The sequence below is a fragment of the Hyperoodon ampullatus genome (genome assembly GCF_949752795.1).
Source record: "Hyperoodon ampullatus genome assembly, chromosome: 11".
NCBI lineage: Eukaryota > Metazoa > Chordata > Mammalia > Artiodactyla > Ziphiidae > Hyperoodon > Hyperoodon ampullatus.
The window spans coordinates 3,194,352-3,482,709 of record NC_136924.1 but is presented as its reverse complement, the minus strand read 5'-3'; the positions used below and the strand labels follow the sequence as shown (position 1 = coordinate 3,482,709).

General features: G+C 37.7%; 2 protein-coding genes across 5 annotated transcripts; both read left to right on the top strand.

Moving 5' to 3' along the window:
- Positions 1-116,259: 116,259 nt before the first annotated feature.
- OSBPL8 (oxysterol binding protein like 8) lies at positions 116,260-248,251 on the top strand (the record flags this gene model as incomplete). Of its 4 annotated transcripts, XM_079714284.1 has the most annotated exons (24): positions 116,260-116,340; positions 139,876-139,928; positions 146,607-146,629; positions 156,520-156,657; positions 189,010-189,080; positions 194,967-195,044; positions 196,860-196,961; positions 198,336-198,539; positions 200,643-200,727; positions 202,334-202,505; positions 205,829-206,066; positions 206,680-206,864; positions 209,766-209,847; positions 210,142-210,240; positions 211,703-211,799; positions 221,282-221,380; positions 224,199-224,296; positions 226,176-226,265; positions 227,546-227,682; positions 229,606-229,791; positions 230,125-230,212; positions 244,044-244,149; positions 245,929-246,031; positions 247,853-248,251. In XM_079714284.1, the coding sequence occupies 24 exons, from the start codon at positions 116,299-116,301 to the stop codon at positions 247,983-247,985; spliced, it is 2,709 nt and encodes a 902-aa protein (XP_079570410.1). In that variant the 3' UTR covers positions 247,986-248,251. The 4 variants fall into 4 exon arrangements, with proteins under 4 accessions (XP_079570410.1, XP_079570407.1, XP_079570408.1 ...); XM_079714281.1 differs by lacking the exon at positions 139,876-139,928 and having other exon boundaries at positions 116,282-116,340; positions 146,593-146,629; XM_079714282.1 differs by lacking the exon at positions 139,876-139,928 and having other exon boundaries at positions 116,299-116,340; positions 146,593-146,629; positions 156,529-156,657.
- Positions 248,252-254,589: 6,338 nt separating this feature from the next.
- Positions 254,590-257,166, top strand: BBS10 (Bardet-Biedl syndrome 10; the record flags this gene model as incomplete). Its single annotated transcript, XM_079715031.1, has 2 exons — positions 254,590-254,774; positions 255,189-257,166. The coding sequence occupies 2 exons, from the start codon at positions 254,590-254,592 to the stop codon at positions 257,164-257,166; spliced, it is 2,163 nt and encodes a 720-aa protein (XP_079571157.1).
- Positions 257,167-288,358: the final 31,192 nt, after the last annotated feature.

Sequence of the window (288,358 nt, the reverse complement as noted above, 5' to 3'; positions counted from 1 at the left end):
CGTCACCACCATAGCATCACCAACAACTTGTTTCTTTTTTTTTTTTTAATATTCATTTATTTATTTGGTTGTGCCGAGTCTTTTTTTTTTTTTTAAGTCTTTATTGAATTTGTTACAATATTGCTTCTGTTTTATGTTTTGGTGTTTTGGTTTTTTGGCCGTGAGGCATGTGGGATCTTAGCTCCCTGACCAGGGATCGAACCTGCAACCTCTGCATTGGAAGGCGAAGTCTCAACCACTGGACCGTCAGGGAAGTCCCTGCACTGGGTCTTAGTTGCGGCAGGCGGGCTCCTTAGTTGCAGCAGGCGGGCTCCTTAGTTGAGGCATGCAAACTAGTAGTCGTGTCACACATGTGGGATGTAGTTTCCTGAGCAGGGATCGAACCCGGGCCCCGTGCATTGGGAGCACGGAGTCTTAACCGCTGTGCCACCAGGGAAGTCCCAACACTCTTGTTTCTGATAACCCTGTTCTACTTTCTTTGTAGCATGTTCCACTTTTTGAAATTATGTGTTAATTTGTTCACTTATATATTTTGTTTTAGTCAACTAGAAAATAAGCTCTGTGGTGAGGACCTTATGCGTCTTCTTCACAAATGCAGTCTGTCCTCTGCATCTGTTGGTTTTGCATGGCAGATACAAAGGACCGACTGCATTCGTTATTCCATGCCATTCTGTACAAGGAACTTGAGCATCCGCAGATTTTGATACCCGCAGAGGCTCCTGGAGCCAATCTCCCACGGACACCGAGGGACGGCTGTATTTCCTGGGTGTATAGAATGGTGCCTGACTCGTCATATGCACTCAAAAAATATTTTTTGAATAGATGAAACATGGACTGCAGTAATCTCTTCTTTCCCTGCCTTCAATATTCCTCAACCTGATCTATCCACCATACTCCACTAAAGTTTTTCTAAAGCATTAAAGTTGATCAAATTTCTTCCCCTATGAATGGCCTATAATAACTTAAACAATGAAGTAAAAACTACTGAAAATGGCTTGGGAGATAGTTTTTATATGGTATTATTATTTTATTTTATTTTATTTTTTTGCGGTACTTGGGCCTCTCACTGTTGTGGCCTCTCCCGTTGTGGAGCACAGGCTCCGGACACACAGGCTCAGCGGCCATGGCTCACGGGCCTAGCCGCTCTGCGGCATGTGGGATCTTCCCGGACCGGGGCATGAACCCGCGTCCCCTGCATCGGCAGGCGGACTCTCAACCACTGCGCCACCAGGGAAGCCCTATGGTATTATTTATACATATATGAGTGTGAGTGTGTGTGTGTGTATACTATAGTACTTTATTAAACTTATTTACTTTCATGTCCTTCTTAAATCTACTAATCTAGTAAGTACCTCATGGAAAGGAACTTTGTCAGATTTATCTTTGTATCTAGAGAACTCAATGGAATACCCAATACTAATGAACTTATCGATGAAATTCACTCATTCATTCATCAATTCATTTCAACATTCAAGAAATAGTTGTTAAACTACAGGCTCTACTATGAATTAGCTCTATGCTCTTGTCACTGGAGATATAGCAGTGAATCAAAGTCCCTGTTCTCATGAAGTTTATATTCTGGTAGGGAGACTGGCTGTAAAACAATATATAAGTAAATATATATTACATAATGTAATGTTGGGTAGTGCTAAGTGCCTTGAATGAAATGAAATTCATGTATTCTGAGGGAATTTTCCTTTACAAAACAATCAGATCTCACATGAAAAATAGAACTTGCTGGCTTTACAGGCCATGAGAGGAGGGAAAAGACCATGGACTAAAATAAGATTGACAAGTCCCCGGTATAGGAAGGACAGATAGATATCCTGAAAGCAAATGCTAACCATGACCACAGTAGAGGAGCCCTGGACTAACAACAATGTAGGGATTCTTAAGGTAAACTGAGACCCCCCCCCGCAAAAGGGAACTTGTGTGGTGCCAGGTCAGTAACATCCCTGGATCCCAGCAAAACACCACATGCTCTGAAGAAAAGCATTCCCAGTGTATATCCTCATATTAACTCACAATAATATGACATGAATATTATGACTCAGACAAACACATTAGACCCAAGGACTATATATATTGAATATAAGACATAGAAGATAAAAGCCATATATAAAATATTGAAGAAATAAGAAAGGAATCACAAAATTAAGCAAGAAACAAGACTATAAAAGTTATTTGAAAAAAGAACCAAGTAGACATGAAACATATAGTTGTTGCAATAAAAACTCAATGAATGAATTAACTAGCAGATTACACATAGCAGGAAAATATTTAGTAAACTGGAAGATAAATTTGAAAAATGCAGCATAGGAGATGTAAAAAATGAGAGGGTAGGAAATATACAATATAGAATAGGAAAGTCTGATTGAAATTTCAGAAGATGAGAATAAAGAGAATAAAGGAAGTTGATATTTTAAGAGATAATGGCTGAGAAGTTTCCAGAAAATGAAAGATATAATTGTACAGATACAGAATGCACAGTGTAAAGTAAACAGGATAAAGTAAAACTCCATATGTAACCAAACAACAATATCAAGAACAAAAAGAATATCTTAAAAGCACTAAGAGGCAAAAGATAGATAACCTACAAATAAATGACAGCAGACATCTCAACAATTAAACAAAAGCCAAAACACAACAGAATAAGATCTTTGAAATATTGTGAGAAAATGATTACTACCTTAGAAATATGCACCCAGAAAAACTATCCTTCAAGAATGAGGCTGAAATAAAGACAAAGATAATAAAAACTGGGAGAGGATTTATTTCCAACAGACTTACACCAAAGGAATTTTTAAAGGATATTCTTTAGAAAGAAGATCCCAGAAGGAAAATCTGGGATGCAAGTTGGAATGGCAAACAAAGAAACTATTAACATCTAGATAAATCTAATATTGTCTGTAAAAAACAAATATTATCAAATATGCAGAGTTTTTATTTTTTTATTTTTTTTTTTTTTTTTTTTTTTTTTTTTTTTTTTATAGTGTTTATTTTTACTTGTTGACAGTTTGCTTTATCTATTTATTTATTTTTGGCTGTGTTGGGTCTTCGTTTCTGTGTGAGGGCTTTCTCTAGTTGTGGAGAGCGGGGGCCACTCTTCATCGCGGTGCGCGGGCCTCTCACTATCGCGGCCTCTCCCGTTGCGGAGCACAGGCTCCAGACGCGCAGGCTCAGTAATTTTGGCTCACGGGCCCAGTCGCTCCGCGGCATGCGGGATCCTCCCAGACCGGGGCACGAACCCGTGTCCCCTGCATCGGCAGGCAGACTCTCAACCACTGCGCCACCAGGGAAGCCCCAGAGTTTTTATTTTTAAGGGCAAAAGTGAACAAAAAAATCATGAAAGTCAGAAGGGAGGTGATCAGAGTTATGTGGTTCTAAGATTCTTGCATTTCCCCAAATGTTAACCTTCTACATACTCATAGCATGATGATCAAAACAAAGAAATTAACATTGACACACTACTAACCTGATATACAGACGTTATTCAATTTTCACCAATTATCCTGGTAATGTCCTTTTTCTAGTCCAGGATCACACATTGCATGGGTGGGCGTGCAACTGCTTCAACCAATAAAATATCACGGAAATGATGTTATGCAACAAGTGGAAGGAACATAGATTCCACCTCTCAATGGAAAGTGTTAAAGAATTTACAGCCATATATATATGTATGTATATATATATATATATATATATATGGTGTTTTTTTGGCCATGCCATGCAGCTCATGGGATCTTAGCTCCCTGACCAGGGATCGAACCCCCACCCTCGGCAGTGGAAGCGTGGAGTCCTAACCACTGGACCACCATGGAATTCCCACAACCATATTTTTAAACTGTCCCAAAGAAGAAGGACCCAAGAATAGCTAAGACACTCCTGAAAAAAGAAAAACCAACTGGGGAAATTTTTATTATCAGATATCAAGATTATTATAAAACCATCAATTAAGACAAAGTGCTATTGGTGTAGGAATAGACAACCAATGGAATAAAATGAAGGACCTGGAATTAGACCCATGCATGTATATGTTCTTGATGTATTACAAGGGTGGTATTGTAGTTCAGTGAGAAATGGACAAAATCTTCAATGAGCTGTACTGAGAGGACTGGTAATCCAAATGGCAGAAAGGTTATGGGATCACAACACATACACAAGTCGATTATAGATTAAAAACTTTGAGGGGGAAGGGCACCACCTTAGGGTGTTTAAGGCACTGGATAAAAATACTCTCATGGCATCTCAGTCCCTGTCTCTTCAGCAGAGGGCCATCTGCATTGCAGTCCTTATGTTTTCATGAGTCATCCGTATATTCTTATAATAAACCCCACTACCTTTTTGTTTTTGCTATACCTGGCTGTACATGGTTTCTGCCACTGACACAAGGTGCTTAAGGTGAACTGGCAAAAAGGAGAGGCCAAACATTTATCCAGCACTTATTTCATGCCCTGCATCATCTAAGTGCCTCACGTACATTAACTCATTTGATTCTCACAAGCAAGCCAATGAGATAGTCACTGATTATCCTCTTACAGATGGACATATGGAGAGGCAAGAGAAGTTAAGGAACTTACTCAAGGTCACACGGTTAATAAGTAGCAGAGATAGGATTTTAATCTGGGCGTTCTGGCTCCAGATCCTAACAAAGGAACTGGAATTTGAACTCAGGCTTTCTGGTTCCATATTCGTAACCTCCATGTAGTGCTGTGAAGACCAGAGTATGTATAACAATCATTTTCTTTGCTCCATTGTTTGATCTGTGGCCAGGCCAGCCCCAGCTCCTGAGGTACTGCAGAGCCTCACAGAGGGACCCTCTTCTGGCACAGACTTGGCAAAGGCAGTTCTGGGACCAGATCCCGCCTCTGTTGTGTGCACATTTGGGCTCATAAATTCCAGCACCAAACTTGGAAGAGAGACCATTTTTCCCTGCCTCCTTCTCTGCCTCAAACACCCACAGTAGAGTTCACTGCAGAGGGCAGGAGACACAATTTGCTTCCTGTCTGTGTCCCATGTCTCCCACTGCCAGAGAGACAGATGGCTTTAGGTCTGGAAGTCACAATTAAGTGGCTTTAGGCAATTTGGTTCAAGGAAATCACTATTGGTTGAGTTCCTGCCAGAAGTTAGGCACTCTGCAAGGTGTGGCACACTTGGACTTTTGTACCCTCTAGATTTTGCATATCCTATAAAAAACAAGATTCTTTTCATCTGCCACCTTCGGAGGCTCTGTTTTTTTCAGGGGCCACCTCCCAGGCTTTACTTGTGATCTTGTACCCTGCAGTTGGTGCAGGCTCTCCTAAGAAGCTGTCCCTGAGAGAGCTACCTGAAGACCAGCTGAGACATTGTTTGTTTTGGTTTGTTTCTAAGTGAGATATATGGAGTTTTTTGGGGGTTTTTTGCGGTACGCAGGCCTCTCACTGCTGTGGCCTCTCCCGTTGCGGAGCACAGGCTCCGGACGCGCAGGCTCAGCGGCCATGGCTCATGGGCCCAGCCACTCCGTGGCATGTGGAATCCTCCCAGGGGAACGAACCCGTGTCCCCTGCATTGGCAGGCGGACTCTCAACCGCTGCGCCACCAGGGAAGCCCTGGAGTTTTTGAATATAGTAAAAATTCTGAATGTGAACTAACAGTTCCTAGAAATCGTTTAAAGTTTCACTTTGGGCGGGGAGGGGGCAGGCAGTGAGTGAGCAGGACTAGAAAAGACCTCCTGCGCCTCTGGTTCCTACAGCGCATAAGCATCTGAAACGCGTTCACGTTCTTTTATTGAAGAAACAGCCATCCACTCCTCTCACCTCCCTACCAGACCACATGTTGCGGTAACATTTGTTCTGTCTGAGGATAATCTCCCAAAGTGGCTCCTTTCCAATAAAATTTTAAAGGTAACATGTTAATCTGACAAAGGGGCCACTTCTGTGTCACTCTGGCCTCCTCCACCACACTTAGAACAATACCTTGGCCACAACGGGCCATCTCACGCAGTAGGTCATCACAGCTTTAGAGCAGATGTGTTGAGAAATTAGTTATCATTTGCAGCTGAGTTGCATAGCCTAAGATGTTTAATCCCTGCACCTGGGCTACTTTAAAATTTAAAAGAGAGGCATTAAGAAAAAAATATCCAAAACTTAGAAATAAGACAAAGGAAAGGTGGCATGTCTTTTCAATGTTAAACATTTTAACGGGGCCATCCAACAGTTATTTAAGTATCTAAGGGAATACAGCTTTGCTCCGCTCACCATCTGGTATTGATTAAAATCCCAGATTTTGTGAAGTTGTACCTTAACTTGTAGATTATTTTTCCTCTAGGAGAGATGTAAATGATTTCTGTCTAGTGGAAGGATAATCTCATATTTATGATTTTATTTTATTTATTAACCAGTTTTATATTTAACCTACCAAATCTTATTCCAAAATTTTTTTCCCCTAATGTTTTTAAATACCCATTTACTCAAACGGCCTTTGAATCAGCTTTACCATCTTACTGATTCCTTTATTAATGATTTGAATAAATCTTTGACACATGTCTATTCTATGTATGAAAGATGAATTTTTAAATTTTTGAAAATTATACTTTGCCCAAGAAACTAAAGAGATGGAAGGCTTTTTTTCTGACAAGAGTATTGGGTCTGGTTTGGGGAGCACAGCTTGGACTCCCATCATTTCCTATACAAATCACAGGGCTCCAGGTCCAAGCACTATGTGTCATCACTGCCTGAGCTGGCTAAAAAGTCCCACCCAGCTGGGAGAATGCTACCCAGGTCAGTAGTGCACCTGGAGGAGAGTGACGGTGCAGGGGCGAGAGGCAGTGGAAGCAGCAGCAGCCTACAACCCCCAGAGATTAGAGCAGACAGGAGAGGGAGGGACCAAAAGGGAAAAGGAAGCAGCAAAAGAATGGAGAAGAAGGAGAAAGAAGACAAGGTAGGGAAACAAAAGAAGTTTCCCAGGGCCAACAAAGGCCTAGGGGTGGTACAAATGACTGGAATCCAAGCTCTTTGGAGGGAATTGAGAAACCCTGAAAATGAGCATCATAAGGACTCAATAAGAGAAAATATCCTGTTCTTTTAGGTGAGCCAACCAAGGTAAGGAGAAGCATAAAAGAAATGGATTTCGGGCTTCCCTGGTGGCGCAGTGGTTGAGAGTCCGCCTGCCGATGTAGGGGACGCGGGTTCGAGCCCCGGTCTGGGAAGATCCCACATGCCGTGGAGCGGCTGGGCCTGTGAGCCATGGCCGCTGAGCCTGTGCGTCCGGAGCCTGTGCTCCGCAACGGGAGAGGCCCGCGTACCGCCAAAAAAAAAAAAAAAAAAGAAAAAAGAAATGGATTTCAAGTATGACTGGTCAAGACTCAGAAGACAGAAGTCATGGTGAAAGGAATATCAGAAATCCGTGAGTAGCTGAACATGAACTCACATGTTTTGTGAATCCAGATATAATTTTATCCACAGCATGCACATTAATTAGTAATCTCTTTTTGAGCACCGTTTCCCCTCCCCACTACAGCAGTTTGAAATAGCTCAAAAGCTTTAGGGAAAAATTACGTTTTCAAAACAAAACAAAACCTGAGTCAGAGTGAGCTATACCAGCTATCTAGTCACTAAATCGACACTAAGACAAGAAGAGGTGATGGACATCTGGGTTTACTTGCCTGGGGGCAGGGGAGGGAAGAGTGCAGAAGGCATCAGAAGGTGAAGCGAACACTCCACTTGGGTCTCCTGAGCACATTCTCCCAAAGTGACTTATTTTCACCAGTGATTAGGATGCCGAAAATCCCTTTTTAGACTGTGATGGAAAATTGTTGGAAGAAGCATTGTCAACATAAGGAGAAAAAGAGGCCGTGGGAGGAGCCCTCTTTACTATGCTCACCACCCACCACCCCAAGTGTCAGCAATTCCTTCTCCCTCTGATGATGGACCTTTAGTAAGTCTCTGCTTACTAAAGGGTAAAAAAGGAAAGTGTATATGAAAGAATTGACACCACAAAAGAGATGTTGATTAGCTTAAACAGACCAAGAAAAAGACTAAGGTATCAAGCCCACCAAAAAAATCGAACAGTGCTTCAAAGGCATTGTTTAATTACAATTAAGTTAGTAAAAGCATGGAAATCAAACCTAGGCAGAAGGACCTTTGTCTACAGAGGAATGCCCTTGGTGTCACTGAACTCAATACCCAGGTAATACAATTTCGGTCCAGTAAACATTTTTCTACATAGGAAGCAGTTCTAATTCTATTTGAGGAATATAGATTGGTCATGAAATTCAGAGACCATTATCTCTTCTGCTGATTTAAAAGATTCCGATTCCCCCGTCTGGTAAAGCATCCAGCACAGTCCTTCATAATCCTCAGGGGTGGGGGAGGGAGGTAGGGAAGCAAAGCTTCAAAACAGGTGAAGCTGCTTTCAGTCATTGTTGCCATGAAGGGAATTATGTATTCAGCTCTAAATGCTGAAATCATTAATACAGTGCTTTTCTTCCTCACCAGGAATAAGACAGACAAACAATTTAAATCATTATTTACTTCTTTTCCAGCTAAGCGTCCTCGTTGTCCTGATCAGCTAAGTGAAGCGTGGAATATCGCCTTGGAAGGAATATGTGGCAGAAGTGCTAGTGGTTAACTGCCCACAGATGCTGGGCTCTAAGAGCTCACAGCTGATTGCGTAGTCACTGTTTGCAATTTACTGCTGGCATCTGTTGCCATTTGGCACAATGCTAATGGGCTACCCTTGGGAGTTAGAGCTGATGCTCTCTGGATAACTTACTTTTCAAATCACCTAAGTAAAGTCATTTTTATTTGCCAGCAAGAATTATGCCACCAGTGAAAATCATGAATTCATGTTGTTAAAACAATGCAGATGACTCTAACTTCTATATCATTCAGATCAGTGTCAGTGTCAGGCTGCTGTCAAGAGCCAGATACCTACAGCTTTGGCTACAAAGACAGCAGGTAATCATCTCGGTGGGGAGCTAAGTCAGCACCACCCACCCAAAGAGTCCATTAGCATAAAAAAAAAGGATTTTGAAATATGCTTGTGTCATGCCTCCCTGGCCTTTATGGGCTCACCTAAGCCAACTATTTGTTTTCTTATTATGCCTGGACACTCCCATTTAATGGTGTAAACTTTGCTTCCTTTTTTTCTTCTCACCCAATACAGGAGAGGCTTTCTCTTTCCTTTTCTTATCCGACACGAACTGTCCACATATCACATCCTTCTCTTTTGCCACATGCGCGCACACGCGCTTGTGCTTTCCTATGGTTAGAATGGCAAAGGGGCTGACCACAGGGAAGGCAACCAGATCACGAAAAAGGGAGAACACATCAGAAGGAATTTCTTAAATCTTTATTGCACTAAGTGTTCCTCTTCTGGACAACCGTTCTGTGCTCAAATAGCAAAGAGATGGGCTTCTAATGAAACTTGTAATTTACAGCTAGGTTAGGAGGGAGGAGTTGTGTCTCAGAGGTAATGTCAAAAAATGAGGAGTGCGGGCTTCCCTGGTGGCTCAGTGGTTGAGAGTCCGCCTGCCGATGCAGGGGACATGGGTTCGTGCCCCGGTCCAGGAAGATCCCACATGCCGGGGAGCGGCTGGGCCCGTGAGCCATGGCCGCTGAGCCTGTGCGTCCGGAGCCTGTGCTCCGCAACGGGAGAGGCCACAACAGTGAGAGGCCCGCGTACCGGGAAAAAAAAAAAAAAAAAAAAAAAATGAGTGTAATATAATATGTACCTTGTCCTTCCTTAACTTGGTGTTGGAAGATGTCCCACTTTGAAGCCAAGTGGCACTCAGACATCTCAGGGCTCTTCTGGTGAACCCCAGGGGTGCGGCTTCAAGAATTTGCAAGAGTGAAGGGGGAGCCCTCTAGAGAGAAGCACTCCCTGAGAAAGGGAAGAGACATCAAAGCTGTAGGAGGGGAGGGGCAATTGTGAGTATCACGTGGTGTCTTCGCCATCAGATCAGGCCCCACAGACTCACATTCCACCCAGGGTGTGGGAATGGCTAGCAGAGAGTAACTCTAAGTGAAAACGTTTCGTTCACAAAGATAACGTGAGATAACTGCCCTGTATTGGTAGGCTCCTAAAAGAAGAAAGGGAGAATTCCACATGTTGTTGGCACGGCCAGGGCTTCCCTGTACTGGAAGCATCAACTGTGAGGAGGCAGGAATGCCCAGCAAGCACAGCCACGGAAGTGACGGCAGCATCTTGCAGACCAGTTCTATCTAGAGAAGGAGGTTGACGTGCTCAGGGGAGAAGGGTTGGGGTAACAGGACGGAAAAAAATGACCTTTACTGTAGGTTAACTGACCAGCCTTGTTTGAGGAACATGTGGGAGAGACACCCTGGGGACCTTCATAAATACTTGGGCTGGGGAGGGCCCTTTGCAGATCTCAGAACACTGAGATCTTGTATTAGCAGGCGAGAGCGAGAGCCAGTGAAACCAGGGTGACATTCAATTCTTGTCCTAAGTGCGGTTTTACTTACTGAGGGTCTAACCAAGTGAACAGACACTTAATTATTCCTGCTTCAAAGGACAGAGGAGACCAGTGTTACCCGGGGCCAGCTCCTGAAGCGCTGTGGCACCAGGAGTAGCAAAACAGGAATGTGCTGAAGCTTTGGGGGGCTGCTGACCCGCCAAAGATGTCACTGAGAATATTGCCAGGACTACTGGTAATATTATCACTCCACTGAAGGAAGTAAACTACAGTTATTAGTTTACAAACAACTTTTGTTGAAAAATTCTTTTAACATTTAATTTCTATAGCTCTTTATGGGCTTATTCCTTTGAGACTTGGTTCATCCTTGGTGTTCAGCATGGGCATCTTCAAAGAGCTCATATCTGGATCAGTTCTCCATTCTTGTTTACGCATGGGATTTTGTGTATGCTTAATTTAAAATCTTATTCTGGGGACTTCCCTGGTGGCACAGTGGTTAAGAATCCGCCTGCCAGTGCAGGGGACATGGGTTCGAGCCCTGGTCTGGGAAGATCCCACATACCACGGAGCAACTAAGCCCGTGTGCCACAACTACTGAAGCCCACGAGCCACAACTACTGAAGCCCATGCGCCTAGAGCCCGTGCTCCTCAACAAAGAGAAGCCACTGCAATGAGAAGCCCGCGCACCGTAAGGAGGAGTAGCCCCCACTTGCTACACCTAGAGAAAGCCCGATTGCAGCAACAAAGACCCAATGCAGCCAAAAATAAATACATTAATTAATTAATTAATTTTTAAAAAAATCTTATTTTTTTACATCTTTATTGGAGTATAATTGCTTTACAATGGCGTGTTAGTTTCTGCTTTATAACAAAGTGAATCAGTTATACATATACATATGTTCCCATATCTCTTCCCTCTTGCATCTCCCTCCCTCCCTATCCCACCCCTCTAGGTGGTCACAAAGCTGATCTCCCTGTGCTATGTGGCTGCTTCCCACTAGCTATCTATTTTACATTTGGTAGTGTATATATGTCCATGCCGCTCTCTCGCTTTGTCACAGCTTACCCTTCCCCTCCCCATATCCTCAAGTCCATTCTCTAGTAAGTCTGTGTCTTTATTCCTGTCTTACCCTTAGGTTCTTCATGACATTTTTTTTTTAAGATTCCATATATATGTGTTAGCATATGGTATTTGTCTTTCTCTTTCTGACTTACTTCACTCTGTATGACAGACTCTAGGTCCATCCACCTCATTACAAATAGCTCAAAAAAATCTTATTTTGTACTGAAATAATTGGCATATATTCTTGTGTCCCTCCGTGAGGCTATAAGTTCCTCAAGGACAGGGATCACGTCAGATATTTACATTATTTGAACTGAACTCTTCATAGCCTTCATCATTGAAAGGGTAAGCTCTTATCATTGCCCTCCCCTTGACAAAAAGATCTCAGATCAAATTTTTTATGAATATTCTACCATGGCTAAGACTGGCATTTGTCATCCAAAATGTATTTTTCTCTTCGTCGAGAGTAAGAAAAATCTTAGGTTGGCACAGACAACCCCATAAAAACTGTATTTCCCAGATTCCTTTGCATCTAGGTGTGTAGTCATGTGATAAAATTTTGGCCATTAGGATGTGAGCTAACTGTTGAGCATGATTCCCAGTTTGTGCCAGGAAAGGGGAGGCGAGAACATCCTTTCCTCCATCTACTGTATCAGGGATATGGTGATGATGATGAACCATCTCTGCTCTTAAAGACAAAGCTCACCCTCTAGATATGGTAGAAAAACCAGCTAAAAGAAGCCTAGGACCTGACAATGCAGTCATCATAACAGCCCTGTACTGCTCATGCCTGAACTATTATGTGAGAGAGAAATAAACGTCTATATCGTTCAAATCATTGAATATATGAGGATACCACTTTATTTGGTGTGTGGTATACATAAAAATATTTATTCCTCCTTTTATTGATCAGATCTTGCAAATGCTCTTGGCACAGAAAAATAGGAACAAGTTTAATATCAAACAACAGATAACCACACTGTCAGTAGCTGGTATGTGAAATTGGCAGGATCTCTTGTATAAACTATCAAATTTCTAATGTTTTAAATCTTTTCATTTGTTTGTAGTTGTGAAATGAGGGAAGAACCTTCCCTTTCAGCATTCCACAGCCCATGCGTCTACCACTCAGGTATCTAACTCCAAGAGAGCTAAAGTCAGATTCTCATATTTCCTGTCTGATGCCCTGGGGTCACTCAAGTGTGGCTGCCTTCCTACCCCAACACACACTTACTCTGAAATTAACATATTCCATGCTGAATCTGATCAACTGTGATGGGAAGCAAACTGTGCGTTCTCTCCTAGTCACCTCTTGCTCTCCTCTCTCATTGTTTTATCCTTCTCTCCTGACTCCTTCATCCTCTACCTCCCCCATTACAACTGCTTCCCACCACCAGCCACAACCACTGCCTTAGGCAGAAAGAGTTGCTCATAATATTCATGAGAGACTTTGGTACCCGCAGTGAGTTCTGAGGCCCCTGCTTACCCAAGACACTTTCCGTACACTGAGTGGTACTGCCTGGAGGTCCTGATAAGCCTGGCCACTATGCTAGCCAAGTGGGCTGAGGCAGAGTTGTTGGGCCCTTAAAGACCAGAATGACCTGATTCTAAGGTAATAAGAAATTTGTAAAGATGAGGGACACGTTTGATAGAAAGTCCTTTAGAGAGAGCAGAAAGTCAAATGACTAGTTCTAATGGAAGAGGTGACATAGGAAAGAGACAACAGAGCTCAAGGATCAAAAAGAGAATGAAAATAATTCAAGTTGGAGTTGGCATCAGAGTTCACCAGTCTCAGACCAGTAAAAGTTGTTTGCTGTAATGTGATAAAATCTATATTTTGTTGTTTTTGGTTTTGAACCTAAGGTAGAGAGAATTGATTTACTCGCGGCATGCTGCCAACCTCAGTCTGGGCAAGTGTTCCCTCTTATTTAGTTTTGTTTTCTTTTCTCTTCTCCATTCTTGATTCCCACCTCCATTTCCCTCTCCATTGTAGGGACCCATTAGAATATATAAGCAATATATATCCTTGGATATAGAACAGAGAATTCAAATTGGGAGTTTTTGGCTCAGGCAAGGCCTGTCACCACAACCTGGTTGGAATTAGTGTTCACACGTCTCAGACCATTTCAGGTTGTTTGCTGGAATGTGGTAAAATGTGATCTATACTGTGTTGTTTTGGGTTTTGGATTTCAGGTGGGGAAAGCTGGGATACTCATGACGTGCTACCATCATCGGTCTTTGCAAGGGCCCGCTCTTATCTGCTTTTGTTTAACTTTCTTCCTTCACCCTTGATTCCCACCCTTATTCCTCTCTCCATCATAAGGACCCATCCTACTATATAAGCAAAATACATCCTTCTGCCATTCAGTAGGTGGCCTTTTTGTTTTGTTGATAGTTTCCTTTGCTGTACAAAAGCTTTTTAGTTTGGTATAGTCCCATTTGTTTATTTTGCTTTTGTTTCCCTTGCCTGAGGAGACATACCAAGAAAAAAAAAAAAAGAAAATTACTAAGATAGATGTCAAAGAGTGTACTGCTTATGTTTTCTTCTACAAGTTTTATGGTTTCAGGTCTTACATTTAAGTCTTTAAACCATTTTGAACTTATTTTTGTGCATGGTATAAGAAAGTAGTCCAGTTTGGTTCTTTTGCATGTAGCTGTCCAGTTTTCCCAACATGATTCATTGAAGAAGCTGTCTTTTCCCCACTGTATATTCTTGCCTCTTTTGTTGTAGATTAATTGCCCATATAAGAGTGGGTTCATTTCTGGGCTCTCCAGTTTGTTCCATTGATCTATGTGTCTGTTTTTGTGCCAGCACCATACTGGTTTGATTACTGTAGCTTTGCAGTAAGTTTGAAATTGGGGAGTGTGATACCTCCATTTTGTTCTTCTTTCTCAAAATTGTTTTCGTTATTCAAGGTCTTTTGTGTCTTAAAAATGCCATTGATGGGCTTCCCTGGTGGCACAGTGGTTGAGAGTCCGCCTGCCGATGCAGGGGACATGGGTTTGTGCCCTGGTCAGGAAGATCCCACATGCCTCAGAGTGGCTGGGTCCATGAGCCATGGCCACTGAGCCTGCACGTCCAGAGCCTGTGCTCCACAACGGGAGAGGCCACAACAGTGAGAGGACCGCATATCACAAAAAATAAAATAAAATAAAATAAAAATGCCATTGAAAGCCCGTACACCGCAATGAAGAGTAGCCCCTGCTCACCGCAACTAGAGAAAGCCCGCTCATAGCAAAAATGACCCAATGCAGCCAAAAATAAATAAATAAATTCATTTGAAAAAATGCCATTGATATTTAATAGGGATTGCATTGAATCTGTAGATTGCCTTGGGTAGTATGGTCATTTTAACAATATTAATTCTTCCAATCCATGAGCACATTATATCTTTCCATCTGTTTGTGCCTTTTCAACTTCTTTCATCAGTACCTTGTAGTTTCCTGAGTATCAGTCTTTACCTCCTCAGATTTAGTTCTAGGTATTTTTTTCTTTTTGATGTAATTATAAATGGGATTGTTTCCTTAATTTCTTTTTCTGATAGTTAACTGTTGATGTATAGAAATGCATTGGATTTCTGTATATTAATTTTGTATTCTGCAACTTTACCAAGTTCATTGATGAGTTCTAGTAGGTTTTTGGTGGTTTCTTTAGGATTTTCTATATGTAGTATTATGTCGTCTGCAAACAGTGACAGTTTTACTTCTTCCTTTCCAATATGAATTCCTTTTATTTCTTTTCTTTATCTGATTGTGGTGGAAGTCCTAGCCACAGTGGAAGTGGAAGTCCTAGCTGATAGCCCTCAGGTTCTCCTGAAAGTAAGCCCCACTGGCCTTCAAATCCAAATGTTCTGGGGGCCCACCTTCCTGGTGCAGGACCCTCCAGAATGGGGAGCCCAATGTGGGACTCAGACCCCTCACTCCTTGGGGAGAAGCTCTGCAATTGTAATCAATAGTTGCTCTGTAAAGAGCTGTAATTTTGGTTTGCCCATGGGAGGAGGTGAGCTTGGGTCTTCCTACTCTGCCATCTTGGCCATTCCTCTGGTTGTTTCAAACATCATTTTCCAATTTTTGATCTGTATATGAACTTTGCCTGTTATATCTTTTAAAAAAGAGTTCTTAATTTTAATGTATTTTCCATCCATTTCTTTTTTAATCTTAGAGTTTGTGTTTCTGAGTGTTGGTTTAAGAAGTTCTTCCACACCCCAAAGCTAGAAGAATAATCTACATGTTTCTTTCTCCTTTTCCATTAGTCTTTTTAGATTTGCTTTTTCCATTTAACACTTTAATCCAACTGGATTTCACCCTTGTATATGGTATAAACATGCATTCTCAGTGGGGGTAATGGCACTCCTAAGAAAGTGAAATTGGTTCTTGGGTGGTAAAAAAACCTTGGATAGTACAATTGTTTATAGCCCTTCAAGGGCCACAAAGAGATATATTCTATATCCAGGGTATTAAAATTTTATTGAGAAAGGAGGAAAATTAGGAAAAAATTACACCTAAAAATTTTCTTTAAAGATAGTAATGAAAAAACTGGTTGAGAAACACTGGTATAGGCTAAGAATCCAGCATTACTTTTCTCCATAACATATTTCCCTAATCTATTGAATAATTTATGAATTCTTTCTCTACATGCATGTATCAGTTGTCTGATACCTGGCAGTGAGGTCCCTCCTTTCACTACCCTTTTTCAAAATTGCTTTAATTATTCATAATACATTTAGTCATCTTACACATGTTAGAATAAATATGTTTAATTCATTTTTTTAAAGTTCTACTGCAATTTTAATTGGGATTGAATTTATTGATTAATTTTAGAGAACTGACATCTTTACACTGTTGCCTTCCATTTCATGAGTGTGGTATAACACTCCATTTATTTAGGCTTTTGTACCCTTAAAACTTTTCTGCATAGAGATCTTGTACATTGTTTATTTGGTTAAATTCAGTTTATAGTTTTGAATGCTATTAGAATGACATCACAGAATCTGTTCTATTTTTAGTTGACTATTGCTGATGCAGAGGAATACTACTGATTTTTGTGAGCAGATCTTGTTTTATCTGGCATTCTTAATGAATTCTCTTATTAGCTCTAAGCCTTTCTGTTGATTCAGTTGGGATTATCTTATCTGAATAGAAAGAAAGAGAGGAGGAAGGAGAGAAGGAAAGGCAGAAGGGAGGAAGGAAGAAAGGAAGGAAAAGGATAAAAAAGAAAAACAAATTGTGTGCTTCCTCTGAAGTAGATAGGGAGAAACCAATAATCCCGTGACTTATCAATAGCAAGAGAAACAGTGAAGAGAACACTTGTGGATCACACTACAGTAATTAGCTAGTCTAGTTTAATGGCACAGGTAAATCTGCTTTGCATTTCAACAATCAGCTTATTCAATTCTGCCTAATAAATACCTATAATTACTGTTAACTTCCTAATTCATATGCTTGGTCCTTTTTTGTCATATAGTTATGAATTTCAAGAATGTATTATGTTACAAAAGGGTACAACCACTTGTATGGCTTTATCTCAGCAAGCAGTGCAGTAATCTATGGCTTTCTTTGAGTAGTCATACTTAATAACCTCTGAACATTCTCACCAGTACTCACAATAAGAAGAAAATTTATTCACATGAATTAGAAGAGGAAAAAATCTCTTGAATAGTTTCCTAAGTGATGACCTATCAAAAGTGGCTAAGTCAAAGTGATCATTTTTGCCTGATGATCCAAGTTTATTGCTTAATAAGAGCTTCAAGAGATTAGTTGCATCAAAACATACACACCTTTCCCTGAATTGAACAACATGTACAAAATAAAATTATGCTTCGTCATAATAAACTTGGACAAGGTTTCCACGCAAACATACAACTGTAGAAGCTGAAAATTTCCCAAAATAATCACAAGAAGTCTAAATGTCTTTAAAACAAGTTCCTGAAAATGAACAAATCAATTGGACTGAAAATTTCTTTACCACCTAAAAAGCCCAAGGAATCACTTGGCCAATGAGTAATTTCTACCAGAATAAAATAAAATACTTTTATTACATATAAGCACATGTACTTTAAATACCATCAAATAGATTTCTACATAAAGCTTTTTGTAAGCTAAATGGATCTCAGAGGTAAGGTATACAGAAGAAACACTACATTAACTGTATTAAAGAGAACAGATTTCTCTGTATCTATTACGTGGGACAGATGGAAGGACAAATTTGTAACAGTGGGATAATCTTAGCTGCCCTTAGTAAAGTAGGCAGGACTCAAAGTAAAATATGATGGCTTAGCAAGGAGGGAGAAAATCATAACAAAAACATCTTTATGAAGGCTCTCCTGTGTAATTCTATTAAAAAATATAAGAAGAACATGAGATTTAAGGGAAACATTTTCAAACAAAGCAATAGAGTAGTGATTTAATGTAGGTCATCATTAAAGACAGCAGAGCTGTCAATAACATTGTTAATTCATTATACTTTGTACATATCTCTATGAAAACACGAATTCACCCTATGTCATAATTATGAGCAATTAGCTGTCAGGAATTCTTTCTTCCTCTCCTGTTTTGTTTTGTTTTGTTTTAAATCTCCTGCACCCAGTACAGTGCAGAGGTACGTAGCAGGTGTTCAATCTTGGAAATGCTTTGTGTTTTAAAGTCATGTGATTATATGACTTTGCACTATTTCTAGATGTATTCATTATCATTGGATTTGTCTAATAGGCATATGACTTATTCTGCTTGGGCCACAATGCCACAAATTAGTTCAGTCTAAACCAATTCTTCTAACCCCCAAGTTGGACTTTTAACTCTGCCAGATGCTATTTGACAGTAGATTCCCGAATACTGAAAATCTTGCCAAGCATACATTATGTTGTTGTATAATTACAGCTTACTAGTACTCAGTATGGTATTATTAGCTCAAGCTGTAGCTCATTTAGTGTACATAATTACAGCACACTCAGCAGTGAACACTGACCTACAAAGGGGAGATTTCTGGTGCTATTTTTTATCTGTTTCAATTGACAATAAATGTAGTTATCACTAGGACTCCAAATTTTGAGAAAGTTTGATATTCATGCTGCATTTGCAAGTACTTTGGAATATCTAACATCACGCTGATATTTTAGAGCTACTATTTCTCCTAATGATGATTATTAGTATTATTTGAACAAAAGTTCAATTTTTTTGTTGTTCTTTCCTCTGGTGGGTGCCTGGGTAAACAACAAGGGGCAAAATGGTACAAAAGTGTGCAAGACTTAAAGAATTGTTCTGCTGGAGATTATAGCTTGTTAAGTTTTTATAATGCCTAGGGCATGTTCCGACCTCAGTAGATTACACTCTCTTGTCATCATTCCACTTATGTATTTTGCAGCTTCAAACACCCCTTTTTAAGAGGCATAGGAGTTAGCCCTTAAGCACCTGGTGGTTGGAGGTGTGTTGTCATAGGGATCAGGATTGTCTTGGATAAGAGGTCGAAAGGTCTTAGGTGAACTTCAGGTGGGAGCGAGGAAGGCTGCAGTTGCCTGAGTATTTCCTCCCCAACTGGCTTCATGTCTTATTGCTCCCTCGTCACTATTACACATCTCAACTAGGCTACGTTCATTGCCTTTGCTTATGTGTGCCTCTAAGATTTACTCGCATTACAAGAAAGGTTAAGGTGTGACCAAAATATATGGCACTTAATTGAAACTCTCAATATCAATGATCAAAGAACTTTATTTTTTTAAAAAGAAAGTATCTTGAAGACTTTTTCTTACCTTTCCTTATAGGATTGTCATAAATAAGAGTTAATGCTCTTGCACATTATTTCACACTTGTAAAGCTCTGCAAACCTCAAGAAGAATATCTTTAATGTGCAGTATATATTCCATTTTATTCCAAAATACACATTTTAATTCAAAGAAATTACTTTTTAAGAAAGAACCATCAGTTTTCAAACTATTTGTAATTTACATTTGAAGAATGTATTTTAAAATATTATGAAGATGAAAGCTATGGCTGAGTCAGTATTAAAGATCTCTTTTCATCTCTCATGTGGAAAAATATACATGAAAAATTTTCGTTTATGTGGTTGAAAGTTCATATGCTAATATAGGCCAGAGAATTACTTTTAATTCAAGAAAAGTCTTTTTGGTACTATGTAAAAAGACACTTACCTGCATAATCAGCTAACAAACTTATAGAGGGCGTTTATTTTATGTGAGCATTTTTCAGACTTTGGTTCAACCAATGACACATACATACACACATACGTTCCCTAACACTAAGCCATGTTATAATAAGGTTCTACCTAAAACATCTTGACATTTTCCTCACATGGATGTTGCTTCCATTATAGAACTGAATGACCATTTTGAACCTGAGTGACTGGCTATATAAATAAAGTGGGTCTCTCTTGATAAGTGCCAGTGAAGTACAGAAATGTTAGAGTTGGTCTCAGTGTTGAGATCCTAGACATCATTTAGCCCAGCAATATCATTTACAAACAAACTAAGGCTCAGAGAACCAACCTGACTTGGAACACTCACACTGTCTCTAAAGGTAAAATCTAAGAGATTGTGCAAAGGAAAATCTTTTAGTTTGAATAAACAAATCAATTAGTAATTTGCAAAAAGAATTACTCTCACAGCATTCATGTAGACACACACCATAGGGTGTCTAATAATCAAGGCCTACCATCTTGAAACGTTTAATGAAAATACTTGAGTTCGACATATCCACCTGAAATTTATTAGAAATCTCTTATAGGAAGTGTGTATATTAGATGCCATGAGTGGTTTTAAAAGTTAATAAAAGGAAGGATGGGAATTCCCTGGCGGCCCAGTGGGTAGGACTCGGCACTTTCACTGCCGTGGCCTGCGTTCAATCCCTACCCCGAGGAACTAAGATCCCACAAGCCGTACCAGTGCGGCCAAAAAAAAAAAAAGTTAAGAAAAGGAAGGAGGAAGGAAATGAAGGGTTGGGGGGTGGGGGTGAAGGAAAGAAAAAACAATGCCTATCCTCCAAAACTTATTTGGAGCTAGAAAGAAGGCATTGTTATTTAACTCTAAGCCTCCGTAAGCATTTCTTTATTATGTTTGTCTCTGCCATTAAATGAAAAGCATTTCAAAGGCAGAGCACATATCTGATTGATCTCCCAGAGTGAGTACCTTCTGTTAATAGCATTTGCTCAGTAAATGCTTCTTGAATTGAAATGAATTCTGTCATTATTATGGTGCATCCAAACACCAATAATAGGATGAAACCTATCTTTTATATACCCTTTCAGACTCACTGATGTTCATCCAATAAATCTTTTGCATAAAGGATAATTAATATTATGTTTTTTAAACAGTAGCTTGCACAGGTAGGTTTCAAAATACTTGAGGGAAAAGTACCTGAGGAAAACATTCATCCTTTTAAAAAACTTCATTGACTATTTAAAATATCAGTATGGCATTTTTCTTGAAATGAATAATGACTGATTTAGAAACACACTCATTGGCACTCTCACTAGTCATTTAATTGTGATCTTGAAGGTAAACTGGCAATCTCAGTTGAAGAACGCTTTGATTCTTTATTAAGTTACTCCAAGTTGAGAGGGGAAAATAAGTGAACGGCAAGAAAGGGCAAAAATACGGCAAAATAACGTTGAATGAGGTCCCTGAAGACAGATGATCAGTTGACAGGGATTTGGTCTATCTAAAGGCAGAAAAGCCTGGAGTTCGGGTGTCATAGAGGAATCAGCCAGAAGGAAGAGCATGAGCAAAGGCAGTGTACATTTCTCTTTGTTCTAGAAACCCAGGTGCCTTTTTTTTTTTTTTTTTTTTTTTTGCGGTACGCGGGCCTCTCACTGTTGTGGCCTCTCCCATTGAGGAGCACAGGCTCAACGGCCATGGCTCACAGGCCCAGCCGTTCTGCGGCATGTGGGATCTTCCCGGGCCGGGGCATGAACCCGTGTCCCCTGCATCGGCAGGCGGACTCTCAACCACTGCGCCACCAGGGAAGCCCCCAGGTGCCATTTTGAGTACCAGTTCTGATCAGTGGTTTCTGTTTTGTTTGCTGTGCCTGAGTGCTTCTTGGCACCTTGCCTAATTCCGCCAAGTCACTTTAGAACTAAGGTCTTGCTTGCCTCTTGCCAACCCCACTCCCACCCCCAAACAGCTGAAATCCTCCCACCATACCCCAGAACATGCTCACCAGCTGACTCTCCCAAGTCATGTTAATATCCACCATACTGGTTTGCTATGAAAATAACTCCAGTAATGTCTGTCAATTGTCCAGCGTGATGCCTGATGAATGGTTTTTCCATTCCCCTCTGAGCAGTGTCCTCTGCTATTCTGTGTTACTACGACCTTCACCCTCCACAACGCACCCAGACGTATGCAGTGCTTTCTTGAAATACCAGCCACTTTCCGTTGGCCTTCTCTCTACTGCCTGTGCTCTGCACAGAATAGTACTGGTACCTGCACAGGCAGCTGGCTCTGATCCTGTGTCGCAGGCTCCATCTCTCCAGTGGGAGGATCTCATTTCCTGTGCTGGCCCCTCCCAGGCTGCAGCTTCCTGAGGACTTGTCCTGAAATAGGATACTAGGAATGTTGAGTCTGGAAAAGAGGAAGCTTGGGGAAACAGAGCTGTGTTTTTAATATTTGAAGACCCAACTCATCAACAAGCAATTAGACCAGAGTTTCTAAACATTTTATGCTCTTTGGTGGTCCAGTGAAGCTTATGAATGCTTTCTTAGAATAATACTTTTAAATGCACAAACTATAACACATAGGATTACAAGGAAACCAATTATATCGAAATACAATCAGCAAAATATTTTTTAAAACAAGTTTGTGGGTCTTCCCTGGCAGTCCAGTGGTTAAGACTCCATACTTCCACTGCAGGGGGCACGGGTTCGGGGAACGAAGATCCGCATGCTGTGTGGCATGGCCAAAAAACAAACAAACAGGGCTTCCCTCGTGGCGCAGTGGTTGAGGGTCTGCCTGCCGATGCAGGGGACATGGGTTCATGCCCCGGTCCGGGAGGATCCCACATGCCGCGGAGAGGCTGGGCCCGTGAGCCATAGCTGCTGGGCCTGCGTCCGGAGCCTGTGCTCCACAACGGGAGAGGCCACAATAGTGAGAGGCCCGCATACTGCAAAAACAAACAAACAAACAAACAAAAAAACCCAAATAAATAAAACAAGTTTGCGATACAGCAATGTGTATGATTTTTTTTATTAGCACAATAAAGAACAAGAAGTAGCAACAGGCTTAATAACCTCTGAAATTGCAAAGTTATGCTGTCAATGACATTTCAAGATTTCTGGAACAACTAGAATGTCATATGAAGATATGTGTGATTTCTGTTGTCGACAAAGTCATGGAGACTGTTAAGAACTACTGAGGTTTGTTGCCATAATTGAAGGAAATCTAAATTTGGTTACAGATAAGTGAAAATAAAGATGTCATTTTTTTTCCCACCTAAATTCACAGAGCCCTGAAATCCATGCAGAGATATCCTTGGCCCATGCCTTCCCCTCCCCACCCATGTAAGGACTGTGAAGATCCAATACTAGACTCATTCTGTGCCACCCAAAAGAGCAGAACTAGGCTAAGTGGGTTCATGAAATCTATAGAGACAGATTTCAGTTCAGCACAATAAAGAACCTCCTAACAATTAAAAGTCCTCAAAAAATAATAGGCCGCTTAGTGAAGTAATGAGTTTTTTTTTCACTAAAAACTATACAAAAGAGGTTGAATATGATTAAGTAAGGATTTCTGTATTGGAAATGAAATTGGGATCCCATTTACATAAAATATAATAGAAACAATATTTTCTAGAGATGGGCAATGCAGCAGGCTTGCTAACATTTGCCAGGCATGGTGCAAAGTGCTTTATGTTAGTCAACTCATGCAATTACAGCAGAATACTGGGAGGTAGGCATTATCCCCTGACTATCAGCTCAGTTATTTTTAAATATCTCGACGAGGCCAAACATCTCAGAGGTAGAATTCAAATCAAGGTCTTTCAGACCCCAAAGGTTAGTAGTTTCCATCTGTAAAATGGAGTTCATAATACCTGCTTAGAGGGTTGTTATGAAGACTTCAGAAATAATATATGCCAAGCACATATGTCAGATTATCAAAGATCTAATCTATTCTAAGTACTTTACATGTATTAATTCATTCCATCTTCACAACAATTCTAAGAGGTAAATAATCTTATCATCCCCATTTTACAGATGAGAAAACAGAGGCACTAAGATGTTGAATAGTTTGCCAAAAGCTATACAACCAGTAACTGGATTTGAACCCTGGAAGTCTGACTCTAGAGTCCATGCTGGTAACCACTAGGCTACACTGCGCCCCAACATGGTACTTGCGATTTGTTTTATGCATATTTAAGATTTCTCTCCCCAACACAGTTACCGTGAAACGGAGTCTCCCTAAAAACTAGTTCCTCTGCCAATTTTATGATTAACCTCTCTATCCAAAACTTTTATTCCCTTTCCTGTCCTGTACCTGTTCCCCCTCAAGATAGAGGAATATCAAAAGAAAAAGGGAGGGATTGAAACCGAGCAGGAGCCTGTGGGAACTTCTTGGGTACAGAAGTCCCTCTAGGCCCTCTATCTCTTATTTGTAGAAAAGAAAAAGGGCCCTAGTATCCTAGGTCTTCCCTGAGTTCCAAAGAGCAGGCTCAAGCAGTTCATGATCAAGACAAGAGTCACAGGATGCCTCGTTCCTCCTAAAGGGATATAGATGACAATCTGATACATATCTTTGAGTTGTTCTACAGAAACTAAGAACCTCCTCTCCCCTCACCTGGTAGAGGATGGTGACTACAAGCTGACCACAAGCACGTAGACTCCAGAATGGCTGGAGGTGGAGATTCTCAAAACATCACCGTATGGCCCCACCACCAACCCATCAGAAGAAGGTCCACGCACAAGCTCATCATGCATCCTATGACCCTTTCTCCTAACACTGTCTTTAAATTCCTTGCCTGAAAGCCATTGGGGAGTTGGGGTCTTTTGAGAATGAACCACCCATACACGTTGCTTGGTGCCTGCAATAAACGCCATACTTTTCTTCACCACAACTAGGTGTCAGTAAATTGGTTTTGCCGCACAGCGGGCGAGCAGACCCAAATTTCATTCGGTAACAACTGTTCAAGGTAAAAAATGGAACTGCCTTAGTAAACCTAGGGTTGTTTGGGCATGTAAATTCAAACTAGGCCTGCAGTTCTCTGCATCACTGCACAGCCCATAAATGTTGAAGATCTCTGACTGTCATCCTAACCTACATTTACTCCACATGTTCATATCTAAGCAGGGAAGAGAGAGTTTCTCACGTCTTCACTCTTATTCCTTCATTCTGTCAGGGCTGTTGGATGAGTCAAAAACAAATGACCTGGAGCCAAAGCAAAAAAATCACAGATAGGCAGGACTCTTCCTATCTGACTCGGTCTTTTGAGGGAGATCAGGAACATATATGTCATCTTTACCTAAGTCCCTCTGTAAAATAAACAAGAATCATTCCAAAGGACCTTTCCATTTCATTGGTAGATTTCTCCCCTTTTGCCCTCCTGCCATATATTCCTTGCTCTTTCACCTCCATCTGAGGGGCACAGCAAGGAAGACTAAAAAAGAATGCGAAAATGTAAAAATTTCCAAATAATGAAATGAAAGAACAAGACTGTTGGGGAATCCATCCCTGTCAGTTTGACCCAAACCAACTTGTTCTGCCACCGTTGCCTGCTTTTTTAAATCATTAATACTATTATATTACATTTTTAAACTCTGAGGACTTTTCCTTCATGGTTGGTCAGTGACAATGTAATCTGGGGAAGAAACAAGAACCACCCACTCTGAGGGAAGCTTTGTAAACTGCCTCTTTGATTCTTGCTAAGCTGTGTTTCTCTGTCCTACAGCTTGGGGTGTCCACCACTTTGGACTCTAGGGTGGTGATTCACAAGCTGAGATTTATGACTTGTTATTTTCAAAGAGACAAGCAAAAAATATTTATTTCTGTCATTTCTCTCAGGAAGTCATCTGAGTCACTCCCATGTCTCTCTTGGTATTTAAAAGACCATAGTTTTCTATGTCTGTGAGTCTGTTTCTGTTTCTTAAATAGATTCATTTGTATTATTTTTCTGATTCTACATATAAGTGATATCATATAATATTTGTCTTTCTCTGTCTGACTTACTTCACTTAGTATGATATTCTCTAGGTCCATCCATGTCGCTGCAAATGGCATTATTTCATTCTTTTTTATGGTTGAGTAACAGGGAAAGTGGGGTAGGGGAGGGATAAATTAGGAGTATGGGGTTAACAGATACACACTACTATATATGAAATAGATAAGCAATAAGGATTCACTGTATAGCATGGGGAACTATATTCAATATCTTGTAATAACCTATAATGGACAATAAAATAAAATCTGAAAATATATAATATATATAAAACTGAATCACTTTGCTGTCCAACTGAAACCAACACAATATTGTAAATCAACTATACTTCAATTTTTAAGAAGACTATAGTTTTGAGTAATCATATAGCAATCTTCATAAATGGATGTAGACTGACAGACATAATGATTTAGATTTGGCTGAGATAATTGCACCAAACACTTACTGAGCCCACTACTTGCCAGGCAGTATGTTAAACATTTACATACTTTCTCTCATTTGATCTTAACAAAGACTCTGTGAGGTATTCATACCTATAGGCCCCATTTTATATGAATGAACAAAATAAACAAAGTGACTGAGCAATTTACTGAAGAGCCTGCTGCTGGTACATGGTGGAACTGGAATTCAATCCATGTCTGTCAGATTCCAGAGCTCAAGTTCTTAACCCTCTGTTTTCAATTATCAGGGAACTTTCTCAATAACCCAGGCAGGCCACTGGCAAATACTGCTGAAATACTTGGTTAATAGCAATGCATTGAAGCCCTCTATCCACCTATTTAAAAAATGTAGTCCAAGCTACTTTTCTTGATACTCTCTGTGTCTTGAAATCCTTTCAGAATATGCTGTTTACAATAGCCACGACATGGAACCAACCTAAGTGTCCATCGACAGATGAGTGGATAAAGAAGATGTGGCACATATATACAATGGAATATTACTCGGCCATAAAAAGGAATGAAATTGAGTTATTTGTAGTGAGGTGGATGGACCTAGAGTCTGTCATACAGAGTGAGGTCAGTCAGAAAGAGAAAAACAAATACCGTATGCTAATGCATATATAAGGAATCTAAAAAAAAAAAATGGTACTGATGAACCTAGTTGCAGGGCAGGAATAAAGAGGTAGACATAGAGAATGGACTTGATGACATGGGGTGGGAGGGCAAAGCGAGAGTAGCATCAACATATATACACTACTGAATGTAAGATAGTTGGCTGGTGGGAAGCAGCAGCATAGCACAGGGAGATCGGCTGGGTGCTTTGCGATGACCTAGAGGGGTGGGATAAGGAGGGTGGGAGGGAGACACAAGAAGGAGGGGATATGGGGACATGTGTATGCATATGGCTGATTCGCTTTGTTGTGCAACAGAAACTAACACAGTATTGTAAAGCAATTATACTCCAATAAAGACCTATTTTTTTAAAAAAAGAATATGCTGTTTATATTTACTAAGCACCCTCCATGCGCTGATTAGTGCAAGAAAAGTTATTTTTAGCAAGAAGAAAAGTCTTTTCTGGGGGTCAGTTTCATAAATGCAGCCACACCTGCTGCATTTATGAGTCTGGCTGAAGTCACCAGGGTGACGAGCTGAAGGGGGCTTTGTCTCGGTGACGCCTAAGACACACCCTACAATACACATCTCCAGGATCTCCTAAGAGGTGGGAGACCACTAAGTCAAGTCACTGGGGGGAAATCTGGATCCTACTAACCAGACTCAAATTGCTCACTGTTTGGAAAAGTGGCATTCACCCATGGACAATATTCTCCTTAAGGACCCTCCTTCTGGAAAAATCCTTTTAGTGCCTCCAGCTGTTTCTTGACCTTCTGGTCAGGTCTTAACAATTCAAAAATAACCATCTATGGAACTGCCAGAAGTTACTCAGGTAACTTTTATTCATTCAAGTCAAATACTTGCTCCCTTTTGCTTAAGCCACCCGTGGCTGCTTTGCCAAAGAATTTTTTTTATCAATAAACACTGAGTTTTACCTAATAAACTATTAGCAGTCAGAAGTCCAGAAATTTTACAGGATACTTGGTAGTAATTATTGTAGTAAGCAACATTTCATGGGAATTTATTCTTTAAAAGAAATATAGACTATAAACACTGGAATCTGCTAGAAGAAAAAGGGGAAATCTTAAGTTGGCTGAATTGGAGGATTTTCATGTCTTTATATTTCACTGCATTATTTTGACTTCAGTTTGCAAAGCCTTAGAAGTCTTTAGATAAACACAATTCAGAAGAAAGCCTTTTCTGTGAGCCAGAGAAACATTTTAGTATTTGTTCTGGTTTATTTTTAATTTCTTACTTATAAAAACTATTAAAGATATTTTTAAAACAAGAAGTACTAATGAATGATAAGTGGCAAATAAGTGTTCTATATAATTTTTGCAAAATTTGTAAAAGGTAAACTTCGATTTTCCACCTGTGAATTAAAAACAAGAGAGAGAGAGAGAGAGAGAGAGAGAACGAGCACATCAGTGGTTTCAGTGATGTGGTTCCTATTCCATGGGTGAGTTTAAATTGAAACAATCTTTCTGACAAATTGTTCAGGAAATTGTATAAAATCCTTAAAAATGTTATTTCTTCATATCTTTTTAATCCAATGATATAGCTTCTAAAAATCTATTCTAAGAAAACAGTTGCAGACGGAATTGAAGATTTACATACAAATGCATTGATCACAGCCATGTCAGGAGAGCAGGATCCCTAGCAGATGCTCCTGAGGTGTCTAACTGGTCTACTATGAACTTCAGGGCTGACAGCCATCTTGTGTAGTAATCTGAAGAACATTTTAGACATGGAGTTAAAAAAAAAAAACAACTTGGGATCAAAGTTTTACTCTGACCCCCTTATCTACTAGCTGACTCTAGAAAATTACTTTCTTCATCTGTTATTTAACATTTTCATCTGCAGCATAACATACTCTTTAAGATCTCCAGACTCTGTTAATACCCAACTCTACTATATACTAGCTAATTGAACTTGAGTAAATCTTTGTGCCTCAATTTTTCCATCTCTGAAATGGGGATATAATTGGTTCTTACCATTTAGAGTTGTTTTAAGGACTAAATGAAATATTAAAGAGATACTAAAGGAGGTTCTCAAGGCTGAAGAGGGATGATAACATGTGTAACTTAGATCACCAGGAAAGAGAAGAAAGAAAGAAAGAAGAAAGAAAGAAAAAAGAAAGGAAGAAAAAAGAAAGGAAGAAAGAAAGAAAGGGAAAGGAAGGAAGAGAGGAAGGGAGGGAAAGAGAGAGAAAGAGGCAGGGAGGAAGGAAAGAAAGAAAAAGGAAGGAAGGAAGAGAGAGAAAGAGAGAAAGAAAGAAAGAGAAAGAAAGAAAGGGAGAGGGAAAGAAAAAGAGAGAGAGAAAGAGGGAGAAGGGAGGGAAGAAGGAAGGAAGGAAAGAAAGAGGGAAAAAATATTATTCACGTGTTATTTCAGATTATCAAGGGATATACTAGATAAAAGTAGTTATCTGTTGGGAAATGGTAATCAGGACTGGGGGGAATAGACGAGGGACTGCCCTTTTTCATATAGGCTTAATCATACTATTGGACTATTTCAATCTGCATGCATGTATTATTTTGATAAAAATTTAAACATTTAATTTGAAAAAACTATATGGCAGACCCATCACATTAAGGAGGAAAAAGTTTTAAAAACTGGTATGACAGAATAATACTCATTTTTAAAAGTTCTACACAAATAGTTTTTACTATTATAATCAAGAAAATACTTTAAAAAATAAAGAAAGAAAAGATGAGGTAGAATCACTGATATGTTGGTTCTACATTGTGCACTTAAGTATTTGAAATTATTTCAATAATTAGTTCTTAAAAGCAACAATGAAAATAAATCCTACTAGGATTTCCCTGGTAGTCCAGTGGTTAATAATCTGCCTTCTAATGCAGGGGACACAGATTCGATCCCTGGTCAGGGAACTAAGATCTCACATGCTGTGGGACAACTAAGCCCATGCGCCCCAACTACTGAGCATGTGGGCCACAACTAGACAGCCTGCGTTCCGCAACTACAGAGCCCACCAGCTCTGGAGCCCGTGTGCCACAACTAGAGAGAAGCCCGCGCCGCAGCAGAGGATCCCGCATGCTGCAACGAAGATCCTGCGTGCCGCAACTAAGACCCAATGCAGCCAAAAATAAAATTAATTAATTAATTTAAAAAAAGAGCACGAGTAGTTATATTATGGTAGTTCAAATAGAAATGTCTGGGGACCACTGGAATGTAAATAATATGAGTAAGATACCTATGTAAAATGCAGGGAACTCTGGATTTGGAGTTTAAAAAAAAACTAGATTGGAGTTCTGGCTCTGCCGCCTGCTAACTCGGTAATGTTGGTTAAGTTCTTCAACATTGATGAGCCTTGGTTTCCCCCTGTAAAAAGGGGGAAATAACTGAACTCACAGGATTATTCTTGAGATGAAGTGAAATAATATATGAAAGCCCTATAAACCGCTATATGAATATGTATACATGAATAGGTATATATTTTTAAACTCTTTTTAAATATTAGGTTTTAAAACAAAAAAGCTAACTATAGACAACCTATTAAAAGAAAAATTATAAGGGAGCATTTTAAACGTTTTTTAGAAAGTATACTTTAACTTAAGATGTAGTTGTAGGTAAATTATTACCATCCCTAGCTGCTGGCTAGTACCCTAGCATGCTTGTAACAATCTTGTGTTTTTTAGCTTACAGTTTTAAAAATCTGATTATAAAAGTAACACATGCCTGTTAATATATATCCTCAAATGTATCTTCCAAAAAATAACTTTTAATGGCCACAAAACATTCCATTAAGCAGCTGCACAGTAATTTAACATCTTCTTATGGTTAAGACAGGTTGTTTCCAACTTTGCAGTATCATAATTAGCCTGGGCTCAATATGCTTCTACATAAATTGCTCAATATGCTCCTGAGTCATAACTGCCTATTTACTCACCTGTTTTCCCCAGTGGACAATAAGCCTTGTGAGAGACTATTCCTTTTTTGCCACTCTTACTTAGTGCCTAGTATTTCACCTGGCACATAGTATCTTACATATATAGATATGAGTTGTGGAATAAACAAAAGAATTAATTAATGAATACTGGTATTTCCCCACAGAACTCAAGGGGTATTTCAGGGGAGCCCAACAAAATGAGGTAACTGGTATGAAAGTCCTCTGCGTGTTTTGAACTTTAGCATCGTTTAATCTCATTCCTTTTACTGTTTCTATTGTTACCATAAACAAGCGCAATAAGAAAGAGATGTTTGAGAGGCAGGTGTGGGCACTGGTGGGGCCTGGTATGGGAGGGAGGGGTGTGACACACCTCTTCCTCTCCTAGACACTGGCAAGCAGGCTCTAGTTAATTCTGCCGTGGCAAGGACAGCTTTCATCATAACGGAACCTTCTGATGGCAGGGCAGTTATGTAGCTGTTTCAAAGCAGGAAGAAAAAGAAAAAGGAATGACTGTGGGGGAGGGGAAATTATGGGAGGAAAACATTTTTTCTCGTTTTCTACTTAGAGTATGAGTTAGAAACACATAAAGGAGAGTTTATGGAAAGAAATGCAGAATGCAGCATTCACTGCCGCTGTATACTTAAGTTCTATGCTTGAGGCCAACAAAAATGTGTAATTGCTAAAACCTGGATATAGTGTGCTGTTCCAGAGTAGCACATTGAAACCACTCTAGAGGTTAGACGGCCTTAGAGGCAGTGTGTATATTACAGGAGGAGTGCTATATGAGGGTAATTTCTGGTTTGAAAGGGCACAAAGGAACATTTTGGGTGATGGAAATAGTTCCTACCTATCTTGTTTGGAGTGGTGATTACATGGGTGTATACAATTTTACTGAACAATTCAAACTGAACACTTAAGATCTCTGTGCATTTTACTGAATGTAAATTATACCTCAGTTTAAAATGTTAAATAACAAGAGTTTTTCTGGGACTTCCCTGGTGGCACAGTGGTTTAGAATCCACCCACCAATGCAAGGGACATGGGTTCGATCCTTGGTCCGGGAGATCCCACATGCCACAGAGCAACTAAGCCCGTGTGCCACAACTACTGAGCCTGTGCTCTAGAGCCCACGAGCCACAACTACTGAGCCCTTGTGCCACAACTATTGAAGCCCATGCACCTAGAGCCCTTGCTCTGCAACAAGAGAAGCCACCACAATGAGAAGCCCATGCACCGCTGCATTGAAGAGTAGCCCCCGCTCGCCACAACTACAGAAAGCCCACATGCAGCAACGAAGACTCAACACGGCCATAAATAAATAAATAAATAAATTTATGTTAAAATATTGCAAAGTAGCAAGTATACATAATTTTTTTAAAAAAGAGTTTTTCTGGTTGCAAAAATAACATGCATTCATTGCATAAATTTTAGAAAATACAGATAAGCACAAAGAAGGAAATAAAAATTACCTGGACTTTTACTGCCCAGAGATAATCACCCTTAACATCCAGATCGTTGTTATCTGGTTTTCCATTATCCCACCATCCCAGTTATGAGGTTATCGGAGAAAGCAATAGTTATCATGATATGGACATAATCAGCTAATGACCTGGCTGCTTATAAAGTTCACCCTCACCCAAACTTCCTCAGCTTTACAGTAGCTTCCATCCCCACCCATCCTGTCAAAGAGCTTGTCAGGCAGCTCTTCTCTGAATATTGGATGTAAACATCCACAAATGTAATGGAAATCAAATCGAAAGTGGACTGTGAATTGTTTTAAAACAAGGTATGTTTCATAAAGCCAGTGAACATAATGTTGGAAAACTGCTGGGTCACATAAAAGCCATGGAAAAGGGAGACATTAGACCTGATATGCATGTACTGAGAGAAAATAAGCAGGGATGATGATAAGCACTTCAAAAGAGAATGATTTGATTATCAAAGACTAAAAGAAGCCTTTGGAAAATAATGAAGCCCTCAAATTATTTTTGTTACAAAAGTTATGATAGTACCACAAAAGTCAGACATAAAGTGGGAAAGAAGGCTGTATCATACTGTCATACAACTTTTGTCCAAAAGACAAGCCAAAATATCAACATTTTAAAAGTTAATTCCCAATCAAACATATAAAAAACTATTTCCTGTAACACAGCTGCTGAAATATTAATGTGCATAGGAATGACCTGAAAGTCTTGCTAAACTGCAGGTTATGACTCAGTTAGATCCGAGGAGGGGGCCCAGCTTCTGCATTTCTAACGAGCTCCCACAAGTGCTGGTACGGTTAGTCTCTGGACCTTACTTTGAACACCAAGACTGTAAAACTGTGATTTAAATAGATTCACTTTAAGTGGCCTTTGTCCAATACTCATTAGCTTTGAGCGTTAAGAAAGGCTTCCCTATTCTTCCAACTATTTCTAATTTAACTGTTCTAGATACATACAATACACAGTTCTCAAATTATAAACAAAATCACCTGGACAGCTTGTTTAACCATAGATTGTTGCCACACCCAGAGCTTGTCTCTTGGTGAATCTGGGGTGGGGTCTGAAAATTTGCCTTTCTAACTAGTACCCGGGTGATGCCAATGCTGGTGGTCCTGGGGCCATACTCTGTGAACCACTGGCTTAGAATGATTGCAAATAACTTCTAGGGAGTTGCTTACAATACCTGAATTACACATTGTGTTACGCTTGCAAAACAAACAGGACAATAGAAATTGTATGGATCATATGAACAAGCCTCAGACATGTGACTGTCTGAATGTTCCTGGTATTTACTGAACTCAGTCATCCAGCTCATTGCCCAAGGGTTCAGCTTGACTTTGTATGTGTAGGTCAGTGGTCACCAACTGTTTTGACTCCAAAATTATTTTTATTATTAATGATTTTCTATCATTTTGTATAATATTAATTATATTTCTAGAGAGAGCAACGAGACTACCTATGATAGATCTGCTTAGATTATCAATTGCTTTATCTCACTTCAGCTCACAAAGGATTACAAGTAGTGGCCCTGCCATCATCTTATTAATTGATTGTGCTTGCATTATTAGAATATGCAAAATATGCACATGTATCTATTAGTATAAACGGCTCAACACACACAGTTTCTTTGTATGGATCCTTTCAGGCAACCCTCTTATTTTGAGAGGATTACTTAGCTAAAATCAGATAATACGGGCTTCCCTGGTTGCGCAGTGGTTGAGAGTCTGCCTGCTGATGTGGGGGACATGGGTTCGTGCCCCGGTCCGGGAAGATCCCACATGCCACGGAGAGGCTGGGCCCGTGAGCCATGGCCACTGAGCCTGTGCGTTCGGAGCCTGTGCTCCGCAACGGGAGAGGCCACAGCAGTGAGAGGCCCACGTACCGCAGGAAAAACAAAAAAATCAGATAATACAACCTGTAAACCGACTTCCTGCATTTGTAACCTGCAATACAACACGATAGGCAAAAAAGGAACAGACAATTTAAGGCTTCACTACAAATCCCTTTCCTCTGAGGAACTCCCATTCAGGATACTACAAACCTTTAATCACTACTCTTAGTATTGTTATTCTGCAGACAATGTAGTCACGTAACTGCATTTTCATCCAGCACGCAGGTTTGCTATTGGTCCAGAGTGATATCATAGGACAGTGTCAGATGCCCCAGGAGGAAATAGAGTAGTAGTTAAGCCCTGTGGCTCTAAAGCCAAATCCCGGCTCTACCACCTACCATACACTGTGGTCTTGAGCAAGTGACTAGATCACTCTGTGCCTCAGTTTTCTCATCGATAAAATGGGAGTAGTAATAATAGAATATGTTTCACAGTGTCATTGCGAAACTCAAATAAGTTAATATGGGTAAAGTATTTAGAGCAGTTCCTGGCACAAATTAAGAATGCAGTAGGCATTAGCTATGTTATTATGTCCTGAACACCGAACTGGAAGTCAGAAGACCTGGTTTCAAGCCCTAGCTCTGTCACTGATCACTTTTATGACTTTAGACAAGCCCTTTAACCTTTCTGAGCTTCATCTGCAAAATGGGGCTCGCAATCACTGCCTTGCTAAACTGACAGAGTTGTGGTCTCAGATAAAATAGTACATGTAAAGGTGCTTCAACAAACTGTAAAGCAGTATGCAAAAATAAGAGCCCTTCTTTATAATTTGATTTCTCTTATACCTTAATACATAAATATTATCTGAAACGTTTTATACTAAAGAAATATGATCAAAGCAGGAATGTATTCTCAGTGAATATTTTCTTTTCCTTTTATAGCCACTCTTTTAGCAATTTATTTTAAATGTTTTCTGAAATTTAAAATGAAACTCACTAGAACACAATTTCTAGAGTACTCTTTTCTCCACTAAAAAAAAAAAAAAAAAGTGAAACATCTGGCCATCTTCCTAGTCTTCTAGCACTATGGTGTGGTATAAAAAGTGTGGGCTTTGCACAACCCAATTGAAAAATGGGCAGAAGACCTTAATAGACATTTCACCAAAGAAGACATACAGATGGCCAGTAGACACATGAAAAGATGCTCAACATCACTAATGATTAGAGAAATGCAAATCAAAACTACAATGAGGTACCACCTCACACTGGTCAGAATGGCCATCATTAAAAAGTCTACAAGGGGCTTCCCTGGTGATGCAGTGGTTGAGAGTCTGCCTCCCGATGCAGGGGACACGGGTTCGTGCCCCGGTCCGGGAAGATCCCACATGCCGCGGAGAGGCTGGGCCCGTGAGCCATGGCCGCTGAGCCTGCGCGTCCGGAGCCTGTGCTCCGCAACGGGAGAGGCCACAACACTGAGAGGCCCGCGTACTGCAAAAAAAAAAAAAGTAATACTCATTTTAAAATTTTCAGAAAATAGAAAAGTAGGAATAATGAGGAGGATCTCTCATAGTCATACCATCCAATCAGCTCCTGCTTAGTTATGTTTTCCACCTCCCCCTTTGAGGGCCATTTTCTTTATTAAAAAAAGAAGAAGAAGAAGAAGTAAAGCAACAGTTAAGTAGTTATACTTTCTCTGGCATCTGTCAGCATTACATCATTTTCTTACTCCAAACATAATGTTGTTGTTTTTTTAACTGCATTGTTTTTGTTATCCTCCACTTCAGCTGGTTCTGGTCTTTCTCCTTCCTGAGTCTTTTCCTTCATATGCGTGGTGGTTGTGCATACCTCTTTCTATCATCAGCATATAACTCAACAGAGCCCATTCTCTTCAGACACACGTGTTTTGTTTTTTTTCTTCCTCATCAGCTTTATATGTGATTGTAATTTCTTCTAACCTATGTTTCCCTAGGCACACCTATCTTTGGATCAAACGAAACCATATTAACAATAATAAACAGTATTTTTTCTGATTTCACCCTACCTCTCTATTGTGGGACTTCTAGCTACTCTCAAAGTATCATCCAGTTCTCTTTAGGAAGCTCATAGGTGGTATGACACATGCGCTCATAAACAAGTCATGTCCGTTACCACCTGTGTCTGCCATGATTCTCTCCTACCCTGGCCCCCTTTGGTGATACCTGCTGCCAAAGCATCTGCTTCCCATGAAGTTACTTGATAGTGCCCAACCACTGCCACAGTGGCAGGTGATATCCACGCTAGGGGTATTGTTTTCCAAAGCTACAAACAATTAAAATCTCTCCCGCTCTTAAGACTGGTCCCCGCTGTTGCAGAGTGATGAGGCCTCTGTTGTTACCACAACCGTCAGGGCTGGTCTCCACTGCAGGCTTACTGAATGTTAAAGCTGGGGGGCGGGACAGTTTTTAGAGTCCTTAAATCACTGAGGCCAGGCTGCACCAGAGCAGGATCAAGGCTTTTCTCCTTTGTGTGTTAGCATCAACAGATGAGCCACAGAATAGGTTTGTCTTGTGATCCTAGTATCTTACATAATTTATTGAAACAGAGCTTTCATGTCCTGTATTCCCCTCTCTCTAGGACTCTAACATGGCTTCATAGAGGCTGGGCTAGAAGTTAATCAGAGAGACAGACACCACGCTGTACTGATTTTCCCGCCCATCTGGCCAGTTTTGGGTCCAAACTTAAGACCTCTACTTTCTCTTCCTTTAGAATGAATTCTTTCCCAGGAGACTCCTTTTCCCCTCATGCACAGTAATGGACGACTTGGGCCCTGATACTACACATGTAAGCATGTCTGAATGCCAGTGCTTATCAAAATTTAGATTCAAGTCAGAATTCTCCATTCCATCAGAATTCCACCCCTCAGGCATTCTCAATCTTCTTAATCTGTTGTCCATTTTAAATGATGTTGGTCATAAAATCATAGTTATCTTTACTCTGGGCTTTTAGAAATCTGTTTTTCTGAAATCTCCCATATGTTTTTGTAGTAGACATCTGTTGTTTTTGCAAGTCTCCTCAAGAACACTGCTCCATCAATTCTGCCTTCACTCTCCTACATCATCGGTTTCCTCTCCCCACTGGATCATTCTATCAACATATAAATTTCTCTCCTAAAAAAAAAAAAACCTCGATATCTTCTTCTAGCTACTACCCCATCCTCCGCTCCTTCTTATTGCAAAACACATAGAAATAAACTGTGTTGTTGTTTTTAATATTTGTAGTCTCCAAATTCCTTTCTTCTCATTCTCTCTTGAACAGACTCCAATAGGATTTTTTCACCTTTACACCATTTAAACTGCTTACGTCAAGGCTTCCATGTAGTTAAATCCAAAGGTCAATCCTTATTTTCCCTTGACCTCACTTCATTTGACAGAGTGATCTCTTTCTTCTTGAAGCATTTTATTCCCTTTGCTTCCAGGATATCTCATTCTCTTAGATTGCCTCTTATCTAGACTGGCTGCTTCTTCTCAGCCTCAGTCTCTTTTGCTGATTCCTTATCATTACCCTGACATCTAAACATTGAAGTAGCACCTGATTCTTGGAACTCTTATCTTCATACTCTCTCTCCTTAAGTGGTCTCATCCAATCTCATGGTGTTAAATACCATCTATATACTAATAAGTCTGCAGCCAGGGACTCTCACTTGAATCCCACACTCATACGTTAACTGCCTATCAACGTCTCCACTTTGAATCATGAAAGTATCTCAAATTTAATATGTCTACAGTGGAACTCCTGTTCTCCTACAAACCTATTGCTCCCACAGTTTTCTGCATTTCAGTTAATGGTAATTCCAGCCTTCCAATCACTCTAGTCAAAAATCTCAGTTATCCTTGATACTTTCTCTCACGTCTCCCTCCCCCCAGTTCACTGCCATCAAACTATTTCCGGCATCTGACCTCTTTAAACCAGGTCCACTGTTATCCTTTGGTTCTAAACCATTAATACCTCTAATCTGGATTATTGCACTAATCTCCTACCTAATCTCCAGCTCTCTCCCTTTGATCAACCTTTTTAAATGTCAACTAGACCATGTCACTACCCTGCTCAAGCTCTCCAGTGGAGTAAAATCAGAGTCAATAGCCTACAAGATGGTTTACAATCTTTGACCTCATCTACTCTGCCCTGGCTCACTGCGCCAGGTACAAACCCACACATACCCCTCTCTACGCAGATATCCACAGAGCTCATTCCCTCATCTGCTTTGGCTCAAATGACGCCTTCTCTGATAATCCTACATAAAATTGCAGCACCCTTTCTTCCCAGCAATCTCTATTCTGCTTCCCTGATATTTTCCTTCACAGCACATATAACCACCTGAAATAGGACATAGTTTATTTTTTTTTTTTTTTTTTTTTTTTTTGCGGTACGCGGGCCTCTCACTGTTGTGGCCTCTCCCGTTGCGGAGCACAGGCTCTGGATGCGCAGGCTCAGCGGCCATGGCTCACGGGCCCAGCCGCTCCGCGGCATATGGGATCCTCCCAGACCGGGGCACGAACCCGTATCCCCTGCATCAGCAGGCGGACTCTCAACCACTGCGCCACCAGGGAGGCCCAGGACATAGTTTATTAATGTAGCTGTTTATTGCTTCTCTCCCTCACCCCAACTGGAATGCAAGGTCCAATAGAGCAAGAATTTTTGTCTATATTATTCACTGGAATATATACCTGGAATCTAAAATAGGCATACACATATTAGGCACTCAGTAAAATAGTTGTTGAATGAATGAATGAATCCCCAGAACCTCCAATTCTTAGAGTGGACCCTTAATTTTCCTTCATAGAACTGTTCCTTTTCAGTCTATTTGTGCTGACTTTACCTCCTCAGTTTCAGACGTAGTATATTCCTGGTATATACCTATTCCCAGCCCCTATACAGGTCACATAATTGGTTTAGGGATGGGCCCATGACACAAGCCTGTCTAATGATTCTCAAATTGACTTTTTGGAAACTATTGGGAAAGAGATGCTCTCTTTCTAATGAGGTTGCTAGCCTTGTAGGACATAAGCTCAGAGCTATTAGAGGTCATCTTGCCACTATGAGAGGTGACCCTGTCTTGAGAATGAAGTCAGCACACAGGAAAGCAATTAATACCAAAAAAAGAAATATTGGTTCCTGATGACTTCATTTGAAAACCTGCATCCAACTGTGCCTGAGTCAATTTCAGTTGGATTCCTGTCACTTACAACTAAAAGAATACTAATAAATTCAAACTCTACTCTCAGTGTCCAACTCTAATACGACTCTACGTTTTCTTGATGTTCTTGTAGCTTTTACATACTTCACTAACCAGTTTTTCCTTATTAGTAATAAGTAATTAACTTATTAGAGCATAAGTTCCCCCTAATTGTTTCCTCAGTCTACTGAGGAATAAAATTATCATGGAGGTAAGTAAAGAATTTTTCAAATTCTCTGATTTTGGTAAAATGGAACCTTGGAATAGTTTCAGTTCATCCTCTGTAACTAGCTTCTGTACCAGTTTTATAGCTAGAATTTAAAAAGCACCATCTAGAACATCTGTCTGGTTAGGTGGCATGCAGCATACACCTGTAAAAATATCACTTGCCGTTTCCTGTTTTTATACCAAACAAAATTATTTTCATTATTTCTATTCTTGGGTTTCTTGATCTCCTTATAGGTGAACTTTATTTATGAAGTCAGGAGACATTTATTAAATCCAAACTACATGCCTGGTACTTTTCTAGGTGCTAGAATGTAATGGTAAATTTTATTTTGATATCTAGCATTATCTTGTCACATGGTAGGTGTTCAGTAGACCTTTGTTAAGTTAGTAAATAAGTGGATACATTGATAACTAGAACTACTTGAATATTCACTGGATCTATTACCTTCCTGTTGATATATATTAGTCCACTCTAACAAGTCTTGGCACTAATGATAATAATGACATCAGTTTACAAAGTAGTAACTGAAAACATCTGTAATATCTTCTTTATATTATCACTATTCCAGTCAGTAATCTGTAGGTGGATAGGAACAAAGACTGATTCAAGTTAAATTAAAGGGGCTTATTGTAAATAACAATGAAAAGGTTGTCCTATCAATTCAAAAATACCCATAAGTAATTGCTGTAATAGGAACTACCAGAGAGGAGTTCTGGATTTGAGACATTTGTGGGGACCTCAACAGCAGGAATTCATGAATTTGACTCTTTTGCATTATTGTTCATTATCATGACTCAGTGGTATTCCACATACCTCTCTTTTTTCTTGTACTCTGGTCAATTGGCCACTCTTGGTTTAAGCAGCCCATAGCCAGAGTCACAAAAGCATGGCATTAAATGGCAATTGGCACTCAGTTGTAGGAAAGACTATTGACAGTGGTGAAGACTGGGGTTAATTTAAGCCTTATTTAAAGGGGAGTAACAATTATTGCCATGTGGGCATATGGATCTATTCTTACCACAATATCTGACTTTTCACAAGAAGCTGGAAATCCTAAGTAAAATTTCTTAATTTTTGAAGGATGGCAAGGAAGGAAGAAAGGAAGGAAGGGAGGAAGGAGGGAGGGAGGGAGGGAGGGAGAGAGAGAAAGAGAGAGAGAAAGAAAGAGAGAGAGAAAGAAAGAAAGAATACCACATGGGCAAACCCTGTGCAGGCTTGTGCAAAAAAAGAGTTAACATAGCAGGACTAACTGCTTTTCCTTAGAAAGGCCTCCTACCTACACGGTTGGCCCTTGGCTGGCATCTGGGAACTTGAATTTGGTTCCCAGCATTCTCAGAACTGATAAGAAGGACTCACTGGGCTAAACTGTTTGTACAAACAATATGGCTTATGCCAAGCACCTGCTTTCATTCTGGGAGTCTGGAATTTTGGTATGTGCCTGGCAGAGACTGCCTACATGACCTGTCCCCAATAAAAACTTGAGCACCGAGTCTCCAGTGAGCTTTTTGGTTGGCAGCATTTCACGTGTGTTGTCATCATTTATTGCTGGGGCAGTTGAGCATGTCCTGTATGACTCCATGGGAGAGGACCCTTCAAGGCTGTGTCTGGTTTAGCTGGACTTTGCCCCATGTGATTTTTTTTTTCTTTTTTGGCTGCATTGTGTCTTCACTTGCACGTGGGTTTTCTCTAGTTACGGGGGCTACTCTTTGTTGCGGTGCGGGGGCTTCTCATGGTGGTGGCTTCTCTTGTTGCAGAGCACAGGCTCTAGGCACACGGGCTTCAGTAGTTGTGACACACGGGCTTCAGTAGTTGGGGCTTGCGGGCTCTAGAGCGCAGGCTCAGTAGTTGTGGTGCACGGACCTAGTTGCTCCGTGGCATGTGGGATCTTCCCAGACCAGGGCTCGAACCCGTGTCCCCTGCATTGGCAGGGGGATTCTTAACCACTGTGCCACCAGGGAAGCCCACCCCATGTAATTTTCCCTTTGCTGATTTGGCTGTGTATCCTTTGCCCTAAAAAGTCATAGCCATGAGTATGACTATATGCTTAGTCCTATAATTCCTCCTAGTGAATCCTCCTGGGGGTTGTCTTGAGTACCCCCAATACAAGGCCAAACAAAACATCTTTAAGCCAAGTCCAGCCTACAGGGTGTTACTTTTCAACCTCTAATCTAAGAATGGTCATGGGCAGTACAGCTATCACCCCAAAACAGAGCATTTTTGCATGGCTTATGTCATTTAATCCTTACAACACTATGAAATAAACATTTTTTCCCGTTGCGGAGCACAGGCTCTGGACGCGCAGGCTCAGCGGCCATGGCTCACAGGCCCAGCCGATCCGCGGCATGTGGGATCTTCCCGGACCAGGGCACAAACCCGTGTCCCCTGCATCGGCAGGCAGACTCTCAACCACTGCGCCACCAGGGAAGCCCGAAATAAACATTTCTATAACCCCAATTCATACATGAGGAAACTGAGACCCAGAGAACTTAAGCTTGCACAAAGTCATTTAACCTGTAAGTGGAAGAGGCAGGACTCAAGTATAGCTAAATCCCATTTAATTTCCATAGTGCCTCTATGAAATTATATTTCCCCCCATGCTAAACTTTCAGAATCACTTATTTTCCTTTTCCTATTCATAGCATTTGCAACTCCAGGGCTAAAATATTCTTATCACTCATCTTCTTTATAATATCTGCTTTTCTCTTATTCCATGCCAATCTTCTCTTCCTGTCAGGCTTTCTGAACCAGGAGGAAAAGAAGGAAAGGAAGGTGGAAATAAGCAAGTGAAGGGAAGGATAACCCAGCAGTTTGGCCAGATTTTGCCGGCCTGGTCAGTAGTCCCAATAACAGGGTCTGAAGTGATGTGGGGAATGTAGGGTTAATCTAGGCTGGGGTCCACATTAAAGAACGAATGTAGCAATTATTACTGCCTTCCTGACTGTAGCGATATTTGTCAGAGGGCCAGTGATAGTTGTTCCAGAGGGATCTATTGTTGGTCCAGGGGTTTAAAGCAGAATCTCATCAACATCTGAGAGACAGTGGCATAGTTTGGGTATCAGGATAAGAGGGGAGAAATGTATGGGCAGGTCGTAAGGCAATGGCTGGGCTCCAGGACTGAGCTACAGTCTCAAAAAAAACTGACATGAAAACCAGGAGGCCAGGTAGAAGCTGCCTTCTAGGATCTGAACTCAGAGTCAAAGTTAAGAAGGGAAAATGCAGCTTGAGGTCTGAGCAAGTATTCCAGAGTTCCCCTTTGGTCTCCTGAATATCAAGCTTAGAACAGCAAGACTAATCCCAGTCTCTTTCTCTATGTGGCCTTGTAGGTAATGATGGAACTGAGCTCATAAAGCAACATACTTGTGTCTGGGCAGAGCTGAACATGGTAGGGATTGACAATTCTTACCTAAGGAATAAATCAAAAGAAGTTTGTCTGGCTTTGTAATATTTATACACCTCTCTGGAAAGACTCATCAACATATATATATATATAAACTCTAAATGATACTCAGAGTAATACCATTTCAATGAACTCCTGAGGCTATACACTTTTTAAAGTAAAGCGTCTCATTACCAGTGTAAATGATTATTCCCTTACCAATCTGTACTATGCATATTTTAGTGCTAGACAGTCTCTGAGTTATAAATATCAGGCTTGTGAGCATCCTGTGCAATTGTGTGTCCACTAATACCTGTTGATACTATGTGCCTCATGATCACTGTGCAGAGTCCTAATCACTGACGTTTACAGAGAATTCACCCTGTAATCTACATGGTTATGTGTACATGATCAACCTATCATTGCTCACAATAACACTATGAAGTAGGCGTCACTTTTTTTTTTTTTTATAGAGCAGGTCCTTATTAGTCATCAATTTTAAACACATCAGTGTATACATGTCAATCCCAATCGCCCAATTCAGCACACCACCATCCCCACCCCCACTTTCCCCCCTTGGTGTCCATACGTTTGTTCTCTACATCTGTGTCTCAACTTCTGCCCTGCAAACAGGTTCATCTGTATCATTTTTCTAGGTTCCACATACATGTGTTAATGTACGATATTTGTTTTTCTCTTTCTGTCTTACTTCACTCTGTATGACAGTTTCTAGATCCATCCACACCTCAACAAATGACTCAATTTCATTCCTTTTTATGGCTCAGTAATATTCCATTGTATATATGTACCACATCTCTTTATCCATTCATCTGTCGATGGGCATTTAGGCTGCTTCCATGACCTGGCTATTGTAAATAGTGCTGAAATGAACATTGGAGTGCATGTGTCTTTTTGAATTATGGTTTTCTCTGGGTATATGCCCAGTAGTGGGATTGCTGGATCATATGGTAATTTTATTTTTAATTTTGTAAAGAACTTCCATACTGTTCTCCTTAGTGGCTGTATCAATTTACATTCCCACCAACAGTGCAAGAGGGTTCCCTTTTCTCCACACCCTCTCCAGCATTTGTTGTTTGTAGATTTTCTGATGATGCCCATTCTAACTGGTATGAGGTGATACCTCATTGTAGTTTTGATTTGTATTTCTCTAATAATTAGTGTTGTTGAGCAGCTTTTCATGTGCTTCTTGGTCATCTGTATGTCTTCTTTGGAGAAATGTCTATTTAGGTCTTCTGCCCATTTTTGGATTGGGTTGTTTGTTTCTTTAATATTGAGCTGCATGAGCTGTTTATATATTTTGGAAATTAATCCTTTGTCTGTTGATTCATTTGCAAATATTTTCTCCCATTCTGAGGGTTGTCTTTTCATCTTGTTTATGGTTTCCTTTGCTATGCAAAAGCTTTTAAGTTTCATTAGGTCCCATTTGTTTATTTTTGTTTTTATTTCCACTACTCTAGAAGGTGGATCAAAAAAGATCTTGCTGTGATTTATGTCAAAGAATGTTCTTCCTATGTTTTCCTCTAAGAGTTTTATAGTGTCCGCTCTTACATTTAGGTCTCTAATCCATTTTGAATTTATTTGCATCTATGGTGTTAGGGAGTGTTCTAATCTTATTCTTTTACATGTAGCTGTCCAGTTTTCCCAGCACCACTTATTGAGGAGACTGTCTTTTCTCCATTGTATATCCTTGCCTCTTTTGTCATAGATTAGTTGACCATAGGTGCGTGTGTTTATCTCTGGGCTTTCTATCTTGTTACATTGATGTATATTTCTGTTTTTGTGCCAGTACCATACTGTCTTGATGAGAAGAGCAGAGAAGAGAAGAGAAGCCACCGCAATGAGAAGCCCGTGCACCACAACGAAGACCCAACGCGGCCAAAAAGAAAATAAATTAAATTAATTAATTTTAAAAACAATGCTGTTTCTGTTGTGTGGAGGATAGAAGAAAAGATGAGTTAGGAGGCTATAGATAGATAAGATCGATAGATAAGATCGATAAGAATCAGTAGAATTTGATGCCAGATGAGATATGGAAGATAACAAAAGTGAAATTATCAAGGATGATTTCCAGGTTTCTGGAATGAACAGCTGGACGAAAAGGCTGAAAGAGAAGTGGAATTGGAGGCGAGGGAAAGATCAAAAGTTCAGTTTTAGCCAAGTTCAGAGGTTTCCGTGAATGAAAATATCAGGAAAGATCAGTTGGATAATACCCTCTGGAACCCCAAAGAGAGGTGTGGGCTGGAAGGGGAAAAATAAGAGTATAAATAAATCCAAGTTGCAAATGTGCTCCTGCATGTATTGTTGTTTATCCAAATGTGCTCGTTATTTCCTTTAGCATCTTCAAAAATTATTGTTCAGCCTTGCAGAAATGCAGATGAGCCTTATTTGTAAAGTTGCTGTGAAATGTCTGCCATCTGGTGGACAGTCATGGAGAGCGCTATAAATTTACTTCAACCAAAGGAATAGAAATGCTTTTACTGCCAAGTAGCACAAATCTTTTTTTTTTTTTTTTTGCGGTACGCGGGCCTCTCAGTGTTATGGCCTCTCCCGTTGCGGAGCACAGGCTCCGGACGCGCAGGCTCAGCGGCCATGGCTCACGGGCCCAGCCGCCCCGCGGCATGCGGGATCTTCCCAGACCGGGTCATGAACCCGTGTCCCCTGCATCTGCAGGCGGACTCCCAACCACTGCACCACCAGGGAAGCCCAGCACAAATCTTTTTAATGTCTTTGTCTTACTAATAAACATTCACATCTTTATCTATATTTCTCATTAGGGAAAATTGGTTGCTATGTTTAAACCTAAATCACATCAAAGTGTGCAGCATTGAAAAGGTTTATAAAAGGAATCTTTAGTTTTATAAAGTATTAGAACCAACATTAAGTATAATTCCCCAAATTGGATTTTCTAGGAACTACATCAGAAACGATGGAGTCTTTGGCCTCTTTGACAGAAAATAAATTAATATTTATTTTTTCCCTCAGGTAACAGCCAGTGGGTGCTGGAGCTGGCTTACCCAGGCTCTTGAGAGCTGATTGTGCACATCTCTCCCCAACTGTAGGTTCTGTGATTTCAGGTTGGTAGCTTGAAGTTGGCCATGGTGGGAGTACTCATACTAAAAAAGTCAACAAAGACTTCAAATCAGGATTTCGTCTTTGTTTTTGTTTTCAGAAAGCCAGTTTATTGGCACACTATGCATATATCACTTTTCTCTCTTGATTCCACCAATTTTTAACAAAAGCATTCCTTGGAACATTTGTTTAAAATTTTTTATTTTATTTAAATACACATTTCCAAATTTGGGAGACCATGGAATCTTTTAAGAAATATTATTTGAGTTTTATACTTTTCTTTTAATTGGAGGAGCCCAGAGTGAATTTTTAGGTTATTTATGATTAAAATTATTACATAAAAATATTATATCTCACATCATTGCAGTCCTAGTAGGACCATTACCAGTTCTGGCATTTGGATTTCTTGAAATGATGATTGTCAGCTAATAGTTGCAATGAATGACCATATAGTTCCAAAATTGGGATCAGAAATCTAAAAGTTCTAAGTACATATCAGTGGAGGAATATGTGCTTTGAGACTGTCCTGGTCTATTTTTAGAGAGATGGACTTGAGAGGGATATGTTCTTATTGTATTTATCTGATGACTCAGAAATAGTTCCTCTGATGTTGTCTGAGGGCAGTATGATCAGTTTACCTTTGCCTCTAGTTACATTGCCTTAAAGAGGCTTAAACCATAATGCAAGGGAATTCTTTTTTTAAAATCCAGATCTCATGTTAACACATAAGGACAAGTCCGAGACATAGAACTATTGGATCAGGGTCTTTATGTTCAGTCCTTCACCATGCCATATTCTAAAATAGGATTTTCAGATCTTATGGGTTCTATAAACTTCCTTGTAGACAGCTATCTTTGTATCTCCTACACCCAGCAAAAAACTTCAAAAAATATTTGTTCATTTTTTACAAAGTTATAAAGGTAAAAATAAATGCAATTATTGATTTAATGCCTGTTTTCCCCAGGGGACTGCAAGTTCCATGGGGTCAGGGATCGTATCTGTCTTGTAAATACTGTATCCTCAGTGTCTGGCATATGATAGGGAACTCATAAATATTTATTGAATGAACAAATAGAATATAGATATTAGCGACAATATTAGGTACTGGATCTAATACAGGTGTATTTAAATTTGTGTTGCAGGTATTCTGGCTTACCCAAAATGCCATTCTGTTTTTTATAGGTGATTATATAAAGGAGATTAGGGGGCTTTACTCAACCATCTCATGATACTCAGGTTAATTATTCTGATTGTTAAGGGTCTGAATTTAATACCGTAAGGAAATTTTCCTGGTTTCTAGGATTCTTGTCAAACACTAGTCAAGGGAAGAACAATTCACTTGTACTGTTTTGGGGGTCACTCGTCCTACTTTGCTTTAGAGAATATGAGGTCTGCGATTCTCCCGAGTTACTTAGTCATTATGCTTTCTGCCCCTTGAGACAGGAAGGGGGGCAAGGGCACAACCTTTGAAAGAATGACATAGCCCAAGGACAAGACAGAAACTGGTTAGAACCAAATAGGCCCCAGATGGGTCGACTTCCAGTAGACCTTGAGCCTCAGTATATGCTCATTGTAACACATCAACAAGCTAAACGACACAGTTACAGGCACCATGACAGTTCCAAGGCCAACCACAAAAGGTCAAAAGTGGGTGGTGGCCCAATTCCTGGAAATCCTCACCCCTTCCCCCAAATAGCTGGAATACTCCTCCCACTCATTAGCCTATGAAATTACCCACCCCTATAAAAACTGACAACCCCATATCCTGGTGCCTTTCTCACCTTCCGAGATGGCCCACATTCTGTCTGTGGAGTGTGTTTCTACCTGAATGAATCTTCTTTCTCTTTACTGTGGCTCATTCTTGAATTCTTTCTTGCGCGAAGCCAAGAACCCACACCTGGTGGCCATCTCGGGACTCATCTGAGACCTGGGACATGGCCATCCTCTCGTGCCCCACTCTCTTTCCTTTTCGCAAAATGAAGGAACCTGAAGTAAGGGCACAAAACCATGTCTTAGGCAAGATTATGTTGGTTTTACTTGTAGATAGTTTCTCCCTTCTTAAGAACCAAATGCTTCTTAAATAGGTTATAGTCAAAATTTATAATCTTCCTGGTCAACATCCCCTACCATCTGAACTTTGAAAATCTAGTTAAATTTGTCTCCTTCCAGTTTCTCTTCACTCTGTTGGCAGACCCATCTCTTTTGTGCGACATGGTCGTGTCATACTTTTGCTTTCTTCATGTCTTCAAAGCTCTTTTTCACTTATATTAATACAACGATGTCAGGTCTAGAAACTCCACCTCATGTCTGAGACTTTCCATAGACTTTCTTTGAAACTCTCTCAAATTAAGCACCGGTATGTATACCTTTGTAATACAAAATGTCACCCACTCAACCCTGGGATAAAGGGATTAACAGTCAGTAGGGTCCTCAGCTCAGTTCAATGGCAAAAAGTGTCATGAGGGGATTCCCTGGTGGTCCAGTGGTTAGGACTCTGTGCTTTCTTTGCAGCGGGCACGAATTTGATCCCTGGTCAGGGAACTAAGATCCCACAAGCCGTGTGGTGTGGCCAAAAACAAACAAACAAACATACAAAACCAACCAAAAAAAAAAGTGTCATGGGTCTTTATTTATGTGGGATCCATGCTCAGTTTGGACTCCAAGCAGTAAAATCTTTCTTATCACAGCTCAGTGGCCAGAGGAACACATGATCACTTCCTACAGGGAGAGTGCAAACCCAGAACATTCAGGCTAGAGAGACCAAACTGCAGAATCATCTAGTCATTTTCAGCTTCAACATGTAAAGATTCTTACATACCAGTACAATGAGAATGATAACAGTTTATTCCTTGGGATTTTCTTTTCAATATATAGAGTAAACAAAATGAGATGTGTGGAAATATTTTGTAAGATGCAAAAGGGAAAGGGACTTACGTTCATTGAACACTCATCAAGTGCCAGGCCGTGCGTGTAACAGATGTAGCATAGGCCTGTATTTCTTGGTTCTCTGCTCATTACACTCTGGGGGAGCATTCAACCATAACGTTAATTTCCAAGACTAGTCATCCTCTATCTTCCCTTATGTAGAGAAACACCTCCATACTTGAATGCTCAGACTTGCTGTTAAAGTTATTCTCTGCTAGTTGTCTAAATTTAAACCGGTTTCACATAATTCGAAAAAATACATGCACCCCCGTGTTCAGTGCAGCACTATTTACAATAGCCAGGACATGGAAGCAACCTAAATGTCCATCAACAGAGGAATGGATAAAGATGTGGTACATATATACAATGGAATATTACTCAGCCATAAAAAAGGACAAAATAATGCCATTTGCAGCAACATGGATGGAACTAGAGATTGTCATACTGAGTGAAATAAGTCGGACAGAGAAAGACAAATATCATATGATATCGCTTATATGTGGAATCTAAAAAAATGGTACAAATGAAACAATCCCCCCCAATAACAAATGTTTTGTTATTTACAAAACAGAAATAGAATCACAGATGTAAAAAGCAAACTTATGGTTATCAGGGGGAAAAAGAGGGGCGATAAACTGAGAGATTGGGATTGACATATACACACTACTATATACAAAACAGATAACTAATAAGGACCTACTGTGTAGCACAGGGAACTCTACTCAATACCCTGTAATACCTATATGGGAAAAGAATCTAAAAAAGAGTGGATATATGTTTATGTATAACTGATTCACTTTGCTGTACAGCAGAAACTAACACAACATAGTAAATCAACTATACTCCAATAAAAATTTTTAAAAAAAAGTGGTTTCAGAGGAACTTACCTAGCTCTTTATTATTTTTTAATGACAGTATTTACTATAGCTACATTTAAAACTATTATATCTGCTCTTCTTAAGTTGTGGTATTTCAGTTAAATTAATTTTGTTACTTAATAGTGCTCTCAGTCTTAAGTAAGGGACAGGAATTATCATTCCAATGGGGAAAGTAGTTGCCATTATAGTAGTTGAAAGAGAGTGCCTCAGTGGAGAAAAGACTGTTTGATAAATGGTGTTGGTAAAATTGGATATTCACATGTAAAATAATGAAAATAGACTCCTATCTTACACCACTTACAAAAATTAACTGAAAATGAATTGAAGACTTAAACATGGGACCTGAACCATGAAACTCCTAGAAGAAAACATAGGAAAAATGTTCCTTGACATCGGTCTTGGCAATGATTTTTTGGATATGTCACCAAAAGCAAAAATAAACAAGTTGGACGACATAAAACTAAAAAGCTTCTTCATAGTAAAAGAAACAATCAACAAAATGAAAAGGCAACCATGGAATGGGAAAAAATATTTGCAAACCAGATATCTGATAAAGGGTTATTATCCAAAATATATGAAGAACTAATACAACCCAATAGCCAAAAATCCCCCCAAAACAAAAAACCATAATGAAAAAACCAAATAATTCAATTAAAAGATGGGCAAAAAGATCTGAAGAGACATTTTTCCAAAAAAAGATATACAAAAGGCCAATAGGTACATGAAAAGATGTTCAACATCACTAGTCATTAGGGAAATGCAAATTAAAACCACAATGTGATATCACCTTATGCCTGTTAAAGTAGCCATCATCCAAAAGATAAGAGGTAAAAATGCTGGTGAGGATGTGGAGAAAAGGGAACCCTTATGCACTGTTGGTGAGACAGTAAACAGGTACAGACACAAGGAAAACAGTATGGAGGATCCTCAAAAAATTAAAAATAGAACTACAATACAATCCAGCTATTCCATTTCTGGGAATATATCCAAAGGAAACAAAAGCACTAACTCAGGAAGATATCTGCATCCCCATGTTCATAGCAGCATTATTTACAATAGCTGAGACATGGAAAAAACCTAAGTGTCTGTCCATAAGTGCATGGATAAAGAAGTTGCAGTATATACATACAAAAGAATATTATTCAGCCATTAAAAAATGAGGGAACCCTGCCATCTACAACAGCATGGATGGACCTTGAGGGCATTATGCTAAGTCAGACAGAAAAAGACAAATATTATATGATCTCACTTAAATGAAGAATCTTGAAAAACAAAACAAAACACTAAACTCATAGAAAAAGAGATCAGATTTGCGGTTACGGGTGGGGGGGGCAGTTCAGGGGAGGAGGAATTGGAGGAAGGTTGTCAAAAGGTACAAACTTCTACAACCTAAATGTCCATCGATAGATGAAAGGTTAAAGAAGATGTGGTATATATACATACAATGGAATATTAGCCACAAAAGGATGAAATAATGCCATTTTCAGCAACATGGATACATCTAGAGATTATCATACTAAGTGAAGTAAGTCAGACAAAGACAAATATCATACGATATCACTTATATGTGGAATCTAAAAAAATGATACAAATGAACTTATTTACAAAACAGAAACAGACATAGAATAACAAACTTACAGTTACCAAAGGGGAAAGGGAGAAGAGAGGGATAAATCAGGAATTTAGGAGTAACATATACACACTACTATATACAAAGTAGATAAAAAACAAGGACCTACTGTATAGCACAGGGAACTATACTCAATATTTTGTAATAACCTATATGGGAGAATAACCTGAAAAATAAAAGTTTTGTATATATATAAAAACTGAATATATATATATATAACTGAATAACTTTGCTGTACACCTGAAACTAACACAACATTGTAAATCAACTATACTTCAATTAAAAACAAAATAGAGAGCCGGAGGAAGATGGCGGAAGAGTAAGACGCGGAGATCACCTTCCTCCCCACAGATACATCAGAAATTCATCTACACGTGGAACAACTCCAACAGAACACCTACTGAACGCTGACAGAAGACCTCAGACCCCCCAAAAGGCAAGAAACTCCCCACATACCTGGGTAGGTCAAAAAAAAAAAAAAGAATAAACAGAGACAATAGGATATGGACGGGACCTGCACCAGTGGGAGGGAGCCGTGAAGGAGGGAAGGTTTCTACACACTACAAGCCCCTTCGAGGGCGGAGACTGCAGGTGGCGGAGGGGGAAAGCTTCGGAGTAGCGGAGGAGAGCACAGCAACAGGGGTGTGGAGGGCAAAGCAGAGAGATTTTGGCACAGAGGATCGGTGCCCTCAGGCACACACCAGCCCGAGAGACTTGTCTGCTCGGCCGCCAGGGCGGGCGGGGCTGGGAGCTGAGGCTCGGGTATCGGCTTTCAGTCGGAGCGCAGGGAGAGGTCTGGGGCTGGCGGCAGGAAGAGACCCTGAAGGGGTTAGTGCTAGCCCGGAGGGAGTCCGGGGAAAGGGTCTGGAGCTACCGGAGAGGCAAGAGACTTTTTTCCCTTTTGTTGCCTGGTGCGCGAGGAGAGGGCATTCCCCTCCCTCCCCTCTGCCTGAGTGAGCCAGAGCCCCCGAATCAGCGGCTCCTTTAAACCCGTCCTGTCTGAGCGAAGAACGGACGCCCTCCGGCGACCTACGCGCAGAGGCGGGGCCAGGTCCAAGGCTGAGACCCGGGAGCTGTGAGAGCAGAGACAGGGAAATCTCTCTGTGCAGCCTCCGAGGCAGCGGATTAAAGCTCCACGGTCCATTTGATGTGCCCTGCGTCTGTGGAGTGCATGAATGGACAGCGAATCATCCCAAATTGAGGAAGTGGACCTTGAGGACAAGATTTAAGACTTTCCCCCCCCTTTTTTTCCTCTTTTTACAACGAATTATCTCAAATTAAGGAGGTGGACTTAGCAAGATTTCAGACTTTTCGCCCTTTTCCTCTTTTTACAACGAATTATCCCAAATCGAGGAGGTGGACTTGGAGAGCAAGATTTTTGATTTTTCCCCCTGCTCTCTTTTTGTGAATGTGTATGTGTAATCTTCTGTGTAAGATTCTCTCTGTATAGCTTTGCTTCCACCATATGTCCCAGGGTTCTTTCGGTCCGTGTTTTTTTTCAATAATTACTTTTTAATTTTAATAACGCTACTATATTTCATACTTTATTCTATTTTACTTTACCTGCTCTTTCTTTTTTTCCTCCCTTCCCTTCCTCCCTCCCTCCCTCCGCTCCTTCTTTCCTTCTTTCTTTTTCTTTCCTCCATCCCTCCCTCCCTCCCACCCTTCTTCTTTCCACTTTCTTTTTCTTTCCTTCCTCCCTCCCTCCCTCTCTTCTTCCATTCACTCTTCCTTTTGCTTTCATTCCTCCCTCCCTCCCTCCTTTCTTTCCTTTCTTTCCATCCTTCCTCCCTCCCTCCTTTCTTTCTTTCTTCCTTCCTTCCTTCCTTACTTCCCTTCTTCCTTTCTTTCAATCTCTCTTTCTTTCTTCTACTAATTATTTCTTTCTACTCTTTCTCACTGTTATTCTGAGCCGGGTGGATGAAAGGCTCTTGGTGCTGCAGCCAGGAGTTACTGCTGTGCCTCTGAAGTGGGAGAGCCAACTTCAGGACACGGGTCCACAAGAGACCTCCCAGCTCCACATAATATCAAGCAGCGAAAATCTCCCAGGAATCTCCATCTCAACACCACCATCCAGCTTCAGTCAACGACCAGCAAGCTACAGTGCTGGTCACCCTATGCCAAGCAACTAGCAAGGCAGGAACACAACCCCACCCATTAGTAGAGAGGATACCTAAAAACATAATAAGGCCACAGGCACCCCAAAACACACCACCAGACGTGGACCTGTCCACCAGAAAGACAAGATCGAGCTTCAACCACCAGAACACAGGCATTAGTCCCCCCCACCAGGAAGCCTACACAACCTACTGAAAAAACCTTAGCCACGGGGGACAGACACCAAAAACAACGGGAACTACGAATCTGCAGCCTGCAAAAAGGAGACCCCAAACACAGTAACATAAGCAAAATGAGAAAGCAGAAAAACACACAGCAGGTGAAGGAGCAAGATAAAAACCTACCAGACCTAACAAATGAAGAGGTAATAGGCAGTCTACCTGAAAAAGAATTCAGAATAATGATAGTAAAGCTGATTCAAGATTCTATTTCCCAGATCCAAAATCTTGGAAATAGAATAGACAATATGCAAGAAACAGTTAACAAGGACCTAGAAGAACTAAAGATGAATCAAGCATCGATTAAAAACACAATAAATGAAATGAAAAATACTCTAGATGGGATCAATAGCAGAATAACTGAGGCAGAAGAACGGATAAGTGAGGTGGAAGATAAAATAGTGGAAATAACTGATGCAGAGAAAAATAAAGAAAAAAGAATGAAAAGAACAGAGGACAGTCTCAGAGACCTCTGGGACAACATTAAACGCACCAACATTCGAATTATAGGGGTTCCAGAAGAAGAAGAGAAAAAGAAAGGGACTGAGAAAATATTTGAAGAGATTATAGTTGAAAACTTCCCTAATATGGGAAAGGAAATAGTTAATCAAGTCCAGGAGGCACAGAGAGTCCCATACAGAATAAATCCAAGAAGAAATACGCCAAGACACATATTAATCAAACTGTCAAAAATTAAACACAAAGAAATCATATTAAAAGCAGCAAGGGAAAAACAACAAATAACACACAAGGGAATCCCCATCAGGTTAACAGCTGATCTCTCAGCAGAAACTCTACAAGCCAGAAGGGAGTGGCAGGACATAACGAAAGTGATGAAGGAGAGAAACCTGCAACCAAGATTACTCTACCCAGCAAGGATCTCATTCAGATTTGATGGAGAAATTAAAACCTTTACAGACAAGCAAAAGCTGAGAGAGTTCAGCACCACCAAACCAGCTTTACAACAAATGCTAAAGGAACTTCTCTAGGCAAGAAACACAACAGAAGGACTATACCTACAATAACGAACCCAAAGCCATTAAGGAAATGGGAATAGGAACATACATATCAATAATTACCTTAAATGTAAATGGACTAAATGCTCCCACCAAAAGACACAGAGTGGCTGAATGGATACAAAAACAAGACCCATATATATGCTGTCTACAAGAGACCCACTTCAGACCTAGAGACACATACAGATTGAAAGTAAGGGGATGGAAAAAGATATTCCATGCAAATGGAAATCAAAAGAAAGCTGGAGTAGCAATTCTTATATCAGACAAAATAGACTTTAAAATAAAGACTATTAGAAGAGACAAAGAAGGACACTACATAACGATAAAGGGATCGATCCAAGAAGAAGATATAACAATTGTAAATATTTATGCACCCAACACAGGAGCACCTCAATACATAAGGCAAATACTAACAGCCATAAAAGGGGAAATCGACAGTAACACAATCATAGTAGGGGACTTTAACACCCCACTTTCACCAATGGACAGATCATCCAAAATGAAAATAAATAAGGAAACACAAGCTTTAAATGATACATTAAACAAGATGGACTTAATTGATATTTATAGGACATTCCACCCAAAAACAACAGAATACACATTTTTCTCAAGTGCTCATGGAACATTCTCCAGGATAGATCATATCTTGGGTCACAAATCAAGCCTTGGTAAATTTAAGAAAATTGAAATTGTATCAAGTATCTTTTCCGACCACAATGCTATGAGACTAGACATCAATTACAGGAAAAGATCTGTAAAAAATACAAACACATGGAGGCTAAACAATACACTACTCAATAATGAAGTGATCACTGAAGAAATCAAAGAGGAAATTAAGAAATACTTAGAAACAAATGACAATGGAGACACGACGACCCAAAACCTATGGGACGCAGCAAAAGCAGTTCTAAGGGGGAAGTTTATAGCAATACAATCCCACCTTAAGAAACAGGAAACATTTCGAGTAAACAACCTGACCCTGCACCTAAAGCAATTAGAGAAAGAAGAACAAAAAACCCCCAAAGTTAGCAGAAGGAAAGAAATCATAAAGATCAGATCAGAAATAAATGAAAAAGAAATGAAGGAAACGATAGCAAAGATCAACCAAACTAAAAGCTGGTTCTTTGAGAAGATAAACAAAATTGACAAACCATTAGCCAGACTCATCAAGAAAAGAAGGGAGAAGACTCAAATCAGTAGAATTAGAAATGAAAAAGGAGAAGTAACAACTGACACTGCAGAAATACAAAAGATCATGAGAGATTACTATAAGCAACTCTATGCCAATAAAATGGACAACCTGGAAGAAATGGACAAATTCTTAGAAATGCACAACCTACCAAGACTGACTCAGGAAGAAATAGAAAATATGAATAGACCAATCACAAGCACTGAAATTGAAACTGTGATTAAAAATCTTCCATCAAACAAAAGCCCAGGACCAGATGGCTTCACAGGCGAATTCTATCAAACATTTAGAGAAGAGCTAACACCCATCCTTCTCAAACTCTTCCAAACAATATCAGAGGAAGGAACACTCCCAAACTCATTCTACGAGGCCACCATCACCTTGATACCAAAACCAGGCAAGGATGTCACAAAGAAAGAAAACTACAGGCCAATATCACTGATGAACATAGATGCAAAAATCCTCAACAAAATACTGGCAAACAGAATTCAACAGCACATTAAAAGGATCATACACCATGATCAAGTGGGGTTTATTCCAGGAATGCAAGGATTCTTCAATATACGCAAATCAATCAATGTGATACACCATATTAACAAGTTGAAGGAGAAAAACCATATGATCATCTCAATAGATGCAGAGAAAGCTTTCGACAAAATTCAACACCCATTTATGATAAAAACCCTGCAGAAAGTAGGCATAGAGGGAACTTTCCTCAACATAATAAAGGCCATATATGACAAACCCACAGCCAACATTGTCCTCAATGGTGAAAAACTGAAACCATTTCCACTAAGATCAGGAACAAGACAAGGCTGCCCACTCTCACCACTCTTATTCAACCTAGTTTTGGAAGTTTTAGCCACAGCAATCAGAGAAGAAAAGGAAATAAAAGGAATCCAAATTGGAAAAGAAGAAGTAAAGCTGTCACTGTTTGCAGATGACATGATACTATACATAGAGAATCCTAAAGATGCTACCGAAAAACTACTAGAGCTAATCAATGAATTTGGTAAAGTAGCAGGATACAAAATTAATGCACAGAAATCTCTGGCATTCCTGTACACTAATGATGAAAAATCTGAAAATGAAATCAAGAAAACACTCCCATTTACCATTGCAACAAAAAGAATAAAATATCTAGGAATAAACCTACCTAAGGAGACAAAAGACCTGTATGCAGAAAATTATAAGACACTGATGAAAGAAATTAAAGAGGATACAAATAGATGGAGAGATATACCATGCTCCTGGATTGGAAGAATCAATATTGTGAAAATGACTCTACTACCCAAAGCAAACTACAGATTCAATGCAATCCCTATCAAACTACCACTGGCATTTTTCACAGAACTAGAACAAAAAATTTCAAAATTTGTTTGGAAAAACAAAAGACCCCGAATAGCCAAAGCAATCTTGAGAACGAAAAACGGAGCTGGAGGAATCAGGCTGCCTGACTTCAGACTATACTACAAAGCTACAGTAATTAAGACAGTGTGGTACTGGCATAAAAACAGAAAGATAGATCAGTGGATCAGGATAGAAAGCCCAGAGATAAACCCACGCACATATGGCCAACTTATCTTTGATAAAGGAGGCAGGAATGTACAGTGGAGAAAGGACAGCCTCTTCAATAAGTGGTGCTGGGAAAACTGGACAGGGACATGTAAAAGTATGAGATTAGATCATTCCCTAACACCATACACAAAAATAAGCTCAAAATGGATTAAAGACCTAAATGTAAGGCCAGAAACTATCAAACTCTTAGAGGAAAACATAGGTAGAACACTCTATGACATAAATCACAGCAAGATCCTTTTGGACCCACCTCCTAGAGAAATGGAACTAAAAACAAAGATAAACAAATGGGACCTAATGAAACTTCAAAGCTTTTGCACAGCAAAGGAAACCATAAACAAGACCAAAAGACAACCCTCAGAATGGGAGAAAATATTTGCAAATGAAGCAACTGACAAAGGATTAATCTCCAAAATTTATAAACAGCTCATGCAGCTCAATAGCAAAAAAACAAACAACCCAATCCAAAAATGGGCAGAAGACTTAAATAGGCATTTCTCCAAAGAAGATATACAGACTGCCAACAAACACATGAAAGAATGCTCAACATCATTAATCATTAGAGAAATGCAAATCAAAACTACAATGAGATATCATCTCACACCAGTCAGAATGGCCATCATCAAGAAATCTAGAAACAATAAATGCTGGAGAGGGTGTGGAGAAAAGGGAACACTCTTGCACTGCTGGTGGGAATGTGAATTGGTACAGCCACTATGGAGAACAGTATGGAGGTTCCTTAAAAAACTAAAAATAGAACTACCATATGACCCAGCAATCCCACTACTAGGCATATACCCTGAGAAAACCATAATTCAAAAAGAGACATGTACCAAAATGTTCATTGCAGCTCTATTCACAATAGCCCGGAGCTGGAAACAACCTAAGTGTCCATCATCGGATGAATGGATAAAGAAGATGTGGCACATATATACAATGGAATATTACTCAGCCATAAAAAGAAACGAAACTGAGCTATTTTTAATGAGGTGGATAGACCTAGAGTCTGTCATACAGAGTGAAGTAAGTCAGAAAGAGAAAGACAAATACCGTATGCTAACACATATATATGGAATTAAAAAAAAAAAAAAATGTCATGAAGAACCTAGGGGTAAAACGGGAATAAAGACACAGACCTACTTGAGAATGGACTTGAGGATATGGGGAAGGGGAAGGGTAAGCTGTGACAAAGGGAAAGAGAGGCATGGACATATATACACTACCAAACGTAAGGTAGATAGATAGTGGGAAGCAGCCGCAGAGCACAGGGAGATCAGCTCGGTGCTTTGTGACCGCCTGGAGGGGTGGGATGGGGAGGGTGGGAGGGAGGGAGATGCATGAGGGAGGGGATGTGGGAACAGATGTATATGTATGACTGATTCACTTTGTTATAAAGCAGAAACTAATAAAAAATAAATAAATAAATAAATAAATAAATAAATAAATAAATAAATTAAAAAAAAAAAAGAAAGGTTATCAGGAAAATAGCCTTGATGATGAAGGACTGCTGACTATATATAATCCCAGGAAACTACATGTGACTAGCAAATCTATCAAGATGACTTCTTAATGCTCCAAAATTCTCTCGATAAAGGACTGAATACAAAATTTTATGAATGCTACAATTGTGTAAAAGATACATCTGTATCATGGCCAAGCACAAAAATCTATAAAATTAAAATAACAAGTTTAGTATGTTTTCTCTATTGATGATGTTTTTATTCATTAAATTGTTCTTAATATTGTTATATTGGTTTGGCAACAAAAAAAAACAAAATAAAAAAATTTTTAAAAGGTACAAACTTCCAGTTACAAGATAAGTAAGTACTAGGGCTGTAAGGTACAGCATGATAACTATAGTTAACACTGTTGTACGATATATAGAAAAGTTGTTGAGAGTAAATCTTAAAAGTTCTCATCACAAGGAAAAATTTTTTTCTTTTTCTTTCTATATGAGATGATGGACACTAACTAAACATTACCACATTACCACAATATATGTAAGTCAAACCATTTTGCTGTATACCTTAAACTTATTCAGTGATGTATGTCAGTTATATCTCAATAAAACTGGAAGGAAAATAAAAAGGGAGAGGCCCCTGAGCAGTAGCCTTTCCTAAGACAGATCTCCTAAGATGGTATTAATGAACCTCTGGATACCATCATAGAGTAAAGACCAATAGTCTGTGCTAAAAGGCACTATTCCCTTTTCATTCTGTGAAAAGGAAAAGGGAGGAAAGGCACATAAATACTTTAGTTATATAGAGTAGATGAAACAAGGACTTTGAAACCACACAGAACCTGGTTTCAAATGTCATTCCATCACTTCCTATTTGAACTTGGAAAAGTTACTTAACCTCTTTGTACCTTGATTTCTCTTATGAAAATCCGTATAATAATATCTAAGTGCTGTTGCCAGGATTAACTGACATACAATTTAGCATAATAAATAACACATACAAATCGTTTAATAAATATATATCATTTTGTTTTGTTTTGTTTTGTTTTTGCGGTACGCGGGTCTCTCACTGTTGTGGCCTCTCCCGTTGCGGAGCACAGGCTCCGGACGCGCAGGCTCCGCAGCCATGGCTCACGGGCCCAGTCGCTCCACGGCATGTGGGATCCTCCCGGACCGGGGCACGAACCCCTGTCCCCTGCATCGGCAGGCAGACTCTCAACCACTGCGCCACCAGGGAAGCCCATATATCATTTTAAAAGAGCTATCTTTGTGATATATGGACTACAGAAAAGCTACAGATTCCTGCTAGATTTGTCTAGAGAGAAACTACAGCGAATTAAAATACTGACTGCATTTTTCATTTTCCCCTTTATGTTTATATTGCAAAGAGACAGTGTAAAGCCAGTCCAGCTATAACCACAATCTTCTATTCGTTAGGCTCCAGTTCTTGTAAGTGCTATAAAATTAGTTAGTTCCCCCTTGAGTATAGCCACTTATATGCCTAACAGGTAAAGAACTGAGCTCAAAATCTTGCTTCACACAAACCGTTCCTTTTTTTGACTTCCTGATTTCTTTGAATAGCATCACCATCCTCCCAGTAGCTCATGCTTGAAACTCTAGTCATTTTTGACAACCACTTCTCCCTCACCACCACCTATTGAACTTACTTCCTCATTGTTCTCAAAATCTATCTCCACTCATCTCCATTTCTAGGGCCACCACCCTAGTTCAGGTCTCCAACCTGTTTTTCTGGCCTCAAGTGTCTTTTTGCCACCAAATTCTTTTCATCTATAGTTGCCAAACAAATCCTAAGCAAATAATGCTTTACTGAGACTGTTTCACCCCATTACCTCTGCCTCTGCTAAAACATCTCTGGTAGTTCCCCATTGCTTACCAAATGAACTTCATGCAGTCAGTACCTCCATGAGATGACCCTATACTAAATTTTTGGCCTTGTCTTTAATTACTCTACTATCTGCATCCTCCTTGCCTTTCCCCAAGCAAGGAGGAAGACTTTTTTACCTCCATAAAGCTATTATTATTTATCATACTTTGAAAAACCTACACTTTCATTCATCTGTTCAAATTATGTCACCCTTTAAGGCCAAAAGAAAATGTCATCTCTCTAACAAATGAAATAGTAGATTTGCAGAAAATTCATTTTAAAATTAATGAACTTATTTAATTCACTGATTAAATGAATTAATCAATGAATGTATAAATGAAATAAAAAATGAATGAATAAAATTCTACCCTGAAGGGTTAGGTTGATTCCTGGAATGAGATCAAGAATTAAAATGGAATCATTAGAAGATTGGTGTAGGGTTTGATTAGGCAGATAAAAATAGAGGCAAGAAATCTTTACTTTGGCAAGAAGAATGGAGGGTTAGAAATGGGGAATTGAGCTGGAACCAAGAACTGAATACGATGGGTCATGCTTATCAGCAAGCAGAAAAAGTTGATGAGAGAGAAGTTAGGCCAGGATTGGTTATAACAGCACAGACTCTACTCAGAAGGGCAAATTGTGTGAAAAATGGATTGCCACCACTTAAAGTTTAGATTTGTTCTTGATCGGTGGTTCTCAAAATGTGATCTTCAGACTCCATGGAGTCCCTGGGAAGCTATCTGCAAGGTCAAAAATATTTTCACAGTAATACTAAGACATAATTTGCCTCCCTCACTGTGTTGATTATTTGTACTATGATACAAAGGCAATGGTGGGTAAAATTGCTAGTTCCTTAACAGAAATCAAAGCAGTGATACCAAACTATACTAGCAGTCATTGTATTCTTCATTGCTATATACAGCCGGCCCTCTGTATTCCCGCAGATTCAACCAACCAAGAACTGAAATTAGTTTTTTGATTTTTTCTTTTGAAAAGTTCCAAAAAAGCAAAACTTGAATTTGCTGCTCCAGCAAATATTTACATAGCATTTATGAACTATTTCATTGCATTTACATTGTATTAGGTGTTATAAGTAACCTAGAGATGATTTAAATTATACAGGAGAATATTCCATAGATTGTATGCAAATACGGTGCCATTTAGTATGAGACATGAGCACCGTAGTATTCTGGCAACTGCAGGGGATCCTGAAACCAATCCCCCGTGGATACCAAGGGATGAGTGTACTCACAGGAAAAAAAGAGAGAATTTAAGATTATGCTTGATAACATAGTAATAATTATTAATTTTATCAAATCTGAACCCTTGATCACGTCTTTTAAAAGTTATGTGAGGCAGAATGCATAGAGCATTTCTGCTGCATACCAAAGAACAATGGGTGTCTCGAGGAAAAGGATTTATGTGATTGAGTTGTGAGCTGAACAAGCCACTCTTTATATGAAACACCATTTTTGTTTGAAAGACTGACAGACAACCTATAGTCACTCAGACTTGGGTATTTGGCAGACATTGTCTCAAAATTTAATGAAGTCTGTAATTTCAATGAAAACAACTTACAGCATTTTTTGTTAAGAATAAAATTTGAGATTTCAAAAATTAGAATTTTGGAAAATTTATATCCACCCTGTGAGTTTGACAATTTCCTAATTCTTAAGGACTTTTCTGATGAGTAGTTATATTAATGAATGTTGAGCTTTTGATATTTCAAAACGATACGTGTCAGGATTTGGAAGATATGCATAACTCAGTGAACCACTGTTTTCCAAATGACCAATGAATGACATTACAAAACAATGTGGGACTAAAAGATCCATTCAAAGTTCAAGACACACCATAATACACCAATGGATTTTAATGTTACAGTATACAAATGTTCATTCATATAGTTTCAGGTTCCACATTGCTACTAACCTTTAAGAAACTATCACTTTTAAGGTTTTGGTGGTGTGAAAGCAAAGAATTATACTCACAATTAACTTTTTAAAAAATTATTAAATACTTTTCCAATTACATATGTGTGCGAGGCTGGATTTTCTTCATTTATTTCAACCAAAAAGACATATCAGAACATATGGAATACAGAAGTAGACATAAGAATTGAACTGTCTTCTATTAAGCTGGACATTAAAGAGATCTGCAAAAAATGTAAAACCAATACCACTTTTATCACTAAATTATTTTGGAAAATACAGTTAATTTTCATGAAATATGTTATTTATCTTAAAATATAATGGGCTTATTGTCTTTTTTAAAGGAATCACTAAACCTTAAAAATTACTAGTTTTAATATCTAATATGGTAAATATCAACAGATATAAACAAAAGCTCTTTGGAATTCTCCATAATTTTTAAAGGTGTAAATGGGTTTTGAGACTAAATGCTTAAGAACTGCTGTCCTCAGCAGCCCCACCCCAGGACCTTTTAGGTCTATTGGAAAACAGAAGTTAGGGAACGGTAGCTCCTCTACGTAAATGGCTATATTTCCTTGGTCCAGAAATTGTTCAAATCTATCTTGAGTTGAAGTAGCAGAAAATCTGAGTCTGATGAAGTTAAGATTACCCACGTCCCCTGGTTTACTGATGTCTGATCTAAACTTCAGCTTTATTTGGTTAGAATTCTGATGCCCCCATCCCAAGGTAGCCTCTAGAAGACAGTCTAAAGCATGGGCTTAATGGCACTAGAATCCCCAGTCTAGTTGCAATCAGAAAAAGTTAACAGAGGAAGGTACCCTGACCTTTTGATCTCTTTGTGGTTTTAACAAAAGGTTGTAGTGTTACTCCCTGGGCATTTTTCTCTAGAGCAGGCTTTCCAGACAGTGTTCAGAAGCCATCTCCTAACAGTATTTTTTACCATCTGGGGAAGATGAAGATTTTCAAAATCATCAAGTCCTGATCCCTTTTTTAAAACTTAATTAATTAATTCATTTTTATTTTTGGCTGAGTTGGGTCTTTGTTGCTATGTGCGGGCTGCGGGTGGGCTCTCTCTAGGTGCGGAGAGTGGGGGCTACTCTTCTTTGCAATGCGCGGGCTTCTCATTGCGGTGGCTTCTCTTGTTACAGAGCACGGGCTCTAGGCACGCGGGCTCAGTAGTTGTGGCTCATGGGCTCTAGAGCACAGGCTCAGTAGTTGTGGCACATGGGCTTAGTTGCTCCGTGGCATGTGGGATCTTCCCAGACCAGGGCTTGAACCCGTGTCCCCTGCATTGGCAGGCAGATTCTTAACCACTGCGCCACCAGGGAAGCCCATCCTGATCCCTTTTTATTTAACAGTATTGCCCCTAAATTCTCTCTCTCTCTCTTTGACATTTTGCATTTTGCTATATGTATCAAGAATAAAGGTGTCACCTTCAACATTTTGCTTAGAAATCACTGTAACTATATAACAAAGTTCCATCACTTACAAGTTTTGCTTTCAACATAACTGCAGCAGACAATTTCACTAAGCTTTTTTGTCACTACATAACAAGGATTCTCCTTCCTCTAGTTTCCAATAACATGCTCCTCACTTCCTTCTGAGAACTTCATAGCAGTGTCCTCAGTGTCCATATTTCTACTGATAGTCATGGTGATTCTAGTCATGGTGCTTAAATTTCTCTATTATGCTCTTCAACATTCTTCCAGCCTCCACCCATCACTCAGTTCCAAAACCACAGACATATTTTCAGGTACCTGTTAAAACAGCACTCCACTTCTAGGTACCAAAATATGTATTAGTTTTCTATTTCTGTGTAATGAATCCCATAAACTTATCAGCTTAAAGCAACACATATTTATTATCTCTGTTTCTGTGGGTCAGGAGTTCAGGCACAGCTTAGTTGGGGTTTCCACTGTTGGGTCTCCCACTGAACGTGTTGACTGTGTTGTGTTCCCATCTGGAAGCTCAAATGAAGAAGAATCTTCTTCCAAACTCTCAGGTTGTTGGCAGAATTCATTTCCTTGCAGCTGTAGGACTGAGAGCTTCAGACATTTTTGCTGGCTGTCCTCCACTTCTAGAGGCCATCTGAGTTCCTTGCCACATGGTTCTCCCTATAGGCAGTTCATAACATAGCAGCTTGCTTCTTCAAAGACAGCAGCAAAGTGACAAAGGGCAATTCTGCTCATAAGATGAATTCTTGCGTAATGTAACATAATGATGGGAGTGATGTATCCCATCACATCTGTCATACAATGTAATTATGGGAGTAACGCCCTATAACTTTTGCCATATTCTATTGGTTGGAAGCAATTCACAGGCTCCACCTACATTCAGGGATAGGAGCTTAAAGAAGGGCATTAAAAGGCAGGGATTATTGGTAGTTACCTTAGGGTCTATCTGCCACAATGAACAATGAGGGGTGGAAACTAGTAGATAAATGCTTCCCTCTTCTTCACTCAGGCAGACAGTTCTAGATGAATTCTAGACAATTATTCAAAGATCTAGAAAAATGAACCCTAGTTGCCTACAGAAATGTCTAGACTGATCATCTAGTCTTGAATTGGCTTTCCTTCCTTCCATGTTTTAGTTTCCCAGTTTTTCACTCATTTGCTGGGATCTCTTTCCAAAATCAACTACCTGCACGTAAGTCATTGTTATAGACTAATTTCTGGGAGGAAGCTAGGTTAAGGTAGGAGTAAATAAACCTGTATAGATGGTACATTACAAAATAGAAGGGATGTTAAGCAGGAGATCCTCCTTCCCACAGAAGAATTATGAACCTCCTCCCACAACCCCATATAATTTCTCTGGACGATCTTTAGTAAAGCAATGCTAAAACTTCAAGAAAGAAAGCACAAGAGAGTTTTCCAAGATACAGTATCTAACCTCTCTTCTCCACAAAGCGAGAACTTACCCTGGATGCTAGACTGGGCTAGGCTAGCAAGTGGAGCTTAATTAGTTTCTGTTGTAGAGAGAGAGTTCTATCAAGTATGAACCTGGCAAAGCTTAACGGCACACAAGAATGACAGGCGTATTTAAATATAGAGAAGAAAACTATTAAAGAACATTTATCACCAAAAAAGGACTAGTTTTCTTTAGTTATCTCTATTTTCATGGTGCCTGTCCTCTGAAGTGGTGACTACCATTCACTCCACTTTGGCCAAGTCATTCGTCAAATCAATGACTGTCAGGTCATATGTTTGGGGAGGGTATAGATAGAATTACAAAAAGGGGACCCATGACACTCAGGGTAAGAGTTATGAGGAAGAAAAACCAATGAGGTACTTACAAAAAGGACTTGAGTCAGAATCACATGGACACCGTGTCTAGCACAGTGAATTACTGTAATCTTCACATAAAACTTTGAAAATAGTTGCCTTAAGATTATACTGTCTGCATGATCAGAGTTCTCATTTCCTTTTCTTAAAATATGGGTTAGGACTCTTTAAAATGTCTAAAGATAGGTGACTACAGTTGGTTGAGTATATTGTATGAACAGGCCCAGCACTGAGCTAATTGCTATGCATGTAATTTCACAACATCTTTTTGAGCATAGAAACTATTATTATTCTTTCCCCTAAGTATGGGGAAACTGTTAACCTCAGGATATTGAGTAATTTGCCCAAGGTCATAACAGCTAGTGAATGACAAAGCCAAGACCCAAAACTCATGTCCGCTTACTCTAAAGTTAAGGGTTTTAACCACTGCATCACACTGCTGCTTCAGGTTTCAAGATAGGAAATCTCAAGTTTTGAAAAATATTTTAAGGGCTTCCCTGGTGGCACAGTGGTTGAGAGTCTGCCTGCCGATGTAGGGGACGCGGGTTCGTGCCCCGGTCCGGGAAGATCCCACATGCCGCGGAGCAGCTGGGCCCGTGAGCCATGGCCGCTGGGCCTGCACGTCCAGAGCCTGTGCTCTGCAACGGGAGAGGTCATAATAGTGGGAGGCCCGCGTACCACACACACACACACACAAAATATATATATATATATTTTAAAGAATTTAAGTTTTTCCATATCTCATTTTAGTCACTTAAACTAATGAGCTTAAAATTTCTGTTTTTCTCTGAAAAATGCAAACGAATCTATGGTGACAGAAAACACACATCAGCACTTGAGGATAGGAGAAGGCTGGGAGGGGCAGGAGGAAGGAGGAAGGAAGTACAAAGTGGCACGAAAAACCTTTTGGGAGTGATAAATATATTTGTTATCTTGATTATAATGATAGTTCCATGACTGTATACATATGTCCAAACTTATCAAATTATACTTTAAATATGTACAGTTTACTGCATGTCAATTATACTTCAAATTGTAGATGAGGAAGTCAGTATCAAGAAGTTAAAGTATCTTGTCCAAGATTAGCCAGCGAGATGGTAGTAGAGGCAATAAAAATACAGCTTCTAAGATTCTTGAACAAGTGCTTTTTGCATTTCGATTTGATGTTATTCCCGTCTGGTTTCAAAAAGGATTTGAAGAGACATAAAATATGACATAAAAGAAAGAAGAGGATCATGCTTAAGAAGACCTATGGGCTAACTTACTTATCTCAATTGAGACTGGAAATCCACTGTGAATTCATTTGATGAAAGAGTTCAATGCATCTCTTTAGAAGTTTGTCATCGTATGCAATTTACTGAGAAATACATATTTTTAGGAAGCCTAAAGTTTGTGTGACCAGCAGGAGGCAACTAAATACTTCAGAAACAGCATCTTGTACAGGAGAACAAATTAAAATCGGAGACTGTTAACATTCTCAGCTGTGTAGGAGAACTAAATTCCTTTTAAAATGATAATTAACACCTAGCCACATATTCTCGTAACACTGAATTTGTGAAGATAGTTAGAACACTCCCCTAAGTAGACAGACTATAAAACCACATACTAAGGCCTATATGTAGCAGATTGTTCTGGCTGTTTTTTTCCATCTACAAGGTTCTTTGCAAAAATCTATGTATTTTATAATATAGTTTTTAAAAACTTCTTGTATTATAGAAAATATAGGGAATTCCCTGGTGGTCCAGTGGTTAGGACTTGGCGCTTTCACTGCTGGGGCCCAGGTTCAATCCCTCGTTGGGGAACTAAGATCCCGAAAGCTGTGTGGTGTGGCCAAAAAAAGAAAAGAAAAGAAAATATAATAAACACTGACTGATTTCTGTAAGTTATTCTAGAATTCTGCTATTTTACTTGACATTTTTTTTGCAGTATTATCTCACTGTAGTTTTTTTTTTAATTTTTATTGGAGTATAGTTGTTTTACAATGTTGTGTTAGTTTCTACTGTACAGCAAAGTGAATCAAATATATGTGTACATAGATCCCCTCTGTTTTGGATTTCCTTCCCATTTAGGTCACCACAGAGCACTGAGTAGAGTTCCCTGTGCTACATAGTAGGTTCTCATTAGTTAACTATTTTATACATAGTATCAATAGTGTATATGTGTCAATCCCAGTCTCCCAGTTCATCCTACCCCCCCTTCCCCCTTGGTATCCATACGTTTGTTCTCTATGTTTGTGTCTCTATTTCTGCTTTGTAAATAAGATCGTCTATACCAATTTTTTCATAGTCCACATATATGTGTCAATATATGATATTTGTTTTCTCTTTCTGACTTAACTTCACTCTATATGAATCTCTACGTCGAATCACATCTCTGCAAGTGACCCGATTTCATTCCTTTTTATGGCAAGTAATATTCCATTGTATATATGTACCACATCTTCTTTATCCATTCCTCTGTTGATGGACATTTAGGTTGCTTCCATGTCCTGGCTATTGTAAACAGTGCTGCAATGAACACTGTGGTATATGTCTCTTTTTGAATTATGGTTTTCTCAGGGCATATGCCCAGTAGTGGGATTGCTGGGTCACATGGTAGTTCTATTTTTAGTTTTTTAAGGAACCTCCATACTGCTCTCTATAGTGGCTGTATCAATTTACATTCCCACCAACAATGCAAGAGGGTTCCCTTTTCTCCACACCCTCTCCAGCATTTATTGTTTGTAGATTTTGTGATGGTGACCATTCTGACTGGTGTGAGGTGATACCTCATTGTAGTTTTGATTTGCATTTCTCTCTAATAATTAGTGATGTTGAGCAGCTTTTCATGTGTTTGCGTTGGCCATCTGTATATCTTCTTTGGAGAAATGTCTATTTAGGTCTTCTGCCCATTTTTTGGATTGGGTTGTTTCTTTTTTTGTTCTGTTCTTTTTTCTTTCTTTTTTTTTTTATATGGGTTGTTTGTTTTTTTGATGTTGAGCTGCATGAGCTGCTTGTATATTTTAGAGATTAATTCTTTGTCATTTGCTTCATTTGCAAATATTGTCTCCCATTCTGAGGGTTGTCTTTTCATCTTGTTTGTGGTTTCCTTTGCTGTGCAAAAGCTTTTAAGTTTAATTAGGTCCCATTTGTTTTTTTGTTTTGTTTTGTTTTTATTCTCATTAATCTAGGAGGTGGGTCAAAAAAGATCTTGCTGTGATTTATGTCAAAGAGTGTTCTGCCCATGTTTTCCTCTAAGAGTTTTATAGTGCCTGGCCTTACATTTAGGTCTTTAATCCATTTTGAGTTTATTTTTCTATATGGTGTTAGAGAGTGTTCTAATTTCATTCTTTTACATGCAGCTGTCCATTTTTCCCAGCACCACTTATTGAAGAGGCTGTCTTTGCTCCATTGTATATTCTGGTCTCCTTTGTCACAGATTAGGTGACCATAGGTACATGGGTTTGTCTCTGGGCTTTCTATCCTGTTCCATTGATCTATATTTCTATTTTTGTGCCAGTACCATACTGTCTTGACTACTGTAACCCTGAAGTATAGCACAGATGCAAAAATCCTTAACAAAATACTAGCAAACCGAGTCTAACACCACATTAAAAGGACTATACACCATGGTCAAGTGGGATTTATCCCAGTGATGCAAGGATTCTTCAATATATGTAAATTAATCAGTGTGATACACCATACTAACAAATTGAAGAATGAAAACCATACGATCATCTCAATAGATGCAGAAAAAGTTTCCAACAAAATTCAACACCCATTTATGATAAAAAAAACTCTCCAGAAAGTGGGCATAGAGGGAACCTACCTCAACATAATAAATGCCATATATGACAAACCCACAGCGAACATTATTCTCGATGGTAAAAAACTGAAAGCATTTCCTCTAAAATCAGGAAGAAGACAAGGGTGCCCACTCTCACCACTATTATTCAACATAGTTTTGGAAGTTCTAGCTACAGCAATCAGAGAAGAAAAAGAAATAAAAGGAATCCAAATTGGAAAAGAAGAAGTAAAGCTGTCACTGTTTGCAGATGACATGATACTATACATAGAAAATGCTAAAGATGCCACCAGAAAGCTACTAGAGAAGAATTTAGTAAAGTCGCAGGATACAAAATTAGTACACAGAAGTCTCTTGCATTCCTATACACTAACAACGAAAGATCAGAAAAAAAATTAAGGAAACAATCCCATTTACCATTGCAACAAAAAGAATAAAATACCTAGGAATAAACCTACCTAAGGAGGCAAAAGACCTGTATGCAGAAAACTTTAAGATACTGATGAAAGACACCAAAGACGACACAAAGAGATGGTGAGATATACCATGTTCTTGGATTGGAAGAATCAATATTGTGAAAATGACTACATTACCCATAGCAATCTACAGATTCAATGTAATCCCTATCAAATTACCAATGGCATTTTTCACAGAACTAGAACAAAAAATTTTACAATTTGTATGGAAACACAAAAGACCTAAAATAGCCAAAGAAATCTTGAGGAAAAAAAAAACAAAAAACGAAATGGAGCTGGAGGAATCAGGCTCCGTGCCTTCAAACTATACTATAGGGCTACAGTACAGTGCCTGACATTCTAAATTCAAAATATATAAAGTTTGCACAGGATCTTGTTTCATATATATATATATATATATATATATATATATATATATATATATATATATATAGAGAGAGAGAGAGAGAGAGAGACAGACAGAGAGACAGACAGAGAGACAGAGAGAGAGAGATATTTTAAGAAATTGGTTCATGCAATAGTGAAGACTCAGAGAAGAGTTGCAGTTCAAGTCCAAAAAGAGTCTGCTGTCAGAATTCCTTCTCACTTGGAGAAGGTCAGTCTTTGTTCTATTAAGGCCCTCAACTGATTGGATGAGGCCCACCCACATTATGGAGGGCAATCTGCTTTCCTCAAAGTCCACCAACTTAAATGTTAATCTCATCCAAAAACACCTTCACAGAAACATCTAGAATTAAGTTTGACAAAATATCTGGGCACGGCGGCCCAGCCAAGTTGACATATAATATTAAGCATCACAGTTGTCCTATTTGTTTATATCTATAGGAATAGATCTATACAGTCAAATAATCCAAACCTTCTCCAGATGGAACAGCAATGCCTGACACAAAGAGAGCATTCAGTAAATGTATGCTGATTTGAATTTAACTGAATTTCAGTGAATCGAATTAACTATCCCTAGCGATGGCTAGGTTCTGCCAGGCTTCCAGTGTGATGTTGGGAGATCATATAGGATAGAGGTTAGGCACAAGCTCTGGAGTCAGATTATCCAGGTTCACATAATGGTGCCTCTGATTACTTTCTGTGTAATCTTGGATGAGTTAGTTAACTTTGCTGAGTCTCCATTTCCTCATCTATACAAAGGGAATAGGAATAATAGCTATTAATGGTATACATTGCTAGTGTTAATCAACATTCAGTTCTCTTTCCCTTCTGGGTACTCAGTGGATTGACTGTTTATCAGCAACCCTGCAACTGGATGGGGCCATGTAACTCGGTCTGGCCAATGAAATATTGTGGAATTGAAATGTTTCAATTCCAGAATGAGGGCATGAAAGGCCCATATGAAATTCCCCAGTCTTTCTTCCCTGACTGGGGCAACCACAGAAGAAGACTCATGTTAAGATGGTGACACCACAAGTTTGAAAGAGCCTGGGCTATTGTGTCACCATGTGGAGGACAGTTGTCTGCAGTCAGAGCCAACTTTTTGGAACAAGGAATAAATCTGCATTCAGTTAAACCACTGACTTTTTTGTTTCAACTGCATTGTAACCTAGACTATTCTATTCTGTCTCACAGACGTGTTTTGATGATTCAACCAGATATTGTATGGGAATTGCTTGATTGATAAGTAATTAGCACTCAAATGTTATTATTACATTAAATGAATTATATTGGCTTTGAATATAAAACACTGCTCTCCTGTTGATCATTGTAACAATTCAAAAGTCGAACAAATCCAAGTACCTGGGAAATTTTATTTAAAGTATTCCAACTCTTCAAACTTTTACTTAGAACACTGCCTAACACACAATAGGCATTCATGAATAAAGAACAAGTTCCTATTTCAGTGAACCTCTAATAAATGCTATCATTCTTTTCTGGGATCTTTTATTCCCTTATTGTCAGGCTGCTAAAATTTCATTTTACATTTCTTTTATGAGACCATAGTTCTTATTAAACAACCATTTTTGGATAGAGTTGTCCTATCAATAATGGGAATTAGGCAGTGATAGCTGCTTACATGTCTTAACTCTCTTCTGAATTCAGAACCAATTCACAGGGCTCCAGACAGAGAAAACAAAACAAAGCAAAACAAAACACCTTCTTACTGATAAAGCTGCTTGGACAATATGACTTCAACATACAGCCACAACAAGGATTTTCAATACTCCTTCCCAAGTCCAAATGGGAGACGACATACCAAAGGAAAATTTAGGTTTGCAGGACAGATAAACTAAGGCACAGTCACTGTTTTACACTCAGTGAGGTCAACAGTAGGAAGAAGGAGAATTAGGCCTCACGCCTGCTCTAGAAGGTAAGCCTGAACCCTGATCCATGTGAGTTTAGTTTATTACACAGAATGAGGAACAGATCAGAACATAATCTGTTGTGGGTAGGTAGATTTGAAAAATATGGCAAGAAAGGGAGTGGATCTTATTTTCATCTCCCCAAATCACCAATTAAATAAAACACTCTTTCTACTTATAGAAGGTGGCAGAAATAAAAATGGAAGTTACTCTTCACTAAAGTTCTAAAAGAAGCATGTTACTATTTTAAGAGCCAGGTAAGGGAGCACCTAAACATATAAAACAAATATTAACAAATCTAAAGGGAGAAATAGAAAGCAATACAATAATAGTAGTGGACTTTAATAGCCTACTTTCATCAATGAATAGATGATCCAGACAGAAAATCAATAAGGAGACACTGGCCTTACATGACATGTTATATTAGATTGAGCTAATAGACATATATAGAACATTCCATCCAAAAGCAACAGAATGCCATTCGCCTCAAGCACACCTGGAACATTCTCCAGGACAGATCACATGCCAGACCACAAATAATAAATTTAAGAAGACTGAAATCATATCAAACATCTTTTCTAATCACAATGGTATGAAACTAGAAATCAATTACAGGTAGAAAACTGGAAAATTCACAAACATATGGGGATTAAACAACATGCTACTGAACAACCAATGGGTCAAAGAAGAAATCAAGAGAAATTAAAATATATCTTGAGAAAAATGGAAGTAGAAATAGAACATACTGAAACTTATGGAATGTAGGAAAAGCAGTTCTAAGAGGGAAGTTCATAGCAACAAATGCCTACATTAAGAAACAAGAAAGATCTCAAATATATATATATATATATATATATATATATATATATATATATATTTTTTTTTTTTTTTTTTTTTTTCTGGTTGCACTGCATGTGGAATCTTAGTTCCCTGACCAGGGCTCGAACCTGCACCCCTTGCATTGGAAGCACGGAGTCTTAACCACTAGATTGCCAGGGAAGTCCTGAAAGATCTCAAATAAATAACCTAACTTTACACCTCAAGGAACTGGAAAAAGAAAAACAAACTAAGCCCAAAATTAGTAGAAGGAAGGAAATAACAAAGATCAGAGTCGAAATAAATGATATATAGACTAAAAAGACAATAGAAAAGATCAATGAAACTAAGAGGTTTTTTTTTTAATGGAGATATAATTTACATATAACATTATATTAGTTTCAGGTGTACAACATAATGATTCAACATTTGGATATATTGCAAAAATAACCACAATAACATCCATCACCACACACAGTTTCAATTTTTTTCCTTGTGATGAGAACTTTTAAGATCTACTCTCTTAGCCACTTCTAAATATACAATACAGTATGGTTAACTACAGTCACCATGCTGTACATTACATCCCCTGGACTTATTTATTTTATAACTAGAAGTTTGTACGTTTTGACCACCACCACACATTTTGCCCATCCCCACCCCCTGCATCTGGCAACTACCAATCTGCTCTATTTACGAGTTTGGGGTTTTTTTGTTTGTTGTTTTTGTTTTTAATTTAATTTTATTTTATTTTTAAATTTTTATTTATTTTTGGCTTCATTGGGTCTTCATTGCTGTGTGTGGGCTTTCTCTAGTTGCGGCAAGAGGGGGCTTCTCTTGTTGCAGGGAATGAACTATAGGCATGTGGGCTTCAGTAGTTGTGGCATGCAGGCTTCAGTAGTTGTGGTGCGTGGGCTTAGTTGCTCCACGGCATGAGGGATCTTCCCAGACCAGGGCTCAAACCTGTGTCCCCTGTATTGGCAGGTGGATTCTTAACCACTACGCCACCAGGGAAGTCCCTGTTTTTGTTTTTTAGATTCTACATGTGAGATCATATGGTATGATCTCCACCTTTCTCCACCTGACTTATTTCACTTAGCATAATGTCCTCAAGATCCATCCATGTTGTTGCAAATGTCAGAATTTCCTTCTTTTTCATGGCTGAAAAGTACATATATATTACATTTTCTTGATCTATTCATTTATCAGTGGGCACTTAGGTTGCTTCCATGTCTTGGCTATTGTAAATAATGCTGCAATAAACAAGTAAGTGCAGATATCATTTGAGTTTGTTTTTCATTTCTTTCAGATAAATACCCAGAAGTGAAACTGCTGGATCACATGGTAGTTCTATTTTTAATTTTTTGAGGACCCTCCATACTGTTTTCCATAGTAGCTGCATCAATTTACATTCCCACTAAAGGTGCACAAGGGTTCCCTTTTCTCCACATCCATGCCAACACTTGTTATTTCTTGGTTTTTGATCATAGCCATTCTAACAGGTGTGAGGTGATATCTTATTATGGTTTTGATTTGTAGTTCCCTGACGATTACTGATGTTGAACATCTTTTCATGTACATGTTGGCTATCAGTATGTCTTCTTTTTAAAAATGTCTATTCAGCTCCTCTCCCCAATCTTCTCCATTTCTGAAGCCAGAACCTGAAAGTTATTATTGATCTTCCCTTCTTCTTCAACCCCCAAATCAAGCTAACATCAAAATTAAGCCTTTCTCCAATGAAAAAAGAAGAGGGTTCAGTAAGGAATTTGGGAGCAATTAAAGAAAGATAAACAGAGCAGAGAAAGACAAAGTTGCAAAGGAGGCTCAGGAAGAGTCAGAAAGATAGGATGAAAACTAAGAGAATATGATAACATAAAAACTAAAGAGAATTTCTGCCCAAAGACAAACAAGAGACAAAGAAGTTGCGAATTAGCCATGACTGCTAAAGTGAAAAGGCTGTGTGGATCTGCTGCTAATGTAGCCCTCCCGAGCCATAGGTAAGATGCATGGGCCAAGGAAATCAGCAGGCAAAGAGAGGCTTTGAAGAAGTTACCAGCTAGGCTGGTGCCCTGGCAACCTCCCAAGCTGGAATGTACAGACTCGTGTTGATATGTGGGCTAAGTAGGAAATAGCGATTTTTTTAAAAAAATAAGCTTTTGTTATTATAAAAGCATTATATGCAACGTAGAAAGTTGGAACTATAAGCAAAATAGGAAAATAAAAACAACCATATTCCCTATATAGAGTTTACCACTGTTAACAGTTTATTGTATACCTTTATTTACCCCTACATATGCATATATATATATATAAATATGCATTTTTTAAACAAAGTGGTATCATACTTGATGTGCAGTTTCGTAACTTAGTTACCTTTTTAAAATTAACAACTTCTAACTTTACCTTCCCAAGTCAATACACTTTCATCTTATCTAAAACTCAAATTCAGATTTCCTCATTAGTCTCCAAAATATCTTTACTTTGAGAATAGTAATTAAAAGTAAAGAATTATTATTTATTTTTCATTTCCTGTAGGAACCGTATTTCAGGGTAACCAAAGTGTTCCAAGTAATAAAGGCAAGCTCTAGTTTACTAAAGAATGTTAGAATATAGTAGGAATGATGAAATTAGAATTAATTTTGCAATTCTTATTGAAATTATTGGCTCATGTAAGGGTTTTTAATGGGTGTTAAAGGATGAGCTTTATGTTTGAAGGGGAAGTGGACATCTCTATACTATCAAAGTAATGTCATACAAATTACTTCCTAGTCACAAGTTTATAAAGTAGGGATAAGACTGCCATATCATTAATTCAGTTATCAGTCTAAGCATCAATAATTGTTGTCAAATAGCGTGAAAGATGCTGTATAAAAATATACTACATCACCTACAAGTATTCTAGCCCAAAATGTTTATCTTGAATTGATCAAGTCTTCACATCTAATATCTTTTAAAGAAAGAGTTCAAAAAGCCATTTTTACAACTATCAAAAATTATGTGCTCATTTGCTAAGTCACTGGGAAGGAGAAAAATAAGGAAATGAATGCATTGTGCTTAGAGATAAATTTTGTTTTACTATGATTCACTGTACTTAAGAAATAAGCTTGGCAAGAGGTGACTGGCTTAGAGTGTTGACTCCATGTATGGTAAGTAGAGGTCTGGTTGGAAGTCTTACTTGAGTGGAAAACACAACTCTGAAATTGAGTCAACCTCCTGGTTGCTAACGAAGTGGCTTTCATTCTTACATTATATGTGAGATCCTGATATTTGAATTGGGGATTGTCCAGATTCTTAAATAAAACTGCTCACATGGCCTGAGGTTATGCTCATCTATGTATTTTTTGTAATTTTCAGAATTAGGCCAGTTGAAGGAAAAGGTTTGGTATCCACAGAAAGTTGGTAGCATGTGTAGTCTGTGTATTATTTTCTTCCAACTGAGTAGAGTGAAAATACAGTTAGAAATATTGTGCAGAATTTAGTATTTCCAAAAGGTAGTAATCATAACAGTTTATATTTCTTGAGTTCTATAATTCCTATAACAATATGGTAAAATAGATTTTTTTTTAAACTCCACATTAGAGATGAGGAAAAGAGCCTTGGTGAGGTCACACAGCTAATAAATGATATGGTTGGGATTAAAACCGAGATCTGTCTGACTTTATATAGAGTTGGAGCTCAATCCCTCTATACTACGCTACTTCAGTGAGTCAAATTTATATTAATAAACTTTGTAATATTGATTGAAGTGATTTTTGTGGACCTAATAGTAATACTAACTCATAACAGTTTCTAAATTAAAACTACTAACCTAATGGGAACATTTATGCATGAAATGAAAGTATCAATACTTAGTTCTTATCAAATATTAGCACTAAAGAAATAAAACATTAACAGAATACTTTTGATTTTTTTTTTAGATGTCAGTGCTATTCAAGGCAAAGCCTAAACTTTTACTTGACATTTTTTGCTACTTTTTATGAATTTGACAGTTGTGCATTTGGAATCCGTTCAAATTCTATTTGTAGTTAAATCATGTGAATGCCAAGATCAGTACATCTGCTTCTTAGCATCTCTAGAGTAATCTGTATTTGCAAAATGCCTTATATAAATTTAAACATGTTAACATGCTCAATCAGATTTATTTACCACAGGTTATATGATGTTAGGCTTTTCACAGTAGTTTAAAAAAGGTTTGGAGCAAATAATAGGTAGCATGAGCTGCTTTTGATTTGAATACTTTTACTCAAAATAATCATAGACATGATAAGGAGGAAATGATTACTATATTTGGTTAAGAGTAGAAAATAAATAATAATTGTAGAGTACATTTCCATTAGCATGACCTATAGGTAGAGAAAAGAAAGTAACATGTTTTGAAGGTCTTTTTTTTTTTTTATTATTAAGCAGGGGCACAGTTATAGTTGAGAGTATGTGTCCCTAAGAAATGAGACATTTAAAAAAACATAATCACATATCATTATTATAATCAATAATTCCTTAATATCATGTAACATGCAGTATTAAAATTTCCCTGATATCCCACTAATTTTTTTTATAAAAGTTGTTTGTTTGAATCAGAATCTAAAAAAGGTCCATACATTGCATTCAGTTGATATGTCTGATGAGTCTATTTTAATCCATAACAGTGCCCGCCTTTTATTTCTTGCCTTTATTTGTGAATAAAGGTAATTACCTTCTAGAATTTTCCCTGTTCTTAGTTTAGATTCTTGTATTTATATTGTATACTACTTTTGTAATAAGTTAAGGAAGGTGGGGAGAGTTAGAATGCAAATGATGTCAGGTCCAAGACTATTGGCTGACAGCAATAGGAAGTTAGGGGGAAGTAATCAACAATGAGGGACCACCAGGGGTGAAGTCTTTGGCCATCTCTAGAAAGGAGTTGACATTCAAAGACAAAGTCTTAAATGGAGTTGTGCCAACTCCAGTCCATTTCCAGAGGGGGTTACAGAGATTAGTGGTTAAAGGAAAGGACTGGGGGAACGTGAGTGGGAGCCTGGTCTTAGCAGTACATGTAAGAATACTAGGAAAAAGTAAAGCTCACACAGGAATTGACTGAAAACAACTAGGGAAGAATATCAACAAGGCCCAGAACAGAGGGATAAACCTGACTGGAACACACTAGGTGGATGTTATTGGAACATAGAGTAGGTGCCTTTTTTCTCCCCCTTGTCACCTCTGGGTACCAATGTTCGAGGAGGGTAGAAGAGACACCCAATACCTAGGATATCTGGTAGCAGGCATCTAGATAAGTAGGACCTGTCCTTGTTGGGAGGGGTAGGTAGATGACTGCTACCTGATAATGCTGGAGTATGGTACCTTCACTGCCAGCAGAGACCAGCAGGAAGGACGGTTTTGAAACACTGTTAGTTTATAGGGCGGGGCCTCTTGCCAGCTTCATATTCATTTCAGGAAAGAGGTGGAGTAACCTATAGATTCTTAATAATTTTTTTCTTTGTAAATAGGATGGGCCTCAGTCCCAGTAAAACTGATAACTTATTAAATTGAAGAATTAAGGTACAATTTGGTTTAAACAAATTGAATTACTTGTGACCTCTCAGAAAGTTTACAGATATATAAATACAGGTTGAACACAGTTAACTGGAATAATCTATACTAGTAATATATAATCTTTTATACGTTAAAAGATACAAAGAAATAAAAGTCATTTGAACATTCTGCAGTGAAATAATAGCTTTATCAAGAAAGTATTATAGAAGGAAGTATATTTTGAATATTATCATGAGGTTGAGGGAAAGAAAGATAGTAAAGCTTTGGTTAAAAAAAGTTATTTCTTTGCATTACAGTTACCACAATTTTAGAAATTTAAGGGATTATGTGTTCTATGTTTCCCATGTTTACATAATTGTGATAACAGCCTTTTATACACTCTCCTAAAATTGAAATGAAAAACATATTTACAACCTGGAAAGCATAGTCTAGGTAGCCATCAGAAAGAAATGGCTTCTTTTAAAAATTTATTTGGAGTTTAGGGTGCCCTCTGAGCTGAATTAAAACTCAGGAGTCAATCCTTACACCTGAGCATAAATTTATAACTATTTCCAGAGATGATGTTAAAAGTCAGCATGAATAGGCAATGTGGGTGGAAAGAGTAGGCAGAGCTTTTCACTAAGACTTAATTGTCCTTAACCTGTGAATACATAATTACATAATTCATTATGATGAACTTTCATGTGGGAAAGTTCTGTGGTGGGAATCATTAATTCTTCATAGTTATGCAAATAAAGTATATAATTCTGTTTTTTTATTATTCTAAATCATGATCTCCTAAATATACGTTAATGTCTTAGTCTGATTATTAATGAAATATCTTCATTGGTACATTATGCAAATTTGAACTAAGAATGTCATTATGAAGAAAAACACTTAAAATGCTGCACCAGTACAGTTATTTAAAAAGAGAATACCAGCAAAATATTAATACAGTTTTGCCTATATGGATGAGAACAGAGGAAAAAAATGGAAATGTTTAGTGTTTTTGCTTTTAAGGGCATATATTAGATGGAGATAATAATACAAATGGGTGACATACTTGGTCTGATGAGGTCTGTTTAATAGTAGGTGTAAAGTGAGAATTTGGTTAGACTTTTCTGCTGTTAGGCATCTGAATGATTATTATTTTTCTTTTAAAAATATTGAAATAGGACTTCCCCGGTGGTGCAGTGGTTAAGAATCCGCCTGCTAATGCAGGGGACATGGGTTCGAGCCCTGGTCCGGGAAGATCCCACATGCCGCAGAGCAACTAAGCCCGTGCACCACAACTACTGAGCCTGTGCTTTAGAGTCCACGAGCCACAACTACTGATCCCACGTGCCACAACTACTGAAGCCCATGCACATAGAGCCCGTGCTCTGCAACAAGAGAAGCCACTGCAATGAGAAGCCTGCGCACCACAATGAAGACCCAATGCAGCCAAAAATAAATAAGTAAATAAATTTATTTAAAAAAATATATATATATATATTGGGCTTCCCTGGTGGTGCAGTGGTTGAGAGTCCGCCTGCCGATGCAGGGGACACGGGTTGGTGCCCTGGTCCGGGAAGATCCCACATGCCGCAGAGTGGCTGGGCCCGTGAGCCATGGCCGCTGAGCCTGTGCGTCCGGAGCCTGTGCTACGCAACGGGAGAGGCCACAACAGTGAGAGGCCAGCGTACCGCCAAAAAAAAAAAAAATATATATATATATATATATATATATATAGAAATAATTTTAACAATTCTTATTGTTTTGCATAGTCAATAGTTTTTATTTTTTTAATTAATTTATTATTTTTTATTATTTTTTATTTTTTGCAGTACGCGGGCCTCTCACTGTTGTGACCTCTCCCGTTGCGGAGCACAGGCTCCGGACGCGCAGGCTCAGCGGCCATGGCTCACGGGCCTAGCTGCTCCACGGCATGTGGGATCTTCCCGGACCGGGGCACGAACCCATGTTCCCTGCATCGGCAGGCGGACTCTTAACCACTGCGCCACCAGGGAAACCCAACAGTTTTTAGATTTATGTAAATATTTGCCACTTTCAATGTTTTTCCTTTAATCTCAGCCCTCAGACCTCCGATTTAGAATCATTTTATTTTTGTCTGAAGAAAGAAATTTCTTTGGACTTTGTTAGTGAGAATCTATTAGCAGGGAACTCTGCCCTTGCCTGAAGATGCCTTTATTTTTGCCTCATTCTTGAAAGATCTTTTCACTGGGTATTGAATTCTAGGCTGACAGTCATTTTCTTTTAGCCCATTGAATATATTATTCCATTGTCTTTTGGTTTCTATTGTTACTGATGAAAATCACTTATCACTTTTGAGGATAATCTGTGGTTTTTTTCCTCTGCTACTTTTAAGGTTTTCTCTTTTGTTTTTGTTTTTCTAGACTTTCACTATAATGTATCTAACTGTGGATTTATTATTCTTTAACTTGCTTGGGATTTGAGAGACTTCCTAAGTCTGTGGATTGGAGTCTTTCATAAGTTCTGTAAAGTTCTCATCCACTATCTTGTCAAATATTGCCTCTGGCCCATTTTCTCTTTCCTATTCTTCTGGAGCTATAATTAGAATTATTTTAGATCTTCTCACAATGTCTTCCATGTCACTTAAAGTCTCTTTTATATTTTTCATTTATTTTTCTTTTTCTATTGCATTTGGGATAATTTTTTCATCTCTATCTCCCAGTTCACTAGATTGTATTTCTGCTGTGTCAAATAGACTATTAAACTTGCCCACTGAATTTTAAATTTTAATAATTTATTTTTTTTAATTCATTAAGTTCAATTTTTTCAAATATCTTCAGTCATTCTTGTTTTCTTTACATATTTTCAAGCTTGTTTTTTATTCCTTTATTCATATTTTATATATTTTATAGTCTGTGGCTGGTAATTTCAGTATCTGAAGCCCTTTTTAATCTGTTTCTGCTGTCCTATATTTCTACTGTTTCTCACTAATGGTGTTTTTCTTCTGTGCTTGTTATTCTTTAAAATGTGAGCTGCTAATTTTCCTCAGAATTTTATTTATAATCATTCTTTAAGGCTTAAGATGAAGATGGGTTCCTTCAGAGAGGATTGGCATTTGCTTCTGCCAGGTGTCTGAGAGCACAATAATTCAAAATTATTCTTAATTAACTTACCAGCTTAAGGCGGTTTGGGATCACCCAGATAGTATGAATTCAAGTTACGTTTTTGTGTGAGAGCTGGATTGAGTCCAAATTCTGAGATATTATTTTGCTTTTCCCTTGATCATAGGTGCTAACATGTAAGACAGTAAATTTTCTTTGTAGACTTGGGGATGGGTGTGTATGCTAGCAAGGGGCAAGTTTATTTCTAACATCTTTATTCTGAATGAATAATCCTTGGAACCAAAGCTTTCTCCCCCCACGCCACACTCTGTGTAGGGCAGGTCATGGGTTTTGTCTCTTATAAGACCACGAAAACTTCATGTTAACTGGGTTTGGCAAATGCCCATGGGGTAAAGGCTGGCTTTAGGATCTGCTCAACTCTCTATGTTTCTGTCTTCACTTAATTTTCTTGACTTAATAATTTCTTACTTTATTGCTAGTTAATCAATATATTTAATAAGGTTAAAAAATATTTTTCCAGGTATTTATTTGTTTTCAGTGTGATCACTGACTGAGGTACCTAGTCCATGAGATTGCCAGAAACAAAGCTTATATTCTTCTTTAAAGTTTATTATCCAAATTTTCCTGGAGGGATATTTGGTTAAGATAAATAATAGTAAACAAAAATGCTTAAAATCAATATGCAAATATTTTGCAAGCAAATCTGTAGATTTTATAAAGAGTTTCTTTTAATATAAATTTTAGTTGAATGTTTATCAAATATCTGGTTGACTGTTTTATAGATGTGTATTATTTTGTTTTAATAAATAGAAGTTTGAATACTGTTCTATAGTGCATTTAGTCTTTGAACCACTTATCTGCTGGCTCATATTCACTTTAGGTGATCTGCCGGGTTATACTATATAACAATTTCAAAAATCTCTGTGATTTAAAACAACAAATATTTATGTTTTGCTCTTGTTTCGTGTTCGTAGCTGCAGGTCAGTTGCTGCAGTACTGCTCCAGGGTAAAGTCAGTTTCAGGTCTGCTCCACATATTTTCTTATTGTGAGACCCTATTTGGAACATGCTTTTCTCATGGCAGGCAGCACAAGACTAACAGATTGCCCTGAATGTTGCACTAAAACTTAAAGATGTTAGCATGGGTCACATCTGCTCACAAACTATTGGCTAGAGCAAGTCGTATGACCAAGAATAATAAAACAATCTACCATCGTCTTCAAAATTATGTTAAATACCTTATTTATGTTTGAGGTTGCTCTCAATCTCAGTCTTCTTAGAACAAATGAGGATTTTAACCTAAAATCCTCATCAGTAATCTTTGGCAACGTAAATGTCTAAACGGAAGGCTAAAGGAAAAAAAACAAAAAACAAAACCCAAAAAACCCTTAAGCCAAATTTCTTACATTCTAGGTCAGAGTTGTCTGTGGGAAAGATTATCACGCCTGTCAGTGCTTAAACTGATTTGGAAAAAAGAACTTTTCATTCTTAGAAATGTATAATTAATTAAACACCAGGCAACGAGATGAATTTTCACTGGAGTTTAAATTGGATAGTTATAATAAAAAGTTTTAGTTTAAAATGCTATTCTTAAAATCATTTAAGAGTAGCAAACTTGCAGGGCCTCTCTTCACATAACAAATGGAAGCTATTGAATATTTTTCAGTTACAGTGCAAGATCACATATTACAATTTCTGCTTATGTTGTGATTACATTGAAAATGCTAGACTGAATGATTATTTCCTGGAATCATAGAATACCAGATTTGAAAGGATCTGAAAAGCATATATTTTTCAACTGTAGTGTATTGATATGCCATTTTGCTGCAATCAGTGGTGAGGTATGTTAAAATCATTAGTTATTCATGAAAGGTAACTATTACTAGCAACAGTTAAAATACAGAATATTATTAAAGATATAGTTGAAACCCAGCAGAGCCCTGTGGGGCCTTCCCAGGGACAGACCCCCGAGTCCCTTCCCCCACTCTTGTTTATAGAAAAGCTTTTGCCTCCTAGGCCTTCCCCAAGTTCCAAAGAGCAAATCTAATCAGAGAAGTGAGAAAATGCAGAAACAAAGGAAAAGAGTCAAGCAGAACAAAATAATAATTGTTTAGCCATAAAACAAAGTCAAGGGCCTTTAGTTCCTCCTCAAGGGCTATAGATAATATCCTGAGCCATATCCTTAAGTTGTTTTGCAGAAACTAAAGCGTGTACCAGGTGGAAGAAGTTAACTGCTGACCACCAGCACACAGACCCCAGACTGGTTGGAACCAAAAGGATGATGTGTTGACTCCCAACATACCGCCCTGTTACCTCACCACCAACCAATCAGAAGGATGTCCACAAGCTGATCAGGCACCCTGAGACCCTCTCCCTCACCTTGCCTTTAAAACCCTTCCCTGAAAGCCATTGTGAAAGATATACTTGGGTCTTTTCAGCATGAGCTCCTCCTTCTCTTTGCTTGGTCTCGTATTGGGCGTCTTGCAGTAAACTCTGTACGTTCCTTCACCACAACTTGGTGTTAATGAGTGGCTTTACTGTGTGCCAGCGAGGACACCCAAGTTTGATTCTGCAATATACTTACATTTGTCTTCCTATAATATCTTCACTTTCACTTACTTGCATTCTGATTGTGTGTGTGTGTGTGTGTGTGTCTGAAAGGAGTTATAGCTAGTTTGAAAAGAATTTGCATAATCCTGGGTACACCGTGGCTACTTGTTTCAAATGTGAACATCATCCCCTGGGAAAAAAGACTGAGCATCATTCCTTAAAGAGCATGCAGTCAACTTCCTACTTTTATTAGAACTTGAAATGCAGAGAGTAATTTATCTAGCCACATATCTAGTTAGCTAAGTCTATAACCTAGGCCTCCTTGATTCCAGTACAGTGCTTTCCACTTCAATAAATGACCATTTGTTTTCGTCAGACAGTATAAGAAAGTGGGGTTGAGGCATTAGAGGATTAGGCAAGGCAATTCATCTACGTCTAATCTTTAGTCTTAGTTCCCAAAGTAAAGGAAAAGCACCAGAGAAACGGAGCCCAGATGGTATATTTTGCATGTTATCTATGCTCTAGGAACATTCTTTTTGAAGTCTATTTGATTGCAACTCACAATAAGAAGTACAGTTTAAATCACAACACAGGACATAGGCACCCTCCCCCGTAACTGAAACAGAAGTTTCACAAAGAATTCTTCCCCTTATTATATATGCACTCTGATCTTTCATTTTTGATTCCAGTCTAGCCTATCTCATTAAAAAAAAATTGACTTTTAAGCCAGTTTGAAAACCCCTGCTCTAGAAAATAGAAGGCAGGCTTCAATCTGCTGACAAACTCCAAAATTACTAGCTTTGCTGAAATTGTGTCATTCACAGAATACTAAACTTCCTTCATATGTATTTGAACTACAAGTACAATCTCTCAAACTTCAGAACAGAGCCTATAGAATCTTTTCCTCACTGGAACACCAGTTCATTACAATATCTCATAGATTCTAAGACTCAGTGTTTTTCATATTTTAACATCTCTGAGTTCAAGATGTGTCTTTAAAAAATCAGTGGCATGGCATAGTTTAATTGGCAGTATTTCTTTTCTTTCTTGGGTAACATGAAATAACGGTAAGACTTAAAAGTCCATGATTTCTTAGAGTTTCTATGAAACAGCTTAGTTCATAAGGATTATATAGGCCAAACTCTATTGCTTATTCAGTTCAAAGTATCCAGCTGATCAGAATGCTTTTCGCTGCCTTTAAGAAAATGTAATGAGGAGATGACAATCACTTCAGAAAAAAACTTAGTTCTGGGTTAGAAGGAAAAATGAGTTACAAACTGAGTTTGGTTATTATATAAAGCTTTTTCATGTGCCTTCATTGCTAGCAGAATTTGATTAGGACCTTTCTGCTTTTCTACCTCCCTTGTTTTTGTATTGTTAGTATCTTTCTTTTGGTCACTCCCATTTTACACTTCCTCTCAATAACAGGGTTGGGGGGAGCGTTCCTTGGACTACCGTTAAAAAGGAAGGCACAAGGTTATGTCCAAGGTTAAGATACCTGAAAAAAAAATCAAGAATTAGGCTTTATTTTTTAAAATGGAACGAACTGTCCAATTCTTGTGTAGCTGTTTAAACTGCCACCAACCTAACACATTGTAAAACTTAATGACTGTAAAACTGGCACGAAGGATCCTGAACAGGACTAGGAACCAAAATAAAATTTCTAGGCTATTGACATCCCAGCGTGAAGAAAATGCACCATCCTCTCCTCAAAAATAAAAAGCTCTCATGAAGAAACCAGTACATTAAATGCCACAATTAACGTGCTACTAGAAATAGGAACCAGAAGTTACTGCTTTCCAAGCCAGACACCACGATGCCTTCTGCTTTTCTTTCTTTGACTAAAACTTTAGTCAAGCCCCAGGCTGGGGAGGCGGGGGCCCCTGAGCCCTACCCGGGAGCTCTCCGGTGCAGCCTCCTCAGATGAGGCAGGGCCCTGCACGACCGGTCCCGAAGACCTCGCCTCAACAGGCGCGGGGCGGGCGGCGGTAGTTTCGCCTCCCGAGACCGCCCCAGGGGCTGCAGAGGCGGTTCGGCGGCGGTCAGACTCTGCCGGAACAAGGTGTTGACAGTTGCTCCAGCCCGGCTGTCTCCGGCCAGGCAGAGGAGGGTTCTTCAAGGCCGCCTCCGCGCGTCGTCACGTGACGGGAAGGGGGTGCGACCGGAGCCCGCTAGTAGGGGGCGGGTCCGGGGGCGGGTCCTCGAATGTGAAGGATCTCGGAGGCTCTGGATGCCCAAAGAGGTGGCGGCTCGGCCGATGACAGCATTAGGCCGCGACGCGTTCCCGGCCGGGCGGTGGTGGTAGCGGCAGCCCGAACGGCTGCAGCGTTAGCTTTCGCCGGGGCGGTAGCCGCCGCCGGTAGCCCGCAGACGGAGGGAAAGTGGGGGCCCGCCCTGGCTGGCAGACCGCAGGACCGGAGTTCCCGCCCTCCTAGCGGGCCGAACGGGCAGTGCCTCCGTGGCGGCCAGGCAGCGCTCTTGGTCTGGGCTCGCGCCCCAGCTGCCGCCGGCGACAGCGGCCGAGAGAAGTTGGGGTTCGATTGGACGCGTGCAGGGCCCCAGAGGAACCGGCCGCCTGCGCCCCGCCTCTCCGGGGGCTCCACACCGGTGAGTGTCGAGCTGGTCCCCGAGTTGGGGGGCGGCGGGTTCGCACCCCCACGGGCGACTGCACCCGCTGACTCCCACGTTCTGAGCTGGGGCGGGCGGGCACTCCGGGCCCCCGCGCCGGGGAGTTTTTCTTTGGCTCCTTTGTCCCCTTTTGAAGTGGGAAATTCCAAAGGCTGGCGGGGATGGAGTGTTTTGGGGCCCACGGTAGATGCGTCTGCAACCTTCCAAAGCCGCGGCAGGGGCAGGGGCCGGTACGAGCTTTTTGTTGGCCCTGAGTGTGTGCCTCCTCCCGAAGTTTGACTGGGCGGACGGCGGGGTCTCGCCGGAAGCCCCGGCGCCCTGGAGAGCTGGCGCTTTGTCACTTGGTGCCGTTAAGGCGAGGCTCCCGTTTTCCTGTGACAGCCCCAGAGGAGGCTGTGCCGCGCATCGCAGACCTCACCCGCCCTTGCAGAGCCGAGGGCCATGGTGGTGTTCTTCTAAACCTCAGTTCCTGTGGCCTTCTTGTAGCGTAGGAGGAAGGCGAAGCCTTTGCTCTACTTTTAAATGTAATGTTTGTTTCTCAGCCCCTTCTCAAGAATGGAATCAGGTTCCAAGGAGCTTCACAAAGAGCGTGCGTTTGAGGCATCCGCTCAGGACCGGCCGATGCGAAGCAACAGTATATGCAGATTTTCCATTCACAAAAGTCATTTAACACCCTTCTTTATGAGAGACGTGCAGTTGGGGAACATACTTAACTTCATTTTATCTAAATGCTGCCTGAAATAATAGGTAACTTGGGCTCCTACTTAAACAGATGGGGAAATTTACCCAACTGATGATATACGCATGTTTACTTTAAATAATTTAATGAAGTTTTTGCCTTTCTGATGCTGGAAGACGTAAATGACTTCTAAGTAGTATTAGAATGCACTGTGTATGGTAGGGTTATTCGTTTTTAATTAACTTCCCCTGAAAGTTAACCTCAAATTAGTGCTACTTTAGGTCTTTTCAAATAATCATTTAAAAGGTGTTTTTTTTTTTTTTTTAGTCCCTCCCTTAGGATTCCAAGGATTGTGGAGGAACATGGGTGGAATGCTTGTTAGGTTTCCTCCTTCCATCCCATCAAGTGTCATCTAAACTTGATCATGCTGAGAGACTAGGATCAATTTCTGTGCTTGCTAGATAGAACCTGTTTTGCAGTGAAACTATTAAGATCATGCTAGTTTTATGAAACAGGTTGGGGAAGGAAGAGTAAAGGCATGCAATTTGTCCTCTATTAAAAGTACAGAGAATTTCAAATATTTGTTACCCCTTTTTTGATAGTAACTATGTATAGAATGACTACAATATGCCTGTTTAAAGTAATGGGAAAGGGAATAGATGAAACATAAGAACTACCTTTTAGGTCTTTAATTATGGAGCTTAAGTTGTTGTGGTCAAATTCCATCTGAACCCTTTGAGCTACAATACATTGTACACAGGTGCTTAGAAGTGCCTGTTTAATTAAAAATGGTCATGGTTTATTTCTCTTTCATTGAATCATAATATTTGTTGTAGCTGTGATCTATGAAAAGGTGCTGCTACATTTTTTTCAGTTAGAATATTATTACATTTTAGAGGCAATCAAATATGTTTCTTACAAAACATTTATGGCATCTATAAATTGGGCAATATCTAGTTTTTAGGTTTCTTTTGAATTGAAAAGCCTTAAAATATACTTTGGAGTAAGTACACATACTGTTTGTAATGAAATTATGTTTTAGTTTTGATTTAAGAAGAAGTGGTAAAATTAACAAAATTTGCATTATAAAAAGATCTTTCTTTTTAAAGGACTAATTGCATAATTTAACTACTGAGAGCCCTTAGTACATTTAAACTTGGTTTATAAATAATCCTCCAAGAGCATGTTACTTGAATTGAAGCATGAATGACAAAATAAAGAATTGATACTTAGATGTAGTTTTCTAATATTATTTTGGAAAATCCGTATCCTAATAATACTTGAAGTTTTATATTTTAATATCTATGTTATCCAAAGCTGAACACATTTATAGCGATTTTGGAGCATTGGGTGATTTAAAAGTAGAAGACATAGGTGCTATCTTATTCTTATGAATATGAGCTACAAATAATACATAAATGCAACTTGAATTAAAAAGTCTGTACATACTTCATTAATGAAGGTGCCTGCGTGCAAGGAGATTGAAGTATAGTTTCCTTGTGGTTGGGACACAGGAAGAGGTGTCTGGACTAACGTGTGAAGACTTCATGTCAATATTTTCTTTCAGGAAATCCCTGAAAGGTTTTAGATCTTCCTTCCACCTTGGTCCCCACCCTCTCATATATCCTCTCAAAGGCATGAAGTTGAAGGTCTCATCTGGAACACATGATAGAAGGGATTTTTTCCTCCCTGAAAAATGTTATCAAGTTTGCAAGGAGAGAGCTTTCTTCAGAGACCTTGTAGGAAAGGAGTTCTTGTTCTGAAACATCAAATTTTTCTACCCTATGTTATTCTTACTTTTATTAAAATTGGAAACAATGTAAGCTCTCCCTGATAGCAAGGACCACTGACTTTCCAAATGCTTAATAGTCATCGAATGAAAAAATGTAGTTCCCGACGATGTACGACTGGAGAACAAAGAGGAGTATGTGATAATGTAGTTCAAATTAGATACAAGCAGTGAGGTGACAAAGAAATGATGTTGGCTTGGCAGGAGGGAAGCAGGTCATTTAATCTGGGGAACTTTCTTGGAGGAGGTGATTTTTTTTTTTTTTTTTTTTTTTGCGGTACGCGGGCCTCTCACTGTTGTGGCCTCTCCCGTTGCGGAGCACAGGCTCTAGACGCGCAGGCTCAGCGGCCATGGCTCACGGGCCCCGCGGCATGTGGGATCCTCCCGGACCGGGGCACGAACCCGCGTCCCCTGCATCGGCAGGCGGACTCTCAACCACTGCACCACCAGGGAAGCCTGTGATTCTTCATTTAAGTCTTCTGAAAGCTGTATATCTGATGATAAGCAGGTGTTCTACGAGGGATAGACAGCATGAACCAAAGCATTTAAATTGGACTGGGTAGTCATGTCAGATTAAGCACAGTGAGTCTTTTTTGGTAACGTTATGAAGAATTTTTCTTCTTCCCTCATAACTGTTACCTCTCCCAGATAAAAAGATTGGCACACTTTATAAGAGCTAAAATTGAGAGTACTTGAGTTTTGGAAGAGACAATGGTACAGTGAAAGCAAGAGCATTGATCTGGGGGTTAGAAAATTTGAATTGGATTTCTGATTGCATTTTATACAAGGAGGTATCCTTAGGCAAATCACTGGGCCTTAGTTTTCTCATTTATAAAAGGAGGATAATAATCCTTATCCCACAAGGTTGTTGGGGGAATGAGATTACATAATGTATATGAAAGTGCATATTTCAATATTAACACATAGGAGAAATCAACAAACATCAAATTATTTAAAAACATTTCTTTGTCTTTAGATCTTTAAAAAATATTTTGGCGTATTTATCACGAACTCTAATATCTACTTGACCTTTGCATTGATCTATGGTGTTAACCTTTAAATTTATCAGTATCAAAATTCTAGATGCTTAGTTTTCTTTCAATCAGGCATAATGCTTTCTGATATAAATGAGGCTTAATTGTGTTACTTCTTAATGTTATAAACCGCAAGGAATGCTAGATACCTCGAACTTGTAAAGCTTTAAGGGATATGTGTTACTGAAAAATCTGAGCCTTTAGGCTTTGTTCTCTACAGAATTTGCTTTTGAAGAAATTGCCCTCGCCTGTCATGCAATCTGTGCATTCATTCTTGTGAAAAAACAGAGCATTTTCCTGCTATTAAGGAAAAAAGTTACCAAAAATATCCTTTATATGTTTTTAGTGGTCTGAGTGACTGTAAACCATGAGGAATCTCTATCCGCTGTGCTTTAAGTTAGAATTCAATATTTTGTGAGCAGGCTAATAGACTTCTGCATCAACCTATCTAAGCTTTTTGCTCCAGTAGCTGTTTGTTCTTTTATGAATCTCAAAATTTCGTTATACTTTGTGAACTCTTTGCAGTGTTTAAGTCCATGGAGCAGGCTGTCCTTTGTGTAATATTTGGAAGGGAATTGTACTATAAAAAGACTAAAAAAGAGTCTTGAATCTTCAAACGATAAGCTAGTTACCCGCCACCTTCCATATTCACAAAAGCCTGAAAAAAAAAAGAGGAAATGTTTTTTGAGCTTCAAGACTCTTTTCAGATAAAAAGGAGAAACTGTTTGATTCAGGGTTGTTAAAAACATGATAGATTCAGAGGGAGATTGATAGCTCCTGAAAGGTATCTTAGTAGGAGTGGTTGGTCATAATAATAATAATAATAATAATAATAGCTTATACGTGTTGACTGCTAACTGTGTATCAGGTACTTGACATATGTACTTGACAATGACCCCCCCAAATCAGACTATTTTCTTGTCCTTTTTTAAACCTCAAGCACTGGGAGATTAAGTAGTAGGCCGCAGAGCCAGGATTTGAACTAAACCTGAGTCACAGGGAGGCTAAGCAGCAGGTGGTGTAGCTTACCAAAAGGATTTGAATTTGAGGTTTAACCTGACCTTTGACATCAGAACCTGTCCTTTTAACTGTCACATTATAATGCCTTGTATAGTTTATTTGCAGTTGCCCCTTGTGACAGGTCTTGACCTTTATGATCTTTCTCAGTCTATTTTGACTTTATGATTTGATGAAAATACAGTTTGTAATAAGATGGCCTCAGTTTTTTTCATTTCATGTGTTTTGACTGACATCCTATGTTTTACTTGGAGTAAAGCAAATAATTATTTATTGTTCATTCAGTTGCCATTTTCTCACTAGGAAATTCCAGACTAAACTGGAACTATAAGGACATATAGTACAGTAGATACAGTATTTTAAGGTGACTTGTTACAATTTTTAAAATTCATGCTTTTTTTTAAAGGAGTAAAACTGATGCACAGAATTGGTATGGATGATTTTTATGAGTGATATTTGAGGGACACAAATCTGTATAATTAAAATCCATCCTTTTCAAATGTCCACCATTAAAGTAACTAGTTTTTCGGCTGCCGGATGCCACTATTAGCAGGAGTAGTTTATCAGAATACATAGCTTCTTACAAAGAAGGCTCAGGCCCCTGTGAAAATTACGAAGTCTGTTTAAGTACTTTTTTTTTTTCCAAAATTAAAAAAAATTTTAATTAATTTAATTTGGCTGCGTCGGGTCTTAGTTGCAACACACGGGCTTCTCTCTAGTTGTGGCATGCAGTCTCCAGAGTGCACCTGCTCAGTAGTTGCAGCGCAGGGGCTTAGCTGCCCCGAGACGTGTGGGATTTTAGTTCCCCGACCAGGGATCGAACCTGCGTCCCCTGCATTGGAAGACAGATTCTTAACCACTGGACCACCAGGGAAGTCCTGTGTAAGTACTTTTTAACGCGGTTAGAGTATGGTAGATTTGGGGAGACAGCAGTTCAGTCTAAGTAACACTATTATTGGGTAAGAATAATGAGGTGGGATTCCTTGGACATGAAGGCACAGGTACATTGTTCAAGTAGAGAGTAGGGTGAGGGACTTCTGAAGACAAGTTTTGCTTACTGTATAATTTTGCCTGTTGTTTTGACTATAATAACATTTAAGATCAGCGATCCAGAGGTAAAGAAAAACAGTGCTGTGTATCATAGTGGGGAGTTTGTAATAGTTCCCTAGGCTCTTTCGCAACATGTGGATGCTTTATAAATATTCCCTGATGATCAGGGAAGGACTCCCTTACTACCTATTATTTTAGAAATCTAGGCAGGCAGACTAGCACAGGCTCTGGGGCCAGGCTGCTTACGTTCAGAACCTGCACAGCCACTTAATTAGCTTATTGCCCTGTACGGGCCCTATGCTGACATGAGATGGCTTCAGGGGAAGAATATGGTGTATTTAGGCAAAGCAAGGCCCAGAGATGCACCCTGTGATTTTCCTGTTCTTATGTGGTATGAAAGAGATCTGGAAGTTCTCACATCATTCTAGAGAAGGAAATAGAAGTTAACAGAGTGAGAGCTAGCAAGCCTGTCATGAGGGTACTGTTGTGAGGGGAAGAACCAGGTTATAGACGTTGTGGAGAGGGTGGCTGTGGCAGATTCAGCTCAATGCCCACCAGAATTTGTTCACTCTCTTGCCTTAGTTCAGTAAACACTGGGAGGTGGCTGCCCAGACAGGAACACGTTTCTCAGTCATTCTCTCCTCTATCCCCATCCTCCTTCCCTGCATCTAGGTGGGACCAGAAGATGGCTTTTCACCAGGGGAATGTGAATGCAAGTGATGCACTGTCCCTTCTGAACTGAGGTGGGAGAAAAACAGCTGTGTTTCTCCACCTTCTCTTTTCCAATCCAAGGGCCAAATGCAGGGGCCGGGCCTCTTCAGGTGTGATAATAAGATTGGGAAGATCTCAAGTCCCTCAGATTACCATGTGGAAAAAAGCTGTGCACCAAACAGGAGCACTCACGACAGACTGTATAATTTTAAGGAAACATTTTAGTTGTGTGAAGTTAGTGATGGCCCTAAGAATATCCATACCAACAGGAGCTGAGGGGCCAGGTTAGGAGGTCACTGGATGCTGCTGCAGCATCCTCATCAGTATATGCCATTACGACTCGATCAAACCTCAGAGGCCCGTGAGGACCCAGAGGCCAGTCCATGGGTCCACATTCAGACCATCTGTAACATTCCCTGTGCCCATGGAAGCTTTTCTCTACATCCAGATACCATGATAAGAATAAGGAACAGAGAAACTATAAACATTTTTCTGTAAAAGTCTGAAGAGCTCCCGTAAAGCAGGGTTTCTCCAACTTGACTTTATTGACATTTTGGCCTGGATAACTCTTTGTTGTGGTGAGGGCTGTCCCATGTATTGTAGACTGTAGAGCAGCATCCCTGTCCTCTACCCGTTAGATGCCAGTAGCACCTCCACTAAAGTACAACCAAATATGTCTCTAGACATTGCCAAATGTCCCTTGGGGGGCAAATCACCCCCAGCAGAGAACCGCTGCCTTAAAAACGGAGTTAACCTGAAAGAAATTATTTTAAACTGAAAGAAACTTACATTTAATTAATGGACTTTTTCTCCCTTTAGGAGATGGGTGGAGTTCATGGGGGAGGTTGGCTTACGAATGTGCAACAAAGGAAGCTATGCTGCTTTTATAAAACATACTAGTTTCTATTGAATGTCGATCTACACTTTTGCTAATTTATCAGTTTAGACATTGTCTGGATTTTCTGCTTTTTTTTTCTTCTTTCCTTTTCTTTCTAGACTGGTAGCTATACTTCTTCTTGCCCAGATAAACACATTTCCCCCATCCCCCCCCAACTCCAGCTGTCACATCCATACGTCCATCACTAAATGACAAAACCCAAGATATAGTTTCGATACTATGGCTATGTAAATATCATTTAATCCTAGGCCAGGTAGTATGCTCTGATTATGATTTCTTTTCTACAGATCCTATTAAGCAGTCCTTGGGCCACTTGAAGAAAAATACCTTGATACCATCAAGGTCCAGTGTATTTTATTTTATTTTATCAGTTGCTCAAAATCTAGCCATTGAATTAAAAACGATGGACATGACTTCCTATTTTCTTGGTGTTTCTAATTGCCCCCTTTTCTGGTATTGTATGCCTTTATCATAGTCTCCACCAACTCTTCATTAGACTACCTGTTGTATTGTGTCCCCTATTTATCTGGTGTAATTGTAATTCTGCTTCAATTTGGACTAGTTGCCTTTTAGGTCTCTTTCTGGAACTTCCTTTCACTGTCCTCTTGAATTGGGTCCATTCTATTATAGATCTTCCTTTTTTAGTAAATTTACTTGATCTTTTTTTTGGAGTACAACTTCCAAAAAAAGTGTGTTTGAGAGGCAAGTTTTCTGAATTATTCTATGTATAAAAATATCTTCATTCTGTTCTCATATTTGACTGATAGTTTGGGCACAATATTGTAGGTTGCAAATAATTTTCCTTTGGAACTCTGAAAGCATTGCTTGGTTGTCTTCCAGTGCTAGGGATGCTGATTCGAAATCAGATGTCATCTAATTCACTACCCTTTTAAGGTGATTTGTTCTTTATTCTGTCTGAAAACTTTTAGGATCATCTCTGTTTTATCTTTCTGCTGCAAACTCATAATGAGCTGTACATGTTGTTTTATTTTGTTTTGGTTATATTTGTTTTAGGCACTCAGTTGCCCTTATTATTTGAATCAGATTCTTCAGCTCTAAGAAATTCTCTCCTGTCTATGATATTTTCTTCCCTTCATTTTCTTGTTTGCTTGTTTGTTCTTCAGTAGGCAGATGTTTTCAGTCTTGGACTGGTCCTCATCTCATTTTTACTTTCATATTTTGTGATTCTCTTTGCTCTGTGTTCATGGGATTTTTTTCCCCTAGTTTTCTGGCTGATTTGTTGAGGGGAGGGTAATCCATGAATTTTCTTGTTCTATTTTTCTGCCATTCTTTTCTTGTTTTATGTTGTAGTACTCTCTTTAGTCTCAGAAAATGCAAAGTAGATTTTTAAAAGACATTTTGTGTTTCCTCAATTATTTCCTTTTCCCGTCTGGCCAGCTTTTATGTTTGTTTCTGTAATCTTTTTTTTTTTTTTCTTTTTTCCATACTTAGTTTTCCTTATGTGCCTGGATTGGTTGTCTCTTCATGTTTCAGAAAGAAGGACTGGCTTCCTGGTCTGGATGTTCCCCTCCCACCCTGTTCCTTGGACTGTTTTCCCTATTAGGTGTTTTTTTTTGAGTAGGAATTCTGGGCACAGCACTTTAGGGCAGAACAGTATAGGGTGGGGCCTATATATTGACAAGCATTTTAGGGTAAGAGGGAGGGGAGCCAGCTTCCAGGCTGTGGGCCCTCTAAATGCCAGATAAGAAGGGTTTATTACTCTGTGCCAGCATCCCCTAGACAGTTATTCACTTTCTTTAGCGAAAAGCTGACTGTGCTTTTGCCAGGGAGTAAATGTCAGTTGTTTAGGTGCTGCTTGGAGATGGGGGATGGAAAATGTAGTCCCTTATACAGTCAGTCAGGTAATATATAATTCTCCTATTTTTAGCCCCACTATTTATTCCCACCCTTTGCTGAACTGTTTACTTTGCAATCATGCTTCTCTGGGGGTTCCGTCAGATGTATTGGTTCCCAACCTTTTGCATCACTCTTAAAGGGTATGATGAGGCTGTGGCTCTCTCTGCTTGTGATATCAATCAATTTCACATCTACTTTCATCTTTCAGAAATTTATGGACTTCTCTCTCTACTCTCTCTGTCCCCACTTTTTGTGTGTGTGTCTTATTTTTATTTATTTTATTTTATTTATTTATTTATTTTTTGCGGTACGCGGGCCTCTCACTGCTGTGGCCTCTCCCGTTGAGGAGCACAGGCTCTGGATGTGCAGGCCCAGCGGCCATGGCTCACGGGCCCAGCCGCTCCGCGGCATGTGGGATCTTCCCGGACCGGGGCACGAACCCGTGTCCCCTGCATCGGCAGGCAGACTCTCAACCACTTCGCCACCAGGGAAGCCCTATTTTATTATAATTTTAATTTTTATTATAATTAAAATTTTTAATTTTTAATTTATTATATAAAGGTTACTTTCTATTTACAGTTATTACAAAATATTGGCTGTATTCCCTGTGTTGTACAGTACATCCTTGAGCCTATCTTACACCCAATAGTTTGTACCTCCCATTCCCCCACCCCATGTTACCCCATCCCCACTTTTAATTTCTTTGCTCTTACGGTTTTATTTTTTTTCTGTATGAATTGTTTTTGTTTCAATGGGAGATCTGAAGTAACTGGAGGGAAAATTTGTATTCAGTCCATCATCTTTTATTGGAGATCTTTCCTATTTTTTTTTGTTAATGCAATGATTATAAAAGTTGTGATCATGATACTGTGTTGAAATACAGTGATATTTCTTCACTATTGATTTGTATAGGTATTTTGTATCTTTATGCCAGTTGGTCCTAAATTTTGTATGCTTTTGAATTCTTGTTTGCTTCTTAGTTTTTCTCTTTCCTCTTCTTTTGTCATCTGCCCCAACTTGTACATGTCATTATGATTCTCTTGCCATTTCTAGTTTGTTCCTTGGAAACTGAATGAGACCATTTAGAATTGTGCATAAAATAGTGACTTTTCTCCAGAGAATGGCATGTCAGCTGTAAGCCCATGACTCTTGTGACATTTTGATTATTCATTACTTATTTTCTGTTTCTCAACTGTGTCCAGGCAGGTGAGGTGTTATTCTTTTTCATTTACTTCTCTGCCTTAATTGTGATATCTGCTTTGGTTCCTTAGTTATTGATCTTTTTCTCTATAACTTTTCTGTCTCTTCTACCTAATTATCTTTGGTACTTTAAATGTTGAGCTTAGATTGCCTAGCTGGTTCATGAAGGCCGTAATTTTCATCTCCTCCTCTCATTTTATACTCAAAAAAATTTCTCAGCATGTTCTAAATTTTTTTTTTTTTTTTTTTTTTCTGGTACGCGAGCCTCTCACTGCTGTGGCCTCTCCCGTTGCGGAGCACAGGCTCCGGACGCGCCGGCTCAGCGGCCATGGCTCACGGGCCCAGCCGCTCCGTGGCATGTGGGATCCTCCCGGACCGGGGCACGAACCCGTGTCCCCTGCATTGACAGGCGGATTCTCAACCACTGCGCCACCAGGGAAGCCCTGTTCTAAATTTTTTATACCTTATTCTCTTTTTTATTTCCCAGTCTCCTTTCCTGAATCTTTAGGAAAATTGATTGATTATAATTTATCCTGGGCAAATAAATTTAAATTTGTCTGTTTACGTCCCTCTCTTCCATGATATTGCTGCATTTCTCTGTTAATCTTGTTCAGGCCTTCTCTCATGAGACTTCGTAGTTCTTTCTTCTACAGCTATGGTTTTGACTCCTGGAACATGTGTCTTTTATGATTGGAGTTATAATTCTCTTGCAATCAGAAATTTATGTAATCCAGATTTTTAAAATGCTGACTACTTTGGAGTTGAGATCCTGTCAGAAGGGCTGTGATTTGGAAGGCTTAAACCCCTAGATTTGGCCTGATTATGTAAGATACTGTGGAACCTACATAGTACATGCTTATTTGAAATTTAAAGTAGCTTAGAAAAGAAACTGGCTGTTTTGTAGTTTCTTTATTTGCCCACTGTAGGGGAAGTCAAAGTTGTAAATATTCCCTAACGTTGATGTCTATTTACTGATTATTTTGTGAACTTTCTCTTATTCTGTGGGACTCCTGGTTTTACAATCCAGAGGTTTGATTAGATCATGGTTGTATGTCTTTTGCTTTACCTTTTTCACGTATTCTAAGCATTTTTCCTTTTAGATACCTGTCATAATTACTATCCTTTTTGTCTGCCTCATTACGGTATCCTTTATTGCTTCTCTTAGGTTTATAGTTTTGGTACTTTTTCTCACTTTTCCTGAATTTTAAAATAGAACCTTCAGCATTATATGGATAGTACTGTGACTGTTTTTCAAAGGTTTGATTACTTGGGAAATTATGGTTTTTATGTCTTTATTTTCCCAGGAATTTATGATTAGAGTGTAGGAATTTAAAAATATAATACTCTGTCATTACTGAGGAAAAATTCCTCTGTGAAAACAGAGACTCATTTTAAGAGGTTGATTGTTTAACATATTTAGTGTTTTAACTAGCAAGGTCTTATTTGGTTATTTTGGGGCTTCTTAATTTACAGTAGTAGTAATTAGCCTCTTCAAACTTATAAGTTGAAATTAACCAGTGATACATTTTGTGGCTATGAGACAAATAATGATTTTAATTAAATTCAGCAAATATATGCTTTTTTTTGGATTCTCCAAGAATTTTTTCATTGTCACCATATATGATCAGTTTTCTTTTAGGAACAGTCTTTGAATATGAGTTATTTCCATAGTTTCTCATTTTTGGTAGTCATTTTTAATTGAAGTATTAAAAATTGTGTTGGTTCTCATAGATCCTTTTTGAATTGGCATGTGGAAGTGTAATTATGTGTCTTGGTTACTTACATGATAAATTAAAGATGATCAGTACTTTGGTTGTGGTAATTTATACCTTGGATTCAAAACCCAGAAGCATCTAGGCCAGAGTTAGGCACTCAGACACTCATTTTTCTTTCATGCCCAAGACAAAAAGCCAACCTCAGCTGTATCAAAATATGAAGAAATTGCTTTTGAGATTGAATAAGAAAATCGGTAATAAAATTCCTTGAGATTATCTTGAATTAACTTTAGATCTTGCATTTCAAGCTTTGATCCTTAATGAAGAACCATCACCTTAAGTATGGGCATGAATTTACTTGTAGGAAACTGGGGTAAGTCTCTTGGTTGATTATAACCAGTTACCATAATTAATGAGAAACACATTCACTTTTTTCTAGTATCTTGATTTAAAACTAGGTTCATATTTTCCTTAGAAAAGAACCTTTTAAGAAAATAGTGAAAATTTACGCAGAATGAGGTAGTTTTAGCTGTAATTTAAAATATCTAAGTTTAAAAACAAAGACTTAAAATCCAAGGGAGACATTTAATATATAGGACTAAGTTATTAATACTTGATTGACAGGGAAATATTTCCAAATACTGCCCTTAAGAGGCCTTGATATATTGCTGTCTCAGAAACCCTCTTTGAGACCCTATGTCACAGGCTTGTGCAACCTAGCATTACAAACACCAACTGATTTAGTAAACAGATGCACTGGGAAAATAAGAAGCCTGCCAGAAGTATTGTCTTTCCTGCTAAATAACTTTGTGACCTTGGCAAACCACTTAGTCTCTGTGGGTCTTAGTAAAATGGAGAGTTGGAACAGATAGCCTGTTAGGTTCTTTTGAGGATTCCTTGATGATGCTAGGGGGTAGAATTACAATCAGATGATATATTATGTAATATAGTCCTTATAATAGCTCTGAAATAGATGGTATTATTCCCATTTTACAGATAGAATTATTGATGTTGTACAGACTCCATGTTCAGGTAACATGCTCAGTCATGTAGGTACTAAGGGGCCAAGCAAGAAGTTGAACTTTGGCCTATGTCATTCTGTAGCCATGTTCTTTTTGGTATACAGTACTGCCTTTCCAAGCCATGTTGTTAGAGTAGACCACCAGATTTTACTGTTAGAATTTGTTCCGTTCCTTAGTCTGTACTTCATAGTAAATGTGCTTTTGCATTATATCATTTGTTATTCAGGGAAACCAGAAGTCAGGGATCAGGCCTGTCTGTGAGTTGTGCCCAAAGTAGAAATGTGTGACCAGCTTTTAAATAAGCATATTAAAACTTACATGTCTAAGAGATGATTGGTGTGTTCAAAGTTATCTTGAATTTATTTCAGTAATGTCAGTTTTTCAGAAACACTTTTGAAACTATTTCGGCATTTCTTTGGTACCTTTAGCCTCATTCTTTTACCTATATTCTGTGGTGGCAAATAACATCTCTTGAAAATGGATTTGATATTTGGAAAAAGTGGGAAGTAATTCTGAACAGGGTCTCATACATAAAATTAGGGATCAAAATGAGAAATGTCATTTTTGGTTAAAAATAATCAGTGACTAGGGGTTCCCTGGTAGCGCAGGGGTTGAGAGTCCGCCTGCCGATGCAGGGGACACGGGTTCGTACCCCGGTCCGGGAGGATCCCACATGCCGCGGAGCGGCTGGGCCCGTGAGCCATGGCCACTGAGCCTGCGCGTCCAGAGCCTGTGCTCCGCAACGGGAGAGGCCACAACAGTGAGAGGCCTGCGTACCGCAAAAAAAAAAAAGAAAAAAAATCAGTCACCAAAAGGATGAAACCTATTATTCTTGTGTCATTTATATGGTAGCTAAGAAAGTGATTAGAGGAGAGGAGTTGGAGAACTGTTTTGTATGATGGCAAGTTGAAATGGTCTCTGAAGATGACTACTCTGAATGGAGATAACCCTTATTTGGATGTAAATTCTTCTATATTAGTTGAAGTTACATCTTAAGATAGTTACGCTTGTTCTCTGTTTGCGACTTAAGCCAGTGCTATGCTGACTTAGCATGTGCTTCAGAGAAAGAGTTGGTGAATGAATTATACATGGCAGATATTCTTTCCATTTAAAGGAGATCAGAGTCTATATAACAAAAAAAAAACAGAGAATCTATATAACATTTGTTTGCAGAATAATTTAATTCTCAGTTATATTCATATTTATTATATAACTTGTGGTTATCCGTATTTAGGTTTAATTCCAGGCAGCTACCCCATCCCATTTCCTAGCATGAACTAAAACCACTTCTGTTGCTAAGCGTGAGTGTACTCTCTGATGCAGGTTTACACGTAAAATAACTTTTTTGCAAAAATTATACTAGGCTTCATTATAAACATATTTATATTACTGAATGGTTTTGTATATCAGTGTTGTACTCTACTGGTACAGATACTAAGCAATAATATACCTATATATCTTGTTGCAGAAGAACTTGTGATAGGAAGATTTCATTTTATCTTTTGAAGGCATTATTTTTCTTAATTTAAACTCCTAGATGGTAGAGTTTAATGAAGCTTCCTCATTTGTGAGTATTAAAGGATACTAAAAAATGCCTCTAGTCCCTTTTTTTTTTTTTTTGGCGGTACGCGTGCCTCTCACTGTTGTGGCCTCTCCCGTTGCGGAGCACAGGCTCCGGACGCGCAGGCTCAGCGGCCATGGCTCACGGGCCCAGCCGCTCCGCGGCATGTGGGATCTTCCCAGACCGGGGCCCGAACCCGTGTCCCCTGCATCGGCAGGCGGACTCTCAACCACTGCGCCACCAGGGAAGCCCAGCCTCTAGTCCCTTTTTAATAATACTTTTCCTTTTGAGGTTTCAAAATAATTTAATGTTACAAGACCTTTAATTCAACAGATATTTGAGGGTAAGTCACTATGCAGGGGCAGAAAATTTAGTGGGAACTAGATAGACCTGCGACTTCTTTGAGTGTGTGTGTGTGGGAAGGGTGGGGAACAGACAGTAAACTACTGATGGTACAGTTGTACACTGTAGTCACCATCGTGGACAGTGCTAAGAGGAGGAAATGGAGGGTGATCGAGGATTTTGCTGACCTAGTGGGTGGAGAGGGGAGCCAGGGAAGGTGACTTAAGCCGAGGGAAAAAAGGAGAATATTCTGGCAGAACATCGTGTTTAAATATTCTGGAACAGCAAGGAGCTTGGCTTTTGCGGGGAATTGATCGAAAGAGTCCCCTGTGACTGGAGTGTTAAAAAAAAAAAAAAGAGTGATAACAACGTGGCGCAGTAGGCAAGGGCCAGGTCATGCGAGGCTCGATAGACCTTGTGAAGGATTTTGATTTTTGCCTTAAGGCGTCTTGGAAACCATTAGAATATTTTAAACAAAGGATCATGAAATGATCAAGTTTAGAATGATCACTCTGGGTGCTGTGTAAGAATGGTTTGGAGGGAACCAGGGTAGGTGCTGGGAGACTCATTAGGTCGTGTTGAAATTAAGGTACCTATGGCTTATCCAAGGGAGATTCCTGCAGGCCTGTGGGTCTCAAAGTGTGTCACCTGGGAACTTATTAGAAATGCAGATTCTTGGGTTCTACTGAGACCTATAAAATCAGAAGCTTTGGGGGTGGAGCTTAGAAATATCTTTTTGAACAAGCCTTCCAGGTGATTCTGATGCTTCCTAAAGTTTTTGAACCTCTGCTGCAGGTCATTAGATATGTGGTTTTGATGTAGGAGAAAGTTCTAGGTTGGTGATATGAATAGGGAATAACTGCATGAAGATGGTAGTTGAAAATGAGAGGAGGAGAAGAAGCTCTAATAGAATGAAACCTTGAGAGACTTTACTGCCCAAGTCCTGTACAGAGTGAGGCGAGCTAGTGAAAGAATCAGAAAAGGATTGGTTAGAGGAACTAGAAAATCAGGAGCGTCTGTGCGTAATGGCACGGGCGAAGGAAGCATTAAACTTGGCAATGAAGGGTCTTTGTATGAATGACTGTAGTGGGAATACAGAGGTAGGCACCAGATTTCAACGGGTTGAGAAGGAACTGGAGAGAGGAGTGAAGAAAATACAATTTACTCATTTAAGACATCCCTTACTCTTTGGACAGATATTTAAAATTCCAAAATATGGGAGAAGTAAACTAAATAACCTTGATGGGCAGCTAACCAGCATAAGATTCTATTGAGAACTGTATGATAAACTCATTGTTTGGACCTATTGATTTTGAAACTCATAATCTACATAGAGGACTGAGCTCAAGTTTATCATTGTCTTTACCACTTTGCAAGGAATGCTGTAGTATAATAATAAACTTATGGGAGGGATGGTTAGCCTACCAAGAATGCTGGGTTTTTGTTTTAGTTTTTTAACATGATTGAAACCACTTTAACAGTATGCATTTATATGAAAGTAATTTTTAAATTATACATACTCTTTTTCATTACAAAAGTATTAATTCATTTTCTATTACTATTATGTATTTAAAGGAAGACTTTTTTAAATTAAAAATTAAAAAAAAATTAGGGCTTCCCTGGTAGCGCAGTGGTTGAGAGTCCGCCTGCCGATGCAGGGAACACGGGTTCGTGCCCCGGTCCGGGAAGATCCCACATGCCGCGGAGTGGCTGGGCCCGTGAGCCATGGCCGCTGAGCCTGCGCGTCCGGAGCCTGTGCTCCACAACGGGAGAGGCCACAGCAGTGAGAGGCCCGCGTACCGCAAAAAAAAAAAATTGAAGTGTAGTTGATTTACAATGTTGTGTTAGTTTCAGGTGTATAAAGGAAAATTCTTTAAATGCATTTTATAATTCAAATTCCAACTTTTAATTTCTTTAATTACCCCAACTTGTTAGAATTATTTTAACGTGTTAATGTTATGCTATTCTTAAGGAAGACCACATTTAATGTGAAGCCAAATTAAGATAATTTCAAGGTCAACCCCAATTACAAAGTAATGTCTTTCAAATTGTGTGTGTGTGTGTGTGTGTGTGTGTGCGCGCGCGCGCGCGCGCGCGCGCGCGCACAAGGGAGGGGAGGGGGAGGGGGAGACAAGCCATTTTGAGATGCATTTTCTCAGTGAAAAATTTTTGTTTAAATTTTTTAAAAAGCAAAAACATGATTATTCCATCAACATATGCTGTCTGTAAAATTCAACAGTACAGAAACTGATAAAGTTAGTTTCTGCTGCCACTAGACCCCGCTTTATGTCCCAGATAGTCCACATATTACCAATTTGGTATTCTTCCAGACGTTCTTCCCTTTCTTCCTCCCTCCGCCCACCCTCTCCCTTTCTCTCTCTCTCTCTCTCTCTCTCTCTCTCTCTCTGTGTGTGTGTGTGTGTGTGTATATATATATATATATATATATATATGTAAGTGTATGTATAACTTTTTGAAAAATAGAACTGGGATTATAATGTAATGCTGTGTTGCATTTTCTTCGCCAATCAATACATATTACTTCTAAAAGGCTGAATCCTAGTAATTCCTCCCATTGAATTTATATTTTGTTCTTTGAACATTGAACTGAGACTTAAAGAGACTTGGGTTCTGGTCTCTTTTTGTTCCATGATCTTGGGCAAGTCACTTAATCCCTCTGTGTTTAGTTTCTTCATCTGTAAAATTTAGAGATAGTGAGTTATTGATTTGAAGGTTTCTAATAGCTCTAAAGTTTATTTAGGAATGCTAGGATTTCAAAGGGCAGACATTTCCTGGAATTTTATATAGAAAGTGATTATCTTAACCCACCTGTGAATACTTAAAGGGTTAAGTTCTTGCCAAATTAAAAACACAATAGGTGGGGGGAAAACGCATGTTAGAAACAAGATTCAAAAAGATGATTTCCTGTCATTTACTTGTGTCCTTAGTAGGCATACCTGCTGCTTTTAGGATAAGCACCGACCCCTAAAAAAAAAAAGAAAAAGAGCTTTCTTAGAGAGCTGATTAAATTTTTGACTGCAAATTCACACCACTTTTTTTGCAGGGTGTGGGATATGGGTGGGTCTGTTGGGTCTTTGTTTGGTTTTGCCCATCGATTGTTCATGGGAGATAAGACAACTGGGACTGCTCAGCATTCTTTAAGGAATTGTGTCATCTTCTCACATAAGTGGCTTAGAAAAGCCAGGGCACTAGGGATAGGAGCCATTGGTATGAGGCCAGGAGCTGTGCTTTCTGTTCCTTAGCTTTCTACTTTGCAATTATTTGCTAAGTAAAATTTTCACAAAAAACTTGAGAAGGCAAAGCAGTCTTAGTTTGAAGAATCTCTGAGTGAAGGTGTTTGGCTTTTGAATTAGCATTGCTCTGTTCTTATTATTAATATTATGTTGATTAAAAGATGGTTTTTATTTCCCTGCTTTCAATGTCTCAGGTTGCTGATTTTATTTCCTTTTCATTATTTTTTTAAATTGTTTTCATCTTTTTTTATCCATGGTGTTCTTTGTCCATTAAACTTTTAGGGCCTCTTTTCTTATTCCTAATCTTTAGCTTGTATTTTTCTAATATTTTCTTGTCACCTTTATAGATTTTGAACTTCTCTGCCCTTTTCATTTGATTTTTGTGCTTAAACTCTTTTAAAAAATTTAGCTATATTTTTCCAAATAGGATTTTATTAAGGTAGAGACACAAGTAAGTATAAAGAAGAATAATTGAGAAAAACGAATGACTCCAACAGTGGCTTGCCCAGGGAGAGCTTTAATTTATTTTTATTGATACATGTATTCTTTTTTCTATATACCTGGCTGCTGGGTGGTATGGTTCTAATGTGGATAGCCCCAAATATACTTCACACTCTAAGCAAGAGATTCAGGATAACTTTTTTCCCCTCCACTTATCCAATAGTAGCTCTTAGGGCTTCTCATAAGAGACTTTCTTATTCCTTTAAATTTTGAACCACTTCCTCGTAGCTTTAATCTGAGTAATGCAGATGCACCATGGGCAAATTTCCCACCTCTAAGTAAAGTAAGTTTATTTACAGTGATAAAGCCTTTGAACTATGCTTAAAAGGACTGCTCTCATGTTTCCTGTCATACCTTTAATTATGTTGAAGGTGTTTGATTTTAAAAGTTTCACATGAAATTGAACTATTTGTGGTGAGGTGGATGGACCTACGGTCTATCAGACAAAGTGAAGTAAGTCAGAAAGAGAAAAACAAATACCGTATGCTAACACATATATATGGAACCTAAAAAAGAAATGGTTCTGAAGAACCTATGGGCAGGACAGGAATAAAGATGCAGATGTAGAGAATGGACTTGAGGACATGGGGCTGGGAAGGGTAAGCTGGGACGAAGTGAGAGAGTAGCATTGACATATATACACTATCAAATGTAAGCTAGATGGCTAGTGGGAAGCAGCCGCATAGCACAGGGAGATCAGCTCCGTGCTTTGTGATGACCTAGAAGGGTGGGATAGGGAGGGTGGGAGGGAGATGCAAGAGGGAGGGGATATGGGGATATATGTATACATATAGCTGATTCACTTTGTTATACAGCAGAAACTAACACAACATTGTAAAGCAATTATACTCTAAGATGTTAAAAAAAAATAAAAATAAAAAGTTTCACAATCCTCATTTTAAAAACAATAAACAATCTTTAACAGTGTCAGCCTCCCAGAATCTGCTTTTCAATAATAAACACAAACAAAGAAAACTAAAAATAGAATGACCATATGGTCCAGCAATCCCACTACTGGGCATATACCCCCCCAAAAAATAAATAAATAAATAAATAAATAAACACAAACAAAAAACAGTGGTGGATTTTAATTAATATTTTATTGTTAATCTTATTATTAAAAACTTTGTTTTCTAATTTATATTTCTTAAAATAGGAACCTCCTTTTTTAGTGTACATATAGGAAATGCTTTGAAAAGTATTTTATAGTATAAAATACTATTATCATAAAAAGTAACTTTTAAGGAAAAAAAGCATTTGTGATTCTGAATGATATAACATACCAATAATTTTTTTATGTCTTCATAGATACTTCAGCTATTACTTTGATGTATAACATATGGGCTCAAGAAAGCAAAGGTAGATAAGGTCATTCTTTATTCTCTATATGTTCTACTCTGGGCCAAGGCCTCTAACTGGATATTGCTCTGATGTAAGTGGAGCAGATAAAACCTTGTTTGTTAGCTGACTGTCACTATATAACATCCTTTCTCAGTAAGAGACTTCAGTTGATTCAATCCTGTAGCTTTGTTGTCCTCACCATAGCTACATTGCTGCTACTTTGTTTAAAGGTCAGCATTGTTGCCCTTTAATATTACATTTCTCATTGTGCATCTCATTCTCATTCAGCATATCTGAACGTTTCTCTCATTCTGGCAACTAAATTAGCTCAAATTATTACTATTTTGGCTGTGTCTTTCCAGATACAAAGCACTGAAAAAACACTTTAATGTGTATATAAAATATAGAAAGGAATTATTCTGCCACATATGTAAAATCTTAATAAATATTTTAGTTTAAATGCCATAAGAACGCAAACCCTGCATTCTTTTGTTAAAAACTTTAAAATGTATACATGTAAAAATACTTCAAAATTATAAATACCCAAGAATCTTAATCTTGGTCACATTAGGCCTCTTAAAGTATAATTATAGCATTCTGATACCTTTTAAGTAGTATGTCGTGAGATAATTCTTGTAGTTGATAGTTCTTTGGGGAGATTTGTTTGTATTGTTTTCCAAAATAACAGTCACTTACAGAGTTCAGAGTCTGAAAAATGTGAAGGCTTTCATAATTTCAGGAGCACAATGACAGCTACACAGCAAGTCCATATGTTGCTTAGCTATAATTACATTTTTTTTTTTTTTTTTTTTTTTTTTTCCGGTACGCGGGCCTCTCACTGTTGTGGCCTCTCCCGTTGCGGAGCACAGGCTCCGGACGTGCAGGCTCCGCGGCCATGGCTCGCGGGCCCAGCTGCTCCGCAGCATGTGGGATCTTCCCGGACCGGGGCATGAACCCGTGTCCCCTGCTTCGGCAGGCGGACTCTCAACCACTGCGCCACCAGGGAAGCCCTATAATTACATTTTAATAATTGCTTTTTCTTTGGAGGAAGAACTATGGCTAACCTCCAAGAGAATGAATCTGATGATTGTAAGTATTCATATTTTCTCAACTGAAAGAACTTGTCTTTTTAATCCTATTTTAAATAGTTGAATATATTTATTTGTATCATAGCATCAAATGCATGAAGTTTCTATTCTGGGTCCTACTGTAAAATTTAAATGAATATTTGCGTCAGATGGGAAGATTACCCTGTTTTTTTTGTTACTCCCGTATATGGACTTGCTGCCACAGGCATGCTAATTTTGCCATCTCCTACATGGGACTTGCTGCTTTCCGCCTCCATTCTTTTGCACATTACCATTCCCTCCACCTGCATCCTTTCATCCACTTCCTTTTCTGCTTTGAAAACTGGCATCTAAAATTATTTCGTCTAGAGACTCTTTACTCCATGTAACTATCACTTATTTTCTTGGTTTCACCTTAACACTTAACATGGGTAGATACAGTTTCAACTATTCTGAGCCGTGTTTCTGTGATGTACCAGGTATAGTTATTCCCATTTTACAGGTGAAATTAAATAAATTCCCTGTTATATTCCTAGTTTTAGCTATGCCATAATTTGAACGTTTTTTGTGATTTTTAAAAATATAGCTTTTTACAATGTCATTCTGCCTTTCTTTTTTTCTGTAGTCTTTCCTTTCCTGCTCTCTACAATTTAACTCACCAACAGCGCTTAAATTTTTTTTAAATTCAGGTATAATTTACGTAGACTAAAATACACCCATTTGAAGAATATAGTCTGCGTTTTGACAACTGTATACACCCGTGTAACAACCACGTTTTCATCAGTCCCCCGAATCCCTTCTGTCCTCTCCGACTAATGTCCCTTCTTCCCCACTCTGCCCCAGGCAATAACTCATCTGGGTTCTGGCCACTATAGATTTTTTGTTTGTTCTAGAATTTCACATAAATGGAATCACAGAATATATGCTCGTCTGACTTCTTCTGCTCAGCATGTCTTTAAAATTGTTTCTTCTTATTGCTAGATTGTGTTCAGTTGTATAGAATGGAATATAACACACCTTTGTTTAACCATTCACCTGTTGATAGACAATTTGACCTGTTTCTAGATTTTGGCTATTAAAAATAAGGCTGCTATGAAAAGTCCATGTATAGGTCGTTGAGTGGACATATTTCCATTTTTCCTCTGTAACTGTCTAGGAGTGGCTGTACCATTTTGCATTCCCACCAACAATATATGAGTGTTCCAGTTGCCCTCCATCCTCATCAACACTTATATTGTCAGTTTAAAATTTTTTAGCCATTCTAGTTATTGTGTCGTAGTGTCTTATAGTATTTCATTTGTATTTCACTGGTGACCAGTGGTATTGAACACCTTTTCATAGGTTTATTGGTCATTGTATCTTTTTTTGGTAAATTAAAATTTTTTGTGTATTTAAAAATTGGTGTTTTCTTCTTCTTACTGACTTTTAAGACTTTTTTTATATAGTCAGGATCTTAGTTCTTTGTCAGTTATATGTATTGTGCATATTTTTTCCCAATCTGTGCCTTGCCTTTTCATTTTCTTAACTGTTTTTGGAGAGGGGAAGCTTTTAATTTTTATGAAGTTCAGCATATCAATTTTTTCTTTCATGGTTTGTGCTTTAGGTCTCCTAAGAAATTTTAGCCCACCCCAAAGTTGTGAAGATTTTCTCTTGTGTTTTATTCTAGAAGTTTTATAGTGTTGTTTTCTATATTTAAGTCTATGTTTCATTTTGAGTTAATTTTTGTGTTTAATGTAACATTGGATTTTCTTAGCACCTTTGTTGAAAAGTAATTGAACATGTACATGTGATCCATTTCTGGACTTCTTATTCTGTTCCATTGATATATATGTGGTATTCCAATATCATACTCTTACTTTATTTTTATAATTTTTAGAGGTAGTATAAATCCCCCAACCCAACATCATTTTGAAAATTAAAAAAAAAATCTTTGCCTCATTTTTTTGTTTGTTTTTTTTTGGCTGCATTGAGTCTTTGTTGCTGCATGTGGTCTTTCTCTAGTTGTAGCGAGCTGGGGCTACTCTTCATTGTGGGGCACGAGCTTCTTATTGCAGTGGCTTCTCTTGTTGTGTAGCACAGGCTCCAGGTGCACGGGCTTCAGTAGTTGTGGCTCACGGGCTCTAGAGCGTAGGCTCAGTAGTTGTGGTGTGTGGGCTTAGTTGCTCCTTGGCATGTGGGATCTTCCCAGACCAGGGCTCAAACCCATGTCCCCCACACTGGTAGGCGTATTCTTTTTTTTTTCTTTTTAATCTTCACTTTTATTATTTATTTATTATTTATTTTTAACACCTTTATTGGAGTATAATTGCTTTACAATGCTGTGTTAGTCTCTGCTTTATAACAAAGTGAATCAGCTATACATATACATATATTCCCATGTCTCCTCCCTCTTGTGTCTCCCTCCCATTCTCCCTATCTAGGTGATCACCCCTCTAGGTGATCACAAAGCACCGAGCTGATCTCCCTGTGCTATGCGGCTGCTTCCCACTAGCTATCTATTTTACATTTGGTAGTGTATATATGTCCATGCCACACTCTCACTTCATCCCAGCTTACCCTTCCCCCTCCTCGTGTCCTCAAGTCCATTCTCTACGTCTGTGTCTTTATTCCTGTCCTGCCCCGAGGTTCTTCAGAACCTTTTTTTCAGATTCCATATATATGTGTTAGCATACGGTATTTGTTTTTCTCTTTCTGACTTCACTCTGTATGACAGACTCTAGGTCCATCCACCTCACTACAAATAACTCAATTTTGTTTCTTTTTATGGCTGAGTAATATTCCATTGTATATATGTGCCACATCTTCTTTATCCACTCATCTGTCGATAGACACTTAGGTTGCTTCCATGTCCTGGCTATTGTAAATAGAGCGGCAGGTGGATTCTTAACCACTGTGCCACCAGGGAAGTCCATCCTTACATAATTTACTCCCTTGCCCTCACTGCTTGTGTTGTGTATGTGTTGTTGATTTTTGTTTTTCATTTGTTTTTGTTAGTTTCTGCTTTCAAAGATATTGCCATAGCAGGGGCTATGTGCTTAGTATTTTCCAGGGCAGATATTGTTTGTATTACGGAAGATGTTAACTACTTTCAGCTGGCTGGAAGTAATGAGCAGTTGGGGTTCTTCCTTTGTCTCACTATCATTGACAGTAAGCAATTCTACATTCCACTGGTACATCTATATGATTTTTTTTTTTTGCGGTACGCGGGCCTCTCACTGTTGTGGCCTCTCCCGTTGCGGAGCACAGGCTCCGGACGCGCAGGCTCAGCGGCCATGGCTCACGGGCCCAGCCACTCCACGGCATGTGGGATCTTCCCGGACTGGGGCACGAACCCATGTCCCCTGCACCGGCAGGCGGACTCTCAACCACTGCGCCACCAGGGAAGCCCGTACAATATATTTTAAATATTTAGTTTTTAAAACATTGGTCAGGCCGGGTTCATTGAGGACAACACATCACTGTAGGTACTTAGAGCAAAAGGGGAATTAGATTCTTAAAACGTTTTGGAGAAGCTGGAGGTCTGGAGCCTGGAAGGCTGTTCTAAGCTTTCAGGTTAGTCACTGCCGCTGCTGAGTATGGCTGCCTGGTGGTACCCACATGGGGAACTGGCAGGGGAGCATTTGGTGATGACTGTAAACCTCACGTCTGTTAAAGCCCAGGTGTCTGCTGCATTCAGAAGAAACATGGCCTTGTTTCTGTCTCTCTTCTGCCTTCCAAATACTGTGCAAATGCATTGCATTTGCTGAATGTAAATCACATAAATTCCAGGGGCAAAAATATTTGCAAAATGGAGTTCTCATACTTTTAGCTTTTGTGATACAGAGGATACAAAGGAGAGCACAGAAGGCGGTGAGAATGAACGATGAGATAAATACATCTATATTTATATGGACAAGATATGAATGCACACTTACATGTTGTATTCGTCAGGGTTCTCCAGAGAAACAGAACCAATAGGATATACATGTATACAGAAAGAGGGGAAGAAAGAGTGGCTTTATTTTAAGGAATTGGCTCCCGGGATTGTGGGGGCTGGCAAGCCTGAAACCGCAGGGCAGGCTGCAAAGTCGTCGGGTGATGTTCACTCTCCTTGATATCCTATAACTTAAATATTTAACAGTACTTCAGTACTATAATGTAAAGTCAGTGTATCTTATGTTATATGACAAGGAGATAAGAGAGGGAAGAAAACAGTTATTTGATGCATATACACAGAAACATATTCATAACAAAATTAGGAAAAAGTACTCATAACTAATTATAATTCTCATTTCTGTAACTGGTCATGTAGTGGTAGCTGGTATTTATAAATGCCTTCTTCCACTACCCATTTTGTATTCCCTTTGCCCTCAGCAAGCACCTCAGATAGCCATAGTTCTTTCTTTACCTGGTGGAGTGACCCAAACTTTTGTTTCTGAAGGGTTTGAGTCAGTAGTAGTCCTGCCTTGGTTGGGCTATTGTAGTTTTCCATTGAAAATAATCATAAGGCATGGTAGTCCTAAGAGATGCTCTTAGGGATCTCTGATAACCAGACATTTTCTTTCTTACCACCATTGTGGAATAGTAGTCCAATTTCCCCTTGGTAATTAGAATCAGTTACCTAAGCCAGTACAGTAAGTTCCTTCTTTGCCTACTGATTCTGAGGCATGGGGAGCTTAAAGTGGGCAGGTGGTAGGCTTAACTTCCAGTTCAGTGGAATCACTGTTGTGTCTCCTGATGGAAGCATTCCTCCCTTTGGAACTAAGACCTCTAGACCAGCAAAGCATAAGGTCGTGGGGACAGGAAACAAAAATTTTTGCTAGTAGTGGTGTTGGGAAAGTTGGATAGCTGCATGTAAATCAATGAGGTTAGAACACATTCTCACACCATACACAAAAATAAACTCAAAATAGCTTAAAGACTTTAATGTAAGACGTGACACCATAAAACTCCCAGAAGAGAACATAGGCAAAACATTCTCTGACATAAATTGTACCAATGTTTTCTTAGGTCACTCTCCCAAGACAATAGACATAAAAGCAAAAATAAACAACCGAGACCTAATCAAACTTGTAAGCTTTTGCATAGCAAAGGAAACCATAACCAAAATGAAAAGACAACATATGGACTGGGAGAAAATATTTTTGAACAATGTGACCAACAAGGGCTTACTTTCCAAAATATACAAACAGCTCATGACAACTCAATAACAAAAAACCAACCAAATCAAAAAATGGACCGAAGACATAAATAGACATTTCTCCAAAGAAGGCATACAGATGGCAAATAGGCACATGAGAAGATGCTCAACATCGCTAAGTATGAGAAATGCAAATCAAAAATACAATGAGGTACCACTTCACACTGGTCAGACTGGCCATCATTTAAAAGTCTACAAATAACAAATGCTGGAGAGTGTGTGGAGAAAAGGGAACCCTCCTGCACAGTTGATGAGAATGTAAATTGGGGCAGCCACTATAGAAAACAGCATGGAGGTTCCTTTAAAAACTAAAAATAGAGTTGCTATATGATCCAGCAATCCCATTCCTGGGCACATATCCAGAGAAAACTCCAATTACAATTTACAACAGCCAAGACATGGAAACCATCTAAATGTCCATTGACAGATGAATAGGTAAAGAAGATGTGGTATATATATACAATGGAACACTACTTAGCCATAAAAAATATGAAGTAATTCCATTGCAGAAACATGGATGGACCTAGAAATTATCATATTAAGTGAAGTAAGTCAGAAAAAGAAGGACAAATACTTTATGATACCACCTATATGTGGAATCTAAACTATGACACAAATGAACTTATTTATGAAACAGAAACAGACTCACAGATATAGAAAACAAACTTACAGTTACCAAAGGGAAAAGGGGGTGGGAGAGGGATAAATTAGGAGTTTGGAGTTAGCAGATACAAACTACTATATATAACATAGATAAACAACAAGGTCCTACTGTATAGCACAGGGAACTATATTCAGTATCCTGTAGTAAACCATAAGGGAAAAGAATATGTATATACATATGTATAACTGAATCACTTTGCTGTACACCAGAAACTAACACAACATTGTAAATCAACTATACTTCAATAAAAATAAACAAAAATTTTTGCTTGTGGGTCAATAAATAGTCAGTTGGTGCCACTTCCATTTCCTTCCTCTGAGTCCTAACCTGTGAATCTTGGCTATGCAAGAAACAGCACCATATATTGGACATTCAGAGCATATACAGCCTTTTGGAGATCCTCGCCCAAGGTATTGCCATCTGGCTGGTGCTCCCACTGAGTCCTCAAAAGCCCATTCCACTGTTCTATCAAGCCAGCTGTTTCAGGATGGTATGGTAAGACTAGCGAATTCACTAGCCCATTGCCACAGTTTGTTTTTTTTTTTTTTTTCCTGTGAAATGAGTTCCTTGATCAGCAGCAGTGTTTTATAGAACAATAGGAGGGATAGAGAAGGCATTCTGTAAGTCCACGGACAGCAGTTTTGGCAGAAGCATTTTGTGCAGGGAAGGCAAATCTGTATACAGACTAAGTATCTATTTCAGTAAGAGTAAAGTACTACCTCTTCCATGATAGAAGCAGTCCAGTGTAATCAACCTGTCACCAGGTAGCTGGCTGATCACCTCAGGGAATAGTGTCATACTGGGGACTCAGTGTTGGTCTCTGCTGCTGGCAGATTTGGCACTCAGCAGTGGCAGTAGCCAGGTTGGTCTTGGTGAGTGGAGGTCCATGTTGCTGAACCCATGCATAACCTGCATCCCTACCATGGTGACTACTTTGTTCATGAGCCCATTGGACAATGACAGGATTGGCTGGGGAAAGAGGCTGACTCATATCGGCAGGATGGGTCATCCTGTATTTATATTTCAGTGCAGCCTTTCACACTTGCAAAGACAAGAAAATGATTTGGAACTCCAGGAAATGACTAGAAGTCTACCTATTTCTTGGTTTTAATTTTGTTAGCTGTTTTAAGGAAGAATTATTAGAGAGATTATTAGAGACTTCTGAATATATATAATTACTATAGGAGTTCATCTTGGAGGCTTTGTTAGTTAAAAAGCTCAAAAGAGGGCTTCCCTGGCGGCGCAGTGGTTGAGAGTCCGCCTGCCGATGCAGGGGATGCAGGTTCGTGCCCCGGTCCAGGAAGATCCCACGTGCCGCGGAGCGGCTGGGCCCGTGAGCCATGGCCGCTGAGCCTGCGCGTCCGGAGCCTGTGCTCCACAACAGGAGAGGCCACAGCAGTGAGAGGCCCGCGTACCGAAAAAAAAAAAAAAAGCTCAAAGGGAAAGTGATGAAGACCTACTTCTAAGACTTTTCAAAATAAAAAGAAGTATAAAAGTAATACATGGTTCATTTTAAAAATGAAAAATTCAGAAACAAAAAGAGTATTTTATATATTATGTTCTATCATTTTGTTTTTTCCACCTAATGTGTTGTGGTCTTCTTTCTAGTTTAGTATATACAGATATTAAGTCATTTTTAAAAATTGCAGCGTGCTCTTCAGTTGTATGTATGTAGTATAATTTAAGCAAGCTCCTAATGATTGACATTAAGGCTGGTTCCAGTTTTTCTCACCTATTACTTCGTTGGATGTTTATTTATGTCTTTGTGCGTTTGTATAATATATTTGTGGAATAATTCCTAGCCTTGCAATTGCTGGATTAAAGCATGTATATTTTAAATTGTCCTCTCCCCAATTGTTCTGATTTATATTCTTATCACAAAAGTGCATGAGAACCTCTATTTTCCTATGTTCTCACCAACATTGGATGGTAGCACACTTTTTAGTTTTTGCCAATGTAATAATGAAAAAAAACCTAATTTTATTTCCTTAGTTATAAGTAGATTCAATCATGTTTTCACATTTTGAACAGTCTCATATCTTTAACCTTGCTCTTGCTATTCCTCTTCACTTGGAATATTTTCTTTCATTTTTGCTGAACTTTTACCATTCTTCAAGGTGCATGGCAAAATCTGTTTTTTTTTTCCATTATTGGATTTCCCAATAACCTCAGCCTAAAATGATTTCTCTCTCCTTATATACTTAATGCTTTATTTCCCACTTATCACAGTTTTATACCAGAGCTAATACATATGATTTTCTTCTTCTAGGATTTACAGGATGACTAAATATTAATGGAAAGAAAAGTGTAAACCTATCTTCTTTCACTATGGAGGCTGGTTTGGCAGATGGAGAACCTGATCGAACTTCGGTGAGTGGTTCAAATACAGCATAATAAGGTACTATCATCTACAGCTGGAAAGTGTTTGATGTAAGCCATCATTTTACTTTAAAAATGTATTTAAAACAAACTTTAAAAAAAGTATTTTAAAATAATACTTTAATTCCTCTGTTGATATGAAAATTACAGATAGTTTAAAGCTTGTTAAGGCATAACCCAGTTTTCTGCTATTTCTACCTTATCTCCTACCTCTTTTCCCTTGCTTTCCCAGCCATATAGTGTAAGACATACTGATGTAATAGTTTGTGTTTGTTTTCCTCAAGAAACTTTTTGCCTTACTGAAATCAAGAGGTTGTTAACAGTTAAGGAAATTAAATGCCTGTAAATCTCACATCATGTGCAGCTGTAGATAGAATGAAACAGTAAAAATAATTCAGAATTAAGAGCAGTTGCTACATATATTCTTTATATAAAAGTATAAGGATTTAATAAATATTGCTGCCTTGTGTTGTGATTGAATTGTATTCTGAAATTAAAACGGATAGGTAGGGGTACTGGTTAAGTGTACCTTATCCAATAAGTTTAAAAAAAAAATAAAAATTCACCAGTAGGGTGTGGATTAAATGATGATTTGTCACTGTACGAAAACATTTTGCTCTAGGATCATTTGATTTTCAATTCTCCTTTTTTAAAGATTCCATTAAATATTGATTTATAGATTATTAGGGATGTTTGTATTACCTAAAGTAAAGGTGCCAGTGGGTAAAATGTAGCCAGGTGATAGCTCTATGATTTGTTAGATGGTAGATTATGTGACTAATTTACATTATTGGAATAATGCAGAGGCCAACTTTTCTGTCTTTCATACTGCTATGAAGTTGAGAGTCACTACTAAATTGAGGTGTTTGTGAATTTTAATTTAGTGAATGTCCTTTGTTCAGGCTGAAATGTAGGATCAGTCTAATGATTGATAGTAAAATGCAGTTTTGTTTACTTGTGTTAACTTGGTCCCAACCTTTTTTTTTTTTTTTTTTTTTTGCGGTACCCGGGCCTCTCACTGTTGTGGCCTCTCCCGTTGTGGAGCACAGGCTCCGGACGCGCAGGCTCAGCAGCCATGGCTCACGGGCCTAGCCGCTCCGCGGCATGTGGGATCTTCCCGGACCAGGGCACGAACCCGCGTCCCCTGCATCAGCAGGCGGACTCTCAACCACTGCGCCACCAGGGAAGCCCGTCCCAACCTTTTTTGAATTTCTGGTTCAAACTTGTTTCTTTAATGGTCAAAGAAAAGTTAAACTTTAAAATGATAACTTGTTAATAGAGAATAAAATGGACATGAATGTAGATTGGTTTATGAAGAAGGTTATTGTAACGGCAATTTTAAATGGAAAACCGATGGTAGGTTATTTTGTTTTCACTATATCTTCAGGAAAAAAAGTTCAGATTAAGTCTTGTCTTGGAACATGATATTTACTTTACCATAAATATTTTCTTATTTAATGCTAATGGAGTTTCTTAAGTTTTTTTTAGCTAAAATATTTAAAATCTTTTGGTGGTAGTAAAAATACCAGTAATAACAACTGCTGTTTTCTAAGTGTATACTTTTTCAGACTGTCCTCACAACAGCCATTAAAGGTAGATGTTTGTTTATTCTCACTTTTAAAGATAGGGAAATAGGCTTAGGGAGGTTAATTATCTCCTCTAAAAGCTCACAGTGTAAGTGATGGAACTGAGGTCTGTCCTTTGCTACTAACATGTTGACTATGTATCTGTCTTTCTGAATAGAATTGCTTAAAATTTATTGTTACCTTTTAGAGTAAATATCTAAGTAGATAGTATTAAATTCTGTATCAGAATATCTATATTGATAAAGTTTTAATCACTTTTTATTCTAAATTCTGTTGATATTGAGAGGTTAGAGCAAGTTATTTAAAAAGCAGCGAGACGATAGCACAGGGAGATCAGCTCGGTGCTTTGTGACCACCTAGAGGGGTGGGATAGGGAGGGTGGGAGGGAGACGCAAGAGGGAGGAGATATGGGGATATATGTATATGTATAGCTGATTCACTTTGTTATAAAGCAGAAATTAACACAGCATTGTAAAGCAATTATACTCCAATAAAGATGTTAAAAAAAAAAGCAGTGAGAGCAGTTTTCTTCTTGTTGTTCATTAAGGTTCTTCTGTGAAATATTGTAGCTCATTTTAGAGACAATAATACCAAAAATTGAACTACTGAAATATTCTGTATTTGAAACTAATCTTGAGGTCCACCTTTGAGTTATCTATTTATAAAATATCACCTTTGAACTGCATGGCCTAAAAGCTAGTTACTGTTTAGATCTAGGAGAGGTGGATAAGAACATGGGCTCCGTAGACATTTGGCAGTATGTTAAAATCTGAGCTCCGTCACTTAGTCGTATGACCTGCATAATTAATTAAGTTCTCAGGGTTTCCAGTTTTCCTCATCTATTAAATAAAGATAATAGTAATATCTAACTCCCAGAGTTGTTGAGTTTTATTTGAGATAATATGTCTATAAAATGCCTATTACACATCTGTGCACATTGTAAATATCCAATAAATAAAAGCCACTATTGTTATTGTTAATATAATTATTAATATTCAGCCTTCTCTCCAAAAAGATAAAGTTAAGAGGCAGGAGAAGCAATAAAACACATTAAAAAAAGCCCGACACTATTGGGTAATTTTGGCTTTACACTTTCTCTGAATATCATTTTTGCTACCTAAAATATTGAGGCAGATATTCTACTTCAATACAAAATATATAAGCAAGAATACTCATCCTTCTTACTTGAGAGGGACAATATGATCTAGTGAAACCAGAAAGTTCTTTGAAAATATAAAGCAGTATGTCAGTATGAGGTAGCAGTGTTGTAAAAAATCTGATTGCATGCACTAGTTTTTAGAATATTATTAGTAAGCTTTTTTTGAATGCAGTCTTTGTGCAAAGTACTGTGCCCAGTGAAGGGGATGCTAAGAGATATACAGTATGGTCTGTATGAATTATGTTTATTTTTGAGAAGACTACATAGAGGGATGGATAGATAAGGCAATCATAGCATTTACTAAGTGTTAAATGAGGAACATAAACAAGGCATAGTTATACAAGTTGTGACAATTGGGCGGTTGTTATACACTGGGGTAGTTAGAGAAGCTTTCTTAAGAGAACACAAAGTCTGAATAGCATAGGTAATAGGGATCATAAGATTGAGAATGAGCAAGGAGAGCATTCTAAGAAGGGAGGGTGGCAAGAGCCAAGGCTAAATAGGGAATTAATTGTTCAGGGTTTATTTAGGGGAAAATGAGTAGAAAAATTGATGAAGGTAGATCGGAAGGGAATGTTGTTTACAAGAATAATGATCAACTTGGCAGATAGAGACCAAACTTAGGGAAGGCTTTGAGTGCCAGACCAGAGATTTTGAACTTGATTCTGTAGACAGTGGTATGTCATTGAATATTTTTATAAAAGTGGACAAGATGAATCTGGAAGCAGGATATAAGGTGATTTAGAGGAGTGAGAGAGAAAGATATTAATTAAGAGACTACTATGGTAGTCTTGGTGTGAGGTAGTGGAAGCTTGGACTCAATTGACTTTAGGTCCATTTATTCAGTTTTCTTCTTTTATATGAGATGCTTTCTATTTTTAAAAAAATTCATTTGCTCATTTATTATTCCAGTTGTGTTTAGTTCTATTTTTGTGGTAGTGTTTTTTGTCTTAGGTAGTAAATACTGAAAAATATGAATTGAATTTTTATACTGTACTTATATACTTCAGAACACAAGTGTACATTTAATATATGTCTTATAATATATGTCTTAAAAAACTATGTAAAAGTCCAGAACTCATATCACTTTGGAAATTAACCACTAAGAAATCCTGTAAGTGTAGGGGTCAAATTTTTATTGATAGGTTGAGGTAAACTAATAAGTGAAATATACCTTTAGATTAAAAAAAAATTGAATATGTTCCTTACCTTAAGAAAAGTCATATCTTTTGAATATCTTATAAATTATTTCTGTTACCAGAGGAATCTACTTTATGAGGTCTATTAGAGGTCAAAATCTTTTGTTGTATTAAAAATTGATTATATAACTGACTTTTTAGGAGAATAAAAATTTTTTAAATACATATAAATCTTTATAGTATTATAAGGGACTCTTAATTGAGGAACTCTTGCTTAAGATTATAATTTAAATTGGGTACTTCGAATCAGATGCTTTCTGAAATGGAAGGAACTGCAAAGGTGATTTAGTTCAGTAATTCTCAGAATGTAGTAAATGAGTATCTTCTTGATGGGCCTAGAGATGACCCGACTTCCTGAAACTTTGATTTTTAGTTACTTACTAGGTGAATTTTTCATGATTACTGATTTAGTGCTCGTCAAGTAAAATTGGTATGTTATTAGAGTTTACTGAGAGCTTTAAATCATATTCTAAGAAGTATGGCTACTATATATAGCATTTGACAACATCATACAGCTTGTGTATTTAGGCATGTAAATTAATACAATTGCCTAATTTTTGGTAACATCAAGTATTATTTTTTCAGCGGGTCACAGATTTTAAATGTTGCTATTTTTATTCTCTTGTTTAAGTATAGTTGACCCTTGAATGATTAGTGGGAGTGGGGTGGGGTAGAGTCTCTGACCCTCGATGCAATTCAACCAGCCGCTGATCTGTATATAGTACTGTAGTATTTACTGTTGAAAAAAATCCGCCTATAAGTGGACCTGTGCAGTTCAGACCCTCATTGTTAAAGGGTTAACTGTACTGTTAGTTTAGCTTCATCTTTATCATTATTGACTTAGTATATTGTATGTTTTTAGTGATAGCATATTTATAAGGACAGTATTTTTGGTGTACAGTTTCTCAATAACTGACCTTTAAGATATTTATGCATTCAAGTTCAATGATAAATTATCTATATGCCAATTACTAATCCCCTTAAAGTATTCTTGCACAATGGCACTTGGTTGTTCTTATTAGATACCCCTTCCCCACCCTAAAGTGGGAATGGATGGAGAAGGGCTGTGAAGTTTCTTATCTCATCTATTATAAATGGGTCAACAAATTTGGTACATATGCTCATCTGACATTTGAATATCCTTTGAGACCTGCCTGCTAAGTGTTTGGCTAATGCTGTATACTTCAGGATTGCCTAGTAGAGGCCTTTTCATCTTTAACAAAGATTATTCTACCAGCAGAGCCTTTTTCAAACCTCTGAGTCCTGTGACTACTTTTTCCCTTAGTCTTTGTGGGAAACTTAGAGATCATTTAGTCTAACAATCTGCCTAATGTAAGGATTCTACCTACAGTATCCCCTGGCAGCAGGTCATCCAGCCTCAGTATGAACACATGTAGTTTATAGGTAACTCATTTTCTCAAAAGGCAGCTCAAGTCATTATACTTGAACGAAGATAGACTTTTCTATTAAATTTTACCATTGGTCATTATGCTAGTTTCCTTGTTGCTACAAGTTACCACAAAATTAGTGGCTTAAAACAACAGAAATTTATTATCTTACAGTTCTGGATATCAGAAGTCTAAAAGCAAGGTGTTGTGTTCATTCTGGAGGCTCTTATGGGAGAATTCATTCCTTTTTATCAGTGTCTGGAGGTTGCAATCTTTCATTGGCTCATGGCTACTTGGTCCTATTACTTCAACCTCTGGCTTTTGTTGTCACATCTACTGCTCACTCATCTTCTTGTTTCCTTCTTCTTTTTTTTTTTTTTGCGGTACGTGGGCCTGTCACTGTTGTGGCCTCTCCCGTTGCGGAGCACAGGTTCTGGACGCACAGGCTCAGTGGCCATGGCTCACGGGCCCAGCCGCTCCGCAGCATGTGGGGGATCTTCCCGGACCGGGGCACAAACCCATGTCCCCTGCATCGGCAGGCGGACTCTCAACCACTGCGCCACCAGGGAAGCCCCTTGTTTCCTTCTTATAAGGGCCCTTGTGATTACTTTGGGCCCACTCAGATAATCCGGAATAACTGCCCTGTCTCAAGATTTTTAACTTAATCACATCTGCAGGGTCCCTTGTATCAAGTAAGGTAACATTCACAGGTTCCAGGATCTTTGGGAGGCCATTATTCTGCCTACCACAGTCATTGTACTAACCTCTGGTGCATCCCAGTCTAGAGAAGTGGGTCCTATTGCCAAATAATCCAAAATTGGGTAGTCTTCTAGGGCAACTCACCTGGGGAGTTGCCAGTCAGATTAAGGTCCTAAATTATGTAAATTCTTAGGTTGCAGAGACCTTCTTATGTAAAATAATAAAATAACTAGAAATTGTAGTTACCAATTTATTACCTACGTACTTATTGTCTTTTATATTAAAAAACTTCATCTCCCTAATAGCTGCTTGCTAACTGTAACAGTTTACATTAATTACACATTCAAGAATGTTAATAGATATCTTTATTAAAGTCTTTAGTGTATAAAATTTCAAATATATTTTTTATAAATAAGATGAACCAGTATAATGAATTCTCATGTACCCATCACCCATCTTCAGCATTATCAACTCAGGTCAGTCTTGTTTCATGTATACTCCTGCCTTCCCAACCCATATTCTTTTGAGAAAATCCCATATACATCATTTTCTTCATAAGTATTTCAGTATATCTCTCTAAAATATAAAGACTTGTCTTTAAACCTTTAACCATAAATATCATTATTACTCTAAAAATGAGGAATTCGTTAATGTAGTCAAATAACTAGTCATTGCTTAAACGTCCCTAATTGTCTTGTAAATTTCTTTTTATTGTCTTTGTGTTGGACTTGGCTCCTAAGTCACTTAAGTCTTTTTTAATCTTTTAAGTCTCTCCTGTATCTATTTTTTTTTTTCTTTTTTTTTTTGCGGTACGCGGGCCTCTTACTGCTGTGGCCTCTCCCGCTGCAGAGCACAGGCTCCGGACGCGCAGGCTCAGCGGCCATGGCTCACGGGCCCAGCCGCTCCGCGCCGTGTGGGATCCTCCCAGACCGGGGCACGAGCCCGCGTCCCCTGCATCGGCAGGCGGACTCTCAACCACTGCGCCACCAGGGAAGCCCTCTCCTGTATCTATTTTTGATTTTTCCTTTTCAATTTTTAATTTTCCTTCTTCAGTTTATTGAGGAAATAAGGTAGTTTGTCCTATAGCGTTTCCCACAATCTGGATTTGCCCCCATGGTGATTGTTTAATGTGTTCTTCAGTTACTTATATTTCTTGCAAATTGGTCAGTAGGTAGTTCTAATCTGAGACTTGCTCAGATTCAGGTTCAATTTTTTATGACAAGAATACTTCATTGATGGTGTTCTGTATTACCATCAGGAGGCACATAATGTCTGATTGTCTCTCTTCTTGTGATAATAGCGGCCATTGATGATCGTTGCTTAGATCTGTTAATTCAGTAGGAGTATAAATTAACAGCAGTACTTAAATATTTGTAATGTTTGAACTTCCCAAGTGGGAAAATATCACTCAGTATTTCCTATTGTTTGAGCACTTAGATTCTTATTGTATCTTCTTTTTTTTTTTTTGTACTTGTTAAAAGTTGTTCTTGATTCTATTAGAGGCTTGAATAATATAATGTAAACATTTTGCAGGTATATAATGGGACTCTTTAATAAGTTTGGGGAGCTAAATTAGAAAAAGGGTTAGCTTTGAAAAGTAAAAGAAACAGCCAGTGGTCTGCACATTATATCAGTAGAATTCCAAGCTAGAAATCTTTTGTATTTCCATTATGCTTGGGGAGTTTCGGAGTGTGTTCCCAGGAGTATGGAACTCAAGGTCTTTTCAGAGAATCTGTGAGGTTGAAATTATTTTCGTAGTAATACCGTGGTACTTGATGTTATTTGCTTTGTTTCTCATTCTCTCGTGAACATACAGTGCACTTTGCCCAAGACTGTATGTGCTGTGATTATGCCATTGCTCTGCTGGCTAATGGAGTGTATGCTTGTATATTCTTGTGTTTTCAAATTTTCTTAGTTTAATTTTTTCCTAAGCAGTGTTTTTTTTTTTTAATTTAAATAAACTTCATTTTTTGGAAGAGTTTTACAGAAATATTGTGAACAATTTTTAGGTTTACAGAAAAATTCTGAACATAGTACAGAGTTCTGTGTAGCTTGTACCCACTTTCCCCTATTATTAACATATTAGTATGGTACATTTGATACAATTAATGAATCCATATTGATACATTATTAACTGAAGTCCATACTTTGTCTCAGATTTCCTTAGTTTTTACCTAATGTCCTTTTTCTATTCCAGAATCCCATCAGGGTAGCACTTTACATTTAGTCATCACATCTCCTTAAGGCCCTCTTGGCAGTTGTAATTTCTTTCTTTTTTTTTTTTTTTTAAATGATAAAATTCAACATTTATTCACAACAGAAATTCTCGGAAAAATAGGAATAGAGGTGAACTTCCTCACATGATAAAATAATCTATAAAAAACCTACTATTAACTTTATTTTATGTTTTTAATTAATTAAATTAATTAATTAATTTTAAATTAAATTTTAAATTTTTATTGGAGTATAGTTGCTTTACAATGTTGTGTTAGTTTCTACTGTACAGCAAAGTGAATCAGCTATACATATACATACATCCCCTCTTTTTTGGATTTTCTTCCAATTTAGGTCACCACAGTGCATTAAGTAGAGTTCCCTGTGCTATACAGTATGTTCTCATTAGTTGTCTATTTTATACATAGTATCAATAGTGTGTATGTGTCAATCCCAATCTCCCAATTCCTCCCACCACCCCCTCCCCCTTGGTATCCATATATTTGTTCTCTACGTCTGTGTCTCTATTTTTGCTTTGCAAATAAGATCATCTAAAGCATTTTTCTAGATTCCACATATATGCACTAATATACGATATATTTTTTTCTCTTTCTGACTTACTTCACTCTATGACACTCTCTAGGTCCATCTGCATCTCTACAAATGACCCAATTTCGTTCCTTTTTATGGCTGAGTAATATTCCATTGTATATATGTACCACATCTTCTTTATCCATTCCACTGTTGATGGACATTTAGGTTGCTTCCATGTCCTGGCTATTGTAAATAGTGCTGCTATGAACATTGGGGTGCATGTGTCTTTTTGAATTATGGTTTTCTCTGGGTATATGCCCAGTAGTGGGATTGCTGGTTCATGTGGTAGTTCTATTTTTAGTTTTTTAAGGAACCTCCATACTGTTCTCCATAGTGGCTGTATCAATTTACATTCCCACCAACAGTGCAAGAGGGTTCCCTTTTCTCCACACCCTCTCCAGCATTTGTTGTTTGTAGATTTTCTGATGATGCCTATTCTAACTGGTGTGAGGTGACACCTCATTGTAGTTTTGATTTGCATTTCTCTAATAATTAGTGAGCATCTTTTTATGTGTTTGTTGGCCATCTGTATGTCTTCTTTGGAGAAATGTCTATTTAGGTCTTCTGCCCATTTTTTGATTGGGTTGTTTGTTTTTTGATATTGAGCTGCATGAGCTGCTTGTATATTTTGGAGATTAATCCTTTGTCAGTTGCTTTGTTGCAAATATTATCTCCCACTCTGAGGGTTGTCTTTGCATCATGGTTTCCTTTGCTGTGCAAAAGCTTCTGTGGTTCATTAGGTCCCATTTGTTTATGTTTGTTTTCATTACTCTAGTAGGTGGGTCAGAAAAGAGCTTGCTGCGATTTATGTCAAAGAGTGTTCTGCCTATGTTTTTCCTCTAAGAGTTTTAGGGCAGTTATAATTTCTTAAGACTTTACTTGTTTTTGATGACCTTGACAGTTTTGAGGAGTTCTGGTCAGATATTTTGCAGTGTCCCTCAATTGGAATTTGTCTGATGTGTTTCTCATGATTAGACTGGGTTTTTGGGAGGAGACCACAAAGGTAAAATGCCATTTCATCACATCATTATGGAAAAGTATACACTATCAACATGACTTACCACTTTTGATGTTGATTGTGATCACCTGACAAAGATAGTGAATTTCTCACTTTTAATTTCTAATTCAGCAAATATCAATAAATATAATCCACATAAACAACAACTCTTTGGAGTCTTTGGTACTTTCTAGGAGTGGAAAGGGGTCTGGAGACCCAAAGTTTGAGAATTGCTCATTTAAACATTCAGTAACTAACACTTTAAAGACAAATAATTGGCAGCTACGTGATGTGAAAACAGGGACCCAGTAGTTGATTGGGTGTGTTGGAGATGCAGGGGGAGTTGAGGTTGGAAAGAAGAATTATGATAGAGCCTTTAGGAATGAGGGAGTGATGATCGAGATAAAATTTGCCTATTTCATAATTGTACCTAGCATTCAGACATGATCTATATCAAGGAGTTTTTTTGTTTGTTTTTTTTTCTTTTTTCATTTTTATATTTAAGAAATATTGGTTGAATGCTTATGTATTTTGTTTTATTAGATTTATTATTTTATCTGATTCATATCATCTGCAAATAATAGTTATTTTTTTTCTTTTCAATCCTTATACAACTGAGCCTGTGGTTTTGTGTAGGTATGTCTAGAGGTGAGAGGTGGAGGGTGAGAGGTGGAGGAGTTTTTAAAGCCTTTATATTTTTCCAGAAATGTATCCATTTTGTGGAGGTTTCAAAATTATTTAAGATTTAATATTTTTTATTTAAAAAATTCTCTGTTTGGGTTTCCTAATTTGTGAATATAGCACTTTTGCTTCTTTCATCTCTCTTAACTTCTATATTTTGCAACTTTTCCTTTCTTTGTGCCTTTTTGTTGAATTCCTTTACCACTCCTCTGACTCACTAATTTATTATTGTATCATATTTGTTTTGCTGTTCAAATCTGCTGTATACTTTATTTCACCGTAATATTTTTATACCCAGTATTACTAGCTGTTTTTTTTTTGTGATTGCTTGGTCATGCTTCATTTTTTTACAATATCCTCCAGTATCATTTTGAACATATTTATTGTGGTTGTTTTAAGTTTTTGATGGCTTTTATTTACTAATTTTCTTTCCTTCTACTGAGATTGTTCAGTTTTCCTTCTCAGTACTTGGGCTTCTTAGTATATTAATTTTTTTTGTTTGTGAGCTTGTACTTTATTGGAAATAATATTCTCCTAGGAATATTAATTGCCTTATCTGATACTGTCCTAGATAGAAAGGTAAGAACCCAGGGACTTTTTTGGTCTGTCTAGGGAATACATGTCTTAGGGTGAAGAATCTCTTGTTAAAATCATTGTTTCATTATTCCTCATTTGCTCCTTCCACTCATATATTCTGTTTCTTAGGGAATTTTTCTGTATTTCTGCTTTGGGCATAATTCTTTTCGACAAGCTGCCTCCCTAGTTGTAATCAGTTAGCTCGTTTGGGGGAAAGAACAGTGGAAGGTAGTGGTCAGCATCTTTGCCTGCACTTGTGTGCATACTGCAACTGATTTAAAAACTATTTAGAAACAAAAGTGTTTAAAACTTTGTTTAATGCCTCTGGTTGGTATTAAATCGTGTTCTGCCATGGTAGTAAGGACAGAGTGGGCAGTGATCTGTCCAGTATTATAGAGAGAAAGGCCCAGAAAGATGGCTCCCAGGTCTTCCTCCTACTCTGGCCCCCTGGCCTTTCCTCCATCTGTGGTACTGTACTCTCTGTCTGCTTGAAGCTTGCTCCCCATCCATCCATCTCAGTGATGGGTTCAGGGAGGGTGTTAGTTACTTCACTGGTAAGTAACTCAGTTCCCATTTGTAAAAAAAGTTGGTTACTTTCTTTTTGGCTTTGTGTTCCCTGTGTGAAGGCTGGCTGAGGTGGTGGCTGAAAGGGGACCAAAAACACCAAAAGAACAGCAGCCCTGTTGGACAGTTCATCTATATTAAGATCTTTGTCAGCTGTGACATGCCCACAGTTTAAAAATCAGAAGTCTGTTAAGGTGGCTAACTCCCAAGTAAATAGATTATGTCATTTACCCAATAGAAAGTTATTTGTTTTGCTGAATTAGACTTAAGGTGGAAACATGGCTTTAAAGATTTATTATTTCTTTCAATATCCATAACATTGTAGTCATTCAAATTTTGAAAGTATGGTTTGAAGGTTTTTCATAAGCATTATCATTTGCTGTTTCTCCTAAGTTTTAAGACATGCAGATGCTTCTTATAAACAGGATACAGTAAAAGCCAAGACATCCATAGCTCTACCTTTAACTCTTAATTAAAATTATGTGCATTAAGAATCTTAAATTTCTTCCTACTTTTTAAAAAAATAAAATGAGAGTCCCACAAAACCTCAGAAAGACATGTGAAGGATTAGAATTTCAGCATGTCAGAGATACATAAAGATAAAATTTGATTAAAAGTTCAAGAAAATCTCTACCTGTCCAACTGTCTAGTGAGAATAGAGCAATGAAGGGATATTTATCCAGACCTCACCTCAGTAGGTTTTCATTAACTTGTGACTACTTCAGAAGTCACCTTAAGTTTAACATGGTGAAAACAACAGCAGTGGAGCAAGAAAGAGCTTGAGAGAGGGAATGAATTTACATATATGTATATGAATTTATATTTGTATGTGTGTATGTACATGTATACACACACACACACGTGAAATTTAATTTTAGCCGAACATATATTGAGTCTAGAAAACTAGCCTACCATCATTGAACATATCTATACACATAGTACCTCGCCAGGTTTATGACTATACCATGTTTGGAGCATATTTTAGGTCTCAGAGGCAATATCGCTTGCTGCTTTAGGGGAATTAGTAGAAAATAAAGCTAGAGGAAATGAATAACAACTAACATTTTTAAAATTTCTATAATGTACCAGAGCTGTTCTAAATACTTTGTAGATAAACTCATGTAATCTTCACATAACCCTATGAGATAATATAATTTACTATCTCAGTAGTAAATAGATGAGGACACAGAGAGTTAAGAAAGTTGCTCAGGGTCACACAACTAGTAAGTGGCAGAACTGGGATACATTTTGTCTCCAGAGGCTAAGCTTTAATCTTTTTCCTGTATTGCATCTCACCTGTGATGTTAGAATCAGATTATACAGAGCCTTGAATACTATTTTTACAGTTTGGGATTTTTGTTTTTAACGTAATGTCAAACCATTGAATTTTTTTTTCTTTCTTTTTGAGTAGGGAAACAACCTGTTCAGAGTGTGGCTTAGGAAAATTATCTTGACAGAATTATGGATATTGGAGGGAGGGGCAACCAACTGAACATTAGAGTTATCTGGGTTGTTCTGAAAAATCCCAGTGCTCAGGCTGTTCAATTGAATTAGAATCTTAGAGGGTGAGACACAGACATCAGTACTTTTTAAAGTCTCCTAGGTGATTTCAATGCCCAACTAAGGCTGAGAACCATAGAAATAGAGATGGTTAGCCCATGGAACAAGTTAGCATACAGTTTTGTAAACTAGGTAAAAGACAGTTAAAACCTGTCGGGTCATAGTAGCAAAACAGACAGTATGTCCCATCTGGATTTTCCTTTTCCCCCTAGATTTCTAAAATCTGCACTTTCCCTATTTGGGTTACTGTATTTGTATAGAGAAAAAACATTATTTTTTGCAGTCTTACTGTGTGCCCTCACCAGGGCTTGATATCTCACACACTTTCTCATTTAATTCCCTCCATAGTACTGTGAAGTAGATATTACTCTGTTTTTAGAGATGAAGAAACTGAGGCTCTAAAGGGGTTAGTAATTTTTCTAAGTCACATAAGCTAGTCAGTGGGCCATGTTAGGATTCAAATACAGATACTCTGTTATTCATGTCATTGAACGTAAGGCTAATATTTTTATGTTGTAAACTGATCTGTATTACACCTAGCCTTTTAAGCATCCCTTTAAAGTTTTTACATACATTACCTAAAATAATGTATACTTTGATAAATATGCAATCCATGATGTATTTTATTTTACCCAAAGTTTTGTTCTCCTGTAACTAATTTTGACTTTTCTATCCAGAGTGAATTTTTTGGCATTTCGGCACCACATAGTTGCTGACACATGGAGAGGAGTTGCTGACTGCATTTTTATATGTGGTAGATATTATGAGTCATGGAGGGTGACATTTCCATATTATCATTAGCAGTCTTGCCTGTGGCTTGATCAACATAATTTACTAATGAATGATTTGTTAGAATAGAACTTCAGAAGGAAAGAAGGTATTTGTTATACAGTTCTTATGTCTTAATTCAATTTCTGGTCATGATTCATTATAGAATATAGGCTCATGTATCTGTGTAAAGAATTGGTCAAAACGAAATTGCAGGTAATGTAAGCTCTTATTTCAAACTGAAACTTGAAATTATGTAAGCAGATCATAAGATTAAGCATCATACACTGAAATATTTATGTACGTGAGCTGCCTCATATAACCAGCTATCATACCTAGCCTGGCATGGTAGTGATGTGATAACATGGTTTCTGTTGAGCTGTTATTTCATAACCTTTTCAGGTAACTATGGATGGTTAGGTCAGATATAGAGGAACATGTTAATGAGGTCAAATGCCAAGGTCATCGGTTTAATTCTTTTAGTGGACAGTTAACTTTTTTCTTATTTTATAAATACAGACTTCACCAGCAGTCTCACATTAGTTACAACTGACATCACATTGATTGATTTTGAACTTCCTTTGTATGTGAAGGTCTTGATGAAGGAGGTTGGTTTAAACCTGGCAAGAGACCACTAGTACCAGAAGAAATATAATTTATGCTCCATTACCAAAAACCGGTGGTGAATCTGTAACAGTGTCACTTATGAAGGACAGGATTATTGAAGAAAAAGCACGGGAGAATTTCTAGCAATGGACTTCGGGCATATGATGGCCAAAGGCTAATAGTGGAAGAAAAGACAAATATACTTCAAATTATAGCTAAGGATGTTCTTAGGATTGAGGTAATTTTCTATGCTGAATTGTTAGTATAACAGAATTTTAGTACTGTAACAGATGTCATGAGCAAATAAGAAAACTAAATTCAAAATATTTATTCAAGTTTACTTAGGAAATACTGATCGTCTTAGGTTTAGAATAGGTTTAGAACTCAGATTTCATGGTTCTAGCCCATATTAGTTCTTTGCATATCTATTTTAAGCATGCAGAATGTTAAATTTTGGAAAATACAAAGATGAGCAAGACTTGTTTTTTGTCATAGGAGAATTGAAACTACTTCCTTTAATAGAGGAACTCAACGAACTACATATGTATAATAAATTCTTTGCTAGGTATTAGGGTTATAATACTGACTGAGCCTTTTTTTCATTCATGCATTTATTCATTCATTCATTCAGTGTTTGTTGAGTGTCTTCCATGTGCCAGGCTCTGTTCTAATCTTAAAGGATTCGACAGTGAACAGAATAGACAAAGTTCCTACTCTATTGGAGTTAACATTCCATTGGAGAAGGACCAAAAATATACATAAATATATACTGTGCTGTGTGATGATTGTTGTGATGAAAAATAAAGCAGGGTAAGGAGGATAAAGAGTACCAGAATTGGAGATAGGTGTTGCTATTTTCTAGGAATATCATGGAAGTCTTCTGATGAAGTGACTTTTAAACAGAGTCCTAAAGGTAGCTTTCTAGGCAGAGGGAAGAGCCAAGTGTGAAGCTCACAAATCTTTCATGCAGACTGGTGGTTGGGCTGTAAGTATTGAGGTTTAGGGGAAAGGTGAGTGAAGGGTCTTTCTACCTCCTCACTCAGGAAGATGGAAGTACAGGTCCCTAGGAAGACATGGAGCTCTATGGCTGCCCGCTGCACCTCTGCCTGATAGAAGGATGCAGTGACAAAACAGATGGAGTGAGTATCCCTTTGTTATGCCTGGCGTAGGAAGTCAGGAATACCCTTACCAAGGATGTGCTATTTTTTCTGGGATAATAAGAATGAGTGTACCAGGAGAGTGATTGGGATGGCCCTAAGGGGCTGGAGTTCAGGAGAGGTTAAGGTGGGAAACTAATTTGGGGAGTTGTCAGTGAATAGAATCCATAAAAATCAAGTCAGTGGAATCATTCATGGAAAGCATGTTGCATGGGGACAAAAGAGATTCTAGGCCGCAACCTTGGGAAATAACTATCCTAAGGGAGAAGAAGGGGAAGGGGGCCAGGCAGAAAGAGGAAAGGAGAGAAAGGAGAGAAAATAGCTTGGAAATTAAGGAAGGGGGGAGAGTTTTGAGAAAAGCAGTGGTCAACAATGACGAATGCTAGAGAGTGGTCAGTGGGTTGAGCTGGGGAGAGCTAAGGTTGTGCTAGACTTGAATTGTCCAATAGTTCAGTTTGACAACACTGTAACTAGACCATTGTAATATTAGGAAAAAATTAAATAACAAATTAATTTTTACCTATTTATGGTAGCAGTAGAGGAAATACTATGAGATAACTATGCATTGTTAAAGAACTGGTGTTAGAAAGTCAGTGTTGGGGAAAGATAAACTTCATCTTGAACTTTGGTAGCAGAATTGGCAATTTGAGTTGAGCCTTCAAGGCAGGGAACTTTTGAGCTATTGAACAGGGAAGCAAAAACAATGTAGGGAGAATATTGCAGATTGCTCTGAGCAATCAGTTTTACTAGTCAGATAATTTAGATAAGTGAAATTTTGGAGTTGCAAGGCTATCTCATAGGAGATCAGAATATTTCTGTGGAATGAATAATTGGGTCAAATTGTAGACGATTTAAATATCAGGGTTGGGGCTTTTTTTCCTAAAGAATGGGTGCTATCAAATATTTTTAAGTGGAGGAGCAACATGGCCCAAGTGATAGGTTAGGGAATTAACTTGGTAAATTAATCATTCCCTTCTTGGTCCTTTCTTAGTCTTTGTCATTTATTGTACCACTCAGTAATTCTGCCTTATGTCTGTATAATGCTTTAACAAAAATTTATAAAGTACACTCATGTAAACTATTATTAAGCCTCACAACAACTTTGGAAAGTTGTAAGGTTTAATAATTGTGTACTCACAGAGGAGAAAATAAACTTCAGAACAGCTAAATGACTTGCTAATGATAGGTCTGGCTTGAATAATGAGTAATATTGGGTAGATTGGGTGGAGATAACTTACCTTAAAGTCAGATGAATTACTGTACTACAGTATATACAGTCTTCAATATATGGTGATATTCTTAGCAACAGGGACCAGGTCTTTATTGTGTGTTTGAACTTCAGTATTTAGTGTAGTAGGTAAATGAGTAAGGTAAGACAGAGTGCAGGGACATCTATTAGAAGGAAAATGCAAAAGCTCAGAAATGTGGTGATGTGGGTCTGGCCTGGTTAGTATTAATGGGAATTGAAAGAAAGGACTAGATGTGAGATAGATATTGTCTAGGTAAAATTAATTAGAATTTAATGACTTAATCAGATGTTAGGGGGAAAATAGAGTCTCAGTGACTCAAGGGTTTAGGTCTGAGTGATTGAAAGAAAGATGGTACCGTTGAAAGAATTGAGAAAGTTGGCATGGAAGTTGGTTTCCGAGGGAAGCTACTGAGTATGATTTTTGACCTGAAGAGGCTTCTAAAACAAGTTTAAGCCTTTTCTTTGTTAACAGAATTTTTTTTCTTTTTTAATTTTTTAATTTAATTTAATTAATTTTTTTATACAGCAGGTTCTTATTAGTCATCAATTTTATACATATCAGTGTATACATGTCAGTCCCAATCGCCCAATTCATCACGCCCCCACCCCCACCCCACTGCGGCTTTCCCCCCTTGGTGTCCATACGTTTGTCCTATACATCTGTGTCTCAACTTCTGCCCTGCAGACCAGTTCATCTGTACCATTTTTCTAGGATCCACATATATGCGTTAATATAAGATATTAGTTTTTCTCTTTCTGACTTACTTCACTCTGTATGACAGTCTCTAGATCCATCCACGTCTCAACAAATGACCCAATTTCGTTCGTTTTTATGGCTGAGTAATACTCCATTGTATATATGTACCACATCTTCTTTATCCATTCGTCTGTCGATGGGCATTTAGGTTGCTTCCATGACCTGGCTATTGTAAATAGTGCTGCAGTGAACATTGGGGTGCATGTGTCTTTTTGAATTATGGTTTTCTCTGAGTATATGCCCAGTAGTGGGATTACAGGATCATATGGTAATTCTATTTTTAGTTTTTTAAGGAACCTCCATACTGTTCTCCATAGTGGCTGTATCAATTTACATTCCCACCAACAGTGCAAGAGGGTTCCCTTTTCTCCACACCCTCTCCAGCATTTGTTGTTTGTAGATTCTCTGATGATGCCCATTCTAACTGTGTGAGGTGATACCTCATTGTAGTTTTGATTTGCATTTCTCTAATAATTAGTGATGTTGAGCAGCTTTTCATGTGCTTCTTGGCCATCTGTATGTCTTCTTTGGAGAAATGTCTATTTAGGTCTTCTGCCCATTTTTGGATTGGGTTGTTTATTTTTTTAATATTGAGCAGCATGAGCTGTTTGTATATTTTGGAGATTAATCCTTTGTCCGTTGATTCATTTGCAAATAGTTTTTCCCATTCTGAGGGTTGTCTTTTCGTCTTGTTTATGGTTTCCTTTGCTGTGCAAAAGCTTTTAAGTTTCATTAGGTCCCATTTGTTTATTTTTGTTTTTATTTCCATTTCTCTAGGAGGTGGATCAAAAAAGATCTTGCTGTGATTTATGTCAGAGAATGTTCTTCCTATGTTTTCCTCTAAGAGTTTTTTTTTTTTTTTTTTTTTTTTTTGTGGTACGCGGGCCTCTCACTGCCGCGGCCTCTCCCACCGCGGAGCACAGGCTCCAGACGCGCAGGCTCAGCGGCCACGGCTCACGGGCCCAGCCGCTCCGCGGCATGTGGGATCTTCCCGGACCGGGGCACGAACCCGTGTCCCCTGCATCGGCAGGCGGACTCCCAACCACCGCGCCACCAGGGAAGCCCTCCTCTAAGAGTTTTATAGTGTCCAGTCATACATTTAGGTCTCTAATCCATTTTGAGTTTATTTTTGTGTATGGTGTTAGGGAGTGTTCTAATTTCATTCTTTTACATGTAGCTGTCCAGTTTTCCCAGCACCACTTATTGAAGAGACTGTCTTTTCTCCATTGTATATCCTTACCTCCTTTGTCATAGATTAGTTGACCATAGGTGCGTGGGTTTATCTCTGGGCTTTCTATCTTGTTCCATTGATCTATGTTTCTGTTTTTGTGCCCGTACCATATTGTCTTGATTACTGTAGCTTTGTAGTATAGTCTGAAGTCAGAGAGTCTCATTCCTCCAGCTCTGTTTTTTTCCCTCAAGATTGCTTTGGCTGTTCGGGGTCTTTTGTGTCTCCATACAAATTTTAAGACTTTTTGTTCTAGTTCCATAAAAATGCCATTGGTAATTTGATAGGGATTGCATTGAATCTGTAGATTGCTTTGGGTGGTATACTCATTTTCACAATATTGATCCTTCCAATCCAAGAACATGGTATATCTCTCCATCTGTTGGTATCATCTTTAATTTCTTTCATCAGTGTCTTATAGTTTTCTGCATACAGGTCTTTTGTCTCCCTAGGTAGGTTTACTCCTAGGTATTTTATTCTTTTTGTGGCAAAGGTAAATGGGAGTGTTTCCTTAATTTCTCTTTCAGATTTTTCATCATTAGTGTATAGGAATGCAAGAGATTTCTGTGCATTAATTTTGTATCCTGCAACTTTACCAAATTCACTGATTAGCTCTAGTAGTTTTCTGGTGGCATCTTTAGGATTCTCTATGTATAGTATCATGTCATCTTCAAACAATGACAGTTATACTTCTTCTTTTCCAATTTGTATTCCTTTTATTTCTCCTTCTTCTCTGATTGCCGTAGCTAGGACTTCCAAAGCTATGTTGAATAATAGTGGTGGGAGTGGACATCCTTGTCTTGTTCCTGATCTTTCTCCGTTTTCAGTTCTAATCTTATTGATTTGAGTCCTCTTCCTCTTCTTGATGAGTCTGGCTAATGGTTTATCAATTTTGTATATCTTCTCAAAGAACCAGCTTTTAGTTTTATTGATCTTTGCTATTTTTTTTTGTTTCTGTTTCATTTATTTCTGCTCTGATCTTTATGATTTCTTTCCTTCTGCTAACTTTGGGTTTTGTTTGTTCTTATTTCTCTAGTTCCTTTAGGTATAAGGTTAGATTGTTTATTTGAGATTTTTTCTTGTTTCTTGAGGTAGGCTTGTATAGCCATAAACTTCCCTCTTAGAACTGCTTTTGCTGCATCCCATAGGTTTTGGATCATCATGTTTTCATTGTCATTTGTCTCTAGGTATTTTTTGATTTCCTCTTTGATTTCTTCAGTGATCTCTTGGTTATTTAGTAACGTATTGTTTAGCCTCCATGTGTTTGTGTTTTTTACGTTTCTTTCCCTGTAATTCATTTCTAATCTCATAGCGTTGTGGTCAGAAAAGATGCTTGATATGATTTCAATTTTCTTAAATTTACTGAGGCTTGATTTGTGACCCAAGATGTGATCTATCCTGGAGAATGTTCTGTGTGCACTTGGGAATAAAGTGTAATCTGCTGTTTTTGGATGGAATGTCCTATAAATATCAATTAAATCTATCTGGTCTATTGTGTCATTTAAAGCATGTGTTTCCTTATTTGTTTTCATTTTGGATGGTCTGTCCATTGGTGTAAGTGAGGTGTTAAAGTCCCCCACTCTTATTGTGTTACTGTCGATTTCCTCTTTTATAGCTGTTAGCAGTTGCATTATGTATTGAGGTGCTCCTATGTTGGGTGCATATATATTTATAATTGTTATATCTTCTTCTTGGATTGATCCCTTGTTCATTGTGTAGTGTCCTTCCATGTCTCTTGTAACATTCTTTATTTTAAAGTCTATTTTATCTGTTATGAGTATTGCTACTCCAGCTTTCTTTTGAGTTCCATTTGCATGGAATATCTTTTTCCATCCCCTCATTTTCAGTCTGTATGTGTCCCTAGGTCTGAAGTGGGTCTCTTGTAGACAGAATATATATGGGTTTGTTTTTGTATCCATTCAGCAAACCTGTGTCTTTTGGTTGGAGCATTTAATCCTTTCACGTTTAAGGTAATTATCGATATATATGTTCCTCTGACCATTTTCTTAATTGTTTTGGGTTTGTTTCTGTAGGTCCTTTTCTTCTCTTGGGTTTCCCACTTAGAGAGGTTCGTTTAGCACTTGCTGTGGAGCTGGTTTGGTGGTGCTGAATTCTCTTAGCTTTTGCTTGTCTGTAAAGCTTTTGATTTCTCCATCAAATCTGAATGAGATCCTTGCTGGGTAGAGTAATCTTGGTTATAGGTTCTTCCCTTTCATCACTTTAAGTATATCATGTATATCATGATATACTTAGGTATATCACTCCCTTCTGGCTTATAGAGTTTCTGCTGAGAAATCAGCTGTTAACCTTATGGGAGTTCCCTTGTATGTTATTTGTTGTTTTTCCCTTGCTGCTCTCAATAATTTTTCTTTGTCTTTAATTTTTGCCAATTTGATTACTGTGTGTCTCGGCGTGTTTCTCCGTGGGTGTATCCTGTATGGGACTCTCTGCGCTTCCTGGACTTGGGTGGCTGTTTCCTTTCCCATGTTAGGGAAGTTTTCGACCATAATCTCTTCAGATATTTTCTCTGGTCCTTCCTCTCTCTCTTCTCCTTCTGGGACCCATATAATGCGAATGTTGTTGCGTTTAATGTTGTCCCAGAGGTCTCTTAGGCTCTCTTCATTTCTTTTCATTCTTTTTTCTTTATTCTGTTCCACAGCAGTGAATTCCACCATTCTGTCTTCCAGATCACTTATCCGTTCTTCTGCCTCAGTTATTCTGCTACTGATTCCTTCTAGTGTATTTTTCATTTCAGTTATTGTATTGTTCATCTGTTTGTTCTTTAATTCTTCTAGGGCTTTGTTAAACATTTCTTGCATCTTTTTGATCTTTGCCTGCATTCTTTTTCTGAGGTCCTGGATCCTCTTCACTATCATTATTCTGAATTCTTTTTCTGGAAGGTTGCCTATCTCCACTTCATTTAGTTGTTTTTCTGGGTTTTTATCTTGTTCCTTCATCTGGTACATAGCCCTCTGCCTTTTCATCTTGTCTTATCTTTCAGTGAATGTGGTTTTTGTTCCACAGGCTGCAGGATTGTAGTTCTTCTTGCTTCTGCTGTCTGCCCTCTGGTGGATGAGGCTATCTGAGAGGCTTGTGCAAGTTTCCTGATGGGAGAGACTAGTGGTGGGTAGAGCTGACTGTTGCTCTGGTGGGCAGAGCTCAGTAAAACTTTAATCCGCTTGACTGCTGATGGGTGTGGCTGGGTTCCCTCCCTGTTGGTTGTTTGGCCTGAGGCAACCCAACACTGGAGCCTACCTGGGCTCTTTGGTGGGGCTAATGGCAGACTCTGGGAGGGCTCACGCCAAGGAGTACTTCCCAGAACCTCTGCTGCCAGTGTCCTTGTCCCCACAGTGAGCCACAGCCACCCCCTGCCTCTGCAGGAGACCCTCCAACACTAGCAGGTAGGTCTGCTTGAGTCTCCCCTGGGGTCTCTGCTCCCCTGGGGTCTCTGCTTCTTCCCCTGGGTCCCGATGCGCACACTACTTTGTGTGTGCCCTCTAGAGTGGAGTCTCTGTTTCCCCCAATCCTGTCGAAGTCCTGCAATCAAATCCCACTAGACTTCAAAGTCTGATTCTCTAGGAATTCCTCTTCCCGTTGCCGCACCCCTAGATTGGGAAGCCTGACATGTGGCTCAGAATCTTCACTCCAGTGGGTGGAGTTCTGTGGTATAAGTGTTCTCCAGTCTGTGAGTCACCCACCCAGCAGTTATGGGATTTGATTTTACTGTCATTGCGCCCCTCCTACCGTCTCATTGTGGCTTTTCCTTTGTCTTTGGATGTGGGGTATCTTTTTTGGTGAGTTCCAGTGTCTTCCTGTCTATGATTGTCCAGCAGCTAGCTGTGATTCTGGTGTTCTCACAAGAGGGAGTGAGAGCACGTCCTTCTACTCCGCCATCTTGGTTCAGGGCCTGTTCACAGAATTTTAGAACCAGAAGTTAATTTGCAATAATGTCCAAACATACAGGTAGGAATGTGTTGGGATGAAGTTTTGGAGATAGGCTAGGTCTGAAGCAGAAACTTGAAAGTTGTCTGAATAAAGGTAGCAAATGAGTCTTGATTAAGAATGGAATCTGCAAGAAGAGAGCAGGTAGAAAGAAAACAACAAATAGTTGAGGATTGAACATTGGTTAAGGTCACTCACTTATTGAATTGGAGGACCAAGCGGAGGTAGGAAATTAGGAGAAAGGAAGCCAGAGCAGTGGCGTATTTTAGAAACTAAAGGAGGAGAGGGCTTGCATGGTGGACGGGCTGGTATAACTAAATACATGCAAGGAGGATAAGAACTGTGAAGAAGCCCCAGAACATGCCTGAGAAGACTTCACGGGTTGGCAGATGGATTGTCATTTCCTGAAGGGATTTTTTTTTAAGGATTTAGTTTCCAGTGTACAGATGCTGGTAAACATACTATTGCACTTTTTTTTTTGCTACTTTTTAAAAGATTAATGCACCACTTAATTCATTTGATAAACTGTACGTGCTCTCTAGATTCAGATTCAGGTATACGAAATGAAATCACTCCTGAGAAAATTTGTCTTTTTTTTTTAGATCTTGCCATTTACAGAAGTTGCTGAAGTTCAAGAGACAGAGAGTAATATATGGTATTATGTTCAAAATGTTAACATTTTTGTTTTTTTTTTAGGATTTCATGTTAGATTCTTAAAATATATTTTCCACTATGTTTAATCATAGATGATTATGCCATTATAAAACGTATCTAATATAGATCGAAAAGATCACTTTGAAAATTGCGTTTTCATTTTTCCAATATGTAAATAGATTTAATCCTTTTTTACTATAAAAATAATGCATACCAGTGTGGCATATTTAAACAATAAAGAAAAATATAATAAATAAAGTTCTACCTTCTAGAGGTAACCATTGTTTTTATTTTGGTGGCATATATGTGTTCATATGTGTATATCTTACACATGAAATTTCATAAAAATGGAGTCATATCATACAAACTTCTTTATAACCTACTTTAAAAAATTTTATTTTACTGAAGTATAGTTGATTTACAATGTTGTGTTAATTTCTGCTGTATAGCAAAGTGATTCAGTATAACACTCTTAAAAGCCAATATATATTGAATGTTTTTCAGTCCCTGAAAAAAAAACCAAACTATAATGACTATATAGTATTTTATTATGTGAATGTATTATTATTTATTTAATTCCCTGTTTTAAGTAGATTACTATAAATGATGTGATAAATATCCTTGAACACATCTTTTAGTATACATTCCTAGTGGTGGAATTGCTGTATCGAAAATGTAACTGCCTGGCAGATCAGATCATATTCTCTAACAGCAATAAACTCTAGTCCCAGAAAAATACTCCCTTAAAATCTCTCCTGTAAAACTCAGGGATAAAATGTGCACATGTGTGTTTTGCAAATGATGGCAGGAATATGAAAAAATTCATTTAAGTATAGAGTGATGACTCCTGTTTAAAGAACAAACAGATCTCAGCTACGCTGTATATATCCCTCATTGAAGTTCCTTACTCTAAGAGCCAAAGATAACACTAAGTAGAACATTCTTTTTTGTTTTAATTTTCTGATTTTTAAAAAATTTATTCTACTTTTTTTTTTTTTTTTTTAATTTTTGGCTGCACTGGATCTGTGCTGCTGTGTGCTGGCTTTCTCTAGTTGCAGTGAGCCGGGACTACTCTTCGTGTTGGTGTGCGGGCTTCTCACTGCGGTGGCTTCTCTTGTTGCGGAGCACAGGCTCTAGGTGCATGGGCTTCAGTAGTTGTGGCACACGGGCTTAGTTGCTCCGCAGCATGTGGGATCTTCCTGGACCAGGGCTCGAACCTGTATCCCCTGCATTGGCAGGTGGATTCTTAACCACTGCACCACCAGGGAAGTCCAGTCGCTCTTCAGATGTTTTATATAATTCTTCTTCAGAATTGTGGCTTCCGAGAGCCCACTGAAGTAGGATTGCTTCTCTGAGTACAACTTGATCAACTGTATTGGGGGAAGAGGTGCCATCTGCTTGAAATTTTATTTTTAAGCTGTACTCATATCAGTGCTTGATAAGCTATTTGTACTTTTCTTAAGCCCAACAGGTAAGTCAAATCAATAAAACAAGGAGGTGCCATGCTGAAGGCAATGAAATCAAGCTATAGACCTCATGGTATTGTTTCTGTATTATGTATATAGGGTGGCCATCTGTCCTGGACTGCTCAGGACTGAGGGGCTTCTCAGGTTGAAGGGTGTGATTATGAACTTCTAACTCTTCCTTTACATTTCTTAAAGGTCACAAGTTTTATGCTAATTATAGATGGCATGGCAAATATTTAAAAGTACATGATCGTAAAATCACATTTTTTGTATTATGCTCTTTTCCTGATATTTGTAGACTAAAATCAGTAAAGATTTAGATAACGGCTATATTTCATGCTTTTATTTAAAGTACTAGTAGTATGCTATTGAATACTAAGTAGAAAAATTCTAGGCATGTTACTATTTTATTATTTTTCAGCTCATGCTTTCTGCCAAAGTAGAGAATTTATTTATATGATAAAAAATTTGAGATGACTGTATGGACATTGTTCAAGGGATAATTGTAAACATGATAAGTTGCTCAGAGAGAGAAAATGTTTCTGTTGTATCTTAAATGCTCTTTTTCTGAACAAGCTGAGGAGAAGACTTTGGATTCTTTGAAATTCTAGTAGTATTTTGGTTCTCTAACAAAAGCCAAGAAGAGTGGCTAGCTTTTTATTTTTTTAAATATCTTAAAAGGTACTTGTATAGAGCATTTCCACATCAATACTTCCACATCATCTTTATTCATGGGTTATACAACATGGAACTGCACAAATTAGGCCCAATCCTAAAAGCAGTAAGAATAGGAAGTGTAGTGTGCAGTTCAGCAGTGTGTAGAAGACTTCAGTGATGTCAGTTACTTGGTAAAATTAATATGTAATCTTCAATTACTTATATCTTGTTTCCCAGTTAGCATCACTTGCAAATAATTCTGGGAGCATGATTTCACTTGCATCTCAACTTAATGCCTTTTTATCCACATCCTTCTGGGAAAGGTTTCTGAAGTGAAGCTTATTTTTCATTGTGTTTCTGCTTCTATTTGTAGTGTTTCAGCTTTAATTCTTAGTTCTGTTGTTCCATTATAATATACGTTTTCTGGGGGCTGTTCTTTTATCCTGTGGCATTTTTCAATCTCCTGTGATGAAGCCATTCAGATCATGTACCCTAACTATCACACATACCATAATTTATACTATTTTCTTACCAACCTAAACCTTTCCCTGTACAGGTCTGTGTGTCTAGCTGCCTACTTGACATTTTGACTTAGATGTCTGACAGGCATTTCAAACTTAACCTATTCCAAACTGAGCTACAGTTGGCCCTCCATATCTGAGGGTTCTGCATCCACAGATTTAGCCAACTGCAGATGGAAAATATTTGGGGGAAAAAAATTCCAGAAAGTTCCCAAAAGCAAAACTTGGATTTACCACATGCTATAAGCTATTTACATAGCATTTTCATTGTATTTACAACTATTTGCATAGCATTTACTTTGAATTAGATATTATACGTAATCTAGAGATGATATAAAGTATATAGGAGGATATACATGGGTTATATACAGATACTACACCATTTTATATAAGGGACCTCAGCATCCACAGATTTTGGCATTGAGGTGGGGTGGGGTGGGGGTGGGGGTGGGAGGTGTCTTGGAACCAGTTCTCTCTGGATACCAAGGGATGATTGTACCTATATTTCTCCCTGTAAACTAGCTTGTCTCCCTGTCTTTTCCATCTCAGATTATGGCAGTTCATCCTTCCAGGTGCTCAGACTCCAACCCTTGACATCATTTTGATTCCTTTTTTTCTTTTACCTCATGCTTGGCCTGTTTGGAAATCCTGTTGACCTTACCTTCAAAATATATTTAGAACTTAACTACTTCTCATCATTGTCACTGCTCCCATCTTGGTCCAAGTCTCCTTCATGTCTCCCCTAGATTATTGCAGTAACCTCTGAACTGATAATACCCTTGTCCCTCTGGTCTGTTCTCAACATAGCAGCCAGAGCAGTCCTATTAAAACATATTTCATGTATGTTACTCCTTTTCTCAGAGCTACCCAGTGGCTCCCTGTTTCATCCAGAATAAGACAGAAGCCTTGACTAGGTCCTGTACTGTTCTACAGCTGTTTCCTTCTTTGACTTCACTGCTGCTCTCCTCCTTGCCTTGTTGCCAGCCCTCTGGCCTTTTCGCTGTCCTCCAAACACTCCAGTCCTGCTATGCAAGCACTCTGCTCTGTACTTGATCCTCCCTCTCCCTGGAGTGCTCATCCGCTCTGAGTCCTTATGGTTCAGTTCCCTCGTTTTGTTCAGTCAGCTTGGTGGTGAAGCCTTCTTAGGCCACCCTATCTAAAACTTTAACTCCATCTTCCCTAACATTTTATGTCTTCATTTTCTGCTTATTTTTCCTTAGTATTTATACTGTATAATATACATCAAAATTTTACTTGTTTATTATGTTATTGTTTATCTTCCCTACTAGAACATAACTACCACAAGGACAGGATTTTTGTCTGTTGTGTTCACTGCTATATTTCTCAGTGCCTAAAATGATACCTGTCTATATAGTAGGTACTCAATGAATATTTGGATGGATGGATGGATGGATGATGGATCAATTATAAGAATAGACAGTGTTGGGCTTCCCTGGTGGCGCAGTGGTTGAGAGTCCTCCTGCTGATTCAGGGGACACGGGTTCGTGCCCCAGTCCGGGAAGATCCCACATGCCGCGGAGCGGCTGGGCCCGTGAGCCACGGCCGCTGAGCCTGCACGTCCAGAGCCTGTGCTCCACTACGGGAGAGGCCACAACAGTGAGAGGCCTGTGTACAGCCAAAAAAAAAAGAACAAACAGTGTTTACTTTGATTATTCTCCAGTGTCTCAGTCTGAGAAAAATATTGGATTAATACAGTACATTCAGATTTATATGACACCAATATGCCTGAGGATATAATGTTGAAAGCATAATTTGAAATAAATGTTCAGAAGCTGTTGTATATGCTAGGGATTATTTTCTGGGAGTAAATATATAAGGAGTACAGCTGCACAGAAGATGGCATAGTGCTTTTAATCAACAAAATCTGAGAATTATACCATACAGAACTGTACAGTGAAAGTGAACTTGATCTTTTATCCTAAGTAGAAGACCAGCTCAGAAGCTTCAAATGTGACTGGCCCTTGTGAAATTAAATACTCTTAACTGTGTAAATATGGTTAGAATCATTGCTTTCCTTTAGGAAGTTACAGGTATATCTAGGGAAACTGGTAATTATTCATATCAGTACAGGAAGATTTTTCTAAAAGATGTCTATGAAGGATTTGTAAAGTTTGCCATAGTTGTCTCTGTCAGGTTCCGAACTTTCTTCAGTTTTCCGATATTGTATTAGTTATTTATTGATATATAACAAATCATCCCAAAATTAAATGGTAGAAAACAAGCATTTATTATCTTACAATTTCAGTGAGTCGGGAATTTAAGAGCAGCTTTGCTAGGTGTCTCTAGCTCAAAATCTTTCATATGGTTGCAGTCAAGCTACTGGAGAGTGGGAGCTGCCGCTGAGGGGGTCAGGGGAGGCGGGAGAGCCATTTCCAAGGTCACTTGGGGTTCGTGGGCAGACCTCAGTTCCTTTGCCTCATGGGCCTTTCTACAGGGTTGCCTCATGATGCAGCAGCTGGCTTTCCCCAGGATGATCTGTCTAGGAGAGAGCAAGAGACCACAAACAAGGTTGAAGTCATAGTCTTGTTACAGTCTAATTTTGGAAATGACATCCTTTCACCTCTGCCATTTTCTGTTCATTAGAAGTGATTCAGCAAGTCCAGTATATGCTCAAAGAGAGGGGATTATACACCAAAAAGTGGGGATCACTGGGACCATTTTAGAGGTTGCCTGCCACAAATACTTTAGTCTCTTCCCACATGCTTGCTAGCTGTAATGGATTTGAGCACAATTATTTCATTGTCACTAAAGCTGTATTTTTTTTAGTTTATCTGTGAAACTGAAATCAGTTTATAGAAGAATGAGTTTAAATGGACACCTATAGAAAAAATGAATAGAGCAAATGCCTTTAAAGGCATTAGAACATAATTTTAAGCATTGTGAAATAACCATCACTTTAGGGAAGTAATAGGGCCAAGATTTTTTTTTTCCCTAGGAGACAACAGAAGCCCCAAAGCAAACAACTGCTACTTTTTTTTTTTTTTTTTTTTTTTGGTCAAAACCAATTAAGATTCCCCATTCCCTTTAAATAAGGCCAAACAATAATGTCATTAGTGGTGGGAACTTTTTGTTTGTTTCTTCACTTCTGATACGTTTCCATGTTTGGTATTTGAAATGAAAGAGAGAGCTAAGGACTCTGTTCCTGCCAAGGGAGACCAAAACACTTGTCTATAGGTGACATTTAGTGTAATGCTGTTTATTAAAATAGTTACTAGACAAAGATCAGCAGTCTTTTTCCTGTTTCTTTTAGTTGATTGCAAGTTAATCATTTAAGAATTGGATCTTCTGACTTCCTAGAGACTAGTAGCTCTAGATTATAGGCTTGATATTAGTGGGTCCTAAGAAAGTTTTGTCTAACTTAATAAAATTTATCGTTCTTCTAATCAATACTCTTTGTTTTTTTGCCATTTGAGAAAAAAATTTGTTCCACCTTGTTGATGTCTCTGTGAAAGCTCTTTGCACATGCTTGGCATAATATAAGCATTCAGTAAACTCCTTTCTTTATGTAGAAGAAGCATCCTGAATTTCTATGTAGTGTTAAGTGCTTTCATGGCATGCAGAACTAATATTTAATAGTGCATGGGTGTTATATATTTTTAAGCCACTTGAATTTAAAGAATGAATAACTTTTTGGCTGTCCTTTACATTTCTAAATAATTTTTTATCACTCCTAACCCATATCTTGAATTATAGTTGAAAGTAATTTTTCACTTGAGTAATTTTCAAAACAAAATACTTGGGTGATTTCATTTTTCTCTTTCCACCTTCATTTTCCAAAATTAAAACAAACATAATGCCTAAGCCAAGGTCTTTTTATGTGTGGAAAAGAAAATTCCTTGCAAATTATGATTATTAGAATTGATATGCATGTGCTTTCTACTTATGAACTAATGCTATTTTCCTTGTCCTTTTGTTTCACTGCTGCTTCAATCCTGATACATTTTGCTTCTTCCTGGTTTGGATTGTATTTGTTTGCTGCTCAATTACCCTGCATTAAAAGCTTCTTGGTGATAGCAAAGATGTCCTTGGGCCATCAAGTAAGTAGCTAAAGTTTGAATGGCATGTTTGGAGACATGATAATATTTTGATGTGTACTTAGAAAAGGCATGTGGTATTTCCATTTTGGTTATTAAGTCTTCTACTTTTCTTTCCAGGCATTGAAATATAAAGCAAAGAATATAAATGATCATTCAGTACCCATCTGTTGTCAGTGTCCATCTGAGATTGATAGTGTTTGTATATTTACATCTTGATTATCTGAATATGGATTATTTATTTAGCCAGTTATCTAATTCATAATTTATAAATTCATAATTCCTAAATTATGAATTAATACTTCTTTATAGTATCCTTTCTACAATCATCACAAAGCATAGATCAGAGTACTCTGAGGCTGGATATAGTACAACAAATTCACTGCCATATGAAAGTGAGAAATACTGTCTTATTTTGTCAGAATTTTTACATAATAGATAATTTGGTTATGAAAAGTTTTTATGTATACTTTGGTGATTTCATAAGTGACCTGTTTTATCTAGGGATTTAGAAGATGCACCCTTTAAATTTATGTCCAAAAATTTTTTTCTTGACCAGACGCTGTGCTAGCTTCAGGGGATACACAGTGAATAAAACATGTGCCATGCCCTTAAGATCATTATATACTAGTAGGGGAGTTAGACCCATGAATACATAATTTCAAGGCTTTGTGACATATTAAAAGTCATAGAATGACTGAGGTGAATGAAACTTCAGAGATCATTTAATAAAGCATTAATTTTGTAGATGAAGAGCCTGAAGCTAAGAACTTAAATATCTAAGGAGTTAGAATTGGTTGCTAGTTCAATATGTCATCTTCTGGTTTTCAGAAATCAGAATGAAACTATCATTTTACTGAATTCAAGTCTAACCAAATAATTAAGATATTACTGCATCATAAATTAGACAAAGATTTTAACTTTATTCAAGACCAATGTGGAAATTATATCAATTTAGGATGTTTTAGTATTTATTCCTAAATAATTGACTGTTGTAAGTCAGTTCACCACTTTGGGGCTCATTTTTTTTATTGGCTAAAGAAGGGGACTGAGCAAGATAATGGCAAAGCTTCTTCTAGTTGTAAAATACTTTGGTCTAGATCAGTTGCTGTTTGTCTCTAATAATGGTTATAGTATGTTTGTGATTTTGTTTTCTAAAAAGAGAGGTAATTTAAAGTGATATGCTAAAATTCCTTTTTTATTCTAATTGCAAGAATTAATAGTATTTTAAATATATTGTTTATTATACATCTAGCATTATTAGAATAGTAAAATTTAAAAGTAGAAAAAGTATACAAATCCCAGAACATTTTTATGCTTTCTTGTTCAGCCTTACTTGTGATACCTGGTAGATACTTTCAATGCATTTTTCAGTTACTTTAATTACCTCATATATTTAGATGTTGGCTCAGGTGAACTGACTGGCACTGCTGAACTTTACAAATAGAATTGCATTTTTAGAAATTTATTGTGGTTATATATTTTAAGCATATGTAAATTAAAATATACAACATATAGTAGAGATGAGTTTATATTGTACTCTGCCAACTGTTTAAAGACCGAGGCTGTATAATTATTTACTGCAGACCATATATCTTTTTGAGTGAAAAGTAATTTCACATAGTACTTCATTAGGATCTGTACAATTGAATGAAAAAACTATGAAGATCATATTCAAATTACTTATGTATTTGAGAAAAGGTATACCGTCTGTAAGGGGATATTTAGGATTTTCATAGAGATTTGTATGACTTTAAACAATTACTTTACTTCTTAGTTTTCACTTAGATTAAAAGCAAACACCAGACTTTTTGAGGCTTGTAATATTCTTCAGATTTTGTATTGATGAGTTGAATTCAGAAAGAATGGTAGTTATAGAATCATATTCTCTTAGAAGTTACAGTATGTTAATTATATTACTATTAATTATTCCAGTGTGATTAGTTTTTACCATATTTAAAAGTAATATGAATAGCAAAGTAGGTTGCTTTGCTTTACTTTGACTACAAAGTAGAACCAGGAGAGGGCACTATAATGCTAATATCTTTAGAAGGTGAGGCAGTTGATTGAATTACCAGAAACTGTTTTGGAATCCTGCAGTGATTCATTGGTCAAATATCGATCCAAGCATTTAGTAAGCATTTATTGTCAGTTTTATGCCAAAGGATACAAGTGAAAATAATGTCACTGCCCTTCTTGAGTTTATATGTGACTAGTCTACTGTTGTGCAAGTGATAAAGGACATCAAAATGATTTTTATATTATGCAGATTTTCTGTATAGTTAATGTTTGTGAATGGGGTGAGAGAAAAATTTAAAAATGCTTTCTGTTTTTAAGGAAATATGCTCTGTGTATTGCTATTTCTACAAGTCCTCTCATTTCAAGGTTAACAAAATCATAAACAGTAATACCTCAATCAATAAGGAGTTAGAAAGGGGTGAATAGAACTAAGTTTACACTTTTCCTTTTTTATATAGTGAAGTTATTCAAGACTCAGATATGTATGTCTTTCTTATGGAATACTAAAGCATACTTTAATTCTTTTAGCTGTTCTTATAATATATTTAAATTAGCCTTAAATGTACTAATACTATAAAAGAATATATGAAGCATATGTAAATTATAAAGCATAATCATACAGTGAGTACATATTGAACCTACCATTCAATTAAAGAACTTGAATCCTACAAATGCCTCATGTCTATCTATGTGCTTCTTCTCTTTCCTCTCCCTGTGCCTACCCACCCAGGGGGGATGACTAATTTGTATTTTTTTGTTTATTATTCTTTGCTTTTTCAAAAATAGATTTTTTGGGTTATTTTTAGGTTACATATGTATCACTAAGGTTTGCTAGGTTTTTAATTTTATAAGAATGGTATCATGCTATATGTCATCTTCTCGGACTTGTTTTTTGTAGTTAACATTGGATTTCCAAGATTCAGCCATGTTACTGGGTATAGGTAAAGACCATCTGTTTTTAGTGCTACATACTATTCCATTATATGCCTATACCACAATATATTAATCCATATTGTTTTCAATTGATGAATATTTAAGTTGTTTTGATTTTTGCTATTTTGAACAGCGTTGCTATAAACGAATCTTATTTTTGTCTCTTGGTACACACATGTAAGAGTATTTCTATGTATAAAGCTAGGAGTGGAATTTTTGGACCCATAGGATATGTGAAATTCAATTTTATAAGCTCTAAATGGTTTTCCAAAGTGCTTATATCAGTTTATATTCTGCCAGCAATGCTTAAGATGGCTCACTGATCCCATCCTTAACCAGTATTTGGCATTATCAGACTTATTAATTTTTTTCAGTTTTACTGAGTGTAAAATATTTATTTCATTGTGATCTTGATTTGTTTTTTCCTGACTGCTAAAGAGGATGAAAATCTTTTTGTACATTTATTGACCATTTGCATTTCTTCTTGCATGAACTAACTGTTCACGTTTTCCCACCATTTTTCTTTTTTTAATTAAAAAATTTTTAAATTGAGGTATAATTGACATACAACATTGTATTAGTTTCAAGTGTGCAACATAATGATTCCATATTTGTATATATTTTGAAGTGATAACCACAATAAATCCACTTAACATCCATCACCATACATTGTTACAGAATTTTTTTTCTTGTGATGACAGCTTTAAGATTTACTCTTGTGATAAACTATAATGGAGAAGAATCTGAAAAAGAATATAGATAGATAGGTAGATATCTATATACATATAGATATGTAATTGAATCACTTTGCTGTATACCTGAAACATTGTAAATCAACTGTACTTCAATTTTAAAAAAAATTTACTCCCTTAGCAAATTTCAAATATGCAATACAGTATTATTAACTAGTCACCATGCTGTACATTACATCCGCATGACTTATTTATTTTATAACTGGAAGTTTGTACCTTTTGACCCATTTTGCACAAACACAACCCCGACGCCTCTCTGGCAAACCGCCAATTGTTATCTATATCTGTGAGTTCAGTTTTTGTTGTTGTTCTTGATTATTTGTTTAGCTGCCACATATAAAGGAGATCATATGGTATTTGTCTTCCTCTGACTTATCTCACTTCGCATAATGCTCTGAAGTTCCATCCATGTTGTCACAAATGAAAAGATTTCATTCTTCCATTGATGGACACTTAGGTTGTTTCCATATCTTGGCTATTGTAAATAATGCTGCAGTGAACATGGAATGTATATATCTTTTCAAATTAGGGTTTTCATTTTCTTTGGATAAATACCCAGAAGTGGAATTGCTGGATCATATGGTAGTTCTATATAGGTTTACTTTTTGAGGAACCTACATACTGTTTTCCATAATGGCTGCACCAATTTACATTCCCACCAACAGTGCACAAGGGTTCCCTTTTCTCCACATCCTCATCAATACTTGTTATTTCTTGTCTTTTTGATAATAGCAATTCTAACAGGTGTGAGGTGATACCTCATTGTGGTTCTGATTTGCATTTCCCTGATGATTAGTGATGTTGAGCATCTTTTCATGTACCTTTTGGCTATTGAGCTATATGAGTTCTTTATATATTTTGGATATTAACCCCTTATCAGATATATGATTTGCAAGCATTTTATTCCATTCATTGTATTGATGGTTTCCTTTGCTGTGCAGAAGCTTTTTAGTTTGATGTAGTTTCACTTGTTTATTTTTGCTTTTATTGCCTTTACTTTTGCTGTCAAATCTAAAAAATCATTGCCAAGACTGATGTCAGGAAGCTTACTTCCAGGGACTTCCCTGGTGGCGCAGTGGCTAAGAATCCACCTGCCAATGAAGGGGACATGGGTTCAAGCCCTGGTCTGGGAGGATCCCACATGCTGTGGACAACTAAGCCCGTGCGCCACAACTAATGAGCCTACGCTCTCGAGCCCACGAGCCACAACTACTGAGCCTGCATGCTGCAAGTACTGAAGCCCGTGCACCTAGAGCCTGTGCTCTGCAACAAGAGAAGCCACTGCAATGAGAAACCCACTCACCGCAATGAGAATCCCATGCACCGCAGTGAAGAGCAGCCCCCACTCGCCGCAACTAGAGAAAGCCTGCGCGCAACCATGAAGGCCCAACACAGCCAAAAATAAATAAATTAATTTTAAAAAAAAGGTCACTTCCAGTTTTCTTCTAGGAGTTTTATAGTTTCAGGTCTTAAATTTGAGTCTTTAATCCATTTTGAGTTAATTTTTTTGTCAGAAAGTAAGTGGTCCAGTTTCATCCTTTTGCATGTAGCTGTCTAGTTTTCCCAACACCATTTATGAAAGAGACTGGCCTTTTCCCCATTATATATTCTTGGCTTCTTTGTCATAAATTAATTGACCATATATGTGTAGGTTTATTTCTGGGCTCTCTATTCTGTGCCGTTGATCTATGTGTCCTTTTTTATGCCAATACCACAGTGTTTTGATTACTGTAGCTTTGTAATATAATTTGAGATCAGGGAGTGTGTTGCCTCCAGCTTTGTTCTTTCTTAAGATGGCTTTGGCTGCTCGGGGTCTTGTGTGGTTCCACACAAATTCCATTGGAATTTTGAGAGGGATTGCATTGTCTGTAGATGGCTTTGGATAGTATGGACATTTTAATACTATCCCTCCAATCCATAGCATGGTATATCTCTCCATTTGTGTGTGTCTTCTTCAATTTCTTTCCTCAGTGTTTTACAGTCTTCAGTGTACTGGTCTTTCACCTCCTTGGTTTAGTTTATTCTCAGGCATTCTTTTGATTCATCCTCCCATTTTTCTTTTGCATTTTTCATCTTTTTCTAATTGATTTATAGGAGTTTTTTTTTTAACGTATTCTGGATACCAGCTCTTTGTTAATTATATGTGTTGCAAATATCTTCTCTTGTTTTTTTTTATTTCTTTTTATCTTTTGATTAGATTAATTCTTAATTTTTTTTTTCTTTCTTTTTTGGTAAGTGCTTTGTTGTGTCTTTTTCTTAATTTTTGAATTTTATTTAATTTATTTTTTTATACAGCAAGTTCTTATTAGTCATCAGTTTTATACACATAAGTGTATACATGTCAGTCCCAATCGCCCAATTCATCACACCCCCACCCCCACCCCTCTGCCGCTTTCCCCCCTTGGTGTCCATACGTTTGTTCTCTACATCTGTGTCTCAATTTCTGCCCTGCCAACCAGTTCATCTGTACCATTTTTCTAGGTTCCACATATATGCGTTAATATAAGATATTAGTTTTTCTCTTTCTGACTTACTTCACTCTGTATGACAGTCTCTAGATCCATCCACGTCTCAACAAATGACCCAAATTCATTTGTTTTTATGGCTGAGTAATATTCCATTGTATAGATGTACCACATCTTCTTTATCCATTTGTCTGTCGATGGGCATTTAGCTTGCTTCCATGACCTGGCTATTGTAAATAGTGCTGCAGTGAACATTGGGGTGCATGTGTCTTTTTGAATTATGGTTTTCTCTGGGTATGTGCCCAGTAGTGGGATTGCAGGATCATATGGTAATTCTATTTTTAGTTTTTTAAGGAACCTCCATACTCTTCTCCATAGTGGCTGTATCAATTTACATTCCCACCAACAGTGCAAGAGGGTTCCCTTTTCTCCACACCCTCTCCAGCATTTGTTGTTTGTAGATTTTCTGATGAAGCCCATTCTAACTGTGTGAGGTGATAACTCATTGTAGTTTTGATTTGCATTTCTCTAATAATTAGTGATGTTGAACAGCTTTTCATGTGCTTCTTGGCCATCTGTATGTCTTCTTTGGAGAAATGTCTATTTAGGCCTTCTGCCCATTTTTGGATTGGGTTGTTTATTTAATATTGAGCAGCATGAGCTGTTTATATATTTTGGAGATTAATCCTTTGTCTGTTGATTCGTTTGCAAATATTTTCTCCCATTCTGAGGGTTGTCTTTTCGTCTTGTTTATGGTTTCCTTTGTTGTGCAAAAGCTTTTAAGTTTCATTAGGTCCCATTTGTTTATTTTTGTTTTTATTTCCATATCTCTAGGAGGTGGATCAAAAAAGATCTTGCTGTGATTTATGTCAAAGAGTGTTCTTCCTATGTTTTCTTCTAAGAGTTTTACAGCGTCTGGCCTTACATTTATTTCTCTAATCCATTTTGAGTTTATTTTTGTGTATGGTGTTAGGGAGTGTTCTAATTTAATTCTTTTACATGTAGCTGTCCAGTTTTCCCAGCACCACTTGTTGAAGAGACTGTCCTTTCTCCATTGTATATCCTTGCCTCCTTTGTCATAGATTAGTTGACCATAGGTACGTGGGTTTTAAAGGAATCATTTCCTACCCCAAATTTATAAAGATTTTCTCTTAAATTTTCTTTTAAAAGCTTTCAAGTTTTGCTTTTTGCATTTATGTTTTTAATTGCATAAAAAATATTCTTTGTGTGTGGTATGAGAGTGGAACCTATTTTTCCAACATGGATGACCAATTTTCCTAGTATCAATATTATTAACTGCATAGTCTTTCCTACCTCTAGCATATATACATGCTCCACATATGCATGGGTTTGTCTCTCAGAGCTCTCTGTTAAGGTCTTTAGATCAATTTGTCTCTCTCTATATCAGTACCATACATTTTAAATTTCAGTAATAATTTTTAGGTATTAAATGGATATTGGATTTAGTAACTGAATAAGCCACTGTATACTTATGATAATGAAGTTTCATAAAAATATAGAATTTGTTGATTTGATTCCTTCAACAAAATTCTCTTGAACACCTTCAGTATGCCAGAATCGCACTGGGACTTGAGGATTTATGGAAAAATAAGGCAGACAAAACTCCCTTCTCATGGAATTTATGGTCTCATGTAGAAGGCAGATAATAGACAAATAAATGATATAATTTCAGATACTGATAAGAGCTACAGTGAAAATCAGGTAGGGTAAAGTGATAGAATATAATTGTGGTAGAATGGGCACTAACCAAAACAAAAAAAAACAAAACCAGAATTGATAAATTGTATTATATTAAAATTAGGAACTGACTTATCAAAAAACACAATAAGGGGCTTTTCTAAAGAGATGACATTTGAACACAGACAACAAATGATGAGAGTGGTCAATAATATGAAGGTCTGGGGTAGAAATATTCCAGGTAGAAGGGAAAAAAGATATAAGGGCTGCGACTGGGGCAAGATGGCATGTTTGAGGAATACCAAGAAGGGCATTATGGCTGGAGCCAAGTGAATAAAGAGGAGAATAGTAGAGAATGAGGTTGGAAAGATAAGCAGGGGCCAGACTGTTGAATCTTTAGGCCATGGAATTTATTGCAAATATAATGGAAAGCCATTGTGGATATTTCTCCTTAATACAAATCTGATCTATGGTTTACAAAGATTACTCAGGCTTCTGTATAGAGAATGAACTCTACACAAGGCAGGGAGCAAGATGCTAAGTCTGGAGACCAAGTAGAAATCTGCTGCTGTGATAATGGTGGTAATGCTGGCTTGGAACAGGGTGGTAGTTGTGGAAGTGAGGAGAAGTAGGAGGATTCCAGATACATTTTGAAGATAGAGTATAAAGATCTCACAGATGAATTGGATATGACATGTGAAAGAAAGAAAAAAAATCAAAGAATACATGTAAGGGTTTTGGCCTGAGAAAGTGGGGGAGGGGAATAGTGATTCCATCAACAGATGGGAGAGAGGCGGGTTTGGAGGGTGAGGAGAGGCAAGAGCTGTTCTGGACAAATGTGAGATGTCTGTAAAATAACAGAGGTGATCATAAGGCAGGTAGTTGGGTATGTGAGTGTTTGAGTGTAGGAGGAGATAAAAATTTAGTTGTCATCAGTATAAGGATTCTTTTTTATGGACTTGATGGGAAAATAAATTTTTTGTATCTTTACTTGGATGATAAGTGAACGTATTTTTGAGTTTTTACTTTAAAATTTAAGGAGCTAAAATATAATTTTGATAACTTTAGCACAATTTGAAAACATGTTAAAACAATTAGATTTAAAAGATATGGTGATGAAAAAGGTGACTATTAAGTTCTCATTAAGTTTAAAATTACATGTAGACTGAAGACAGAATCATTCTCTCTCAAGATAAAACTCAAGTTTCCATAGACTGAAAAGCAGTTGTATAAAATGAAAGGATGGAGATCCTGGGGCACCGTGGATCTGCTCACGATCTGCCCTACGCCTCCAAGGAGTACTTTTCTCTTTTCTGCCCTCTCTGGAACGGGGCATTGCTCTCCTCTATTAGTAGCTTGGTCAAATGGGCGAATAGCAGCCTTAAACACTAGATTGATTGTTGGGACAGCAAGCTTTTGAGACCAGACTTTGAACCAAATGGTTCTGAGTTAGAATCTTACCTCTATTACTTAGTCTTAGGCAAGACAATCTCTGAACCTAAAGTTTCCCCATCTCTAAAACAAGAATCACACCTACTTTCCATGAAAATTAGAAATTAGAGTAGAAATTCTAGTGAATATAAAATACCATTTTATACTGCTATTAGTTTGTATTTTTTTCTCATTACTAATGAGGTTGACTATCTTTTCATATGTTTACTGACCATTTGTATTTCTTCTGTGAAATGACGTTGTCTTTTGCTTACTGCTCTATTGGCAAATATATAGAGTTAATAACACAATGAAAGGTTGACAGTAAACCTTGGAGTACTTTCATTATCAGAATATGTACTTTCATTTTTATGAGGTCTATAATTTGTATAATTTGATACCTATAAATTCCTCTTGAATGGATAACAAACTAAAAATAAAACAATTATGTTAATTTTTTATTAAAGTATTGAGTTGGTAAAATGAATATAACCACTGAGGCCATTTCAGTCGTAGTTCTATTCCATGTTATTAACTATGCGGTTATGTAAATCTATGAATTAAGTACTAATTCTTTTTCCCTTCTTTCCTTGAGCTGTGTTAGCAAACAGTGACGATACTCAACACCTGACACCAGGAAAGATGAGTCAGCGCCAAGGGAAAGAAGCTTTTCCAACGCCAACCAAAGATTTGTATCAGCCATCTTTTAGTCCAGCAAGTCCTCATAGCCAGGGTAAGGAGTTGTACTTTTAATGTTTTTTGTTGTTTTTGATGGTGTGGGGTGTGTGTGTGTGTGTGTGTGTGTGTGTGTGTGTGTGTGTTTAGGGAGAAAATGACATTTGGGGGTCTATCATGACTTTTCTTTTGGACTGTTTGGTTTTATAAAGGTTTATGTTTGTTTTGATCATTCATAATACTCTTGAAATTAGTGCATTTTCCTTTGGAGTCCTTTAATTCCCCTTATATTCTCCAACATATTTGGTTCGTTGTATCATTCTTCTAATTCAGTGATTCTCAAACTTTTTGGTCTCAGGACTCCTTTGTACTGTCAAAGATTACTGAAGCCCCCAAAGAACTTTCGTTTATGTGGGTTAGGTAACCTCTTGATACTTACTGTATTGTAAATTAAAACTAAAACCTTAAAAAATGTTTACTGTTTTTTAATTGAAGTATAGTCGATGTACGTACAATATTATGCACATTACAGGTGTACAATATAGTGATCCACAACTTTTAAAGGTTATACTCCATTTATATTTATTATAAAATATTGGCTACATTCCCTGTGTCATATAATAAATCCTGTAGCTTATTTTGTATGTAATAGTTTGTTTTAAATGTTTGCTCTTAATTCATTTAAAATTAAAGAATAAACCTATTACAGGTTAATATGATTAAAGTATTTTTATGAACAATAACTGACCCCTCTCCCCCACCAACACACAGGTGAGTGGGAATGAGAAGAGGAGTATTCTTTTCCCTCAGGGTCCCGCAGCCTTGGCCCTGGTGTCACTGGGGGCTGGATAATTCTTTGTTGAGGGGAGATATCCCATGCACTGTAGGATATTTAGCAGCATCCTTGGCCACTATGCACTAGATGCCAATAGTATTTTTCCTGATTGTGACAACTAGAAACAGCTCTAGATCTTGACAGATGTCCCTTGCAGGACAAAATTGTCTCTGGCTGAGAACTACTGTTTCACAGTTTTTGCAAATCTCTTTAATTTATGTCTAGCTTTATCAAGGACATTTGTAAGTGAAACTGGCCTTCTTTTACTGCAAGTGCATGGCAGTGAAGAAATCAGTGACTACTACTGCAGTCTGATGCCTCTGCTTTGATATGTGCCGAAGTGCCAGTGGTATCACCCAGCATTGCTTTTGCACTATCAGTGAAAATGTCAACACAGTGAAAAAGTATTATGAAACTAGTTTTGACCTTGCAGACCCTTTAAAAGAGTCTTGGGGACTTCCAGGGATTATGGAATTCCTAATTCATAATTGATACCTTTTGTATATTTGATTCTGCTTCTTAGCTAAAGTTTATTTGATCAAATGCTTTGAACTCTCCTGTGGTACTACTGGTAACTGTTGGAAAGACTTCTGCTTTTAAAACTAAGAACTTAAATTTGGTGTTTGAAAGCTAATATGTACTTAGGTTATCAAGTATTTTTAGAAATTTAGAGTCTTAACAATCATGTTATACTGTCTGTATAGTTAGTCAGGTTTTAGTGCTGTTACTTTATGAATTATTCCTTGAAGTAGGCTTTAGTTACTTCTTTTTAAATGAATATTAACTGGTTAATAGTAAGTTACATGATCATTTTCTAATTTATTCCAGTGGAAAATGTTTTTCTAGTCAAGTGTTAGATTGAGACATTTTTATATAGCATTGCAGGAATTGGAAAAACTTTAACAAGATAAAAACAATTACTACTATGCTAAAATTTATTGCTTGGTTGTTGAATATATTTTGTAAAGTTAGCATTTTTGTTTCTAAATGCTTTTTTGAGAATGGATGTATGGTACACAATGGTATACATAAGCTTCATTAAGATAAAATTCTGAAAGGATGCAGCTTACGTGATTTTTTTGTTCTGTGCACCAGAATTTTGACTGTAATAAATATGGTTCATCTGATTCATATATCTGTGTACTAGAATATTTAGAGGAATTCTTTAACTTGGAATTTAATGAAGTAACAAAAAGGTTAGTTACTAATCATTAAAAGTACTTTCATGTGTCACAAACATTTTCCGGCAAACAAGGAATTTGAGAGCATAGTACAATGAACACTAATAAATCCATCAAGTAGATGTAAGAAATTATTAACCTTTTGTTAGATTTATTTTATTTATTTGGGAGTGGGGCTGGAATATTTGGAGTAAATCATAGACCTCATGATGTTGTACCCCCAAACACTTAATCCATCTCTAAAAATTAAGAGCATTTTCTTATATAGCCATAAAACCTTTATTAGATCTAACAGAGTTAATGATAATTATTTAATATAAGCTAACACCTAGCTCAAATTTAAATTTCCCCAGTTGTCCTCAAGTTTTTTGCAATAAGCTTCTTGAAACCAGGATCCAAGAAAAGTTCATGCATTGCATCTGGTTGTTATAGAATTATATCTCCTTTAATCCCAAAGAGCCTCCTTGTTTACTCTTATTTTATTTTCTCTTGTGCCTTTGACTTTTTTAAGAAACTAGGTCAGTGTCCCTACAGAGTGTTGGACCTTTTGGATTTGATTGCCTCCTTGCAGTATTGTTTTATTTGTTTCCCCTGTCTTTTGTATTTTCTGTGAACTGGAAGTTAAATGCAAAGGCTTGACTACATTCAGGTTGAACATTTTTGGCAAGATTGTTTTCTAGGGGATGTGTACCACTTCATGCTGCCTCACATGAGAATTCACTCATCATACGATTGTCCCACTATTAGTGATGTGAGATTGATCAGTAGGTTCAGGTGGTGGCAGCCTGATCCTCTTCAACTGAAAGTTGCATCTTTTCTCCCCTTATAACCTGAAAGTAAAAGGCAGTTGGCACCTAGTAAATATTCTGTTCCCCATCAACGTTTCACCTAAAGGTGTAAGCACTCTTTGATGATGAAGATCAATTAGGGTGGAAAACAACATTAGGGTGGAAAAATGGTGATTTTCTAATTCTGTCATTCTTTTTACACTTGAAGTTCTTCTGTAAGAAAGAGATGTTAATTATCTTAAGGCTACCTAATAACCACTGAAATATAGTTCCTATAGGAAAGTCAGGATAAATGGTTATTGCTTCCTAAGTACCAGTTTTTTAGATTAAAAAGAAGACATAAAGTCTACTTCCGGTGGTGACATATTTTTTTGGCTTAAAAATATTTTAATGTAAAGAACTCATGCATTGAAGATAATAATAGTATCTATCCAGCACATAAGATTTTTATAAGGCTTAAAATGCATTAATACATATAAAAAGCTTAGAACATAGCCTGGTAAATGATAACCACTCATGATAGCTGATTAATAATAATAATAACCACCACAACAATATTATTACTATTATTATTGTTTTAAATAAATGATTCTATTTGAGTTGAAGGCTGATATTTCGACTTTTGCTGTACTTCAGCATCTTATAGAGGCTCATTTGGAAATTCTTTTAGTATGGATGGCCATGTACAACCTCTAACTTTTGCATTTACAGCGGCTGTAGTGTTAGTTATATCTTGATTTACACCTAAATGTTCCTGGGTAATTTATGGGTAAATTAATAGTTGTAGAGTGAGTTACATACTGAACATACTTCTTTGTTAAAGTCAACCTATTGGGTTTTTGTAATGTATAATATCTCCCTCTGGTTTACCTACTGAAATTCCACATCATAGTTTTCAGGTGTCAGAGGTGTGTTTGAAATAAGATAAACCCATTAACTCTTGGTTATGGTGAAGATAAATTATCGGAGATTAACAAATATCTAGAAAACCTCTTTGATAGGTCTGCCATAACTCAAGTACTCTAGATCAGTATTTCAACTTCTGAATGGAAAGAATTAGAATTCCAAAACCTTATTGATAGTAATAATGACTAACATTTAAAGTTCCCTGTGTCTCTTAAGTGCTTTTTACATGTATTATTAGCTCCTGGAATTCTTATAAGAGCCTTATGGTATATAAATCATTCTCCCTGTTTCACAAATGAAGAAACTGAGCAGTTGGTAAGGGTAATTTCCTTAATGTAGTTTACACAGTTAATATGTGATAGAGCTAAAATTTGAGTGTAGTTATGACTCCAGAGGTTTATATTTTTAAAGTTTTGATCAATTTAGTCATTAGATTTTTTTTTTTTTTTTCCCGTACGCGGGCCTCTCACTGTTGTGAGAGGGATCTCACAACATGTGGGATCTTCCCGGACTGGGGCACGAACCCGCGTCCCCTGCATCGGCAGGTGGGCTCTCAACCACTGCGCCACCAGGGAAGCCCTAGTCATTAGATTTTTGAGGCTCAAATTTTCCAAACCTTAACTCTGGCTCCTGTGTCTTTTGATATAACCCCATAATGTGTACAATGCTTTATGTGGAGTTGTTTTTTTTTTCTTTCTTTCTTTGAGTAATATCTAGGAGTACAGTTGTGAAATCATATGATGAGTGTATGTTTTACTTTATAAGAAATGGCCAAAACTCTATTCCAAAGCAGTTATACCATTTTACATTTGTCAGCAGTGAATGAACATTTCAGTTGCTCTGTAACCTTGATTTCTTTTAGTTTAGCCATTCTAGTGGGTGTATAGTAATATCACATTGTGGTTTTAATTTCCATTTCCCCGATGACTAATAATGTTGAGCATCTTTTCATATGCTCATTGGCCACTTGTATATCTGAAGTGTCAGTTCAGATGTTTTTGCCCATTTAAAAATTTGGCTTGTCTTATTGAGTTTTAAGAATTTTAAAATATATTTCAATATCATCCTTTGCTAGCTGTATATGTTGTATTTTCTTGCAGTCTTGGCATGCCTTTTCATTGTCTAAATGATTTCTTTCAAAGAACAGATGTTTTTAATTTTGATGGAATCCAATTTATCAGTTTTTCCCTATGACTCGAGCTCTTTTTTCCCCCGTTAAAGAAATCTTTGTCAACCCTAAAGTTGCAAAGAACACTTTTTGTGATTTCCTCTAGAAGTTTAAAGTGTCACAGCTCTGGTGTTTATCTTCATTTTCCTTCTTAACTATCATCGTCTTAGGTCAGGTCCTTATTATTCCATACATACATTACTTAGTACCATAGTATCCTAACTCCTCTTAGGACCTTGCCTTCCAATATACCAGGCTCATCTTTCTTAACAAGACAACCAAACAGAAAATCATTGTTACATGTTAAGGTGAGACTGTGATGGGACTGGGGTTCTTATAGATGTATATGGTCAGAGAAAACATGGATCCTATGAAGTAGGTCTCTTAGGGAAATGATACGAATAAAGAGAAATAGAAAATTATAAATGAAAATACAGATTTTTATTATTCAAGCTTATAACTGAAAACTTCATTAGGTATCTACATTTATGACACTCCCATTCTCAAAAAGCCAGTGGTTGACTGTTGCCTAGAGCAGTGCCTCCTAAGTCTGGCTGTATCTGAGAATCACCTGGGAGCTTTCTTTGCTTAGATGTAGCTTCTTCTCCAGCCTTTCAAAATCTCTAGGGTGAGTCTGTGTATTTACGAAGCTCTCCAAGTGTATCTGATATAGCAACATTTGGATCAGCAAGCAGAAACCAGCAATAAAGAGCGTAAATTACAGATTTCATAATCTTGTAGTTAGAGCTGTTAGTATTTCTGACTTTATTCTTCCCTTCCAATTTCATTTTATATTTTCCCCCATCATGAACCTAGCTAGATGACTTTCTTCCCTGTTCCCCATAAGACTGTGCTTTTATTTATTCTCATTCTCCATTGTGGAACATTCTCTCCCTTCCCTCTGCTTATCTAATTCTTCTCAAATCCCGGGGTGCAAAAAAATGACCTCAAAATAAGGATCAGATCAAGAGTTCTTCTGTAAGATTTTTTTGGTTGAGACCTCAGAAAGATTTAAGACAATGCCTCTTAGAGCCTTTCAGCTAGACAAAAGCATTGAAAAGAGTCTTAAAGGCATACCTTCTAAGAATGTCTCAGCTAGTCCAAAGAGCTTCAAGGCTCTTAAATCTGCTTCCCTACAGTACCATGACAGACATACAAAAGAAGAGAGTGGCAAAAAAAAGAAAAAGCTAAAGCAAAGAAGAGAGTGGCCTATCTCAGAGATTAGTGGGTGTGATGTCTGTTTAATGGAGTTATTTCCAATAAAATTCATAGGAAATCCACAAAGTTTTTACAAGGGTGGTACTAATCAAAGCTCCACCAGCTTAGACAGAAAAGGACAGACAAAGTTCAACTAAAAAGAACCTTTGTATGTGTGGGGAGTCCCAGTCTTATATGGGCAGGAAGCAAGCTGAGAAAGCTATACTGTTGCAAACGTGGACCATTTCTTATGAAATAGGAAGAGTGACCCGAGGATGGAGCTCTGAGCTCGGAGCCCAGAGGGTAGAGTCACCAGTGACAGAGGACTCTTTTCAGGGAGCCGAACTGTTGTTCTAGTCAAGTAGGTGATGACATGTCCCTAGCAGATTTCACAATTGCTATGGCACTGATATGTGCCTTCAGTGTAACTCCCTATTCCCTACAGCTTTTGAACTCAAGTGTCTTATTGCAATTCTGTCCCTGGCTTACTGCAGTGGGGCAGATAAGTTATCTTTTGAGGCAATGGGATTTTGATTTAAGAGGAGCTGTATCAAAGGAACCATATGGGGACTTCCCTGGTGGTCCAGTGGTTAAGACTCCACCCTTCCACTGCAGTGGGCATGGGTTCAATCCCTGGTCAGGGAACTAAGATCCTGCATGCTACGTGGCCAGAAATTTAAAAAAAATTTTTTAATTAAAAAAAAAAGGAACCATATATGCGGAACTAAACCCAAGGAGTACATGTGCATTTGAACCTAATTTAGATAACAAGATCCTGGCCTTACAGCCAGTGCTGTAATAGGATGACATTTTGATTAGGGGAAGGGCACTGAGTATATTTGGCATGTGGAAGGAATGTAAATTAGGTGGACAGTGGTATATTTCATTTTCAAAGATGACTGCAATGATGTCTTTCATCTCACATGCTCTTTTTCTATGTGTCCTTACAACTTGCCCATCAAGAAATGGCGTCTATTCCTCTTCCACCCCTACCTCTGTTTAGTTCTAGGCTGGCCATGTCTGTTAGCCAATCTATTGGCTATGACCAATAGAATGTAGTAGAAGTGACATTCTAGGACTTTTGAGACCAGGCATTAAAAAGATCTGGTAACTTCTATTTTTGTATATTGGAGGAAGTCAGCTTCCATGTAAAAGTCTCACCATCCACATGCTACCAGCTGTATGAAAGCCCAAATTGGCCACCCCCTAGCTGTTCTAGTCACCTAGGTAAAGGACCAGACATGTGAGTGAGGAAAGCGTATTGGGATTTCCAGCAGATGCTATGTGGAGTAGAGACAAGCGGTCCCCATCTGCCCCCCTCCTCCAGTTTACCAAAATTGTAGAATTATGAGCAAATAATTTTAGTGTTTTAAACCACTAAGTTTTGAGTGGTTTATTGTACAACAATAGATAACTGTAAGAGTAGGCAACACAAAATGATTAGAATTGCATTTATAAATTTGGAAGAATACAGTATATGAGAGAAGACTCATTACTAGACTGTACCATCCAGGCGAGGTGAATACAGCCTGGATGAGAGTGACAGTTGTGTGAGTTTTAAAAAAAAAGGGGAGAAATATATAGAGGAAAATTTCTCAGGGATTAGTGATTGATTGGGTTGGGGGGTGACAGAGGAAAAAGAGAGGGAGGACTCAGCAATGACTCCTTGATATTTTGCTTGGGAAAGTAGTTCAGCAGTTTACCAAGATAGGGGACTATGGAGGAAGACTGTGTTTGGGGGAAAGATGCTGAGAACTCCAGTTTTGGACATGGTGAGTTTGAAGGACTTTATCCATGTGGAGCTGTTGAGGAGGAAATTGGCTTTATGGGTTTAGAATTTAACAGACACGTATGCACTAGAAATGTAGATTTAGAAGTCATCAGCTTAAATATAGTAATTGAAGACAGAGTTAAAACAATTGTGTAGATCAGTTTGGTGATTCTCAGACAGTACAGTTTTTTTTTTAATGAAATAGAATAGGATCAAAAGATGAGCGCTTACTTAATCTGATCTGTGAAATTGTTATCTGATACTCATATGTGTACACACACATACACACTTGATGTAAAATATATTTCTCATTGTGAGCTGCGAAAAGTTTGGAAAGAATTGTAGTTTGAGAAAAGAAAGGAGTTGGAATACAGCCCTAAGAAGTGTCAGCATTTAAGGATCTGTTGGAGAAGGGATTGGCAAAGAAGATTTGTAGAGGAATGTTATATCCCAGGAGAATGAAGCAGGGTTTTATGAAGGAAGAGGAGTGACCTGCAGTTCTATATATAACTCAAAAGTAAAGCCAATTAAGACAACTGAAAACTTACCCATTGACAAGATATCTTTGATAACTTTTGTGAAATCAGTTTTGGAAACAGTGATGAAGCTAGATGGCAATAGGATGAGGAATAAGAAGGATAAGAAATTGGGGACAGTTAAGATAGCAAACTCTTAGGAATTGTGCCTTTAAAGGGGAGGAATATGTAGGGTAGATAGAAAAAGAACATGGGACAAAAAGGAGATTTGTTTTAAGATGAGATATTTGAGCATGTTCAGACATTGACAGGAGAAAGTCAGTAGAGAGAAATACTATAGTAGAAAGGAGAATTAATAGGGCAGGTTCTCAGAGAAGGCATCAGAGATGGGATCCATTGTGAAGATTAAGGGATCGACTGGACTAGGAATACAGCTAGAAAGTGGAGGAACCATGATAGTGGGATTGCCAAGTAGTGTTTAGGTTGGTATCAGTCTGACCTAGTATGGGATTTTCTTCTGTAACATTAGGCCTTGCTTGGTGTATGCAACAAAAGAATGGTGGCAGAGTGAGTGTGGGATGCTGGCAAGGGAGTGGAGTTTGGTGGATGAGCTTGGTGGACTGCTGTGGTGGAGGGGTAGGATCTGTGGGAGGAAATGCCAGGATCAGTAGAGGGCTTGGAAGCATTGTGTTACGTGGCTGTAGGGGCAAGGGCTCTCTTATAGACAAATACTGAACTGATAAAATAATTGCGGGTTAGCGCAAAAGGAAGAGAGTTGTTGACCGTACATAAATGTCTGTCTGTCATATATATCTATATCTGTATATATCATAAGTATATATTCCCCCATGCCTCGCATAGTACATGCAACATAGCAGGTACTTTTATGTTTAATAAGTGAATATGTGAATAAATATCTTTATTGAGTACCTGTTATGTGCTGGCTCCTGCCACTGTGAAGCTTATAGGCTCATTTTTTAATGAATAAATGCAATTTTGGAGGTGATCTTCATGTGCTGGAAGCCTCTTCTCTAACATGAACCTCACGTGTCATATTGTTCCTGTGTTTGCTAACGAGAGAGAGTGGATGACCAGGCAGACAGACAGATTGATTCATTCATTCATTTAAAATGACACTCGTTTTGCTGATATTTGCTGGACTCATACTAATAGCTCCCATTTATTGAGCACCTACTGAGTTTGGCTATTATACTAAAAGGTTTATATGCCAAATTATATTTAACTTTTGAAACAACCCCACAAGATATGGGCACAGTTACTATGTCTGCTTTACATGTGAGGCAGTTGAGGATTAGGGATGTTAAGAAATTTGTTCAAATTCACAAAACTAGTAAGTGTCAGAGTCAGGTTTCAAATTCAGGACTGTCAAAGCCCATAGTCTTTAACTATTCAACTATACTGGAGTGAATTACAGATCAGCTATTTTCTTTTTCTGTTTTTTTTGTTTGTTTTTTGGGGATTTTTTTTTTGCGGTACGCGGGCCTCTCACTGTTGTGGCCTCTCCCGTTGCGGAGCACAGGCTCCGGATGCGCAGGCTCAGCGGCCATGGCTCACGGGCCCAGCCACTTCGCGGCATGTGGGATCCTCCCGGACCGGGGCACGAACCTGTATCCCCTGCATCGGCAGGCGGACTCTCAACCACTGCGCCACCAGGGAAGCCCTCTTTTTCTGTTTTATACATGGTATGGTGATAGAAATTTATGTTTTGCGAGTGCTTTAGAATGGCAAAGATTCTCATTGTTCCTGTTTTCTGGCTGAGTCTCCTTTATACGTATTGATTCATACCAATTTAATGTGGGTCACTTTCCCTTAAAAACAACTTGTTTATTTTTTTGCATTGTGGTTTCCTTCCATCATTTTAGGATTTTTTTTCTTTTTTTTTTGGTGGAAGTAGGGAGACTCTGGCTCTCCTCACTAAAGCCCACCCACACACATCAAGATAATCTTTCATTTGTTATCTGTTTAGATTATGATGATGAATTATTTGGATTATTCCAAAAATTGTGTATTTGCCAGATTTTTTTCCCTGTTTGAAGACTAAGTACCAGTTTACTTCAAAGTAGTTTTAACTTAAGTATGATTACAGTCTCTTAAGTAGGATGGTATTTGTTTTAGGCTGACTTGTTTGAATGTAATGTATTTCAGTTTTTTATCAAGAAAGAAAGACTTGTAAATTAGGCTTGTTGTCTCCCTTTTCCCTGTACTTTTGAATAAGGACAATGCTAAGGCGGCCTAGAGACTAAATTATAGCTCATCTCACAGACAGATGCTCTATTCCCTCTGGATCACATTTGAGATTATTATCAAAGCTTGATGAGTTACTAAATTTTATCTTGTAGCTACCCTTTCTTTCTCTGGTCATAAAAAGCTATTTTCACGGTTTCATTTTTTAAAAACCATCTTTCAATTGTAGTGCTTTGTGAGAGAATGTAAAATGTTGCCGTGCCAAAACTTATATGAATCCATTTCAAACTAACTTTCGTGTTTAAAATTTAAAAACTTTGAAAACTAAAAGTTTTACCTGCTCAATCAGTTTTATCAAAGTTAATTTAGGCCATGTTTGGTTTATCTAGGCTTGAATTAAAATGTCTACACTTAGTATTGTGTTTCTCTTATCCTTTAGTAAATTCTCTTAAACCTGTGAAGTCCCTTCACCTTGACTGCTCTGGCAGCATTAAACGTGGAGTGATGGGTCTATATCTAATACTTCTAACTTAACAGAAAACTTTAAAGGGGGATTTTCTTTAACAGAGAGTGTACTATTGTGAAGATATCGTACCAGATTCCCCAGGGTGACAATTTTAGACATTGTTAATAAAATCTCAGGTGACTACTGCTGAGTACCTTCAGTAGAGTGGCTCACAGACCAAAGGAGACCTAGAAGTCAGTTTCCTCCCTGAACCGAAGCAATTCTTCCTTCCTTGGCAAGACATTTCTAGGGTCAATTCTGAACATATATGAGACCATACACACATTAACAAGTGTGTTCTTGAATACATGTGTTATATTTCATGAAAATTGTTTTACCTAAAAGAAAACTTGAATTTATTCCCCACCCCCACTCTCTTTTTTTCCCTAGATGTTGTGCTATGGTAGATTGTTTTCTTTAGAAATAGTATAAATTAGAGATTATGTTGATTTTCTTCTAAGTTTCTGAGCCCTCAATAAGTTAGATTTCTGAAGTTATTTCTTAAGACATGGTTGTTTTCTGTTTTGAAATTCCTTGTGTTTGGGGAGTTGCTTCATAGAGTTATGAAAGTATCTATTAAGTAATGAAAGAGAATATAGTATTTGGCAAGTTAAGAAAATAAGAATAAAATATGTTTCTAAATCTCTCTTGTGAAATGTTACAATATCTGTATTCTTCGGCTGTTCTACAGGAGAAACTGAAATACTTTGAAATCATTTATTGAAAAGTGAGAATGAATAATTCAGCTTTGTTTTAAGCATCTTCACAAAGATGAGAGAGTCTGTCTTATCCTTGCCAGTCCTTACTAACTGCTTCTTTAACAAAGCAGTAAGATGAACATTAAGAACGCTAAAGGATGCTTTTCTCCCCATAAACATATACATTCATACATTCCTCCCCCCCAATTTATTTATTTATTAAGATAACAGTGAAGGATTGTCACAAAATACCTGCACTAGTTTCTCAGCTCTTTTCTGGTGGGATTTCGCCCCCAATTGTCTTCACAGTCTGAGAGGTTGAGATATCCCTCTTAGCAAGAATGGTAAAAGAGTTTCATTTGTAGAGTTAGCTGCTACAATTTTCCTTTCCTTATTTGAGGCATGTGGAGGCAAGCTTTCGGTATTTTTAATGAATATATAGCAAGATAATATCAATTTAATTTACCAAGTAATATTTGCATAATTTCTGAGAGAAGATAAACAGTAGTTTAATAGAAACTTTTCTGTTTCCATTTCTTTTTTTTTTTTTTTTTTTTTTTTTTGCGGTACGCGGGCCTCTCACTGTTGTGGCCTCTCCCGTTGCGGAGCACAGGCTCCGGACGCACAGGCTCAGCGGCCATGGCTCACGGGCCCAGCCGCTCCGCGGCATGTGGGATCTTCCCGGACCGGGGCACGAACCCGTGTCCCCTGCATCGGCAGGCGGACTCTCAACCACTGCGCCACCAGGGAAGCCCTGTTTCCATTTCTTTGTGGTAACTTTGAACATATATTAAATTTTATTTAAGGATGAAACACTGAAAGTTTAGCAAACTCATCTTTTCCCAGGTGGAGGAAGGATGTTTGTAACAGAAGGACAAATACCACCTGGGGAGTACAGGGTTTTCCAAGGGTCTCCTCTATCAAGCTGGCCTTTATTTAGCCTGCTTGGTACCTACTTCTGTACTAGAGAGCAAGAACAAACAAAAAATGATATTCGTAGCTTCTGCCTTCAAGAGTTTAATTTGTGATTGCGAAGTTTAGGGACAAGAAATAGGGAAACATAAGAAAACATGAAGACATGTAGCTGAACTTTCACTTCCAGTAACATGGCAAACTAAATGTTCAGAGAAAACCTTCCTAGTAAGAACATCAGAATGCTGGACATGGTGTTGTAAAAATTTATTTTTAGAGTGTGACCTGTCGGTAAAGTAAGGGAGTTAGTGAGAGTTACTGAGAGAAGGGAGCCAATTTAAATAGTAACCACTTAAAATAACAGAAAATAAGGTACATAGCAATAAATCTAACAAGAGGTGTGAAATACCTTTAAGTAGAAAAGTATAATACTAAGAGTATGTATTCTCCAGAAATGGAGAGACATACCATGTTTCTGATAGGAAAATTCAATGTTATTAGCATGTCACTTCTCAGATTGATTGTGTGTGTTCGATGTGTTTTGAATTCATATCTCAACAGGATTTTTTTCATGGTACTTGATAAGGTTGTCCATAACTCTCTAGGGAGAGCAAAGGGCAAAGAAGAGACGAGACATTCCTGAAGAAGCAGAGCCAGACAAGGGTCAGGGCTTCCTTAGTCCTTAACCTAACGCTCTAGTAAATAAGATGGGTGGTATTCCTGCTGATAGAGACAATGAGATGAATGGAACACAGCAGACTTCAAACAGGCTCAAGCGTATATGGAAACTCAGTCAATGACATTTTACTCAATAAACTGTTTTGGGGAAATTAGTTATCTGTATGAGAAAAATGAAAATAGATCTCTTCCACTAAATACAAAATCAAACCCAGATTAAATGTGAAAGATAAAGCTATTAAACTTTACAAAACATAGAAAAATATTTGTATATCCTTGAGGTAAAGAAGGATTTAACAAGACACACACACACACCTCTCAAACTGAAGATTGACCCATTCTACCTTGTTGAGGTTAAGAATATCTGTTTATCTAAAGATACCACAAAAATAGTGAAGAAACAAATTGCTATGCATATAACTGACAATGAATTAATATCTAGGAAAAATAAAATACTCCTATGTATCAACCCAAAAGACCAAAACCCACTAGAAAAATATACAAAAGACATGAATAGCTATTTACAGAAGAGATAACACAAAAGGCCAGTAAGTGTGAAAGGATGTTTAACATTAGGAAACTGGCAAAAGTGAATTAATACTACAGTGGATTTCCATTTTATACCCTAGATTCAAAGTCCAACAAGTACAAGTGTCAGTGGGGACGTGAAACAACAGAAACTCTCATTTACTAGTAGTGAATGCATATGTTGGTGATTTTGGAAAACAGTTTGGCATATTACATAGTAAAGTTGAAGATGAGCATACTCCTTAGTGTATCCTAGACCTAGTGAAACTCTCACAAATGTGTACCAGCAAATTGTCTGTAATAGAAAAAAAAAGAAATGGGGAAAACCCAAATGTCTGTCATCAGTGGAATGAATAAATATCATAGTTATATTCATACAGTAGAATACTATACAACAATGAAATGAATGATTTAAAGCTACAGGCATCAGTGTGGAAGCATATACAAAACAAATTAAAGTTCATGCAGTATGATGACATTTATGTAAAGTTTAAAAATAAGTAAAATGAATGAATGCATGGGACCTCCCTGGCAGTTAAGTGGTCCCACTGTAGGGGGCACAGGTTCTGGTTGGGGAACTAAGATTCTGCATGCCGCATGGTGTAGCCAAAAAAAAAAAAAAAAAAAGAGAGAGAGAGAAAGAAAGAAAAAGAAAAAAATGAATCAAGGGACTTCCCTAGCAGTCCAGTGGTTAAGACTGCACACTTCCACTGCAGGGAGCATGCGTTCGATCCCTGGTTGGGGAAGTAATATCCTGCAAGCCGCGCTGTGTGGCCAAAAAAGAGAATCAATGCATTGTGTAGGGATAGGTACATGATAGAACAATAGAAGGAGTAAAATAGAATTTGGAATAAGGGTTAACTCTGATTAGAAGGGAGGTGTGTACAATCAAGCATACATGGGAGCCATCAAAGACACTTGAAATGCTCTCTTTCTTAAGTTAGTGGTCATTACCTATGTTTTCATTTTTATTAATAATGTTTAAAATGTACACGTTATATTCACTCTTGTGTATATGTCCTTAGAATAAATGCATCTCTCTTTTTTTAATGGTATAGTCTGTGGGCTAGTGCTGGTGCATGTGGTTCTTTCCTAGTTCTCTAAGTAGATGAGAAAAATAAATACACTATTATGATTTTTCACTAAGTAAAATTCCTTCACTGTAAAGGAGCATCCTTTATTATGAGATTATAGTCTTCCTGCTGTATGATATTTAATATCCCTTTGTGAATTGATGAAGATTGTGAATTATAGGTTTAAGAAAATATTATGTCTTATCAAGATGAGAACCCTGATAGCAGTGCTACCGTTTTGGGGGGAAATTTTACTGGTCCCCAAATTCAAACTCTGTGAACCATAGGTTTATGTCATTTGCCTATGTGAGGAGATTGTGGGTATAGGGTAAAAAGATAAGGAAATCCTTGTATTTTGGATGGAGTAGTGGACCATGAAGTTAGTTAGATATGTGGTTACAACTGTGGAATCAAAATAGCTTCTTCAGGACCTTGTTAGGCTCATCATTAGGAAATTTCTGGAGTGTGCCAGCCTATTTAATTCATATCCAACTCCAAAGCTTGCATAGAGTTGGATTGAGTCTCTGGTGGGTAAGTAAAAAGATGTGAGCATTGGCACCAATATTTGAACATCAGCTAAGAGAGGGAATGGAGAGATCAGTATCCATTCTTGCTGTCCTAAAACAAGCAATATTGTCTTATAACTTGGTTCCCATGCTTGGAGAGAAGAGCTGGAAGACTAGTTACTTGTGGAACACTAACATTTAAATGGGTACAGTGAGGAGTGGGATTTTCTTTATCTGTTATGTTTTGAGAACTCAGTTGTATGGAAGGAAAGAGTGTAGTAGCTTTTTTCTAACATGATACTTGCACAGCTTTCTAGTGGAAGAATTTTTGAAACATAGATTTTTTACAAGTTTTTAATTAAGTCCCTGATTTACAAACTGTCCCTATATGTGAAAGATGATCCAGTTGAGTGGTCTCTGTCCTATAGGCTCCCCTTTCTTCTTCACTATCATTAAGATTTTTCTCATTTTACGCCTTCCCACCGCAGACCCTATTGTAGCCTGGGATCATGTTTTTTATCCCCCATCTTTGAGTCTCGCCTTACCACAAAATGGCTTGATGCTGGCATCTGTGTTGGCAGGCTTAGGGAAAGCAGAAAGAGGGGACGGGGGGAAAGTAAACACTACTCTCATGGCTGGATTCTAATCTTGGCTCTATTGCTTGTTTACTGTGTGACTTGGAGCCTGTGTGCCTCAGAGCTTGATTACCTGTAAAACCAGGATACTACTCCTTTTGTATGTCATAGTGTTGTTCTTTGAATCTGTTGAGAACACATGTGAAAACACTTTTGAAAGCTTATTACTATATAATTATGAGGTAGTATTATGATGGTTACATTCATAGGTACTCTTAGTACATCTTCAGTTAGATTCTTGTGAACAGTCTTAGAAAGAAACCTAAGCACTTCATTTAACATTTACTTTGTGGAAATAGACTCTCCGAGTTTCAATCAACTTTTAATGAACATGTACTCACATATGTTGAAAGCTCAGTAAGAGCAGAAATTAGGGACTGTTATGTTCATAACTCTCTTGTGCTTAACATAATTACTAACACAAAGTAGGTGCTTATTAAATTTTTATTGAATGAATGAATATCTAATATACAAATATAATTACAAAGAACTTTTCATCCAAAGGAAAGTACTGTCTTACACTTATTGCTGTGCATATGGATATTTAGACAGGAATGCTATCCAGTCTAAAATTATACTAAGCCATCCTTTTAATTTTGTATGTGCATTTGCATGTGCTGTTAAGTTGAGAACGTATTTAATGCTGAGAAGCTACAGTTATTTTCTGAGGTAATGTGGGATAATAAGATTGCTTTGTATAATTTTCAAACCGTATAATCATCAATGAAATTTTACTAATTACAGCTAAGAAATTAATTATCATATTGGAGGATGGAAATTGACTGAGAACTTTATTGTTGTGTTTTATATTTTAAAGCAAAGGTTATTATCAACCATCTTAATTTATATGTTCTTTGAAAGGTTATTAATAGACTTTTTTGCTAAGCCTGTGCTGCTTAAATAATAGTAAATAACTATATTATTTTTTAATTTCATGCTCTGTAAGGAAACTTACTGCTGAATTTGTATAGTACCACCTTCAGATATTTAGTTCATTTTTTAGGGCAGTGGTTCTCTTCATGTTTGGACATAATACTTTCTTAAATTCTTATTGGTTGATTTTTGTTTTCAGTATTTAGATCTTTTTCCAACTCTTCTTGCTGCTTTAAGGATTTTAAAATCTCTTAAAGCCTAAGTTTATTATCTTGGGATTCAAGATAAAGTACATAGCTCTTATAATACTTTCATCATAATTTAAATCAATATATTTTATCATGAGTGTGCATATGGAACTTTATATAGAGTTTAGATGGATTTTCCAACTACCAAATTAGATTATTTCAGAATATCAGCTATGTTTGCTTTATCTGTTTTTTAAATAAAGATAGTCTGGAATTTGTCCAGGGAACTCATTGGCGTTCTGTTATTACAGTGAGATGCCTTCTCCAGTCCTAATCTTCTGGCTCTATAGAAAGAAGTTGAAGCTGGGCATTTTCTTTGGGCATATAGCAGGAACATCTAAAGATCTTCTTATTATGGCCTTTTGTGGTTTTTCCCTCTGCTCAAATGCCTGCCGTTTTAATATGGAAAGAGTCCCTAGACCAAAGATAATATATGTAGTTGGTCTCTAGTGGCAAGGAGAGGTATTAGTTCTTTTTAGTGTTAGGGAATTTCAAAAGGAATAATATCATTTATGTCAGTGTTTTCCTATTTTGACAGTGATCCATGTAAGAAATACATTTTATGTCACTACCCAAAACATAATGTGTGTGTGTGTACTTATATAAAAAGTCTTAAATGATTGATGAAACAGCTCGCCTTTTAATATCAGAGTATGATGCACTCTAATATTTCCTATCTTGGCTTATTCTGTTTCATTTTTTTAAATGCTATTTGTGAGTCACTAAATTGATTTTCAACTTACCAATGAGTGGTAACTTGAATTTTGAGAAGCATTTTCAAAATAAGTAAGTTTATCCATAGGTCAAAATCTATTTCTAATATAAGTGTTTCACATGACTTTCAAAACTATTTTAATGATCCTACAACATTCTTTTTTTGTAATTTTTCTTGTTTTCATACATAGATAATGTAGTGTAAAATGAGAGAGATGATAAATTCAGATGTTAACCCAGATATGTTTGAAGAATGTTCAGCTTTGCTATAAGTTTTACAGTAGTTGAATCTAGCCAGCAAGGCACAGTAAATGTGATTATGCTGCAGGTCTTTAAAAAAATTTTTTTTAATTAATTTATTTTATTTTTTTTTTTTGGCTGCGTTTGGGTCCTTCGTTGCTGCGTGGCTTTCTCTCTAGTTGTGGTGAGCAGGGGCTACTCTTTGCTGCAGTGCGCGGGCTTCTCAATGTGGTGGCTTCTCGTTGAGGAGCACAGGCTCAGGGTGCGCGGGCTTCAGTAGTTGCAGCATGCAGCCTCAGTAGTTTTGGCGTGTGGGCTTCGATAGTTGTGGCGCGTGGGCTCAGTAGTTGTGGCTCATGGGCTTAATTGCTCTGCAGCATGTGGGATCTTCCCGGACTAGGGATCAAACCCATGTCCCCTGCATTGGCAGGCGGATTCTTAACCACTGTGCCACCAGGGAAGTCCTAAAGATTTTTTATTGAAGTATAGTTGATTTGCAATGCTGTGTTAGTTTTGGTATAGTGCAGCAAAATGATTCAGCTGTACATACATACGTATATATATATATGTTTGTATCTGCTAATCCCAAACTCCTAATTTATCCCTTCCCCACCCCCTTTTCCGTTTGGTAACCATAAGTTTGTTTTCTATGTCTGTGAGTCTATTTCTGTTTTTGTAAATAAGTTCATTTGTCTCATATTTTTATAAGTGATATCATATGATTTTTGTCTTTCTTTGTCTGACTTACTTAGTATGATAATCTCTAGGTCCATCCATGTTGCTGCAAATGGCATTATTTCATTCTTTTTTATGGCTAAGTAGTGTTCCATTGTGTATATATACCACATCTTCTTTATCCATTCATCCGTCGATGGACATTTAGCTTGCTTCCATGCCTTGGCTATTATAAATAGTGCTGCTATGAACATAGGGGTGTGTGTATCTTTTCAAATTAGCGTTTTCTCTGGATATATGCCTGCAAGTGGTATTGCTGGATCATATGGCAACTCTCTTTTTAGTTTTTTAAGGAACCTCCATACTGTTTTCCATAGTGGCTGCACCAATTTACATTCTCAGCAACAGTGTAGGAGGGTTCCCTTTTCTCCACACCCTCTCCAGCATTTGTTATTTGTAGACTTTTTAATGATGGCCATTCTGGCCAGTGTGAGGTGATACCTCATTGTAGTTTTGATTTGCATTTCTCTAGTAATTAGCAATGTTGAGCATCTTTTCATGTGCCTATTGGCCATTTGTATGTCTTCTTTGCTCTTCTACCTATTTTTTTATTGGGTTTCTGTTGTTGTTGTTGTTATTGAGTTGTATGAGCTATTTGTATGTTTTGGAAATTAGGCCCTTGTCAGTCATAACGATTCCCAGGAAAAGATAAGTTGAACAGAGTCTCTGGGTTATAGTTTGGCTTTGATTTATTTGAGAGTTTAACAGGAATCTCGTCTTTGGAAAGCACTGGGCAAGTGAGCCCTGGGATACATAGGGCTCATCATATCTTGCAGTTTAGGTACTAGATACCTGACAGTAATATGGTCATGAAAGGTATTTTCTGCCTTTTAGTTCACCATGTCCTACCAAGAATAGGTAGAAAATAGAACATTTAAATTAAAAACTTTTGCTTTGTGAAAGAAAGTGACAAGAGAATGAGCTCACAAGCCAAAGACTGGGAGAAAATATTTCCAAAAAGCACACCTAGAAAGGACCTATCCAATGATATACAAAGAGTTCTGAAAACTCAACAATAAGAAAACAAACAACTCGATTAAAAAATGGGCCAAAGACCTTAACAGACACCTCACCAAAGAAGGTATACAGATAGCAAGTAAGCATAGGAAAAGATGTTCCATGTCATATGTCATCAGGGAAGTGCAAATTAAAACAACAAGATATAACCACTGCACACCTATTAGGATGGCCAAAATCTGGAACATTGACATCATGAAATGCTGGCAAGGATGTGGAACAGCAGGAACTCTCGTTCATTGTTGGTGGGACTGCACAACGGTACAGTCATTTCAGAGGATCGTTTGGAGGTTTCTTACAAAACTAAATCATATTCTTACCATATGGTCAAGCAGTCACACTGCTTGGTATTTATCCAAAGAGGTTGAGAACTTATGTCCTCACAAAACCTACACAAAGATGTTTATAACAACTTTATTTTATAATTGCCAAAACTTGGAAGCAACCAAGTTTTGTCCTTCTGTAGGTGAAAGGATAAATAAACTGTGATACATCCAGACAGTGGAATATTGTTTAGAGCTAAAAAGAAATGAGATATTGGGACTTCCCTGGTGGTCCAGTGGTTAAGAATCCACCTTCCAATGCAGGGGACGTGGGTTTGATCCCTGGTGGGGGTACTAAGATCCCACATGCCGCGGGGCAACTGGGCTCTTGCGATGCAACTACTGAGCCTGTGCGCCACAACTGGAGAGCCCATGTGCCACAACAGCTGAGCGCACGTGCTCTGGAGCCTGCGTGCCACAACTAGAGAGAGACCTGCATGCACCGCAGCAAAGAGCCTGCATGCTACAACTAAAGGTCCTGCATGCGCAACTAAGACCTGACGCAGCCAAAAATTAATAAATAAATTAACCAAAAAAATAAAGAAATGAGATATCAAGCCATAGAGGAACCTAAAATGCATATTGCTAAGTGAAGGAAGCCGACCTGAAAAGGCTTCAGACTGTGTGATACCAGTTACCTGACATTATGGTCGAGGCAGAATTATGGACACAGTAAAGATTAGTGGTTTCCAGGAGGTAGAGAGGAGGGAGGAGTGAATACTTGAAGCACAGAAGATTTTTAGGGCAGTGAAAATACTCCATTTTCACTGTTAGGAACCTGTTAGGAACCGGGCCACGGAGCGGGAGGCGAGCGGCGGGCGAGCGAGCGAAGCCACATCTGCCGCTCCCCCGTGCTCGCGTTACGGCCTGAGCCATCCCCCCGCCCCGGTCTGTGGAAACATTGTCTTCTGCAAAACTGGTCCCTGGTGCCAGAAAGGTTGGGTACTGCTGCCCTAAAGTATGCTGTGGACTTTGGGCGATGATGTGTTAATACAGATTGATCAGTTGTAACAAATGTTCTACTCTGGCGTGGGAAATTGATCATGGCAGAGGCCATGCATGTGTGGAGGCAGGGGGTACATGGGAAATATCTGTACCTTCCTCTTTTTTTTTTTTTTTTTTTTTTTGCGGTGCGCGGGCCTCTCACTGCTGTGGCCTCTCCCGTTGCGGAGCACAGGCTCCGGACGCGCAGGCTCAGCGGCCATGGCTCACGGGCCCAGCCGCTCCGCGGCATGTGGGATCTTCCCAGACCGGGGCTCGAACCCGTGTCCCCTGCATCGGCAGGCGGATTCTCAACCACTGCACCACCAGGGAAGCCCTGTACCTTCCTCTTAATGTTGCTGTGAATCTAAAACTGCTCTAAAAATAAAGTCTTTAAGAAAAAACATTTCAACATATTTGAAGTATCCTCAGTTTATCCGGACATCAGGGGCTGAGAGAAAGAGAAAAAGCTTCATCAGCATACTGTCAAGACCAGCTAAGGTCAGAAAAGAATTTGGGCAAAGCTCACCCACAGAATTTGTCTTTTGGGTCAAAAAGAGGTAGTAGGAGACATTTGGTGATGACAGTTTCTTAAGTTCAGTATCCTGTTTCCTGTACTCCACGCATTCTTAATTTGCCATCACTTTTTGGTAAAGCATATATATATATTTTAAAATTTATTTATTTTGTTTTTGGCTGCATTGGGTCTTTATTGCTGCGCGGGCTTTCTCTAGTTGTGGCGAGCAGGGGCTACTCTTCATTGCAGTGCGCGGGCCTCTCATTGCGGTGGCTTCTCTTATTGTGGAGTATGGGCTCTAGGAGCATGGGCTTCAGCAGTTGTGGCTCTCGGGCCCTAGAGCGCAGGCTCAGTAGTTGTGGCGCACGGACTTAGTTGCTCCGCGGCATGTGGGATCTTCCTGGACCAGGGCTCGAACCTGTGTCTCCTGCATTGGCAGGCGGATTCTTAACCACTGCGCCACCAGGGAAGCCCTAGAGCATATATTTTTGTATAGCCTTTCTCAAGGAAGTTCCTTAGAGGGAAGTAAGGAAGGCCTGTGGAAAATAATATAGGTGAATATTTTCTCAATTCTCCCAAGTATATGGTACATAATTTGAGCCATTATAGATGCATGGGAGAAAAAAGTTAATTCATTCTGAATAGTGGATGTTTTAGTGCATTAGGCCTAATTCTATTGTAGAACCCCAGGTGAGAATGGCTACTCTAGTAAATTCTTTAAAAACATTCATGGAAAGTAAAATTTTAAGACCTTGCATATCTAAAAATATCTTTATTTTACCCTAATATGTAATTGATGATTTGACTGGGTATGGAATTCTAAATTGGAAGTCATTTCCTTCTAATTTTGAAGGCCTTGCCTGTATTTTTGTCTTGATTTCAGTATTGTTGATGTCAGTAACTTGTCTCATTCCTGATCTTGGTGCTGTAAATTATATGCACAAGGATTCTTTGCCATGGGTAGGATTAGTTCTCAGTTTTTACCACTGCTGGTTTGTGGTTAAGCTTTCCTGAATCTGCAGGACAGTGACTACAAGTTCATTTCATGCTCTCCACTGTCAAACTTATGTTGTTGATGTATCTTCTCCTGGATACATACTTGTGGGATACATACCCATACCTGCTTATATTTTTAAAAAAATACTCGTTTCCTGTCATTTTTGTCAAGTTTTAGGAGGGAATACATTAGGTCAGTATCTTTTTTAACCTGGAACCTTTCTTGATTTTACATAGATATTTTCCAATTTGATCCTTATAACAATCCTGTAATATAGGGAATATTATTAGCATTTTATAGATGAGGAAACAGAGACCCAGAGAAATTAAGTCAATTGCTCAAATGCATCCAGCTAGGATAGAGCTAGGATTTGAACCCAGGCAGTTTTAATTTCAAATCCTGTTTAACCATTATACTATAAATGCCTTTTGTGATGTTATATTCTTCATGTCTTGAGAGCCAAGTACCATTGCATGAATTAATTATAATTATTTCTCTTTTGCCTATATTAAATGGTAATCTATGTTTCATGGCATGGAGAAAAGAGAAAAAAACAACCCCAAAACAAACACACAAAACCTGTTATAGTTGTAGGTATCAACCATAAACTGTTTTTACTACTAATTGATTTTGAAATACCTTTGTCAAAGAAATAATATGTTGTGTATATATTGAGTTTGTTTATTTTTAAGTGTCCTTTCTTGTGAAGAGAAACAATCTGAGATTATATGGGATGCTGTTGTATATGAGTGGAGAACCAGCCTTGAAGTGTATGCATAGTAAGGAAGGAAACAGATCTTATACTAAGGTCTATAAAATGAACCACTAAATCAGTTGTAATTGAATTGTTGTTGTCTAGCTAAGGAGGTGTATTTCTGGGTTGAAAGAACTGTGATCAGAAAAAGCAGTCTAGAGTATATAGAGAAAGTAATTGACTTAGAGTTTTTAATTTTAGTTCAGGTGTAGAGTGAGGCAAATGGATTTTAATGTAAGTAGGAAAGAATTCTCTGGAGTTTTAAAGATTAGGAATAAAGAGACGACATAGCGTATCATTTTGGCTATGGGTCTTTCCTGTTAGATTTAATGATGTGGGATCATACCAGTCACTTAGTTTTAACCTAGAAAAGAAAGATATTTCCATTTGTTACTATGATAATAAAGTTACACTTTTTAAATAAGAGAGTTTTAAGTGGAAAATACTTGTTGGTAGATTATATATTTTGAAAAGTTTAAATGTAATGAAGAGGAACTACAGCAGCTGTTTCAAAGAAACATATATTGGGGCATGCAGCATTATTAATGGTATCCTTTTAATCTTTTCTGTTGATTGGTTTGCATTAACACTGTCTTAATGATGCATATATCCCTACTAGAGGTAAAACTTAAATGTTTGTTCTCTGCGTTAGCCGCTGGAATCCATCAGAACTGAATGTGAAAGAATATCTTTCCTTATGAATTCTTAATCATGGCTGAAGCAAGCAGTAGATTAGATATAAATCTAGAAGCTTCAGGAAAGATAAACAGTGTTATGTGTATATCCATTTTTAAAGTAAGCAAAAATTGGAAAGGAAAGAATTGGAAGAGGTGGGAAGTGTGGCAGATACTATAAAAACGTAATGGATATGAGAAGAGGATTGCGTTTTTTGGGAAAAGAGAAACTGATCTTATTACTTCAGCCTGAATCTCTAAGTATTGATCTTGCTTTGTTTTCCTAAAGCAGCAATTCAACCCAGGGCATTACTGGTTTGATAAAAAGGTGAAACGGTGGAATAGCCTTTCTTGTTTATCAGTTCATTTTTTTAAAAAAACCCAGCAGCATGACTTAGTGCCTTTTCTGTCAGTCTCTTTCTGTATCTGTTTATTGCTGATTTGACAGTCTCTGGTCCTTCTCCTTTGCTGTTAAATGTGTGTGTCCTTTGTTTGTGCTGGTGGGTTTTGCTATATTTGGATGTGAGAGAAAAGCCTGTCATTGCCATACTCGTCTAATTAGGCTTCTGGGTGAGCATATACATTAAATAGACTTTCTAAACCATGAAGGAAGAGAGCTCACAGCAACGCAGATTTTCTTCCTGTACTGTGGTTTCGCCTGTTTTATTTCCTCCACGAATTGATGGCCGAAAGCTGGTCCGGAATGCTTCATTTGGAGGATACAATGAACTTTCTCCTTCGTTGCCAGGTTTGTTTGTTTAATCTTGCATTCTTTTCTTAATTTCTTATAGATTTTTTTTATTAAAATAAACTAGATGTTTTAACATCTTAAAACTGCTTTTGTTTAAACAAAACAATTCTATAGTGAAAGGTTAGATTTTAGTAACTGCTGCTATATGGCTTGGCTTTTCCATATTTTCTTTTACAGTCTCTTTAAGCTTGAACTTGAAAACTAATGATTCAGTGAAGTATGAATCTTGAGTGCTGATAGCATAAATTTTTGCTTTAATTATTGAAATAAATATTATAACCCTTTGATAAAAATAAAGCCCTTTCTAGACTTCAGATAAAATTCCATAGATAAACCAATTGCAAATGAAACCCACATATTTAATATTGATACTTGTTAGACTATTTCAAGCAAAATAGTAGCTATGTGAAAATTGATGTTTAGTTTAAACTTTAATAGCTTAAGTCCTGACTAACGTGAAGTTTTCTACCTAAATATAATTTTTGAAATGCCTTACTTTATGTTGTTAGATGTGTTTGGGTATGTATGATAAGTTTTTGCTTAAAAAATGTTATTTTTATGGTAGTATTTATTAAATGAAATTAGGCATTGACAGCTATGATTCAGACATTAAACAACTGGTCGATGAGTTGTAGATGTAAGCTGATCTTTTATTGCTTGAAAAAGATTTATTGTAGCAAATATTTAGTTATAGATTTTAAAATATAAATAATCTCTGTTTTGTTTTCAAAATATTAAGCTGCTACATAATCATATCTACTCTTTTAAGATTGTATTTTTCTTTTAAAATAAAAATATTCTTTTAATACTCATGGTAAAGAAGTATTGACTGAACCTGGTGCTTGTTTTAATTGTTTATATATTTTTCTGACACACATTTTGTGAAATTCAAATTATATTTTCATTTTTCACACTAACCTTTATTCTTAGCTTTTTGTGAATATTCATGCCGCCAGGCAGTATATGCATTCTTTTGAGATAGTGAAACAACTTGTAGAAAGTGTTACTTGGGCAGTTAAGTAAATTATTGTAAATTCACTGATTTCATTTTCTTTTCTAACAGGGTTTCTGAAAAGAATTGGAAACCATAGTCCTGAACTGTTGCCTAAGTAGCATAAGCTTTAAACAACATTCATAGTCCGTATTTAGTCTTCTTAGTGTAGCATGATTACTATCATGCTTGTTTCTTAATGTTCTCAAAATGGTGTAAATTTTACTATTTGTCTATGTTCAGAAGTGGCTCTGAAAATACAACACACAGAAATTTTTTTAATGTTGTTAAATACTGTACTTATTTGCTTTTACAATGTGACTTGGTTCCATTTCTGTATTTGTCTTTGTCTTCTTGATTTTCTTTTTTTAAGCCAGCAGGCTTGCTAGCACATGTTTGCTGACCTTCATGCTATGAGTCTACTTAATATAAAGAATAATCAGGTTACCTTACTAAACAATAGAAAACTTCACTGTTTAGACATTTGGTTTTTACTTCATTAGGTAATTGAAGACAGAATTGTCGGTTTCTCTTCTCAAAGAAAATATTGAAGTTCATTCTAGATAGATTTGTTTGAATGGAAAAGTAAATAGTTGGCTTTGTTTTCTAATTCTTGAAATAGAGAAAATCATATTCATAGGGATGCTTCCATATTCCTCTTAATACAACCAACAGTTTTATTACAACCAGCCATGATAAAAAGCTTTTGAAAATATGTTTTATTTTATCAGCTAAGAAGTAGAATTAGGTACTTCAAAGAAGTGGCTTTTTATGTATTTCTTTTAAGTTAAAAGTAAAAAATATAATTTTTTCTGGGACATTTTATTGATTTATCTGACATCATTAGAGAAAGAGAGGTTCTACATTAGTGACATTTAAAGATAACTTTGTTTTACCACTTTGACCACAACCCTTTTATCATTTTAGTTTTCCTTAGGAAAATCTACCCCCCCCGTTTTTTTTTGTTACTTCTACCTTAAGGAATATATTGGTATGGCCTTTTTCTTTATGATGAGTTATAAAATAGAAATGGTACCCTTTGTCCATGTACCTAGAAATTGGAATAAATAAACTCTGAACAAAGATGTTTATAGATACTCTGTAAGCTTTAGTACATAGATGGAGCTGTTTAGTATGTTTTGACTTCTTGGAGATTTTTTTCTTATACAATTTCTTGATTCTTGGCTGTATTCAGTATAGTTTATGTAGCAATTCTATATTTTGTAAATACTTATTCAATCTGCATTTGTAGATGTGTGTATATAATCTCATTTTAACAAGATTAAAGCAGCATAAATCTTTCTGTATTATATCTAAACATTAATGAACCAAATTTTACTGAAGTATATAAAAAGGTTATACCTTATCAATGCTGATAACACTTGTATTCTGTTAACAAATTAGAATTAGGGGCAGAGTGCTAATTTATTCAGGAATCATAGTCCATTGAGTTAGTAAGAGAAAGTAAACTCTGTTTACTACTACATTATTGGAAAATATCTTCATGACCACAGATTTAGGGGAGACTTTCTTAAGACCAAAAAGCACTAACTGTTAAAAGAATGAGATTGCTAAATTTGACAACATTAAGATCAAGAGCTGTTCATCAAAGAGACTGTGCAGAGAATTAAAAGAGAAGCCGTAGAATGGGGAGATATTTGTAATAAATATAACTGGCAAAGAACCAATAATTGGAAAACATTAAGAATTCCTGTATAAATTAAGAAAAAGATAGACAATGAGGTTTTTTTTTTAATGTAGATAGACAATGAGTTTTTTTTTTTTTAATGTGCAAAAGATCTGGGCTCTTCACAAAGAGAAAATTAAAATGGTAATTCACATGAGATAGTGCTCAATATCATTAGTAATCAGGGACACACAAACTAAAATCTCATTGATTTACTATTGATACACACACCCAACAGATTGGCAAAGATATTAAAAATCTGTCAATATTGATGTGTTACCATGGATATGGAGAAAGGAGAACTCACACACAGTGCTAGTGGAAAAATAAGCAAACTGGTAAACAATATGGTATTCTTAAAGTTGAAGACCCACATATACTCTGACCTAGGAGTTCTGCTTCTAGGTTTAAACCCTAGAGATATTCATGGATATATATGTCTACTAAGATACATTTCCAAGAATATTCGTATCACCAGTGTTTGTAAGAGGGACAAACTAGAAACAGCCCAAACAATGGATGGATAAATAGTGATATAGTCATGCAGTAGGATTCTAATCAGCAATGACGATGAAAGAAATACCTGCTGTGACATGCTGGTAAATAATAATCGCAAAAGTCAAGGTAGTTACCTTTGAGGGAAAGAAGAATAGATAGATTGTGATCAAGAATGGCATGGGGCGGGTGGTGAGTAGTTCTTATGGGATGTTGACAATTCTGTATTTCTTGATTTGGGTGGCGGTTATGCAGATAGTCACTGTATACATTAAATTATGCCTTTACATTTTATGCATTTTTCTGAAGGTGTGCTATATTTCATTTATTTTAAAAAGCCACTACAAGTAAAAGAGTCCATTTTTTATTAATTTTTGGATCAGTTTATCAAACTTTGTATTTGAAAGAATGAATAAGAATTAAACCCTTCTTTTAAGGAACTCACAGTCAAGTATGTGACATGAACATGAAAACAAATAATTGAAGTACATTGTGATAAATATGGTAGTACAAATGTACCAAGTGCTGTGTCTCAGAGGAGACAGCTAAACTCTATGCCTACACAATCTAAGCAAGGCTCCCAGAAGACGTTGGCCTTGGATCTTGAGACACACCCTGGCATTCTAGAAACAGCATGAATTTTAAAGTTAGACCTAGGTTTGAATTAGCTCTGATACTGTCACTTATTGACATTTGTCAAGTTACTTAATTCCTGTGAGCCTCAATTTTTTCAATTATATAGAATATTCCTAATACTTAGTGGGGTGCATTGTTTTAAAGATTAGAAGTAGTAAACCATCTAGCATAGTGTCTTAAATTAAATCACAAGTGTTCCTACAAGTGGATATTGGTTGCTTTATTGTTGTTTTCATAAATATTATTATGTTAATTATCCCCATAATTATCATCATTGTTGATGAATGAATCAGAATTAGCCCAGAACAGGATATGTTAAAGGGATATAGACTAAGTAAGAAAGGATGTCATAGCAGGAGAGGTCTAATAAACTAGAAGAATAGGGAAGGATATCTGAATTTAAAAAAATTTTTTATTGAGGCATAACTTACACATAGTTAAGTACACAACTTTTTGAATTTTTAGTTATATATCGATATGTGTAACCATTTCCCAGTTCCCCAGAAGACCCTCTCATGCCCACCCCAGTCAGTTCCTCCTACAAAAAAGATAAATCACTGTTCCAACCTCTAGCACCATAGATTAGGTTTGCTAGTTCCTGATCTTTATATAAATAGAATCATATGGTATATGATATGTGCTTTTTTTTGTTGTTGGTTTTGTGGGGTTTTTTTGTTTTTTTTGTTTTTTTGCGGTACGCGGGCCTCTCACTGTTGTGGCCTCTCCCGTTGCGGAGCACAGGCTCCGGACGCGCAGGCTCAGCGGCCATGGCTCACGGGCCCAGCTGCTCCACGGCATGTGGGATCTTCCCGGACTGGGGCACGAACCCGTGTCCCCTGCATCGGCAGGCGGACTCTCAACCACTGCGCCACCAGGGAAGCCCTATGTGCTTTTTTTTTTTGATGGGGAGAGGTGGCTTTTTCTACTCATTATTCTGTTTGTTGTTTTGTGTATTGGTTCTTTTTCATTGCTGTGTTTCATTCCATTGTGTGAATATAATATATTCATTTATTCTAGTATTAATAGTCATTTGAGTTGGCTCCAGATTTTGCTATTATGAATAAAACTGCTGTGAACATTTTTGTACCTGTCTTTTAATGAACATGAACACACTCATCTCTGTTGGGTATAACTAGGATCAGAAGTGTTCTGTCTTAGAATATGAGTACTTTCAGCTTTAGGAGATACTGTCAAATAGTTTTCCAAAGTGACTATGCTATTTGTAGTCCCACCAGTAGTGAATAGTGTTCCGGTTGTTCTGTATTCTAACCTAACCTGTATTTGCATGGTCTTAGTCCTTTTGATCTTAGCCATTTGGGTGGGGAATGTAGGTTTCTATTTCATGGTAGCAGTGAGGAAGATAGTGGGAAGAGAATTTACTACCTAATATCGCTAATAAGCAAACTTGGTAAAAAGTCATGATCTGAAACTGTTCTGCATTATTGAAAATGGTCAATAATGTATTGTAGGCGTCAGGATTTTATCTATAATATCACATTTTTAAGAAATAAAGGAGTAATTTTTAAGTAATTTTAAATCTCTATATATGGAAAACAAATAAAAGTCTAAGAAGTATTTTGGCTGAGCCCTTTTTGGCTTCTAACAAATATAATACTTTCGCTGACATTTTAAGATAACAATTATTTTTCATGTTTTTAGGAAGCCACCTTTATCCAGTCTAAAGAAAGAGTCCTTCATGTGTTGCTTTTTGCTTTGCCTACCTTGGAATTACCCTTGAAAACTTAGTGTACAGTATGGCAGTATTTTCTGTTTAAGGCTTTTGAACACTTTTATGTGGTCATTGCACTTTATGCTACTCATCTGCTTATTTGCACTTAGCTGAAACTCAAAAGTATTGGACCAGACTTAGCCTTTTGCTTTATCCGCTGTAATTTTAAATAACTTGGAAGTCATCAGGGCCAGCTTTTAAAATAATGATTTGATTTGCCAGTTTGAGGTATAGAAAATCTTTTAAAATGGGATTCATTTATTGGTCTGACATAATATACAACCTATGTTTATGAGTACCCTTTTTTTTGTTTTTTTGTTTAGTTTCATCTTGCTTTCGTATGTGTCCTTTTCCAACATTTGAAACTTTCTGCAGGACATATTTGCATGTTCAAAAAAAGTCTATTCAGATTTGTAACTTCCACTTTGTTTTAATTTACTGTTCTGTTTTTAAAATAATATGTGAATGTAGACACAGTGAAGTGGGCATTTTTCTTAGTCTAATAAATGGATTGACCTAGATGGAGCTGAAACCAAAACCAAACTAGAGAAATTAAAGTAAAATTCAGTTCTTATGAGAATAAAGAAAAACATCATCTTTTTTCCATTCATAATATATACTTTTAGAAAATCTTTGTTCTCTTGTACATGTATTTACAAGATCTTTGAAATAATTTGTGTTAATGCATTAGAATTAAGAATTACTTATTACAAAATGTTTATTACTCTGAATAAATATTTTAGAATTTTTAAACTGAATTATGTAACTTTGGTTTGCTTTACACTAAAGTTTCAAATCTCGGTAAGTTTTCCTTTAAAATTCCATGTTAGATTTATGAAACAGGTTTCTTTTTTTCCCTCCTTGGTTTTAGGATTGCCTGATCTTTCTGCTTACCAGAGATGGAAAAGAAAATAAAAAGATTCCTTCTTCATATTACAAAAAAAAAAAAAATTAGCAAAATCTCTGAATTAAGAAAATGGAATGGATTTGTTTTAGCTAATATAAATCAAATACAGAATAAATGGTCTCATTGATATGCTAGAAATGATTTTTAAATGCTTCAGGCACTGATACTACTGATAACTTTTCAAACGCTGTTTTATGAATGATTATATTTTTATATAGGCTTTTATTGGACTCAGAACAAATAGTTGTAGGGAAGAGTTAATATTACTTGTCCTCAAAAGTAGAAAGAACTTCATTAAAATGAGTACCGCCCCTCTTATGCCTGCCACACAAATCTCAGCATTAACGTTTCTCTAATTGTACCCTTACAACATTAACTTGTTAATTGCTTTTGATAGTGCTATATTAATGTGCTACATGATAGGAAAGATTTGTGCATATATCCCAATGCACTCATGTTTTAGATTTATCCTTTTAGAATTTATATAACAATAGTCAGTGACAATGATAATATTAAGGGTCAATGTTAATTGAATACATACTGTCTGCAGATACTATGCTAATTGCTTTCTATGCATGCTCATTTAATTCTCACAATAAACACATTATTAGATTTTTTTTAAAGTCTGTCCCTCAATTCAGATTTATTTCCCTAGTATTCTTTTATCACCCATTCTGGAGTTGTTTTTCAGTTTGGCAAGAGGTGTGAAAAGTATATTGGGTTGGTTCTTTGTTAGAAAACAGCTAACTGAAATAAAAGTTCCATGAGTCCTGAATTCATGCCAAGTGAATGAGCAGAGAAAAGAGATATTTAGCTTATGTTGATGGGTTAAGGGAAAGACACCAGTGCCTCTGTAAGCCTTGATTTATTCTAAAGAATTACTATACTAGACATGATCCCTTAGTAGTCTTCAAACTATAACAGTTTAAAACTGTATTTTGAGTCTAGGCTTCTTGCACTGATGTATATCAAATATTGTATAGTGTATATTTGAAATTGAATAACTTATGTGCATTTGCTTTTTAATGCCTATATGTGTTCAAATGTGGAATACTGAAATAATGACTATGTTTTTAAAGGGTTTGAAAGAGGAAAGGAAGACATTTCTCAAAACAAAGATGAATCTTCCCTTTCTATGTCAAAGAGCAAGGTAAGCATATTGTTGTCCTCAAATATATGATCACAACATTTTTCTAATATTTAAGACCACAACATTTTTCTAATATTTAAGACGAGTGAACTAACACTGAAATCCTATCAGATTTTTATGGGATGTTTTTATGTTGGTATATCTAAACCATGTAGTATATATGAAAAAAGGAAAGTTCCCTGGGGCTGATTTAGATTCTGTTGGTTACTTGGAAATACAGCCTATTGGTAACCAGGGTTCTCTCCTGAGTGATATTGTTCTGGTATGTCTGCTATAGCAGTATATCTCAGACTGAAGTCTGAGGGTTCCATGTAGAGAAATAGAGATAGTCAGGGTTCATTGGGTTTTTTGTTTTGTTTTGTTTTGTTTTTTAATTTGTAAGTGTTTTGGGTTCATTCAAATGACAATCAAAACATGTACATTTTACCAGTTAAAGGCCAAACATCTCTTGCTATAATAGTGTGCAATTGAAAGGCACTTTCTTAGAATAAGACATAGTTCCCTAAATTAGTAATTTTCAAATGAGATACTTGTACATATTCTTAAGTCTGTTGAGAATTTTTTCTTTAAGAATACTATTCAAATTTGAAAAGTATTGTATGATGCATTGACTTTCCTATGGGTTTGTAATTCACTAGATTTTCTATAATTCGTCAATGGATTTGACTTTTGACTGTTATTTCTGGTCAGGTTTAGTAGCAGGAGAAGCTTTTATGTTTGTGGAATCAAACTTCAATGACTGTAAGAAAATCTATTTCTTTTTTTAAATTAATTAATTAGTTAATTTATTTATTTATGGCTGCATTGGGTCTTTGTTGCTGCGCGCAGGCTTTCTCTAGTTGCGGTAAGCGGGGGCTGCTCTTTGTTGCAGTGCGTGGGCTTCTCCTTGCGGTGGCTTCTCCTCGTTGCAGAGCACAGGTTCTAGGCACGCGGGCTTCAGTAGTTGTGGCTCATGGGCTCAGTAGTTATGGCTCGCGGGCTCTAGAGCACAGGCTCAGTAGTTGTGGCACACGGGCTTAGTTGCTCTGCAGCATGTGGGATCTTCCCAGACCAGGGCTCAAACCCGTGTCCCCTGTACTGGCAGGCAGATTCTTAACCACTGTGCCACCAGGGAAGTCCGAAAATCTATTTCTTAAGCTAGTAAATTCTCTGCTATTCTCAGCAGTAGGCTTGGCTTGTAAAACCCTACATATTTTGTTCCTGTTCTTGTGAGTGGTTGAGAGGATTCCATGATATATTTTTTATCATATTCCGTGATATGCTTTACACAGATTTTATTCACACTTAACTTTTCAAGTATTCATTACATAAAGATCCATCCTGTAGTTATATGTATATAAGTACATCAGGTGAAAATTTAGTAGGACTTTGTATGTATATAACGTATGCATGAGAAATACCTTTATCGTTTCATATGAGATGCATAATTAATGAGGAGATGATTTATCTTGGTTCTGCCATGGTTAGAAATACAATGAAATTTATGGCATTTAAAAAACCTATTTTCAAGCAGTTAATACCAGAATTGGTGAATGTATGGAACAGTGGTATTCCTACTCAGAACCCTAAACTCCAGATCTACCTACCACAGCCATCTACATGTAGTCTCTAAATGGGAGGGTGAGGGAGGGGCAGGGAGCCTGAAAAGCAAGTTTACGTACCTTAATGAAGCAGTGTGCATTAACAAATAGAAGGAAACACAGGCTGCACCTTGAGTACAATAGCACCTCGTTGTGTATGAACCTTAAATTAAAATTAAATAAAATTAGAAATTTGGTTCCTCATTTACACTAGCCACATCTCAATAGCTCACTAGCCACTTATAGCTAGTGGCTACCATATTGGACTGCTCAGATGTAGAATATTTCTGTTATTCAGAACGTTCTACTGCACAGCAATCATTCACTGCTTTAGGGTCAAAAAAGTGAGTTTGAATCTTGACTGTCATATAATACCTGTGACTTCTTAGATGCTAATTATAATGACATTAATAGCTATTTTGTACTAAGAGCTTGCTAAGTGTTTTTTTAACTCTCTTAAGGATACTAGAAGACAGGTATTATTGGCCCCATTTTATTAGTGAACAAACCGAAGCTTAGAGAAGTTAAATAACTCTCAAGGGTCAAAATGGTAGAGCTAGAATTCAAAGTGGCTTCAGTTTTCTTATCTGTACAAAAGAGGTAAGATCTAACTCTCAGATTGTGATGCTGTTAAGTGCCTCATGAAGTACTTGATTAATAATAGGTGTTTGAGAATTTGTTTTTCTTACTTTGAATAAAGAACTACAGTGAATGAATAGGCTTCTTGACATGGTAACTATTTGGTGTAAGTAGAATTGTACTCATTCTGTTATTTTCCAAGAGCTGAATCTTATTGATTCTATCTTACCTTAGGTTTAACCTTGGTTTATTCTGTTAGCTTAAGAGATACATAGTCACTAGTTTGTCCTTATAAATTTTAGCATATATTCCGCTCTGTTGTTTTTCAGAAAAATCCTAAAATTTATACATTTATCATCAAACCTTATTCTCATGGAATTCTGAAGATTTTGTTCTTACCTAAGTCACTTTGGGAAGCAAAATCTTGTTATTCCTTCTATGATCGATCTGCATAACTGAGACCATTAAATAATTTTAACCTTGTACTTTTATGAATTTGATGCAGCAAGTATCAGTACTGTCATTGTGGTCACTGAATTTGCAGTATCCTTCTTTCCCCCCAACCCCCGCCATTTAAAAAATAAAGGCAGTTCCTGTTTCTCATGCATCCTGTAAATGAGTGAATTGGAGAAATCAGTTAATCAGATCATCCCATCTTCCTTTTAGCATTTTTAAATATAGTTTTAATTGTCCATCTCAATGAAAGGAATTGCCAGCATGAATAGTATTTCTAGTGGGATAAAAGGAATGCTGTTACAAGGATAAGGGGTTTCTGAGCCGAGATCTTGACTTGATTCTCCAGCCATCAGTCTGCTTACCTTAGGTCTGCTTAGGTTTGCTAAATCATCTACCTCTTGCTGTAAAAAATATATTTCCTTGGACATTAAAAAAAAATTTTTTTTTCCAAATCAAAATATCTGATAGAGTCATAGTAACTTATCATTATTGTTACTATTCCTTATATCTGCAGTATTTTATAGTTTTCAAAGCAAGTCAAAAGTATTCTCATATGTTAGTGTTCCATTTATCTAAAGGTCATATTTTTGTCAACACTTGCAATCTAGAGGATAGTCACAAACCTGAAACACAGTATACCAAGTACTGTGTTAAACACATCATGCACACTACCTCATTTACCCCTCAAAGCGACCTTATGACTTGATAGGAATATCCATATTTTGTAAATGATCAATTAAGACTGGAAGAGATTGAATAACTTCCCATAGTTGCACAGCCCATAAGGTATCATCATTAAAAGAGTGGTCAGTAAGTTTCTAAAAGGAGGAAACTTAGTTTAGTAAAATGTTTCCAACAAAAAACCAGTTTATGATTCTTGGTATTTAAAAGGTAACTTGTTGATTCAGAAAACTTTGGTAGTATTTCATGAAAAAGACTATAGAACTTGGTCACTGGATCCTTTTTTTTTTCTTTTTTTCAGAACTAGCTGCACAGTATGGCAAGGATTCCTTGAAGTATGTGTGCTGTAGTTTACCAAGCTCATGTGACAGCCATCTGGTCTGCTGGTCCCTTATATACTGGAATCGTTTAGGAATCTCCAAGCCAGATCTTGTCATGTCTAGGGAAATAGATTTCCTGTTGTTCATAAAGATAAGTCTTAAATTTGAGTCTAAGATTCTATATGAACAGTTTTAAAAGGTGAGAAATAAATGAGATGAGATGGCTAAGAGCATGAGACTGAGAATTAGGCACACCAGAGTACAAATCCCAGATCGTCTACTTATGACTGACTTTGGGAAGTTATTTAATCTGTTAGTCTTAGTTTCTTTAGTAGCAAAAGGAGGAACTACAACTCTCTCATAAGGTTGCTTTGAGGATTAAATGAAGCAGAACATATAAAGTATTTACATAGTACTTGGTAAAGAGTTAAACAGTCATTCATTTTCATTAACTTTTTTTTGCGGTACGCGGGCCTCTCACTGTTGTGGCCTCTCCCGTCGCGGAGCACAGGCTCCGGACACACAGGCTCAGCGGCCATGGCTCACGGGTCCAGCCGCTCCGCGGCATGTGGGATCTTTCCGGACCAGGGCACGAACCCGTGTCCCCTGCATCGGCAGGTGGACTCTCAACCACTGCGCCACCAGGGAAGTCCCATTTTCATTAACTTTTAAGCTAATATTATTAGCATTCTTCACTTAATAGTATCTAAAAAGTACATTATAATACACCTTTTCCTATTAAGCTGTGGGAAATAGAAACCATTATATTCCTCTGACAGTAGCCATGTCACCTTTGAGTTTCCAGCAGCAAGGAGAGGACAGAGACCTGTTTGGCTTGAGGACTTTTGTGGAATGGTTTTAGTATCACAACATATCCTGTCATCATGGGAGTAAGCAATATGATGTTTCAAGTCCAGTTCTCAAAGGAGTAACTTCAACAAAAATTTAATTAGGTTAATCCCCACCTTCTACATTGAGTGTAGTTTGCAGTTCCCTTCCAGTTCAGCCAGTTATTACCATCAACATAATAATTCGTATTTTGTACTAAGTAGCGGAGGCATTTTTAGGAGAGATGAGCTGCAAATGCTAGTTTCATTTTCATTTTATTAATTCTAAAGGTATTTATTGAGCCCTTCCTTTTCCCCAGGTGATAGCTGGCTACAATTGATGAATAAACATGGTCCCTGTCCTCATGGATCTTAAAATTGAGTGAGGGAGTTTGTACCCAAAGTTTTTCATCCTTGATCACATCTAGTGATATTATGTAGATCTGGCCATTAAACACTTGAAAGCTACCATTTGAATCAAGCCCCATATACTTTCCTGGCACTGGGAGTAATGCTACAAACTTTAAGTACCTTCTCCCATGTCTAACAACAGGTAAAAATGAAAATCATAGGACAGTGGAGGAATATGTTTAATTTAATTGTTCCAGGAATTATAGAAGCAGCTTTTAGTTCTATATTCTTCTACGCTGGTGGAAGAAAGTAGTCTCCTTGAAAGAGTCCTGGATTAGGAGACCCAGGTTCTGATCCCTGCTGTTGATGGATTGTTTAGAAAACCAACATCCCTGAGCCTCCCTTTCATGATTTGTAAAATGGAGATAAAACCACTTGTTACGCCTATTTTTCAAGGTTCTTATGAGGATCAAATTTAAATATCAAGTATAAACAAAGTCTGGAAACAAGTTTAAGACATTAGTAATAATTTACGGGCACTGGATAGTTAGGAAGAAGTAGGTGCTAGGAATATTGATTTTTAAACACTGTACAACTTAGGGTGTTTCAGTACTAGTTTCTGAAGATGTTTGTATTTATTCCCTTTGGAGAAGGAGTAGCAGTAGGGCAATGTGTACAGCAACTTGCTAGAAGTTTTTTGTTTTTTAGAATATTTCAACTTAAAAAATTACACTGCTTTGGATACATTTGTTCTAAGAATAAGTAAATAATTGTATTTTTCAGAAATACCCTGAAAAATAGAATGCAAAGATTTACAAATGATCTTATTTAACCTCACATTGTAAATTAATTTATTGATAAGTGTTTTTTTTTTGTCTTTTTGTGGCTTTAATGTGGATTAGTTGTCAAACCCAAATACTGTAAAGGGAAAATTGGTATTTGAAAATTGACATTTGCCTAAATCACAGCAATGAATGGGAAGAATGTCACAAACATAGTTTTAACATTAGTTTTTATGTGCCGTATGTGTGTGTAGAATAAGTGGCGGTTTTAATTATTATTTCTCTTTTCTTCATTTCCATGTGATTTCAGTCTGAATCTAAACTTTATAATGGCTCGGAGAAGGATAGTTCAGCTTCAAGCAAGCTTACAAAAAAAGAATCTCTCAAGGTTAGTTTCCACAGTTATGAAATAAGATAAAGAAATAAATATTTGTAATCCTAAAGGAAGAAAAAAAAATGTTAATGTTTGTATGGCATGCTGGAATCAACTGAAGAGACTCTTTGATGACTGTCCCAGTGCTATTCTGGCCCTCACCTGGGGTGCGGGTGCTGAGGACTGGATATCTCTGCACTGCTGTACTTGAGTCAAGCACGCCACTGTGTTATGGAACATAACGGGAAACTCTGCTGCTCTTTGAAATTTGAGTTTACTGACTGCTAAATCATGGGCCGAATTTGGCCCACAGATAATATATATTTTGTTTGACCTACACAGTGTTTTAAAAATTTGAGCCAACAATTGTAAGTCCAGATATCCAGCTTCTCCTAAGAAATGGGTAATACTGGGGCTGCCTTCCAGAATGGCCACAGATCCTGGAGTTTAAGGAACACATGCTTTCCAATTGATTCTTGATTCCCATATGGTCTGTTTTGCCCCTCTTTTTTTCCATATCTGATCCTATACGTATGTGCATTTACAATCCTATATGAAATCTGTTAATTCAGATATGCATATTAACAAAGACCAAAGTCAAAACTTTTTGACTGTATAATTATTAAAATTTCTTGTGTGTATGTAGTCTCTTCACCATTAAATGCAACTAGGAAAATTTTGTGTTTTAGTTTATAAAAAGTCACTGATAGGTTATCTTCTCCCCTTCGTGAACAACAACAAAGCAATAAATAATAAGATTTTTCACTGCTACTTTCCCAAATTATCTCAGGAGTGACTTATGAATGGTAAACCTTTGATAATTTGAATGAATTAGTTTCAATGTTGTGGTTTCTTAGTTATTTATATCTTATATATTAGTGTCAGAAAAGAGAAAAAATTGCCAGTCCTAAATAACTACAGCATTGTTTGGGATATGAAAAACTGACAACAGAGTAGATTTCCATCAGTAAGAGAATATATTAAGAAAAATTATAGAAGCAGTATAGCATGGTGTTTAAAAGCATGTGTTTTAGAGCCAGGCTGCCTTTATTTGAATTCTGCCTCCATGAATTACTAACTGTGTGATCCTGGGCAATTTACTCTCTGTGCCTCAGTTTTCTCATCTGTAAAATAAGGATAATGATAGTCCTACTTCCCAAGGTTATTGTGAGTATTAAATGAGGTAATACATGTAAAGTGCTTACAACAGTGACTGGTATGCAGAGTGTCTCCCGTAAATGTTACCCCTTATTATTTTATTCATACTAGAAATCCTGTGTAGCAGTTAAAAGAATGAGGTAGACATGGAATGGAAAGAGAATTGAAATGCTCCAAAAAATATTGAATAGGAGAACCTTTTTTATGTGTTCAAAAAAACAAAAACAAACACAAAAGCTGTATATTTCTATAGGTTGTGTACATAGAAGAGGCCTGAAAGGATAGTGTTTTCCTGAAGGTTAACAGTGATCGATTCTGGGAATCGGAATAGGAGAGGGTATAATAAAAACGGCTTTTAGCTTTGTGTTGTTTGAAATTTTTACCATGAGTTTGTATTCATGTACTGTGTAATTATAAAAACGTAAAATTCTTTAAAAATATACAGAGAATTGGACTAGTGATCAGAAAAACTAGATTCTAACCTTGCTTTTCTAAAAATTTCTACCAGCTCTTAAAAAAAAAAAGTCTGTCCTAAGATGCTAGAATTCTAAAAGAGGTTTAGAATTTTATTTTAGAGTGTAAAATTTTTTACATTCTATGGAGCTAAAAAATTGGAGAGAAATTGCCTATTTCTAATGTATTTTTAATTTTTCTATTATTTCTGTAAAATAGGTACAAAAGAAAAATTACCGAGAAGAAAAGAAAAGAGCCACAAAGGAGTTACTCAGTACAATCACGGATCCCTCTGTTATTGTTATGGCTGATTGGTTGAAGGTCAGTTTGTATTGACTCTTGAATTCAAAGGCTGGATATTTGCCAACTGGAATAGGAAAGCCCAGAGTGCACCTAAAAGCCTACAAGACAAAAACATCTCCTAGGTTGATTGTTTTTCACTGATGAAGAAACTATTAGTTGTATCCCAGAGGAGATAATGGAGAGAAGAAACCTTAATGTTGTCTCTCTTGACGGTAACATCAAATATGGATAGCAGTTCTTTTAAAAAGGCATCTTGATTTGTGTGACATGATATAGTCTAATCCAGGGGTCCTCAACCCCCAGACCACGGACCGGTACCGGTTCGCGGCCTGTTAGGAACCGGGCCGCACAGCCGGAGGTGAGCGGCGGGCCAGCGAGCGAAGCTTCATCTGCTGCTCCCCCATCACCTGAACCATCCCCCCTCCTTGTGGAAAAATTGTCTTCCACGCAACCGGTCCCTGGTGCCAGAAAGGTTGGGGACCGCTGGTCTCATTGATGTGCTGTAAAGAAATATTTTGTTTGCTGTTCAAATTATCATTTAGTATTATTGTAGACTTGGTATATTTGCATTTTGGAGAAGATATGAGACAAAGTTAGTGTAGAAGTTACCATTTGAAAAGCATTAATTTGCAGAACAACATACATATTGCTATTTCTATTCCTTATTCTTTTAGCCTCTGGTTATTTCCACTTATTTTTATTTTCTGTCATCTTAGTCACTCTATCCTCTTTATCATTCTTATCTGTAGGATATTTGGTGGGAATATTTTAGACTAATGCTAACTTTGAGAATGGTCTTGTAAGACCCTGACTCCCAGGAAGTTTTAGTACCTGGTTTTCACCTAAAAATCACCCCAGCACTGAAAGCTTTTCACCTTCCCCAAGGGTAGGTACAACCTCCAACCTAAAATCCTTATGGGATCTGTCATGGAAGTTTTCTTACTAAAATAGGAGTCTAGTGATAGTTTCCTTGATAGTTCAAGTAATATGAGGGTCTTCTTCGATATAATTCTGAAAACACCTTCTGACTTATATTGGCTCTACTTACTAAGTCTTTAAGCTCCAGATCTTGGTACTAGGAAAGTATATTTTAATGGCCCCTGACCTGGCCAGGAAGGTTAGGAAAATCATTCTACTTGGTACATTGTTTTGAAATCGTTGATGCAGTCTCCCACTAGAATTTAAGTTCCTCAGAAACAGGAGTCATGCTGTTTTCACATTTATTTCCAGTGCTTGCTATTTAGTAGCTTAACAAACATACATCTAGTGAATTTAAAGTGTACACTTTATGGAAATTTTAGATTAAAATACCCTATTTGCCTCTGTTTGGTTAGTATCTTGTGAAGCAGAGAAACGAAGGTTTATTTCTTAAATAAACTTATATTTTTGTAGATTCGTGGTACTCTAAAGAGCTGGACCAAATTGTGGTGTGTGTTGAAACCTGGTGTGCTACTGATCTATAAAACCCAAAAAAATGGTCAATGGGTAGGAACAGTCCTTCTGAATGCCTGTGAGATCATTGAGCGTCCATCAAAAAAGGATGGCTTTTGTTTTAAACTTTTCCATCCTTTGGAGCAGTCCATTTGGGCAGTGAAGGTAAGTAAGCACTTGTTATATAGGTGAGAGGTAAAGAGGACAATCTATAAGTAGAACTGAGATAAATCAATGAATGATTAATGATGGCTGTCCTCTGCTGGAACTTATAAATTTGTTTTTGTCTTCAATCACATTATTCCTCTTTCTGTTTCTACCCACGATGAAATGTGCACCAAAATGCTTAGTTTACCTTTAAGATCTAACTTAAAAACTTCTCCAGAAAATGCTTCCCAAATTTATATTGTACCTTATTATCTCTTGTCTGTAGGGATTGTTTGTACTGTTCTTTTACTTTGCAATTACCAGCTTTGCTTTGTAATACTGTATCCTGTTTACTGTGAGTGTTTTTCTCTTTATCAAATGGTCAGACTCCCTAGAACAGAAGCTTCCATTTATTTTGGTGGCCTTTCCTGTAGTGATATAAATATGTGATAGGAAGCCTATAAGCAGAAGCAGTCCTACATATTTTTGAGAGGCAGCTTTCTTTGAAGATGGAGCTCTAATGCTTTTATAACTAAAAAGCATTACCGTGGTCACTCCTTGTTTTAAAAACAAACAATCAAGAAAATAGAAATGCTCTATTTGATAAACTGTTATACTAAGGAATTCTACAAACAGTAGACAGGCAGTACATGCTAACTGAATAAATGAGTCTAGCTTAAGTTTTTACAAAATGATCCTTGTTTTAGTTTCTAAAGTCAATTACATTTGAATAAAGTTTTAGGACTCCTCCTTTAGGTAAACAACCTAATTGAGATTAGAACTAAAAGTGCTTCAGCTTTTTAATTTGTTGGGTATTGCTTAATTAGGCAATATACAGACACCTAGGAAAAGACCTGGACTTTTAACCTTTATTTCAGTAGTCTGGAATCATAGCAGGCATAAATTTAGGATTACAGAGTTAGTTTTATTCTGAGATTATATACTTCCCACAGGGGAAAGAATTTAACCCATGAAACCTCTGGTATTTCTGTATCATGTCATTCTGAAGTGAAAAAAAATTACTTTCAAAATCTTTTATATGTATATTATTTATTCTTTACTACTATTTTTAGGCATTGTAAGAATTATAATGAATTTTTAAATCATTAGAAGATACTTATAATGTCAAGTTATTTCATTCCAGATATTGGCGGGAGGGAAATTTGTACAATTATATAAACATCAGAATATTCTTCACAAGCAAAACCTACTTAGGACATTGTTTAAGCAGCTTTAAAGTCAATGTCTATGCTTAGGAAAGAGTAATGTTTATTAATTTTTACTTTGTGTCAGGGACTCTTTAAAGCATGTTATATGGAATCTTTTTTTAATTCTTGTACCTGTAAGGTACGAGATAAGGAGGATACAAATTTCCTGTAAGCAGGATACAAATTTCCCCCATTACCCAGATAAAGGGATTGAGGCCTAAAGAGGTTACTTAAGTAATTTTTCTAGTATGGAGTCAAGATTGAAACCCAGGCAGTCTGACTCAAGGTCCTACTCTATACTGGTTCTAGGAACTAGACCATAAATTATAAAGCCATTTAAAAATACCCAAGGGATTTTATAGGATTTGTTAAAATCGTATTGATTTGTTTCTACTTTTTTCACTTTAAATGTTCATCTTTACTTCCTAAAGTTTATGCTTCTTAAAATCCATTTTGTTCTTTGATCTGACAACTTAAAAAATTATTTTTCCCTGGACCTAGTAAAAATTCATTTCTCTTTTTCTTACAAGTTTCCAGCTGTTTCTTTAGGCTTCCAGAAATTTAGTATTTCTTATCTAATAGTTTCTGTGGTATGGAAATTCTCTGTTAAATTAAAATTTGGTCTCGTATGGGAAATTTTAGGTTTCTCTTTAATATGTGAACAATATGCAGAGATAATGCTTAATGTTAACTATAAGTTCAGTTTTCTGGTAAGGAGGTAAATTTTGTGAAAGAGGAAAGCTTTCCTCAGTACTTAACATTTGCTTTCTCAAGAAGCATGAAATTAAAGCTTGTTTGTTTTTAAAAATTATAATCCACGCCTCACTTCGATTATTACAGATAATAATGAATAATATAAAATTGAGATCTCGTAATACTGTACACCATTTATTTTGTTTATTCTGCTTTTAAGGGTCCAAAAGGTGAAGCAGTTGGATCCATAACTCAGCCCTTACCTAGCAGTTATCTGATCATCCGAGCTACTTCAGAGTCAGATGGTAAATACAAATGATGGATTGAATTATGGTCCTTATTTTTAAGGGTCACTTAAAAATATACTGTATATTTTTATAGATCTATACTTTTATAGATCACTGCATTTTCCTTTGGGAAATCTGCGTTTAGTATGGAATTTGCAGCAGAGGTATTATAATCATAAATTGCCTAGAACACTAAGTATATCATCAACTTGGTTGACAAATGGGGAAATCTAATAGGAAGGAAGCATCATATAATTGAGTGATAAACTAGCAGCCTGGAGTTGTCTTCTTCATCCTTTATTGACATATTAACACCTTTTTGACTTGATTAGTATTCTCTGTGGTAACTCATTAAGTTTTGTCATTTTAGAAGTACATTTAATACTATTTATATTTTATCATTAAATATTAACATGACACTGTATACATTATTTTGTTTTTTTTCATAAGACATTCAAACACAAACTTCTATTCTGTACTTTATTACTTAATACTTAATTCCTGAAACAAATATAGGGAGGGTATAATTTGTATGAAAGCAAGGTAACTTTAAAACTTTAATAACTGATAATGGATTTTTTCTTCACTTTTATGTTTTATAGTGTAGACTAGCTTAGCCTAGGGAATCATGTAACCTTCTAAACTTTACTTTCACTAGATGATTATTTTTTAAATCAAAATATCATAGGCATGAGCTTTCATTATGAAAATGATTTATGTGGCTGATATTGCCACCATATCTTGAAACAAATGTATATGACTTTTAAGAGCAATTAACATTTTTTTTCTGCTAGTACTGTTCTAAACCTTAATTAAAAAAAATAAAGTTATTGGGGCGAGGGATAAATTGGGAATTTGGGGATTGACATATACACACGATTATATTTACAATAGATAACCAACAAGGACCTACTGCTGAGCGCTGTTGAGCACAGGGAACTCTGCTCAATATTCTGTAATAACCTAAACGGGAAAAAAAATTTCAGAAAGAATAGATATATGTATATGTATAACTGGATGACTTTGCTGTGCACCTGAAACACAACATTGTAAATCAACTATAGTCGAATATAAACAAAAATTAAAATATATAGAGAGAGTCAACCACACACACACAAAATTAAGTTATTAATATTTCTACTAACTAATATGGCAGTTAATAACAGTATTAGGCATTTTTCTGACTTAAAATTTGGGTGCTAAACCTGGGATAGATGTCCTGTCAACAACAAAATATTATTTTAGATAGTTTGTTTATAGTAGAAACATAATCCCTTAGGTATATTTCATGTACCTTTTTGGTACCTTCAGTTATTCTACATGTTAATGTTTGAAGCTTTTAAAAATAAAGTACATTTATTTTAGATTAGATGTATTTTCTAATGTACATCAATGCTATTTATTTACCAGTGGTTTCTAGATATTTAGAATGTAAAAAGCACTTATTAAACTGAAAAATTGCATTAAGACATCCTGGCAGATTTTTATATTCTAATTAACTTTTACAGTGCATGTTTCTGAGAGAAATAATAGTATGTTTAAAAGTTAACAGTGTTAAATTAAGATGGATGCTAGTTTTTCTAGTTTATTGAATTATACTGTTTATGAATCTGTCTTCTTCTAGGAAGGTGCTGGATGGATGCTTTGGAGTTGGCTTTGAAATGTTCTAGTCTTCTTAAACGTACAATGATCAGGGAAGGAAAGGAACATGACCTGAGCTTCTCATCAGAGAGCACACATGTGACTTTGTATGGCTTATTACGTGCTAACAGTCTCCACAGTGGTGATAACTTCCAGTAAGTAGATATTGCTACTAATTTGGTGATTGTTTTCGAGACTATGTTATTCACTAGGTTAGTTGGCAGGCCTAGAATTTTTGTATTGTATCTAGGATTGAAACTTAGGTGTCTTTACACCCCTATGGCCTGGTTTAAAATTTGTTGAGTTGCTATGGTGAGGTGTAGAAAGTTATTTCCTTGATTCCAGCTAATATGAATTATTTGTTCTTTCCTAAATACAACCATGCTAACTACCTTGTCTTTGTGCCTGGTGTTCCCTCAATTAAGAATGACCTCTAGTCCTCCTTGCTCTCTTCTTCTGTCATACTCCTGTGTTTTCTTCAAGGCCAATCTCAATCTCAAGTATTATATCATATGCGAAGCCTTTCTTTTCCTCATAAAAATGAGATGTAATCCGTCCTTCTACTGTTGTTCTATAGCACTTTTTTGTTTTTTCTATAATGGACCTGACTTATTCTACCTGGTATTTGTGGAATTCTCCTATTATATTGTGTTTCAAATTGGAACTGTATCCTATTTGTGGTTTTTTTTTTCCCCCTGAAGCATTCATTGTAGTTAATACTAAAAAAAATTTTCTTCAAGGAAACGAAGGTTGAGGTTCAGATCTCTTCTGTTGCTTTGCAGGAAAAATAGACTTCCCCTTTTCCTCCCTGGCTCCAGCCCTCAGCTTCTCTGCAGCCACTTATTTCTGTCAGCATTGACGTTACCCTCCTCAAAGTTAGACTGCTTCTCTCCTCGCTTCCCTGTAAGCGGAGCTGAACTTTTTTTTTTTTCCTATCCTTTTGTTTGACTCTTTTTCTTTACTCTCTTTTAAAACCGCCAAAAAAAAAATAAATAAATAAAACCACCATTACTTTATCTTTTACATCCTTTCTTTGCAGATCTATAATCTGGAGCTTTATTTTATCCTAGTGTAGGAGTCTGAGATAGGATGAGGGGGAGGGAGGTGCACTGATACAGGAATGGATTTTTGTTGGGGCCTTTTCCCCTAGTATTATAGAATACCAGGTAATCCTTAAATGCTCTTATTTGGGGATCTTAAAATTCATCTGCTTCACGTATTTATTCATTAAAAAATTTTGAGTCTCTTTTCTGTGTAAGACACCATACACTTTCCTTTGTAATTCACCACACACTTTTCTTTGTAATTCACCACATTGTGAATAGGAAAATGAATCAGATATGATCCTAAATTTGAATCCAGTATAACAGTTTACTAGCTATGTAATCCTAGAGAGATGTTTTGTTTTGCTTTGCTTGAAAGCGATAAAATGCCAGGCAACTATAAATAGTAGAAAGAAAAGAATGACATAAACAACCAAAGGAGAGATGTCTTAGGGTAATATAGGATCAGGAGAATTTAGAGGACGAAAACATAATATCCAGCTAGGGAATCAGGGAGAGGATCAATATAACAGATTTTACCATTAAGTAAAATCAACATATCAACACGTTCATTTGGATATATGACAGAAAATGAGCTAGGAACTGATGATGCAGAGATGAGGAAGGATGGGAGCCTACCTTCGAGACTTAGAATCTCCTTGGATGTAAGAGACAGGAAACGGGTAAAGTTAAAAAAAGATTACCAAGTTTTAAGCCCGAGTGACTGGGAAGATGATAAAAATTTTTTAAAAGGACCATATTTGGGAGATAATATATTAAATATTGGACATGTTGAGGATGCAGTGGTCCCAGTATATATAGATGTGGTCAACCAAACATTTAAAAACATGAATCTGAAGCTTATTCTTGCATGCATGGGAAATCATCAAACAGAAATCATCAAATTGAAATGATGATGAAGTCTTGAAACTGGACAGGTTACCAAAGGGGAGAGAGGATAAATCAAAATAAAATAGAAAATAAAAACCAGATTGTGAGGGATTAAGGAAAGACTAGATGGTAAGAAAGCAAAGACAGCAATATATGATTGTAAAGGAAAAAAAAAGAAAATAAGTATTCTAAAAAATGAATATCTGTTGGAAGTTCTCTGATTAAAATCCAAACATAAGAAGATTTTGGAAAAATAGAGACTAAAAGAGAATCAAATAGGACTACTCTTCTCTGTTAAACTTATCTCAGCACTGTTAAAATGTCAATTATTATATATAACGGCACCATGTATTCATTTGTAAAGTACTTTACAAATTTTTTATACCAAACGAAACCTACAGATACTTTCTTAAATGAGAAATTTCTAAAAAAATTTTTGATTCTGGAAGTGATTTTTTTAAAAAAATCGTTTCCTTTTTGTGCAGATTAGTAACCCTAGTCTTGTAAGTAAGAATAAGGTTGGGTATGGCAGCTTAACAATTTTAGGCCATAGGTTCATTTCTTTAAGCTGAAATTTCCATTTCCAGTTCTCCATAGAGTTTTTTTTTCAAGGTTAAGCCTATCCAGTTGTTTTTTTTTCTTCCTTTTGGCTCCGTTGGGTCTTCGTTGCTGCACGCGGGCCTTCTCTAGTTGCGGTGAGCGGGGGCTGCTCTTCGTTGTGGTGCGCAGGCTTCTCATTGTGGTGGCCTTTCGCTGCGGAGCATGGGCTCTAGGTGCGCAGTCTTCAGTAGCGGAGCACGGGCTCTAGGGTGCAGGCTCAGTAGTTGTGGCACAGGGGCTCAGTAGTTGTGGCTCGCGGGCTCTAGAATTCAGGCTCAGTAGTTGTGGCGCATAGGCTTCGTTGCTCTGCGGCATGTGGGATCTTCCTGAACCCCCGAACCAGGGATCAAACCCATGTCTCCAGCATTGACAGGCAGATCCCTAACCACTGTGCCACCAGGGAAGTCCTCAGTCCAGTATTAAATCAATATAATTACCTTATACATTTCTCCTTTTATTTTTGGACTTATTATGAGTGACTTTGGAGACCTTTACAGGTAGAAAGTCATAATTCATTTGCGTTCACTTGAGAATCTAGTGGTCTTGGCTTGAAGTTTCTCTTTACACCAGAAGTGTTAGGTTGATTCAAGTGATGATGTTTGTAAAACTAAGAAAAAAATCTAGCAAGAAATAGTCTAAAGTTTTGCTTTTGGAAAATTTTAGACCTAAAGGATAGAGAAGCAAAGAGCTCAGAGTGTCATCTTTTAGCATTTTCTAGGTTTTAATTTAATTTCTCTGTGCCTCCATTTATTAATCTGTGAAGCGAGAGTAATAATTTTACTTATAGGGCTATTTTATGATTAAATGAGTTAAACTATATATAACACTTAGAATGGTACCCTGCACATAGTAAATTCTCAGTAAGTGTTACATATCCTTCTTATTTATAAATTAAATATTCTTAACCTCCTTTATCCTTCCTCCTAATAATTCTTTCTCTTAAGGTTAAATGATAGTGAAATTGAACGACAGCATTTTAAGGACCAAGATATGTATTCTGATAAATCTGATAAAGAAAATGATCAAGAGCATGATGAGTCTGACAATGAGGTGATGGGGAAAAGTGAAGAAAGTGACACAGATACATCAGAAAGGCAAGATGACTCATACATTGAACCTGAGCCTGTTGAGCCTTTAAAGGAGACTACCTACACTGAACAGAGCCATGAAGAACTCGGAGAGGTAACAGTCTGTGATTTTCAGAGATTTTGGTTTTCTAATTCTTGGAAATTTACAGATGAAATTGAAGATATTTGTATGACCTATTGCTTTTTTTCCTGAAAGAGAATAGTATTTATATAATACCTATTTTATTTTAAAAGTTGCATACATATGAATATATCAAGATTTATAAACAATTAAACACATATACTCACAAAATACCAATATATTCTATTAAATTTAGAGTTTACATCTTCTTCAGGTTTGCTTTTGAAATAAGATACTCCTTGATGTTATTGCCAGGTACAAAGTAAATTGTAGGGAAACATGAATTTATAACTTTCTTGTTATTGCTAATGCATAGAAGTAAACATAGTATAAAATAATAGAGTATAATGTTTTTTGTAATGGATTCTTTGTATATATCATTCACTTTATTTAGTGTCTCTTGCGACTACCCTTTTACTAAATTTTATAGGTGTTGACTTATTACCTAATGGGTTATTTTCACATTTTAAGATTGCTTCGAATAGTCTTAGAGAAGATTCATATTTTCAGTATTAGCTGTCTTACCTACATATTTATGTGTCTGAAATAAATATAGTATTTCAGTATTTTTTGTTAATTGCTAAAGGCAGGTGAGGCTTCTCAAACAGAAACTGTGTCAGAAGAAAACAAAAGCCTTATCTGGACACTACTGAAACAAGTCCGTCCTGGCATGGACCTATCCAGGGTGGTTCTGCCTACATTTATTTTGGAACCCCGTTCTTTCCTGGATAAACTTTCAGATTACTACTATCATGCAGATTTCCTATCTGAGTAAGTAAATTCTCATTTCTTAAAATAAAAGATACTTCATGGTTTTCGAGTTTTTCCAGAGTGCTGATTTCAGTGGTAATGCTGTACCAAAATCAGGCTCAAATGAGATACCACTCTCTCTTCTCCACCACTTCTGTAGTTGACCTTAATAAGAAGCAGGTTTAATACTTTGCTGTAGTGTTTCCATTTATGAGGTCAAATGGAGAAATCACAAGCTTGAGGAAGACAGGAATTCTGCCCCTGCCTTGACAGCACTGCCATCACAGGCTCCCTGACCTGTGCATTGACCTAGCACAGGGAGAGCTGACTGGCATTCTTGGTTCTCCCCCACCTAAGTCCTCCTTCAGGTCCCGTCCTGGGGCTTCTGCTTTCGTTTGTACTTATCCTCTCTGCATGCAGTGAGGCATGTGCAGCTTATCACAACTGGAACATCCTACTAATTGCTGGCACATGGCATAAATCCCCACTCTCACCTTTGCTTTTCTTCCTGCCAGCTGATCCTGGGAGTAATTCTGAAGAAGGCAGGCATAAGGGAGGTGGAGGAGGAGCTGCCTACCTCTTTCCCAGCAGTTTCTTGGACAATCATACTTTTCCAGGTTTCACTGGCTGCCCCCATTCCAGCAGCAGTTTCAAGGCGCTGTGTTTTCTAAGATACTAGATTCTGGCCCTGTGACCTGATTTTTAGATTCTGCATAAATACCTGTATTCAGTTTATTCGTTGCATTATTAGTCTATTAGTTGCATTAATGAACATTGCAAAAAAAGAAAAAGAAAAAACAAGCTGATTCAAAGGATAATTCGTAAACCGTGGGAGATTTTTGCAAATTAAGTCATAAATGAAGTGTTAAGCTCCCTAAAATAAAAAGGGCTCTTTTTATTTTAGTGAATGAAAAGAAATTCATAGTGAATGAAAATGATCAATAACCTAATAGAAAAAGGAGTGGAAGAAATGACCAAGCAGTTTAAAAATGAAGTAATAAAAATAGTCCTTAAACATGTAAACTTCACTTAAAATAAGAAAAGTGCAAATTCAAACCATAATAAGATCTGTTTTCCATCCATCACTTTGACCAAAAATCTAGATGCTTTTATACCCCAGTTCTGCTTTCTTTTATCTATCTAGAAATGTATTTCCCTCAGGATATGAGGCAGGTTCCTGTGAATCACGGTAAGATCTTGAGAGATGACCATTTTCCCAAATTGAAAGGTTGCACTTCTGGCAACACACACTGTTGCCAAGGTTGTGTGGCACTCATAGACTGCTGCTGGGTCATACAAACTAGCACAGTGCATTAGAAAGGCATCTGGCAGTATCTACCAAAATTATAAATGCATTCAATCCTTTGATTCAGTAATCCTGCTTCTGGGAATATCTCCTACAGATACAATTCCACATGTACAAAATGACATATATACAAAATTGTTGCAGCAGGGTTTGGAACAGCAAAAGGTTAGATAACTCAAGTGTCCAGCCACAGTTGACTGGTTAAGTAATGTATGGTACATCCACACTAAGGAAGAACTCTATAAACTGATTTGGAGGGATCTTCAGGAGTGTGTGTGTGTGTGTGTGTGTGTGTGTGTGTAAAAAAGCAAGGTACAGAAGAATGCATTTAGTTTGTTCCCCTTTTTTTAAGAAAAAGACTACATATTTGGGACTTCCCTGGTGGCACAGTGGTTAAGAATCCACCTGCCAGTGCAGAGGATACGGTTCGATCCCTGGTCCAGGAAGATCCCACATGCCGCAGAGCAACTAAGCCTGTGAGCCACAGCTACTGAGCCTGCGCTCGAGAGCCCATGAGCCACAACTACTGAGCCCCCGTGCTGCAGCTACTGAAGTCCGTGCGCTTAAAGCCCGTGCTCCGCAACAAGAGAAGCCATCGCACTGAGAAGCCCATGCACCACAATGAAGACCCAACACAGCCAAAGAAAAAAAAGACTACATATTTATATTTGATTCTTTATACTTCAAGAAAACTATATAAACAGAAGCAACTAGGGACTTCCCTGGCAGTCCAGTGGTTAATACTCTGTGCTTCCACTGCAGGGGGCGTGGGTTAGATCCCTGGTTGATCCCTGGTCAGGGCACTAAGATCCCATATGCCACGTGGTGCGGCCAAAAAAAAAAAGAAGCAGCTAAAAAAAAAAGTTGCCTATGGGAGGTTAAGTAGGAAGAGTATGGAGAGATGGGGCAATAGCAAGACTGTGTACTTCTTTATATTGCTTTGAGTTTTGAACTGTGCATTCTACATACATGTAAAACTGTAAATAAATTGTGTAGTAAGAGAATTTAAACCAAGAAAAGAAGAGAGCAATCAGAGGGATGTTAACTCCCGAAAAGTTCAGTATTTTCAACCTGGCACAGTTGTCGGTGAGCCTAGGCCTAGCCTCTTCCATCTCACACTTCATCTTCAAAAATCACCACATTGGACCTACAGACATGCTTGAAGGGAGTAATATAAATAAATTGCCATATATACATATATATATATAAACTCAGAATTCACCTGAAAAACACAATCAGTGTTTTGCAATGTTCATAGCATTAGCAGAAGGGCAAGGAGACAGGTGAGTCATGGCTTTTGAAAACACCTGTTTTAAAATGAAAATTATTCTTTGATTATCTGTTATATTTGTACAGTTAGTTCACTCTGGAAAATCAGTTGGTAGCACATAGGGGAGGTTGAAGGCTAAAGATGGCGTTAAAAATGGGGAGAAAAGTAACCAGATTATGAAAAGTGATTCTTGCAAACTGATTTATATGGTTGTTTTTGCCATCTATTTTGAAAATGAATTATGTTTTCCAATCATATCTCATATTCAATTGTTGACTTGATTAATATGAGGGAGAATTTGTGATACATTATGTAAAATTTTTGCATATATCATTTTGTTTTTTAGGGCTGCTCTTGAAGAAAATCCTTATTTCCGTTTGAAGAAAGTAGTAAAATGGTATTTGTCAGGATTCTATAAAAAGCCAAAGGTAATGTTTGTTTTACTTTCTATAGCCTTATATGTGTTCTTTATTCTTTACGTTATCTTTAGATTATTTATTAATAATTGTATTGCAGGGCCTCTTTCAGTTAGCAGAATTGCAAAATATTGGTTATTTAGACCTGTATTATGATTGAAGTCATTTAATTTTATTTCATGTCACTACTGGGAAATTTTATAAGGACAGTTCCCCGATGATACAGTTAAGCCTATCTTGACTGGTTGAAGTTAATACTTTGAATCTTCCATGTTTATAATTTGAAACTTGTATGTTTTTTACCAGGGACTGAAGAAACCTTATAATCCTATACTTGGTGAGACTTTCCGTTGTTTGTGGATTCATCCCAGAACAAACAGCAAAACTTTTTATATTGCTGAACAGGTATTAGAAATCCATGTTATAGAAATAAAACTGATTTGGAAGTTATTCAGATTTTTTTATAGAAAATGTTAACTCAGTAAACTCACTGTTGATTATAACCTTTCTTACTAGCGAACATTTGGTAAGATTTTAACCTCTTGGTACTGACTACTACTAAACACCACACTCTTGAGCTACATACTCTCCTACAGTCGTGGAATCTACGATAAAAAATAAATCTTTACTTTTATTGCTCCGCCCCCTCTCCTTGTTTTGGACCAAATACTTCAGTGGTTCCCCAGTTCCTAAATCGAATTTACACCCATTTCTCCGACATTCAGGGTCCTCCATATCTTTCTAAATTTATCTCAGATTACATGCCATTTTAAGCCCTCCACAGATTCACAATTAGATAATCTGATATTGCACTTTTTGCCTCATTATTTTTACATTTAATTCTTCCACCCTATTATATCTTCCCAGCTATTCTTCATCTAAACAAATCCTGACCTGCTTACCTTTCATATACAGAATGTAAGGAGGATGAGAAGACGATGCGTTATTTGAAAAACCTTCCTCTTCCCAAGAGATTTTGATATACTCCTCAGTTTGAAACCACTTATCTGTATTAATTTTTTTAAATTAATGATTATACTGTCTTGTATTTTAGTTCACTATAATTCTTCACTAAGTTGAGAAGCTTGAGAGGCGTTTGATTTTAGTTTTGTCTCATTTCAGAAAACATGATGTATACATTTTGCAATATTATTATTAAAATATTTGTTAAAGCTTTTGTTAGTTTCCTACAGTCTATTCAGTAATCTACATGAAGAATAGCCACTGTATTAGTTATTCCTTGCTATATAACAAATTCAAAACTTAATGGCTTAAGACAAAAAGCATTTATTATCTCATGCAGTGATGTTCAGGAATCTGAGAACTGTTTAGCTGGGTGGTCTGGCTCGGGATCTCTCCTGAGGTTGAGGTCAAGATGTCAGCCAGCTTTGCAATCATCTGAAGGCTTACCTGGGCTGGAGGATTCTGCTTCCAAGCTCATCACATGGCTTTTGACAGGAGAACTCAGTTCCTTGTCACATGGGCCTCTCCATAGAGTTGTTCATAACATGGAAGCTGGCCTTTCAGAGCTAATGATCTTCGAGAGAGAGAGACACACACACACACACCAAGGTACATGCTGCATTACAACCTAATTTCAGAAGTGATATACTATTACTTCCACACAAACTAACTTTGGTACAGTGTAAGAGAAGCTCACCTTACGGTGTGAATACCAGGAGGTGGGTTTCCTTCAGATACATCTTGGAGATTGGTTACTACAATCATCAATATTTAATTTTACTACTTACCAAATGTTTCTTTTAATTCATTATTAGAGTATGCTTTTAAGACTTGAACTTTTGATAATATCACAATAATATGCTTATATTATTATATTTTAATGTATTTTTCCTGTATTCAATAGGTGTCCCATCATCCACCAATATCTGCCTTTTATGTTAGTAACCGAAAAGATGGATTTTGCCTTAGTGGTAGTATCCTAGCTAAGTCCAAGTTCTATGGTGAGTTTACCCGTGTCTCAATCTATATGCTTTTCTGGGAGGTAGTATTTCCTGGTGAGCTTTTATACAGACAATGTCTTGGGCTGTTTTCAGCAAGGAATTTATGTGTCATTTTATCATTTTTACTTGGATAATGACCTTTCTTTTTCTGTTGTTTTTCTTTGCTCATTCATAAATAGAGATATGACTCATGTTATGTAAGTGTTCATCACGTACGTGTAAATTTACCACAAACACCACTTATCAAAAGACAGAATAATGATTGCCCACTACAGCTAACCATTTTAGGCTATAATGTTTTGTTTTTTGTTTTTTGTTTTTTGCCTTTAACTCTACTAAGGCTTTTAGTTTCATCTCAAAGTACCTAAGGGGTTGATCTTTTTATTTAGTCTTTGAAAAAAGGAGAAAGAATCCAAATACAGTTAGAATGCTTAGTCCAGGGTCAGTCAGTAATGATATTTAACCTTGGATCAAGTAACATACTAACAAAAACTTTTTTAAGTACAAGGGAAAATAAATATGTATAGTAGGAAACCTTAATCTAAAATCTGTGACAATTCAAACAAGCAAATCATCCGTTGATGCTTGCTTTGTTTGGGTTTTGGTTTTGATTTTTTTGCCTAGTTTTATATTTTGCTTGTTTCAGAGGGTGACCATTTTCTTCTGAAGGTTACGTGTATTTGGGTTATTCCCTCCCCACTGAACCCTCCATCCCTCCATGCCCCTACCCTGACTGTAGTTTAAGTGGCTTTTGTGGATATGTGTTCTACCCGTGTAGAATTTTTATTGAATACCAGATACATAGCTCACCTTCTGCAATTACTTCAGCAGCTGGCCTTCTTTTTTCTATGTTATAGTACATACAGTTGGGTATATCAGAACTATCTGTTCCTTTATAATTTGAAAGAATTTACTAAATTCAAACTTTGTAGGGACAATTTTTTGGTAACTTCCTCATTTCTTCTTTGGTTATTGACTTGCCCATATAGAAACTTCTTGCTATGAGAGTTTGATATTTTATATTGTTTTAGGAATTAGTTCATTTTCTTGAATCTAAATTAAGTTAAATTTAACGACATCTGGGTAGAGTTATTCCTCTTAACAAGTAGTCTCTTGACATTTTGATGTACTAAATTATCAGTTTTTCCTTTGATGGTTTTTGCTTTTGATGTCACAATTAGAAAACCCTTTCTCACTTCAGCTTATATGATAATTCACTTACATGTTCTCATATTTTTATGCTTTCACTGCTCTTTAGTTTGCCTGAAATTTATTTCTTTGTATATAGTGTGTATGAAGTAAAGCAAGATCACAACTTCCTCTTCCCAAAAGCCAATAAATTTTCTTAGTATTTGGTTTATTTATCACTGGTTTTTTTTTTTTTTTTTTTTTTTTTTTTTTTTTTTTTTTTTTTTTTTTTTTTTTTTTTTTTTTTTTGTGGTATGCGGGCCTCTCACTGTTGTGGCCTCTCCCGTTGCGGAGCACAGGCTCCGGATGCGCAGGCTCAGCAGCCATGGCTCACGGGCCCAGCCGCTCCGCGGCATATGGGATCCTCCCAGACCGGGGCACGAACCCGTATCCCCTGCATCGGCAGGCGGACTCTCAACCACTGCGCCACCAGGGAGGCCCTATCACTGGTTTTTAATGCCATTATTTTCTATTTCAAGGGCTATCTTCTTGGATCTATGGATCTGTTTTTTTCTTGTACCACTAGTCTTTGCCCTAAGAACCATTCATTTTTAAATGGCTTTCTGATACTCTGCAGAGCAGATAAAATATAGGTACTTAGTCACTTTGCTATGGGTTGAATAATTTATCATCATTTGGGAGAACTGCTCTTGTTTTTCAAATGGTATGCATAAACCATCAATTTCATAATCAGAGTATCAGTTAAAATTTTGGAATCCTGAATCCCAATCTTGACTTACCAAATCAAAATCACTGGGCTCAGGTATATTCTTTTTTAATATAAATTTATTTATATTATTTATTTTATTTTTGGTTGCATTGGGTCTTTGTTGCTGCACGCGGGCTTTTCTCTAGTTGTGGTGAGCGGGGGCTACTCTTTGTTGTGATGCTTGGGCTTCTCACTGTGGTGGCCTCTCTTGTTGCATAGCACGGACTCTAGGCACACAGGCTTCAGTAGTTGCGGCACGCAGGCTCAGTAGTTGTGGCTCGTGGGCTCTAGAGCGCAGGCTCAGTAGTTGTGGTGCATGGGCTTAGTTGCTCTGCGGTATGTGGGATCTTCCCAGACCAGGGCCCGAACCCCTGTCCCCTGCATTGGCAGGCAGATTCTTAACCACTGTGCCACCAGGGAAGCCCAAGAATATACATTTTTACAATCTCCTCAGGTAATTCTAATGTGCACTAAAATCTGAAATGGCTTATGATATAATGTTAAGTGAAAAGCAGAGTACATATATGCTCTGAGTCAACTCTGCTTTAAAACATGTATACATTCATGTATAGGAAAAAAAGATGCAAGGAATTATATCAAGATTTCATGATTAACCTGAATGATGGAATTATGGGTAATTATCGTTGGATTTTTCAACTTTCCCACAAAGAGCAAGTATTTCCTTTAAAATAAGAGAACATTCAGTTATTTGAAGATATAGTATGGTTATGAATACTATATAATAAGAGAGAAATGATTTTATGGTATACCAATACATGTATAAATTTGGATACAAAAATCTATGTGGTTTTACTGTGTTAAAAATGTATGTGAACAACAGTGTCTGAATAAGGTCCTACTAGACCAGTCCTTCTCCTCTGGACATCTGGCCCTAATACAGAAAGCAGCTATTAATACGTGAAAACATTAAAGAGAGCAATTGCAGGACAATTTAGTGGGAAGTCCACAGTCATACAACAGAAATTATACAGAATGAATCCTCGTTTCCATGACTTTCAGCCTCAGGTCAGGTACAGTTAGCAGGGTAAACTGGTGGAAACATTGCAGCCTTTCTGACCTGGGGAACCAAACACTAAATTTGGAGAAACTGTGGCCACTGGACAAAGAACAGGAACCTGAAAAGTAAAAGAGCCAGAGAGGGGATCCTGAATCCTCTCTGCCTACCTCTCTGGCTAAATTCAGAACAAAACTGCCACCCAAAAAAAAAAAAACCAAAGTTCGTAATTTGAGTCCAACTGAATAATTGCATGCTAAGACAAAAGAACAACTTTCATTGGAGAAAAATAATAGAATTCAGAGTCTCTACAACTCAACATTTATAATGTCCAGAATCGAATATAAAATTACCTAACTTAAAGACCCAGGAAAATGGAACATATTCTCAAAGGAAAAGAAAATCAACTGAGACAAATCCCAGGATATACTGTTGGAAGTAGCACACAAGGATTTTTAAGTGGCTAAAATAAGTGCCCTTAAATAAGTAAAAGAAAATATGGTCACAGTGAATGAAAAAATTGTACAGCTTAGAAGAAAAGTAGAAATAGATATATTTCAAAAATTAAATAGAAATTCTAGAACTGAAGAATTCAGTATTTTAAATTAAAAATTTATAGAGTGAACTTTACAGCAGAGTGGAGATGATAGAGAAGAAAATAAGAGAACTTGTAAATAGATAAATAGAAATCCAATGTGGAAAACACAGAGAAAAATTATTTTAAAAAATGAACAGAGCCTCAGATATCTGTTATATAATATTACATGGTCTAACATATGTGTTACTGGAGTCCCAGAAGGGGAGAGAAAATGGAACAGGAAAAAAATGAATTGATGATGCTCAACATCACTAATCATTAGAGAAATGCAAATCAGAACTACAGTGAGCTATCACCTCACACCAGTCAGAATGGCCATCATCAAAAAATCTACAAACAATAAATGCTGGAGAGTGTGTGGAGAAAGGGAACCCTCTTGCACTGTTGGTGGGAATGTAAATTGATACAGCCACTATGGAGAACAGTATGGAGGCTCCTTAAAAAACTAAAAATAGAACTACCATACAACCCAGCAATCCCCCTACTGGGCATATACCCTGAGAAAACCGTAATTCAAAAAGAGTCATGTACCACAATGTTCATTGCAGCTCTATTTACAATAGCCAGGACATGGAAGCAACCTAAGTGTCCATCGACAGATGAATGGATATAGAAAATGTGGCACATATATACAATGGAATATTACTCAACCATAAAAAGAAACGAAATTGAGTTATTTGTAATGAGATGGATAGACCTAGAGTCTGTCATACAGAGTGAAGTAAGTCAGAAAGAGAAAAACAAATACCGTATGCTAACACATATATATGGAATCTAAACAAACAAAAAAAATTGGTTCTGAAGAAACTAGGGGCAGAACAGGAATAAAGACGCAGACGTAGAGAATGGACTTGAGGACACGGGGAGGGGGAAGGGTAAGCTGGGACGAAGTGAGAGAGTGGCATGGACATATATACACTACCAAATGTAAAATAGATAGCTAGTGGGAAGCAGCCACATAGCACAGGGAGATCAGCTTGGTACTTTGTGACCACCTAGAGGGGTGGGATAGGGAGGGTGGGAAGGAGATATAACAGGGAGGAGATATGGGGATATATGTATATGTATAGCTGATTCACTTTGTTATAAAGCAGACACTAACACACCATTGTAAAGCAATTATACTTCAATAAAGATGTTAAAAAAATGAGTTGATGCAAAAGTTTTCCAAATTTAACAAAAGGTATAAATTTACACATTCAAGATGCTCAAAGAATACCAAGCAGAATAAACATTAAGATGGCTAAACCAATGCATGTGGGATTTTGGTTCACCAACCAGGGATCGAGCCCATGCCCCCTGTAGTGGAAGTGCAGTCTTAACCACTGGACCACCAGGGAAGTTGACAACTCCCACTTCTTTAACTTCGAGTTCTAGAAAACTGGTGGAGTGAGAATCCATCAATATCCTAGAGAAGGCAATACAGGGAATTTCCTGGCAGTCTAGTGGTTAGGGAAAAAAAAAAGATGGCTAAGCCAAGACACAATGTACTCAAACTATTTAAAGCCAAAGATCAAAGACAAATCTTGAAAACAAAAAGAGAAAAGCAATATAATACATTCAGGGAAATAATGATTCTGTAATGGCCAACTTCTTATTAGAATCTGTGAAGAACTCAGGAAAATGGAACATCTCTATAGTGTTGAAGGAAAATATTCTTCAAGAATAAAGTCATTTTCAGATAAAATAAAACTAAAAGAATTTGTTGCCAGAAGAGTCATGCTACAAGAAAAGCTAAATAAAGTTCTTCAAGCTAAAGGTAAATGATACTAGATAAAAACTCAGATCCTCAGGATGGACCCAAGATTGTAAGAAGTGATAACTATCTAGTAAATACAAAAGACATTTTTTCTTACTTTTTCTTCTCAATTTGTTTATAATATATATTACTATTCAAAACAAAAAATGTTAACATTGTCTTGTGAATTTTATAGCATATGCAGATATAACTATAGCATAAAGGCTTAAAGGAGAGTGGACATACAGATTGCAAAGCTTCTACATTTTATAAAAGTGGTTAATTTAATTGTAAGTGGCGTGTGAAATTTTAAAGATAAATATTTGTAATCCCTAAAGCACTGGTCCTCAACTTAGGGGCCCAGGAGACATTTGGCAATGGCCAGAGACATTTTGGTTTTCCAATTGGTATATCCAGTATGTTGAGGCCAGGGATGCTGCTAAATATCCTACAGTGCACAGGACAACCCACCACAACAAAGAATTATCCAGCCCAAAATAGCAGTAGTGCCACTGTTGAGAAACGCTATTTTAGAGCATGTGCGTGTGCACATGAGCATCCACACATCCACACAATAATGACAAGCATAAGTAAAAAGCCAATAAGATTATTGAAGTGAAATTCTAAAAAAAAAATTCGAATTATTTTTTAAAGTAGCAGGAAAGCTTGATCAAGGAATAAAAATCAGAGAGGAACAATAGAAAATACACAGTAACATGGCAGATAAAAAAACCCATCGTAATTATATCAGTGTTAATGGTCAAAGTAATCCAATTTAAAGACAGATTGTCAGATTGAATAAAACAGCAAGGATAGATCCACTTTAAGTGTAAAGACACAAATAGGTTGAAAGTATATGGATAGAAAAAATTAAAAGCTTAACTATGTGAACATTAAGTTCAAGTATGATTGAATGGCTATATTAATAAAATTTTAAGACAAAAAGTATTAAAGAGATAAAAAAGGAGTATTTCATAATGATAAAAGGTTTAGTACATCAGGAAAGCATAATAATCACAAATGTATATCAAATCATAGAACCTCAAAATACATGAAGCAAAAACAGAATTAAGGGGAGAAATAGGCAATTCCAAAATCATATTTAGATTAACACTGTCTACTCAGCAGATGATAAGACAACTAGATGAAATATAAGCAAAGACATATAGACCTGAAAAACACTATCAACACCTTACCTTAACTGATATTTCTAGAACATTACAGGCAATGGTTACAGAATACACATTGTGTTCAAGTACACATATAGTTTTTCACTGGTATAGATCACATGTTTGACCATAAAACAACTCTCCATAAATTTCAAAAGATGGAAATCATACAGAATATGTTCTGCAACCTTAATGAAATAGAATTAGAAATTAATAACAAGATATCGAGGTAAACTCCAAATATTTAGAAATTAAATAACACACTGCTAAATAATTCATGGGTCAAAGAAGAAATCACAAGAGAAATTAGAAAATATTCAAGACTAGATGATATGAAAATACAGCATATCAAAATTTGTGGGATACAGCAAAAGGGGTGCTTAGAGGGAGATTTTTAACTTTAAATTAGAAAAAAAGAAAGAACCAAATCAGTGATCTAATTTTTACCCTATGAAGTTAGAAAAAGCTAATCAAATTTCAAGTAGGTAGAAGAAAGGAAATAATAATGAGCAGACATCAGTGTAGAAAGTGGACAAACAATTGAGAAAATCAGGGAACCCAAGAGTTGCTTTTAGACTGATCAAAATAAAGAATACAAATCAGGAATAAAATGAGCAGAATCACTACGGATCCCACAGACACTGAAAGGATGATAAGGAAATATTGTGGATAATTTTATGACAGTAAATTTGACAGCTTGGATGAAACAGGCAAATCCCTTAAAAAACACAAATTACCAAAACCGACCCAAGAAGAAATGTAAAATTATAATAGCCTTAAATCAGTGAAAGAAATTGAATTAGTAATTTAAAATCTTCCTTCAAAGATATAGTCCAGGGCTTCCCTGGTGGCACAGTGGTTAAGAATCCGCCTGCCAATGCAGGGGACACGGGTTCTAGCCCTGGTCTGGGAAGATCCCACATGCCGTGGAGCAACTAAGCCCGTGCACCACAACTACTGAGCCTGTGCTCTAGAGCCCGCAAGCCACAACTACTGAAGCCTGCACACCTAGAGCCCGTGCTCCACAACAAAACAAGCTGCCGCAATGAGAAGCCAGAGCACTGCAACAAAGAGTAGCCCCTGCTCACTGCAACTAGAGAAAGCCCACACACAGCAACGAAGACCTAATGCAGCCAAAAATAAATTAATTTTTAAAAAAATTATAAAAAAGATATAGTCCAGGCCCAGATATTTTGAGTTCTTGTAAATATTTAAGGAAGAAATAATACCAATTCTGTACAGCTTCTTACAGAAGATAGAAGAGGAGGAAACACTTTTCAGCTATTTTATGAGGCCAGCATTACACTAATCCCCAAACCAGACATTATCAGAAAACTGTAGATCAATATCTTTCTTGAATATACCTGCAAAAATCCTTAACAAATTAGTAACAAATCAATATATATAAACAGTAATACACACACATAATTGGATATCTAAAAATGATATATGTCATGATCAATATATTTAAAAGATAATATATCATGATCAAGTAGGGTTTATCTCACAAATACGAGGTTGGCATATCATCTGAAAATCAATCAGTGTAATTCATATTAATAGAATAAAGGAAAATCATATCATTTTAATAGATTCAGAAAAAGCATTTGACAAAATTCAATATCCATTCATGATAAAAGCTCTCAACAAACTAGGACTAGATTAAAGGTATCTATGAAAAAAAAATAGCCAACTTAATACTCTTATGTTGAAAATAGAATAATTTTTACTTAAGATCAGGTACAAGGCAAGCATATTCACTCTCACCCCTTCTGTATGAAAGTCTGTTAGAAGTCCTAGCCAATTCAGTAGGCAAGTTAAAGGACAAGCATACAGATTAGAAAGGAAGAAGTTAAACCACATACATACCTGATCTATATAGAAAATCCTCAAAAATATACCACCATACTACTAGAACTAATGAGTGAATTTCGTAAGGTTGTAGGATACATGATCAAAATACAAAAATCAATTGTATTTCTATATACTAGAAATGAACACTTGCAGAATGGAATTTAAAAAACAACTCTCATTACAATAGTATCTTAAAAATAAAATATTTAAGAGTAAATTTAATGAAAGATATAAAAGACCTGTACACTGAAAACTACAAAACATTGCTGAGGAAAATTAAAGAAGACAAGTAAATGGAGAGATATACTATGTTCATACATTAGATTTTTCAGTATTGTTAGAGTGGCATGAAATGATGATACAATAACATGGATGAATCTGAAAAATATTTTGCTAAATGAAAGAAATCAGACACAGTAAACTACATATTCTATGATGCCATCTATACAAAATTCTAAAATAGGCCAAACTATAGTGATAGAAACCAGACCAGTGGTTTCCTTGGGCTGGAGGAAAGGATTGACTGCCAAGGAGCAGGGATTGTGCTGGTGGAGGTTACGTGACTGGATACAATTGCTAAGACTATCAAAATGCACCATTAAAATGGGTCACTTACTGTATGTAAATTATACTTCAATAAAGCTCTCAATGGGGGAAATATATATATTTTTATATATATATATATATATATATATATATATATATATATATATGAGAAAAGCTAGAAGAAAATACCGTGAAATTTTATCATCAATTGCATTTTGGTGGGTTATGCATATTTTAAATTTTTTCTAAATTAGCCATAGTATTATATCAATTATATGTACTTAAAGCTTGGGAGTTAACGAAGTAATGTGTCTTACAGATAAGAAATAATGTTTTTATTCAGAAAAGGGCATATTAAGCTATACAGTGAAACAGTGTTTTACTGCATGTTCTACATGTTTAAGATTTTTTTTAAGAGCCTCATGTAAAATAACACAACAAACATATAACGAGTACCTTTTAAAAGTACTCGTTTTGTAAGAATAGGAACATGGATCGAATATGTTTGGGGTATAAGACAACAAATATATGTTTGGACACATTGAGACTGAGACATTTTTAAGACGTTCCACTGTAGATATCTGATAGGTGTCCTAAATATGTTTTGTTTGTTTTGAATTGGCTGAATTATTTTTGTGAAACTTAAAAAACAATATTTATTTCAGGAAACTCATTATCTGCAATATTAGAAGGAGAAGCACGGTTAACTTTCTTGAATAGAGGCGAAGATTATTCAATGACAATGCCATATGCTCATTGTAAAGGTAAATATTTTCCATACTTGAGTTAGGTTTTTTTTAAACCTTCTTTTTAAGTAAGTATATTTGACTGTAATTTATGTTTTGACATTGATGGAGTCAGCCTTTTGTTTGAAAGTGTCCTTGGTTTACAGATACTTGAGATCACTGTTATCATCTGCTGAATATTTCTATGAGGAATTAATTCACCACAGTGGATTTTTTGTGACACATACTTTATTTGGAAGAGGCTGATTTATAATAATGGAATTTCATTTGCCTTATCTGCGAGTTGTAAAATTTGGTGAAACTGCTCGCTATTTCAGAATCCTCAAAAGTGATTTTTATCTTCTTACACCGCCACCCCTTTTTAAAATTGTAATGCACTGCTTTTCATTGTAACAAGTTCCTTAAAATTTTTTCTCATCCTAGTTTGGCAGTTTGTTAAAAATTAATGTATTATGCTTTTTCCCCATTATTTAGTATACAGATAAAGGTATTAAATAATAACTATCATTTAAAACAGGCCAGGCACCCAACTATTCTGTGCACTTTACATTTATAAACTCATTTAATCATTCCAGCAGCCTTATAAAGTAGATAATATTATCCCTGTTTTATGAACGAGGAAGATAAGGCAGAAAGAGGTTAATTTGCCTGAGATCACACAGCTCTGCAGTCTGCACTGCTATGCTATATGGCATCATCTTAAACACTCAGCTTGGTCATTATCTTTACCCTTCTTTCCAACCCATTTCTTAAAAATAACTTTTTAGGGTAATTATCCTCTATTTTAGGAACTGATTTATGAAAACATAGAAATTATTTAATATGACCTCATTTCACAGATGAAAAAAACAGGAGGGTTAAGAATCTTATCTAAAACCAGACCAGCTAGTTAGTAAGAATGCTGAGACTAAACTCTAGGCTTGTTGACTCCCATCCACTGTGCAAGACTGCCAACTTGTGGCCTCAGGCTAGGTAATTCTTTGAGCTTCATGTGTGGTTCTTGAAATAGACATGAAGTGAAATATCTGAAATCCTGAAGTGAATTGATGAGAAATATACTTTTAAATTTTAAATAATTTAGAATAAATCAAATGATATTTCATGTAGAGAGATGCCTAATGCCATACGCAAATAGCAACAGGGAAAATTTTTTTTTCATAGCAGTGTTTTTATTGCACGGAAAAAAGGAGAGATCATAACCCCTTGTGAATGAGAAAATGATTATGTTCTACCTTCGTGTATTTTCTAAGATGTGTTTTCCAAATCACTAGTCTCAAATTGTTTTATAAAATAAGAATTCCATAGCCAAATAAATATGAGAAGCATTTCATAGTCTGTTCCTCTCTTGAAAATTAACATTGTGCATTTGCATATTAAAGGCTGCGTTAAGATTTTAGTCCAACTTGGAGGGCATTATGCTAAGTGAAATAAGTCAGAAAAAGACAAATACTGTATGATTCACTTATATTCAATACATGGAATCTAAAAAATACAATGAACTTGTGAATATAACAAAAAAGCAGATTCACAGATATAGAGAACACACTAGTGGTTACCAGTGGGGACGGGGGTGCATTATATGTGTGGAGGACTAGGAGGTACAAACTATGGGTAAGATAGGCTCAAGGCTCAAGGATGTGTACTGTACGACACGGGGAATATAGCCAAGATTTTGTAATAACTGTAAATGGAAAGTAACCTTTAAAAATTATATTAAAAAATTTGAAAAAGTTTTAAATCCTGTCTAAAATGTTGAGTTTAAAAATCAAATTAGAGAAAGATATATATAGTATGATTGTGTGCAAAATGAGTTTATATGGTTTCTATGTATACATAGTAAAAATATACAAACTATGGGAATGATGAACATTGGGGAAAAAAAAGTTTAGTCCAAGAACAGATATGCGCGCGCACACACACACACACACACACACAGCCTGTTTAATTCGTCAAACTCAGAAGTTCCCCAACTGTTTTTAGTCAAGAACCAAAATACAGAGATTTTTGAATTTATCTTACTTATACAGTTGATTCTTGTTATTCGTAGTACTTATGTCCTATAAAGTCACCACAGACACTGAATTAATGAATACTAAACTGTTGCTCCTAGAGGAAACACATGGTTAGGTTCCTGTGAGCCTCTCGTCACGGCATTTTCATCAACCAATCAAAGCATAACTTTGTTTCTTTTTAAAGACACCATATTACATATATACTTTTGATTCATTAGCATTGAACTAACAGCCAACAGCACTATAACTCATGCCTGAACCAAGCTTTAACATACATATTTTCTCCATAAAGTACATCACAACCTTCTGTGCTTAGGAACACCAGATAGCACTTATTTGGGGGCCATTGTAAATAGTAAAATGACCAACAAAAAGCACAAAAATGTGGCACTAAATATACTGCAGAAAAGACACTTGTTTACTACATGAGTAATGAAGCCAGAAGTCAAGAGTCTCACCTTGTTTGACTTCAGCTTCAGTGTGCACATTGGACAACTCAAATATTTCACCACTCTGCACATGTGCACACGTCCATGAATGACTGCAAAAATGCTGTGGGTATTGATTTTGGGATTACTAATATATTTTAGTGAGAATATTAATTTGTAAATATAGACTCTGGAAAAAATGTGGATCAACTGTTATCTATTCAAATCCTACAGAACCAACTTTATGTGTATATTATAGATTGTAATTGAGTAGGACAGAATCCTCTTGAATTATTTGTTTCTCCTAGAAGATTAGATTATAAAGTTCTACTTGTTATTAGCCAGTCTCTCTCTCTCTCTCTTTAACCTTTTGTCAAATTTGTTTTTTTTCTTTAGGAATTCTTTATGGCACAATGACACTGGAGCTTGGTGGAACAGTCAATATTACATGTCAAAAAACTGGATACAGTGCAATACTTGAATTCAAACTAAAGGTTAGTAGAGAATGATAGGAGGTATCATCTAAGTAAAGAAGAGCTATACGATGTATATTGAACAAAAAGCACGATTTAGTTTCTAATTAAAAACTAAATATAAGAGCATAGAATTCATGAAAGGGAGCCTTGGAAGATCCAAATCAACAGAAAGCCATGATTTGTTGTTTTTAATTTTAATTAATAAAACTGTTGGTACTATAATAGGAGATGTAAGAAGAGGATGAATGGAAATTTCTTAGTAAATTGAAACATTGCTTTATAGAATACCAAAAAGTATGTACCCCCCCAAGAAAAGTATGTATCAGCTTGAGCTATGCTGTGTACACTAACAGTTTTATTATTTACTATTTCCGCCTAACAATTTACTCTAAAACTCACGAGCTTAGAAACAGCTATGTTCTGTTCCTTAGGAGTCCTGTGGGCCAGGAATTTGGACAGGGCATATTGGGGATGGCTTATCTCTGCTACATAATGGCTGGGGCAACAGTTAGGAAGACTTTCAGGCTGTGAGAGACTCAACAGTTGGGGCCTGGAAACATCTGAAGGCTCATCGCTTACATATCTGATGACATGTAAGTCATCACTTACATGTCTGGTGACATGTAGGTCATCACTTACATGTCTGATGACATATAAGCCATCACTTACATGTCTGATGACATGTAAGTCATCACATGTTGGGATGACTGAAAGACTAGGACTGCAGATCTGAGCACCTGTAAACATGACTTTTTCATGTGGTTTGTCTTCCTCACATCATGGGAACTTTAAGGTAGTCAGACTTCTTACTTGGCAGCTCAGGGTTCCAAGGACAAGTGTCCTTGTGAGCAAGGCAGAAGCTGCATTGCTGTACATGACCTAGACTCAGATATCAAATTACATCATTTCCACCATTCTCTACTAGTTGAAGAGTTACAAACCCACCTAAATTCAAAGGGGAGGGATGCAGACCCCACTTCTCAGTGAGAGGGTGACAAGGTCTCATTGAGGAAGAACATGTGGGCTGAAGGAGGAAGGGTAGCTATAATTGAGGCCATCTTTGGAAAATTCTGTCTGCCTCAGCGTAAAAGGGAAATTTAAGACCTTTTCACAGTGTCATTGTTGGTGTAGGATAGTACATTACGTTTAGATAAAAATATTTCTATGAATTATTTAATACTTATGACTAAATTGCTCCTATGTTGATATCCAGCTAATCGGCAACTTTGCTCTAATAAAAAGGATCTCTTTAAGTATTATTTGATTCAATGCCCTTTGATTTTTTTTTTTCTTCTTAGCAGATTTTTTGCTTGTGTGGTGATAATGATATTTGAAAATCATGACTGAAGAGGTCTTAAGTAATTTATGACACCTTTAAAGATTAGATTGGAGCATCAGAATTTTGTCAGTGAGGAGAAACATCAGTAAGGCAATATAGTAACTCAAAATATATTTCTTCTAATTTAATTTTCAGAAGTTTTTTTTGATTGGGTATTGTTTTATTGTTTTGTTTTTAAAGGAAGAGTTGCTATTCAATAGATGAGTTAAGTCCCTTATGTTTACTGAGTTGTTACTGCTTAAAATATTGCAACATTGATAGAGTGCCGTCTTGAATCAGGAGAGAGCACAGGACACCAGTCAGTTATTTCAGTGTGATCTTTCTTAATATGTTTATTTGGGCTTCACATAGTCTATTTTTATCTATTTTTTCCACAGCAACAAATTTAAATTTCTTTCTATTGAATATTTCTGACTAAAATTTGAGTCAGCATTTCACCATTTGTGCCTTTAACAGCACTGTAACTATACAGTTACTTTTTGGGTTTTTTTTTGTCTACATTGTATGTAAATATAAGTTAAAAGTAAAATGTTTCTTCAACATTTTTTCTTTTAAAAGCCATTTCTAGGTAGTAGTGACTGTGTTAATCAAATATCAGGGAAACTAAAATTGGGAAAAGAAGTCCTAGCTACTTTGGAAGGACATTGGGTAAGTATTTTTATATTGTAGCTTTACAAAAAGAATTCTGTTCTGTGGGAAAAAATTAAAAATCAAATTTTATAAGTTCACTTATCCCATTTCTAAAAGCATCAGTATTCAACATAAGTTTCAATTTAAAAAATATTTTGGTATTGCTCTGCATCAATAGTATTTAGTTTAATGTAATATTTGATCTTTCCAAAACTTTAAATCAGTAAAAGTAGCTAACACTTATATATCACTTACTATGTACTGCATTGTTTAAAAATGTTACTCATATTAACTCATTTAATATTTAGTATAATAATCCTATGAGATGAGCATTATTATTGTCCCCATTTTACAGAGGAGGACACTGAGGCACAGAGAGTTTAAATAATTTGTTCAAAATAGTGAAGTAAGATTTCCGCCCAAGCACTCTGGCTCCAATGCCGTGCTTTTACACACAACAGTATACTACCTCTCACCAGAAGAGGCATTTCCAATTAGGGTTATATTTCCTTTTGAGGACCATGGAAAAGATACAGTGTTTTTTGAGAGCAATGGCTTTTATTTACTTCTCTGCTGACCTAAATTCATATTTATATAATTTTGTTAAGAGGAGCTTATTATATTAATAAAAAGGATCATATCATGCTACTGCCAAATGCACTCTCACTGTAAACACCGGTATATGCTTTTTTCTGCATTATAATCAGAAAATGATGAGAAATATGATGAGAAAATGAAGATGGACCTAGAGACTCAACTGTTAAGAGGCTACAATGCTCTGTTATTTTTTAAATTTACTTCTATCTGAATATCATTTGGAAAAAAAGATAAAACTATTTTTTAACATGAAATTTATAAGATTGTGCTACGATTTTTAATGCCAAGAAAGGCTGTTAGGTTTTTCTACATATATTGACTACGTAGATGGTCTACAGCATCCCTCATTGTAGCTATAGCAAACACTATGCTCTACTTTGACAATTCAGAGACAGTTGTTGAGGCTTTTTGCATGTAATTGTCTAAAATTTGTTTATTAAGTGAAACTTCTGAAATCTCACAAACTTCCTCTGAATTCAACCAAGTTTTTAAATGAAAAGTATTAGATATTTAATCTTAATGTTTTTATAAGAATGACAAGAGATTTGGGGCTTTTAGAAAAGTGCTAGTTATATTTGTTTTAAAAACGTGTTTCACTGTGGGATTGTCAGGAAGAAATTATTATTATATTACTAAACTACAAAATTCCATTTTAAATATAGATAATTCTCTACATTAATTTTTAATTTCTTTAAATATAGGATAGTGAAGTTTTTATTATTGACAAAAAGACTGATAATTCAGAGGTTTTCTGGAATCCAACACCAGACATTAAGCAGTGGAGATTAATAAGGCACACTGTAAAATTTGAAGAGCAAGGAGATTTTGAATCAGAGAAGTAAGTATACCACTTTTCAGCTCACTTCATGAAAATCAGTATTTTTTGTAATGCCTCAACAGTATGGTCACTTTTCTCTGTTTTTAATTCAGCAAAATAGTTCAACATTTGTGGGATGTGACAAGGTTTTGTTTTGGTGTATGTGAATGTCAAATAATTATAACACAAATCATGCTGCTCTTCTGCAGCTCTAAACTAAAACTTCCTATTTTTTCCTTTCTCTTCTTATCTGCTCCAGGGCTTATTTAAAAAAAAAAAAAGAGAGAGAGAAGAAGAAAAACTTTTTTGTTTGCATAAAATTGTGGGGCTAACGATTCTTGGTTTTTATCTGGCAGCTGTTTTCTAACCTGGGTTAGGCATGTAGAACTTTAGGCGAAGTGGTACAAAATCTACTTCTGTTTTATTTTCTAAAATACAGAAATCACGCCACTGGATGTGCAGGCTTCTAGAGGACTTATATTAGTTGGGGACTAATTAAGGCCATAACTTATGTTCTTAAATCATGAAATTCTTCCTGGATCTCCTATACTTTCACACCAAAAATATTGTATACATATTGCCCAATCGTATTCTTCTGTTTCTTTCCTTGTGTTAGGAGAAAGGGGTTGCTGTGTAAAAGACACTCTACTAGGTACTTTATACACATTATGCAGTTTAGTTCTCACTACATGTTTCCACATGCATATCATTCTCTTCACATGAGGATTCAAGTCTACGTGCACTTTCCTTCTATGCTCAAAATTGAGGTTTTCAAAGATGGAAGATTACGTATGCACCAGTTCTAAAAATTCTGTTTCAGCTATAACCACGTGATGCTCTCCATCCAGAGTGAAACTTTGCCAAGGCATACGACAATTTTTGAGATGTGGGTATAATTTAATGTATTTTAAAGATGAGGAAAATGAGTCTTAGACAAGATAAGTAAGTTCACCAGCCAAGAACTGGCAGATCTAGGATTAAACCCAAGTCTATCTGATTCCCTGGCCTTTATTCTTTGAGCCCAACATGCTATCTTCCCAGATGGGTAGAATACAGATATATATATATCTATATATCTATATATATAGATATATATATAGATATATAGATATATATTTTTTTTTTTTTTTTTTTTTTTTTTTTTTTTGCGGTACGCTGGCCTCTCACTGTTGTGGCCTCTCCCGTTGCGGAGCACAGGCTCCGTACGCGCAGGCTCAGTGGCCATGGCTCACGGGCCCAGCTGCTCCGCGGCATGTGGGATCTTCCCGGACCGGGGCACAAACCCGTGTCCCCTGCATCGGCAGGCGGACTCTCAACCACTGTGCCACCAGGGAAGCCCCTATATTTTTAAGTATCTAGTAAAAAACTAAACTTTAATAGGGGAAAAGATTTTACCTCAGTATTTTTTTTCTGCTAAATCAATGGTTCTCAACACTGGCTGCACATTAAAATGACCTGGGAAACATTAAAAAAAAAAAAAAAAAAGCAATACTTGGGCCCACTCCCGGAGATTCTGATTTTTTTAAAATCCCCTGACAAATCCTACACTGACGGTTGAGAAATATGGCAGTATACTTCTGAATCTTTGAGGCCAGTGGGTCCTAAACAGTATGTACAAGAATCATCTGGGGAGCTTGTCAAAAATGTAGATTCTTGAGCCTTCGTTATATTTCTACCATTGTGGGTCAGCACCATTCACTTCCATATGTTTAAGAACCCATGTAATAAATTTCTCTGGCCAAGAAAAAAATTGGTCTCCACTGTCTCACTCTATTCAAGGCATCACTTTTTATATCTTGACCTGTTTCTAAGCATCCAAGCATAAGCTTTCTCAAAGCCAAAAACCCACATGGGCATCATTTTCTCTCAAGGGGAGTCAAGCCTATTCCATGCAGATTTGGTTTTCTGTTGTTTTTTTCAATATTATTTTTTCACATGTATTAGACTCTGGCAGCGGGTAACTCGAGCCATAAATGCCAAAGACCAAACAGAAGCTACTCAAGAAAAGTATGTTTTAGAAGAAGCTCAAAGACAAGCTGCCAGAGATCGGAAAACAAAAAATGAAGAATGGACTTGCAAGTTATTTGAACTTGACTCACTCACAGGAGAATGGCATTACAAGTTTGCAGAGTAAGTAATTAAAAATTATATTACAAACAGTATCTCATAGTTTTTTGCCTTCATTTCTAGTTTTTTTTTATTGTTAGTATGAATAGTTTTTAAATTAAGCAGTATGTGTGAGATTTTACCCTTGATGTTCCATTCATTATAAATTAGACTCCATGATAGTAGTTAGCCTATAAAATAAGCTGAGGATCAGAAGATTATATATGACATATCTTAATCTTACAGCTAAGTTTATAATTACCAATGAAAATCTCATCATAGAGTAGAAAGTTTTTTTTAAAGTTTCTGAGCATTTTGCTTAGTCATTAAACAAGTGGTTTTTTTTCATTTATGTAGTACTCGACCATGGGATCCACTTAACGATATGATACAGTACGAAAAAGATGGTGTTATCCAGACCAAAGTGAAACATCGCACTCCAATGGTATGTAATAAAAAAGTAACTAGATCCTGCTCTGCATATGAATTTTTAAAATTCGTAGTATCTTTGGTTACCAACCTTTAAAATTTGGCTCCACAGTTCAAAATTTCAGGTCAGAAAAATGATACAGTAGGCAGCTCCAAGCTATTGTGCCCCCAAAGAAGCATAAAAAGTCAAGCAGAAACTGTCATAACCAAATTTTCCTGAACTCTGGAAAAGAGTCAGAGGTTTGCAGCAACTAAGTGAGAGCTGAATCAAGAATCAGGTGACTTCAAAGCAGCGAGAAGGCTTCATGGCATTTTTACTTGCTCTTGTCCTAATGCCTCCCTGGTGCAGTGGCAGTCTTGAAGGGTCCCCATATTCCCAGTGTGAGCCCTGGTTCCAGAGGAAGTAGAGTAGACCTTGTTAACAAATTGTTCTGTATGTCTTTTTTTTAAACATCTTTATTGGAGTATAATTGCTTTACAATGGTGTGTTAGTTTCTGCTGTATAACAGTGAATCAGCTATACATATACATAATCCCCATATCTCCTCCCACTTGCATCTCCCTCCCACCCTCCCTATCCCACCCCTCCAGGTGGACACAAAACACCGAGCTGATCTCCCTGTGCTATGCAGCTGCTTCCCACTAGCTATCTATTTTACATTTGGTAGTATATATAAGTCCATTCCACTCTCTCACTTCGTCCCAGCTTACCCTTCCCCCAACCGGTGTCCTCAAGTCTGTTCTGTAGGTCTGCATCTTTATTCCTGTCCTGCCCCTAGGTTCTTCAAAACCTTTTTTTTTTTTTTTTTTTAGATTCCATATATATGCGTTAGCATACGGTATTTGTTTTTCTCTTTCTGACTTACTTCACTCTGTATGACAGTCTCTAGGTCCATCCACCTCGCTACAATAACTCAATTTCGTTTCTTTTTATGGCTGAGTAATATTCCATTGTATATATGTGCCACATCTTCTTTATCCATTCATCGGTTGATGGACATTTAGGTTGCTTCCATGTCCTGGCTATTGTAAATAGTGCTGCAATGAACATTGTGGTATATGTCTCTTTTTGAATTATGGTTTTCTCAGGGCATATGCCCAGTAGTGGGATTGCTGGGTCATATGGTAGTTCTATTTTTAGTTTTTTAAGGAACCTCCATACTGTTCTCCATAGTGGCTCTATCAATGTACATTCCCACCAACAGTGAAAGAGGGTTCCCTTTCTCCACACCCTTTCCAGCATTTATCGTTTGTAGATATTTTGATGATGGCCATTCTGACTGGTGTGAGGTGATACCTCATTGTAGTTTTGATTTGCAATTCTCTAATGATTAGTGATATTGAGCATTTTTTCATGTGTTTGTTGGCAATCTGTATATCTTCTTTGGAGAAATGTCTATTTAGGTCTTCTGCCCATTTTTGGATTGGGTTATTTGTTTTTGTTTTTTGATATTGAGCTGCATGAGCTGCTTGTATATTTTGGAGATTAATCCTTTGTCGGTTGCTTTGTTTGTAAATATTTTCTTCCATTCTAAGGGTTGTCTGTTTGTCTTGTTTATGGTTTCCTTTGCTGTGCAAAATCTTTTAAGTTTCATTAGGTCCCGTTTGTTTATTTTTGTTTTTATTTCCATTTCTCTAGGAGATGGGTCAAAAAGGGTCTTGCTGTGATTTATGTCATGGAGTGTTCTTATGTTTTCCACTAGAGTTTTACAGTGTCTTGCCTTACATTTAGGTCTTTAATCCATTTTGAGTTTATTTTTGTGTATGGTGTTAGGGAATATTCTATTTTCATTCTTTTACATTTAGCTGTCCAGTTTTCCCAGCACCACTTATTGAAGAGGCTGTCTTTTCTCCATTATATACTCTTGCCTCGTTTATCAAAGATAAGGTGATCCTATGTGCTTGGGTTTATCTCTGGGCTTTCTATCCTGTTCCATTGATCTGTATTTCTGTTTTTGTGCCAGTACCATATTGTCTTAATTACTGTAGCTTTGTAGTCTGAAGTCAGAGAGCCTTATTCCTCCAGCTGCGTTTTTCTTTCTCAAGATTGCTTCGGCTATTCGGGGTCTTTTGTGTTTCCATACAAATTATGAACTTTTCTGTTCTAGTTCTGTGAAAAATGCCATTGGTAGTTTGATAGGGGTTGCCTTGAATCTGCAGATTGCTTTGGGTAGTATAGTCATTTTCACAATGTTGATTCTTCCAAGAACAAGCTATATCTCTCCATCTGTTTATATCATCTTTAATTTCTTTCATCAGTGTCTTATAGTTTCTGCATACAGGTCTTTTGTCTCCTTAGGTAGGTTTATTCCTAGGTATTTTATTCTTTTTGTTGCAATGGTAAATGGGAGTGTTTTCTTATTTTCTCTTTCAGATTTTTCATCATTAGTGTATAGGAAAGCAAGAGATTTCTTGGCATTAATTTTGTATCCTGCTACTTTACCAGATTCATTAATTAGCTCTAGTAGTTTTCTGGTAGCATCTTTAGGATCTTCTATGAATAGTATCATGTCATCTGCAAACAATGACAGCTTTACTTATTTTCTTCCGATTTGGATTCCTTTTATATCTTTTTCTTCTCTGATTGCTGTGGCTAAAACTTCCACTGAGTAATAGTGGTGAGAGTGGAAAACCTTGTCTTGTTCCTGATCTTAGATGAAATGGTTTCAGTTTTTCGCCATTGAGAATGATGCGGGCTGTGGGTTTGTCATATATGGCCTTTATTATGTTGAGGTAAGTTCCCTCTATGCCTACTTTCTGGAGGGTTTTTATCATAAATGGGTGTTGAATTTTGTTGAAAGCTTTTTCTGCATCTATTGAGATGATCATATGGTTTTTCTCCTTCAATTTGTTAATGTGGTGTATCACATTGATTGATTTGCATGTATTGAAGAATCCTTGCATTCCTGGGATAAACCCCACTTGATCGTGGTGTATGACCCTTATAATGTGCTGTTGGATTCTGTTTGCTAGTATTTTATTGAGGATTTTTGCATCTATGTTCATCAGTGATATTGGCCTGTAGTTTTCTTTTTTTCTGGCATCGTTGTCTGGTTTTGGTATCAGGGTGATGGTGGCCTCGTAGAATGAGTTTGGGAGTGTTCCTCTGCTATATTTTGGAAGAGTTTGAGGAGGATGGGTGTTAGCCCTTCTCTAAATGTTTGATAGAATTCACCTGTGAAGCCATTTGGTCCTGGGCTTTTGTTTGTTGGAAGATTTTTTATCACAGTTTCAATTTCAGTGCTTATGATTGGTCTGTTTATATTTTCTACTTCTTCCTCGTTCAGTCTTGGATGGTTTTGCTTTCTTAACAATTTGTCCGTTTCTTCCAGGTTGTCCATTTTATTGGCATAGAGTTGCTTGTAGTAATCTCTCATGATCCTTTGTATTTCTGCAGCGTCAGTTGTTACTTCTCCTTTTTCATTTCTAATTCTGTTGATTTGAATCTTCTCCCTTTTTTTCTTGATGAGTCTGGCTAATGGTTTATCAATTTTGTTTATCTTCTCAAAGAACCAGCTTTTAGTTTTATTGATCTTTGCTATCGTTTCCTTCATTTCTTTTTCATTTATTTCTGATCTGATCTGTATGATTTCTTTCCTTCGGCTAACTTTAGGGTTTTTTTGTTCTTCTTTCGCTAATTGCTTTATGTGTAAGGTTAGGTTGTTTATTTGAGATGTTTCATATTTCTTAAGGTAGGGTTGTGTTGCTATAAACTTCCCTCTTAGAACTGCTTTTGCTCTATCCTATAGGTTTTGGGTCATCGTGTTTTTATTGTCATTTATTTCTAGGTATTTTTTTATTTCTTCTTTGATTTCTTCAGTGATCTCTTGGTTATTTAGTAGTGTGTTGTTTAGCCTGAATATCCTTGTATTTTTTACGGATGTTTTCCTGTAATTGATATCTAGTGTCATAACGTTGTGGTTGGAAAAGATACTTGATATGATTTCCGTTTTCTTAAATTTACCAAGGCTTGATTTGTGAACCAAGATATGATCTATCCTGGAGAATGTTCCATGAGCACTTGAGAAAAATGTGTATTCTGTTGTTTCGGATGGAATGTCCTATAAATATCAATTAAGTCCATCTTGTTTAATGTATCATTTAAAGCTTGTGTTTCCTTATTTATTTTCATTTGGATGATCTGTCCATTGGTGAAAGTGGGGTGTTAAAGTCCCCTACTATGATTGTGTTTCTGTCGTTATTCCCTTTTATGGCTGTTAGCATTTGCCTTATGTATTGAGGTGCTCCTGTGTTGGGTGCATAAATATTTACAATTGTTATATCTTCTTCTTGGACTGATCCCTTGATCATTATGTAGTGTCCTTCTTTGTCTCGTGTAATAGTCTTTATTTTAAAGTCTATTTTGTCTGATAAAAGAATTGCTACTCCAGCTTTCTTTTGATTTCCATTTGCATGGAATATCCTTTTCCATCCCCTCACTTTCAGTCTGTATGTGTCTCTAGGTCTGAAGTGGGTCCCTTGTAGACAGTATATATATGGGTCTTGTTTTTGTATCCATTCAGCCAGTCTATGTCTTTTGGTTGGAGCATTTAATCCATTTACATTGAAGGTAATTATCGATATATATATTCCTATTATCATTTTCTTAATTGTTTTCGGTTTGTTTTTGTAGGGATTTTCCTTGTCTTGTGTTTTATGCCTAGAAAAGGTCCTTTTGCATTTGTTGTAAAGCTGGTTTGGTGGTGCTGAATTCTCTTAGCTTTTGCTTGTCTATAAAGGTTTTGATTTCTCCGTCGAATCTGAATGAGATCCTTGCTGGGTAGAGGAATCTTGATTGTAGGTTTTCCCCTTTCATCACTTTAAACACGTCCTGCCACTCCCTTCTGGCCTGTAGAGTTTCTGCTGAGAAATCAGCTTTTAATCTTATGGGGATTCCCTTGTTTGTTATTTGTTGCTTTTCCCTTGCTGCTTTCAATATTTTTTCTTTGTATTTAATTTTTGATAGTTTGATTATTATGTGTCTTGGCCTGTTTCTCCTTGGATTTATCCTGTATGGGACTCTCTGCGCTTTCTGGACTTGAATGATTATTTCCTTACCCATATTAGGGAAGTTTTCAACTAGAATCTCTTCAAATATTTTCTCAGTCCCTTTTTTTTCTCTTCTTCTCCTGGAACCCCTATAATTCGAATGTTGGTGTGTTTAATGTTGTCCCAGAGGTCTCTGAGACTGTCCTCAATTCTTTTCATTCTTTTTTCTTTATTCTGCTCTGTGGTAGTTATTTCCACTATTTTATGTTCCAGGTCACTTATGCATTCTTCTGCCTCAGTTATTCTGCTATTGATTCCTTCTAGAGAATTTTTAATTTCATTTATTGTGTTATTCACCCTTGTTTATTTGCTCTTTAGTTCATCTAGGTCCTTGTTAAACGTTCTTTTATTTTCTGCATTCTATTTCCAAGATTTTGGATTATGTTTACTATCATTACTGTGAATTCTTTTTCAGGTAGACTGCCTATTTCCTCTTCAGTTGTTTGGTCTGGTGGGTTTTTACCTTGCTCCTTCATGTACTGTGTGTTTCTCTGTCTTTTCATTTTGCTTAGCTTACTGTGTTTGGGGTCTCCGTTTTGCAGGCTGCAGGTTCATAGTTCCCATTGTTTTTGGTGTCTGCTCCCAGTACGTAAGGTTGGTTCAGTGGGTTGTGTAGGCTTCCTGGTGGAGGGGACTGGTGCCTGTGTTCTGGTGGATGAAGCTGGATTTTGTCTTTCTGTTGGGCAGGACTACATCTGGTGGTGTGTTTTAGGGTGTCTGTGAACTTATGATTTTAGGCAGCTTCTCTACTAATGCATGTGTTTGTGTTCCCGTCTTGATAGTTGTTTGATATAGCATGTCCAGCACTGTACCTTGCTGGTCATTGAGTGGAGTTGGGTCTTAGCGTTGATATGGATATCTCTGGGAGAGTTTTCATCACTTGATATTATGTGGGGCCAGGAGGTCTCTGGGGGACCAATGTCCTGAACTCAGCTCTCCCGCCTCAGAGGCTCAGCCCTGACACCTGGCCAGAGCACCAAGACCCTATCAGCCCCATGGCTCAGAAGAAAAGGGATAGATAGATAGATAGATAGATAGATAAATAAATAAATAAATAAAATAAAGTTATTAAAATAAAAAAATTATTAAATATTTAAAAGTAATTTTAAAAAGAGAGAGAAAGAAAGAAGAGAGCAACCAAACCAAAAAACAGATCCTCCAATGATAACAAGTGCTGAAAACTACACTAAAAAACAAACAAAAAAAAATAACGGACAGTCAGAACCCTAGGACAAATGGCAAAAGAAAGCTATACAGACAATATCACACAAAGAAGCATACACATACACACTCACAAAAAGAGAAAAAGGAAAAATATATATATATATAAGAAAATAAAACACGGAAGAGAGCAATCAAATCAGTAAGCAAATCTACCAATGATTATAAGCTCTAAACACTAAACTAAGATAAACATAAAACCAGAAACAAATTAGATGCAGAAAGCAAACCCCAAGTCTACAGTTGCTCCCGAAGTCCACCGCCTCAATTTTGGGATGATTCGTTGCCTATTTAGGTATTCCACAGATGCAGGGTACATCAAGTTGATTGTGGAGATTTAATCTGTTGCTCCTGAGGCTGCTGGGAGAAATTTCCGTTTCTCTTCTTTATTTGCACAGCTCCTGGGGTTCAGCTTTGGATTTGGCCCCGCCTCTGCATGTAGGTCGCTTGAGGGCATCTTTTGGGAAGTCTGAGATCTTCTGCCAGCGTTCCGTAGGTTTTCTATAGGAGTTGTTCCACATGTAGATGTAGTTTTGATGTATTTGTGGGGAGGAAGGTGATCTCCATGTCTTACTCCTTCACCATCTTGAAGGCGCCCCCAGCTTCAGTCTACTTGAAAGCAGTGGCCTATAACATCTCAGTGATGGCAGCAAGAGAAGAATCCTCTGAACTCTCCTCTCTGTAAAGGAGGACACCGTGCTGTGTGTCAGTGCAGCATATGGGGAAATCCATGGGTGGCATCATAGTGTCCTTTGTGACTCAGGGGTCTGTCTTTCAAGCCAAATAGCCATCATGCACAGCACCATGCTCTTCTGAAAATTCCTGCATCCAGGCTTCAAATGCAGAGCTCCATCAGAAGGCTTCTGAGTGCCCCCAAAGTCCTGCCTGGCTTCAGCCCCAATGACCTCTCCAGAAGTGGGAAGTGCCAGGAGCCGACCTCTCCATAAGGGGGGTGCACTGAGGTCGACCCCTCCAGAAAGTTGTGCGCAGGGCTGTGTATGTCTTTTGTAACCTGTCTGGGGGCTACCTGAAGGATTTATGCAGGACGTGCATCTTTTTTTTTTTCTAACTCAGAGCTGAGCCAGAAAGGCTGCAGGCATTGCTTGAAAATAGTACAAGCCAAACTAACAACCTGCAGATACCTGGGGCAAAAGATTACCAATAAAACACACAATAGGCCATGTAAGGCCCAGGAGAAAAAGCTAGGGAGAGATTCTTTGGGAAACTAGGACGTTGAAAAGCCCCATGTATACAGGAGAATCTAGAAAGCCATGAAAATGCCCAAGGCAAGATGCTTATGCTCAGAGAAGACCTGCAAAAACCCTCACCTTTCACCTTAAGCTAATTTCTAGGCTTGAAATGTTGAAGGAGTGCCCCTACACAGAGCCTGTCTGCTAAGACTAGGAGAGTTTGGGTTTGGGGTTTTTTTGTGTGTTTTTGTGTCTTGTTTGTTTAGCTACTGGTGTTCAAGGAAATCTATGTCAAAATACTAGCTAAACACAAGCTGAGGAACACAGGCTTCAGTGACCACGCACAACAAGGAGAAAAGTCTTTGCAAATATAGTTTGGGAAATTCACTGAACAGATGGAGTACAATAGCCTTCAACAATACAGAAAGCAGCACACCCTGGAGAAAGTGGAAAATCTGATTTCCAGAGTTACCACCTTATAATATTTAGATGTCTAGTTTTCAACAAAGAATGAAAAAGCATACATAGAGGGCTTCCCTGGTGGCGCAGTGGTTGAGAGTCCGCCTGCCAATGCAGGGGACACGGGTTTGTGCCCCGGTCTGGGAAGATCCCACATTCTGCGGAGCGGCTGGGACCGTGAGCCATGGCCGCTGAGCCTGTGCGTCCGGAGCCTGTGCTCCACAACGGGAGAGGCCACAACAGTGAGAGGCCCACATACCGCAAAAAAAAAAAAAAAAAAAAAAAAAAAAAGCATACATAGAAACAGGGAAATACAAACCCATTAAAAGGAACAATGTAAGTTGACAGAAACCATTCCCGATAAAGTCCAGATACCAGACTTACCAAACACTTTAAAACAATTATCTTAAGTATGTTTAAAGAGTTAAAGAAAACAGGGACAAAGAACTAAAGGAAATCAAGAAAAAGGTATATAGACAAAATCAGAATATCAATAAAGAGAAATTATACAATGAAACCAAACAAATTCTGGAGCTCAAAAATACAATAACTGAAATGAAATATTCACTAAGATATTCAACAGCAGATTTGGAGAAGGTGGAATGCAAGAATCAGCTAACTCCGAGATTGGACAATTGAAATTATCTAGTCTGAGGAACAGAAAGAAAGGAATGAAGAAAGTGAACAGAGCCTAAGGGACCTATAGGGCACCATCAAGTGGATCATCATATACATTAAGGGAGTCCCAGAAAGAGAAGAAGAAGAGAAAGAGGCAAAAGAATATTTAAAGAAGAAAGTCCACCAAATCCCCAAATTTAATGAGAGATATGAGTCTATAAATCCAAGAAGTTCAACAAACTCTTAAATAGGATAAACTCAAAGAGACCCCCACATCAAGACATTATAAGCAAACTGTCAAAAGTCAAAGACAAAAAGAATCTTGAAAGCAGCAAGAGAGAAGCAACTTGTCACATATAAGCAATCCTTGATAGGAATAATAGCCAATTTCTCACTAGAAACCATGGAGGCCAAAGGCATGAGATGACATATTTAAAGTGCTGGAAGAAAAAACTTGTCAAACAAGAATTCTATATATGGCAAAACTGTCCTTCAAAAATGAGGGAGAAATTAAGACATTTCCAGATGAGTGAGGTCATTTCCACTAGACCTTCCATATAAGAACTGCTAAAATAGTCCTTCAGGTTGAAATGAAACTCAAACCTGTATGAAGAAATAAAGATTTTCAGTAGAGATAAACGGATGGGCAAATATAAAAGCCAGTGTTATTGTAGTTTTAGTTTACAACTACACTTCTTATTTTTTACAAAATTTGAAAGATTAAATGAATGAAAAATAATTACAAATCTATGTTATTGAGCATACGGTGCATAAAGATGTAATTTGTGACAACAAAAACATATAGGGAGGGACAGTGGAGCTGTTTAGCAACCAAGTTTTTGTGTGCTATTGAAATTAAGTTGGTATCAATTCAAGCTAGATTGTAATAAATTTAGGCATAAATGTCATTCTCATGATAACCACAAAGAAAATATCTAAAACACATATACAAGAGGAAATGAGAAAGGAATCAAAACAATTCATTCCAAAAAATATCAATTAAACACGAAAGTAGTAATGAAAAAAATGAAGGTCATAAAAAGGTGTAGGACATACAGAAAACAGCAAAATGGCAGAATTTCTTCCTTATCAGTAATTACCTTAAGTGTAAATTGATTAAACTCTCTATTCAAAAGGCAGATTGGCAGAATGGATTAAGACAAACATGATCCAGTTATATGCTGTCTACAAGAGATTCACTTTAGATCCAAAGACACAAATAGAGTAAAATGGAAGGACAGAAAAAGTTACTCCATGCAAATAGTAACCAAAAGAGAGCTGGGATGGCTATACTAATATTGGACAAAATAGACTTCAAGTCAGAAACTATTACAAGAGACAAAAAAAAGACATTATGTATTGATAAAAGAGTCAGTTTATCACTATATATGTACCAATCTATGAAGCCCCAAAATGTATGTTGCAAACATTGACCAAATGAAGGAAAAAATAGACCATTCTACAACAATAGATGAACACTTCAGTATCACTCTCAATAACGAATAGAACATCTAGATAGAAGATCAATAAGGAAACAGAAGTCTTGACCCACACAATAAACCAACTAATCCTAACAGATACATATATAGAATATTCTACCCAACAACAACAAATATACATTCTTCTCAAGTAAACATGGAACATTCTCCAGGATAGAACATATGTTAAGCCACATAACATATCTAAATAAATTTTTTAAAAATTAAAATCATGCAAAGTATCTTTTCCAGCCACATTGGAATGAAGCTAGAAATCAATAACAGAAAGAAACTTGGGAAATTTACAAATATGTGGAAATTAAACAAGACACTCTATACAACCAATGAATCAAAGAAGAAATCATAAGGGAAATTAGAAAACACTTAGATGAATGAAAAAAACAAAAACAAAAACCACAACATACCAAAACTTATAAGATGCAGCAAAGGCAGTGCTCAAAAGGAAATATACAGCTGTGAATACCTACATTAAAAAAGAAGAAAGATGTCCAGTCAATAACCTAACTTAACAATGAGGATCTAGAAAAAGAAGGGAAAAACTAAACCCAAAGCCAGCAGAAGGAAATTTGGAATGGAAATAAACAAAATAGAGAATAGAAAAACATAGAATCAATGAAACTAAAAGTTAGTTCTTTGAAAAGGTCAGCAAAGTTGACAAACATTTAGCTGGACTAAGAAAGAAAAACAGCAAGAAGACGAAAATAACTAAAAGCAGAAATGAAAGTGAGGACATTACTACTGACCTTACAGAAATAAAAAGGATTATAAGAGAATATTATGAATATTTGTATGCCAACAAATTAGGTAACCTAGATGAAATCGACAAATTTCTATAAACACATATGTTACATAACCTTACTCAAAAAGAAATAGAAAATTTCAACAGACCTGTAACAAATTAAGAGATTGGACCAGTAATCAAAAACCTCCAAACAAAACAGATACATGGATAAAGAAGATATGGTGTATATACACAATGGAATACTACTTAGCCACAAAAAGAATGAAATAATGCCATTTGAAGCAACATGGATGGACCTAGAGATAATCATATTAAGTGAAGTAAGTCAAACAGAGAAAGACAAATATCATATGATATCACTTATATGTGGAATCTAAAAAAATGATACCATTGACAGAGTTGTCAAGTCCACTCAATGGGAAAAGAAAAGCTTCTTTAACAAATGGTGCTGGATTTCCACACATAAAAGAATGAAGTTGGGGCTTCCCTGGTGGCACAGTGGTTGAGAGTCCGCCTGCCGATGCAGGGGACACAGGTTTGTGCCCCGGTCCGGGAGGATCCCACATGCCGCGGAGTGGCTGGGCCCGTGAGCCATGGCTGCTGAGCCTGTGTGTCCGGAGCCTGTGCTCCGCAATGGGAGAGGCCACAACAGTGAGAGGCCCGTGTACCGCAAAAAAAAAAAAAAAAGAATGAAGTTGGATCCCCTACCTCAAACCGTATACAAAAATTAATTCCAAGTGGACCCACAACCTGAAATAAGAGCTAAAACCATAAAACTCTTAGAAGAAAACAGGGATAAATCTTCATGACCCTTTATTTAGCACCGTATTCTTAGATATGACACTAAAGGCATGTGGAACAACAAGAAGAAATAGATAAATTGAACTTCATCAAAATTAAACACTTTTGTGTATCAAAGGACATTATCAAAGTGAAAGACAACATGAGAGAATATTTGCAGTCATTTATCTGGTAAGGGTTTAATATCCAGAGTATCTACAGAACTCCTTACTTAACAACCAAAGACAAACATTCCAAGTAAAAAATGAACAAAGGGCTTGAATAGACATTTCTTGAAAGAAGATACACACATGTCCAACAAACACATGAAAAGATGCTCAGTATCGTTAGTCATAAGGGAAATGCAAATCAAAACCACAAGGAGGTCAGGTACTACTTCACACCTACTAGAATGATAATAATTTTAAAAATAGAAAATAAGTGTTGGTGAGGATGTGGAGAAATTGAAACCCTCGTATATTGCTGGTGGGAATATAAAATGGTGCAGCTGCTGTGGAGAATGATTTGGTGGTTCCTCAAAAAGCTAAACACAGAATTGCCATATGATCCAGCAATTCCACTACAGAAGAATTGAAAACAGAGTCAGATGTATACTTGTACACCAGTGATCATTGCAGCATTATTCCCAGTGGCCAAAGTGTAGAAACAATTCAAGTGTCCATCAACAGATGGATAAACAAAATGTGGTATATATTTACAGTGGACTGTTATGCAGCCATGATAAGGAATGAAGTTCTGCTACATGTTACAACATGGATTAACTTTGAAAATATTATGCTAAGTGAAATAAGTGGAACACAAAAGGATAAATACTGTTTGATTCTACTTATATAAAATATCTAGAATAAGCAAATTCATAGAAAGATTAGAGGTTACTAGGGACTGAGGAGAGAAGAGAATAAGGAGTTATTGCTTAATTGTTACAGAGTCTGTCTTTGGGATAATGGATGTGTTTTGGAAGTAGTGGTGATGGTTGCAAAATATTATGAATGTACTTAATACAACTGAATTGTACACTTAAAATGGTTAAAATGGCAAAATTTATCGTGTGTGTGTATACATATACACACGTTATCACAATTTAGAAACTTTAAAAAATTTTTTAATTTTGTTTCTTCCTTTAACAACACTATCATGATAGAGACACATAGGGCATCCAAATTTCCTCCTAACAGTAGAGTTTACTGATCACATTAAATCTTTGTATACCGACTCCCCTTCTCATTTTAACTAACTTCTCACCAGGCTTTATCAATCTCCAGTTTGAACCTGTTCTAAGAATGTGGATTTGGATTCTAAATGTTATAAAATCTTAAGTTTCCATGACTTGAAGTAGCAGGGCACAGTGTAGGCTGAATCTAGAACCTGGCTTTTTATTTACTTTCTGTAATAAAATTATACAAATTTTAATTTTAAGCCCATGAGTAAGATTTTGCAAAATTATTTCAAGGAATAGTTAACTGGGGATAATTCCTATTTAGAACAATAAACAGGTAAGAACAGAGTTAAAGACTTATGACCACTGGTTCCCTTTTTTTCTAAGCATGTAAATTACCTTGCCCTTCTGTTTCTAGTTTCTTCTCTTGCATTTGGTTTTTTTTCCCTAAGGAAAATTTAATCCTAATTGACGGTTAAATATACTTTTGAATTTTGTACATTTACTCAGATGTTTTCAGTAAGTTTAAATTATGCTCTGAAAAGATAATAACATCGTTTCCATTTATTATAAGATGCTTTCTACATTATCCAGATATTATTAAAAGTAAGCAATCTAAATGATTTTATTGGAAACCCAACATCATTCACTGAGAATGTTTCTTATGTTGGGAACAAGATAAGTATGATCTTAAAAGAGCACTATTTTTAACATTCAACTAGATGTACTAACTGGTGCAGTTAGAAAAGCGAGGTATCTATATTCTTATTTGTGTGTGCATAAAAATGTCTCTTGAAGGATATACAAACTACTAGCATTGAGTACCTTTTTAGTGGGGGAGAGACTGGGTGGATATGGGTCAGGAGTGGGAAGGAAACTCTTCATTGTATATTTTCTTATACTCTTTGATGTTTGTGCCAAATTAATGTTTCTTATTAAAATTAAACAATTTGTATAAGTATATCATATTTGTTAAGTCTTAATTAGACTACTTCATCTTTGTTTTTATTTCTAAGTACTGTGCCCATGAACAGTTTTGACGGTTGTACAGCATTGTCTTTAATTACAAAATTCAGTGCAAATTCACATAATAGCATGATTTTTTTTTTCAGGTTAGTGTCCCAAAAATGAAACATAAGCCAACCAGGCAACAGAAGAAAGTGGCAAAAGGCTATTCCTCCCCAGAACCTGATATCCAGGACTCATCTGGAAGTGAAGGTAAAAATATTTATTGTAGACTATTGAGTATAAGAGTCTAAATTTTTTAAAGTATATTACTATACTGTGTTTGATATAAGAAAATGGTTTTTCATATTAACTGAAGGAGATTTGTAAGTTTTGGTGGGGGCAGGGATGATGTACAAGAAAAGCTATTTTAGATTATAAATTTCAAAACCAGGCCACAGGGTAAAGGCATGGGAAATGAAAAAAGGGGAAACATGCAAATCAACAACCACACTGCAGTGCTAGCTCTTATGCCTTGTTAGCTTCTGAAAAATTGTTGATGGTTTCCTAGATTCAACGCAGGCAGCATTTCTTGAGTTTTGGTCTCGGTTCCATGCTTCAGAAAAGTTTTTTATTTTCATAATAAATTATTGTGGTGTTTAGAAGTCACAGAAGTAAAAATATAACTATATCAAATTATGAACTAAATTTACTAGTGTGCCATTCTTGTTTAAGTCAGATAATGTATAAACTGTCTTGAACTACACTGAGATATAATCAAGGATTAAGGTAATGTCTGAGACATTATGAGAAAATAAAGTTTTCTTAAAACCGTAGTCTCTACTAAGTTCACACTAAGCTGGGGAACTCAGTTTTACAGAGATAATACTAGAGGTGAATAAATGGTAAATGCTAAGAAACTAGTAGATGACAAATAGTAAAGAGTTTAAAGCAAAGGGGGCTGAATTCAGCTTGAGGGAAGGTCCTTAGAGGAAAGGAACCCTGATGAATTATGAGGATTTCTAATGGTTTATAGCAATCTAGGCTTGAGGGATGCTGGTGAGTGGACAAGATACTGGAATAAAAGAGGAATAAAATGAATAAAGTTCTAAAAGTAGGAGTCACATGGTACTGTTGCGCTCAAAAGGAGTATTAGTTATACTGTTGTTCCCATTTCACAGAAGAGGAAAGTGAGACACGGGTTAACCTGCCCAAGGTCGTATACCCCATAAGGCAGTATATATATATATATATATATATATATATATATATATATATATATATATATATGTTATATATGCAGATATTTTGGCTCCTTAATTCATTCTCTTATCCACTCGACTATATTACCTATAATGTATCAGCTGACATTTACTGAGTATTTAATGTGGGCCAAACTGGAGGTTAAACATACCTTCCTACAACCATGTGAAGTTTGAGTAGTATTTATTAGCCCAAGTTGACAAATGAGAAAGCTGAGATCTGGAGAGAGGTTAAGCTCTGAACAAAAATGGAAAGGAAGGGGTGGGTATGAGAAGGGATTTTAAAAAATACCATACACTTTGTTGGTTGACAATAAAAATTTGTAGAAGAGATATTAAAACCAATTGAAAAGGTTTAAAGTTTGGGTGACTAAAGGAATAAAGGTAATGTTAACAATTAATAAAAAACTGAAAAGGGAGCTTAAAAAGCTGACTTCTTCAGATGTAGGCAAATAGACAAGAGGCAGAAGAGAGTAATACCTCCCCCAAGTTAATATATGTATTTTTAAAGAAATATTTTTGTCTATTTTAATTGGTTAAAAAATAAAGCTGATTCAATCCAAAATTTAACTAATTCGTGGTTACTTTAAATATGTCTGTAGTGTTCTAGTTTTGAAATGTGATTGAAACTTCAAAAATGCCAAGTATTAGGAGTAGTATGTTAGTCTCTAAGCCATAAAAATAATGCCTAGGAAAATTATTACATGAGAATCATTAATCTGAAATTTAGATTGTTTATAATTAAATATATTCACTGTTTTCACCAAGTTTATTCTAAATGTCTTTTTAGCTCAATCAGTAAAACCAAGTGCAAGAAGAAAAAAAGGGATAGAACTGGGAGACATTCAAACTTCCATTGAATCTATAAAACAAACACAGGAAGAAATTAAAAGGTAATATATACGACAGTGACTATTCATTTGAGTCTAGAGGAGTTAAGAATCCTGTTATGTAGGAAATCATACGCAAACTTTACATTTTTATAACATTGCTAAGCTAAAATAGAACCTTTGTGTCTGTCACCTGATTACTGAAACTTAGGAAATTCCTTCAGCACTAAAATATTTGGGAGAGATGGGGAGGTTGTTTTGTCTCATCTGTGAGACTGGAATTGGAATCTCTTCATCTTACTGCTGTAGCATACTAGGAATGTAGCTGGGTTGAATGCGGAAGTGGGGTGGTTCCTGAGAAAGCCAGTCTCTTTTGTACATGACTGATTTTAATTGGAATGCACCAGTTGTTAAAATATTGAAACACTTCCATAACAGTGGGCACATAGCCACTACCCTGAGATTCAAGTGTTCCCTGTGCACTCCCAGACCCATCCCCTCACTCACCTCTGCAAGACCCAGCAACTAACGGTCATAACACCGAGGGAAGTTCCTTGGGAGGGAAGGGGTCCTGATCCTGCTCCACCGGTAAGGCTAGCACGAGTTCAGATCGGTTGTCTCCCATTGCTATATCAGATGTTAAGGTTTTTTAATATTAGCCAACCTTCTTTTGTGTATTCAGCACTCAGCGCTAGATGTCGTGGAGGATTTTTTTTTTAAGATATTTTTTTCTGTTCTTGGTGATCTGTGGCTTACATTTAATTGCTGTTTTCATCTACAGCCTCATTTCCTGCCATTCCTCTACACTTACCCATGCTCTAGTCCTATGAAACTCCTCACATCTCCAGAATATACTGTGCTCTCCCGTCTTTGGGTCTTTACCCACACTGCATCCGCTTTTTAGATTGCCCTTCCTCCCACCTTGCCCCTCAAGAAAATCCCTGTTTATCCTCCAGAATATAACTCAAATGTCACCCTTTTTGTAACATTTCTAATCACTCTGCCCTGTAGTTATTAATCCTTCCACTTGGCTTGTATGGCTCCCTATACATAGCCTTTTTGAGTGCTTACTGCGCTACAGGGTTGCTAATTGTGTGTGTCTGTTTACCTCACTGCACCCTGCCCCACTTGGACCATGAGCTTCTTTAGAGCAGGCAGCGTGTCTTCTGCATCTTGGTATCATTAGCCCTTATATAAAGTGCTCGAGTTTCCTAACTTAATTATATTTATAAATTAACGAGCCTACTTGTTCATATTTGCCTCCTTTCTTTCTCTATACTCGTAAAACACTTTAAAAGAAGAAGTCAGAAAAAGAAAAACGTCTTCACTAATCAGCTCTTTTTAGCCAAAAGTGTTTAGAGTGGCATGAGGATAATGTAAGTTCATTTTATGACTAAATTAACATTTTATTTTTGTTAGCATATGAAATGCCTACAGAGCATTCTTCAAGTTAGGAATGTCACAAAATTTGTTGTATTAATTATTTTTTTCCTGGTGAATTAAGGATTTTTCTCCAACTCTGCCTTTGTCTCCTAAAGAAAGATAAAAGAACCTTAGTGGGCCAACTAAGAAGCAAAATTTTTGTTTTAAAACCACTGTGATAACAAAGAAAGTGATGTATTTTAAAGTCATCAAACTTTAAAAATTATGTTTAACACACATCATTAAGTAATATATTTGGTACAGTGCCGAGTATAGATTAGGCAAGACCTAATAGTGTTTCCACAAAGCATAATCAGCTCCCTGTTCAGGTGGTAGTAATTGATTGAACTTTATACAATTGAATTTTATACAATGAATTCTGTGACCATATATCAAATTGTGATTTCTTTGCTAACATTTTTGGTAAATAATTATTAAATTTATTGTTGCTTATTTTTGTAGAAATATTATGGCTCTTCGAAATCATTTAATTTCAAGCACACCTGCCACGGATTATTTTCTGCAACAAAAAGACTACTTCATCATTTTTCTCCTGATTTTGCTTCAAGTCATAATAAACTTCATGTTTAAGTAGAAGTTCTTTACCATTGAATCAATGAACTGGAATGATCATGTTTGGCCTGGGACCAATGTGGAAGTTGCTTTGGTCTTTATTAAAACATCACAATATTTCTAAAACAGAAAAACTTAGAAATATATGTAGAACTGTTGACTTTTCCTACCTTCTATCCTTAACCCTGAAATAAGAGCTATTCTATTTGGTTATTAAAGTGAACTATGTGTTAAGTGCCAGAACATTTCTAGCTTTTGTGAGAGTGTGTCTACATGTGAGTATAATAAATCCACACGTATACACAGTTGTGTCTTATGTATACCTTACAGTAGTCTTTGTAGTCTGTGGTATGTTCGTGTTATGAAATATATAGCATTAATGTCATTCATAACAAAAATGCTATCAATCTTATAAATATATGTGTAGCAATCTATTTTCTTCATAAAACCGGCACAAAACTTCTGTCAGTAAGGAATTACAGAATGGGAAATGATGGGATAATAGACATAAATAGTTCAATGCACTGTACTGTTAAAAAAATCATTTCTAAAGCATTCAACTCAATTGTCTTCTTAGAAACAGCAAAAAAAAAAATTGTGGTCAAAATTGATTTGAGAGACAAGGTGGCAAACTGCTTTATCAAAAGTTTACACAAGATTTTTTTTAACCCCTAGAATTTAATATTTATAGATACAGGTATAAATATATGTATGTGTATATCAACAAAAAAAACCCTGGTACTCGGATCTACTGATTATATATTTCCTATCATACCTGTATAACACCCCCTTAAGCACTTGCTGAAAAAAGTGTGGTCAAACTTGATTGCAGTCCTTCTTTCTTTTTTTTTTTAAAAAACTCAGTTGGTCCAATAATATAGGCCAAATTTTAGAGATGGAATTATAGGGCGTATGAAATGCTGATAGTCATGATTTTTCATTATGAAAAACATATTTTAGCTTTCATTTAGATTCTAGTGTGTTCAGTGAAACAGTTGAATAGAAAAATATATATATAACCAATATTTTACTTCAAAAGCCAAAAAGAGAAGGATGATGAGGAAAGACACTTCGTGTGGTGGTGTTTATGTGTATGTTAAAAGTGGTTTCTTCAAAATGTGCAATAAGTTGAGCATCTAAGAAGAGCATCAAGTTTAATTCTCTGTTATCCTCCTCTGTTCTCAGTAACTGCAGTCTGTGGCAAAACCACAATTCCTCAAGATTCCTTTTGTTCAGGCTCAGGCAAACATCTTTCCTAAATATTTTTTTCAGTTTAATGTTTTTCCTTTATGTATCTTCGAATTCTGAAAGTAGGTTTTTAAACGAAAATGAAGGTCAGGGAGAATAATTGCTCTGGCTACACTTGCCTTCGACTAAGAAGAGACTGTGAGACACTAGTAAAAATATAATCAAATGTTTATGCCATGTAAGTATAAAATCAAGGAATGATTGCTAAATTAAGAAAATTGAAAATGATTAAAAGGGCCTGCTTTTTTCCACCCAACCAACATAGCTATCTTAAACATCCTTAGATTTTATGAAGAGCTATTTCCCATGTATTTTTGGCAAAACAATGTATTCCATATGTATGTGTGAAAACATTTTTTAAATAGATTATACATAAATAACATATACCTACACCCAGTATAAGTATAGGTATAATATGACTACACTAGAATAGGTGGGTTTTTGTTTGTATTTCATACTTGTTGATATAATTTTTATACTCACTTTCTGTTACCAGTGTTATGCTCTACTGCCTATTCATTGATATATATTTTGTAAATACTGTACGACTTGATCCTTTATTATGGTTTAAATTAGTATTAATTTATATAAGTTGATTGGCTGATCACAAAATAATTTCATTATTAAACCCTGAAAACTTATATTTTTTGTTGGCAACTCCCCTTTGGGACTTTAGTCTTATCCACTTGTATGTTACTTTCATTTGGTCTAAACAGTGTTTTATTTGTATGGTTATCTTCTAAGACTGGAGAGGTAGTTATTTACTTTTGTATATTTTCTTGTTAGGGCAAATGTGTTATGGGCTCTTATTACTCAAGGAGTCAAAAACTATTTCATGAGAAAGAGCAGGGCTACTCACGACTGTTTCTTATACACTAAAAGCATATATCTAATCTAATAGTCTTCTTATGCTTTTATTTGTGTGAGTTCCTTTCTGTGAATTGAACACAAAACTCAGGAATTGGTGGCTTAGTTTTAGATCAGTGCTTATACTAGGCTTAGTATGTGAATACTTTAAAACACATAATTAACTTTGTATTTAGCCGTATATGTAGTTGACTTTGAATGTTCTCCACCTGAGATTAATCTTCCTTCACGATGGATTCATAAAAATTGTGATTTAGGGCTTCCCTGGTGGCGCAGTGGTTGAGAGTCCGCCTGCCGATGCAGGGGACACGGGTTCGTGCCCCGGTCTGGGAAGATCCCACATGCTGCGGAGCGGCTAGGCCCGTGAGCCATGGCTGCTGGGCCTGCGCGTCCAGAGCCTGTGCTCCGCAACGGGAGAGGCCACAGCAGTGAGAAGCCCACGTAATGCAAAAAAAAAAAAAAAAAAAAAAAAAAAATTGTGATTTACAGTTCCCAGTTGTCTGAGAGCCTCATGGTGGTTTTTAGGATTTAAGACCTATGACCAGTTTTTTTTTCATTTGATCAAAAATTTTATTTTTTCACTTGAAAATTTAAATGAGTAATAATTATTGATGTGTGCATTTCTGTTTTAGTTGTTAAATATACTATGCCTTCAGTTATCTACCATTTAGTGAGACGTAGCTGGCCCGGGAAAAGATGATAAATAGGGCATGTGAAATAAGTTTCAGCAATAGATATTTTACTTATATTTCATGTCAGTACTTTTTTGTATTACTTATACAGTGTAATCTTTGTTACCATTCCATTGAAACAATTGGCCTTGTAAAATAAAACCCTCATTCAGTATTCACGCTTTTGTGCCTTTAAGAAAATACTTTTTGTCATTTTTGTGTTACAGAACTATAATATGATTCAAAGTGTTTGTAGTCTTAATTATCACAAAAGGGTCATTTCTCTGTCACTTTATTTCCTTTTATATAGCTATAGCATATTTAAACAGTAATGCTGTACTTTTATAAGGGTTTGTCTATTCACCTCTCTCAAATATATCCTTCACTTTCAGACATCATTGAAGTAGACTTGTCAGATTATTCTGCGTATTGTAAACAGTGCCTTTTTGATGGAATTCACACTGTTTTAGGGTGTCAACTCGTGCCATATACACACAAAATTATGTGGAGAAGGCAGTTTTAACTTTCTGAAGAATATCTTAGTCAAATATTTAGGAAAAATGTATAAAATTCCATTTTTTCCAGTGTTTAGCATTTCTAGTGAGCAATGAATATATTTGGGGTTTTTTTTTGTTTGACATACATTGATAATGAGCCATACATGATGCTGCAGATTATTTTGAATTATGTTAAATGTATAGAAATAAAATATTAAAATTAGCATTTATACCAAATTTTCCAAATTGAACCATAGCGGGGTCAGGGGGGAACCCCACACAAATCACTAAGTTTACATTTCAACCTCTATCTTATTTGACTACATGGAAAAAGAGATTCTTGGGCTTCCCTGGTGGCGCAGTGGTTAAGAATCTGCCTGCCAATGCAGGGGACACGGGTTCAAGCCCTGGTCCCGGAAGATCCCACATGCCACGGAGCAACTAAGCCCATGCGCCTAGAGCCCATGCTCTGCAACAAGAGAAGCCACCGCAACGAAGAGTAGCCCCCACTTGCTGCAACTAGAGAAAGCCTGCGCACAGCAACAAAGACCCAACGCAGCCAAAAATAATAAAAATAAATTTATGAAAAAAAAAGATTCCTTAAAATGTATATAACCTGCCACTATTATGTAATTTGCTTTCATTCTGTTTACCTGTAGTGTGAATTTAGTATATTTAATTTGCTTTTTCATTACAGTTTTTAATTGAAGATGGACTGTTAAAATTGTATAGGACCAGTGTCTCCTTAATATGATTAACATATTTAGAAGAACCACAAGAAACCCATGACAAAATGAATGTGAATATACTTTCTAAAATATTTAGAAAATTTTATCTTTCTGCATTTATTATGTAATATTATTTTAGTATTACAGTATTGAAATTTATTTAAAGAAAAAATGCCATGAAACATTTGAACTGATGAGCCACAGAACTTCAGTTGAAAATTTTCACTTTTTAGCATGCTAACTATTCATTTAAGTTAAATATCCTATTTAATGGCCATTTATAAATTCAAATACTACCACTGGTCAGTTTTGTAAAATAGAATAAAAGGATGTTATCTGCAGTGTAAGTACAGCACACTGTCAAATTCTTTTCCTTAAGGTGCATAGTAAATGTACAGATAGATAGTCATAGGCAACTGTTTTGTAACGTATTACATTTCTAATCTGTTATTCCTAACCTATTATAAACATTTGCAGAGACAAAATAATTGAATTTTTCTAATCTGTAAAATGATGCTAACTTTGACAAGTAGGCATTCTAAATAAAATTTTTAAAAAGAGCAAACTGATCAAACGACTGAGTATAACATGGCGACTAGATTATTTCGTCTTAATTCTTTAATTAAAAATTTTGTTGGGGGGGTAGTTGTGAAGGATGGTGAAGGGCTTGGAAGGGATTTAACAGCTAGAATCCTTAATGTATGCTTTATGTGATGCTTCATATTCATTCTTCTTGAATACTCATAATAACCTTCAGATGAGTGGAAGTTACATTTTATAGATGAAGATTCTGAGGCTCAGAGAAGTTAAATGATTCTAAAAGCTACATAGTAAGAGTGACAGTGAGCCCAAGTTTGAATCCATGTCTGACTTCAATGTCCATTATCTTTCCACTGTACACTTAAATAGAACTCTGACTTTACTTCTAAATGTTTGTAATAGTCCACTGCTCGAATCAAGTAACCCCTTTGCGATGGGTAAAAACGAAAGAACCTTGGGAATTCCCTGCTGTCCAGTGGTTAAGACTTGGTGCTTTCACTGCTGGGGCCCGGGTTCAATCCCTGGTTGGGGAACTAAGATCCCACAAGCCGCGTGGTGCTGCCTAAAAAATAGAAAAACTTGCCATTACACAAGCATATATACAAAACCCACATGAAAAAGTTTTTCCCCCCGCAAATGACCTATTAGTCCATACTGAGTCAAAATCACATATGTTCCAAGAAATCATTCCTCTTTAGTTTTCCTCTTTTCCTCCATCATCCTCCCCTCCCATATTTGCACCCCTCAGGATCCAGTTCCTTCTGGTTAATAGTGAGTTGGTTCTGCCTTACTGGGGTGAAGGGGAGGGCTGACAGGCTTCCTCTGTCCTATGCATAGGAATAAGGGGTAGGGAAAACAGGCCCTCTCCGTTCAACCTCAGTGAAACATCTACAAGGTAAATAATTTTACTAATGTTGACCACACTCTAATAGGTGTCCTGTATTGTGTTATGATAATCAACTCTTGCACCTTACAAAATACCCCTTTCTTGTGGAGATAGTGGGCCCCTACAGTGGTGACACGTCACAGTAACTTGTTGAGTATGTTGTACTTGTTGAGTGCTTAGTACCTACGAGGCACCATGCAAAAACAAACAAACCGCCTTGTAAACATTCTCACCCTCCTTAAAACCTTGATTTTATTTTATTTTTTACGTATCTATTATCACCATTTTTTTTTAAGATGAGAAAAGCGGAGACAAAAGAATGTCACAGATAAGTACATGGCACAGCAAACCCAGGTCTAAATATTAAGCCTATGCTCTTAACCATTTCATCCTTAAGAGAGAGGGTATGTGTGTGTCAGTATACGAAACAGTATGTTGTTTCTGCTTAATAGTATGTTTTTTTCTGCCGTCGGATTGTGTCCAATAATCTTGGGTCACTGTGTTTTTAAAGCATCCTATTGATTACCAATGTGGCTAAGTGTTCACATCTATCACCTCTGCTAAAGAAAAATTAAACTGTGGTGGGTTTCATAGTGATACCTAAGCCCAGGAAATGTGGCAAAGCCCCCAGCAGAAAGCACGAAGCCTGCAGCTCGTGACCGTGGCCAGGGCCTCCTCATCTGTCCTGCAACCCGAAAGAGAACCACTGATGCAGAGTGTGGCCAGGATATGCACGAGTCCAAGGCAGAGGTTTTTGTTACGAAACAGTGAACTTTTGAGGGCGGTCGGGAACGAACCGAGCTCTAGCCGCGGTGCCCAGTCCCTCCGCTCTCGTGCCGAGTTCCTGGGAGACGGAGGGATCTGGTGGCAGCTGAAGCCTCCAAGAGAGAGGAGTGAATTCACCTAGGAGGGGGAGAAGGGCTTGCGGTTTCCTTGTCCGAGGACAGCTCCCGAGAAGCCCCGACCTCTTTCCCATCTTCGCGGGCTCTTGGACCGCTAGCTCCTACTGGCAGAACAGCGCGGCTCTCCCGCTGAGCGGGCGGGAAGGCAGACCCTCACCCAACCAGGAAACCGAGCGGCACCGGCTTCCGGCCTCCTCCCCGCCTCTTCCGCTTCCGCCTGCGCCCCGCTCCTGGTCATCCTGGGCTTCCACAGGCGGCGACCCGAACCCGTCGGAGGCTGAAGGGCTATGGCTGCTGCGGGATCTGTGAGGGCGGCGTTGCAGGTGGCGGAAGTGCTAGAAACCGTCGTGAGCTGCTGCTTGGGGCCCGAAGGACGGCAAGTTCTGTGTACCAAGCCCACTGGCGAGGTGCTGCTCAGCCGGGATGGCGGCCGCCTCCTGAAGGCGCTACACTTAGAGCATCCCATAGCCAGGTACTTGCGTGTCACGCTCCAGACCGTTAGAGCATCCTATAACCAGGTACTCAGGTCCCGCACTCCAGCCCTCAGGCCATCTCTCTGAATCTTGTCCCTGAGGTTATGCTCCTGGAAGAACTGACCTTGGACGAGACAAGTGTACGCTGAGTTAGAGCGCTGCCCGCGGGAACATTCCCAGACATCGAATCATTAACAACTACCGAGAGCATGTCTCTCTCCTTTCCTTCCTGCTCGACCCAACCCCTAGAATCTTGAAGTAGAACAAAGTAATTTAAAAAAGGAAAAAACTAAAACTAAGGATATCACAGAGACAGTATTCTCGTTTTATGCCTGTAGCTGTAAAAACGTGGTTTCAACTTGATTTAGGCAGCCCTCTGAGAATCTGAGTTGCTTTATTTCTTTCTTGTACAGGATGATGGTGGCATGTGTTTCCAGTCATCTAAGAAAAACAGGAGATGGTGCTAAAACATTTATTATCTATCTTTGCCATTTACTCAGAGAACTTCATGCAATCACAGACAAGGAAAAGGATTCTTTCTTTTCTGAAAATATCCAAACCCATGGAAGGCACTGGAAAAAGTGTTGTCAGTGGAAGTTTATTTCCCAAGCTCTTCTAACATTTCAGACACAAATATTAGACTACGTTATGGACCATTACTTAAGTAGACACTTTCTGTCCGTCTTTTCTTCATCCACCAAAGAGAGACCATTGTGTAGGAGCTCTTTAGAGATGCTCTTAGGAGCATACTTCTGTGGAAGAGTGGGAAGAAATAATCACAACTTTGTATCACAGTTGATGTGTGACTACTTTTTCAAGTGTACAGCTTGTGAAAGTGGGTTTGAAGAAGTACTTGAGTTAGTGGATGACTGTTTTGTCGAGTTGAAAGTTGGTGTCACCGGCCTTCCTGTTTCCGATTCCAGGATCATAGCTGGGCTTGTGCTTCCCAGAGACTTTTCTGTGTACTGTCCAGCAGACGGTGACATAAGAATAGTGATAGTAATAGAAACCATTCAGCCTCTTTTTTCAACTTCTGGATCAGAGTTTATTCTAAATTCAGAAGCACAGTTTCGGACATCTCAATTTTGGATTACAGAAAGGACAAAAGCAATAATGAAATATTTACAGAAGCAGAATGTAAAATTGCTCCTATCTACTGTGAAACAACCAGACTTAGTAATTTATTGTGCAGGACTGAATGGCATATCCGTGGTGGAGTGTTTATCATCTGAAGAACTTTCTCTTATCCAGAGAGTCACTGGTCTCGCTCCCTTTGTACTACCACAGGCCTCTTCTCAGTATGAACTCTCTAACACTGCTATGGTGAAGTTTTGTAAGCCCTTTATTCTTAGATCCAAAAGGTATGTTCATCTTGGCTTGATTAGCACATGTTCATTTACACCACACTGTGTAGTTCTTTGTGGTCCAGTGCAGGGTCTTGTTGAACAACATGAGGATGCTTTACATGGGGCATTTAAAATGCTTCGGCAATTATTTAAAGACCTTAATCTAAATTATGTGACACAAGCCAGTGACCAAAATTGTACTTCAAGTCCTCTTATTTATAAGAATAGTAGAGAAAGTAATGACTTACCAGAAATTGTTAATGGCTCAATACAAAGGCCATATCAGGACACAGTTGTAAAGAACAAAGATGAACTGGCAAAAACTCAAACATATTTAAAAGCATATTCAAATTTGGTAGTTCCAAGTGTAGAATTAGAAACAAATATACTGTGTTCAACACCAACAGTGACACTAACAGATACATACCAGACAGATGCAACACTGAGATGTTTCTCTCCAGACAAAGCCAGGATAATGGACAACCATGAACCATTTATTGAGAGTAATTCTGCTAACTCAACAGAAAATACTAGAAAAGGAATTTCTTATGAACATTTACAGGTCACAAAAAATGCTAGAAAGGGGAGCATATTACCAGTGAGATACAAGTCACTAGAGATGTGTACTTCCCAGAGTTACTGTTTCTCATCTGTACCAGCTGGTTGTGTTTTGCCAGTGGGTGGCAATTTTGAGATCTTGTTGCATTACTATCTTCTCAGCTATGCCAAAAAATGCCGGCAATCAGAAGAAACCATGGTTAGTATGTTAATAGCTAATGCAGTTTTAGGCGTTCCCAAAATCTTGTGTAAGTCTAAGAAAGGAAATTACAGCTTTCCACAAATATATATAAGAGCTCTCCATGCACTGCAAACCAATCAACCCATGATAAGCAACCAGACAGGTTTGGAATCAGTTGCTGGTAAATACCAGTTACTAACTTCAGTTCTTCAGTGTTTGACAAACATTTTAACCATTGACTTGGTAATCAATATTAAGAGACAACCTCAGGAAATTTATGATCAAGATTCAGAAGAGGAGCTATAAAATTGGACGCTTTTTATTAACCAAAGTTTTAATCCAGCTCAAGCCATAAAGCAAGGCAGGCATGTGACCACTGATTTTCAAGTTAATTCAGTTTAGTTAGGAAAACAGCATAACTTAAAAAGTCTTTAGAAGTACACAAGGCCAACACACATTCAGACACAAATATTAGAGACCACATTATGGCACAATTCTGAGGAGGAATCCTGGATGGGTGAAGCCAAGATCTGAGTAAGTGTATCCTTTTTCCCCCTCAGTATTCCTGTGTCTGCTGTGTGTTAGTCTGTGCGTTTGGGAGAAGGTATTTCCTTATAGCCCCTTTTTACTTTTCTGTATCTTTTTTCACTCTTCATCCCTTCTCCCTTGCCTTTCTGTACCTAGTTAATAGAGTAATCTAATCTCATATTTGGATGTGGTCTTCAAATGCCATCCTACTTTAATTGTTTATAATATAGAACATTATTTGCTTTATTTAAAATGATTTATTTTCCCTACTCATAATTTCTATAGCAGTGAGTAAAAGGCTCATTTTCTTTTTCTCAAACAGTGTGTGAGTAAAATTGGTTTTTACTTTTTTGTGGCCCCTTGTTTAGAGCCTGGATAGATTTTTTTCCCCATTCATACACCAATGAGTATGTCACCATAAATATGGCTTTGTGCATTGTAAACCTATTTTCATTTCTTTAGTTGAAAGTTAATTCCAGAAAGGATATGAAATTCATACTATCGTTTTCTCCTGTCCCCCAAGAGCTTGCAAAACTAATTCATGTATTTGCTGAGTTTTCTTGTTTTTGGTGCGTAGCCAGAGTTCAGTATTAATGCAAGAGGGAGGGGATATGGGGATATACATATGCATATGGCTGATTTACTTTGTTATACAGCAGAAACTAACACAACACTGTAAAGCAGTTATACTCCACTAAAGATGTTACAAAATAATAATAATAATAATAATATGAGAATTACAGTTGGTTCTCCAGTCCTTGGGTTCTCCATCTGTGGATTCAACCAACTGTGGATTGAATATATTCAGGAAAAAAAATTCCAGAAAGTCCAAAAAGCAAAACTTTAATTTGCCAGGTGCACTGGCAACTATTTATATAGCATTTACATTGTATTAGGTATTATAAGTAATCTAGAGATGATTTAAAGTACACAAGACAATGTGCACAGGTTACATGCAAACACTGTGCCATTTTATATAAGGGACTTGAGCACCCACAGATTTTGGTATCCTCGGGAGGGGGGGAATGTTCTGGAACCAGTCCCCCTTGGATCCCGAGAGACGACTGTATTTATTTCTAATATGAATTTTTTAACGTTTATATTTTATCTTAAAGGTTTATAAATGCAAATAATACTGTGCACCTAGCTGTGAATAAGGACAGTGTCTTCTACTTCTAGTAGTTCTCTGTGACACCCCAGGCAGTGCTGTGTTCATACCAAGTATTCGGAAGTGCTCGTTGAATAAAACTGTTATCTTTAATCTGATCTAATTATGTGTTTCCAATTTACTAATTCAGCAGATTCTTATTGAGTGCCTACTATGTGCCAGATGCTGAATATACCATGGTAAACAAATAGATATGGTTCCTACCTTCATGCACCTTTCCTCAAAGGTTAATGGGTAGTAGATAGTGACAACACTTGGATCAAGATTAAATTTAGGAAAACTGATTAAAATTTCATTACAGTTAAACTTGAAAAAGCGATGACTAATAATGTATTTAAGAACTGTAATGTTCCATCATGCAGATCTCATGATCTTTTATATTAAATATAATTTCATTTGTGTAAGGTTTATGCCATATGTGATAACATTATTTCACTATTATTTCACTACTGTGACTATGGAGAGAATGTATTAGCTCTATTTCTTATACAGATTTCATAGATATATAAACGTACTGTAAAATTGTTGTATAATTTTTTCCAGTCACTTTTTAAAATTGCCTGTCAGGTCACTTGATAGCTTTGCTTAATTTTGTTGTTGTTGTTTTAAATACTTCATCATTGAAGGCATTCAGAGAGTTTTCCATGTATGCCTGTGCCTTGCATATGGTAGACATTTTATAACTGTAAATAATCACTAGCCCAGGAGCCACTTTGTAATCTGGGAGTGGGTCTTTTTGTGTTTGGCACTTCATCTAATATCTGGCACACGGTAGTAGCCAATAAATGTCTGTTGAGAAACTCTGGTCCTCATGGATGAGGTCCTAATTATTTCTATCAAACTTTCATGGAAAAGGATCTGTTTGAGGGGGAAAGAAGCAAAAAATGTAGAACAAATCTGCACAAAGCAATCATTTTTCTTTTAATTAAAAAAATCCTCAAAAATGGTGATAAAGCTTTCATGGGTCATCCTTGTCATTTACAGAATAACACTAGGGAGTTTATATTACTGGGTTAGATAAAAGAGCACTTCAAAAATGTAATTATGTTATACTTAAACCCACTTACACAAAGGATTTGAGGTGACCTGCGACAAAAAATAGATGAAATTAAAGTAAAATCTAAATAAAAATTAAAGAATCAAGAGCAAAGAAAATGTAAAAATGATTAAAAGTCAAGACCATGTTCCTATTTTTATTCTGCATAATGAATAACCTCAAAATTTACTTGATTGGAATCACTGTATTATTACCTCTCATGGTTCTGAGAGTTGCCTGGATTTAGCTGAACAACCTTCCCTGTATTCTGTTGGGTAAGGCAGTCATGCAGGTCAGCTGAAGTCCAAGGGGAGGGAACACAGGCCCCACCACTCAATGGAAAGTGTCAATGACACATTATAAGAAGAGCATGTGGGATGAGATATATTGAGGCAGCTATCTTTGGAAAACAATCTGCAACACCATGGGAGAGAAAAGAGGACAACTTCTCAGCTGAGGTTTTTATTATTGTTTTCTGAAGTTACATGTCAGTCCACCTCCCACAAACACATTTTCCCCAATAACTTTTATGAACTTATTTTTTCTCACTGGGCCAGCACAAGCCATTTTTATTCCCAAAACAATAGGCATTGAATAGTTGAATATCTCTGAACTGCTTTAGCCAGGGAGCTGTTTAACCATGTTACACTGGAAATGTTAGGGTATGCATGTTTTAGACTAAAAGGGACAGGGAAGAGGAATGCAATTTGAGCCTGAACTTTTTTTTTAAAATAAATTTACTTATTTATTTATTTATTTTTGGCTGCATTGGGTCTTTGTTGCTGTGCGCGGGCTTTCTCTAGTTGCGGTGAGCAGGGGCTACTCTTCGTTGCGGTGCGTGAGCTTCTCATTGCGGTGGCTTCTCGTTGCGGAGCACGGGCTCTAGGTGCGCGGGCTTCAGTAGTTGTGACACGCAGGCTCAGTAGTTGTGGCTCGCAGGCTCTAGAGTGCAGGCTCAGTAGTTGTGGCGCACAGGCTTGGTTGCTCTGCCCGTGGGATGCATGTGGGATCTTCCCGGACCAGGGCTCGAACCCATGTCTCCTGCATTGGCAGGTGATTCTTAACCACTGTGCCATCAGGGAAGCCCCGAGCCTGAACTTTTATCAGAAATTACTCATCTCCTCCCAAAAGGAATAGAATATGTTTTTCTTATCATCACAGCACAGCAGAGAAACCAAAAACTACAGTTGGAAGGGGATATATAACTAAATGGGATAGGGGCAGTGACTGGGGGTGGGGAACATGCATAGGAAGAGGTGAAAAGGTGGTTTCTCAGTGTATACCTTATGGCATTTTGATTTTTGAACCACTTGAATACTACTTATTCAAATGAGATAGAATTTTAAAAAATAGATTTAGAGCAAACACATAGACTGCACCCCAAATAGTAATAAAGTAATAAGGATCCTGGCCTAAGGAAACACAAGATCAGAATGGAAGAAAAATGATGTGAGATACACAGTGATGGATCCGTGCTTTTACAGTGGAAGAAAGGATACAGTCAAAAGAGGGAATATTCTCTTAACTATAATTGGCTAGGGGTTTTCTCAACAGTTCTGGCAACATTCTCCCTTAGCAGGCTACTGTGAGCCAAGGAAGTGCCAGCAAGCAGTGTGGCATTCGTTTCCTCATGGAGTTTTCAGTCCTGGGTCTGGCCTCCTCTTCTGCAGACTCACCATCGGATTTTGTCAGCACGTTGAGAATGGCTCTGTCTGAGGGTCTGAGTCAAACCAAACTTGTGAGTGTGATCAATTTATTTACAATAAGAACTGTTCCAGGAACTAGAATATTCCAAGTCCATCTGACCAGTCTTTCCTTTATGTATGGGCCTGTGTTATTACTTCCTGTGGGAAGTAATAATCAGGTGGTTGCTCAGTAAGCATGGAATCAGAACAAGAGAAATCAAATTAACTCCTCCCAGCCAGTTATGCTCCAGTTCCCCAGTGCTCGGTCCTGGCCTTCTACACGTACACTTGCTTCCTGTGGGATTCTGTCCAGGTCTATAACGGTTCCACTACATGCTGATGATTCCAGATTTTGTATTTCCAACCAACCTCTTCTCTCAACTCCCAGCTCGTTTATCCAGCTGCCAACCCAGTCTCCATGTGGATGCTTACCCTTAACGTATCCAAAACGGGATCCCTATTTCCCATCCCCTAAACCTGGCCTTTCCCCTGCTGTCCTGTCTTAGTTAATGGTATCACCAGTCTCCCACTCATTCAAAACCAAAACCTCAGAGACCTCTTGCCTCCAGTCTTTCCTTCACATCCCACAGCCAATCGGCAAATCCTGCTGGCCCCACAAATAAAGTGGATTTCAAATCCACCCATTGCTCACAGTTGCCTTTCCAGCCCAAGTCACTTCACCTCTGACCTGCAGCAGCCTCCTAATGGTCTTCTTCACCTCTGTCTCACCTTGTACTTTATCCTAGAGTGATTTCCCCCCAACTTCTTATTTCAAATGTTTTAACTCCACAAAAAAAAGTTGGAAAAAAAAGCACAACAAACGCCCACAAATCCTTCATCTAGATTCACCAATTACCATTTTACCCTTTGTGCATGTGTGCACGTGCGCACGCATGCACACACACACACACACACACACACACTTTACTGAACCATTTGAAAGCAAGCTGTATCCCTAAATACCTCAGCAAGTATTTACCATGAACAAGGACTTCCCCTACATAATTGAATGATTCTTTTAAAAATGCAAATCCTGTCATGTCATTCCTCTGCTCAAAGTCTTCTGAAGGTTTTTCCTTCACACAGAATGAAATCCAAATTTATCATAGTCTACGGGGCTGTACATGATCTGTTCCCCTGCTTACCCCTGATACTCTCCCTCTAGCTTTCTCCCCACCAGTTACACTATCAGTCAGGACAAGTTATGCCATTCTGAGGTAACAAATAACTCCAGATCTCAAGAGTCTTGACAGTACAGATTGATTTCTTGCTCACATTCATGCCTATTAAAGGTCAGGCTTCTCGGGCTTCTGATCCCACACTGTTTTCTTCCTCACTCCTAATTCAAGGCTGGTGGAGCAGTCACTGTCTTGAGCGTTACCAATCATCACGCCAGGGAGAGAGAAAAAAGAGATCTAGAGGGTCTTGCATTGGCTCTGTTCGGAACTGGCACGTGTCATTTCTGCTCATGACTCACTGTCCAGAATTCGTCACATTGTCCTACCCATCCACAGAAGAACCAGGTAGTGCAGTTCTACCTTGTGCCTGGAATGAGAGAGAACCAGAACATCTGGCAAACAGCACGAATGAGTACCCAAACTGGCCTTCTTTCTGTCCCGTGAACGCACAAGTTCATTCCAGCCTGTGAGTTTTCCATTTGCTGTTCTGTCTGCATAAAAGTCTTCCCCTCCGGCCTGCATATGGCTCACTTCCTCACTTTATTCAGGTACTTCTGCTTTAATGTCACCTCCTTAGAGATAACCTTTCTTGACCTTTCAATCTAAAATAATACCGTATTCCTTCCCCGTGACCTCCCTTGTTCTCTATCTTCCTACCTTGTTAAGCTCTTTTTGAAGCACATATCTGATGTTATTAGTATGTGTTTATTTTTTGTATCGACTGCTTTCCCCACAGGAATGTAAACTCCATGAGGACTTTGACTTTTTCACTTCCGTATTTCCAGCATGTGGGATAATACCTGGCCAAGTAGGCACTCGGTGAATGAATGAATGAGTGAATGAATGAATAAGAATGGACCAATGGAAAGACTGACTAAGGCTCCCTTCTCCTGAGCGGTGATCACATAGATCCAACCAACATTTGCCTCAGTGACTCCATTTTTGTTTGTTTCCAGCACTACCTAAGCTCTGATGAACCCAGTTTTTTCTTAAAATACTAAATCACTGCAGAGTCCTACCAGCCTGGAAGCCATTCTGTTTCCTTCAGGTGACTTAGCATGTCCCTGTTCTAAACAATCATTTGTTCATTTTAAAGAGTAGCTCTCAGTAGGAAATTTCATTCCCAAGTCTGTGCCGAAAGCCTCCCTGTAGCCTTATGTAGACATGCTGTATTATGGTTGAATCGCATTTATGCTTAGGTTAACAACATGGTAAATATGCATAGTTCTTGCAGTCTCTGTCATTTACACCAACTCCTTTGGATGTTTGTATTGATATTTAGCCCCAAGTAAAATCACCAATCACCAATGCCAGATCTTATTATGAATAAGATCTGGGTGAAAACCTCCCTGATTATAGCAACCGAGGTTCTTGTGCCCAGATTAAACACACCTAGTTAGTAATTAGCTGTGCTTCTTGAACTACTCAGGGAGGTTTCCATTATCTGTCCCCCACTATAGGGAAATCCCTGCTGTGGCCACAGAAACGTTCATTTTCTCTAAAAACAGGACCCCATGGTATATTTAGCCTTAATACATATTTCAAAAGTACATTTGTGCAAAACTTCCTGGGCTTCACTTGTGTTTCTGTCACAATTTACACATCATTTTGTACTTAATAAACTCCCATACTGATCTCTTCTAATTTGTACTGTATGTCTTAAAATTTACATTAACTCGCAATATAATTAGTCTTAATAATTAGTTAGGGTTTCGTATACAATCCCCCAGATGGTAATGCCTACAAGATCATTATCAAATGATACCTTGGGCATAACTTGATAAGGAAATTATCTAATGTGCTCTTTGAGAAGACTTTGTTTGTTATTTAGGGGGGGAAAAGTCCATTTATATATTTCTCTTATTTGCAATATTTTACTCTAACCCTTTTGAGAAGTGAAAAAGGAGATCTCTTATATATGTATTAGAAGAAACGAAATTAACTATATAGTGAAGACAAAATTGGGACAGTTTGAAGATTGTATTTCTGTTCTAAACTTTGAGGCACAGTGTAGTAGAAAGAATATAGTATTTGAAGTCAAGCAGACCAGTATTGCCATCTTGGCTCTACCAGTTACTATTTGTGTAGCTTTGGACAAGTTGCTAAATACCTCTTCTACCTCAATGTCCTCATCTATGAAGTAGTAATAACAGAACCTACCTCATATAACTGTGGTGAAGATCAGTAAAGATATCTGATGAGAAGTGCCTCGCAAATGCCTGCCACATTATTAAGTAGGAGCTTAATAAATATTAGCTTTATTTCTTCCTTTGGTTGCCATAAACTTTTTTTTTTTTAAATAAATTTATTTATTTATTTTTGGCTGTGTTGGGTCTTCGTTTCTGTGCGAGGGCTTTCTCCAGTTGCAGAGAGCGGAGGCCACTCTTCATCGCGGTGCGCGGACCTCTCACTGTCACGGCCTCTCCCGTTGTGGAGCACAGGCTCCAGACGCGCAGGCTCAGTAGTTGTGGCCCACGGGCTTAGTTGCGCCGCGGCATGTGGGATCTTCCCAGACCAGGGCTCGAACCTGTGTCCCCTGCATTGGCAGGCAGATTCTTAACCACTGCGCCACCAGGGAAGCCCTGGTTGCCATAAACTTTTAAAAAATATTTATTTATTTGGCTGCACTGGGTCTTAGTTACGGCACACAGGATCTTCGTTGACACGTGCAGGATCTTTAGTTGTGGTATGCAAGATCTTTTAATTGCAGCATGCGGAAATCTTTTATTTGCGGCATGCAGCCTCTTAGTTGCAACAGGTGGGATCTAGTTCCGTGACCAGGGATCGAACCCAGGCCCCCTGCATTGGGAGCATGGAGCCTTAACCACTGGACTACCAGGGACGTCCCACCCATAAATTTTAAACTTTTCCCTCCTTCCTCCAGTTCTTCAGTTATACTTGATAACCTGTTCCCTACATGGAAAAACAGCAGAAACCTTTGGGACTCATGCCAGCATGGACCATGGATATCACAGATATAGTAGAAATTCATTGTGGCAGATTGTATTTTCTCCCATATTTCCCTTGTCATATTCTCTGAGTATGACCTTGACACTCCTCTGATGGAATGGTAGAATCTAAGTCTCCTCTCCTTAAACCTGGATGAGGCCTTGTGACTGCCCTGCCCAGAAGACTATAATGAGTGACACTGTGTATGACCTCTTAGATTATAAAAGGCAACCTCCTGGTTCTCTTGAAACTCTTGCTCTTAGAACCCAACCACCAGTGCTGTAAGGAAGCTCAAGCAGCCTGAGAAGAGCCAAGGCCCTAATCCACAGCTTTGGTGAAGTTTCCAGCCAACAGCCAAGCATCAACTTTCATCATTTGAGTGAGCCTTTTTTAAAAAAAAATTTTATTTATTTATATATTTTGGCTGCTCCGGGTCTTAGTTGCAGCACATGGGATCTTCGTTGCAGCATGCAGGATCTTTAGTTGTGACATGTGGACTTCTTAGTTGTGGCATGCAAACTCTTAGTTGTGGCATGCATACTCCTTAGTTGCGGCATGCAGACTCTTAGTTGCGGCATGCATACTCCTTAGTTGTGGCATGCAGACTCTTAGTTGCGGCATGCAGGCAGAATCTAGTTCCCTGCAGGGATCAAACCCAGGCCCCTTGCATTGGGAGCGCGGAGTCTTAACCACTGGACCACCAGGGAAGTCCCCTGAGCGAGCCTTTGAAGTGGATCCCTCAATACCCAGGGTTTTTTTACAGGTTTTCTTCATGTAAATCGTGCCTATTGCCAGCTGAATTAGATAACATACCACAGGAAGAAAACTTTCCTGTTATATTTTAAGAATTTGATCTTAACTTACGAGTAAGTATATTATCAACTGGAAAGCACTGATAGAGCTACACGTGTTGTCAACACTTTGACATTCTTCGGAATTGGTTTGGTAAATAGCTACTGTCTTCAGCCTCCCAAGTCTACTACCCTCTCCCCCGCATCCCATCCTACCACCCTGGTCTCCTAATCCCTATCCTAGGTGCCCTTGGATTCAGGTTAATATCTGGCTCAGCAGGGGAGTTTGGTGGGATCTTGCCCCAGTTCTGTGGTGTCCACTTTAATTGGTGAAGTATTAACCATGCCACAGAGGTTGAAGTACTTTGAATATCCCTCCTTAATGCACTAATCTATATTACTGTGATCACACCATACATACTATTTATTGAAGTATAGTTGCTTTACAATGTTGTGTTAATTTCTGCTGTACAGGGAAGTGATTCCATTGTACATATATATATGTACATTCTTTTTTGTATTCTTTTCCCTCATGGCTTATCTCAGGACCTTGCATGTAGCTCCCTGTGCTATACAGTACGACCTTGTTGTTTATCCGTCCTGTGTATAATAGCCTGCTAACCCCGAACTCCCACTGTGTCCCTCCCCCACCTGCCTCCCCCTTGGCAACCACGGGTCTGGTCTTTGTGTCTGTGAGTCTGTTTCCATTTCATAGATAGGTCCATTTGTGTCATATGTTAGATTCCGTATATAAGTGATACCATGTGGTGTTTGTCTTTCTCTTTCTGACTGACTTCACTCAGTATGATAATCTCTAGTTGCATTCCATGTTTCTGCAAGTAGAATTATTTCATTCTTTTTTATGGCCGAGTAATATTCCATTGTATATATGTACCACATCTTCTTTATCCATTCATCTGTCGATGGACATTTGGGTTCTTTCCATGTCTTGGCTACTGTGAATTGTGCTGCTATGAACACAGGGGCGTATACCTTTTTGAATTATAGTTTTGTCCAGATATATGCTGAGATGTAGGATAGCTGGATCATATGGCAGCTCTATGTTTAGTTTTCTGAGGACCCTCCATACTGTTTTCCATAGTGGCTGTACCAACTTACATTCCCACCAACAGTGTAGGAGGGTTCCTTTTTCTCCACACCCTCTCTAGCATTTCTTATTTGTAGACTTTTTAATGATGGCCATTCTGACCAATGTGAGGCAGTAGTTTTGATTTTCATTTCTCTAATAATTAGCCATGTTGAGCATCTTTTCATGTGCTTGTTGACCATCTGCATACATACTATATTTAGTGGTTAGTTTTCTTTTCCTGTTTTACTTATCTCCCTACTCTCTTCCCCACTTCTTTCACATTGTCCCCCAGATACTTCCCCCCAAACCAGGTAATCCTACGAATCACCTACCAGGTATCCTTCCATATTTTTCATTATGCTGCTTATAAAATCAAATAAAAATATATTCCTATTCATATCTGTACATTTGGATTGTTTTTTACCTTGGTTGAGATTTCTCTTGGCTTCTTGTCTCACTCACTACCCCTCCAGAGAGGCAAAGGGACTTACCTGATTGGTGAGTTTGGGTGGAGGAACTGCGTGTGCCTGGCTCAGCACTCCCTTTCTTTCTCTTGGTTAAGAGAAAGGAAGCAGGGTCAGCATCTCCCCACAGGCCCGGAACAGGAATCAGCACTGTTAGGAACCATGCCTGGGTCCATCTGTCTGATTCAAAGGTGGAGCATTCACCTGCCTGTTCCATTTAGCACTGTAGGCCCTAGGGTCAAGTATAGGCATCATAGGGAGTTACTGTGGTGTTTCTGTCTCCTTCAGCCTGACTCCCATGTATGCCTCCCAATGGGAAGGGAGTTATTTATTGGGTCTCCTAAAACTTGTTCCCTACCACAGACATTGCCAGGTTTTATTGCCAGTGTCAGGTAAAGTAGCAACAAAGACCAATTGAAACTGCCTGGTATCCTTATCATTACCACCAGTGTGCCAGCGCTTGCATGCTCACATGGCTGAACTCTCTCCCCAGGATCCACTCATCCCATGAACAAAGAAGCAGGCCCACAAAGAGAAATGGAAAGGCCAGTGGCTCCACATCACAAACAGCTAAACTGTCCTTGGAAAGAAGGTATGTGAACTGGACAGGAGACTGAGATTTTAGTAATCAGCTCTAAAAGCAGTCACTGGAATGGGTTAATTTATCCAGAGAGACCCAAGTGCTGTTACTTGACATTATTAGATTTTTTTCTACTTCCGGGGTAAACTGAGACTCTTAAAAAAGCAAAGTTATTTGGAGAACCAAAGTGTCCCACGTTCTTTGCCACTGAATAGAGATTCTTCCATTAAACCTACTCCACAGACATGAAGTTGGAATCATAGACGAGAGATGGAGAGAGAGCTCTCCAGTTAGAGCTTGCCAAGGCCCAGCAATATTCCTGCTTTTGGGTGCCAGGAGACTCCCCTACTTAAATTAGCTCAAGGAGTCTAATATTCCTGAGGAGGGAACTAATGATACTGCTTAGTGGAGTGACTAGATGAAAGGACCGTTTTATTAATTTGATTAGGAAAATGGAAGGAACAGAAGGAGAAGGGGAATTGAGTCGTTCCAGGGTGACGGGGATGGAGATATTAGGTCTCATCAGCAAAGACTGGAAGGCTTCTGGGCTCCAGGCATGTAAATAGCGTACGATAGCTAAGTAAGGTTGTGTTTTTAAGATTGGTGCATTTTGTGTCCTGTTGAAGAAATCTGTGCCTACTCCAAGATTTGGGCCTTTGGAATAGTAACTAAGAAATCTCAGAGAAATAATGCGTTTCAGTAATTCCTTCATAAATATTAAATATAAATATTTGAATATATACATATATTAAAGTTGTATAATACATAATATTGAACACAAAAATATACTGAATATATTTTAAAATTGAGCAATCTAGTATAATCCATTCACACTCTGAAAACTCTTTTATAATACTATAATAATGAGCTAAAGAAAAATGTGTTTTATCTCTAAAAAGTTACTTTATAACAAACTTGCTTCAATCTACTCTTCCAACAAAATGTCTTCACAGAAATTCTTTAAATAGTACAGTACACTTCTTCATTAGAATTGCCTTTTTACCCAGCATTCTCTCAGAAATTCTTCCAGTCAGCAGCTTCTTTGGAAATCCAGAAAGCAACCTCCTGAAACTGTAACATGAACCAGTCTGCAAAGATTTTATAATAGCACAGTCAAATGATTTTGCATTTGCCACGCTAAGCATCTTTAGGAGGCAGCATGGTGTGGTACAGAGATCAGGGGCTTTAGAGCCCCACCACCTGTGTTTGGCTCCTGGATCTGCCACTTACTAGTTACATCACCTTGGACAAATTACTTAAACTTGCCGTACTTTACTTCCCTCTTTGGTTCTTTCAGTTATCTATTGTTGTGTGACAACAATATTATCCTCAAACGTAGTACCTTGAAACAGCAAACATTTATTCTCTCATATAGTTTCTGTGGGTCAGGAATCTGGGAGTGGGTTAGCTGGGTGGCTCTGGCTCAGGGTCTTTCATAAGGTTGTAGTGAAGATGTTGGCCAGGGCTGCAGTCACTTGAAGACTCACTGACTGGGGCTGAAGGGTCCACTTCACTCACTGACGTGGCTGTTGGCAGGAGGCCTCAGTTCCTCACTGTGTGGGCCTCTCCGTAGGGCTGCTGATGTGTCTGAATGACATGGCAGCTGGCTTCCCCCAGAGGGAGTGACACCAGAGAGAGCATGGAGAAAGTGCAATGCCTTTTATGACACTGTCACTTCTGCTGTATTCTATATATTAGAAGTGAGTCACTGAGTCAGCTTATGTTTAGTGGGAGGGGAATTAGGCTCCACCCTTTGGAGGGAGGAAAGTCAAAGGATTTTTGATTTAAGGTCATCACATCAGTAAAACAAATAATAATATTGATCTTATTGTACCTTTGAAAGAATCAAAAGTGAACATCTAGAACAGTGCTGGCTTCAAAGTGTGTACTCATTTACTTAGTCTTTATTGAGTGTTTACTAATGTGCTGTATGCTCAGCATACGGTCATGAGTAAAACCCAGTCCCTGCCCTCATGGACTCACAGTTTAATGGGAAGGTAGACATTAATCAAATAGTACGTAAACAAATGTAAAATCACTGCTTCACATGTGCACAGTGCAATGCAGAGGGATTGAAACTAGATAGGAAAGACTTCTCTGAAGAAATGATGTTGAAGCTGAGATCTCAAGGATGAGTAGGAGTTGACTAGGTGCAGAAGAAAGAGAAGAGGGTTCTAGATAAAAGGAGCGATGGGGTAAGATTAGTGGGTGGGAGCATGGAGAGGACAAGGCACTGGATAAGGCGGTGTGGCTGGGGCAGGGGAAGGGCTGTGTGCCAAGACGGGGGAGGTGACAGGGAGCCAGCCCCTACCCTGCTTATCTGTGTCTGACAAAAGAGGGGAAAATAAGCGTTTTATATATTTTTATGAGATCAGTGAGTGCTAGAGATTATGAGAGCTAGGTGTAGGAGTTGAGTACAAAGGGGCATGAAGGGACTTTTGGGGATGATGGGCTGCTCTGTATCTTGATTGTGGTGCTGGTTGGAACTTATACAGCTGAAGCCTAAAGAGGGTAAATTTTACTATATGTAAGTTATACCTCAGTATCCCTGAGTTTTTAAAAATGTACTTTTTATGCAAGCACTGTTATGAAGTGAATAACATAACATCGTGAATTCTCCTATAATATGGGTTTTGGATTTCTTCCAAACAGTATTAATTCCTGCAGTATCAACAGAAGACTGCCACAGTGAAGTTTAACCTACCTAGTGGTGCTGTAGCTAAAACCCCGCAGTCAGTGAGGGTGAGGGGTGTGTGTGTTCTGGTGGAGGGGGACTGAACACATATCAAAGTAAACTAAATGTAGTACACTTTTTGGCATTAAAAGTAACATGTTTTCACAGCTGTGTAAAGCATGAAGAGAAGAAAAATTTCAGAGGTAATAAATCAAGTCACTTTAATGTAAATGCTGACGTTTTTGTTTGCTCTGTTTTTATTTTGAAAAAATGTTGCCATGTGGATACAGTTCTAAGATCAGCAATGATGCTTAACAATGGAATTTAAGAGACTGTTATTTTGTCACAAAGCTAATAACAGATATGAAGCAAAGCAAGTTTTCCTGGCTCAGAAGCTGATCTAGTGCCTATAATATTATCCTTATGCAAGACACTGAGGCCATTAAGCTTTTGTGAATTTTAAGATTCAAGAGTCTTGACACACACAATAACACTGTGTTCATTGCAGCACTGGACTTCACTTTCAACAGCTGAGCTCTTGAGATTTCCAGTGTAAAATATTGTTAATGAAAACGAAATGGGTAGAATTCCATTGTATAAATATACGCCAATTGATTTATTCATTGCAAAGCAATGGGAAGAAACAGCCTACCACATGCACACAACACTGTGGATGAATCACAGACAAAAGAAGCCAGCTACTTCTGGCTTCTTTTTTTGAAGTATAGTTGATTACAATGTTGTGTTAATTTCTGCTATACAGCAAAGTGATTCAGTTATACATATATATATATATATATATATATATATATACACAAACACATTCTTTTTTTAATATTCTTTTCCATTATGGTTTATCATAGGATACTGAATATAGTTCTCTGTGCTCTGCAGTGTAACCTTGTTTATCCATTCCATATATAACAGCTCACATCTGCTGACCCCATCCCTCCCCTAACCTCCCCACCCTTGGCAACCACCAGTCTGTTCTCTGTGTCTGTGAGTCTGTTTCTATTTCATAGATAGGTTCATTTGTGTCATATTTTAGATTCCACATATAAGTGATATCGTATGGCATTTGTCTTTCTCTTTCTGACTGACTTCACTCAGTATGATAATCTATAGTTGCATCCATGTTTCTGCAAGTAGAATTATTTCATTCTTTCTTATGGCTGAGTAGTATTCCATTGTATATATGTACCACATCTTTTGTATCCATTCATCTCTTGATGGACATTTAGGTTGTTTCCATGTTTTGGCTATTGTAAATAGTGCTGCTATGAACATAGCAGTGCATGTATCTTTCTGAATTATAGTTTTGTCCAGATATATGCTGAGGTGTGGGATTGCTGGATCATATGGCAACTCCATTTTTAATTTTCTGAGGACCCTCCATACTGTTTTCCACCGTGGCTGCACCAACTTACATTCCCACCAACAGTGTAGGAGGGTTCACTTTTCTCCACACCCTCTCCAGCATTTATTTGTAGACTTTTAAATGATAGCCATTCTGACTGGTGTGAAGTGGTACCTCATTGTAGTTTTCATTTGCATTTCTCTAATAATTAGTGATGTTGAGCATCTTTTCATGTGCCTGTTGGCCATCTGTATGCCTTCTTTGGAGAAATGTCTGTTTTAGGTCTTCTGCCCTTTTCTTGATTGGGTTGTTTATTTTTTTGTTGTTGAGTTGTATGAGCTGTTTGTATATTTTGGAAATTAAGCCCTTGTCAGTCGCATTGTTTGCAAATATTTTCTCCCATTCTGTAGGTTGTCTTTTTGTTTTGTTTATGATTTCCTTTGCTGTGCAAAACTTGTAAGTTTGATTAGGTCCCATCTGTTTATTTTCATTTTTATTTATATTGCCTTGGGAGACTGACCTAAGAAAACTTTGGTACAATTTATATCAGAGAATGTTTTGCCTCTTCTCTTCTAGGAGATTTATGGTGTCCTGCCTAATGTGTAAGTCTTTAAGCCATTTTGAGTTTATTTTTGTGTATGCTGAGAGGGTATGTTCTAACTTCGTTGATTCACATGCAGCTGTCCAACTTTCCCAGCACCACTTGCTGAAGAGGCTGTCTTTTGGGGATGGATAATGTTCTATTTCTTGATCTGGGAGCTGGTTACACAGGATGTTCAGTGTGATAGTCACTGAGCTGTACATTTATGATACGTGCTTTTTTTTTTTTTTTTTTTTTTTTTGCGGTACGCGGGCCTCTCACTGTTGTGGCCTCTCCTGTTGCGGAGCACAGGCTTCGGACACGCAGGCTCAGCGGCCATGGCTCACGGGCGCAGCCGCTCCGTGGCATGTGGGATCTTCCCGGACCGGGGCACGAACCCGTGTGCCCTGCGTCGGCAGGCGGACTCTCAACCACTGCGCCACCAGGGAAGCCCGATATGTGCATTTTTATACATTATGTTTTACTTCAATAAGAAAGGTTTTTTGTTTGTTTGTTTGTTTGTTTTGTGGTATGCGGGCCTCTCACTGTTGTGGCCTCTCCCATTGCAGAGCACAGGCTCTGGACGCGCAGGCTCAGCAGCCATGGCTCACAGGCCTAGCCACACTGCGGCATGTGGGATCTTCCCAGACCAGGGCACGAACCCGCGTCCCCTGAATCGGCAGGCAGACTCTCAACCACTGCTCCACCAGGGAAGCCCAATAAGAAAGGTTTTTAAATAAAAAAAATATATGGAACAACTATAGGAGATGTGTGCCCTAACACAGAAAATTAGAACATTAGACCACACTCACCATGGTCATAGATTGTTGTAATAGAAGGCTGCTACACATGTGACCATGGAACCGTCCTCCTGTCTGAGAAAAGCCCCCTCGTTGAGCAGGTGGCTTCAGGAGGCAATGCTTAGGTAGGGGTTAAGAAGCAAAGGAACACCAGATCAAGCCTAGGAATAAGTGAGGTGACGCTCATAGCCCAGTCACCCTCACGTTCTCATTACAAGGTCTAGGATTTTACATAATAAATCCAGTTAAAACTTTTAAAATGACCCAGACATTAATGTGTGAAAATATTTGAGCACAGCATTTCTGTAGGACTTGGAAGTTGGAAAATCTGTTTTCTGGTGTTTCTCATGATTTCACTATTTATAAGCAAATTTATCAAACAACTTTATTCAAGTCCCTTTTCCGGAAGTTGTGAGTGATAGAATGATATATGAGACACAGTCCTTGACTTCAATAAGTTATTGATTTAATATGGAGGTAGCCCAACCATGAAAAGATTAACCAAAAATACACAGGTGTATACTGTAAGGATTGAATTGGGGGAGCATTAATCAAAGGCAGCTATTGGCATGTGAGGTAAATTTACTGAGTTCCATGCAGGACAGAGAAAGCTTATCAAAGGAGACAGAACTCGAGTTGGAATTTGAAGGAAGGAATTTAAAGGAATAAAGTAGACCTGGAAATGTGGGGAGAGATTTCAGGAGCGAGATTAACAGTGTAAACAAAGATTCCAAGGAATCAGTACACAAAGGGGATCTAATTGGGATTGTCTTGTGGCTCAGTCTCTGAGAAGACATTCAAAGAAAAAATCCAGTGTTAAAAGTCATGCAAATTTTTACTGGAATCTTTGAAAGACTGTCCACAGAGATTCATCCAATTGGTAATCCTTAGCATTACTTCTTAAAATATCCCTTTCTACATTCCTTGAGTCCTAAAACCCCTCGCATATTGCAGCTGTAACTAGGCTAGGGGTTGGCAAACTTTTTCTATAAAAGGCAAGATAGTCTTTGTCACAACTACTCAACTCTGCAGTTGTTGCACAAAAGCAGCCATAGACAATGCGTAAATGATGGATGTGGCTGTGTTCTAATAAACTTTTATTATAATAACAGGTGGCAGGCTGGATTTGGCCCACAGGTCATACCTTGCTTACCCCTGAACAAGACATCCAATACCCCACAAAGATGATCCCTGCTCACCTGTGTCCTTTTCATTTTTCTCACTCCCTCTATCGTTTTGCTTCTTCTCTCTACAATTAAATTTTATTCCTTCTGACACCAATTCCTGTTCCTGTGATGAGAATCCCAGAACAATGGGTAGAGAAAACAGGAATCTCAGACATCCTGGGGAACTATGGACGGTTTCTAACCAGTGAGAGGGAGTCAATCCAAGTGATATTTTAAGAAAATTAATCTAGCAGCACTGTGTAGGATGGATTGTCGTGGGTATAACAGAAAGCAGAGACCAATTAGGAGGTTATTGCAAAGAATGTGTGCAGTAGATGTGGAGTCTAAACTAGAACGTCAGCTAGGAATGGGAAAAAAATGGATGGGTGTGGGACAAAGTGCGATTCAAAGATTAACTGGAATTGGGACTTCCCTGGCTGTCCAGTGGTTAAGACTCTGTGCTTCCACTGCAGGGGGCATGGGTTTGATCCCTGGTTGGGGAACTAAGATCCCACATGCCACACAGCACGGCCAAAAAAAAAAAAAAAACAAAAAAAACTGATATTGACAATGGAGTAGCTGCAGAAGAATGCAGAGGAAGGAGTCAAAGATGAGTAAGCAAGTACTAAGATCCAGAGGCGGAGTGAGCAGGAAGACACTTGCATCATTTCCGTCTACGTTTCGAATGTCCTCCTCCTTGTCCCGTAAGTGTCGGTGTCCTTCAGGTGTCCTTCCTTTCCTGCTGATCTCATCCCTTCACCTCCCACCTTATACAGTTTTCCTGGGTGGCATGATTCCGATTTATAGCTTTGACCAAGACCTCTCAGCTAATGATTTCCAAATCTGTTATCTGTAGCGCAAGTGTCTTTGGTGAGATGCAGACCCCCAATTGATATTTCCAGGAAGACTCACAGACCCTTAACTTGGGCTCCAGTTGAGGTTGGTTTTACCCTACTTTCAAGCCAGTAAATTAGCCTATTACTGTTTCATGGATGCAGGCAAAAGAAGTAAGACTCTTGGTTCAGTGACAGAAGTTCTTATTCCTCATAGCAGAGCAAGCAGCATAAGCATCAGCATGTTGACGTCCGTTGCCCTTGGCACCCCAAGTCCCACAGGGTGAAACAGAGGGCCAGATGGAGGCTTGCACACACAGTGGATTGCGCTACAGGAAGGGGACACTGAGCTTAAGGAACCTGCTGTTTTATTGCAAGCGGTGAGCAAGCCTGCTCCTTGTCCTGGAAAGACTCCCTCAAGGTTACTCAGGGCAAAAACAAGCCTGAAAAATGACTCAGGTAAAGAGCAGTCAGGGCCTTGCATTCTTAGCATACTCTGCAAAACGTGTAGGAGTGGAAGAGACCCCATTGAAGATTGTTCTAATGTCCAAAACTGAATTCACCAACTTCCTTAAGACCTGCTTTTCTGTTTCCAGTCTAGGTGAAGGATACCATCTTCTCCCACAGTCACCCAGAGCAAAACCTGACAACTGTCTCAGGCTTTACCCTCTTACGTGCTCCCCTCATCCCAATTAACCACTGAATTGGTTTCCTGTAGCTGCTGTAACAAATTACCATAAACTGGGTGGCTTAGAACAACAGAAATGTGACCTCTCACAGCTTTGGAGATCAGAAAAAAGTCTGAAATCCAGGTATTGGCAGGGCTGTGCTCTCTCTGAAAACTCTAGGGGAGAATCTGTCCTTTGCCTCTTCCAGCTGCTGGTGGCTCCAGGAGTTCCCTGGTTTGTGGCCATATTACTCCAGTCTCTGCCTCCAGGCTCACATTGCCGCCTCCTCTTCTATCTGCCAGATATCCGTCTGCCTCACTCAGGGAGGGCACTTGTTAATGGATGTGGAACCCACCTGGATAACCCAGGCTTAATGCCTCCTTGCAAAATCCTTAACTTAATTACAGTGTTTGCCATGATAAGATAATACTCACAGGTTCCTGGGATTAGAATGTGGACATATCTTTCTGGCTCAGTCCCTACAGTTACCATGTTCTCTAAAGGTTCTAGCTTAGTCATTTTTGCATAATAATACAAGTTCGATTTAGGAGTTATTTGCATAGAAGTAATGGCTAAGCCATGAACATGCAGTTAGTGAATAGTTATTCCAGGTTCAAAGCCAGGCTGTATGACTCCGAAGTTCATGCTTTTAATCAGTAACAGGCGCTGTCACCTTCTTGCCCTTTTTAAATGTTAATTTTGTCAAGTTGCAGAAGTCAACAGCTACGAAAGGAAGCATGGGCTCAAGTCATACCAATATCCCCCCCGTCCTTGGGTTGGCAAGTGTTCTATGGACATTAGAAGCCTTTTGCACCACCACTGGCCCCCAAAGATTCCCCTCCTGAAAAATCAATGTGGCACATGGATGCCCTGCAACTGAGTAAACAAGAATCCGAGTTCCTTTTCTTGCCAGTTCCCTTTGATTTGCACTTCAGTGCTCAGAGTTTCAGTCTGCGAAGTAAAAATGACCCTGATAGTCATCTGCCTACCTGATGAGTTCTCTGCTGGGGGTTGGTGCAATTTAGTGAGAATCAGCCCTGATGAGGGGCATTCATAATCAGCTTCTCATTTTGCAGAGACATTCTGCCCTAGAGGCCTAATGAGAACACGGGAGCATAAATCCTTAAGACTTTGAAGCACTTTATATTTCATAAGCACTTTGCTAAAATTAATTATCCAGTTAATCTCCAAGGATGATAACCAAATGATTTCTTTTAAAAATTATCATTACTTATTAACAGATTAGAAAGCTGGAAGCTGATGGAGATATTTTGCATAAGTTTCCCCGGGGGAAATTGGAGTCACTGAGGGACCAAATTCCAGTCCCTTCAAGGTCTTTCAATAAAGCAACAGAATCCAAATGTACAGAGGTGGGACACTGGAATCTGCCCCGTCCCACTATATGGAAATCACGAAGTCACTAAACCCCTGGAGGCTTCTATTTCTCTGTCAACCACAACACTAGAATTCTGCCCTTGCTTCTCTTGCTGAACTGAGAAAATGTTGAAGTCTTCATGGAAATTAAAACATTTTATTCTGGGAATGTTGATTGACTTGCATATTAAGCAAATTTAAAATAAATTTTAATTAAACAAGAATGCTTTTAAGTCAGGAATCCCTTAACTATGATTTATTATGTAACTGGCTTTGCTGGTGTTATGTTGTGGTTGAGAACAAAGGATCTGGAGCCAGATGGCAGGATTTGAGTCTCACTCACTACCTGGGTGACTCTGGGCAAGTTACATGCCTCAGCTTCCTTTTCCATAATATGGCATCACGATGGTGTCATTTTGAGGACTGAATGTGTCAATACAGGTAAAAGCTCTTAGCCAGGTTCCAGTTACATGGTAGATGCCCAGTTAATGATTATGTCCGCAGAGCTCATTAAGGACTTGAGAATTTTATCACAACAAAAAGAGGACATGAGTGTGTCCCCTGTGTCTCTCTGTTTCCACAGCCTTTGACCGGATGGGTACTGACCAACTGTCCGACAGACTTACAAGTCCTCACATCCCAGTTCCCCTTCTCCCACTCCTCTGTGTCTGTCTTTCCCCATCTCTCTGTTGCCGTATCTCCCTCTCTTCTCTCTGCCTCCCCTTTTCTTTTCATCCCCCTCTTCCTGCATCTTCACCATCCAGGGCAATGAAAGGTCCCACAATTGGCTGGGTCTGCTTGTGGGAACTATGTTTTTCTCATGAAGTATCAGAGAAAAACAGCCTCTGCTCCGTGAAGGTCTCTGAATCCACTCTCCTCACTGAACAGACTGTGTTTGTACCCCTGCCCCACTTTTTATATCCGCCTCCCTCTGACTCTCTTCTTGTCTTGGTCTGCATGTCTTTGTTTCTCTCTGTATCTGTCGTCTCTTGCCGTGTGTGTGTGTCTCCGTCACTTGTGTGGGTCCCCTCAGCTGTGAGAGGTGAGCTCCCTGGGCCCTCTGAAGACCTGCTGGTGGGGAAGAAGAGGGGAAAAGATCTCGTGCCTCCTCCTGCACTGGGATCTGATTGAGAGAACTGTTTTCTCCAATGAGAGTAACTATCAGTAGGACCTGGCAGGCGGTTCTGGAGCTCCAGGGAGTCGGGTCGCTCTGGATAACCCCTGAAGTAGCAGGACTTTAAACAGTGTATCTCCGAACAGATGTCTAAGTAGAGCAGAGATGATGATTCTAATCAAGACAACTTACATGAAAGTTAACTGGGCACATATTTAATGATGCACATAATTATGATTGTGTTGCATGATAATTCGCATAAATGGTAAGGGGCTCATGTAAATGACTGTAATTAGCATTACTTTTTCCCAGCTAAGCCAGATTTTATTTCCCCTTTCTACATTGCTAATTCGCCAGCATCTGTAATCAGTGTCAATGTTGATAATTTCTTGATGTCACATACTGTTTACTCATCACATCCCATGAACATACTTAGATGAAGACACACAGATGCACATGGAAACACACACACACACGCACACACAGAGACAAAGAGCGAGCCTGGACCCAACTCTCTAAAATGAGGATTCCCTTATCCCTAGTTCACTTACCCTCCTCTGCAGGGCAGAGGTTCGCTCTGTTCTACCCATGAATCTCCACCCCACTCCCCTCCTTCTGGGATCCTTGCCATCTCTTTGGAGAGGCTTGACCACTGGCTGAGGTGACCTGTGAGTTCCCTTCTAATCCTAAAATTCTATTTTAAAAATAGTAATGGGGAGGCATTTAAAACATATGAGTAAGTTTTGGTACCTTCATAATATCACCCTCATCTCCATCACAAAAAATTATAATTATTGAACATATTCCAGATTCAATGATGTGCTCTTCATACGCACACTCCGTTTAAATTCTGAAGTAGATGTTCTTCATTTCCTAAATGAGAAAACGGGGGCTTATTGAGGTTAAGTATTTGCCCAAGGTCACGGAGCAAGTCAGTGGGAAGTCAGGGTTCAGATCTGGGGATTTTGACTTAAAACTCATGGTGTGTAGCCAACTTGTTCTTCTAGCAAAATATTAATGATAAGGACAGATATTTCCTTCCCCTAAATCTTTATTTTTTTCATCAGTAACTGAGTTCATAGGGCAGATCTGTCTTATTTTTATAGGAAAAAAGGAGCTCTGAAGAACTGAAAAGTTCCCTCCACGGCCCTCAATGTCCTTGTCAACTGTAGCTTGTACCCCTGCTTGCACATGACCTCAGCCCCTCACTGTTCTCCCACTCCTCTTGGTAAAATCCAAATTGTCCAGACAATGGCTGCTAATTAGTCAGAATAGTTCCTCCCTTTCCTGAGAACCATCTTTGAACAAATATTCTTGAAAATAGCTGAACTTCAGCTGACCCTGCCTGCTGAAGCCCTGTGAAAAATTCCACCCTCCTTCCCAAGTTAGAACACTCCTTCTCCTGCCGGCAGTTTTGAAAAAAGACTTATGTTAATGGCACTCTTGTTTTTTTCCACAAGGGGTTTGAATAAGGGATGCTAGGATGCTAGCAGCCTGTCCACAACTTGTGGAGAAGCCAGCCTAAGAGTGAAATTAACATAGGAACCGGTAAAGACATAAGTTCTGGGAGAAGAGAGAAAGAGAGTGGTGGAGGCAGAGAAAGAGAGATATCCAGTGCTGTTCAGTTTTCCATCCTATTTCTCTGAGGCCAGCACAACATCTGTTATTACCATTGTTTTTCTTACATAAGTGAATTAAACATGTAGGGTCAAAAAACAAAACCAAAAAAAAAAAAAAAAAAAAGAAGGATAATCACAGCAGTCCTCAAATTTAGCTGTGCAAGCATATGATTTTATAACTGAAATAAACTCAAATCTAGAGCCTCTGTGTCCAGGAATGAGGGTAAACGTTATTTTTCCCTTTTTATTAGCTCGTTCACCTAGTCTCTTCTGGGTGGATGCTCAGTCAGAAACCCAGGGTTCTCCCCACACCCCTTGCCAGCCCCGCTTTTGGAGGTGAACTCAGTTGCTAGAGAATCAGGGTGCCAAAAGATAATTTTCAAAAATTATGACTCTCATACAAATATAAAATATGTGTCAAAGATTTTATTTCACTGATTATTTTAATGAGGAAACCAGTGAGAAGCAAAATCTGGTTCAAAGGAAAATCTAAAGGAAAAGCACGTATATAGGCAATCAGGAACACTGAACTGAATTTGCTGATAGATACAAAACACATCTTCCATAGAGTGGAAATTGATGCACCTTCATTGGATAAAGTTCACTGGTATTTCTAAAAATTGAATTATTTGCATCACCATCAGCCTTTCACAATTTAACTTCATTTTCTACAGACTTGCAAAATAGGGTCAATAAAAGACACAGATCCCTGTAGAATCAGATAATCCTGAAACGGTCCTTTCTCCAGAGATTTTTACCGAGAATTCTGTGTGAATAGAATTCAGACTATTCTGATCTGCCACACAGGATCTAGAGACTGGTTTAAATAGAAGTGAGATTTTAATAACTGAACTTGAGAAACTTCCTGCCAAATTTGACCTATAAATTGCAGCCAAACTAAAACTATTCTATTTTCATACAGTCCCCCAACCCAATTCATGGACATTGTGACAACACAATACCCATCTAAATTTTTAGTTTTTACCATTAATTTTAATTAGGGCAGTTTATCTCACACATTAGGAAACCCTATCACAAGCCTTTGGCATCCCCACGTTGAGATGCATATGCAGATGGAGTGCTATCTCAGAAACTAGGGTTTCTGTAAGAGGAGGAAATAGGTTTAAGATTTCAAAATCGGATAAAACAGACCATCTGAGTATGGACTTGTAGCCCCAATTAGGAAAGCTTGAAAATCATGATGAAAAAACTTAAAAACCAGCACCCTTGTTATCTGGCCTCCACTTGCCTCTTGGACATGTTGTACTTCATTTGGATATTTCATCCCGGCTTTTTGCATCAGGAGACAAGATGCACACTTTTGGTTTGGTAAGTGATCAAGAAATAAAAACACTCATGGTCTGGTAGGATTGCTTCTCAGAGCTAATAGTAGATTTATTTACTCCTCATTGGGAAAAAAATATGGTCAAATAAGGCAAATTGAACACCTCACAAGCAAGTGGAATATCAGCCTCCTGGATATCTTCCCCCCTTTTTAATTGTGAGAGGGATGGAGACAAGAGCTGAGAGTCAGTGATTGCAAAGGCAAAGACAAAGGAAAGTTCATTTCAGGCCCAGATAATGGAGCACCAGATAAAATTCTGATCAAGGGTCTGAAGACCGAGAGAAGTCATACAGATCTGCCCCATGTTTTTCTTTCATCTTGGTCTGAAATGGCCCTCTACAGTTTAAATACCAAAGTTGGTATTGTACCCACTAGTACACTCTCTAGTTCATATACTAGGTTCATTCTCTCATTCATCTCTTCATTCACGTATATACTAAGCATATGCCAATTGTCATCTTGGTGTTCCTAAGTCCTCTAGTCTATGTATTTAGTTGCTTTCGTATTTACTGTTTAAACAAAAATGGCTTGAGTACCTATCCAACATACTATGGAGAGTTCAGTGCCTTTCCCAAGATTTCTGCAAACCCCAAGGGGCTTGACTGCTGTGCTTGCTTCTTGCTCAGATTTCCTAGTCCTGCTGAACTGTCAGTCCACCTCACATTCCACTTCCTATGGTTCTTGACCTTCCTCCATCCATTGGCACCTTACAAGGGAAAAAGTCACACATTTTTCTTTGATTTCCTCACTGATACAACAAGTTCTTGTGTAGCAAACATTTACAAAAGTTTGAAATAACTTTTGAAATAGTTTTACAATGCTGGACAGTACAGCAAAACATTTAAAACGAACCATGACTCTTCTTAAAACCTTTGGACAAAAATAGATGAAGTAAATGTGGGAAAAAGTTGATAAAGTCTAAAACTAGATGGATCCATGGGTTAATTTTTCCATTTTTGCCATTTTTTATCTGTTATAAAGTTTTCATAACAAGAGTTTAAAAAAATGCACTGAGGGCTTCCCTGGTGGCGCAGTGGTTGAGAGTCCGCCTGCTGATGCAGGGGACACGGGTTCGTGCACCGGTCTGGGAGGATCCCACATGCCGTGGAGCGGCTGGGCCCGTGAGCCATGGCCGCTGGGCCTGTGCGTCTGGAGCCTGTGCTCCGCAAGGGGGAGAGGCCACAACAGTGAGAGGCCCGCGTAACGCAAAAAAAAAAAAAAAAAAAAAAAAAATGCACTGGTCCTGGGGCCATGGAAGATATTTTGCTGTCTGTGTCACTTAGGGTAAAGGCAGAGCTGCCATATCATTCTCCAAAGTACAGAGGCTAATGCTGTAGACGTTTATTTCACTCTCCTATAACAGCTGACTCCTCACAGTCACACAGGGTTCCGAGCTCTTGTTTCATCTTGTTTCCCTGCCTTCCCCTAGGGCCTTGTCCTTGACTGTGCAGTCAAAGCTGGGCTGTAGACAAGTCTGTGTTACCATTCACAGATAGGACAGAGTAGAAATGCAGGGCAGTCCCATTCTTTCTAAACAAGTGAACAGAAGCTGCGTATGTCACTTCTGCTCTCATTCCATAGTCAGAGGACCACACCTAGCCACAAGGGTGACTAGGAAACACAGCTTCTAGCCAGGCAGTCGTATGCACAACTAAATTCTGTTCCTCCGGAAGAAGAGAAGATGGCTTTTGGCAGACACCTAGCAGACTCCCCAACACCATCTGCCTCCTTCTGCAGGATCCCTGGCCTCCCTCCATGGGATGCGGCTTCTGTGTTCCCTCATCCCTCTCTCATTCCCAGCTTTCCAACCTCTGTGTTCTACTTGTTTGTTGTGGCTGAATTGTGTCCCCCACCAAAATTCATATGTTGAAGTTCTAACCCTGAGTAATCAATATATATTAAAAAAATCTGCACATATTTAATGTATATAATTTGATGGGTTTGAACATAAGCCAATATGCATGAAAGCATCACCACAAGCCAGGTAATAAACATATCCATCACCTCTCACAGTTTCCTCCTGTCTCTTTCCTTTTGTATGTGTGTGTAGAACACTTAATCTGAGATCTACACTCAACAAATTTTTCAGTGTGCATTACAGTATTGGTAGCTACCGGCACTGTGTTGTACAGCAGATCTCTGGAATTTATTCATCTTGCATGACTGAAACTTTATACCCATATTGAGCAACAACTCCCCATTTCCTCCTCCCCCCAACCCCTGGTACCATTCTACTCTCTGCTTCTATGAGCTTGGGATCATAATGAGATATCACTTCACACCTATTAGGATGGATATTATCAGAAACACAAAAGACAACAAGTGTTGATGAGGATGTGGAGAAGTTGAAACCCTTGTATGTTGTTGGTGGGAATGTAAAATGGTGCAGCTGTTATGGAAAACAGTATGGAGCCTCCTCAAAAAAATTAAAAATAGAACTACCATACGATCCAGCAATCTCACTTCTGAGTATATATCCAAAAGAATTGGCATCTGAATCTCAAAGAGATATCTGCACTCCCATGTTTATTGCAACATTATTCACAATATCCGAAATATAGAAGCAATCTAAATGTCTATTGATCGATGAATAGATAAAGAAAATGTAGTGTACGCGTACAATGGAATATTATTCAGCCTTTAAAAAGCAGGAAATTCTGGGAATTCCCGGGTGATCCAATGGTTAGGACTCTGTGCTTTCACTGCCGAGGGCCCAGGTTCAATCCCTGGTCGGGGAACTAAGATCCCACAAGCCACGAGGTGCAGCCAAAAAAGTTTTTTAGATAAATAAATAAAAAGAAGGAAATTCTACCACATGCAATGACCAAATCCAGGTTCATATGGATGAAACTGGAGGACCTCATGCAAGTGAAATAAGCCAGTCACAGAAGGAGATAGGGTCTTTAAAGAGGTAATTAAGTTAAAATGAGGTCATTAAAGTGGGCCCTAACCCAATATGACTAGTGTCCTTATAAAAAGAGGAGATTAGGACACAAACACAAAGGAAGGACCATGTGATGACAGAGGGAGAAAATGGCCATCTACAAGCCAAAGAGAGGCTTCAGAAGAAACCAACCCTGCTAACATCTTGATCTTGAACTCCTAGCCTTCAGAACTGTGAGAAATTTAATTTCTGTTGTTTAAGCCACCGGGTCTCTTTTACTTTGTTATGACAGCCCTAGGAAACTAATACTCTGGTCCTTTTAATGTAAACAGTTTTATTCTCCACTGATCTGAACCCACGCAAGCCTCCCTTGGTAAATCCTTAACCTCATTAAGGCTCTCTGCTAAACAAAAGGCCATTCTCTCAGTATATCTGCCTGTTAGTAGCACAGAATACCCATAGAAGCTGGGGAATTAGCCTTTCCTTGAACAAGATCAAACTCTTTGGCACATCAGTCTCCTTAAGTTGGAAGGGAGCAATATACAAGTCTATTCTTCCCTGATAAGAAATATGCCACCTCATAAGAAGCTGGAGGCATCTACAGCCAGATTTTCTTTTGTTTGCTTGAAGCAGCCGGTCTCCCCTTCCCACTTCATTCACATGCATTCATTCACCTCGTCTTAAGAGCCTCTGGGGTGCAGGCCACTGTGTGCAGACCAGCTCCAGCCCTCATGGGGCTTATTTCCTAGTGGAGAGACAGACATTAAAAGAGTAAACAGACCAATAAAATATAACTTGCTCAGGGATGCATGTTGGATGTGAGAGGGAAAAAGGGATTCACGATGATTTCAAGGTTTGACCTGAGCAACTAAAAGGACGGAGTTGCCACTTATGGAGCTGAATAGGGGTGTGGGTCTCCGTGCATTCTTCTGTGTGGAATTCAGTGCTCCCTACCAGGGGTCCTCATCTCTATTAGGAATTACTACTGACAGGTGCTGGGCAGAAGAGATGGGAACTAACATTTGCTGAGGCTTTAATATTTACCAGTCACTCTATCTGGTGCTTTATTATACATTATCTCATTTCTTCTCTACCAAAAAACCTACTAATTTGTATTTTTCTATTTAAAAACATTGGGGGTGGGAGGTAAAGCAAATTGAGACCAAGTGGGATTAAGAAATGCTCCCCAGGTCCACCAAGTTGAAAGTAGCAGAGCCTCTCCAAACTTAGGAAGTCTGTTTGGCTGTCAGGTATATGTATATTTATCCTATTTTTGAGAAAAGTCCATGGGACAGAAAGCTTGAAAGGTGCTGGGAAAGACAAAGGGGCCCAGAGGTAAAAAGATCATTGGGGAAAATGGGAGAAAGTCTCAAGTAAACCAAACAGTTCTTTAAAACCAGTTCTTCTCCGGTCCACTCTCTGGACTGAGCCACGTTCTTTGCCCAGCTCTGCATTGCAGGGTTCTGTGCCTTCATTGCCACGGCCCACCCCTCCCCCTCCCTCCCGCAAATCGTTCTGAGATATCCACGGAGGGAAGTCCCAGCTATGGAGACAGGCAGCCTTGCTACGAAGGCACCATCAACTCTTCATCTCTAAACCCTTCCACACTCCTAACGACTCTACCTAATGGTAAATCCAGTTTTCAGGTTAAACTCAAGTTCAGAACTCGTCAATGGTAAATTACCTCTCCCCTACTATTTCCCGGTTCTACCATGGCGTTATGATTTTTCCTATCAGCTGGGCTTGACGCTTAGAAATCTTCTGTCTCACACCCATGCAGGTCTACGATCTACCTCCTCAATATCTTACACAGCCCTTCCTATAATTGAAGGTTACTACCGTCTGCTGTGCCACGGGCCTTCATGACCTCCCGCTTGGATTTCAGCAATAACCTCCTGTTTCCCATCCCATCTCGATCACTTTCTCCTGCTACCACCCCATATCTCTCTGCCAGATTGATTTTTTTCTAAAGCTCAGCTCTGAAACTGTCAGTGTTTCCCTGTTGCTGCCAAAATAAATACAAATCCTCAGATTCCCATTCAAGCCCCACCCAATTCCATTTCCCATCCCTGATCTCCCTATGTAGCATCTTCTATGGATAACTGCAGTAAAGTGCTTTGCCTCTATTGTCATTTGAATCCTACATATCATCCAAGGCTTATTTCAAATCTTATCTGCTCCATAAAGTAACTTGCTGGTGACCCCTTCCTTGAGGGATCTTTTCTCAGCCTCTTACCATATGCCTCTCTTGTGGCATTTATCTAGATAGTTACAGGTTGGGTTTTTTTTTTTTTTCTCATGTAGTGGATATGAATTTACAACTCCAAATACTGATGATCAATAAATGGCAATTCAAAGATCATATTATATCTGACTCCAAGTCCCAATACCTCCAGGTCAGCAGAGAATTCAGTCTTCCCTAGGTATGAATGAGAATTTATGAAGCTCACATGGTATCCCACTGAGCTCATCATTTGGTTTCATTATCCAAGTCTTCACTATTCCTTGAGTGGAGCCTGCCGGCTGGGACGTACCCTCTCTCCATGGTCTACTCTTCTCCTCGAAGCTCTGTCCTCCCATTTATGGTGCTGCTGGAGGAGCGGCAGTCTCCTGCTACCTACGGCTCCAGCTGAAGTCTATTTCCTTTCCACTTGAGGGATATTCTTCGCCTCTCTTGACCCTCAAAGACCCTCCTTCTGTTCTGCCTCTCCTTAATGGATACCGAATATCTTCACAAGTCATACCACCTTTTGCAAAAGACAGAAGGACAGATTGCCTTCCTGTATTTCTGCTTTCTGCCCTGAAACACAAACCTCCCCGAGGCAAAGGAGCACTCCTCTTAGCCTGGGGGAGGCTGCAAAGTCACGGAGAGCAAACACAAGTTCTTATCTCAATCAGGAATCCAGCCGCACTTGTCCAAGTTTTCTGGTGACAGCAGTAGTCTTACTCATGTTTCTATCCTTTATAGCCTGTGCGCATTGCAAAGGTATCTGGCTTAATAAATAAGGAGGACTCAAGAAAATTCAATCAGGAAATGTCCATTTTTTGTTTGTCTTGTTTTTCCTCTCTTACTACCATCAAACATCCTATTGGTTCTCCTTTCTCTGCCTTTGGACAATATCTCAGGCAGATCCCTTAGCTTTACCTGTCACTTCCAAGTATTAGGACACTATTATTTCAGTAATTAGGAAATCCAGATCAATCTAATGTCAAACTTCTGCTCTCTGGGAGAGCAGTGGGAGAGCTCTGGGAGAGCTTCCCTGGTGGCGCAGTGGTTAAGAATCCTCCTGCCAGTGCAGGGGACACGGGTTCGAGCCCTGGTCCAGGAGGATTCCACATGCTGTGGAGCAACTAAGTCCGTGCACCACAATTACTGAGCCTGTGCTCTAGAGCCTGTGCTCTGCAGTGAGAGGCCACTGCAATGAGAAGTCCGCGCACCGCGATGAAGAGTAGCCCCTTTTCGCAGCAACTAGAGAAAGCCCATGAGCAGCAATGAAGACCCAACACAGCCAAAAATAGATAAATAAATTTATTTTTTAAAAAACCAAACTTCTGCTCTCTTCATCTAGTTCAAAGCTTCTTCCCTTTCCCCTGCCCGTGCCCAGCCTATGCTCA